Raw genomic sequence first — 248,804 nt, forward strand, 5'->3', positions numbered from 1 at the left:
TGCGTGGAGACGTCATAGCAGCCTTCCAGTATCTGAAGGGGGGCTATAGGGATGCTGGGGAGGGACTCTTCATCAGGGACTGCAGTGACAGGACAAGGGATAACAGGTTAAAACTTAAACAGGGGAAGTTTAGATTGGATCTAAGGAAGAAGTTATTTCCTGTGAGAGTGGTGAGGCACTGGAATAGGCTGCCCAGGGAAGTTGTGAATGCTCCATCCCTGGTAGTGTTCAAGGCCAGGTTGGACGAAGCCTTGGGTGAGATGGTTTAGTGTGAGGTGTCCCTGCTCATGGCAGGGGGGCTGGAACTGGATGATCTTAAGGTCCTTTCCAACCCTAACTATTCTATGATTCTATGGGGCAGGGCTGTTCAAAGGGAGCCCCTTCCTCAACAGCCTGGACAAGTGACCCAACAGAAACCTCATGAAACTCAAAGGTAAATACAAAGTCCTGCTCTTGAGCAACCTCACCAAGGCTGGTCCTGCTCCGAATCAGAATCACACATCCTCAGAGGTGCCTTCCTACCTGGCCATTCACAGTATGCCATGCAGACAGCTTCCTGCTTACAGGGGACTGGGAAGACTCTCTTCAGGCACATGGTACCTGCTGAAATTAGTGTAAAGTGCACTGTAAACTAGCCCAATCCATTCTTTTCCCATGTCCCTTTTCCTGCACACTCTACCTGCGTCTGTGGTAAAAGCAGAACAGGAATTAACTGTAGCAGTACAGACAGCAACACAAAAATCAGCCATGAAGAACAGGCTATGTTTTCAATGACAGAATTTCACCCCACCTACACTCAAACCCTTTTGTCACTGAGGAATGTGCTAGTGTCTTGGTTTTTCCTTCCCCCACTGGCTCCAGGACTCATTTCAATCTACTCCTTTGGAGAAAAGGGGAGAGAATGGTTCAGTTTCTGGCCTCCTTTGCAAGACCCTAGCTGAGAAGATGGCTGTTGACTGCGTCTTGGTCTGGTGACAGTGGTGGGCATCTCTGACTAATGCAACATGCCCTACCATGCACCAGAAGAGCTAGAACCTCAAACAGGGAATGGTATCAGTGGAGCTTTTCTCCTCTGACATTCCTTTCTGTGAGTATCTTATTCAAACAGCCAGAGAGCAAACTAACAAATGAAGGCCAGAGGGGCTATGGAGATGATGCGAGGGCTGAAGTAGCTCTGCTCTGGAGCCAGGCTTAAAGGGAGACCTGAGAGCAGCTCCAGTGCCTAAAGGGGCTACAGGAAACCTGGAGAGGGGCTTGGGACAAGGGCCTGTAGGGACAGGCCAAGGGGAATGGCTTGAACCTGCCCGAGGGGAGACTGAGATGAGCTCTTAGGCAGAAGCTCTTCCCTGTGAGGGTGCTGAGGCGCTGGCACAGGGTGCCCTGAGAAGCTGTGGCTGCCCCATCCCTGGCAGTGCTCAAGGCCAGGTTGGACACAGGGGCTTGGAGCAAGCTGCTCCAGTGGAAGGGGTCCCTGCCCATGGCAGGGGTTGGAGCTGGATGGGCTTTAAGGTCACTTCAACACAAACCAGGCTGGGATTCTACGAAGAAAGTTACAGTTAGCCCATCAGAGTTCACACTACCTGCTCAACTGTAACGGAGCTAAACACTCATTGATCAGTTCTTAAAGGAGAGTTTAAAAATACAAGATGCCAAGCTTAAAAATATGCCTTTTTTGGGGAAATAAAAAAAAAACCCAACCCTAAAACCCAAAGTCAGATTTTAAAGTGAATCTAAAAGATGACACAGCTATCTTTAAGAAAAGTAAACCTTTGCAATGCACTGCATACAGAGTTTTCTAACCAGCAAGAGCCAGTGGGGTGGTGTAAACTGCAGTGTTTCCTGAAAGAGTTTCAATGGCTTTTGGTTTGGTTTCCACCCTGTAGGCAGAGACACTTGAAAGGCAGCACAGTGCCTTCACGCTGCAGAGCACAAGGTTAGTTCCTCTCCTGTGTCACTCAGGCAGAGCTCAGCGTGAGGCTGGTGTGGGCACAGTGGGCAGGGGCAGCTCCATGGAGGGGGTCTCAGTCACTTCGGCTGGACTCGGCTTCCGAAGCTCCAGTTTCTCAGTGAGTTGGTTATAAAGCTCCTTCACAGCTTCCCCACTCTGCAGAATGAGAATTAGGAGGAACAAAAAGAAGTTATACTTCATTCTTCATCAGGGTTTGTAGTGATAGGACAAGGGGTGATGGGCTCAAGCTGAAACAGGGGAAGTTCAGGTTAGATCTAAGGCAGAAGCTCTTCCCTGTGAGGGTGCTGAGGCGCTGGCACAGGGTGCCAGAGAAGCTGCGGCTGTCCCATCACTGGCAGTATTCAAGGCCGGACTGGACAGAGCCTTGGGTGACATCGTCTAATGTGAGGCATCTCTGTCCATGCCAGGGGGTTGGAACTTGACGATCATAAGGCCCTTTCCAATCCAAACCATTCTGTGATACTAGTCACTACTAACTAGAACACTAAGCATGCAATTACCCTGTGTGTTTTAACACAAAGCAACAGAGAAAGAGGAAGTTCCAAGCTAATTAACACACAACTTGGTACACTTGGAAAGCAGAGCACATGTTCCATTAAGCAGTGTCTGGAAAGGAAGCTGCTTTCATTTGCTATTAATTTTCCCTTTTTCCTGCTTCCTTTCTTACCTGCTTGGTGGGTTCCAAAGCCTTCTGGAGAGACTCTAACTTGGCAGGTGTCACTTTGTGATGCAGATGAAGCAGCAGTCTTAGCACATGTCTGTGTACATTCTCCTTTCTGCAAAAAGCAATTTAAAGCAGAGGAGCTGATATCAACAAACACCATCTTGAGAACAAGAAAGCTACAGCAACAGCATCAGAATAATTCACACCCACACAGACTGTTGTAATTTCCCCAGACACGTGAGAATTATAGCCTGTGTGCTACGAAGTACTAACCCTGCTTTAGACTTTCAAGGAATTCAGGTAATTCTTCAACATGAGTAAACTGGAGCACCCCTAAGGAAGGAGGGGGAGATATTAAGCACAGCACGTGGCAGCAGCTGGTCTCTGCTGGACAGGCCACACTGCACGTGCAGGAGGATGTTTGTGTCTCAGTGTGTGTGGAGGGGGTGGCAGCAGCATGTGCTGCTGTGCCTGAACAGCAGCCCTGGTCACTTTGGGAAAGCCTCCTGGGGGGATTGGATCTGGGTTGCAGGTCTCCAGCTGAATGATTGAATTAACAGATACAAACAGATTATCTGTTTGAGCTAAGTTGGCTCTTCATCTTCAGAGCTACTGCGAAGCAGGATGGATACTGTCTTTTGCAACTGCAATTTAGGAATAATGAATTACAGTTTAGGTAATAATTCATAATCTGAATTAATCTGTGGGGCATTCACAGCTTCTCTGGGCATCCTGTGCCACTTCCCAATTTTGCTGATAAAAACCTGGTCACAAAATACAAACGTTTCCTTAAAGAAGAACAGCATTAGGGCAACATTTCCACTGTATGTGAAGAGTTTGCTGAACCAGAACTATAGTTCAAAGCAGTACAACCTCTCTCAGGTATCCTGCAAACTCATTTCCCTCACTTTCCCCAGAGGAAAATCCAACTTACTTTGAGCAGGCAGTGAGAAAGAAGTTGTCAAAGAGACTGGTGCAGAACTCCTCAAGTGCAAATTCCTCACCCAGCAGCGTGAGGTTTCCAGTAAGCAGATGCAGAAAGATATCACCGAAGGCCAAGTCACTGAATGTCTCAACTGTACAACATGAAAATGAAACAGACTGAGACACAGGTGCCAAACCCTGGCTACAGAGCAGATGTTCCTGCTGAAAACTTTGCAGTGAGATTCCCTTTTCAAACATGTAGCCCAGGGAGGTGGCTTTGACCTTTTAGACATAAAAGATTAGGAACAGAGAGGTGAGAACACATAGAAAGCCCATGTCTTTACCAAGGCTAAAGTCCTGCCCCTGCCAATATCACAAAGTCCCCTGTTACACTTCTCCAGCATCCTCTGCTCATGGCCACATCCATCTCCTGCACTCCTCAGACCCCACAGGGAGCAGATGCAAACCGCCCATGTAAATGAGCTGACCGTGCAGCAAAGGGTTCAAAGGACACCAGAGGCAGGGTGAGGGGTGGGAAATGAACCCCCACTGCCACTGCTGGGAGCTGCAGTTGCTAAGATTGCCTCTGAGCTCTTGTGCAACTCATCTCAGAGAAGTCAGTGGAGGTAATTCCAGAAAAAAAGGCTGTGTTCAGTCCTGTTTTGTGACAGGCTTTTTCATCATACAAAGCCAAGTCCCAGGATTCTGGCCACCTCGAATTACTATGAGCAGCAGCAGAATTAAGCCTCCTGCTCTTTTATCATTCTGATTTATTCCAGGCAGTTCTCAACTCATCTCATTGTTAATACAGCTTTTGATCTAAGGAACTACTGACCATCAGCCACTGCCCCTAAGTTCTCAGATCAGCACAGAAGTGTCCTAATTGCAGACAAAAAAAAAGACCAACCACCTCTGCAGGGCCTTACAACTAAGTCACCGAAAGAGCCAAAGGCAAAACACTATGTCTGAAATCACTTTCACTCCAGGTTTGCTTGCCCCCTGGGTGTCCAGGCAAACAGCTACAGAAAATGAGACAAAAAAACTTACCTAGTGCTGGCAGGAGCCTGAGGAAAGCATTCTTGTTCCTCTGTTTAGTGATGTGAAGGAAGTAATACAGCCCAATCTCACAAGCTATTCTGTTCTCCTGCAAGAATCTGTCATGGCAGAAGGAAAGTCTCTCAATGAATAAAGCTAAAATAAATTACATATTCTTCTAAGAGGGTTTAAAATACTGCACCAAGCAGTTACAGCAGTGGCCAACCTCAGACCCACTGAAGAGCAGCTACTCAGTGACTGAGCAGATGATGATCACTGTGTTCACTACCATGGTCCAGGAAAATTTACCATTCAACAAACACAGCACAGTCTTGTAACCAAACAGTTGGATTTGATTGTCAGCATTTAGAATAATATTTATGATCAAAGTGCTCTTCAAAATGGGTTTTAGAAGAAGCCCAAATGCTCAAAAATTATATAAAGTCTGATATCATTTTGTTATAACAAAATCAGGTCAAATATCAGCACTGTCATAGTGGAGAATACAACCCTGAGGATACAACTCCAGATTCTGGCATGCCAATAAGAGCTGTGCTGGAAATTAGTACAAGATCTGAATACCAGAGAGCACACAAAGGTTTTCTTTATCTTTTTGAGGCCCCTGGAGTGACAGGTTATCAACAGAGAATGAGTGTGTGACAAAAATGCCAACTTCACAATTTGCAACAGCCCTCTTCAGAACCAGGCGCAGGCACTCATCCAGCTGCACCCCAGTATCACCCACTCCTTGTTCACTGCTTGGGAAGCTACACAAGCAGTGTACTTGGAAGCAGTAACACCAAATACTTCCATATTCAACCTGCCAAAAGAATGGTTATTACAAGAAATATTACTTTGTGTAGATTTTACTTGAAGAATCATAATGGAAACCTGTTCTGCTAAAGGAGAAGTTCAGTTTGATTAACTGGCATTAAATCTTACCCCAAGGAAGTCTTCACTTTACCACAAAGAGTATCTTCCCCTGTCTGTTGGCTGGCTCCTTGCTGCTTTGCTTTGGTAACAACACTCTATGTAACAACACAAAGTCAGTAAGGCAGGTTACATACTTGGTGAAAGCTTCAGGGATGGTGCTGGGGTAGGGAGCTGGTCCCTTCTCCTCTGAGGGCAGTTTCTGATCTATGTTGAACATCTGGTCATCCACCACAAAGGACATCAGCATAGGCAAGAACCTGGTGATCAACTCAACTTCCTTGGAGGGATGGAAGAAGAGAGGGAAAAGAACAATGCTTTCATCAGTCACCTCATGCCACCTAATGGTCCCAGAGTGCTGTAACAGACAGTGAGGCACCCGCATGAGTCCCATCCTATACTTGGGAAAACAAGCTTCCATTTTCCAGTTCTAGTCAAAATTCTTAAGCAATTCATTTCCACATGTTCCACTGGTAATTTGGAAAACTACTTCACCTCATCTATAGAAACACTCCTGCTCAAATCCTTTCTCTTGACAATTACTTAGCATTTCCTCTGTGAGACCTTTCCCAATGCTGCTGCAAGCACTGCATGTTAAGGATGATACCAACCGCTTATATCAACAACAACAAATCATTTTGTGCATTCCCTAAGCTGACAGGGATCAGTGCACAGCTAGAAGAGCAATAATAAAGAGCAGCTCCTCACACAAGGTGGATCAGCCTATGTTGCATGATATTCACAGAATGGGAAGTTACAGCTTGTGACAATAACAGATAAAACAGATTCTAAATACAGATATAGAGATTCCCTTCAGGAAATGCTTCACAGTTCCTTTCTAAGAGATTCATGAGAGCCCCTCTGCAAGTCAAACCAGTCACACTCAGTGTTACAATCTCAGTATGAATGCACACCCTGTGGTAAATTTAAACATGCAGTCAACCTGTAATATATATTTTGGAGTCTTCAAATGCACACACACACACCCCCACCCAGGTAGATATTTGCTGCTTTATAGTACAGAACAGAAACAGCAAATTTCTCTTGAGAAACAGCCCTGCTGTGCAGCTTCCTGCCACCAGCTGAACATACCAGCTCCCTGACTACATCAGAGCTGCCCTTCGGAAAAGTATTTCCAAAGCAGGAAAGACTGTAGCTAAATGTGGCACTACACAACATTGCTATAAGATAGCTGGAAGGGAACAACTTCTTCACCTCAATGAAAAGCTGTTACACTGCTTCCAGTTTCAGACCAGCCTCTGAAATCCCTCTTTCCTTATCCAAGGTGTGTTTTACAAATGCATCAGTTGTGTAGTGATGTATCCAGGAATAACATTCTGTACCTAGTTGTGTTGCCAGGATCAATGAGCACCCAGTGCAGAACCTAACATAGGTACAGTCTGATTTAAAACAGCAGGACCAGGCATTCATGTAAAGAAAAAAAGCAGGTAAATTAAGCTAAATTAAGCAGGTGTATGCTTACAGTGTGCCTGCTTACGCTGCTGCTGTGACCACTTACATGCTTTGTCTAAGGAAGCTGTGATGAGAGGTATGTTAAATCAGGGATGCAATAAAATAATGATCAAGTCTAAATTTGTTTCATTAAATGTGTTAAATTCTACACATCAAAATGACTCACCATTTTTGGTTCCTTGAAGACTTGACTGTCAATCATGTCCCAGGCCCCCTGGCCCAAAGACAGCATCCTGAGGAGCAGCAGCATATCTGGGCTTTCCTTGGATTTTTAAGGGGAGCACAAAAACAGGTGTTTTGATCTTCCACAAGTTGCACATACAGATACTGATTTGGAAGTGGTGCTTTACATTCAAAGCTCTCCAAGACTGCTAAGGGCATTCAGTTCTCCCATTTAATGACAACTGATTCCTCAAATGGGACTCAAATAACAGACACACCTGATGGTTTGTGGCTTTTAGTAATATTCAAGAATGAACCAAGAAGTATGCAGCCAACCTGACCTTATTTTTAAAGGTGTAAAGCCAAATCAGTACACTGAAATATAATGTGTGACAGGACAAATCAAGTCATCTCACCAGAAGTAAGGAGGAGAAAGTGTAAGGAGGACAATGGGGTTTCGGTTACATTGTGCCCTGAAACCAAAACAATTTTCAATCTTACACTGGAAGTTATTAAATCCAACAATTAAATTTAACTCAGGGATAAACCCAGCAAACGCCTTACACTGTTCAGACACCTGTAAGGTTAACACTACTTTCTCCATTAGCTTAATTTAAGCACCTCCTGCAGTGACTGCTTGCAGGAAGTGTATTATACCACAGCAAACAGACCAGAACAGTGTAAACTAATCTTCTGTATATACCAAGGTGGGGACAAAAGGCTGCTGCTATTAGGCAAACTGATGGAAGGACAAAGCAGGAAGGCACCTATTCTATGTGTGCATAGCTGTTAGGATAGAATGAGCTGTGCAAAGAATTCATAGTCATTTCAGGGAGCTCCAAAACGCCTGTCTCCAACCAGCACTCCTGCAGAGCTCTGTGATACATGCTGCAGATGGAGAGGGAGCATCTTGTTTCCCTTATCTCAGTTTACATACACATTTGAGAACTTAAATGCACTTATACAGCACCAGTCCTGTGTTTATGGATGCTATTCAGTTAAAACTACAGTTCAGATTAGGTACACAAGCTGCAACACTCACCCTGGGTAAGGTGTCCTGCCCAACCAGGTCTTGCACGTGCCTTATGGTACTCAAGGCTAAGGTGTTAACAGCAAAGGGATCACACAGGATCATTGATAAGTCCCTGAGAAGAAGTAAAAATCAAATACATGTCATACAAAACAAAGAACCCAACCACACAGTTCCATACCCAGCTGTAGATACCACCTTCCGGAACATGTGTTTCACTAAATTAAGATATCTGAGCCCAATCCTTGTTGCCATCCTGTCACCTATCAGATGTTACATCAAAGTAGTGTGTGTATGTGTGTGTGTGTGCATACAGGTAGACAAAGGGCAAGTACTGTAACAATACCCTTACTATGATAATGTAAAACCTGAGCTTCTCTCTTTTGTTACCTACAGGTGTCCACCTGATGAACATTTTCCTGCCTTGTAAAAACACCATTAATGTTATTTCTTCAACTTGAATGTCATCTGTAAACAATTACTACAAGTCTTCTGCACTGAAATCACACAGATCTCCCACAGTCAGTTACCACAGGCCACAGGGGAGACTCAAGAGTGGTAACTTAATACGAGCTGTGTTGCCAGAATGTGCTTGGCTATGCCCTAGTGCATTAATGTTTGTGGATGTACTGGATGTGACTGCACAGAAGAGCAACCAGCTGTCAGTGAGGTCTGGGGAAGAATTAACAACTGCAATACCTGCCAGATGCTGTGACTGACAGGCTACTTATTCAGTTTCTCAATAAATAGCGCAAGCACCTTACCCCAACACTTGTTCTTGTCCTTTCTTCACCCCATCCAGAAACCCCTGCAATTCCCGAGCTCTCTTGTTGTCTACAAACTTCTCCCGAATGCAAGCATCAAGGCACCAGGTGAACTGTTAAAGAAACAGAGAAAGCTTTATGAAGCACAGCCTCTGATGAAACCAGCAGTAGGATACATCATGTCAGACAAATCTGGCTCAGAATGACTGGGGCCACCAACACAGGAGGGACGTGGAGCTGTTGAAGTGAGTCCAGAGGAGGCCAAGGAGATGCTGTGAGGGCTGAAGCAGCTCTGCCCTGGAGCCAGGCTGAGAGAGCTGGGCTGGTTCAGCCTGGAAGTGAAGGCTCCTGAAGGGGAGACCTGAGAGGAGCTCCAGTGCCTAAAGAGGCTACAGGAAACCTGGAGAGGGGCTTTGGACAAGGGCCTGTAGGGACAGGCCAAGGCGAATGGCTTTAACCTGCCCAAGGGGAGACTGAGATGAGCTCTTAGGCAGAAGCTCTTCCCTGTGAGGGTGCTGAGGCGCTGGCACTGGGTGCCCAGGGAAGCTGTGGCTGCCCCGAGAAGCTGTGGCTGCCCCATCCCTGGCAGTGTTCAAGGCCACGTTGGACACAGGGGCTTGGAGCAAGCTGCTCCAGTGGAAGGGGTCCCTGCCCGTGGCAGGGGTTGGAACTGGATGAGCTTTGAGGTCCCTTCCAACACAAATCAGTCTGGGACTCTGTGACCTCCAAATATGTGGCATTAATACACTTTAATAATACATTGGTATGGTACCAAGCTGGTCACAAATACTGGAGGTCAGAAATACAAACCACAAAAAGAAGACAGATCAATGTCAAGAAAGGCATTCCTTGGCAATCAAGGAGCAGGCATGTATAAAATATACCACTGCCCAGGCCACTGGATCAGTGTGGATCTACACAAGCAGGAGACCAAGAGAGAAGCAGCAGCACTTAGCAATAACAGCAGGGATATTTTAGCTACTGCAATACCACTCCCACCTTCTAAGCAGGGGATACTAACAGTGGAGGTGCTTCTGCTTTACAGCTGTACTATCAAAATGGAAAAAGACAGTCAAATATGTTATTTGACTCAAAATAAAGGGCTTTTTTCCCCCTTTCAGAAAACAATATGTATTTTAAACAGAAAACAATATATATATTACAATATTTTCCCACAACAATTCAGCAAAAACAACTTGTTGAATTTGCTGCAATGCTTTCAGCAGGCTCCCTGCCCTTGCAGCAGTCACTGCATGTTGCAGTGGCAAAATGAGGTTGATAAAAATGATCTGTAGCTTGAATAAGAACCCTCCTTTTCTAGCCAGTCACTGCCTGCATACTGATTTTGGGAGTCTTGATGAGAAGACATTAAAAAGCATGCAGTAACATTTATCGTCACTCTAGGATATAATCGCTGTAAGTAGAATACACATAAACCAGCAATTTTACTCGAAGGAAAAGGCCTTGTTCTAGATCAGAGTGATGTTAACTATGGACAAAGACTGTAACAAGATCCTGGTGTGAAATTAACACAGCTGTTACCTCCTAACATTTTAATATTTTCTTATAATTCAAGATCCAAAGTATTTAATGTTACACACAAGTTTACCAACAGATGGAGTGTATCACACACAGCACAGCAGGGAAGGAAGCGAGATCTGATTAAGAGCCTGGGTTTGGCTAATGTTTTTGATCAGTTTTTGCGGCATCTCAATAGGTCAGATTAGGCTTTGTTCTTACCACATAAACTTGAATGATTTATAGGTTATGAAATGAAAGCAAGCTGATGGTTAACTAAGATGAGATTTTCACCTGAAATTCCAAGGAATATAAGATGACTTTTGCATTCAAGGTCTGAGCTCTTTCCACAGAGAGGAGTCACCTTCTCTGGGCTGAAGTCCTGCAGGGCAGCAGGTATGGGTGAAACAAATTCTCCAGTAATACTCTCACGTGTCCCACATGATCAATACCTTATGACAGGGGTCAACAGCGCAGATTTCACTGACTTCCAGGTCGTGCAGTGACATGAGGAGCTCTGCCCGTAGTGTGCAGTAATGAATATTCCTTGTGCGGAGGAACAGGGTTCTCAGAAACTGCAACACCATGTCATAGAGCTTCACATTCTTCCCAATCATCTGGGTCAGCTTCTGAACCACCTAAACAAAGCAGAAAAAACATGCACTGTACCAAGTACCAAGTACCAAGAGATGCTGTTATTTCACACACACACAATGTGAATTCATTCTTTTATCTGATTTATTGAGACTGAACCATCTGCACTGAGAGGAGTTCCTGGAAAGGAACTGTTTACACCAAGATTTCCAAGAGCATTTGTTCAAGAGATGTTCACCAAATCTTTCATAGCCATAATGAAATAGAGAATGCCCAGAAAAGGTTCTCTTGCCAAAGGAAACTGAAGCATTTGTAGAATAAGGTGCTCAGCTATGTGAAAGAAGCAGTACCTGTTATTGATGAATCACAGAAACAGCTGATCACTTCTTTTAGCAGATCCAACTCACTCTCTTCGAAAAATACTCACTGGTTTTATTTGCTAGTTTCTATAGCAATTATTGAGCTAAATCAGCTCATGGAAGGGTGACAATCACCAGAGCTACAGGCACAGAGGAGCAGCCCCTGCCCCTCCTGTGGCTCAGTGTTGGATCAGCTCAGCCACCTCCTGTAATCCCATTCAAAGAGCAACCTCTCTGAATGCCAGCTTAGCTACAGCTTGTCATGTCCTTTTCCATTTGTGCAAAATAAATTAATAACTAAAGTTTTCATTGGCCTATGTCCTCAAGAAAAGCAATTTAACATACTCAAACTGATTTGATAGATCCTCAGCCTTTAAAACAGCTGACATGTATTAAAGCCACACTGAGCAATAAAGGAAATTTGGCCCTGCCTTTTTTTTTAAAGCACATAAACAACTCAGAGCATTAATGAGTTATTGCTCAGCACTGAGTAACTATTAAGGTAATTCCTGTGCCTTTCAGTAGGAAGAATCAGCCTGGTATTCATGGCAAATACTCTTTCTAGTTAAAGAGCTTCAGTAACAAAATTGGGTGGGTGAAATGGACACCGTTATTTGCTGAGGTGGACTGAAAGCTGGTGAATTCCACTCATAAGCCTGTTGACAGAGGTTTTCTTGTCCTTACCTCTCCTTGACGCCTTGTTTTGGGAGATGGACTGAAGAAATTGTGCAAGACGGAAATGTCACTGCTGAAGAGAACGTTCTCCTTCTCCAGGATGTATTGCTTCAGCAGTGGAGAAACCTCGTCACCAAACAGAGCCTGGTTGTCCTGCCAAATCTGGCGCTTCACCTCCACTGCACATGCTTTGTACAAGTCCTTATCAGCCATTACCAACTTCAGCTTCTTTTCAGGGACCTGCAATCAACAGAAGAGTTACCAAGTGCAGAGCAGCTCACCTGCCTGACTGTGCAAGGAGTAAGGAACTGACTGCAGAGGACATCTAAATCGTAATCTGGTAATATGCACAAGAACGCAATTTAACACCAGGCAGTACGAGATTCAGCTTTTGCCTCACCTACCCCTGTAAAAGCCAGTCCTCAGACACTCAACTTCTTCAACAATAAAGTGACACCCCAAGCTTTTCTTTACTTCTTCCAAAGAGGACAAAAGACTTCCTTTAAACCTCTGATGCTGAGATCTGGGACGATGTTTCAGTAACTTACAAAAGTTCTAGTAGCAGTTTTGAAGTCATTACCTTAAGTACAATACGATGCTCTTAATACGGCTACTCAGAGGTTTCATTCACAGATCTGAATGTCACTCCTGTCTACCTCTAATTGTGGTCTTCAAATCTCATCTTCCAGTTATCATTAAATCAGCTGTGGAAACCTTCACCCATCAGTGAACTTGATAACGCTTAGGAAGCGGCCTATGTTGAATAAAGCAGGGAAACAGCCTCATCCAACTACAAAAATGTAAAACGCTTTTTGAATTACTCTAAGTTATTACTAGATAATGTAGTAAATCTTTAGTCAGTTCCTAACACTGAATGACAAACTCGCATTTGTCTGCAGATGGAGCACACAGCCTACCCAACAGCACAGCTAAGAGAAGCTGCACAACAGAGATGGTTTTACCTTGGGCAAGTGCTTCATGACACACATTACCACAGGCTGGATGGAAGGCATCTTCACCAGGGAAAAGCTCTTCTCTAGGAGATCTTCCAGCTTTTTGTATCTGAAAACACATAAAAGCAAGAGACTAAGTACCACATAACAGTTAAGCATCAAAGTGGCTCATCTCAGAGCCACCAGAACTTGATCCCCGAGGAACCCAGCCCTTGCAGAAGTTACTCATCCACTCTAACTCGTGCTCACACAGACCTCCCAGCTCACCCCACCCAACCGGCAAGACTTAACAAACCTCTCCTCGACCTTCCCTTCCAAGGCGATGGCAGAGACCCTCTCCAGCAGCTTCTCCCTCAGCTCATCGAAAACCGACTGGTGGAACTCCAGCCGCGGGGTGCCGTGCAGGTCCAGGAAGGGCAGCGCCGACTGCAGCGAGGGCAGCAGCACCCCATTCTCTGTCTGCCAACACAAGCACCATGAGAAAGGGCAAAGCCCACAGCGCAGAGCCCTCCTGGGGCCCTCCCGCTCTCCCACCACCCCGCAGCGCCGGCCCGGCCGCTCGGGCATCTTGTCCCCCCGCACCTGGAACTGCTCGATGGCCTTCAGCGGCTCCGTGCAGTTGGTGAGCGTCTCCTTCAGGTCCTCGCCGTTGGCCACCCCCAGCTCCTGCAGCCCCGCGTACATGGCGGCTGCCGGACCCCCGGGCCCGCTGCCCCAGCGCCGCGGTCCGACCCACAGCGGGTCCCCCGGCGGAGCGCGGTCCGGCGCTGCGCCTCGCCCCGCGGAACCCGCTCCCGCACACAAAGGTTCCGCTGCCGCGGGGTACCCGGGCTGCCCTCACCCCCGCCGGCACCGGGGAGCCCCAGGGCACGCTGCTCCGGCGGCAGCGTTAGGGCGAGGGGAATCCCTCCCTGCGGGGCAGCCGCAGCTTCTGGCTGATCCCTGGCAGACAGCGATGGAAGGGGGAAATGGAACCCAACCGGCCTCATAAAGGAGAAGTGGCCTTTTCCCCTTCATGGTTTGAGATCTGCAGGCTCGTACTTTCGGGATAGCTGGTACAGAGTGAGGAAACAAATCTTACTGTGTCCTTCACAAGGGCTGTGGCCAGCTGCCAGGGTTGTATTAAGCTGCATCAGTCCAACCCATTGCAGAAACCCCTTTGGCAACTTCCCATCGAATAAAGTGGCAAGCCAATAGTGGCAACTAATACCTAGGCAAATCTAATGGATTTAGAGCCTCCCCATACACCCAAACCATTCTAAGGTTGGGCTGCCGTTGACAGACCCCTCTGAACCTGGATATCCAAACAGAACAGATGCTCTCCACTATTCTCAGCCATGAGCTGCTCTTCAGTCCCATGTTTCCCTTCTTTGTGTCCCAGTGTCCCAGCTGCCAAAGCAACCCCTGCACGATTTAAGGTGCATAGGGGTGGGATCTAAAGCAGCAAAGCAGGACTGGCCAGACAACAGCAGCATCTGGCAGCTCCTCACTCACTGCTGGACATCCTTTGGTTGCGATCATATTATATTGTATAAACTATCGTGAGCAGCCCATGGGCATGAGCAATCAGCCAACACCTCCACACAACCCATGTGCCACGTTCCGTGGAGGCAGGAGGACACCTGGGGCACCATTTCATTTGCAAGACTGCAGCAAGATGGGCTGCTGCGCAAATCCTTCCCACCACAGCACTTGAAAGCCTGCCTGTCCTCATGGGCAAATGGGAAAGCAAATGGGGCATGAGGACTGTCAGCACTCTGGAGATTTAATCCCAGTGCCCTTTGCAAAGCAGAGCATTGTCAGCCCAAGTGCAGGCAAAACAAAGAATCCAGCCTGGTTTGTGTTGGAAGGGACCTTGAAGCTCATCCAGTTCCAACCCCTGCCACGGGTAGGGGCCCCTTCCACTGCAGCAGCTTGCTCCAAGTCCCTGTGTCCAACCTGGCCTTGAGCACTGCCAGGGATGGGGCAGCCACAGCTTCTCTGGGCACCCTGTGCCAGCGCCTCAGCACCCTCATCATCAAAAAAGTCTTCCTCATGTACAATCTAAACCTGTCCTCTTTTAGTTTAAGACCATTCCCCCTTGTCCTGTCACATCTGTAGATGCATTCTAGTTGCTGACCAGCAAAATCAGAACTGGAGTCTAAAGTCTGCAGGAAAAGGAGGGAATTCCAGCACTTCGCTTAAAACAACTCTAAGATGGAGAAGTGCCTCTCCGAATACCGCTGCAAGGCCAATAAGGTGTTCCGCAAACAGAGGCCTGGCTGGTGAACTCCTCTGGGGAGGACGAGATGGCCTTGCCAATAAATGGCCCAACTCACACACATAAAAGCTTTTCTTTAAGGAGCTGCACTTTTATTCCTAGACCCAGTCCCTGGGAACCAGATGGGGACAGGCTGAAAGGAGCCGATCTCCTGGGAACAACACATTTTTCTCCAGGAATTCTGCTTCTGGGGACATGTCTTTGTGGCACCAGAAAGGAGAAAGCAGGCACATGCTTTGTAAAGTCTGGTGGGTGGTTATCCTTCATGGGAAGGCTGTGGAAGGGGTATACAGACACCTATGCTGACACTGACTGACCTTCTGGAGGCAAAGTTCCAAGCACCCCTGCTGTCTCCTACCCACAGCAAAGGCCAAATCAGACAGAGTGTGCTGTAGGTATAAACCCAAATGTGCATGGGTTTTCCTGTCCCAAGTGCCACCTGATATGAGGCAGGAGCAGCCTGCAGGAACTGTGCTCTGCCCCAACCCGCTCCACACATGCTTGTGGAGAAGCACCCCAGGTTCACCCTGGAGCCCTAAGTAAACCCAGCATAAGGACATAAGGAGTTCCCCCCCCCCCCCCACCCCATTCTGACAGCTAGCACTGCCAGGAGCAGAATACCAAACACATGAGTTCTGCCTGCTGCCTGCTCATCACACAGCTGAGTTAACCCCACAGGTCTGTTTACCTCAACCCCATCGCCCAGGGCAGTTTCGAGGTTGCACTGATGCCTTTACACTGGAACAGGCACGAAGCCATCATTGTATTTACTGTGTGGAGGGATGGAAGGAGAACTGCTTGAGTCATCGCTCCCTGTGGTCCCTGTGGCTTGGGGCTGGGCTGAACCCAGAGCCTGGCCCCAGCTCCGCCTTTCTCCTCTTTTAAAGGTTGTGGAAGCGGCCGCTGTCAGTTCACTGCTCCACTGCTTCCTCTCGTGTGTCTCTGTAGGGAGAAAGCGCTTCATGTCTTGGCGTGAACTGCTTCCCCCCTGGCTGGTGATCATGGCGGGACTGACAGGCATCGTGCTGCTCTGCGTCTCCACTAAAGATGTGCCCTACACCCCTCTCAGGACCAAGGTAAGAGCATCCACCTAAGGGGTGGCCAAGCTGGGGTCAAGTGGGACAATAAGCAGAGAACCTTCTCCTTGCCTGTGGGGCCACTTCTTAAGGAGAACCTGCTGTTTCCTTGTGCAAGCTGGGCATTTAAACTGGTGTGTTTTGTTGCTTTTTACATTCATTGCACTACTGAGTTATTTACTAGCCTGAAACAAACTGAAGAAGGGACTACAATACGACTATGAGGACAGGCTGGCATACTTTAACATGCTGTAGCTTTTCAAAGTGAAAAAACAAACCAACCCCTTTTGCTGGACTGGGAAATACAGGCTGGATGTGGTCCACGGATCAGCAGAGATGCTCACCACAGGCTGGGGAGGGGTAGCTCATGTCAGAAGCCACCCCAAGAGTCCAGAGGTGTTAGGGGTGGGAAAGAGGTAGGTCCCTCTTCAAAGTTGGTAGGAATCTGGGCCTGAACTGCTGCTTCTCTATTAAATATATGTATTATATATATTTTATATGTGTCTGTCTATCTATCTATCTATCTATCTATCTATCTATCTATCTATCTATCTTCCATGCCTTCTCCTCTTCTGTTCTCTCTTGATTTTAACCAAAGAGCCAACCTGTTCTACACAGCAGGGTCAGATCTGCCTGGTGACCAGGGGGTTAATGCCCATCCGCTCTGCCTCTTGATGCACCCGCTGCTGAGGTGGGAGCAGTGGCACGCTATGGTTGAATCAAACAGAAGCAGGGTAACCTGTGTGGTTAGAGACACTACCCCTCCTCCACACTCCTCTCAGGGACAAAACTGGATTTAAAACAAAAACCCTTACTGCTGCATGCTCTGTCCTTCCCTGGCGCTGAGCTGGGGCAGAAGTGCCGTGAGCCTTCCTCCTCCCTTGTGCTCCCAGCAGCCTCTCCTTTTGTGAAGGAGGAAGAACCCCAGGTTCCTCTGCCAACACCACCCGTTCCTTCCTCTTCTGCAGCAGCCGACGTGTCCCTGTGAGCAATAGGAGCTGTCACTCCTGTGGGCAGATGCCAGCAGGCTCAGACAGGGAGCTCCATCCTCCTTCTGCATTTCTGCTCCAGCTCCAGTCCCAGGCACTGTCTGGTGCAGCTTGGACTCCCAAGGGAAGAGGCAGCCAGCCTGGCTCCGAGGCTGCAGCCGGGCTCTGTCTTGTGCTAAAACCCTTCTGATGGTGTCAACATCAAACCTCTCGGGAGGTTTCTCCTCCCACTCAGTCACAGCTACAACTATCTCTGTGCGAGATAACAGCTTAGACCATGTGCCCCCCAGATCTCATGAGTTTCTTCTCCATCTGTGTAAATACCCGTTTGTGGTCATGTAATAGTGGGAGGAGAGAAGGAGACCCTAGGATAGCACTAGGGCTATTTTGAGTATGCAAGAACAGCCACAGAGCTGCACTGCAGGGTACACCAGTGGCCTCTCACCTCCCAATCCTCATGTATAAGCTGCAGCTCAGCAAAGCTTGGTCAGCAGCAAACAGCCCAGACGCTGGGCTGCAAAGAGACTAAGCAAGCCCTTGGCCTCCCTGCTAGGTAACAGGATGACTGTCAGTGGACAAGGTGTTGAGAAATCCCATGCTTGCTGCTGCTCTTTCCACCAAGATGTTATCTTGGTCTCAGTGGGGCTGCTGCACTGGACAGTGTATGTGCTGGACGGTCCCAGTGTGCTGCAGCTCCTGCCCATGTCGCACCATCTCCACAGTGGGGCATCAAGGGGATGTGGGATTCAGGTTCCTCAGAAGTAGGAGCAAGCCACAGCCCTCTGATTCCTGCACAAAAGCTGTAGCAAATCAATCCAGCAGCAGCCTGAGTCCCAGAATCAGTCAAAAGCCTGGATACTGCCATCTCCCACTGGTTTAGGACCTGTTTTTCCTGAGCTCCAGGTGGCTCAGCTCAGTGGAAGCCCTCTGCCTGGTTTCAAGAACACAGCACACCACGGTAGTTCTGAAATTATTTCTGGGTGTCTCCACTCCTGCTGCTCCTCATGTATATTCAGAAATGCAGATGGTTCCCTGCAAATCCACATCATCTTCTGGCTTCACCCTTTCTTTGCACGTAAAAAGCTAACTCAGACACTGCAGTGCAGGCCTATGGGTTACCTACACAATGCTACAATAACAAAGCAGCAGACATTCAGTGGCGTTGATCTGGAATGTTTTGGGATTTTTTCAGTATGGCATTGTTCTGGATGCTGGCCCATCCCGCACCAACCTGTTCATCTACCAGTGGACCACCACCAAGGCAAATAAGACCGGGGTGATCAGGGAATGTAGTTCCTGTCCTGTGCAAGGTAAGGTGTCCTATTCTTGCTGGCTGGGCTGTGGGACTGGCATGGGATGGACAGAAACACAGAGATCTGTGCATGGACCATTACTGCAATGTCCTTGGCTTCTCTATCATCAGGCTGTATGCTGAAACAGTGGTGATAGTGAAGCAAAAGCTGCTTATTTCCAGCATGAGTCTTCTCAACATGGGCAGATTTAGCCATACACAGTGGGACATCAACAGCAGGTGACAGTTTCTGAGGCACAGAAGCTCACAGAGGGGACAGGGCTCATCCTCATGTCCATGTCGATCAGTCACACAGCCAAGGTTGCTGAGCTTCTCACCTAGTGAACAGCAACAGAGACAAACCTGGCTGCAGGATGACTCCTGGTGCTTTTTGCTTCCTCCTGACTGTACTCTGGGCTCCGGTGTGTGAAGCTGGTGTAGCTCCAGAGCAACAGAAGTACAAAGACTCCAGCCCCCTATGTGGGGTTTGATAGCACAAGCATGAGTTCAACGTGGGTTTAGGTGTCACATTTTGGAGAATACCGGGGTCTTCCTCACTAGTTTGGTTTCATGCAGCAATGCTTGGGGTTTTCCTTCCCTATCCCTCAATCTTGCTCTGATGTTGAAGCCTGATTATAGCAGGATGCTGGGAAACCCTGAACTCCCAGTAGCAGTATGCTGTGGGAGGGCAGCTGCACAACAAGCAGGGAAGAGGGTTTGTGCCCTTGCAGGCTGTAGGCAATACAAACTGTGTATAGAAGATGCAATAAGGGCTTCCTGAAACCTTATCCATGTCCCTTGCCTGCTGCCACCTTCACCAGATGGCTTAAAACCAACAACTATAGCTCAGAGCAGCAGTTTGCAGCAGCAGCAACAAGAGATGCAGGCAGTTCTCTCACCCACATGTGAGAATTCATCCTTTGCCTACACCCTCTACAGCCTTGGAGTAGCTGCAGACAAGTTGCAGTTCAGCCCTACACAGGGCCCAGGAGAGCAAAGCCGGGAGTCACACAGCCAGGAAGATGATGGGCAGAGGATGGGGAAGTGAAGCTCTTTCTCGGTAGTAGTTCGAAGCCAGCATGTAAGACCCCATTGAATCTGGCTGGAAAGACAAGGCAGGGCTTGCACACAGCTTCTGTCTGCGCAGCAAAAGCTTTCTCTAGAGCAGAGGTGTCTTGTGGTGACTCAGCAGCCACCTTTGTCAACACAAGAGGAAGTGGCTGGAGGAGAGAGGTGACACATCAGCCTCAGCTCTGTCTGCATGGCAGCGTGTCCTTTTGCTTATCTTTTACAGTGGCTAAAGCCACATTTTTTCCTCTTATGGCCTCAGCTGCTGAACTGCCCCGTGATTGATATATGGTCATTTGTAGAACATCTCAGCAGCAGAGCTAGGATTCTCTCAGTGTGATTTGGGATTTACATGCACGTGTTTCACTCCCAGTACCATATTTCAGCAGGATGGGTATGTGGAGGAACTCCATTTCACCTCTGGCAGGTCCTGACTTTAACCATGCCTTGGGATAGCAACCTCCTGAGTAACAGCTCTCACACTTCCTTAGAAAATGCCATTTTTATCCCTGGTCCTCAGGTCTGGGAGTCTCCAATTATGCAGATTCTCCTCAGAAAGTCATGGAGAGCCTGCAGCCCTGTTTGACCTGGGCCCAGCAAGAGATCCCAGCAGAGCAGCACAGCCAAACCCCGCTCTACCTGGGAGCAACCGCCAGCATGAGGCCGCTGAAGTGAGTGAACATTGCAAACCCATCCCCAGCCATCAGCACACGCCATGGGATCAGTCTGTGGCTGCATCTCAGCCTGCCTGCTCTGCAGTGCTCCATCCCTAGCCTAGTATCCAGGTAAACCTTCCCCAGGTCCTGATGTACTCCAGGGGACTGCGGCTGTGTGTCCACAGTGTCCCCCCAAGCAGCCATGAGGATGACAGTCTTGCTATTGCTACCAGTCTGTGTTGTGTCCTTCACAGTTGTGCTTGGGAAAACACCCATCAGCCTGGAAGTTAAAGTTTATATGACAGCCCACCTGGGCTTGCAGGACGGGAATGGTGGTGGGGAGATCCACCTCATAATACACACTTTTGTGGATCCTGTTTTCAGTTACCTCATTACTGGGACTTTTATCTCCTTTAGACACTGGGGGAAAGTAAAGCCTGGAGGGGACCTGGTCAGTTGAGCAAAGCCACAGGACTCCCTCAGTGGCACAGGGTACAAGGCTCCTATGTTCTTGAATGGTGGCACAACTGCTCAAACCACCCCTCTGCTGCCCTTAGTGCCATGTGAGGGGAGAGGGAAGTAGCAGCAGGAGTGGGATTGTCATTTTGTCTCTGTGCTACTACCCAAAGCAGGAGCACAGCAAAAGCCCTGCAGCTATGCCTCCACCGCAGGTTGCTCCTGCAGGGTCCTGCAACAACAAATGTGCCTTGTTTTTCTTTTCTGTTTAGCCTCACCCGTCCCATCCTCTCTGATGGTCTCCTTGCAGCCCTGAAGTCATCTCCTTTCAAGTTTCAGGGGGCACAAATCCTGTCCAGTTCAGAAAAGGAAGCATTCAATTGGGTTGCTGTTAACTATGTCCTGGAGAACTTCTTCAAGGTAAAGGACAATCCTACCTGGGGAGTAGAGAACTGAGCAACTCCCATTAGCAAACAGCCATACAGACATATGTACGTTGAAATCCTGTAGTTTAAACAATGCTTAAGCACAACTTGCACTGCCTTTCAGAGGAGGCAGGTTATATCCAGCACCAGCTGGTTGGGGGACAGAGTATGAGATGGTTATAACTAGGATGAAGGACTAAAGCTCTAATATAGCTTGTCATGGACATATTCACACAGTTGCCCTAACAGATGTGAGACTTCCTGGACAACACATCCCATGCTAGCATAACCTGGCCTTGGGGTGTCAGTAACAACTCCACTGCTCCAAGTCCCTGCAGCTCTAGCTCAGCACCACTGTCAAACAGGCATTGCTGCTGTTTGTGGCATTGCCCCTGGAGACCAGCAGTCCCACAGGATATCCTGTGGATGGTAGACAGCGAAGCAGTCTTTTGCTGCCAAAGCAAAAGCCTCTTATGGAGATGCCAGTGAGAGTAAAGCTGAGTGTCCCCAGCACAGAGGCCTGGTCAGTATTCAGAAGACACTTGCTGAACAGAAAAAATACACTGAAGTTTCCTTGCTCTCCCCTCAAGCCAGAGCCTTTAAGTTCTTATGAACTAAAAGGGCAGGAGAAAGGCAGGTTAGCCCAAGTGATTCCACATCAGCAAAGTGAAAGGCAGTTCTGATGACCAGCAGCAAGCATGCACTGGTTAGGGAATTGCTAGCAAAATTCCAGCACAGCCTCCCCCAGCCAGGGCAGAGCATTTCCACCCATCTAAACCTGCCTGCCTGCCTGCACTGCTAACTTCAGCATCACCAAAATCAGTTCTGCAAGACTGCAGGAGATGAAACATCAGGGTTCATCTGACAGCAGGGTCACTTTAGCAAAAAGGCAGTACCTGAACCCCATACCTTCCCACCTGGAAACCTCCTTTCCACCACCCTCTCCTCTTTCCCCTGCTCCTACCTGCCAAAACCACTGCTTGCTGAGCCCTGTTTGCTCTCGTTGGCTGTGGGGAACTCTCAGTGCACATGGCAGTGCTTGTTCAATGGCTCCTCTGTTCCCTGCCAAGCCACCACTTCAGCATCCTTATATCCTGTGGGCAAAACAAGAAGTTGGGCTGTACTGCACCAAAGAGCTTTCTCTCTCTGTGCACTAATGCTTGCACTGTGACTGTGAATAGAATCAGATGTCTTAAGAACTGACCTCTCTGGTTCCTTTTGGGGCAGTACGACTGGCGAGGACAGTTGGTCCCCTCCAGGAAGGGGATGGCAGGAGTCCTGATGGTGGGAGGAACCTCAGCACTGCTCACTGCCAAGGTGGAAGAGGAGAACCAGGCACCTACAGAGGAGGTGAAGCTGCAGCTGTATGGTCAGACACACAGAGTGTACACTCATCACTGCCCCTGCCACGGCACAGCCCAGCTCCGCAGCAGGCTACTCGCTCTTCTCATTCAAGTGAGTATCAACAGAGGTGTTTGCAGGGTTCCTGGCTACAACAGTACTAAATAAAAGTTGCACAAGGTGTAGCTTCCAACAGGCAAAATGTCAATCACTGTCTTTAACACAGGGCATTTGCATATACTTTAAAAAAGCCCAGTGCATTGGTAGAACATACTCCCTATGCCTGAATCAATGCCCTCCAAGCAGACACACAGGCACCCATTCAGGGGTTTCCTACACGCAGGCTCTATTCGGCTTCTTAATACACACGAGCACACAACTGCTCTCCAGAGGTGCTAAGATCACCTTCACGGTGAAGAACAGCAGCACCCAGGAACCAACGGGGACCTTCCATTTGGGGTATTTCCTTTGCTGACTTAAACCCTGAAACATCTTTAAAAAAGCACTATTTCATCTGAAAACATACAGGTCCTTTGGTTCTTCCAAACTTTATTATACTTGGCAGGAGTCAGGATTTGATCCAAAGTCAGGAATCACTTCAGTTTCCACCCAACCTGATTTTTTTTTTTTTTTCAGAAATAAACTACTTGCCCCCCTCTAAACCACACCTCTTATACGAGACCTGAATGTCCTACATAGAGACCCACTTCACCACAGTTACATTGGGAATTCCTAGAGATCCCAGCCTGGTTTGTGTTGGAAGGGAGCTTAAAGCTCCTCCAGTTCCAACCCCCTGCCAGGGGCAGGGACCCCTTCCACTGGAGCAGCTTGCTCCAAGCCCCTGTGTCCAACCTGGCCTTGAGCACTGCCAGGGATGGGGCAGCCACAGCTTCTCTGGGCACCCTGTGCCAGCGCTTCAGCACCCTCCCAGGGAAGAGCTTCTGCCTAAGAGCTCATCTCAGTCTCCCCTCGGGCAGGTTCAAGCCATTCCCCCTTATTTCCTGATAAGAAGCACTGGTTCTTGAGGGGTTGAGCCATCTGGATGGCAGACCTGAACAGCCTCTTTCTTGCAACTAGAAGAGTACAGGATCCATTGAAACTGTATTTCTGGTCTAAAGGAGAGCAGGTAGTGCTGGGATTCCTCAGCCTCGCACAGCAGGCCCAGTCACTGCAGCTTGTCCTGAACTCCGTGGGAGCTGGGAGGCTGCTGCATCGGTCTGGGACTTCCAGTTGTGTGCCTGAGACAAGGTCTGCAAACCTTTGCAGCCTGTTTGCTCATTACAATACCCTGGTGTCAGAGGAAAACCATTCTTCACTCTGTCCCATTTTGTCTTCCTTTGTGAAGCCCTGGGATGCCAGCCTGTTCTCTTGCTGCCTCTGTCCTTGTTTTATTCTGCCTCTAGGATCAGAGAGGGGCTAAAACTGTGTCTAATCCCTGCTGGCCCATCTCCTACTCCCGGGAAGTGCAGTGGCAATCAGTGCATGCTAGGCCTTGTGCTGTCAGTGAGGTCACATCAGACATCTCTGGCCCTGAGGTCTTCAACATCACCGGCTCCAGCAATCCCACCACCTGCATGAGACTAGTGCGGAGCCTGCTCAACTCCTCCTCCTCCTGCAACTTCTTCAAGCATTCCCTCAGCGGAGTCTTCAAGCCTCTCCAGACCAGGTTTTTGGTGAGTTCTCATCTACATTGAGGCAACTGGTGTGGAGAACCCATGCCATGGGACCAGTTTGATCATTAAGAAGTACAGTGGGAGTAGCCACACTTTGCCATCTGCTTTGGGTAATGCTGTACATGTGCTCTTCTGCCCTCTCCTCCTCATTGACACACAGCTGACCAAATATGGACCACAGGCTTCCCACCAGTGACTGTGTGTCAGGGCTTTGCTCACCCATGTCTCAGCAATGCCTGCTGCAAGACAAACGCTGGGGCTCCACAGAGCCAGCAGCAATAGGACAGAGAGGAGTCTCCTGCTGAGCAGGTCTGCACACATGAAGTCTGTGGTGAAGCTGAAGATCTGCCACTTCCTCAGCAAACATCTGGGCACGTTCCACCACAAGCATCCTTGTATCTGAGACCCTGGATCTAGTGTCCAAAGTCACTGGGTTGTTAAGCCAGGACCAGCTCAAGATCCCAGGACAAACTGAGTGCACTTCAAGAGAGGAATTACAAACATTTCCTCAGCTTCCTGCTCCTGAGAGCCTCCCATGGACACAGTGCCAAGGAGCATAAGGACTAGTCTACTTATCCAGGCAGGGCACACAAGCTAGAAACAGTCCTGTGTCTTATCTCCAGAGAGTAACAGATCTGCTTGTCCTCCTTGCACACATCAGAAACACCATAACCACCAATACAGGCACATGGAGAGGGCACCCTGGCCATGCACCCCCACAGCTACTGCCACTTTCTTTCCTATAGGCACTGTATGTGATGTGAGGATGCAGAATGCAGTGTGACCTGATGATTATTTCTGTTGCAGGTGATTTCTGAGGCCATGGACTTCATGAGAGAAACCGTGCCCTCTCCTGACTTGGGTCAGGCAGTCAACAGGCTTTGTAGGATGTCTGTCAAAGAGGTAACTGGAATAACTCAGTGTGCAAAGGGAGTGCAAAGCAAGGAACAGGCTGTTGTAAAACCCCATAGGGCTCACATTGACAGAGCTTAATTGACTGGCTCCCTCAAGGAAAAACCTGGATTTTCCTGTTTGCTGGTTTATGGCTCATACTCACTTTGAGGAAACAGGCTCCCCTTATTTTCTTTCAAATCCCAGCTGCTGGTAACACCTGGACTGAGTTAAATGAAAAGCCACAAGTAGCTTTTGCTGCTTATTAAGGAGTAAACAGGAAGGCTGTCTACTCACTCCTGCACATCACCCTGATCTTCCTGTTACCCTTCTCTCCTTAAGCACAAGGAACATTCACTCAAATGTCAGCAGCTTTCCCATTTCACCTAGATCCATGCAGAACAAGCCAGGGAGAAGCTGCAAGTTCTCTCCCTCAGTTTATGGCTCAGAGGTCACACTCATTTGTGCCTACACTGACCAGCATCCACAGTAACATTCAAACTGGACAGCCTCTACAGTTTGCTAATGGGGTAGCAAAGCAGTTTCTTAGAGCTTTCTCTTCTGGACAGAAGAAACAGATCTTGTTCATGTTCCTGTTGAGAGAAAAGCTGCAGCATTAGCTCAACCTAATTAGAGAGCAGATGATCATACCAAGCAGTGCACCTGCAAGGCAACTGCAGGAGACCTGCTTGCCAGCCTTGCTGCTCTTGAACCGCCTGGGCTTTAATAAGATGGGAACAAAGGCACACAGAGATGACACCAGTTCTCAGCCTGCATTCCAGAAGGTTCAGGAAACATGGTTTCATTCTGCACAGGACACAAAGCCTTCCTGCAGTCCCACAGGTGATCCCAGAGCAGGAAAGGAGAGGTTACAGCAGGGCTGAAATTCTGCTGTTGAGTATTTACTTAATTTTTTTCCTCATCTTCTTTTGGAATTGACACCAGCTGGTGAAGGAGTCCCAGACAAGCCTGGATACACTTGCAGATTACTGCCTTGTGTCTGCCTTCATCTTTCACCTCAGTACAAAGGGATACACCTTTGACTTCAACGGGTCTGTTTGGACTTCATTCCAGAAGAAGGTCAGTTACCTACAGCGTGGTACTTTTCAGCTACAAGGGAGGGGTGTTTTCAGCAAATCCAACCTGTCCCCATTCCTGCAAGCCCGAACCAGCCAGGTTTCTCCAGCAAGATGCTTTTGCAAAATAAATTCATAATTGTGGTAAGCAAGAAAGACAGTGATAGAGAGCTAAAGATTGCACTGTCCTCTCTGAAAAATAGGTCAAAACCCTACCTGGAGCAGTATCATCTTTTAGAGTCTATACCCAACAGGCAAGCATGGCTCAAGTGACACTTTATGCTAAGAACAAGCTGCTGATAATATTTCCTGAGCCAAAAGATGTTACCCTACCTCTTTACAATCACCTCTGTACCAGTGAGGCTTTATAACTGGCTTACAAGGTATGGAACTGCTTCAGGATCTGCAGCCCCTAAGGAAAGGAGGATTGGATTCAGGACCTCCCCTTCACAAATGAAAAGAAAGCCTATTCCCAGACCCTGTCAGAACTCACCAGCAAAGCACAGTCCCAGTGAGCAGGGCTGCAGCAGTGACAGCAGTTCAGTCAGCCATGTGGCAATCATCACGCTAAGGCAAGGTAAGGAGGTAGGACCCCAGGTGCATGGAGGGAGCCCAGTTCTGGGAAGCCTGTAAGGTCTGAGGTGCAACCAGGCAACAGGGCCAGAGACAGAACTAATGACCTGAGGTCCACAGGGGAAAACCAGATAGCAAGAAGAAAAGGAAGAGCACACACCTCCAACCCAGCTCAGGAAAGAGGGAGCTCCCAGGCCCATGGGCAGAGGCAGGGGGGTGGAAGTGTCAGGTGAGGGTGGTTGGGGCAATGAAGGTGTATTAGTTCACTCAGGGCACCAGGAGTGGGATTGCTCCTCATTTCAAACCTAATCCTTGGATCAATCTCAAATAAAGTATATGAGGCCTTAGGCTTGTGCACAGAAATACAGCTGAGGTCCAGAGTGTCTCCTCTTCTCACTTCTTCTTTTTCTTTCAATAGATGGGTGATAGGTCCTCTGGCTGGAGTCTGGGGTACCTGCTGAGTCTGACCAACACCATCCCCCAGGACAGCCCGAGCTTCCTCAAGGGGATTGAGCCAGGGGTCTGGTCTTTGCTCCTCATCCTCTTTGTCGTGCTGCTCACTGGCTCTTTCATGCGCATCTCATACCGAGTGATGGTGAAGGAGAACAGCTTCAGTAACAGGAACAGCAGTGTCTTTGATGACATCTGACCATTACTCTGGGACTCGATACTTCTGCTAGAGGGCAGTTCATGGGGGACATACAGAAACCACACTGTCCAGTAAGTCACTGGAGGATGCAAGTGTTTTTCCTGCAGGACTCCCAGAGCCTCAGTGCCCTACTTCAACTTGCTAGCACTTGCACTGCCATACTTTGAGACAATGGATCCTGCTCTACAGGAAACTTGTGATTCCTGGAGGATGGCAAGCTATTCGTTATCCAAATGAGGCAGCCTGCACTGATCTTGCTTGGGCTGCAACTGGGATTACTCATGTCAATGTAATGGAATGATGCCTCTGGGCAGGCAGGCCCTAAGCTAATACAGAGTTAATACTGAATAACCCTGTCAAATCAGGAGAGGATGTGCCTGAAGAAAGTGCTGTGTCCTCTTCTGTGGCAAGAGAGACACCACCTGCAGTACTGCCACTAGCAAAGACTGGAACAGCATTAAATACAGTCGGAACACAACAGGCAACTTGCTCCCACATTCTAGAGAAAAAGCAGGGGTTTTCTGCCTGCCCCTACTAATTGTCTTTGTTCTGTCTCAGTCATGGCATCCATGCGGCCCTTCAAGAACTCTCCAAAAGCAAAGCTTTTTAGACTTGGCCTCTACAAAATGCACAGAGCATCAAAGGAAAAGCAAAGGGCAGCTGAGTTCCAGTCTCTTGGCTGAGTTGTGGCAACTCAGGGTTAACACTGTTGATTTAAAATCTTTAACCAGGACTTGGAATCAGATGATCTTTAAGGCCCCTTCCAACCCAAACCATTCTATGACTTGAATTAACACATTTAATTTCACATCTGCTAAAACAAAGTGGAGGGAGGGCTGAGGATCACCAGTCTGGTCATTTGCACTGAACTGCTGGACTCTGAAAGGGCAGTAGCTCACCTAACACTGTCCCTCAGACAGGAGCAGACCCAGGAAGAGCTTTCCTAATTGACTTTCATATTAGTCTGTGACTAGATATACTTTATAATCCAACACTCCAGTTTCCTCTGGGCATTGGCAGTCATTCCAAGATGCCCTGCTTGTCTAAGAGCTGAGGCACTGTACAAACTCTGTGTTATTGTGAAGAAAGGGATCAATTCAGACAAACACTGTCCTTTGACTAAAGCACTCAGAGTTCACCTCTCTGCTTCAAAGCAACAAACAGGCTGCTAAAAGCCCTAAGGACAAGTGTCTCCAGCTCATTTCAGACCACTTGAAAGAGAAATTTAAATGCTCACAGATATAATGATGTGCCTTGCAGGATTTTTAAAGCTACCATGGAACCCAAATCCTTTCAAATCTGATTATTAATTCCTTGTGCTCCCAACTCATATACATGGACACCCCCATAATATTTGGGCATTCATAAATTTTCAGGCCATTAATGAAGGTTGGGAACCTGTCAGTCAAGTTTGGAGGGGTGTGGAAAGAGATTTAAATGAGCTTCATATTCATTTCTTGGAGTTGCACATTAGATATTTTTAATTATATCATGGTATTAAAGATGTTTTAATAGACTCTCTGTGTTATTCTTGGCAAGAGATCACAGGGGGGGTTTATTGTGAATACAGCGTGTCCCAGTGAGGAGGATGGGGGGTGCTGGGTTTGCCTTTGTTTACTCCAGAGCTGTTTTACTGTGTACTTTCGGGGTACACAATGAGATCCCCTGAAGGCACTTTCTCCCCAGTGGAAGGCAGACAGAAAATGACTTCAGATAACCTGGCTGCTGGTATTCAGTCGATGAAAGACATGTATACATCTTTGATGTGTTCTTTGCTCCAACCATCTGAAGAAGGTAGGACGGATTCAGGCAAGCCTGCGTAGAAAGACAAAAGAGATTATCAGGGAACTAGTGATATCAGGAAAATTCCTGAGACTTCATTTGTCCCGCATCTGGAAATGCAATTCTTAACAGAGCTGTGGCTCTGTGACCTGTGAGCACACAGGAGAACTGTGGGATTCCTGGTGGAGATTTGCAACCTGCCCAAGAAGAAGCCTACCCCTGTCAGGAATGGAAATAAGCCAGTGAGATGCCAGGAACCCCAGGACTGGGTGTTCTGGCCTGCTCAGTCATTACAACTTCTTGACTTTGAATACTAGATCACAGGCTCCAAGAGAAAAGGACATTGGCTGCAACTTCCCCAAGCCCTTGTTTAGACGCTTTGGGACTTCCATGTAGATAATAAGTGAGCAGTTAGACAAGAAGCTCAGCATGTCCTCCAACACTTTCGTTTTGCCTGTACTGAGCACTGTCCTAAGCTCTACTGAGCAATGTCACGTACAGATGTCTAACTGGACCCATTAAATCCATGACACTTGAGGCACCATTTGACACTGAGTGCACTGCAGTGCAAAGACAACCCACAATCACTTGATTTCAAGCAGATCTTAAACTCTTGACCTAAAAGCTGCCGTTCTCACCAAAGGCACAGTGAGATGTTTCAGTGGCTGAAGTTCTTTCCTTGGTTGTTCACACACTGCAGGTGGCAGCTCTGCTCTCTCCTTTCCCACCTCTGCTTCCAGATACCACCACTACTGCCTCCTCCAGCAGGCAGGTCATGGGGACAGGCAGGGGCAGGAGTTCTCATGTAATGACTGTGCTGCCCACCTTGAGCTGCAGCCCCCAGCATAAGGGCTCCCAGTGCATCGGGCTTGGAATGGGCAGTCTTGATGGTACGTATCATTCTCTTCCTATCTGGCAGAAGAAAACCCACTTACAGATTTATTTAGCAGACTATGAGCTAGACTGGCATTTTTAAATACCTGAAGTGTGGTTTTAGTCATAAAAAGGCAAAATATAACCCAAAATTTGGAACCCTTGAGAAGAATGGAAACTAGTAAAAGATATTCCTTTCTCCCAGCTCTCTATGGAAGCAGCTTCTTCATGTTAGCACCATGTAACTTTGCAGAATTAACCCCCAGATTACCTGGCCAGAGAAGATCTACTTAAAATGAGATTCTAGATTAACTCACTGACTTTGAAACAAAGATGCTTGAGCCCTTTGGTAACAATGCAATTGTGGAAATGCTTATTAATGAGGATTTTCTATCTGTCCATAAATTCTTTATGTTTATGCATAGCTGCCTCGCTTCCCCTCAGGCTGAACCACTTGAGAGCTCTTCTGGCAGATAATGTTTGCACATGTGTAATTGCAGCTCGCCTGCTGTTGGCAAGTACCAATAAGAAGGAATCAAAACCATTAGATATAAAAATTGACACCAGAAAAGCCCTTTGACTATTTTAGCTCCAGAAACACACTAGGTTATGTGACCTGCTGCTGCTACAGCAGCCTGAATTTCATTTAGGCATGTTTGGAGTATATTAGCTCCTGTCTTTCCTCCAGTTCATACCATTTCCAAAGCATCACGGATTCCCAGCAGTACATCCCCAGGGTTGTTTCAATGAATTCTCATGAAAGCTGAGAGAAATAATGGTTTATTGCCTGCAGTCCTGTTCTGCAGTACAGAATTCACCACTTTGCTTTTTTGAGTATAGGTATTTCACAGAATGCTTACAGATGGATTAGTCCACCAGGATTTCACAGGGCTGGAACCTCTACCCAGTGCTGTCACAGACCTCCTGGCTTATCTTGGTGAGTGATGAGAAGGTCATTCACACTTCAAGGACCTTCCAAAACTTGCCACGTGGCTGAGCTCCAGCTTTCCATTAGTAACACAGTGACTGTAACTCCTCCTCTCCTCGAGATGTGGGAATACTCAGTTCAGTAGTTAAGGGAAGGCCTCTGGAATAGCGAGGGTAGAAATGATGTACAGCACCAGGCACTACACTCAGTTTAGTCAGAACAATAATGAAATTAACTTAAAATCAACAACCACTGGTAGAGCAAATCCAGCAGAATAGGAAAGGAATGGAATCATGGAATCATTTAGGTTGGAAAAGACCTCGGAAAAGATCATCAGGTCTAACTATTGAATGCCTTTTGGAATGGCTGGATTAGAGACTGATCAGAACATTTCATTTTGTTGCTATACCATAACTACAATCATGTATCTGGATATCTTCCTGAGAAGTAGGAAGCCATCTGATGCTTATATGCTACCTCATGGACTGTCACTCCTACTTCAAGGGCTAATTCAGAACATACCAAAGCAGATGGAAATGCTATCAGAAGAACAAGCCCAGATGAATACCAGGGTCAGTAAACCCCCAATTTTGCCACATATCTCCTAATGTAAAAGTCCTTTCATAAGGGTGGTGAGGTGCTGACAAGGGCCTGCAGGGACAGGCCAAGGGGAATGGCTTCAACCTACCAGAGGGGAGATTGAGGTGAGCTCTTAGGCAGAAGCTCTTCCCTGTGAGGGTGCTGAGGCACTGGCACAGGATACTCAGAGAAGCTGTGGCTGCCACATCCCTGGCAGTGTTCAAGGTCAGGTTGGACAGGACTTGGAGCAAGCTGCTCTAGTGGAAGGTGGCCCTGCCGGTGGCAGGGGTTGGTACTGGATAAGCTTTAAAGTCCCTTCCAACCAAAGCCAGGCTGGAATGCTTTGATAATCCATCAAAGCCAGGAAAGTTAAAGTTTTGCACACTGGAAACCCGGCAGAAGAAGTGTCTTTGGCCTGGTGTTCACCATGCTCTCGATATGAGAAAGTCAGAGCCTCGCTGCTGTAGGTGCTTTTAGATCCCTGATCGAGATCAACACAGAACGTTGAGCTGCTGCTCCTCTGAGCGTGTAATGACAGGGACTAGTCACAAGAGGGAGAATGGCAGAACTGCGCCTTAAGCCTCAGGAAATCAACGCAGCGAATAGCTGGTCCCACCACAAACGAAATCAATGAGCAAGCAGGCTTGTCTGGAGACTTGTCAAGGAGACTTCTGATGCGGACACAGATGAAAGACACATTGTAGCATGGAAGCTGTCTACGTGTAGGATGTGAGAGCAGCACTAATCAGTGATTTAAGAAGCCACAGCATTAGTGTAAGGCAGTCTCTGTGCAGGGAAGTGGGCACTAGCATGGAGCATGGATGAAAGCTTTTCTGGAAGAAAAGGGAGAAAGAATAATCCCCACTAGGGAGAGGACTGTGCTGGGAATGAAGAAGAGGGGGTTTGAGAGAGAAAAGAATGATAAAATCAACTCTTGTGTGAAGGAAAGCTTATTTTTGCTCACAGCAGGGGGGTGTCACCATATGTGCACCTCACGATGGAATTAGTCACCACTCCTTGGTGGAAATTCTCCAGAGGAATAGATCTCCCAAGTGAAAGAAGGTGCTGCTTCTAGGGCTCATCACTGGACACAGCCACAGAGCTGTGGGGCTGAGTGAAGGAAACTTTATGGGAACAGTATTCAAAATTCACTGGATTTAATCATAAAGGAGACATAAACTGCTGATTAACGCTGACCCTTATGTCAAGTACAAGCTGGTTTATCATTACCTCCTGTTCCATGGTAATTACTGGCAGTGGTTAAGGCTCTCTTGAGTGCAAGCTTTGAAGTGACAGGCTCATGGCCACCTTCTGACCTGAGGAGCTCAGTGGAAACCATCAAACCAAATGGAAGGAGCTCTCCTTCCACACAGGGTGTGGTTAAACCATGGGCCTCATCGTGACAGGAGGTTGTTTATGCCAAAAGTTTACATGGCTGTAATAGATGATTAGATAAATTCATAATAATCCTTTGGGGGTATTAAACAAAAGTTACTTGCTTGTGGCTAAAGAATTGCCTGAACAACCTGCCACATCCATACGTGTTTGCCCTGCTCTTCTTTGGCAACTGCTGCTAATCACCAGATACAAGACTGGCCCAGAGGGACTTGTGGCTCATTCCCCTTCAGCTGCTCCTACCTCTCCACCCACTGAACGTCTCACCCATCATTCCCTGAAAGCAGCCCCTCACCTTCAATAACTGCTCTTACTCTTTTGAGAGCAATAGTTTCTAGAAATGAAGTATTGTTTATCCTTAGAAGTAGCAATCAGAAAGACTGGAATGACAAAAGATCTGCACTTACCCAGGTCATACTTAAGTGTTGTCATAAACCTGGAATGACCCCAGTACCACAAGCTCTTCCATTCTGGAGGCAGGCTTCTACTCGCATTCACTCTGCAGTGTCCCTCTCAAACTCAGGGCTTCAGATTTTACCTGTATAAACAGAATTAATTCTGTGATTTCTGTTTGGGCTCCTGCCAGCCCCAGGTACTAGGCTCAGTTTAGACCAGGATGCTAATTCAATGACACAGACTGCTATCATGCTGGGTAAGCATCAAGAGAAGGATCACAGCCATTGTCTGCTTGCCTGCTGAGGGGAGGGATCCTCTCTCTATGCCCCATACAATGGTTCAGTAAAAGGAGAATGCAATACTCAAAAGTATCTCCCCGCTATGCTCAAAACAACCATATCTGCGGTAAAATCTGTTTCCATGCTGACAGCAGCAGAGTTAAAAAAATCAACAAAACACTAATAAAAAGTTAAAAAAATAACTAATATAGTTCAACAAAACAGAAATGCAATTTCCAGCTGAGTTTTAACTTCACTACCATGCCTTTTGCTGGATTATACCCAAGAATTTTGGCCCTGTAATACTCATCCCTAATATTTTCTAGTATCCCAGCCATTAACTGATACAGTGAGCTTCCAGCTGGGAAATTCAGATGCACCTGAATGAGGTGAAACCTCCTTGCACTTGCAGCAGGGTTTGAGGAGAGCTCTCAAAGAATCAAATACCAGCTAAAAGCAATGAAAACACGATGTGGGAGACACGTACCTCCCCATATGGGTAGGATTCTTCTCTGCTACCCCAACTGCTTTCCAACCATAGCTGGCAATCTGCAGCAGTGCCTCTAAAACGAAAGAGAACCAGGAATGCACTTCAGCACTGAGCTCAGGCAGGACCACGGAATGCTCTTTTTTGATCCCCAAATTTGCCCAATTGTCAATATTTCGCATAGAGCTTTGCCTCTGAAGGAATGTTTCATGTGAGACGAGGTCCTGGCAGAAACCTGCCTCGTTCCTCCCCAGCTCACCTACGGCTACACACTAATCCGGTTGCTGGGTTGCCACAGCATTAGAAGTCACAGGGTAAGACAATCACAGCTACAGCAACTCTCCATGGAGATTCCTGGCAGCTTGGCTGTGTTCCTCCTCACAGAGAGCTCAGAACTGGCATTTCACTTCCATTTAAAAAATGCAAAAGTATTTAAAATAGAATAGTCATTTCCTGTGGATCTGCATGTAGCCAAGAACACAAGTACTCGCTGACTGGCATGGAATTAGCAAAAAGAAATGTTGCACAAATAACGTGAAATGCCTCCTAACCCATTGGTCTGCAGGTGCTGCATCTCCCAGGTAAACCTCTGGAGGCTGGACCACAGGAACAAAGTTTGAGGGCACATCCCCTGCTCTGCTGGCTGTAATCCTGCCACCCTTCTGGAGATAGATACTGGAAGTCTTAACTGAGCAGAGTATTTCCACTTTCCATTTTTGCTGCCACTGGGAATGCTAGGGGTGGCAACCATTTCTCACTATACATTACAGAGCAGCTGCAGAACAGGCTGAAGCACAAGCTGTGAGAAGCACTGGCTATAAAGGTTCCTAATTTCTAATACATTAAGGAAGCAGATCCTTGTCACTGATGCAGTCGTCTGCTTGCTGGCCCTGGCTGAAAAAAGCAACAAACCACAACTGTACCTGCATTAACTGCAGCAGCACTTGTACCAGCAAACCTCCAGCCAGCCCTGCGGTGGTTCTCCCTGCTGCATTCTGGGGATGGTTTTCCATGAGCACAGGAGCTGGCTGATGCTGTTCTGAGTATGTCTCAATGAGAGCTTTTGCTGAGTGTGCTTTCCTAGACAGCAAAACACAAACAAGATGTTCCACAGTCTCTTTGTAATAAGACAGAATTCCTTTTTTTCTGTTACTCTGAAGCAATGGTATTGCATCCTGGAGGAAAAGCTGTCTTTACTGAATGATTACAGCCTTGCATGAAATCTTCAGCAAGTCTGATCCAGATTCATCCTGGCTGCCTTTGATACCTCAGAGATACCGAGATTTTGGATTTGGTCACTTTAAACACCTTTACAGAGAGCAGAAAGGTGTTGCTAGAGTGCTATGCAGAGCTGGAATGGGCAGAGCCATCCCTTTCCACTGACTCTGGTATGAGCACAGCCCCGAGTTAGCTTTTGAAATCAATGTCTATAATTAGGTGGGATAAATCTGGACCCTAAAGCTTGTGCATTACTCAGCTATCTCAAACCGAACTGCATAAACCTCCTGCATTCTGGCTTTGAATGTGGGGGATGAGCCATGTACGTGTCTGCCCAGGGTCCTCTCAGGTCACTCCTGATGCTCTGGGGCTCCTCCCATGGTCTCGGGGGCTGCTCCAAGTGCTCCTGGGCTCCTTCCAGCATCTCTGAGGGAATATATTTACATGCCAGAAGTAGCAATCACCATCACCTTTGTACTAAGCCAGATATCCGATCTCCAGCAAGAGCCTTCACGGGGCTGTTCTCCTGCCCACCCTGCCTGGCCCCCTCACAGAAGCAGCTGGACACTTGTTGCCCAAGCACAGCCCATGGTGCGTACACAAGCCTTAAGGTACCTCCGTCTGGTAGGAATGACACAGAGTGCCAGCTCCATGTGCTCTGTGTAGAGAGAATTGAGGTCATCTGCTCACGCCTCAGTCCACTCCCACATCAAGGCAACAGTCTGAGCCCAGCCAGGCTTGAAGAACTCAATTAGAGGCCACTTTCAAGTTTTAGGTGCATTACGGAACAAGAAGAGGCGCTAGGAGCTGTAGACATCACTGTCATCCCAACGAGCACACATAATCATAAATGGCTCTGCTAAAACCACCACCAAAGTGTGCTCAGCAGAAAGCGCGACCAACAGAGGCGCTGCCCATGCAAGAATGTGCTAACGAAGAAGGATGGCAGGTGGTGAACAGCGCGGCAGAACGAGGCCGGGAGAAGGCGAGGGTGGTGTTTATCCCGACTGGGATGCTCTGCCGCCGCACTGCCATGCGAACACCCGCCCCGGACGGAGGAGCCGCCCCACAGGGCACCGCTCTGCGCACCACCGGCCCCACAGCAGGCTCCCTGCCCGCCACAGCCCGCCGAGCGGCGCGGCTGCCATAACAACAGCCGCCGGCCCCCGCCGCCTCAGGCGGCTGCGCGCCAGAAAGTGCTAGAAAGGCGCTGCAGCCCGCGCATGCGCAGGCGGGCGCACTCCCCCCCATGGCGCCGCTGCAGCGCTCCGGGGATAACGGGGGGCGGCGGGGATGGGGTGGGAGGGGAGGCGAGGGGAGGGGAGGCTGTCCCGGGGGAGCGGCGGCGGTGGGAGGCAGCGGCGTGCCCGGGACCCGCGGAGGAACGGCGGGTTGAGGTTTCCGTGGAAACCGCCCTCTCCCGCAGTAAGGAGGAGCTGCCGCCTACGCTGCGCAAAGTGCGCACCCGGCTTCGGGAATGGGCGGCTGCGCGAGCCACCGCCCAGCGCCCGCTGCGGAGTCATTGCGACGGTTACTAGGACACTTCGTGTTCAGCCAATCGGCTGGCGTTAGCTCATCCCGGGGGCCGGCAGCCAATCACGCTCGACATCAATCATTCAATTAAGCCAATCGGGAGCGTCCCGAGCGAGGAGGGCGGGCACTCGCGAGCCCTGGTTGCCTAACAGTAAAATCAACAGACAGCTGGGTGGAGCTAATAGGAGCGGCTGGCTTGAATGACAGTCTTTTTGGCCAATAAGATCTCCTCTTTCGCAGAGCCTCGTTATAAGTAGCCAATACCTGCTGCAAGTGGCCGCCTGGGCGGGGAAAGGAAGGCTGCGCGCGCATTCCGCTGCTATATAAGGGTTGGCGGTTTACCTCACGCAGCCAGAGTCGGTTGGGAGAAGAGTGATATTAGGTGGAAGTGACCGGTGTCGCCGCCATCATGAGGGAGATCGTGCACCTGCAGGCCGGGCAGTGCGGGAACCAGATCGGAGCCAAGGTCCGGGCGGTGGGCCGGGGGCGGCGGCAGGAGGGGGGGGCAGATGGGAGGCGCGGGGCGCGCCCGGCCCGGCTGCCGCTGACGCGGTTTTCCCTGGCAGTTCTGGGAGGTGATCAGCGACGAGCATGGCATCGATCCAACCGGTACCTACCATGGGGACAGCGACCTGCAGCTGGAGCGCATTAACGTCTATTACAACGAGGCCACAGGTAGGGCCTGTCGCGCCTCCCGCCCCTTCCCCGTCTGCCCCCGGCGCCACAGTCACGGCTTCTCGTTTTGCAGGTGGCAAGTACGTGCCCCGCGCCGTGCTGGTGGACCTGGAGCCCGGCACCATGGACTCTGTGCGCTCCGGGCCCTTCGGCCAGATATTCAGGCCAGACAACTTCGTGTTCGGTGAGTGCGCCGGGAGCGGGGGAGGGACCTGTCGTGTAACCGGCTCGGGGTGGGGTGGGCAGGGCAGGGACGCTGCACTGCGGGCTTTGCCGCTGCACATGCTCCTGAGGCGAGCGCGGCCCCGGGGAGGGGGTTAATCCTGGCGCTGCGTGACGGGTGCGAAATACCGGCGAGCTGCGGGCGGTGCGGGATGGCAGCTGCGGGGGAGCAGGTCCGAGGAGGCGCAAGGGGTCGTTGCTCTTCCGAGTCGCGTTACCTCCTCCACATTAACAGGAGCAATCAAACGGCTGCTGTGTCATTAGTAATGAATGTTTTCTGTGTATCTGCCGAGCCATTTCAGAGGTGCTTGTGTGAAACCACAGCTCAGTGCTGGCTAAAAGGAAGCTCTGCTGGGGGTGGGGTTCTGTGTAGCCTGATGCGCCCTTGCTTGCAAGCAATAAGCAGGAAGCAGTGACCGTAATCTAATACGAAAATGGCTCTCTTCCAGGTCAGAGCGGCGCAGGAAACAACTGGGCAAAGGGCCATTATACGGAAGGTGCTGAATTAGTTGATTCTGTATTAGATGTTGTAAGGAAGGAGGCAGAAAGCTGTGATTGTCTCCAGGGCTTTCAGCTTACTCACTCCCTTGGTGGTGGTACAGGCTCAGGTATGGGTACCCTCCTCATCAGCAAAATCCGTGAAGAGTACCCAGACCGAATTATGAATACTTTCAGTGTTGTTCCATCCCCTAAAGTGTCAGATACTGTAGTAGAGCCCTACAATGCCACACTCTCGGTTCACCAGCTTGTGGAGAACACAGATGAAACATACTGTATTGATAATGAAGCTCTCTATGACATATGCTTCAGAACACTGAAGTTAACCACTCCAACCTATGGTGATCTGAACCATTTAGTGTCAGCCACCATGAGCGGTGTTACCACCTGCCTGCGGTTCCCGGGCCAGCTCAATGCTGACCTGCGGAAGCTGGCAGTCAACATGGTTCCCTTCCCCCGTTTGCACTTCTTCATGCCTGGCTTTGCCCCTCTCACCAGCCGTGGGAGCCAACAGTACCGGGCTCTGACCGTGCCGGAGCTAACACAGCAGATGTTTGATGCAAAGAACATGATGGCTGCTTGTGACCCACGGCACGGCCGCTACCTGACCGTAGCTGCTGTGTTTAGAGGCCGTATGTCCATGAAAGAGGTGGATGAGCAAATGCTAAATGTTCAGAACAAAAATAGCAGCTATTTTGTGGAATGGATCCCTAATAACGTTAAAACGGCAGTCTGTGACATTCCACCTCGTGGCCTGAAAATGTCTGCCACCTTCATTGGGAACAGCACAGCCATCCAGGAGCTGTTCAAACGCATTTCTGAGCAGTTCACGGCCATGTTCCGCCGAAAGGCGTTCTTGCACTGGTACACAGGTGAGGGCATGGACGAGATGGAATTCACAGAGGCTGAGAGCAACATGAATGACCTGGTGTCTGAGTATCAGCAGTACCAGGATGCTACAGCTGAGGAGGAGGGGGAGTTTGAGGAGGAGGCTGAGGAAGAGGCTGAGTAACGGCTATGCAGATGAATACCTGTAAATTTTGTTTAAAGCTGTATGAACTCTCATCAAACCTTCTCTCTCTGTGTTGTGTTCCTCTTTATGTCTCAAAAGTCACTTCAACTGCTGTACAGGCACCATTAAAGCATTTTTCACAGTGCACGAGCTCGTCTCTCTTGTTCCTTTTGGTAGGCTTTTCGGGTGCTGTTTCCATAAGTCAGTGCGTAGGTGTTCCGGAGCTCTGGAAAAGAGAAGCAAAGGACTTGGGGTGAGCCCTGCCTGAGGCAGCCAGGCTTCTCCTGCCTCCCAGCCTGGTGTGGGTGTCACTGGATGTGGTGAACTGGTGTTGCTTTACAATCCGAGTGTGCTGGTGGTGGGGATAACGCCTCCTGAGAGGATGGAATTCAGCTCCGAACTGCATCTAAATTTAGGTACCTGCGTGTGGCCTCCTGTTACAGGCTCAGCGGGAGCTGAGCAGCTCTGTAGTAGATACAGGTTCTGTCTGCCTGACAACACCTTCCCAAGGCAGGCAGGGTTCCAGCAGAAGATGAACCAGGCTGATGGGCTCAGCAGTGCAAAGCGGGCAGGTAGCCGTGACCTGTGCCAGCAGCGCTGTGGATGGCAGTGCCACACCACACTGCTGAGGAGGAGCTGAACTCCTGTGTGCACAGCCGTGTTTACAAACCTTATGTGGAGGGTTTAACCCTCCCTGAGTGCTACTGCAGGCTCTGCTGCTGAGGTGGGCTGAACACCCGCTAGCACATCGGGCGGTGTTTCATAGCACCCCTGTATTAACACCGCATTCCTACTGTGGTAGCCATGGTGTCAGCTAAAGTGACCGACCGGCCACTGGAGAGCTGGGCAGGGGAGCAGGCTGCTTTCCTGCTGAAGAAACCCTGCTCACTGCTCTTAAATTCTGAATTGCTTTGTGCAAAGCTTTTGTGCCTTGAAAACAATTTCTCCTTCCAGTGTCTGAGCTGCTCAGAGTCCAAATGGCACCGACTGGAAACAGCCTGTCTGCAGGAATGGGTGGCTGGCTTCTGCCTTACCTGGGGGGGAGCTGCTGTAGGTGTAAAGGTGGCAACAGATGGGTAAAGCATGAAGTAAAGACAGGGTGGGTTTTTCCTTTGGGCTTTACCCTTGCAGGGTCCACCTTTGTGTGTGTGACCAGAGCCCTCCCCAAGCAGCCCTACACAGAGGAAACAGCCCCTGGAACAGTCTGGGCTATGCTGAGACACCCCAGAGCTGCCACGCACAGGATGTGTGCTTCCCCACTCTTTGCTTTCATTTCTACCAAGTTTTGTGCTTCTAGCATTTTCCTCTGCACTGCATTAAGTACAAGCTATGAGGTTAGTTCTTTCTCCCTTGTCTCCCCGATTTCCCAGCCCACATTACTGAGCTCTGGGCAGAGACGACAAGACAGTTGCTGATTTGTTGGCATTTTAGCTTGATACCTTAATGCTTTCAGGTGCATGGGTAGAGCTTCCCCTTCACACACACAAAAATCACTTCAGCCCTCTCTGTTTAGGCAACACCACTAACTGAGGATCAGGCAGACTGTGCAGGATAGCCACTGCCTGTCTCTATAGCTAATACCATTTCGCTGCTATTATTTTGTGCATTCTCATCCCATTTATATAATTTGCATCTTGCTTTTTATCAGACTTTAAGGACATGGAGCTGCTGGAGGGAGTCCAGAGGAGGCCATGGAGATGCTGCGAGGGCTGGAGCAGCTCTGCTCTGGAGCCAGGCTGAGAGAGCTGGGCTGGGTCAGCCTGGACAAGAGAAGGCTCCTGAAGGGGAGACCTGAGAGCAGCTCCAGTGCCTAAAGGGGCTGCAGGAAACCTGGAGAGGGGCTTGGGACAAGGGCCTGTAGGGACAGGCCAAGGGGAATGGCTTGAACCTGCCCGAGGGGAGACTGAGATGAGCTCTTAGGCAGAAGCTCTTCCCTGTGAGGGTGCTGAGGCGCTGGCACAGGGTGCCCAGAGAAGCTGTGGCTGCCCCATCCCTGGCAGTGCTCAAGGCCAGGTTGGACACAGGGGCTTGGAGCAAGCTGCTCCAGTGGAAGGGGTCCCTGCCCGTGGCAGGGGTTGGAGCTGGAGAAGCTTTAAGGTCCCTTCCAACCCAAACCAGGCTTTATTCTATGAATCACTTCCCTGACAAAGACCCTGTAACGCACCCAGGTGACGGGCAGGGTGTTACTGAGCCTCCGCTGCTTTAGCAGGGGTTTGGTGGCTGGAAACCAGAGGAACATTCTGCACAAGCCCAGGCTGGCAGCCAGGCTGACGAGCTCTCCTGCAGGAAGGGGATGGCACCACTCCAGCACCTCAGCACAGGCCGGGAAATAACCTACTACCCATGTGGAACAGTTGAGTAATCGTTCACTTCTCCAGCACTACAGCTAATAACAGCGCTGCTTAATGACAGCAATTAGTATCAGTGACTTCCCTTTCACTCAGCTGATAACATTACCTGGTACGAAGCCCATGTAGGAAGGTATCAGTCCAGCACTGGTGTAAATTCTATTGGTAGGCCAGTAATTCTGGGGATATCTCTTGCCAAAGCTGTAACATGGGTTTCTCAGCATAACCTGGGGAGGAAAAAACCAACAACAGGGTCCAGTTAATTTTAAAACACACAGTTTTCACCGAGTCATGTGCTTTGACTCTGCATTCAATATTGAAGCCATGTAAAGCAACTCTCTTTCCAGTTCAGTTTTCTTCTAATTAGAAGCTACTCCGCATTCACCTCATCACCTCTGGGCATCAGCCGCAAGTCCCAAACACCTTGTGCTCGTATGTCTGATGTACTGGGAGCCAGCAGTGTCTGCCGGGCTTGGCTACAAGCCTCATCTGCTCCTGTGCTGTGACTCTGCACATCTGGGGGTTGGTTTGACCCCTTCAACTGGTTTCGTTTCTCCATGAGTCCCACTGGTGGCGATCAGCCAGCAGTTCCCTGGCTGGGAGGGACAGGAAGGCTTAGGGAGCGTTAACTGCAGGGAGAGTGTAAATCACCCCCTGGAACTGTCTGCCCCCCCAAGGTCAGCCCCAGACGAGGGGCTGGAGGGTGGATGCTGCTGCTCTCAGTATTCAGATGTCACTAAAGCTGCGCTGCCCTTCCTGGTGGAGAAGGGATGGGGCTGATGGAGCCGAGCAGCCCGTGGGGCCGCTGACCCATCCTGTGGTGGTGGTGGAGTGGCTGCTGCATCCCTCAAGTGCTGCACTGAAGCGTGAGGCTTGCACTATTTTGCCTGATGCAGGCAGTAAGCAGTGATCCATAGCACATCCCAGTATGTAACCTAGGGCAACAGAGATTTAGGGCAGCAGATTAATGGCTTGAAGCCATCTTAGATAGAAATGTGGTGTGATTTGGGTTTTTTCTTCAGTGTACTCGTGTCCCTTCAGTGCCTGATGTGCCGCAGCTGAGCTCTGCAAGGCTGGATTCTGCTGAATCCTGCAACAGAAACACCTCCCTCGCTGATTTACTACACACAGAACGTTACTTCAGGAATCAGGGGCAGAAAGGCTTTGCAAACAGCACATTCAGTTTTGATAATGCCATGGTTTGGGACTGTTTTTCCTTGCTGCTTCATCTCAGTTCCTATTAATGGCAGAAGCATAAGGAAGCCAGCATAGAAAAATACATTTCAGCCTGAGAAGCAAGAGGCTGCCATGAGCAGCCAGACCTGCTGCTCTCCCTGCTGAGTCATTTCTTCCCAGCTGAGTTTCTCTGAGCTGGGGATCCTCAGTCTTGGAATTTTTCCCTACATCAGACCCATACGCTCTGGGATGAAGGCACTGCAGCAAATCCCAGTGACCAGAAAGGGTTGGGAATGTGTGTAACCTGCGGCACTGAGCTGAGCAGCCCTCACCAGGGCTGGACCAGGGATGCTGCTGCATCTCACTGCATCCTGGTAGCAGGGAGAAATGCATCACTTGGAATGCAAACTGTTAACTACTGGGGGAGGGGTCTCATTTTCCCATGTAGGAGGGAACTATATGGGGGATCTGACAGCAAGGGGACAAATAGCGTTTCAGAAGGGGTATTTCTGCATCCTTCCCAAAAGGAGATCTAAACCCCTTTAAGACAAATCCTGTTAGGAAAGGAAAAAGCTTTACAACCACTTACAAGAGAGGAATAACCACCCAAGCAGGCCAGGAAGCCATCCAGCACTGCCAGCCCAATAGAGAAGATGGATTGCACAAGGGAAGCACAGATTGTTGCATCCGGTGTTTCTGCACTCAGAGCCACGTATTTAGCAGCCACCCTTGACCCAGCCCTCTCTAGATTTGCTTAATCCTTTTATGAACTCATTTCTTCTCCCTCAATGTCCCAAGGAAACAAGTTACAGACTTTAATTGCTCATGATTTTTTCACCATGTTACCTAATAGCATTTTACTCTGCTTGTAACCTATAACCCCAGTCCTAACCCTACTGCCGCAAGTGAAACCACTTCTGGTGCTGCAGCCGCCTCGATTACATGGCTGAAATAAGATTTGTGCCTGTGATGTACCTGGTGTTGGTCAAATTCCTTCATTGCCTCCTTCACACTCCGGATGTAGTTCATACCATGAAACCAGGAGAGGCGGGGGATGAATCCAGCGTACCCTGTGGATGAAGACAAGAGAGAACATTGCTTGAGAGCACACGTATCCCGTAGCGATCAGCCAGCCTGGAAGTGGAAGAGGCTGGGATAAATACAAAACCTCAGCAGAGCACAGGAAGGAAAAATGCACCCATTTAAAGTGTAAAATGAACTCTTACCCGTGAAGTATCTGTTCTGAAAGAGTCTTTTTTATAATGCCCAAGGAAAACTCAATGGATTGAACTGATCTGGGTTGATCTCCATGAGGTGTGGAAGAAACGTTTCATTCTCTTATGGCCTTTCCTGGGCACCAACAGCTCTGTCATGTTCTCTCCCAGTTTAATTCACATTCAGGAGCTAACAACAAGGCGTCCAACCTTTCTCATTCACTTGCCCTGCCCATCCAACAGATTTTCACCACGTATGAGACAGAAACTATATAAAATCTAAACCTACATAAACCATAGCGAGGTACATCTAAAACACAGGCAGAACTCCCTCTTCCCAAAGGAATGCTTTGAAGAGAGAGAAAATTGTCCTCTGCATCCTGAAGCATCGATGCTCTTTCGGTTTGACTGCAATACTCTGATACAGAGCTCCTCTTTGCTGTGGTCCACAGCAGAGTGAAGATCCCCCCCACCAGGCCTCCTTGTCCACCAGCTTCATCCAGTCCCGGTGGTGCGATGCATCACTGCTTGTTGGCTTCGTGATTGCGGAAGGGCTCTTGTTGCTGAGAGAGAAAGAACCCCCTCAAGGGCAGCAGGAGGTGGAGCAGAGCCCATGGCCCAGCTCTGCGTTTCTGGAGCATTTTCTAGCCTGGCCCCAGGGCTGTAGGGACCTCGGGTGGCTCCTGCATCCCGTCCATGATGAGCAATCCTGCCCATGGAGAGCACAGGGGCTGATAGCATCCCAAAGGAACACCCTTGCATGGAGAGCAGCAGCGGCATTTTCCATCCCGAAGCGTTAACTGAACCGGAATGACCAGCCAGGATCCCTGAGGTTTCCCATGGGGAAGGCCGGTGATGCGGCTCTTTCTGAGCGGGACTCCTGCTGCCCGTGGCCTCCCTCCCTTTTACCTGTGATGACTTTCGGCTGGCTCACGTTTGGTAGATCCGTTTCTGGCAACCAAATCGCCTCCTCCTCGGCCCCGTTGGCTCCCACGGGCTCCTGGGTCGGCGGTGGCAATGGCACCCGCCCCTGCGTTACCGGTCCAGAGCAAGAGCAGAAATAAAACCAACGCTGTAAAAGCTGCTTCTTCCTGCGGCTCCATTGCGTAAACCAGCAACAGAGCCTGCGAATGGCAGCTGCCGTTTCCTGTTCTTCATGGAATCATAGAATAGCTTGGGTTGGAAGGGACCGTAAAGCCCATCCAGTTCCAACCCCTGCCACGGGCAGGGACCCCTTCCACTGGAGCAGCTTGCTCCAAGCCCCTGTGTCCAACCTGGCCTTGAGCACTGCCAGGGATGGGGCAGCCACAGCTTCTCTGGGCACCCTGTGCCAGCGCCTCAGCACCCTTACAGGGAAGAGCTTCTGCCCAAGATCCAACCTGAATCTCCCCCGTTGAAGTTTAAAGCCATTCCCCCTTGTCCTTTCACTACAGCCCTGCTGATGAGCACAGCAGGGTCCCTTTTCACACCCCTGTTCCAAGGAGATCCCTTCCATGCCCACTAGTCCCAATCCCCATCCCTCCACAGCAGCATCCTTTACCCTGTGTCTGTTCCACCCCAGAACACTTACTGGTGCGCTTCCTGCCCAGGCACCGCCGAGCTGGCCGGATCCGCACCTTCTTGTCAGCCACTCTCGCTCTCCGGACACAGGATAGCTTGGAACAGTGCGGGGGTATTCCCGAGCCACTTGTGTCCTCGGGATGTGCTCGCCGGGGTGGTCCCAGGGCTCAGGGTCCATCTGCATCATGGTCATGGTCAGCTCTTCCTCTGCCAGCTCCGGCTTCAGCCGGGGCAGCCTGGGCTGAAGGAGTGGGCTAGGGAAGGTCGCTGTAGCCCCAGCTCTCCCATAGGGAAAGCACCCTGTGGAATGACACCGAGGAAAGGGAAAGGAGTGGCTGAATGAGGGATTCCCATCACCCTGGACCTCAGCCCCCTGTAGTGAAGGAAAGGAGCCTGGCGCTCAGCAGCATCCCGCAGGCTGTGAACGCATCCTGTGGGTGCCGTCGGCCCACCCAGGGAACCATCCTGCACAGGGAAGTGCAGAGAGAAGCTCAATAGCTTAGGATTTAATCTGAATTTACTCTTCGTTAGGGGCTGTAATGAGACAGGACAAGGGGTAGCAGGTTTAATCTTAAACAGGGGCGGTTCAGGTTAGATATAAGGAAGAAGTTCTTTACTGTGAGGATGGCGAAGCACTGGAATGGGTTGCCCAAGGAAGCTGTGAGTGCTCCATCCCTGGCGGTGTTCAAGGCCAGGTTGGACAGAGCCTTGGGTGCCATGCTCTAGTGTGAGGTGCCCCTGCCCATGGCAGGGGGGTTGGAACTGGATGATCTTAAGGTCCTTTCCAACCCAAACCATTCTGTGTTTCTGTGTTCAATGACTCCCGAGCTCTACGATACCTGCAGCTGAGCTACAAAGGGCACAATAACCCCCAGCGTGTCCCTTTCCTCCCTGTGGCTGTGCCAGCGCTCCCCAAACACAGACCCACGGACCCAGCACTGCCTTGAGCTCTCTGATCCCATCGTGGAGAAAACCCTGGAGGCTGCAGTGGAGGGTTTAAGGAATCCCTCACTGGCAGCAGGAGCTGGGGATGAAGTCACCAGCAGCAGCCAGCGCTTCCCAGCTCCAGCGCTGGCGGATGGTGTAAGGGCTGGTGAGGAGAGCGTGGAATGGGGACAGGATAATGAGGGAGGGCAGGCGGGCTGACTGGTTCGTTGGGTCCGTCCGAACTGCAGCTTAATCCAAGGACATGCAAATGTAAATGTCCAGGTATGAGGCCCGTAAACACCATCTGTGGTGGAGGCCGGCTCCCGGGAAGCAGGGCTGGGATGGACAGAGAGGCTGGAAGAGTCCAAAGTCCGCGGCACAAGTTCCCAGCAGGAAATGGGAAAGCATCGCTTTGGTGCGGCCAGAGCCAGGGAAATGGAGACCCAGATCCCGCTGGGAATGTTGCCCTCAGCCTGGAGAGGACTCGCTCCCACCAGCCAGGGTGTCCGCGTGGCGTGGTACACGGCCCACGTGTCTCCAAGGGATGGATCATGGGATAGCTGCTGCTGCTGCAGCCTCTTTTGGGTCTGCTCCACAGGGACCAGGCACTTTGGCCGAAAGAGCTGGGACTTGGCAGGAAATCCCTGCAAATTCCCAGTGTTGGGAATCTAGAGGAGCATATCTGTGGCTGACGGAGGAGATGGGGCTTGTGAGCAGGGAAAGAGGGAGAGAGGGAAAGTGGGAAAGGGCACACGAGCCCATCCACTGATGTGAGGTAGGAGCATCGGGATGCGAACCGAATCACAAGCTGTGAGTAAGAGCTCTGAGGAGAACGAGCCCTGCACCGGGAGGGTCAGCAGGGAAAGGGCTGGGAGCAGCAGAGCTGAGCGTTCCCCGAGGATGGATCTGAGCCCTTGGAATGGTGCCGGACCGACCGGGGAACTTCATTGTCCTCACAGCCGGGTCCGTGCCGCAGCGCTGCTCACGCAGGGACGCTCCCGTCACTGCTGAGCAGCGCTCGCACAGAGCCAGGACCTTTTCTGCTCCTCCTGCAAGCAGCTGGGGGGGGACAAGGAACGGGGGGAACGCAGCCAGGCCGTGACCCCCACTGCCCCAAGGGGTGTCCCGGACCGTGTAACAGCGTGCTCAGCAGTGAAACCGGGGGGGCATCGCAGGGGGGCTGCTGCCTGGGGGCTGGCTGGGCATCACACAGTGATGGTGAGCAATGGTTTCCAATGGCATCACTTCTCTTGCCTGGGGTTTGTTTCTATCTTTTTGGTATTTTCCTTTTCATTACAATTTATTGCTATTTTTCTATTCCAACTATTAAACAATTATTTTCTTAAAAACAAATATTAAATTTTTATCTCAATCCATGAGTTTCCTCACTTTTACCCTGATTTTCCCCTGTCCTGCAGCAGTGGGGTGAGAGAGCAAGTGGCTGTTGGGCTTTAGTTGCTGGCTGGGGTTAAACCACAAGAGGAACATGGAAGGATTCCATAACACAGCAAACCACCGTCTACCTTCATCTAAGAGCAGGAAACCCAGGAACTTAAGTTTCCCCTCCCTACTCCGCCAAATGCCAACGTGAGGAGCCCCACGCTCAGCTCCGCTTTGCACTGATGCTGCTACAGCGGAGCTGGGACTGCTCCATGGATAACGCCCAGGGTCACGCCAGGAGCCTGCCAAGGGCCCGTGCGCACTGGAGCAGGGCCCGGGCTGTGCTCACCTGGGTGCCCGGGGAGGTGGCCGTGGCCTCCGTGCTTCGCCCCGCTGAAGTCCTCAATGAGCTCCTGCTCCTGCAGCGGTGCCAGCAGAGCGCGGGGGCTGCGGGCGATGGCGGGGTCGGTCAGCAGCCGGTGCGTGGCCCTGCCGAAGGTCTCTCCGGACTGGAAGCTGTACTGAGGGATGAAGCCCCCGTAGCTGAGGAGGAAGCAAAGAGCGGTCACTGCGCGGTGCTGGGACGTGCCCGCTGCTCGGGTCTGTGCCCGGAGCTCTGGTGCACCGGGAAGGCCACAGCCGGGAGCACACAAGGGCTGGAGCGTGGAGGCTGGGAGGTGCCTGCCCGCAGGAGCGAGAGCTGGAGCAGCACGGGGGGCGCACGGAGCAGATGTGCGCGGTTCTGCACGAAGCCAGGCAGGCGCGCGTGCGTTGGCACGTGTGTGCGTTTGCATGTGTGTGCGTTGGCACGCATGTGTGTTGGCACGTGTGTGTGTTTTCACGTGTGTGCATTGGCACATGTGTGCATGTTTTCATGTGTGTGCATTGGCACATGTGTGTGTGTTTTCACGTGTGTGTGCATTGGCACATGTGTGCGTGTTTTCACGTGTGTGCATTGGCACACGTATGTATGTTTTCACGTGTGTGTGCATTGGCACACGTGTGCGTGTTTTCAGACGTCAGCATGCAAACGGGCGGAGGGATTCACAGGCACTGGGGGCCCAGGCTCAGTGCTTCAGCTCATGGACAATACAGAGAGTGGCCAAAGCAGCGCCTGCGGAGGGGAAAACTTCACAGAACCCCAGCCTGGTTTGTGCTGGGAGGGACCTCAAAGCTCCTCCAGCCCCAACCCCTGCCACGGGCAGGGACCCCTTCCGCTAGAGCAGCTTGCTCCAAGCCCCTGTGTCCAACCTGGCCTTGACGTGGGCTGCAGTCACTGGGACAGCCCGAGTTAAAATCCCATTCCCAGTTAACCGCGGCTCTGGTTCAGATGCTCCTCTCCCCTGCCCTGTTACTGGGAATTCCCAATGTCCCTGGTTCAATACCAGGACTCCAACCTAGCTCCTGCAGGATGCGCTGCTCCTCCGGCCCCCTGCGCCTGGCACGGGCAGTTGGGAGGCTCAGGGTGCTGGAGCCCTGCTCCATCCCCGAGTCCATCGGCACGGATCGGGAGCTCCAGCTGTTCCCGGTCCCACATCTCCTCGCAGCGATGTTATTCCACCTCTGAAGAAGGCAGAGCTGCCGGTGGCACGGCACAGACACAAACACCCAACGAGCCCACTGCCTAGCCAGGAATAAAGCCGGATGATGCACGAGGATCATAAGATGATGAGCAAGTGCTTTCCCTTCCAAATGCTTTCCCCAAGAGCAAGCAGAGCCATGCATTTCCACTTGGCAGGCGGTCCCACTTTGCATGCAGGACCTCAGCAGCACCTCGGTGCCTCATCCCCATTGATTTTCAATGGGGCTTGCAACATGGGAAAGCTACACCGGGAAGATAAAGCTGAGCAAGGGCGCAAATGGCTCGGCCCAGGTAATGACAGGGCGGCTGCAGAGCTGCGAGAGGATCCAGCTCATGGCAATTAAAAGCGAGGTAACAGGAGGAGCTTGGCTGAGTCAGGCTGGGCTGTGGGGAAGGGATGTGCCGTGGAGGGAATGGCAAGGGCTGCGCCCAAAGCCCTGGTGCTGGGGAAGGGACGGGTCCCAGCGGGGCTGCTTGGCCTCCTCCTGCCTTGTGCTTGCCTGAAGAACCCAGAGGGACCCCCTTGTCCCTGCAGTCGCTGCTCCCATCCCTCATCAGCCTCCCACCTGCCCCTTGCTCAGCCCCGGCTCTGCCATCGCCGCTCCCAACCAGCAGCACCGAACCCTGCTCCTGGGCACCGGGGAGAGCCTTGGCCCTGGGCCTGTCCCCGCTGTGCTCCGCGCCCTGCCCAGCTCCACGGAGCTCTCCATGGCTTTACCCCTTCCTGTGCACCGCCTCCTTCCCAAACCAGCCCAGCTCCTTGGCAGCGCTGCTCTGGCGTTTCCAAGGCCCCATCTGTGGCCATTGCCCAGCACAAGTGGCAGCGGCCGATGCTGATGTCCTGCAGGCTCACGGCACGGCCCGTGGGACAAGCGGTGAGATGCTGCCATGCAGCATCCTCCTCCTCCTGCAGCAGCCAGCGGGGTGCAGGGCCCGCTGGCTCTGGTGGTGCCCTTCAGGCAGCTCCTCCCTGTGCTCAGCACCCGAAGCAGCCGCACAGCAGCACCCATGGAGGGGTGACAGCGCAAGCCCGCGCAGCCCTGCAAAATGCAGGAGCAGAACTGGGCTCCTCTCCATCCTCCTCCTCGCTTCAGCCCCAGCTCCTGGGTCTGCATCAGGGACTGAAGCTGCTTCCGGGATCTGGCTGCAGGCAGGGGGGAGCGGGGGGAAGGCCTGAGGCTTTTGGAGGTGCAAACCCAGCCCCAGCTCCCTCCTTGCTGCTCCTCATCCCCCCCCAGGCTGGCAGCACACAGGGAGTCACAGAGCACAAACCGCGCTCCGCGCACCCAGCCCCGGAGCTTGTGCAAGCCTGGGAGACGCGGAGATCAGCCATGGAGAAATCCCGCACGCTGCTGCGGGGGAAGGACCGATCTGAGCGCCAGGAGCGCTGCTGAGGAAGGGAACAGGCTCCACACTGTGCAGCTCGGGGTCTGCCTGTGCTGCATCTGCAGCCGTGTGGGACAAACCCGGTCTGTCGCAGCCCCTTGCCCCAGACATCGTCCTGACCCCTTTGGAGCCAGCCTCAGGCTGGGCTAATCCCAGTGGTCTGGCACCAACAGATGCCAAAGCTGTGTCAGTCTGTGTCTGCCAGTGCACATAGACTTGTGCACTGTCTATGGGGAGCATCCGGCTCTGCCGTCCCATGGGCTACAAAAGCCCTCAGCCGCCGCAGTGAACACATCTCCCAGCACAGGCACCAGGAGACCGCAAGCACCATTTACCGGTCCCCACAAAGCCAATGCACTGACTCCTGCCATTCGTGTCTCACCTCTTAACCACCAGCCCATCACCTCTTACCATCCCAGTCTGGCTGCTTCTTTCCAAGCCTTTAGAGGAGAACATCACAAAAAGCTTTGGAAAACCCCCTAAGCACGTAGGAACCAGCCCACAGCATCCACAGCCCCCGACTCTTCGAAGGGCTTGATCCAGCAGCAGGGCTGTGCTCTGACCAGCTTGACAAGAGTGCACGATGCAAGTATCTATCCAATGGAGGCCTTCAAACATCCTTGATGCAGGAGTTACGGCAGTTCGGAGCCAACCCCGGCACAGCTGCCCTGGTGCCATTTGCTGCTTGAAACATGCCAAGAAAGCGGGTGGGGAAAGAACAATTTTGGCCTTACCCTCAATGCACTATGGCAATGTCTTTCGCTGTACCCTTTTATAGAGTGGTGCTCCTCGTGCTGGAGCCCTGCCTCCTTTGCAGCATGAGTTCTTAATGGTGTCTTTCAAACGAAACCGAACAAGCAACTTAACCACGACTCAGCACTACTGGTCCCAGCGGGAGCTGTTTGCACTGAACAGGCATTTTGGATGAACTTACCCAGGGATATGGTAGGGATGGGAAGGGAAGATGCTATTTTCCTTCGAGGCTGCCATGGCAATGCAGCAGCTCTGGCTGGTGGGAGGGAGGCGATGCAGCGCGATGCAGTCGCCGGGGAAACCTCTGTGATGCACCAGGAGCTGTGCTGTGTCCGGCCTGGCAGCGCTCCCAGCTCCTCAGGTTTGCCCGGACACGTCGTTTGTTGCCCCCCATCCGGAAGCCCTGGATGAGCAGGGAGATGTTGCAGCGCTCGTCAGGTCCCCCCGAGGCTGGGACAGCTGTGCCAGATGTTCCCGACCAGCAGCCCCAGCACAGCTCTGGAGAGCCCCAGTCACCGGTGCAGCAGAGGCTCAGGGATTCCCCACGCTACAGAGGAAGGCTCAGCCCTCCTCTCCCTCGGTGCCTCCCGGTCTGGCTGCGTGAGGCTGCAGCCCTTTGCCTCACACACACAAGGGCTGTTGCCATTCCCAACACCATGCTGGTGACTTTGTCCTGTGTGTGGTGAGGTTCACCCCCTCCGGCTGAAGGCAGGCACAGAACATGGGGTCTCCTGCACCGAGCGGCCGCCACGGCCAGCACATCACAGCCCACAGCGCCCTGAGCACCAGCATCATTTCACCAACTCCGGTACCAGCAGTGAGGCTGCTTCACCACCAAGGTCCCTCGATGGGCCTGAGGAGCTCAGCCTCAGCGCTGGCAGAACCATGTCAAGGTTTCAAAGCACTAACCAGAAACCAGAGCTCTCATCTGTTCGGGTCCCTGCTCCTCCACCCAAAAGCTTATCCGAGGAGGTAAAATTGCTGCTTTGACTCTTGCCCTTGGTGCCTAGTGAGGGATCTGGAGTTTGCAGCCTTTATAAATGTTCTGAGTTTGCCCAGCTCCTGAGCAGCACCACGGGACAGCCCTCTCCAGCAGCCCCAGGTCTGCAGTGGATGGTCTGGGAGGGGGGATGGCTCTTCTCAAAGGTGAGCAGTGAAAGACAGAGGAGACGACAGACACAAGATGCACCGAGGGGCAGGCGCAGTGCACACAAGGAGGAAGCTCTCCTCGCTGGGAACAGCGCAGCCCTGGGGCATCTCCATTCTCTCAGATCTTCAAAGCCCAGATGGGCAAGGCCAAGAGCAGCCCATTGGAGCTCTGTGGTCAGCTCAGCTTTTGGGGGGCAATTCAGTAAGAGACCCACAGAGGTTCCTCCCAGCCCAGGTCTTCTTATTTTAACATGAAGAAACTGCTTACTGCAATACAGCACTGTGTTAATGACACCGAACGGTGATCCCAGGCTGGTCCAAGCCCCACTGGCCCAAGGGGGTTCAGGTCAGCATCACCCCAGCACTTCCAGAAGCTCCCTTCAAAGCTCACTCCTTTAAATGACCAATGGCTGCTCCTTCAAACTTGTGGTTCCACACGTACCAAAGAGCTACTGAACAATCAGAGCAGGGTATCTGTGCTCAGGACAGGCACCTGGGTAAAAGAATAAAGCAGAAATCACTTTTGTCAAGGTTATCATCAGAATTTATTGATATGAGAGAAACTTTGTATGTCCACATGTCAAGAGAGGAACAGCACATCCCGATGGAACAAGTACAGAGCCCATCCAGGTGACCTTACAGTGCTCTGGCACCTCTGAGCTCCAAAGTACAGGAGATCACACACACAGCTGGGTGTTGCTGGGTGCATTGTCTGGGACAGGACAGAAACACTGCAGATACACAGGCAGTGTGTGGTTTGCCAGCACCCACCCAGAGCCCCACAGGCTGCAGCAGGGACCACACTGGCTTTGACTCCCATCGCCCAGCTCCAAGCAGGCACTGCACAGGTAACAGCAGCTCCTCATGGCCCCTGCAGTCAAAGAGGGGAAAACCAGGGGTGAGATCCACCTTGGAGATGGGGTGACTTGGACCCTTTGCTCAGAGGACCAGCTCACATGGAGGTGCTGGGGAACCCCACACTGGGTCTGCAATGGGACAACCTGGGTCCTGCCAAGTGAGCCACAACTGGGAATCTTCAGGATGGAGTTTGCCCTGCCCAGGGAGCAGCCACAGCCACGCTCCAGCCTGGCACCTGCCAACGCAGCAGCAGGTTACTCCTTTCAACCTAACATTTATCCTCAGGTTCTAAGCATTTTTGGGCATTCCCCCTGTCAGCAGTGCCCTCTCGCAGAGCTCTCAGCACAGCCATTCACACTGAGCTTGTGGCTAAGATAAAAGCTATCTTATTATCCCTACTGGAAATACATGCTATGCTGGATGCTGTTTAAAAGGCACCAAGTGCTGAGCTTTCATCTTCTCCCAGCTTATGAAATACTTGGTTTGGTCCTAAGTATCTTGCTAAAGGATTAGAGAGGGAATAGCACAGTATTCCCCAGGCACCGGGTAAATCCTCAATGGATTTATTGTAGAGCTGAATTCCCTTCCCTCACTCCAAATGGATTTCAGAGCCCTCTGAAACCCTCCAGAGAATGAGCTGTTTGTGACAGGACAAACGAAAACCAACCCCAAGTTCAATGGTCTCGTGGTGTGCAGGGAGCACCCAGAGCAGAACATACACCCAAACTAAGGGGATGTGTCAGTCCCACCTCCCGATGCCAGATTTATCACAGCATGAAGGAGCCTGGGCCCAAGTGCATCTGCCTGGCCAACAGCACGAACCCTGCCACAGACCTGAAGAGGAACCACGAACACTCAACATACGTGTCAGGGCATGTGCACACGTGTGTGCTGAGGGACCACCCGTACTCTGCTCCTCCTCTCACAGGAGCTATGACAAGTGACACGGCAGGTTCTGTGCTCAGCCGTTCGGTTTCACCAGAGCCGAGCTCCCTCTGCACAGGTAACAGCATTGACTTAGAGATCTCATATTAATGGGTACTTATACAGGATTAATTGCACATCAGTCCATTGTGGCTACAAGTTCATTAGGCTAATGAATCTACATAGTGACAGTAGTACAGTATCAGCTACGTTTCAATACAAACTCCCTAGCCTAGCCTTAATCTGTAGGTCAGAAGAAGATCTTCCACCGCCACGATCTTCCTGCAACCTTTAACATTCATTTTCAAAGTTATTTATCTAGAAAACAAACAAAATCCAGTGTGGGGAAAACGCACATATAGAACAAAAGCAGTGCTTAACAACCACAGGAAAAAAGAACATCAGCTTGGACTCTGGGATCAGCATCCTCTGTACACCCTGGCAGTGTTACTTCCAAAGGGTTGCTAAATGCTCCGTCAGTTCTCAAGTCCATAAAAGCATTTCCTAGCTCTAAACGTTTCTAGTCTCTCACTATACATATTGTCTGTAGCAAGAGCATACAGAAACACTTGCTAATGTGCACAAGACTTCCATTTGATTTAATGGAATAGTTTTAGAAGACTGAAGTCTTTACTCGTAGAAATACAACTGTTTGTGAGTGGCAGTGCTCTCACCGACTGGCAGTTTCTGTTCCACCCAGGAGAAAGCTCCAAGTCCCTCAAGGTTTTACTCATCTACGTTGCCCAAAGGTGTGTGGGTATCCAAGAAAACCCCTCTCACAGTATTCCCAGGAAATGATTCAGAAGAGGAGATGATTTTTCAACCAAATGAGATCCTCTGGTCTTGTGTGTCAGACCATGGCCAATAGAATGAGCAGCTGCCATGGACGTCTCAACTTAAATACGGTTCAGTCAAGGGAGGAGAGCAAGGTGGCCTGACCATCTTCTGTGAGGTACAGGCAGAGAGGCACCAAAGTCACTCTGTTCTCAACAGTTTGTCTCTTTTTCCTGGAGTCAAATGTTTGATTCCATTTGTTCTAGCAGGAAGTGGTGAATCATGTCAAAAGTGGGACGATCTTTTATATCCCTGCTCCAACATTTCAACATCAGGTCAAACACAGGGTTAGGGCACAGAGGAGTCTGGGAGAGATAGATCTGCAAGGAAGAAAGGTACAGCTGTTTCAGTGGGTTTTCATATAAGAACTGAACCTTTACTAAATGAACACCAAGAGGACAGTTTCACTCCAGGTTCACAAGACACAGCCATCATGCAGCGCTTGAAATCCATTAAGCATGAATCTGGCAGTGGAGTCTGGATGGAGCTTTGATGCCATCTCAAGTGGCACTGCAGACACTTTCCCAACAGGTTTGATGAGCTGGTCACAAAACAGTGCTTTGTGCCCCAGGAAACAAGAATGCTTCGGAGAGATTTGTCTTCTAAGTGACAGCAACACACAAACCAAACCCAAATTTACCACAATAATATCCAAATACTTCCACTCACCGTAGACAGCCCATGAGGCTTTCTAAGCATCGTGACAGCTTGTTAGCAGAGAGAAAAAACACCTTTTAGAGCTCATCTAAAGCACAGCCTGGCAGAACTGTTTTTTCCCCTCTCATTTCAATACACATCTTTTAGGCTCTTCACTAAACCATTAGTATTCAGGAGACAGTGAATAAAACCTCCCATTATTTTATTCCCCTTAATCCTTTAACTTGACTGGTGCTAAAGGTGAATTTGGGGAGAACAGCAAACTGCTTTGAACCTGCACTCCACGTTTTCGGGTGCAGTGATGCTCAGTACTGCAGGGCTGTCCTGCATCATCACTGGTGTCTATTAAAGGCAGTGGAGCACACAGTCCTGCCTGGGAGCTGGCCAGAGGACAGGATGATATGGGACAAGCCCTTCAGGCAGAGATGGGCAAGGGCTTCTTGGCATATGTGGAGATATTCCCAGGAGGATCTAATCCCTGGGAACTAACAACTCTTCCTTCCCCACCTCAGTAGGTGCTTCCTGGTCTCTCACAGAGAATGCTAGCAGGAGAGAGATGTGAAAGGAAAAAAGCACAAGGATTGTGTAGCAGAGCCCAGAAAAGCCAAGGAGGACAGAACAGACTGAGACAGAAGTGGCTTATAATAAGGAAGAAGCACTGGAGAGGGCCAAAAGATTCTTCCAGTGGGATTTCAGGATAGGAAAGCTGGTGCAATGAGCAAAGATAAAGGGGAAGAGAGGTGGGACACACTGAGAAGGTGAGTAATGCAGAGTTCTGCAGATGATGTAAGGCCAGCAGAAAGGCCCTGGGAGATCCACCAGGATGTGACCAGGTCAAGTGAAGGAAGGAGAGGTCATGTTCGCTGTCTTACCTGCCTGCCCTGGCTCCGGAAGAACTCTCCTGTGTTCTCGATGACTTGCTCATCCGAGAGGAGGCTATAAGGCTGCTCCTTACACAGTATGAACATCTCCCAGAGGGTGACCCCAAAGGCCCAGACATCACTGGCTGTGGTGAACTTGCCCTGTGAATGAAAGAATGTTGTCAGCCCAGGTTGCTCACAGAGCACATTCAGCAGAACCCATTCCAATCTACACGCTCTGCAGGTAGACACGAGGATGCAGAATTCATACCTGGGAAGATGCTCTGAAGAAGAGACAGCAGAGCAGGTGACCTGCTCCCAGCAGTGCACAAAGGCACTGAGGTATGACATGGCTGCTGTGTGGGACAGCAGCAGCATGTCTGTGGGACCCACAGGACAGCTCTGAGAAGGCGCAGTTGTCACTGCGGCAAACCTATTGAATCAGGAAGCAAGTCTCAGAAAGCCACAGACAACTTTTCCTCCTGAGAAAGCATCTGCAGCAGTAGGAGAACAGACTGTGGCCTTCCTCCACCCAGAACACAGCAGGGCAGCCCAGGGAAGCTTTGAATAGGAAGAAAAGCCCTCAGGGTGAAAGCAGAGCCAAAGCAGACTCCAGACTCTTAGAGAAAGGCCAAGATGACTTTAATCTCTGCACATAAGAAGTCAGTGACAGTCTGCTTGGGTCCCTGTTTTCTGTCTTGGAAAAAGGTGCCCAAACTGGCTGTGTTTGGAACAAGGTTTCTGAAGAAGTGAAAAGAAGCTAAACATTGCTCAAAAAAATAACAGAAACCGCTTGGGGGCTGTTTGGGCAGGAAACATCCAAGACCCAGATTGCCCAGGTTATCTGCAACCCTAGCAGTGTGTCAGTGTTTGGAAGGTGCTCACACAGGGACTATGTATGAGTGACTTATGGTTTAGATGCAGCAATAACCAGAAAAATGGGGTGAATTTAGAAAAGCTTGGGCCTATCAGCCTTTATAGAACAGGTAACTGCAGTTGCCCTGGGTACTCAGTGCGTGGTAAGAAAACAGAACCAGGTGATCTCCCCAACTAGTGTGAGAAAGAAATATTGGGCTGAATATTAAGGACCTGCCTCCACATTGAATGCATTTGGGCTGTTGAATGTTCTCCTGAGGGGAAGACAGCAGGACCCCTGAACAGGAAACAAAAACCTAACCTCAGAACCTGACTTGGCACTTGAAACTCATGAAGTTTTGTCCATGCCCCTTTCAGCTTCCCAGCTGGGGAAATAAGCACGGAAAGGCAACTTCTTTACAATTGCAGCAGGAATCCTGAATGCCAGGCACAGAACAGAAATTAGGCCTCAGATGAGGTCTGATGCCATCCAGAGGGACCTGCATAAGCTCAAGAAATGGGTCTGTATGAATTGCAACAAGGTTGAAGGTCAAGGTCCTACAGCTGGCCTGGGGCAACCCGTGGTATCAATCCAGGCTGGGGATGAAGGAATTGAGAGGGACTTCTGGGTGCTGGTGGATGAAAAGCTGGACATGACCCAGCAGTGTGGGCTTGCAAATGGTGAAACACCGGCACAGGTTGCCCAGGGAGATGCCAGATGCCCCATCCCTGGCAACATTCAAGGTCACATTGGATGGGGCTTTCAGCAATCTGATCTAATTGAAGATGCAGGGATTTGGACTAGCTGACCTTTAAGGGTCCCTTCCAACTAACAGTATGAGCTGTGCTGTATTTGCAAGGGCACACTCCTTTCCCAGCATGAGTTACATCCAAAGCAACCTAATGGATTTCTCACCTAGGACCATTTGTAGCATACGTTTTGATGCTATAAGGACCTTCAGACATACATGTGTTGCTGTTTCAAGGTTGGAAATCAGAGGAAGGGAGAATGGTTTTGTGCAGTCCCTACCAGGAGGATGCTTTCCCAGGCCATCCAACGGATAGGCAGTACAGCTCTTCCCTGGATTCGGTAGTAATCCCCACTGTAGAGATTCCTGCTCATGCCAAAGTCTGCAATCTTGATGGTGTAGTTGTTCCCCACTAGGCAGTTGCGAGTTGCCAGGTCTCTGTGCACAAAATTCAGAGATGCCAAATACTTCATTCCAGAGGCAATCTGGGTGGCCATGTACAGCAGGTTGGAGTAGCTGCAGTAAAAGAGAACAAAGAACAATCGCTATTGTTGCCCACACTCAACAGCTTCTTGCATTTGCTGTGTTAGTGACCTGTTGGTTTAGGTTTTGCTGTGTCAGTGAAACTCAACTGTCTAGTTTCAGGCACTAAATCCCTCGCCTGCCAGGCTAAGCCAAGCTCTTGAGTTGCCAAAGCAAGAACAGACAAACTGTCCCTGAAATTCAGGGCCCTTGGAATCTGACATCCTTTAGAGTTTTTAATATCAAGTGTTAAACTCAAGATTTTCAAAGAGGTCATGCAAAGCACCAACCTTCTGCAGAGAGACACGGAAAATTAAGTTGTACAATCTCAGAATCTCATATCGTAAAACCTGCTCACCCTGGAATTTCACACACTGCCACTGTGGCATGCTTACATTAATGTAATGTCACAACATTAAAGAGACCTTATTTGTTAGTATGTTTAATATTACTGAAAATATAAATGGAGGCATTTTCCATCTAATATAATTTTAATTCCCTCATTAGCAAAATCAAGGTAATACCAATAGAGCTGCATGATACACAGACAGGGTTTGGACCATCTGCCTTACAGCATTCCTCACACACTGTTATTCTCTGATGTTTCCCACTGTGGGTTGCCCAAATGCTCCACACAACCAAGCATTTCTCACATCAAATCTAATAAAGTGTTCACAGTTGGTATTTCTCTGAGAGAAGTCAGAAAAAGAAAGTCTGTCTCCTCCTCCTCATGCTCTGGTGGCAGTGAGAGAAGCAGTATCATGTTATCTGAATTACAGTGATGGAATGCATCTAATGATTACAGATCCAATCTATCCTCATCAATAGCTAAGCTATCACTACAGCACCTAATGATAACAGATCCAATCAATCTATCCTCATGAACAGCTATCAGTACAGTGATTTAGACAGCCCCTCACCCCTGTAGAGGCCCTGGGCACTGCTCCCCTCCCAGCCTTTCAGCACAGTGACCACCACACTCAGCTAGGTGATACCCAGCCCAGTCCCACAGTCAGGTCCATGCTTTTCCTGAGTTGGGTGGACCTGTTGTGCCCAAGAGAAGGAATTCTGCCACCCACTTGTACCTTGTTAACCTGGTTGCTGGCTTTCCACATCGGAGCGGGCACAGCCTCCAAGATCCTACGTTCTCCCTTCCCCTGCTCTGCTGCAGTTGTCTCCTGCCTCAGGCTGTTGCTCTGCCCTTTGAAGCAGCCCAGTCTCTCCTGCCTCACCTGCACCCTGGCAGGGTCCCACCAGCAGCTACTTTTTGGCTCCCTGCCCCTTTGCTCAGCAAGCTCTGCAGGGCTCCATGTCTGCAGTGCTCCATGTCTGCAGTGCAGCATACAGAGGGGCAGGACAGGAGATGCTTCTTGGCAGTCATCCTCATGACTTGTTAGACAGCCAGAGAGACAGTGGGGAGATATATTTCAAATACCAAACAGCCATAAGGACTTTGAAATGTGCCACCTCTGCAGGAAAATGTTCAAGTATGAAGTGTTCAAGACTAGGTTGGACACTGCTTGGAGCAAGCTGCTCTAGTGGAAGGTGTCCCTGCCCGTGGCAGGGGGTTGCAATTGGATGAGCTTTAAGGTCCCTTCCAATACAAACCAGTCTTGGATTCTATGAAAGGGCTGTTCACCACATCCAGTGTACCAAATATTAGGCCCAAGACACACATGGAATGGTTGGACCTTGCCACATGAAACACCCACCGGCATCAGCATAGCCAAGCTGCCCTCTGTGGCAGGAGGATTCATTTTACCCTCAGTAAACAACTCCTATACAGATATCTGAGCTGGTCATACTGGCTTCCTTTAATGTGAAACTCTACCTGGTTGCAAGGCACGAGAGGCTGAAAGATCTGTTGGATTGAAAGAAAAACTAGAAGAAGAGCCAGATGGAAACCAAGCAAGAATAATGTGAGTGACATGCTGAACTCAGGTGAGAGGTGAGGAGCAGATACAGAAGACAGCCTGAGACTTTGGTCAGGAAAAAAACCTGCAAGTCTAAAGGTAAAAGCTGTATCAGATGTGCAGAAAGGACAGGAGGACTGGAGAAAGCTGGAAAAGCTTTCTTCTTATATGCAAATCCTTTCCCAAACTACAGTTCCTGGTGTGTCATGACTGCAGAATGCCAATTTAACACTCCACAACAGGACTGACCACTGCCAGCGACTGGCAGAAAACACTGGTGTTGTCTCGACTTGGTAAGACCCAGCCACCTCCTGGTCCAGTCCAACAGGACTGGCTCTGCCTAACTGACTAGTCCTTCAACTATAATTAATCTCTGGGGAGGTCCATGCCAAAGGCTAAGCAATGCACCAGCTTCTGATCAGGGAAGGTTTCTTTCTTCACACAACTCTCCTCTGAGAAAAGGATTTCAGCAATATTAGGATGCTTTTATGTTAGATTAAATCCTTCCACATAGGAGGAAGACAAGTGTCATCACTGACACAAAACGGTTTGCCAAATATTCTCCTGCTGGCTGATGAGATCTTTCCTTAGTGAAGCTCTACACTCAGCTCCTCTCATGTAATATTTTTGAGACATCCAGAGAACAGATGAACCTTCTTGAAAGCCCAAGAGACATTCCCTTGTTGTAACACAAGCCCATCAACATGAACAGATGTCACATCAGCAAACAACACATCTAAGATGGGTCACTGTGAACCCACTGGAACAGCCCAGTCACGAACACCTCATGGAACACAGGTCTCCAGAGACCTCAAGAACAATGTCCAAGCAAAGCAGGACTCGTGTACACAGTGTGTGCCATGCCAATGGCTGAGCTGGAGGCAAGTCATTGCTTGGAAGGCACAGCTGATGAAACTGGTAGCTCTGTGTTGTTGATTTGTCCCAAAGATGGGCAGTTCCTCTTACCTGACACAGGGAATGTTGTTTGAAATGGCAAATTTGCTGTAGATCTCCCTCTGTGACAGGAACTGATTGAGGTCTCCGTTTTCCATGTACTCCGTTATCATGCACAGCGGGTCATCACGCACACACACCCCCAGGAGCCGGATGATATTGGGGTTCTTGAGCCGTGACATGATCTTGATCTCCTTCAGGAAATCATTTCTTGTAAAACAGAAAACACAGGTTTAAATCCTAAACTATTCCTTTGTCTAAGGAAAGCAGAAGTGGTGTGTAAGCACATCTCAGGCATTACACTTCTGCCACAGCAAGTTTGAAAGCTGGTTCTGTGCTTGTGGCCAACACTGACCCCTTCCACAGCAAACAGGATTAATACAGCACTTCAGTTTGACATCTATTCCTATCCCTGCTCCCTGCTTGAGTCCTGCTCCGTACATGAACACACACCAGAGACACATGACACTCCCGTACAGGTGCCACCAGGGTTAGCCTATGTGACACTGGTGCTTGGGGACTATTTGCTTTCCTTCCCAGATGGCTGGCACTGTGGATGCGCTCACCTGGCTGTTTTGTTGACATCTGATCTCAGCATTTTCACTGCCACAAGAACCGGCTGGTGAGTGAATTCTGTAGAGGAGACTCCCAAGAATTCCAGCAGGCCATCAGCTTCACAGAGGTGCACCTGAGGGGCAGAGGCAGCTATGAGAGTGTGCACAGGCAGAAAACCAGAGGAAAACAAGCACAGAATCAATAAGGTTGACTTCCAAGATCATCCAGTCCGACCGTTCCCAGCGCTGCCAAGGCCACCACTAACCCATGGCACTGAGGCCTCGTCTCCACGCTGTGTGAGCACTTGCAGGGCCGGTGCCTGCAGCCCTGCCCTGGGCAGCCTGTTCCAATGCCTGAGCACCCTCTGGGGCAGGAATTGTTCCTCAGCTCCATCTAAACCTGCCCTGGTGCAGCTTGAGGCCGGTTCCTCTTGTCCCATCCCTTGTCCCTTGGGAGCAGAGCCCAGCTCCTCCTGGCTCCATCCTCCTGTCAGGCACTTGTAGGGAGCGACCAGGTCCCCCCTGAGCCTTCTCTTCTCCAGACTGCACGCCCCACATCCCTCAGCCGTTCCCATCACACCTGTGCTCCAGGCCCTGCACCAGCTCTGTTGCCCTTCTCTGGCCCCGCTCCAGCACCTCAATGTCTCTCTTGTAGTGAGGGGCCCAGAACTGAACACAGGATTTGAGGTGCAGCCTCACCAGTGCCAGTGTCACACTGAGGTCACCAGTTTGGTCACCACTGGCAGAATGACAAGTGAATGATCTAATGAAGGAGACAATGCCCTGATCAGAAATAGCCCACAAATTGGCCCTAGATCCTGGTCAAAATATGTACATCCACTCTACAGCCCATTATGTAGGAACACACATGGATTGCAGCCTGATGTGTCTACAGCGCTCTGAACTGACTTCAGGTGTGCAGATTGTTGCAGTAGAGTACTGAGGCACTCCAGCTCAACCAGGAAGTACTGAAGATGCTCAGGAAGGCCTGGAAGTGGCTGCTTTGTTTTGCATGTGCATCTAAACAGCATGGCTGCAGCACGTTTGGCATGTACAGCACATCACACCAGCCATCCAAGTCCAGAACTGTCCTGAGGCCTGGCTTGAGTCACTGCTTAAACTTAACTAAGGAGCATCCAAGAAGTACAGACAGCTATCCTAAGTCCTCCAATTCCAGGAGCAAAAAGAAAAGGGAAAAAAGTGTGAGTACGTGTATGCAATGTGAACACCTCACCTGGGAATATACCCAGAGATGAACACTCTGAGTACACAGAATTCCACGTTTCATAGAATGGTTTGTTTTGGAAGGGACCCTAAATATCATCTAGTTCCACACCCCACCATCTTCAGATAAATAAATGAATAAAGACATAAAATTACTGCCAGGGCTGTATTAGAAGGGCTGACAAGACACTGGTTAAGAAGTAATCAGAATGCATATTCAAATGAAGAACTGGGCAACAGATGCTGGAGGAGAGGAACAGACCAGATGTGTCAGTGTAAGACCTTCAGCAGTGAGGGGAATATAATGGGAGCTTAATGAATTTGATAGGAAGAAAGCAGCAAGGGCTTGTGACAAGCATGGTGAGCAGAGGGAGACAGCACAGAAAATGGGACAATGCACAGAACAGAAACAGAAGTACAAAGGTGCTGCTGTAGTTGTACGGCGAATGAAATCTGCTGTGGTGAAAGCACAGCACAAGAGCAGGAGTAGGGAACAGTCACAGCACAAAGCACATGTGTGACAAGTGCAGGTGGTGTGTCACTGAGTCAGGGAGTGGATGGTCAGGAGCAAGGCAGTAAAAAACCTGAAAGGGAAGGAAGCTCTGAACTCTGAGACGTGAAAAAAGCAGTGAGCCATGCTTCTAGAAGCAGGACCACACACTAAGCCAGGAGTGGAGCAGAGCATATTATGATGACCGGTTTGGGAAAGATTAAGGAGGTGAGAAGGAGAGATTGGAGAATGTGATGCAGCACATTTGCCAAAGTGAGGGAAGGAGCCTGTGGTGTGAGGGAAGTAACAGGCTCGGAATCCTGACACTTACTAGAAGGACAGGAATGAGAGGGCAGGAGAAACCAGAAGCAAAATAATTATTTAAATGAGAAAAGCCTCTGCTTCACTTCTGGAGCACAGCCCAAGGCAGGGCAGGATCCAGGCAACAGCAGAAGGGGCTACACTGACAGCCAGATCAAGAGGCTGAGCATGTCAGCACCTTCCCAACACAGGGAGTGATCCAGAAAGGAGTGAGTGGAACAAGGAAGGGGCTGGGGTAGGGAACGTGCACTGTCAGAAGTGAGGAACTATAAAGATAAGCACATCACAGAAGAGGAAGCAGACAGTAGGGCTGTGCTCTGTCAAAATGTAGTAGACAGGTAGAATTTAGGGCTGCAAGTGAGCAAAAGCTGTGAAGGAAAAAGAGACAGTGGAAGAGGGATAAGAGGGGAAGACCTGCTCAGTATGGAACTAGGCTAGTGTGGAGAGAAAGCAGGGATAAAAGGCAAGGTGACAGCATTAACAGCTTGAAAGGAGCTCTAGGAGTAAAGAGAAAGCTTAGTAGATGACAGAGACATGTATCATGCTGCCTGAAGATTCTGACACAAACTGGGGCTTGACCAGTGCTACAGGATATGTGAGGGCATCACAGTGCTTGGGAAATGTCTGTCTTGGGTCAGTGTGCAGTCCCACCAGAACCTCCATCTTTTAATGGAAAAGCTGTTTCTACAGCTCCTGGCTGGAGCCATTGCTAAAGCTTTCAAACTGACATGCCTAGAGGTGGGTGACAGCTGTCACATGCTTGAGATGCCCACAGAAGACCATGGAACAGTCTGAATTCTCACTGCCAGGCCTCTTCTGTAAGGTATAAAGGATATAATAAGGTATAGTAGGGATAAAGACAGCAAAGTTTACCAGTTGAGAAGATTCATGTGGTACCAAGCAGCAGCCTCCCAGGTGCAGAATGGGGGCTCTGAAACCTATCCTGAGGGACATCGGTTTTCCCCAACGGCAAAGACATATTGCACAAAATACTTGTATGCAGCACAGCCCCCAGGTATGAAGCAGTGCAGAGACTCTGTTCTGCAGGCATCTCCTTTCTGGAACAGTGGAAGTGCTGTACCTCTCCAAACTGCCCTTCTCCCAGCTTCTCCTTGAGCCGCAGCTGCTGCCGTGGGAATTCACCCACAGAGATGTCCTTCTTGGTAAGGGAGTCCACGGTGAGGGCAGGCACCGCGTACATGTTGTTGCCAGTTACACCCTGCAGATGGACAATATCTGTCTCGGCATAGTGAGGAACGTTGTTCTGGAAGCCTTGGTGAGGAGTGGACTTGGTCAGGTCGGGCTCAGCATAGTCCCCACTGCACACTGAGGGGAAACCAAAGACAGGTGGAGTCAGACACATACACACTCCCTTAAAACCCAGCCTGGTCTGGCTTCTGATCCTCTTGATCTTGCAGAGCTCTGGGAATCCAGTCAAGCTGTGTGCCTACTGCCTTGTACCAGGGTACACTCTGATGGAACACTCTGCTTGAACTAAGGCTTAAACCAGAACAAGCTGCACCTTTGCAGGCACCACAATACCTGTGAGTGCCAGTGAACTTGTGTTAAATGACTGCTCTACCCAGTCATGGGAGCTAAAGTTCCTGCCCAGGCATTGAGGCATGAAGGCATGAGTCTGAAGTGAATTCCTGCTTCTGATTCATCCTAAATATGATCTGCTCCCTTTACCTGTTGTCTGCAATGCAAACATGCTCTGGATTCCCTTCTGCAATAAAAACAGATCAAGGTTTCCATTTTTCATGTACTTTCAGCATGCTACACTACCTCTTAGAGCTTATTCACATAAATATCATGAGATAGCTCTTTATAATTAACTCCCTATATGACCAGTATTACACAGACATTTGTTTTGATGCAAATTCACATCCTGACTCAACCCAATCAGTCTCCCTGTGTACTATAATACTGGATCTTAGCAACTTGTCAGTGCCTGAGGAATGCAGCACTGCCCTTCCATTCACTCAGAGTATAAAACACTGCTGGAAACGCTCCCTTCTGTTTGCATCCAAAAGCTCCCCAGGGGCTGCAAGCCAGGGCACCACTAACAACTCTGCTGCATTTCCCTCTGCTTTTCCCAGGGGAATGTCAAAGAGCCCTTGCTGCAGGAAGAGGTGCTAAAGGTCTTCCCCAGCCAGTTTGGACAGCCCAGGAGTGCTGCAGGCAAGGACTCCACTGCCAAAGGGCTGATGAGACAAACAATGTGCCATTGCCAAAAGCAGCCCCTAAAAGACGACCTGAATTCATAGAGTCTTCAAAGAGAACAAGAAGCCACCACCCTCTAGTGGGCCAAAGGTACATGCTAAGAAGTTGCAGAGCTCCAGAATATTGTCTTCAGTCCCTGGGTTACTATTATGTTGCACAGGAGTCAAGAGAAGGTTACCTAGACACCACAAAGTCTTTAGAGACTGAGAGAAATAACAGAAGAAACACGTAACTTCTGGAGACTGATGATTACATTACCCGAATCCTCCGCACTTTGGGAGAGCTCTGGAAGCTTTTGGAGCAGCGTAGCTGGCTGGTGATATTCCAAATCCAGTGGGAAAGCACGTTCATAAGTGGGATTTGACTGGTGAATCTGGGTCTGGTTGTTGGCAATGGTGTAGCTGTAGAAGGAGAGGCGAACTGTGGCATCCTCCTCCAGGATTCGACGTGGGGCCTGCAAAAGAGACAGGAGAAAAGCTGAAGTGATGCTCAGTTGTTAAGTAATGTGTTGGCTGCAATCACAGCAACTTCCAGTAACATCTTGGATAGGGAGCTGGCTTCCTCCCTGCTGTGAGGATAGAGTTTTAGCTGCTCTATGGAGCTGGAGAAATCCTGTACTTTCCACTTAATTCTGAACTCATCAGGGTTAATATTTAACCTGTGCCTGCAAAATAGCTCCATTGTATTACCTTTTCCAACCTTTTCTGAACATACTGCTTCCAAAGAATAATGATTATAATCATCAGGAGCAGGAGAATAATAGCCACAAGGCAGCCCACGAGGATGGAGGTGCTGGAGTCATCTGCTTTCTCTCCTATCCAGGTGCTGGTCACAGAAGATGTGGTTTCTGGAATCACAGAGATATGAAGAAGAATCTGGAGTTAACAAAACACAGTCTGTGCTGGCTAACTTGCTACATGTCCCCTCCTACACACTGGTACAGGAAGGATCTTAGGCAGCTCCCTGAGCATTAACATCAGCTGTGTTCACATTTTGCTCTTAACAGAAACTCTCATTTTGGAGGCTCACAGTTAGGAGCTGTGCAGAGGACTTCTGCAGTCAGACTGCTCTTTGGAACAGATTCCTGCAATAAATCCATATTAGAGCAGACAGTTGACAGAGTTTCACTGGCTGCACATGTGCCTTCAGCCCACTTGTTCTGAGGCAGCCCCAGCCAGCTGAGGGAAGAAGCAATAGCTGAGGCTCAGAGGGCTGTAAGATGCAGCCCTGTGCACAAGGGTAATAACCATATCCAGAACTCCAGAAATGGAGTGAGACACCACATTAACTAGACTGCTGCTGTGAAACCCCCCAACATGTGATCCCTTGCCATGGCAAGCGACAAAAGCCCTTACCCCAGGTCCCCTCGGTAACATTGTACTCAGTTTCCAGCAGATCTGTTGTGCTTGTGGCGACTGTAACAAAGCTCGGATTCACACTCTCCATGTCTGTGGAAAGGAAGGAAGGTGTCAGCTCAACCACCAACCTCCCTACTCCTGCCAGTGGTCAATGCAATCCCAACCACCACCCCTGCCTTCCCCAGCAGGACAGGGCTGAGACCCATGCAGCAGATACCTGCTCCCTCAGCACTTCCCAGCACGCCTGCAGCACTGAGTTTGTCCTGACCACTGCATCTGCAGGATGCTCCCCTGAGCTTGGCCAGACACAGGGACTGAAGCAAGAGCTTTTCCTCCCATTCTAGCTCGAGCAAGTCCACAGGAGGCCACAGAGGTGCTGCAAGGGCTGGAGCAGCTCTGCTTTGGAGTCAGGCTGAAAGAGCTGGGCTGGGGCAGCCTGGACAAGAGAAGGCTCCTGAAGGGGAGACCTGAGAGTAGCTCCAGTGCCTAAAGGGGCTGCAGGAAACCTGGAGAGGGGCTTGGGACAAGGGCCTGTAGGGACAGGCCAAGGGGAATGGCTTGAACCTGCCCGAGGGGAGACTGAGATGAGCTCTTAGGCAGAAGCTCTTCCCTGTGAGGGTGCTGAGGCGCTGGCACAGGGTGCCCAGAGAAGCTGTGGCTGCCCCATCCCTGGCAGTGCTCAAGGCCAGGTTGGACACAGGGGCTTGGAGCAAGCTGCTCCAGTGGAAGGGTGTCCCTGCCCGTGGCAGGGGTTGGGACTGCATGAGCTTTAAGGTCCCTTACAACACAAACCAGTCTGATTCTAAGGCATCACCAACCCAGTCCAGACCAAGCATCTATCTGCCTAGTCCCACATGACAGGGTAGCCAGAAGCTGCTATCAGCAAGCTGCAATTACAGCCTTCCTTCCCCACGAACATCCTCTCACTATAGCTGATTAGTACGAAGTACAAAACTACAGACAGATCATTTCACTGTCAGTGCTGGCAGCTTTCTCCGAGACTCTTGTCCCTTCCCTGCTAGAGCCTTTTAAAGCAAAGCACCTCAAAGCACTGACTCCCACATCATAGTTGAGACTGAAGGAGAAAAGGCGTCAGCCTCTTATTTTGCACAATCTGCTAACTTGGTCATCATGTGTAGATATATAGATAGATACATATAGATATAGATAGATATAAATTATTCGTAACAGAATACTTGGTAAAGAGAAATACAAATCAACCCCACAACCAGTGGGCAACTGCCTTAAGAAATGTTTCACAGTCCAGTTTTTGGTTGTCCTGGTTGTGCTTCTGCACATGTGCACAGAATCAGACTGAAAAGCATCCACTGTAGAGTGGACCTTTATGCCTGCACCTCCACACCATCTTCCTTGCTCTCTGTGCTTCCAGATGTGTTTGACTGAGGGACACTCACCCGACTGGAAGGAGATCTCGCTCATCATCATCCAGGTGTCAGCAAAGTGGAAGCGGCAGAGGATGGCTTTGCCCACGCGCTGGCTGAGGGGCACAGTCACAAACCTGGCGCTGGGGTTTTTGTCATCCAAGACAGTTGCCACCCCAACAGGCTCAGGCTCCCAGTCTGCGATCAGGCGTGGTTTGAACAGACACTCCACCTTCTGGAAGATCTTCACCCCCTTGGAAAACATGTTGTTACAATGCACCTAGGAAGGAGAGAACAGATCAGATGGGAGGAAGATTCACTGAAACCTAAATCAAGCCTCAGGAATTATCCATTCATTAATATTATCTAGTTCTAACATCTCCCTGTATGAATACTGCTAACCCACAACCCAACAAGTCCCTAATGAGGTACCTGTTGAGTAGAGTTCCAGCCACTCGTAGTGTGCAATGAGAACATATGTGCAAATGTTACTCTGAAACAGCTCTGAACTTTACATGCAAAAGCTACATTAAGAGTCAAATTTTGGCAGCCTCTTCCAAAATCAAACCTGGTGCTAATCTAAAGCCTCACAGAGCAATTCTCCTTGAATATATATCCTTAAAAGGGGAAAGAAAAACCACATCTCTAGCCTCTTCTAGAAAGCCTTCAGCATCTACAGTCTAAGCTACTTAAAGAGAGATACAAGCACAAGAAGATATTCCCATGCCATAGAGCAGCTCTTGTGCTGTGGTTGCACCTTAAACACAACTGAAGGTCTAAGCTTTAAGATAACCATCACACAGCCTGCATCCATTAGCCTCTCATGGTGGCTCATCATCAGGTTGTCCCTACTGCAATGGCACCACTGGAATTTAAGCTACCATCACTATGGCGCCAAGCTAACATCTGCCTAAAACCAAGGCATCCACTCCCACCTCCAAGTCACAGCTCCACGCAAGTAGCTCGCAAACTGCCTTCAGGCTGGCCTCAACACCTCCATCCCTGGGAGGTTTGTTTTAGCTTCCCAGGAGTCAGCAGGAGCTTTTTCCCTTCCTGCTCTTGGACTGCACCTAAACCAAGAGGCTCCAGCATAAAAGTGACTTTTCCATTTTCCTGAGTTACGGCATTGCAGACCCATGAACACCAAACTCCTGGCACCCTCCCAGGTGTCCAACACTTCCAAGGAAGCAGGCCTGGCAAAGAGGAAGAGGGCTAGTAAGGATCTTTTATGCCGTCTGTCTTCAATGCAAACCTTGCCCTTCTCAAACAAAGGCAGAATCACAGGCTGATATGTGTTGGAAGGGAGCTTAAAGCTCATCCAGCTCCAACCCCTGCCACGGGCAGGGACACCTTCCACTGGAGCAGCTTGCTCCAAGCCCCTGTGTCCAACCTGGCCTTGAGCACTGCCAGGTTGAAGAACTTCTTCCTAAGATCTCATCTCCATCTCGTCTCAGGCAGGTTAAAGCCATTCTCCCTTGTCCTGTCCTTGTCCAAAGCTTCTCTCCAGGTTTCTTGTAGCCCCTTTAGGCACTGGGAGCTACTCCAAGGTCTCCTTGGACCCTTCTCTTCTCCAGGCTGAACAAGCCCAGCTCTCTCAGTCTCTAAGTTCTGCCATACAGGCCCAATTTTCTGGACTCCAGTATTTTGGCACTGTGTCCAGTGACCAGGAAAGGAATGAATAATGTGATCCTTACCCTTCGGTCCCCCTCAGTCTACTCCATTTCATAGCCATGGTGGCCTGATCCTCACCAGCAACTCTAGGAATGATTTCCTAATGACTGTGGGGTATTAGCAACAGTGACAACAACAGCTTCCATACTCAGTGCAGCTTTGAACCCTATTAATTGCTTGGCCTTTGCGAGGTCCTGCAGTGAATAGCAGTGAATGGTAATGAGGACAGCAGGCCTAATGAGCAGGAAAGACAAAAGAAGGGTATTTGCATGTAATTAAGAACAGATGAAGCTCAGACAACGTTATTCAATAGGGAGACATAGTCATCCATAACAAGGCAGGAAAGCCTGACGCCTGCAATATAGAATTTGTGCCATATTTGGACAGGAGTTGGATATGTTCATGTCTTGGACTGATACAGAGACACTTTCTATTCCAACCACCACCTACGGAAGTCCAATTTTATAATAGGCAAGCCTAAGTAATTTGCAAAGCAGCTGCAATATTTGCTGACATTCACTTGTAATGCTTTCCTGGGCCCTGGGGAAGTTCAGAGGACTGGGATGAAGCTAACAGGTATGAAGAGACAAAAAAGTCCTTACAGACCGCTCAGCCCATACAAAATAAATGCAGATCCAAAACATGCAACGTTCAAGAAACAATCACAATTTATGCTAATACTACAGCTTTCTAATGAAATACTAGATGTAGTAGCTGTTTTTATGAGCTGATGTGTTTGGTTGATGAGGATGGCTGTGTTTACATGATAGACTTCTGTAAGGCGTTTGATTTCCTCATAACATCAGACTCCAGTTACCAGAGTATGAACTCATGAATTATATTAGCTTGATTAAAAAATGCCAACTAAATCTTACAAGTTTTAAGACACAAATTCTTATCTGGGTGTTTTTCTAACAGGAATTTGTTCCTTGCTCAAGGTTCAAACTCAAACAGGGGAAGTTCAGGTTGGATGCTAAGGCAGAAGCTCTTCCCTGGGAGGGTGCTGAGGCGCTGGCACAGGGTGCCCAGAGAAGCTGTGGCTGCCCCATCCCTGGCAGTGCTCAAGGCCAGGTTGGACACAGGGGCTTGGAGCAAGCTGCTCCAGTGGAAGGGGTCCCTGCCCGTGGCAGGGGCTGGAGCCAGTTGAGCTTTGGGGTCCCTTCCAACACAAACCAGTCTGGGATTCACTACCAAATTCAATGACCAGAGACAGCAGAATCCCCAATAACAAATTCAATTGGGGACGGGGGGGAAATAAAGATTCCGAAAATAATCTGAAGTTTTCAGGACTGACTTATTTCAGGGTATTAAACTTGGGAACAAACTGTATGTGATGCTTTCTACACTGGACTTTTATCCTGGACACCAATAACTTTAAACTGACTTTCAGCTACCAAAGCCTCAACGGACCCTGGCTCCCTATCCATTGGCTAAGGAGGACTAATATGATCACAAGGTTCATAAATAGAGAAGAATCGTACAGAAGCAGGAAATTGGTACCATTCCTTTATCCAGTTTGATGGCAAGCCTGCATTCAGTTTCAGTTTCTATACCACCAAAAGAGTATTGGCAAAGAAAGGAAGGATTGAAAGATAGCTACAAAAGTGATACTGGATCTCACAGGGAAGGCACTGAGAAGTTCAGCCAGCTTGGTTTACTGAAGCAAAGATTAAGGCAGTGGTTTAATCCCAGTGCAAGAGCAGGGAAGTGTCTGAGAAGGCAGGACTCTTATTTTGGCCAGTGAAAGCAGGCTGAGAGCCAATGGTTGCAAGTTAAAAATAGACAAAATAAAACTAGGGTAAGTAACCACCAAAACAATTTACTTAAGGATGTGGTGGGTTCTCCTTCATTTGAAATCTCTACAAGAAAAGCCACCGATCCTTTTTAAAAGCCTCTGCTGTTTACTACAGCCTCCAAAGTTCGGCTCATTCTTTTCCTGTGTGTTTAAGTCATTTCCCACAGCACAAGCACAGACTTGGACATCCAGAGAAAGTTTTGGTCAAATGGAAATACAACCACGTTGCTTTACCTCAGGAGTCAGGCAGCCCCTAGACAGTAAGTAGCCTACATCCTAAACCCAGCTCAGCTGCCTAAGCACTGCTTCAGGTGTCTGCTTTTTATTTCTTTAAGCCAAATGCAAAAGGAGAGTGTTTGATCCCTGGAGAGGCAAGTGCTTCCCTGCTTCACCTTTCTACCTGGTGAACCTGGGACACCTACTCAAACTCTGCTCTCAGGCACCTTGCATCTTCCTGCTTTGGGAAGAGGACCCAAAAGTGACAATCTGGAAGCACCCAAACCCAAAGCCTGCCCCAAACTGCTGCTGGAGAGGGACCACAGTAACTACCTTCATGGAGGTGAAGTTCCGTGGCCGGTCAAACTGGAACTCCATTTCAACATAGCCCGTGCTGAAGCTCTCATTCTTCCAGCCCACGTAGTCATAGCCTGGCCACACGCGGTACTGGTGGCTCTGTGTGAAGTCATCCAGGCCCAGCACCCCATCCGTGAGCTGGCCCAGGCCACCGTACAAGTGCCTGCCAGGAAAGAAGCAGGAGTTAGGCAGGACTCCAAGCCAGGAGAGCTCAGATGTGAAAGAACATGGGTCCTTCACCTGGTACCAGGAAAACATAGGTTTATTTACTCTTAATGCATCTTGGATAAACTATCCCCTGCTCTTATGCAACATCTGCTTTATTTTGTTCAGGCTGGGCTGTTAGAGTCTTTCCCTGCTTAGGAAAGGCAGAACTTTTGCACTGATCTCAAGCACTGACAGCAAAGCCAAGCTATGAGCAAAGTCTCTTGAGAATGGAAGCAGACTACAGAAAATGATACTGTACACTCTCCAAACAGAGCTTTAATTGCAGCATTTCACCATGGAGCTGCATGGCAGGAACTGCTCCATCCCTTCCTGGGGGAACCAGTGGGGAAAGTTTTGCAGGCAGGCACAGAAAAGCAGGAGAGAGCAGTGAGACCATGGGCAGCTCACCCAGCCACAGCCTGTTCTAACTGGGATCAGCTCTGGAACTGCTCCTTGTGCAAGAAGAGCATGTTATCAACTCAGATCCTCCACCCAGGACTCTGCCTCACTGCTCTTCCTATCTTGAGAGTGCAGAGCTCACTATACAGTTTTTCAGCACCAAGATGCCAGATGTGGTTCCCTCCTGACCCACCTGGGAGCGATCCCTGCCACATCCTACAGCAGGGAAAGCACAGGCACTTCAGCTGCGTTAGTGCTGAACTTGCTCCCTGGACCTGTTTCAGAGTCAGCTGCCTCCAGGCAGTCTGTAACCAGGGCTGCTGCTACCCACACTGCAGCTCTGCAAGCTTGCTCCAGGTGAGCCTGCTGTCAGCAGGATCGGCACAGGTATGCATGCCTTTGAACTCCAAAACAGGATTTACAGCTGGAAGTGGCAACTCCTGCTTCCAGGCTGGTCAGACTTGGAGGCAAAGCAGTTTGGAAGAGTCCTTGCTTAGCACATTGGGGTTTATGCCTACATCTGTAGCTCTCTGCCACTCCCCAGCAGCCAGGCTTCCTGGATTAGTGCTGGGCAGCAAAGAGCAATACCTGCATCTTCCTGCAGATAAAAACCTCTTTTTTAAATATCCAATCCCTACTAATACCTAAAGCATCAGATATTAACATGTAAAGACACTGTCGCCCAATACCTTGCAACATCCTAGAAGGACAAGGAATGTACTTTCCACCCCATTATTTTAATCTCCGGCATGATAGAACACAGTTTAGTTTAGAAAAAATCACCTTTTAGGCAATAGTTAAATCTTTTAGGCAACAGTTAAAAAATATCAGGGAGTTATTGACAACTGAACAGGAGATACAATAAAAGCACCTCAAGTCAGTGGATGGCACCAGGTCCCTGAAGAGACCCTGTGAGATCACTTATTAAGCACATTCCTGCACACACAGGGGTCTGCTGCCTCAAGAAGATGCCCATGCCCCTGTCTGTCAGGTTTCAAGACACTGAAGCACACTCAAATCTGTATTTCTAGCAAGGAAAGTGGTTACACTGAATGTCTGAAAGTTCAGCCAGTTACTTAACATTTCAGATACAGACTCTTAATGAACTCTCCTTCCTTGAGAATCAACCACTGGGTAAACAAGAGACACCTCAGAATGTCAATAGATGCCACCCTACCTAATGTCAGTGACATGAAAAATTAACAGATCTTGCAGTAAGCTCTCAAAATCCAGGCACTTTTTGATTCCAAATTGGAAAAGCATCATACCCCAGAGATCTTTACAGTGAGTGATCAGCCACCCTCCTCTCACACCACACTGGCAGTGGAGCCTCTGCTGACCTGCAGCTTCTCCCAGGGAGTGATGCACTTTTCCAAGATGATACAGGTCAATCAGAGCTTTGTTTTCAAACCCAACATCTCCAATCTGTCCAGAAGCTCACAGGTATCAAGTGCAGGCCTAGAGCTCAGGTGCTGCACACCTTCTCAGGTACCCAGTTTACCCTGCAGACCTCCTGCAATAATTTAAGATGCAGCCTGCTAGAGAGTGCATTTTGGATATCCAACTGCAAAAGCAACAAAGGTAATGAAGAGGGGAAGGACCTTCACCTGCTCCAGGGACAGTGGGACTGAAGTATCAATGACAGCTTAATATTATCCCTGAACCAACAAAGAAATCAGTGCAACATATGGTCACAATTAGAAACCAAGAGCAACAAGGGCTTTAAGGCAATTGGACACATCAGGACTGTATCATCACATCATGTAAAGATGGAAGCCATGAACAAAGCCCTTAGCTGTACAAGGACACACTCTTTAAAGAGAAGCAACAACTTCCAACAACCAAAACCAGTATTTCTTTCTTACCAGCCTTTGTGATCTGGGGGAAATGAATCTGATGCATCCTGAGCCCAAACCCTCCATTAAAAGAGCAACTAACAACATGTCAAAGGCCTCGAATAACAAAGCCACGATGCTTCGGAGAACTAGTAGGCTAGCTTGCAGCTCTGGAGGTCTCAAAGAAGTGTTTGGGATGCAAGATACTAGTGACAGGGTAAGTAGGAAAGAAGAAGTAACTTGCACAGTGACCGAGAGAGAACAGGACGACTTCTCCCACCTGCGCTCCTGGTAGCCATCATAGGTCGAGTCATTCAGATAAACGATGGGGGAGCCAGGAGCCGCTATTGTCCCTCCTTCAGGGATGCTATAGGATGCCAAACCATCTAAAAAAGAAGGCCATATACCTCAGAAATACAGCAGCAGCAGCCTTCCATCACCTCTGTCCATATGATCCTTTTACTTATGATGTGGACCAACAGAAGCAGTTCCGTGGGCCTGGGATTCCCTCTGCATACGTGGGACATGGCTGAGTCCCAGTGAGCATTGTGCAAGGACTACTTTCCAGTGCCAGGCATGGAAATTGGTACTTACCATGCCAGACACAGCCATAGAGCTCCACTCTCATACAGACAGTCATTGGCACCTTTGTCACAGGCATCACCCGGATAAAACGTGCAATGATGGGAGGCCGAAGATCTTTCAAGACCACGTCGTAAGTGTCAACATTCCCTTGGATCACCTGGAGAAGAGAGATCCTTACCAGCAACTGCTCCCCATCATGCTGTTCACCTGTACACTGGTGCACTTGTACCCCATCATCTGAGCCTGAGGAGCTTCCCTGTGCAGTATCTGCAGAGGGTTACCTGTTGCTGCTCCCCTCCTACCTGGTACATGGCTTACAGGGTGATGGGTGCTGCCATTTCACCTCCTGACCACTGCAGGGGAGAAAGGTAGGTAGGCGATGAATGAACATGTAGACTACACATCGCAGAGAGCTCCAGTTACTAGTACGTAGCTTTCTTCAAGTGAGCCTCCATGTACATTCTAACGCCAGGAAACCAAGCACTTGCCCTCATCACTAGATACCTGGTGTATGGTCATGATGTCCCTTCTCTATAACCCAGCAATATTCCAGAGGAGCTGCTCTACTTGGGAATGAAGGTGCAATCAGCTGCAGAGCGGATGTCTTGTGTTCAGCATGGCTACAGTCAGCTCATCCTGCTGAGGTGCAGTCTGACATGGCAGCAACTTCGACCCTCCCCTTCACCACAGTTCTGGGAACAGTCCACTGTTTGTTTGGACAGTCAGTGTGTGGAAAGAGCTGATGCTGTCAAAGCCCCAGCAGTGCACTAAAGGGACTTCTTTTAGAGGATTTGGACCTATGGAAACAAAATGAGAACACTTTTGATATCAGAAGTGTGAATTATAAGTGTGAGAGCTCCTGTTCAAAGACACTATTGGTGTGGAGGATGAATCAGAGGCTGAGGTCACTCACAAGACCACAGACTGCAGTTGTTGATGTACAGGCAATTTAAAGGATGAAGGCCAGCAAGGGAGCAGAAAGGTGGCTTCCCCTTCATGGCAGCAGGGAAGAGCTCCAGGGAGTGTGGCTGGAGAGTCTGGTGAGAAGTGAAAGACCTTCTTGTATCACAAAAGATTAGTCACTCGGAAGACTGGCACTGCTCTGAAGAAGAGGCAGCCACATCTGGTGGCTGATGGAGGTGCACTGGGCTGCACCAGGTGCAGGTGGAGGTGCAAGATCCAAATCTACTTATCTGCATGCATTAGGAAGACCTCTTCCAGTGCTGCAGTTGATGCCAAATCACTGCTATTTCAGTGTGACTCTATAAATCTAACTTGGCATGTCTCTGTTCAAGAAGATCACACAAATGGTTTCAGTCAAACAAGCCAAACCCACCCCTTCCCTGTGCTGCTAGCTTTCAACATGCACCATATGCTGCTCCTCACCAGAAACATCATCTCCAGCTTTCATTTGCTCAGTAAAGGCAAAAAGACAGATTGTTGTCCCCTTATCTCTGACACCAGTTAAGGATGGTGCACTGGGCTGCACCAGGATAGCTGTGAGCTTCCTGCAGCTGGCTGAACAGCTCTGTAAAGGTGTACAGTCCCAGGGGGTGAGCAGAGGAAACAGAAGGAAAGCCAAGCAGTAAGCTTGCTTCCTCGTCCTTGCAGCTCAACATCTGCAGCCTGTGAACACCTCCCTTCCTAAAAGAAACACCCACGACTTCTTGCCATGAAGTAGGGACACACAAGTAATTCTTGTCTTCAGGAACCAAGTGTCAGTGATTAACCCTTTCAGCTGGCAGACAGGCCAAGACTGGAGACCTGGGAGCCACCCACACTGGCTCCACAAGACCTTCCTGATAGGAGATAAAACCCAAGGGGACAAAGCATATGGCAGAATAGCCCATACCATCACAGAAGTTGGTCAGATCCTCTGAGATTGATCATTTGTCAGGGAATCTCTGAAGTAGCAAATGTCCCTACCCATGGCAGGGGGACTGGAGCTGGATGAAGTTTAAGATCCCTTCCAACCCAAACCACTTTATGATTCTGTATGTCAAGCCAAAAAGTTCTAGATGGACACAGGGCTGGACAGAGAAAGAAGAAAGCCTTCCCCCTCAGAAACAAGTACCTTTGCACCAGCTCCATAGTGGAAGAGATGACATTTTTGCCTGTCCTGTCCAGACATCTTCTGAGCGAAGCAAAGGAGAACGCACCCTTTGTGTGGCACCTCCACAAGGTGGGGTTGCTGCTATTGAGCACAGGTTTCTCAGAGCCCAAAACCCCAAAGTGAATCAGCTGTGTGTGGAACAACAGTTTCCAACTCAGCACCAGTTTCCAGCCCCAGCTACTGATGCCAGTGTTCCCAACATCACAAATGAAGCAGTGCTGCTCTCAAACAACTGCTGATGGCTGGTAACAGAAATTGATGAGGGACCAGGACTTAACACTGCTGCACCATGCAACATTAGTGCCAGTGGAGAGGTCCATCCCTAACTGGTGTCAAGAGATAAGGGGACAACAAACCGTCTTTTTGCCTTTACTAAGCAAATGAAAGCTGGAGATGATGTTCCTGGTGAGAAGCAGCATATGGTGCATGTTGAAAGCTAGCAGCACAGGGAAGGGGTGGGTTTGGCTTGTTTGGCTGAAACCATTTGTGTGATCTTCTTGAACAGAGACATGCCAAGTTAGGTTCATGGAGTCACACTGAAATAGCAGTGATTTGGCATCAACTGCAGCACTGGAAGAGGTCTTCCTAATGCACACAGATAAGCAGATTTGGATCTTGCACCTCCATCTGCACCTCATTCCAAATTCTGAATTATTTTACAGGACATCTGACCTGAGAGCAGTGCTGCTGAAATATGCATTCCCCACTGGAATATGCCCCTTACTGGTGACACATTTGGAAAAACATGTCTTACGGAAAGTAATTTTCCAGAGGAGCTGAAATGGCAGGAATTGCACCCATTGTGTATGTCCATAACAGCAGGAACAGAGGAGCAGAAGCATCTTCTCTACGGATACCAAGAGGGAAAGCTTTTTGGTCCCGTGAAATGCAGAACAGGTACAAACACACAGAAAATACGTGGAATTCCACATACACAGAACAGAATAGAGTACAGCTCAAACTTATAATTCACATCATATATAGCCGAATATGTGTTCATTACCTTATCTTGGCCTAAGAGGGAAATCTTGCAAAACTGACCCATACTAAATGATAACCTCTGACACTAACATAGTCCTGAGTGTCCCAGATCCCTGCTCTGCACAGGACCAGGGTGGGAGACAAGGAGCTGCTTGTGGACAGTGTTAGCCTACTGAATTCTGATTAACTCAACATGCAAACAGACTTTACCAAAGGAAGTGCCAATGAAGAACAATTAAATGGAGTTTAAACTTCCCCTCCCATCCTGCAAATATACCAAAATGTGAGGGATGGGCAAGACAATGGTAATGGTCAAATGGCTGGTCAAAGGTCTGAGCAAACAAATAATTCATTAACAAGCTAGAAGATATCCTAATACTGAATACAGACGCCACTGTGACTTGTAAAGCACCCCCAGTGCAAGAAAATATCATTCAGTACCCTTCCAATCCAGCTTAGGTCTTAAACTCAGGTATGGAGACAGCAGGAGACACCTGTGGTGAGCTGGGAAGCCTCTTTGAGTGTGTGCTCAGCACATTTCATACCTTCTAAACTCCTTCCTCCTCATTGCTCCTTACATTGAGCTCTGCTATCAAGCACCCAGAAACTCATTTCCATTCCCTGCCATCCTCTTCCTCATTTTTAACTACAAAGCAGGCATATGCTTTGCAGCTTCCAATTCAGGAGCAAGTGTCTGGCTGGTAGAGGGACATTCATGTTTTAATATGGACAGAAAGAGTGAAGAGTCACAGCTTTCACTCACAGCAATGGCTGGGATTTGGGGGATGAGGTCAGGGGAGGAACAGTCCAACACCACAGCAAACACAGGACTAAGGCAGAGGATGCCTTAGAGAAGAGTCAGGACACAGTATGGTGCACAAGGCAGTCCATAGAGGATGCAACACAATCCAGTTCCTCCGCACTCACCTTCACTCCCTGGCGGTCCTTCCAGGAGACCCAGCGCTCGCCGTTGCGGCTGTAGTCGATGCGGTAAGCACGGGCAAACTCCTTGCCTGTGGCATGGGCATGCCGTCCCTGAGTGCCAACCAAGGTGATGAAAAACAGCTTGTGCAGGTCGATTTGGAGGAACTGGACGTCTTCTGGTTGCAGCAAGCCAGCTGGGCACCAGGCTCCATCACCCTCTTCCCTTTGTAACCTGAGGGGAAAAGCACACGCATGAGAAGTGTCACTTCAAGGAACTTGAACAAAACACCTTGAAGCTTAGGGAATTGGGAGGAAGAAACTAAATCAGCAAGAGACACCTGACAGCCAGCTATGAAATATCTCTCTCCCCTTCAAGGTGATGGTTAGCTGAGAGCCCTGTAGCCAGTTATGCCCTGTTCAGAACAACCACCTCAGTTTCAGACATCTTTCATTACCTGCCAAAAGGCATTTCTTCCCCAGACACATACTTTCATGTTGATCAGAAACAACTGCGCTACTCCATAGGTAACTGCATACATTACATACCTACTCTGTAGGTAACTGCAAAAATACCTACATTCCATTGTAGGTAATTGCATTGCTTTTTAGCACCTCTCTGGTAACTCATGTATTTGCTTCACCTAAACCCCACACAGAAAGGCCTGAACCTCTGCCTGACCATCTCCTGGAGCTCAAACACACACAAAGAGGAGCTATCTTAAGAACACAGAATCCCAGCCTGGTTTGTGTTGGAAGGGACCTTAAAGCTCATCCAGTTCCAACCCCTGCCACGGGCAGAGACCCCTTCCACTGAAGCAGCTTGCTCCAAGCCCCTGTGTCCAACCTGGCCTTGAGCACTGCCAGGGATGGGGCAGCCACAGCTTCTCTGGGCACCCTGTGCCAGCGCCTCAGCACCCTCATTGGAAAGCATTTTCTCCTTAGACCCAATGTAAACCTGCTGTGTTTCAGTTTAAATCATTGTCCCTTGTCATGTTACCTACAAGCTCGGGTTGCAGGACACTACATGCCCTCTGCACCTGGGCTGTACTGCAGGCAGCTTGTACCTGGAGCTCTCCCCTCCCTGTTTCCCCAGTGATACTTGCCATGGTGGATGTTTTCTACAGCAAAGTGCCAAATCTTTTGCTGTTTCTGTAGGACAACTCAGCAAGGCAGACAAAGAACTCATGACTGTGGCTACAAGTGCTGTGAACAGAAGTGCTTACTGTGTGGCTGCACACAGAACACTTTATCAGATGCATTCCAAGCAGCCAGCACTGCCTGACCAGGTCAGGGGGACATTTAGAAAGAAAAGCTCTGCCCATCTACAGATTATTCTGGGTCATCTCAACCTATCTTCCACATTTCCATCAGAGCTGCTTGTGCAGAAGACTGCTGGGGCTACAGTGTGAAGGTCTCTGCTTCCAAGTTGAACACTGCGGCACCAGCTCAAAGATGAAGGCTTTTATCCTTGGTGATGGCCACTGCCACCGGTAGAACCTCTGAAGGAGCCGTGTTGCCTTCCCTGGGTGTCTGTAGGCTCCCTGTGCAAGCCACAAGGTGGTGAGGGTTCTAAATGCAAGAAATGTATTCACATACAATAAGACCCTGTGGGCTTCCTAGCAAAAAGCATTTCCCAGCAAACAGGAAGGCCTTGAAGTGTCCTTGTCTTTTGGACAGTTATCTAACGGATGGGATCAGTGAGTGCTAAGCCCCATGCATCAAGGAATGCAGTACCCAGAAGAGACACTGAAGGTCAAGGCACAGGTTACAGAAGATTTTTGTCTCAGCTGTTTGTGCCAGACTTTCTTACAGTGAAGTGGCAAGTAAATAAAGTTGTAAGGAAGGCAGGAAGCGTGACTGTGAAGTGACAGGGACAGACATCTGCATAGGACAACTATGACCTCTAACAAAATGAGGTCAGCTAGAGGATGCCTTCATGTCTTCACCCTGCGGATACCCAGCTGCCCTGGTAAAGAGATGATGATAACAGATGGTAAGTGATGCCTGAAGCATTTGCAAACTGCAGATAAGTCATCCCTCAGAGAACAAAGTGAGTCTCCCAGCTTTCAGACCCATAAGCATGTTCAAACTCCACTAAAACACACGACATTGGTCTGTGGTAGAGCAAAGATGCCCAACTGAAAAAATAATCAAGAACTAGGAAAATTTTATGATTTTGGACTGCCCAAATTCATCATAAAAACTAAAGTATCATAATTAACCTGAAATTTATCTGCATTGAGCTCTGGGGCAACAATACAAGAGGGACATGGAACTGTTGGAACGAGTCCAGAGGAGGCCACAGAGATGCTGTGAGGACTGGAGCAGCTCTGCTCTGGAGCCACGCTGAGAGAGCTGGGCTGGGGCAGCCTGGACAAGAGAAGGCTCCTGAAGGGGAGACCTGAGAGCAGCTCCAGTGCCTGAAGGGGCTGCAGGAAACCTGGAGAGGGGCTTGGGACAAGGGCCTGTAGGGACAGGCCAAGGGGAATGGCTTGAACCTGCCCGAGGGGAGACTGAGCTGAGCTCTTAGGCAGAAGCTCTTCCCTGTGAGGGTGCTGAGGCGCTGGCACAGGGTGCCCAGAGAAGCTGTGGCTGCCCCATCCCTGGCAGTGCTCAAGGCCAGGTTGGACACAGGGGCTTGGAGCAAGCTGCTCCAGTGGAAGGGGTCCCTGCCTGTGGCAGGGGCTGGAGCTGGATGAGCTTTAAGGTCCCTCCCAACACAAACCAGGCTGGGATCCTGCTTTCCTATCTGACTTGCACCAAAGCTGTAGGAAAGTTTGATACGTCATTATAAACAGTTCCAAGGTAACTTATAAGTATTCTGCAAATCACCAATGAGGAGCTTTGAGAGAAACACAATGACAACAGAAAAAGAAAAGCCAAGCTTATGACAACTGTAGTGCTGCTTGACACTGAAAGAAAATCCTTCAGTTCCTTTATAACAAGTCCTTAACTCTGCAGTTCCCAGGTTTTTGAGTCAAAGTGGACACAGCCCATTTCCTCAATAGGATGCTGTGGAAAAGTTCATCCTTGTAAATGATTTCCTATTATTTAGTTTTAAGCTCCCTACAGGAATCCCAGGGGCACTGTCCCAAGCTGACCTGTCAGTCACAATCCATTAGAGGTTTATTCACAGGATGAGGGTCGGAAGCAACCTCTGGAAATCTCAAGTCCAGTCTCTGGCTCACAGCAGGGCTAACTCAAGGCTATGGTGTGCTACTCAAGGCTTTCTACTGCCAAATCCAGATTCCACCCCTCAATACTGAATCAGGATTTCCTGTATTACAGCTTGTGACCATGACCATTGCCTCCTGGTCTTTCACTATGCTCTAACTAGATTTAAGCAGTGAACGAGCTAAGCAAAGAGGTTTCTTTAAGGGTGAGGGACGTTCCTCCTCAACCACATATTGGGTATCTAGAAGTAAAAATGATGACATTTTTGCTGGAGATGAACCCACCGTGCATACTGGGGCCCTGTGGAATCATACCACTGGCTGGAAGCTGTGATGTCTTCATCTCGTATCGTCCCTTCGTGCATACCCAAAGGGTAACGGCATATAGCTGAAAATGGGAACACAAGCCAGGCCAACAGATCAGTACCAATTCCTTCCACATCACCAGACAAGTTTAATTAAAAGGCTATCATGCCTAGAGAATAAACATGGGAATGATAAAATAGAGAATGCAAATAAAAACGATTAAGTACTTTATAATTACTATAAACTGAAATTGTAAGTCATGAAACGCACTCACAGCATCATTCAGCAGAATCCTGGCAAGGCAAAAGCTTTACTAAGAAACCCTTTAAGAACAGGAAATCCAAAGCCATGCTATGTTACTGGTTGTGTGGACCTATTTTACAGTGAAAAGTTATCAATAATGAGGAGACATAAAACAGAAGCATTTCTTAGTTTTCTTCTTCTGGAACAAACTGGTTGCTTGACTTGCATTCAAATAGGAGCAATTATCATCTTCATCAGGCCAGTTACAAGTAAGAAGTTAATCTGCTGTTATTATAGATGACCAGAACCTTAGGGAACCATCTGCTCTGTTGTGCCACTGCATGTTGGAGCTAACATTTGAGTACAAGCCCTGGCCATGCACACTGCTTCATTCCAGTCTCTTCCTAGCCTCAAGTGGAGCAGGCATCTCTCTCCAGGCATGAGAACACACTCAGACTTGGTGTCTCTGGGGAGTACACACACAACTGGCTCGAGCCATGGAGCTCTACAAGCTCCATACAGCTCAATACACCAAAGCCAGTGCAGATGGAGCTCACAGATCCATGCTGGCCAAGTTCTCTCCCCTGACACGAGCTTTTAAACATGTCTTGGAATACTAAAGATGCTTCAGAGAACTCAGAATCTTAATGCATTCATTAAGGCTCAGGATTCAAACCAGGCAAGCAAGATATTTTTGTCAGACTGACATCAACAGCAGATTATAAAGAAAGTTATACGGGATTAAATGATGAAACAATTAAAAGACCAAAACACTATCAAGGGCATGTCCAGGAAAGCCGGAAAGGGACTCCTCAAGGTCTTTGCCTTCATAGCAGCCCAACAGCCCCAGCTCAGCCCCTGTCTGCACGGACACAAGAAAGTGCCACATGTGCTTCAGTTACTCCACAGCACACCTGCTGCTGCATCCTCACTGCCTGCCCCAGCCAGGGCACTGCCCTGGCTGTGCTGCTCATTTCTCTACCTCAGAACTGTCTCCCTTGTGGCAAACCCAGACTAAGCTGTCCTCCAGGCTCAGCTACTACCAGACAAGACTGAGGCGTCAAACCCACCACAGAGAACAAGTCACCACGGGTCAAATATCTGCCCGACACATTTCAGTGTAAAACTGTTTGCATTGTCAGGCACAGTCTCAGTGAATGTGTGACGTTCTCCATATTTCTAAATCATCTTGTAAAGGAGATGGTGGTGAGGTGACTGTTTGCTGATGATACCAGATTATTTAATACAGTAGAAAAATCAAATTATGGGAATACAGACAAAACAAACTAGTAAACACCATTACACCACCAGCTATATTCATGGTCAGATGCTGGTCAGATACAGAACAGAGCTTTTACTTCTTTCTTCTCCCATCAAAAGGCAGAGAAGGCAGCACAGATGAGGTAAGGAAAGATCAGCAGGCTCATCGTTACAAAAGAGAATACTGAAGTGAAGCATGACAAAGATATTTATATCATAAACAATTACTCACTGTCTCTAAAAATACCAGAGGCAGAAAGCATCAAGAGATCAGGTAGCAGAGTTCAAACCCAACATTTGCATCCTTCATCTACTGAGCACTCTGAATGCCAAAGGTGCACATGGTACAAAAATCACCCAGACACACACTGCCACAAGCCAACACCCAAGGGGCAGCTCAAAAAGCTCCTGCCCAGCAGAGTGCAGGAGCCCAGAGCACACATGGGGTAGGGCAATGCTGCGTGCTTGCCCAACTGTGCATCCTTCCCAAGCCAGCAGGGATAGGACCCTGCTGGAGTCAGGACACGAGGCTGGATGGGCCTCTGGTCTTACCCAGAACATTCATTCATACATCTGAGGTTCCTTAAGAGGCCTGTTTACAGAAGAATTCACTGGGAAGCAACTGGTATCTGGCTGGGATCAAGCATGATGACTGTGCAGGCTGAAAGCCAGCCGAGAGCTCTAATCCTGCTCTGACACTGAAGTAAGCTTAGTAACCAAACTAGCCTCCACTGTCTTCACTCTTCCCTGTCCCACCAGTACAATCTGGTTTATTGCTGGGTAGCCAATATAGTTAGTTCTAGTTGCTGAACTATGGGTAAACACCTGAAGATCTTCCAAAAGGGTGGAGTTGTCTGAAAGCATAAAGGGGTTTATGTGTTTCTGCAGTGGGAGTCCTGTCTGGTCACACATTATTTAAAGGTCAAGTGCACACCATAGAGCAACGCCAGCTGGAGAGCTGGCTAACTGGGAGGGACTCTGGGGGACCCGGCCTTATAGCAATCCTTAACAAAACTCCTTTGTCCACAGGCCCACGGATGGCAGATGGAAGCCAGAGCGTCCCTGGCGTCAAGAAGAGATGTACTCTACAGGTGGCTGTGGCTCTCACCAAGATGCACATCTTCTCATCCAAAACCACTCTTGGGTTCTGTTTAGGTGCCACCAGGACTCCTGCTCAGATATCCCTGCCCCTCTACTACGCACTGAGGGACACACTCACCTGCCATGCAGACAGCATACACTGAGGCTCAGAGAAGTGTCACAGCTCACCTCTGTTAGTGAGGTCAAACAACTGATGCTAGGCAAAAGGACTCCACAGAATCCTTCCTACGTAGATCTGAAACCACCCACAGAGCAGCCTCTTTGGTGTAGAAGGCAATGCAGAACATGCTTCGGACCACTCCTGGAGCACAGCAGAGGTCAAGATAATCCCAGCAGGGCATCACAGCCAGGGAGCATCATCCAGACCACAGGTGTGCTGGATTTCAGTTGGGAACAGGACACACACAGCCCCTGGGGGCAGAGAGGGCTGAGCAAGCAGAGCTGCTTGAGGAAGTCACATGGAGAAACAAGTGTGAGCAAAGCTACATGCTGCTTCCTTGGTGGAAAAGGTGACTGCCAAAGTGTGGGACCACAGCTCTGTGCTCAGATCCCATCCACCTCCCAGGATCTGGTGGGGGGAAGCTATTCCTGCACTTTTGGCTGCACCAACTTCTGTAGTTCTCACTGTCAAAAGCATGCGACAGACCCTCTGACTGCTGCCTTCCTTCTTCTTCCACTAGGTTTTAACCATCAAAAGGAGAGACCAACCCCAGTTCAAAGTTGGACTGTGTGGGGTGTACAGTGCAGGGAAGGGCTGTGTAAGGGGGGAGCACAGACCTTGCTGAGCCCCCCACAGGCCTCACTTCACTTCTGGCTGGCTGCAGCACAATCTCAAACCTCTACAAAGATCCACAGGCCAGAGCAGGGTCAGGGCCAGACACAGTTAAAGGCCTCCAAACAAAGAGAGCCAACCCCAGCAGAGCAAAGGAAGGCCCTCAGGGTAGCACTGCTGCCTCACCACACCTTCAGCCAAGCTGGAAAAGGATTACACTCATGTATTTCACAGACTGTCTCCAGCTCAAACCACCTCATTATGGGGATTTTTGCAGTATATTGCAGACCATTACCTTACTCATCTCCATCATGATTCTAACTTGCCAAGTGCTGTAGGGTAAGAGGTCAGGCCTTCCACAGGGACTCACAGGCTCATATCCCTGTCTCCACTCTAGCTTTGTGCCAGGTCGGGTTTTCTACCTTTCCTTCCCCACTTCTCTCTCCAGAACCCCTCTTGCTGGCTGGGAGTGCTGCGGCTTGTGCTTTGCTAGCTGGCAATTTGCTTTCCACAGCATTTCTGAGCCAGTCTAGAGCCAGGCTTGCTCTGCAGGCCAAATGGTCAGCGATGAAGGGACAACCAGAGCTCAAGCTGCAGAGAGCACAAACCCTCTGGGTGGGCAGGGATGGAGTATACCCATGTGCATGAGCCCTCCTGAGACTGACAGGAGAGGTGTCCCACTCCAGCGCAGCAGTCCAGGGGAGGACACTCAGGCACCACATTAGTGATTTTATTTACACGCATTCATTACATTCACCATGAGAGGCAAAGAAAGGCTGAGGACGAGCACATGAAAGGTGGGAGACGAGAGTCCTCTCCCAGCCTGGCAGCTCCCTACCAGGGTTGACTTCGGCGCCCGCTGGCTCAGGCAGGGAGGCCAGCAGCAGCATGCAGAAGATCATGGTAGCGATCGGAGGCGCTGCGCAGGGTCAGATGGGTGCGGGTCCTTCAAACACAGCAGCTGCCATCTACATCTCTGAAAGACAAAGCAAAGAGACAAGATGAGTGAGAGTCCTCCGCAGACAGGACTCCTCTGTGCCTCAGGCTAGCTCTACTGTCCTTGCCTTGTGATGGGTTGGGCAATCTTCCATGCCTTCAAGAGGGTCTTGACTTCAGCCCTACTCTGAGCCATGCCCTCAGAGGCTTAGTAAAGAACCAAGGATTGCTCAGCTACATACACTATGTCTAAAGCTATTCACGGAAATTAGCTTTCAGAAGCTCAGCTCCTACAGCTACCATGCAGGCATACTCTCTTAACTGCTTTTAATCAAGTCCCAATGCAAGCTAATCTGTCCCCATCAATTCTTCACCCTCATAATTACATTAACAAGCACTGAAGCTGCATCTACAGAGAACCTGGACAGTCGAACCAGGGCTCATCCACCCAGTGCACATCTCTACCTGTACCAGCTCTCTACTACAAGGAGCCAAGTGGGCACTCTGGAGCTTGTCATAAACTGCAAGATAAATGTCTAAAACAGGGTGAAAATACTCTCCCTGCACGTCCACACTGCTGCCACAAGAGCATGTGCACTCCCACATGCAAGCACACTTCATTTCCTGTTTGGAAACAAGGAAAATAGCAGAGGGCTTAAACTCTGGCAATTCCAGTGGAAAGCCACGATAACACCTAAAGGAACACAAGGTCATCTCAGCAGTATGTGAATTCTTTGTGTCCACGTTCACTGCAAAGAGCCTCAGGAGGCTCCCATCCTGGAGGGGAGCTTTACAGAAGGCAGGTTAGAGGCTCTGTCTCCTAGTGAAACATCAGGCAAAGAGAAAACAGAACAAAGCAATAAATGAGAAAGTTGCCAGGACCAGAGGGTGTTTGCTCAAGAATCCTCAGAGTGGTAGTAAAAAGGCAAAACTGAATATTAGGTTTTGTTAGTAAAGGAAGAGAGGATATGAAAGGGCCCATCGTTATGCCAGTGCATACATGCGTGCAAGAGCATCAGGTGCCATTAGCTCAGAGGTTTCTAACAAAAGGCTGTATTTTTTCCACCCAACAGAATTAAACTGTACAAGTCAGAGCCCCGAGTTGCCCTGGATACCAAAACAATTGGATAGATTCACAACAGAAAGGCACAGCACAGCTTCTTAAATCCAAAGGTAAAACCTCTGGCTCAGGAAATCCCCCCGCCGCGGATTGCTGAGGAGCTAAATCAGGGTTAGAATCACTGAAGCTTGCCCTGGTTTTATTCTCTTTCCTAAGGATACGCTACTGGCCATCGTCCCTGCTGGATTCCGTCACGAGATGGCTCTGAGCCTGAAAAGCAACTGAGGGCCTTCTTGGGAGAAGCAGAGCCTAAAACAGAGCCTGGAAAAGGAGAGAGGATCAGACACCCATGAAGACAAAGGGTAGCTCCCACCAAAGCACCCTGGGGTTTCCCTCTGTAACTTACTCAGGGTTAAGGGAAAGAGTGGCTAGAGAGCATTGAAACAGTGATTGGACGTGGTTGGGTGAGGACCAGAGACCACTGTGGAAGGAAACAAGATACGGGAGCAACCCCAGATAGCATTGGAAGTGTTCAAATGCCTTGGCATCCCATTTGATCCAAAAGCCCAGCACAGAAGGCTCTAGAGCAGGGAGGCAGATGCCTGCAGCAGAGCACAGAGATGAAGGAGTCCCCATCCCCTGCCATCAGCGCTCAGCTCATCAGCCCTGAGTGAAAGGTACCAAGCTGAGACTTAGCATGAGGAGTTTGTCTTTGACAAAAGATTACCTGGGCTAAGTGTGTCTCATCCTCTCAACATGACGCAGAAGTCATAACAATGGCCAAAGTCGCAGCAATGTAACAAATGCAACACAAACAGAACCATTATCCCATCTGACCAGGAAGAGACCAAACACCAGAACTTCAGTGCCCAGCTTTAGGCAAAGCTCACGCCATGTTCTAAATGCCACCCACTGCACTGCCACAGCAAGGCATATCACCCAGGAAAAAATCCATCCTGTGAGGGTGCTGAGGAGCTGGCACAGGGTGCCCAGAGAAGCTGTGGCTGCCCCATCCCTGGCAGTGCTCAAGGCCAGGTTGGACACAGGGGCTTGGAGCAAGCTGCTCCAGTGGAAGGTGTCCCTGCCTGTGGGGGTTGGAACTGGATGAGCTTTAAGGTCCCTTCAACACCAGCCAGGCTGGGATTCTATGATTTAACCACTTCAATGCAGCAATTAACATAAAACACAACAGGAGGGAAGAAGGAATGGGGTGGAGGGACAAGGAAAGTCACACAAATGCCCAAGCACCACATCAGCTCCTGCCACTGAGCCAGCAACCAGCACGGGAGGAAAGGGATGGGCTGGGGCAGCACAGTTGTCTGTGACACCCTGCCCTGCTGTGAACCAGGGGCTTCTCAGGACTTGGTGGGTAAATGAAGCTCAGGAGCTCACAAAAATAGTGTGGCTTGAGGGAGATGCAAGCCAAAACTGGAAGATGGGGCCATAACGGCCAGCCTGGGCTCCAGAAGTGAAAAGGAAAGCTTCAAAGCTGGCTCTAAAGCATCTGTCTGCAACTCTGTGCCTACAAAAGTTGGCTTTGAACTTGACTCCTGCCTAAAGAGTGTCCAAGATGAGCATCCTCCCTGGACATGGTTGTATCTCCTCATGACAGAGGAAACTTAACAGCTGGCCTGGACCTGCCTCATCATTCCCTGGTGACCACAGTTTGGGGAGAAAGCCTCACCTTGGCATGTGGCAGTGACAAACTACTTCCAGCAGTTCAGCCCTGTGTGGGGACCGCAGGAGCTGGGTTTGCTCTTCCCACCACACCTGGTTCCCAGCCCTGGATCACTGAAAGGCGTGTTCGGGAATCCCTGGAGATGCTGTACCTTGAAAGCAAACAGGGTCATTTCTCATCTTCTGGAGCTCCACAGCAGCTCTTCTTCTCTTGAACACGGTCACCAAGACTGGTTTTCACCCATCTCCTCCAGAGGAGCCTCAGCTCCACTCAGGAGCTCACACTGACAGAAATCACTGTTTGAAGACCTTCTGACGCTGATTTCTGCCGAGTCCAAATCTCAGCCAGTAGTAGATTGGATTCCCAAACTGCACACTTCCCAGTGCTGGAACACATTGGAATACACTACTAAATACAAGCCTCTGCACAAACGGCTTGGAAATCATCTTCCTGGGTAGATGACTTGATAGTTTCCTTTCAGGTCTGTGAGCCCAGCACTGAACTCAAGCCTTTCTTCCCCACTTTCCCACATGTACACACAAAGTGCCACAACCCCAGCACAAGCCCCAGACCAGCAAAACCAGGAATCCTCAGAGAGCAAGAAAGCGTTAAACTCTGTTCTCAGGCTGAATGGCTCAAGTTGCTAATTGCTAACAGCTGCCTGCAGAATAAACCCCTCTTACAACCATTGTGAGGGTGGAAAAAAACAGCTACTCCCTGAAAAACTGAGAAAGGCAAAAAAGGGGCAGTTTCCCCCAATACACCCTCTCTAAAGAGCCAGCCCATCTCAAGAGCAGCAGCTCACTGGGACCCAGCGCTGTCCCCACACATGGAGTCCGAGAGCAGCAGCCCAGTGGGCACAGGAGGGAGCTATTCTTTAGTGATGTGCATGAAGAAGGTGGGACTTGGAGCTCCTCCAGGCACTGTTCTCCCTCCAGAGATCCATTACTGAGGTCTGGCATGTTTGCAAGCCTCACTAGATCCCAAGTGAAACAGGCAGTTGTTTTAACTGGTTCCTTTGTAGATCATTACCTCGGAGTGGGACCTCAGGCTCTGCTGCAGGAATCCCATTACAGATGCCCAGCACAAGCGAAGAAACTCTACGGTCATAATGAGGACTCACAGCTGTGTGTATGATGCACTCTGTGTTACAGGAAGATCTAACCTAATTCAAAGTATCCTCAGAAGAGCTGTAGGAATGGTCAGGAGGATTAAATGGTATCATTCCTAAAGGAATTCAAGGAGGAAACAGCAAAGTTACTCATTGGGGCAGCATCTGAAGCCTGAAGAAATAAAGCCTGGAAAGTGTGATTTCCACTTTTCTGGCTCTGAAGCAAGAGTAGAACATGTGTCTGCCTCAGAATCAATCTGAGCACAGCCACCTTCCTCTGGAGCACACACAGCCCTTGCAGCTCCAGTCTGGACCAAACAGAACGTGCTGATGAAAATCAGCTTCACAGAAAGGATTCTGATCATTTCTTAGCAACATCTGGGTGCATGGATGGGACCAGTATCGGAACAGCTGTGCCATACTGTGCAGGAGCCCTGGGAGAAGGCGGCAGCAAGTCTTCCCACAGGTGAACTCTGAGTGTGGCCTCTGTGGCCATCCCCAAACTCCATCAGCCAGGGGAGAGGTCTCTGCATGACACGTGGGCGGCACCTGGACAAAGTGAGTGCAAGCAGTGACACCAGAAATCAACACACTGGGAAGTAACAGGGCAGCTGGGGAGGCCCAGCAGGATCTTGGCATGAAGCAGGAGGCTGCAACAAGAGAGCTTGGATATAGGTGCCAACAGGGATGGTCAGAGCAAGCCTTGGCAATGTTAGGAATGTGATGGGTGACATAGGGCAGGAACAATGACACCACAAAGTGATGCCTGGAGCAGCAACATGGCTGGACAGGTAAAAGCAATCAGATTTTAGGTGAAAGAGTTGGGTTAATCAAGATGCATGTGAGAAGTCACAGCCATTGGAAAAGGGAGATGGGAACAGGCTCCACCTTTGAGGTGGTGTTAGGAGACCTGTCACCACAAGAGATACAAAAGAGCAACACAAGGGGCTTGGAAAAGGATCACAATACAGAGTGGCACTTGGGGTGGAGACAGGGACAGTCCCACAGGAGCGGGGTGTCCTTAGATTGTGAAAGTGCACAGAGCACTTTTATCCTAAAAAAAGACTTAGGGATAACTGAACAATGCGATTTAATCCATCAAAGTAATGAGGCCAAAAATAGAAAGCATTAGAAAGGCAAAGTGAAAGACAAGGAAGTGCAAATTCACTTGTACTAACAATGGCTGGTTCTTAGCTCAGATAATTAAAACCCATCGCTACCCTTCCCCACTGACCCCAGGCAGGGCTCTGTGCTTATCCCCACTGAGCAGCCTGGAGGCACTCCCCACCATGGCAGATAGGCTGCAGCTCTGCACAGGACATGATGCACATCCCCCAGGAGCCCAAACCCCAGCAGCTGGGGCAGGACAGGACAGAGCCTCCTGGACTCCAGCAAGGCCTCCAAAATACACATCCCCTCAGCTGAGGGGCAGCCTCCAGGCTCTGGTCCCACCGTTTCTCTATGACAGAAGTGGTAGAACAGAAGATGTGCAAGCAAAGAGTTCCAAGTCCCTCCTCTCTCCTCTCCCAAGCAGCAGTGGTCATTGTCCCTCACCAGAGCTTCATCCCACCCAAACAGGCACCAGAGAGCATGTGGCACATTGATGTTTCGCTCTGCCCCTTACACTGGCATCTCTCTCCAGCTTTTCTTTTTGTCAGGAGGTTGCTTACTCTTCTCTTTTTTACACTATCCTTAAAACGCATCAACTACAAGTTAGCAATAGGCCTCTCAAGACCTACAATCTTCCACTGCGAGAGTCTCACATAGCAACCATATATATGACATGTTAACCACACAGATGACAGATGGAGTATTAAGAGCACTCAATCTAAACCACCTTCCTCCCTCCCCGCTCTCAAGGGGCTCCACCAGAACCTTTTACTTAACTGTACTCAAAACTGCATTCAGGAGATCAGGTTACCGAGCAGCACAATTATTGGGGCTGGAGGAGAGCCTCAGGAGAGCACCTAATCCCACCTCCTGCTCTGAGCAGGGTTAGCACCAGCTCCAGAGCAGCCTGGGCAGGACTTTGTCCAGCTGGGTATTAAAAACCTCCAAGACCAGAGGCTCCCCCACCTCTCTGGACAGCCTCTTCCATTGCCTGTCTGCAGAGGGAAAACTTCACCCCTGTTATGCCAAGGCAGAACCTCCTGTTACCTCAACTGATGATCACTGCCAACCCTCCTGCTACACATCTCAGTAAAGAGCCTGTTTCTGTCTCCTTGATAACCTGCTCTTCGGTATCCCAAAGTCTTCTCCTGTCCCAGATAATCCTCCTCAGCCTTCTCGGTGAAGCCAAATTCCAGCACTAAGTTACTTAATGTTTCCTCGCAAGTCACCACTCCTGAGATCAAGTCTCCACTCAGCAGTGGGACAGCTCTGGACAGATTTTACTATCACTTCTACCAGCTTCTTCATGGGCACACTAGGGACTGAGTTTGTCCCATGCTGACCCTAGAGCGTGGCTGGAGCACTATTCCATGGCCCTGTGTTTAGGGACTGCACAGATCACATTCCCACCGGTACCTATTTTGAGAGGTATCAGGTGGCACTTTATAAATGAACTTGTTCAACACAGTTCTGATCAGCAAATGGAAACTGAGACCCTGCCGCCTTAGCACAGCAAGAGGACACGGACCGGCTACATGGAGAGCACAGACCAGACACAACCAGCACAGCTCAGGAGGGTGCTCCTCACTCAGAGCCACCAGCTACCAGCAGTGGTGAGGCATCCAAGCAGAGCACGAAGGATAGGCCAGACCCTGCACAGGGCAAAGGGGACCACTTTGCCCAGTGGCACTCAACACCTCCTGCTCCCAAAGCAGAGCCTCTTCAGCCTCCTGGGAGCAGCAGCATTCAGTCAATGGCAGGGAACGCAGCCAGGATCCACGTATCCAGGTGTGCCAACACAGTTCCTTTCAGCAGCCAGTACAGGATACTCATTAAAAACCACCATCTGAAGGCTTTCTGCACATGATCCACGTTCCCTCAGAGCACATGGACCACTGAGCATGTGCCTTCTTTAATGTGACATTGATGTAGGGCTGCAGCAGCTCCTCCGATCCCGCTCTGGCCAGAGGTCAGGCTCTGCCTGTTGATCACCTGCTCCCACGCTATTCTAAGCCACTTCCCCAACATTTATGTTTTCCCAAACTTCGGGAACTCCTTTGGTCCTCCCAGATTTATTACCCATCGGCAGCCAGCATTCAGAAAGCTGCTTTGCCAGTTGGTTTTAAACAAACAAGTCCCTATCTTGCTCCGATTTCAAAGCCTTCTGCCTGTTATCTTGTGTTTAACGCCCTCCCCCACAACCAGCGCAAAGGAAGGCATTTCCACATCCTCATAAGGGAGAGGACATCATCCAGCTCCTGCCCAAACACAGGAAACTTCTTACTTCTCAATATTGTTACTAGCAATCAGTTGGGTTTTTTTAACCTTCCCAACTATATAAACACCACTGGTGACATCTATTTTGTTATACAGACATGAAAATATTTCTCACTGCCTTGAGATACGCTCACTGTGCTTTTACAGTTATCTTTAGCTTTGCCTACATCCCAAAATACCTACTTTACAATAGCAGCTACTCACTATCTACAGCTTTTTGTTAACAGCTCCTGGTGGAATCTTTTCAAGAGATAAAACATGAAAACTGGGAGAGCCTCTTTGCAAAACAAGACGCAAACCCATAACACACACAGCACCAAGCTGAGAAGCTGCTGGGTTTTGCAAGGGTGAAAGCCAATCTCTAAGAGATGGTTCAGTAAAAATCAAACCAGAAGCACTATTTGGAACATCTACTCACTTAGCTGGCCCTCTAGAGCCACCACAGAAATGCTGATACCACCAAAAGCTGCTTTTTATGAGCTTTGTGAAACATCTCTCCATAAAGCAAAGCATCAGTACACCTAACACTAGCACCCAGACTCGCCCTTTGCTCAAGGAGCACCACTGGCTCTGCTGTGGTTCTGTCAAAAACTGTTTGTAAATGTAAAACGCCACACCATACAGCTACAAAAAAGACATCAAACTTGAAGCAGCTTTACCAGTATCAGAAAGAAGCCAAATTATCATTTACTGCATTCCACAACTGAAGTAACTCCAAAAACCAAAATGCAGCAAACTCCCATGACCCGGCTTCAGTGTGTGTGCGAGCCAAGAACCCCCCCACGTGCTAGGCTGCACCCCCAGAGCGTGAGCAGCAGCTCAGGGAGGGGATCCTGCCCCTCTGCTGTGCTCTGGGGAGACCCCCCCTGCAGCCCTGATCCAGCTCTGGGGCAACAGGAGGGACGTGGAGCTGCTGGAACGAGGGCAGAGGAGGCCACAGAACAGCTGCGAGGGCTGGAGCAGCTCTGCTCTGGAGCCAGGCTGAGAGAGCTGGGATGGGGCAGCCTGGAGAAGAGAAGGCTCCTGAAGGGGAGACCTGAGAGCAGCTCCAGTGCCTAAAGGGGCTGCAGGGAACCTGGAGAGGGGCTTGGGACAAGGGATGTAGGGACAGGCCAAGGGGAATGGCTTGAACCTGCCCGAGGGGAGACTGAGCTGAGCTCTTAGGCAGAAGCTCTTCCCTGTGAGGGTGCTGAGGCGCTGGCACAGGGTGCCCAGAGAAGCTGTGGCTGCCCCATCGCTGGCAGTGCTCAAGGCCAGGTTGGACACAGGGGCTTGGAGCAAGCTGCTCCAGTGGAAGGGGTCCCTGCCCGTGGCAGGGGCTGGAGCTGGAGGAGCTTTAAGGTCCCTTCCAACACAAACCAGGCTGTGACTCTATCAGAGTGTTTCTCCCGTCCCACAACACACTGGCCTGAACCAGAAGGGACAAAGCAGGTTGTGTCCTCAGTGGGTACCATTTCTTTGCGCACCTAACCACAACAGCGCAGTCTGTAACACACATCTGCTACACTGTGCGCGTTAAAGTTTGCTCAAGCAAAGTGGTTTTAATGTTTGATTTATGAAGTGCCTGGCAAAGATGGGAGCAATGAGTGGCGACACTTAGGGATCAGCTCAAATTGCTGCACCAAGCCTGGAGACTCCTCCTCTGGCAGGGATTTCCAGGCAGGTCTCACCATGTTCTGCTGGGTTTGGTATTTACAAGTTCAACTCCACAAGATAAAGTTTAACTTCTCATGTACAGAGATGAAATTTCCATTAACTGAAGGTCCCAGCAAAACACCCACCATGCCTACAGACAGACCCGAGAAGACCTTTGTCGTGACTATGTGTTTCAAGCAATCAAAGCAAATGTTTTGCTCATAAACAAAGGAGACGACAAGCACATCAGAAAAGCTTTAACAGCATTTCACAGCTATAGAGAATGGCTAATTCCGATCACATTTTCTCAAGACAGAGCAGGAAACAGGAGCCCACAGAGAAGCAATTACACAGGAGGCAGGTAGCTATAAGGAAAATCCTGGGATTCTTTGAGGCAAAGACAAGAAACAGGAGAGATGAGGGGGAGAAAAAGAAATATGTAACATAAGGATGCCTAGACCTAAGAAAAGGATCCCATTTACCTCTTTCCCATATTGAAAACAAGCTGAAATTAAAAAACAACACATTAAAACTGAGGAAATGAAATTCCAGGGCATACCATGCGCATGAAGCCTCTGGGATATGTTGCCACAGAGCAACGTGGGAGTAATTCCATAAAATACGGGAAGTGGATCTACATAATAAGAACATCTGCGATTCCATTCGCAGAGTCGAGGAAAGAATACACTGGATATACATTTTCAGCTAGCCAGGTATAAGCAAACCAGTAATTAATGTAACCAGAGAGGGATCTCCTACAGGGCAGGTTATTCCACATCTGCCTGCATTTGAGTGCTTGGGTCTTTGTGTTCAATGTGCCAAGCAGCCGCTGCCCAAGATAAGCCGGGCCTGAGTAGGTGGGCTGTGATCTAATCCAGTTTGGCAAGCTTTGCTCTGTGTACAGAGATCACATTTCAGCTCTCAGCTGCTTATCGTGCAGCTTCTCAAGGAGAGAAACAACTGCCCACCTTTGCTTTATTATTGTTCACTTTCTGTAGCAGAGCTTCTCCTCTGTGACACCAAACGGGCAGATGAAATTTCAGCCAAACCAACTCAGTAAATACCTGCGGAGCACTGAGCGACCCTGTGCAAACACAGCTATTTATTTGGGAAAGTTTTCAGCATCTGGAAAAAATGGGTTTACTGGGGAATTAATCACATTTTACCTGGAGGGGCTGCTACACAGCTAACCCTAACAATAAAGACTCTCAGAAGCAGCTTCCTGCACATCCATACTCCTGTGGTTCAGGCTAAATGTGAGTCCAAGGAAGTCTGACGGTGATAAAACCTGCAGGAGGTGCATCAGAAGGGGACAGGGGGTTGTGCATCTCCCCAAGAGGTGAGACACAACACAGCCATGGAACACGCACAGGGCAGGAGCCATTGGGGCTTGGGGAACAGGACCGTGTCCCCTCACTGTCCCACCATCACAAGCGAGCCCCTGCCAGCCCCAGCTTTGGGTATCTGACTCCCCCTTAGCCCTGACACATCCCAGCACAACGTGCCTGATTTGAGCTCTAGCACCATGGGCTTTCCCGGAGAGCCACAGCCCCACAAACCACTCCTGCCCGGGAGAATACATCAGCCAGCTTCACATTCCCACCCCACAACGGATCCCAGGTCCTAAGGCATGAAACACGGGAATACCCACAATCTGTGAACCCTCCAACAGCTGTAGGAGGAAAAACAGGGCGCAAAGGGCAACCCTGTCCTGCCAGCCAGGGAGAACAGCCTTCACATCCCGGCACTGCCACCTCTACAGCCCCCCTCCACTTCCAGCCAGCCTCCAAAGGTTTGTGCGTTATCCAACGTCAGAAGCACGCGAGGAGAAGAGCAGAGTTAAGCTGGGAGGACCCTACCTGCCTTGCTCGGGGCCTGCTGAGCACAGGGAACAACTGCCATGTCTCTGTTGAGCTCCATAGGTTGAGCCAGGCTGTAGTTTCGACATTCCTTGCAACTTTCCACCAGCACACATGATATGTTCAAACTTGAGTAACTCCTCCCTCCTCCCTCCCTCCGCACACACAGACAGGCCCAGGAGATGGCCCTGCCTCTATCATCCCAGTTCCTATAGCAACTCCTGACCCAGCAGATGGAAACAGAGCTGTTTGCTAGGCAAATCTGCCTGCTTGGATTCCTCGGCTCTTCCCTGCTGTTGGCCCCTCCTTGCTCCAGTGCTCTCCCTCGGGGCTGCTCCGCTGGCACCCGGCCCGGACTGCGCCTGGAGGAAGGCCAAGCTTTGAATTCATTTAGTGAAACCACAACAGAAAGCAGCTCTCCTGCTCAGGAAGCAGGGCCCGTGTAGTCCCAGGGGCGAGCCAGGGCCGGCCCGGCCGGCTTCACCTTCTGGTTTAACACAACTGCCTGCACTCGCAGGGAAAATCCCGGTGGGAACATCGCTGCACCGCACGCTGCGACTCTGCTCTCCACCAGCGCGTGTCCAGGAGGGAAAAGTAATAAGCAAAGGCAGCTCTAGTCATTTATTAAGCAAATCCAACTGATGGGATTATTGCAAGGAGCAGAGGCACTTCTCAGACACTTGGACTTTTGCTTCCAGAGTCTTTCCTGGAAGAGGGAGAGCGCAGCAGAAACACCAGGGCTCCAATGCATGTTTATCGCAACAGATCCATCACCCCTATTGCTTTCCTCAGCTGTGTGACATCAGTCTTTTCCGTTTCACTTAAAAATACAGAAACAGAGGGGAAAACGCAAAACTCAATCAGAATGTGATACCTGGGGGATGAATTACCAATGGTGACAGAGGGAACCGCATGGGCAGGTGACATTGCTGAGGCTCCATGGTGGCAGGACAAGCAGGACTGCAGCAGAGTGAGCCACAGGAGACACAGAAATGGAGATGGCTTTGGACAAGGGGAACAACTTTAACCTGCCAGAGGCGAGATTGAGACGAGCTCTTAGGCAGAAGCTCTTCCCTGTGAGGGTGCTGAGGCGCTGGCACAGGGTGCCCAGAGAAGCTGTGGCTGCCCCATCCCTGGCAGTGCTCAAGGCCAGGTTGGACACAGGGGCTTGGAGCAAGCTGCTCCAGTGGAAGGTGTCCCTGCCCATGGCAGGGGTTGGAGCTGGATGGGCTTTAAGGTCCCTTCCAGCACAAACCAGCCTGGGGTTCCATAGGTACTTTTCTGACCTGTCCATTGGGAACATCAACAAAAGCGTCAAAGCAGACGCACATCACAGAAGCAACATCAAGGGTCTGGAGAAGGCTCCTGGGTGACAAAGAGCCCCCATGGCACTGGGAAGAGCAATGACCCAACTCAAACAGCTCTGAGGAGCTCCTTTCCCTGGGGAAGGACGGCGCAGCAGAGGCACAAAGCACTCCTAGAAACTGCTGACCTTGCAGTTCACTCACTCTTGCCTTCAGCGCTTGAGCACAGCAACAGGCTCTCTGCTGGATGCCCTCTGCAATGTAACTTGATCCAGGCTGTACAGTCACTAATCAATCTGGGATAAAGCAAAACACTCCTTTTTTTTCACTGGAATGAGCCCAAATATGCACAACAACAGATCCCACTCTGAGCCATTACAAACTACAGCACTTCAGAGAGAGTTTTGCATCTCACATTGCAGAAGGAGCATACTTCTGCCATAGCATCATCGCTTCTCAAATTGTGTATTTGAGAGACTTCCTAATGACCTCATAGCAGCACATGTGACCAGTAAGTCAGCTCCTCAAAGGACTCGGAATAACATCAACAGACCCTGTTTTGGTCTTGCACAGAACAGCTTTCCGCAGCACCAGCAGGTTTCCGCACGGCGAGGGGGCAGAACCAGCCCAGGCAGGGCTGGCACTGTTCGAGTTCCTCCAACAGATTGTGTTTGGCTTTGAAAAGATCAGTCCAATTAACTGCGACCAAATTCCATAGACAAATTTAGACACAAAAGCTTGTTTATGCCAGTGCAGGGCAATTTGGCTGCTTAAGGAATCTACACAGGATCGTGAATCCCCAAAGCATTGCAAAAACATTCTAGGAAGAGGTAAGAGGTGGTCTCCCAAAATAGATAATAATGTCTACAAAGTGTTTCAATGGGCTTAAAAGCAGAGTTTTTTCTTCCACTGCTTGAAAATAACCTGCTAAGCAGCAACACGAGATCTGGGGTGAAGCACTGGTGAGCGGATCACACGGACAGCAGGCAGTTGGCCTTCTGCTGTCCCAGAGCCACTGGAGAAATAAATGAACAGACACTGATGCTAAGGTGAAGGCAACTAGACAAACAGCTCAAGACAGACGGATGGCCTTGACCACCTGAGCAGGATCCTCCTCTGTAGCAAGCACAAGGCTCTTGCAGAGGAAAACTCCATAATCCCATTGTAGAAATGTCAACACCAGACCTGTGACTTGTGCCTAGAGAACCACCGCAGTTATCGCTGATGAGGTGGGAATACATGGCCAAGTGTGAGTAAGGAAAACACTAATTAGAATAGCACCTAAAAGCTTTTCCTGCCAGGCCTCTGCTGCAGCAGCACACCAGCAACACGCACCCCGTCCTTCAGCACAGTCCATATGCTCCTTACCTTCCAGTCGCTTGCCTAGCACAGCTCTAGCAGGACCTCCACCTGCCTTCATCCCAGAAGGCCACAGCTGGGCACAGGGATCTCGCTAAGCACCAATGTCTCACGTCAGATAAGACGAGAACATCACCTGAGCAGCCTTTGGCTATGCAGGGACAAGGGAGTTGAAGAGCACAGGACAGTCCCAGGAAGGAGGCTGGACCGGTACAACATTCAAGCTCTTTATTCCTTCAATGAGAGGACATGACAGCCAGCTCCTGCCTTCACCTTTCCAGGAACTTGTGATACAACACAGAAGCCTGCTCGGACAGTGCTTTGTTTACACCTCACAGCCCTCTCCTGTCCTTACCCGACGTGTGAGAACACTCACTCCCACCCTACCCCAGCTGAAACATCTGCTCAGCCCAGCTCTGCTTGTATCCTCCTTCCACTGCAAAGAAATCCACTTCCAGCCATAAAAGTGGGAGAAGAGGGAAGCAGGGAAGAGCTTGGCATGGCAGGGGAGGGCTAGCATGGGATGTGTGTGACATCCTCTGAGAACTACTGACCAACCACCCTTCCATACAGCGTGCTGACTAGAGCTATTCTGCAGGGTAACAGAGGGCTCAGAGATGACAGGATAGAGCATGGGGTGACATATACAGACACCTGATGCGGGACAACCCCCTCCCAACCTATATAAGACACAACAGGACACAAGGGGAACATTCACCTTCCACCATGCACCTCCAACCCCATGCCAAGGAAGCCTTTCCTCTGAAGAGAGACTGGGCAAATACCACAGTGTATGGCATCTCCTCTACCCCTCAGTGACTTCCTGTATCACCAGAACAAGCACAACCTCTGGTCCAGCCATGGGACAGTAAATCCTCATGCCCCCAACAGACACAGCTCTGCAGCTGAGCCAAGCTGCTTGTTTCTGGGTGCACTGTAGCTGCCCAGTGACACCCTGTCCTGCAAGGACATAGGAACAGGAGAGGCCTCAGCACTGCTTTGCCACCACAGTTCCCTCATCTGGGATGAAAATGGCTGGGAAGGTGGCAATGGAAGAACAACAACTCCTCCCCAACCCTCCAAATCTCACCCAGAGCTTTAAATACTACCAGGGAAGACCCAAACAGCAGCAGCCTCCTATTTCCCTGTCTTTTAAACAGCTCAGCTGCTCCATTATGGGCTGCCTCAAAGATGGGGATGAGAGTAGAGGGAAGGCAAGTGATACATACACCCCCAGGTCAGAACAAGTGGAGTGAGATCAGTTTAGCTTTAGCTGTTGTAATGACAAAGCCCCAGTGAACACGTCTTCCAGCCAAGGAGTGAACTCCTGGCACAGAGCAGCGCTCAGCAAGGACACACTTGTAAACACTCTCCCTGGCCATCTTTGCTGAGACAAGTGCGAGAAAGGGGCAGAGAAACCATTATCTGCAAACAGACATCCCTCCCTGTCCCTGGACACTGGGACCAGCCCAAGCAGGACATCTCCAGCCTCTCTGCCTTGCTCTTGTCTGCACCATGAGCCAAGTACTCTCTGGTGTCTGCAACAGCAAGTGCTGCAGATGAGAACTCAACTCCCATGAGCTCTGGGCTTCTGACATCTAAGCCCTGTAAGCAGTTGATATGCTCAGCAGGCACAGGGCCTCTTTCAAAGCTGACCTTCTTGAAGCACTAGATAGCATCCAGTGTCCTGAGCATTGTCATGGACATGTTCCTCCCCCAACACTGAAGTAGTCCAGCTCCTGCCCTCCATCCCTAGAAGGGGTTTGGAGCAAGGAAGGGAGCATAAGGAGAGCTCTGACAACCAGAGCTGCACAGGTCCCAGGCCTGGTGGGTCAAAGCTCTGCTATCTCACCCACAGTGATACTTCCCCACGTCTGTTCCTCTCTCCAAAAAGCTTCCCAGATGAACCCGTGTGTTGCCATATGTCACCTCAAACACTGCAACCTGTGGGGACCTCCAAAGACCAATGTCTGAGTATTAATTCCAAACCCAGCTCAGAGAAGAGCTACTCAGCTTCCTTTACTGGAGATTTTATTCCAGAGACATGGAGAGTAAAAGCAGAAAGCCAAAGCAAACCATAAGCACTGGCTATAGGCTTCAGCAAGGAGGAACAGCATATGGGAAGGGAGACACCGGGCACCAACAGTTTGGTTTTCCCAGCAAGGGACACCAGAAACAACCAAACCAGAGCAGAGCTCAGCTATGGCAGCGATGCTGTTACAGCCCCTCTGCCTGTAACACACACAGACCCTGCAGAAATACCCGGTGCATGGAAGAGCTGGTGGTAAAACAAGAGTTGTCAGCCCAAGTCAGCCTCTAGGTGCCACCCCTGCCTCGGCACAGCTGCTGCTCCAGGACCCTCCAGCCACACAACCCCGAACCTGCCCCCTGCACTTCGGTCAAAGCATGCAGCAAGCAGCTGACAACAGCGGTCACCACGTTTCTGCCATTCCTCAGCAGGGACCATTGCCTCCAAGTGACCAGAGGCCTGCAGAAGCCCACGCTCCCAGCCCTTTTGTTGGCTCTGGTATGGAAACAAAAGCTGGAGGATGCTCTCGGGTGCACAGTTCGGACAGGCAGGATACCAAATGGCCCCTCTTCATGGCCACAGGGAATTTGTAACCCACCCAAGGGCACTGCTGCTGGCTCCTCACCACTGACACAGTGGACATTAACAGGAATCTCCAGAGCAGAAGGCAGTGCCAAGCAAGGTCCCGACGAGCCCACAGTAGCTCTCATTCTCAGTGCCAGTGAAGGATGCACATTTCTCCCCATGACATGAGGGGATGCGGAGTGCAGGGATACAGCCAGACTGGAATCCAGCAACAAGGCCTTGGCTAGGGAAGCTTCCACCTCCTCAGCAGCTCCTTCCATCTCAGCCATTTCCCTTCCAAGCAAGGCCTCCTGGCCTCAGTAAGTATAAGGGTGTTGCAATCTGCAGTTCTGTCTGAAGAAATCCAGCCCAGCCCAGCCACAGCAGCAGGCCTCTGCTCTGGGCCTGACTACGTGCCATTCATGGACACCCACTGCGTCCAGAAGCTTGCGGCATTGCCAAATCCAAGCTTACTTCTCAGATGCAGAGAGCTGTTGTGCTCCCGCTGATGCTCAGGGCCACGCAGGGCAACTCCAATGAGTGTGCCTGTTGGAGGACCCATCTCATGAGCTGGTGTTCCTTCTGAAAGGACTGCAGCAGACCCTGGGGAAAACCTGCTCCTCCCATTGCAAGGGGCTGAGGAGGGACATTCTTTGAGCATGTGTGGCCTCAGCCTGGGCGCAGAGCTGCTCTGCCCCAGCCCACACTCAGCCTCAGGGCGAAGGATGCTCACAGAGCTCATCCTGTGCCTCCAGACAAACCCAGCTCTGGCTGGGCAAACACACAGCTAATACTGAGGAGAAAACACCCATGCACTCATTCCAACAACAGGGCATGTTCTTCACTGTAATAACCCCGTGCAAACATGAGAAAACCACCTAACAGGGTCCTTGCCTTTTCCTGCGGAAACAGCACTTGGGGCCTACTCATATTTCCAATCTTAGCATGGAAAAGACAGAAGGATTCAGATACATTACATGTTACATTATTATCCCTACTGGGACATTTCCTAACAGTTCACTTAAATGTTTTTAAACCTGAAGGATGAGGTAATTCAAAGCTAAATGCGTAACTCACACTCAAAGGTGGCTTATTAGGCAAAGCAAACAGAAGCTGATCTGACATGGCACACTGCTCCATCCCTGGGTCCTTTCAAGAGATGGCCAGCCAAAGCCAGGGCTGTGGTGATCCCAGGCTGGAGACAATCCCACTTCTAGCAGGAGGTCAGGCTGAAGACCTCCACACATCCTTTCCAACATCAGTGACAGCAAATGAGAAGAAGCAGAGTAATTATTGCCAAAAGTTTTATAAAAGACTCACATTGAGTTTCTCTGAAGAAATCTTCCTAGATTCTACCAAAAGCTTGGTTAAAGATGTCAGCACTGACGCAATCAGTGTCTGTATGGACAGGGATACTGGAGTACCAGTCTCTGTGCTTTCATGTATTACACAGGTCTCAAACAGGGTCAGTGCACTGCATCACGCTGTCCTTGCACAAATTAACATCCACTATAAGCAATTTCTTCTTGGCATTTAACTTCAGCTGAGCATTCAAACACAAAAGCTTCCAATAATTCCAAGAATACAGGTAAAAAGCAAGACAGCCAGTAGCTCTCTTGACGTTAGAAGCAACGAGAAAAATCATTTCCCACTCGAAGTCTTTACTCTAGGGAGGCCTCAGAGGCACTGCTGCTATTTGGTGTCCTTCCAGTGCTGGGAGGAGGCCAGAAAATGCTGTAGCAGACTGAACCACATCTAATCCCTGGTGTGTTCAGTCCTCAGGATGAAGGCAGCGTGTTGTCTACATGAGGTGCTCTGTCTGGAGGGTGATGGGGAAGCAGAAGCAGACATTGAGATTGAAGAGGGTCGTGGGCCACCAGAGAAACTGCCACCAGTGCTGTTCCTCCCAACTCCGCCTATGGCACTCGTAAAGCCCCATTCAGCTTGTCCCAAAACACAGAAGAAAATATGAGACTGCTGCTAGCTACACATGTAGATGGATGGAGTCAAGCTGATGGAAAAGAGAAGGACCCTTTGGGAAGTTGGGTTGTTTGAATAATACCCATGGCAAATGCAAAACACATGCACTTAAAAACAGAGCTCATGAGATGAATATGCAGCATAGAGACCCTTGTCCAGAGCAACAAGGAGGGAGCTCACAGCACAGCTAGCTCTGCTGAATCACAGTGCACACAGCCAACACCTCACCCCAAACAACAACATGGTGTTGGAGGCTCACGCTGCATGCGTTCTCACAAGCAGCCCCAGCTCAGCTCCACTAGAAACACAGAACTGGCAGGTAAACATCCCTGGAAGATCACATTACCCAGCATGAAGATGGGAGAGCTTGTCAGGAACAGCAGAAACAGCCTGAGCTTAGTGAAAAGCACCCACTATAGGATGATTTTCATATTGGAGAATATTGGTGACTCCAGCCCTGCCCTGGGCAGCCTGTTCCAGTGCCTGAGCACCCTCTGGGGCAGGAATTGTTCCTCAGCTCCATCTAAACCTGCCCTGGTGCAGCTTGAGGCCGGTTCCTCTTGTCCCATCCCTTGTTCCTTGGGAGCAGAGCCCAGCCCCTCCTGGCTCCATCCTCCTGTCATGCTCCTGTAGGGAACTATCAGGTTCCCCCTGAGCCTTCTCTTCTCCATCTGAACCCGCGAGGTCCCTCGGCCGTTCCCATCACACTTGGGCTCCAGACCCTGCACCAGCTCCGGTGCCCTTCTCTGGCCCCACTCCTGCACCTCAGTGTCTCTCTTTTGCAGTGAGGGGCCCAGAACTGAATTCTCACCCTTCAAGGAAAAGCTGCAGACACCATGTGCTCTGCAGGCTCTGTCTCTGTAATTGCTCATTCTTCAGCAGCTCTTCATTACTGATGGGTGGGACTTTTTTACACCTTAAATGTTATTCCCAGAGAAACTAAACTTCACTTCTCATTTTCACTGCAGAAATTCATCTGGTTGGAAGAAAATACCCCACCCTATTCTTCTGGCCTCCAAACTGCAGCTGGCAGACTGAGGACATAGGACTGTCCTGGGGAAGAAACACAACTGTTTGCTTTGTTTGTCTGTCCCTCCTCTTGTGCTCTGCCCTCCCTTCCATCCCCCATGGCATGTATGAGCTGATCATCTCCCATCATCTCCTGACAGGAGCTGACTTGTTTCAGGTTCATCAGGCACCGGAGCTCCGCACTGCAGATCCTCACAGACAGATTTGGGCACAGTACCCAAGCATCAAGAAAGGGAAGTCAAATCAGGTCAGGAGAGCATCATCCATGCTGGGAGCCCTTCCAAGCAAACACCCAGAGAGCTGCTGCATTAGGAGCCGACAGGCCCCACATCCAAATTTTGGAACAGCTCCACCCAGTTTAATTCCTTGGTCATGCATTCTGCAAGCATTAGTTCTGAGTGGGCTGGGGCTTTAGCAGCTCCATACTTGAAGCTTCATGGACAAAACAAGGTTTAGGCAGCGCTCTTCAGAGTACAGATCATCACCTCCCATGTGTACGCACTGCTCGACCCAGCCAGTGGCCTTGAGACACATCAGCCCACCTCCAGGTGGACACACAGCCCATAACCAGACCCAGCAGGATCCCATCCAGGAGCAGAATGAAATGGTTGAGCTGCTACAGAAAATATACCACTTCACTGCAATCCATCAGAGCAGCAAGTATTTTACCAGCCCCTTTCATTAAAACAAGGATCCTGGACTTACCAGCCAGTGAGTAAGGGCATGCAACAAAAGCAATTTACTTGACAACTATCTAGGGAATAAAATAACACAATACAGAAAGTAGGTATCTTAACTTGCATTGTACTACACACTAGAAAGTGTATGGACCTGATAGAACCCCAGCCTGGTTTGTGTTGGAAGGGACCTTAAAGCTCATCCAGCTCCAACCCCTGCCACGGGCAGGGACCCCTTCCACTGGAGCAGCTTGCTCCAAGCCCCTGTGTCCAACCTGGCCTCGAGCACTGCCAGGGATGGGGCAGCCACAGCTTCTCTGGGCACCCTGTGCCAGCGCCTCAGCACCCTCACAGGGAAGAGCTTCTGCCTAAGAGCTCATCTCAGTCTCCCCTCTTTCATCTTGGAGTTTGACGAGGCTCTAGGTAGGTGTTTTCCACTGAGGTGTGCTTGACTTTGCACCTCTACAAAACACCTGTGTGAAGTTATTCCTTGTAAAGAGCTTCTGATAAACATGAAGATTGCTTTATTGAGATAAAGGAATGCTTTAGCAACAGGAAAAAGAAAATCCACCAAGGCTGTGCTCACCTGTAAGATTTGCTTTCAACTCCTGGTTTCAGAAAGCAAGCTCACAGAATGAGGCTCTGCTACAAGCAGCAGAACACTGCTGTGCCGTGGTAGGAGGTTTTAACACATCTTGCTTTATCCATTCCTGTCTCTAAGTTGCATAAAAGGTTGGTGGATTTCAAGCTTTCCCTGCCTGGTCTGACTCCAGTTTCTATTTTTAGTTTTTTAAGGAGAGCTTGGGAACAATTGGCTCCTATTTCCATAATCAATATTAGTAAAATTCCCTCCTCCCCCCAATTTGTTTTTGCATAACTAACATCTTCTTGATTTGGAAGAAGTAATTTTAGGCATAAGGAGTTCCTGGCATCAGGAAGGTGCCTTTTACCTGCCCTGTGAGAATGGGCTGTACTTTCAAACTACTGGCAGCAGTTTTTTGCTCACTGTGCTGGCAATACCACCCAGCATCACCTTAGAAGAGCTTTGCTTAATTTTCAGCATTCCTAAACGAGGACTGTACTTATTTTGGAAGAAGTCTTTCCATTAAGGACACCTGAAACCAGGTGCCATCAAGAGCAATGGAAAACAGCAGTGAGAGGAACCAGAGACCGGTGGGATCCTCTGCAGCAGAACATTAACATCAAGTCCTCCCTGCTCTGAACATTCTTATGTATCAACAGAAAAAAATATCATCAATTCTACATAAATTCCTTTGCTGAAGCCAGCAGAAAAACGTCTGTGGAATTAAGATGAGAGCCTTCCCTCGCCTGGGCTTATCCCAACACCACACACACTAAAGAGAGAAACAGAGCTAAGGAAAGATGAAATACTTCCTTGCTATCTCCTGTTGCTGTCCAAGCAACAGGACCCAGCACTTCAGAGCATCCCTTGGTATTCTTTACATCCAGAAAGCTCAGGCTGGAACAAAAGCTGACCCACAGATAGATGCTTTCACAGTCTCTAGAGTTCTGTATGTGCCATGAGGACACCGGGCATGTGACTTGCGTGTTAAAGCTTTCTGGCTCGCCAGTCTAAGTTGAGATTCTTTCCCTGCAAAACACACTGCATGATCTCATCTGCAAGCAATCAGCCTGAGAAATCAGCTTGTTAAAGGAAGCTTCTAGGAAAGGAGAGATGTCTCTGGAGACTTTGGGGGCCTATATAAATTTTAAGCAGTTTGTTAAACCCCAGCTGCTCTTCTCCCCATTGGGGTCACACAACCAAGAAGCCATTTCTCCTCCCACACAGCTCCAGACAGCAGGACACTTTGCCAACACCTAACTGGAGCATCACGTTTTCCTTCCCCACAGCCTGAAAGCACTCACATTTTCACACAAACTCATTTTAAGCAAGCATTGGAAGAAGTGCAAGAACAAACTCAGAGCTGCAAAAGTTGAGGAGCAGCCGGAAAAGCAATCCATTAAACACACAGCAGTGGGGACCTGCATGTATAAGAGTATTTTCATGTCTGAAGATGTATTGAAGCATTTCCCCATAATTATCACTTGAACCCTATCTGCACTCAAAGAGAGAAATAACCAGTACAACAGGAGCTCTGAAGTAAGGGAACAATAAGCTCCTTCAAAAGCCAGCTTTACCCTGAGATTGCTTAAAGGGATGTCACAGGATTTTACCCAAGTTTCTGGTGATGCTACAGGAGCATCCAGAAGCCTCCCCATGCTACTTCCCCACAAAGCAACACCTTTTCCTTCCTGATGAAAACCATGGGGAAGTGTGAGTGCTGCAGAGAATGCAGGAAATGAAGGGCAGTATTTAATACACAGATGACACCGCTGTTCTCCGCAGGGCCAGCTGCACCTTGCTCCTTTAGGAGTACTGTGATGAGTAGAACAAGGAGCACCACTCTTGCGCCTGCAAACTCAGTCACATTCACACCCCCTGAGCATTCAGAAGAGGTACCACCACTATTGCACCCCAAAAAGGAAGATGAGATCATGATCCTGCCTGCTTTCCCTTTCTCGCACACAAGCCGTCTCACCCTGCACTAGCTGCTCTCAACAGCATCTCCCAGGCAACCTTTTCTCAGCTGCCCCTAGTTGGTCATTCAAGGACTGTGAAAGGCTTCCCTTAAAATTCTTGCATAGAAATCACTGTTTAACATTCAACACACAGCACAGCAGGAAGACAAAAACTCTAGCCTGCCTCTAGCAAAAGAGGTGGGGAGGATTGAACCCTTGGCTCTTCCCAGCCATGGATTATTCCAAGTGAAGGGGTTATTCACCACTTCCAGCACCCATTTTCACCTCAACTTGCAAAAGTAGCTGACAAAACAGGCTTAGAGCAAGCTGCTCTAGTGGAAGGTGTCCCTGCCCATGGCAGAGGGTTGGAACTGGATGAGCGTTGAAGTCCCCTCCAATACAAACCATTCTATGATAGGGTGGTGAGACACTGGAATCGGTTGCCCAGGGAGGTTGTGAGTGCTCCATCCCTGGCGGTGTTCAAGGCCAGGTTGGATGAAGCCTGGTGTGGGATGGTTTAGTGTGAGGTGTCCCTGCCCATGGCAGGGGGGTTGGAACCAGATGATCTTGAGGTCCTTTCCAACCCTAACTATTCTATGATTCTATGATCAGCACGGGAAGGCAATACACTGATCACCATGGGAGCAGAGGATCGTGTTAACCACACTGGGTTCTCTCTTGATTTGCATCTTTATTAAAGCTATGTACTACTTTTAAAAAAACAGTACCCACACCTCAACCCATAGCTCTTGAACTCACTATGAGAATCATGAAGGGCTTTGCCCGTAAAATGCAGAACGACAGAGTCATGGTGGAACTGTTTTGGTGGCACCTTCTAGCTCCATACGTGACTCTGCATCTCACAGCAATTTGAGATGTTGCCCTGAAGCAGCTTTTTGCTCTCTGTGTCTTTAAGAAACACATGGCTCTGTTTGACTGCAAATGTCCAGGCTAAACAACATGTTAAAAGAGAAGGGAAAAAAAAAGCCTCCTTTAAGGTTTTTACTCCCAAGCCAAGCTCCTAATTTTACTAGATTAAGAGCAGACACCCCCCAAACACATGTCAACTGCTGAAAACAAGGTACAGGGCAATAGCCCCCGAAACCCTGGGAAACCACAGCTCAGAAAATGCGAAGCATAAAGGGGGGAACAATATTGCAGGGCTCAGCCGCCACCTCCTAATGGTGTAGCTTCTCAAGCAAATCCTGAGGAGGGAGCAGCAAAAGGAGACTTTCCAGCTCAAGTTCCAACTCTTCTTAAAAATCAGTTTATAAGCACTAAAATAAACAGAGTAAGAACAACTGTGCAGGAACTGGGGACCTGCAGAAACAGCTGCAGTGTAAGAGCAGCTCAGGCAACGTCTGGCAAACAGCAGCAGATACAAAGGGCCCAAGGGGCCAGCAGGACATTTGGGGAATGAAATGGTGAATTTCACCCCCAGGCTTATTGAGAAACTACCTAAAGCTGATCCAGCCAGGGCATGCAGGCAGAAGCAGCGCTCCCAGCTGGTGCTGTTTACCAGTGGGGTATTTGCTCCCTGTTGGATTCACCTCCCTCTCAAATTCCTCTTTTCCCAGATGCCCAAGGCTGTCCCATACCATCACCAGGGTGGGCACACTGCTTTTTGCCTTGTCTCCCACTCAGCTGGGCTCTGGCTGTCCCTCTGTTACCCAAAAGCCTTCTCATGGGACACTGCTGGTCCTGCTCAGGCACAGACCCCCACTGCAGCCAAACTCCCCAGGGAACAGCCACCAAGGGAAGGAAGCGCAGGAAACCCAAGCAGAGCACTCCAAGACACCAGTTCTTGACCATTTCTCCTGTTTTGAAGTCACCCTGGCTGGACACCTTCAGAAGAACAGCAGCCAAGTACCCACATCAGATGGTGCAGAACTGCAGCAGCAAGCAGAAGAAAAGCCACCCAGAGTCCTGCTGCCACTGTACCATTGGGCTCCAGCCCAGAGAGCTTCCCAAGTGGCCAAACCCTGGGGAGTTTTCTGATGCCTTCTCAATGACTATTTAGAGCTGAAAGATCCGTATCTTCACTCAGTGTTACTCAAGGAGCTACTTCAAGCCTCAACAAGACAGCCACATGCTATCCTCCTTCGCTGCAAAGCTGACAGCTTTCAATTACACCCAGTTCCAGTTGCTCTTGGCTCTCTGTCCCTCACCACAGACCTGCGCTGCCCATGGGCAGGCTTGTCGCTGTGCACAAAAACCAAACTCAGGAAAGATGCAGCAAATAAAAAGTCTTCCTGGAGAGAAAACTGAATGAGGAAGATGAAAGCGCCTGGGAAAGGTAAGGAGGCAGCGCTGGGGGAGGAGACAGCTCCCCTTGGTGATTCCCATGGGGTGGAAAAGGACAGAACACCAAGGGGTCTCGCTCCCAAAAGCTGAAGATGATGCAGTCTTCAGCATCAACCAACCAGTAGCAGGCAACTGTGACCATCAAAAGGCCACAACTCACTTGCCAAAAGCAAAAGCAAGCTCACACACTCTGACATCTGCCCAGGGGACAGCACACACCTGGCTAACAGATTCCAGTCTTCTTAAAATACAATTACTTTCCTCAATTATACCCCAGAGGCCAGAGCCTGCAGCACAGCAAGCCCCAGGTGGCAGAGAGCTCCTCCTGCTTCCCACAGCCACATTACCCAGACCAGCAGGTTAAATGGGAATTGAAGCCTCTCTAATGGTATGGTCCACAGGGAGAAGGCACGAGCAGCTGATGGAAGAGCTGTGAGGCCTCTGCACACACACACCCCACTGCACAACTGCTGCTGCTTTTTCTGCTTTAAAGACCTTTTCTCAGTTGAAGAGCAAAGGAAGAGCTCAGCATTTTAAACTGGAGCGTTTCAAAGTGCTGGTTTACCTTCAGACCTCAAAAGAAGAGAAATTAAGTGACAAAATCTCAGTCCCTCAGAACATTTTGCCCCCAACAAAGCGAATCACCCTGAGCTCCCCTTGAACACTTTTTTATTTCCTCTCCCCTTTGGCTTACAGGATTCCACTAGAGGAGCTGAGACAAAGTGGTCTTGGATTCACATATTTTATCCTTTCCCAATCCCCCCCACTCCTTAACTAGGGAACAGTTAGAAGCCAGACAAGCCAAAGAAAAAGAAAGCCAGCACATCCAGCATGAAAAGGAAGAAAAGCACCAACAAGCAAGAAACTGGAGTAGTATTAACCAGAAAAGGCCAAAATAAAAGTTTCAAAGCAGTTTTCCCACGGACATCTGATTAGGAAGATAAGGATAAAAGCTAATTCTTTCATAAAAGGGGAGAAAAATCCCAAACAAATGAAAGCACCAGCCAGCACGAGGGTTTGACTCTCAAGCTGGAGGAAAACTGGACCTCAGGACCTGAGCACAACTAACACCGTCAGCAGCGAAGCTTACCCCCTCCTGCCCGCTTCCTCCTACTTTGCACAATCCCAGCAGCTGCTGGTAGGACCACAAAGAACACAGAATCAACCAGGTTGGAAAAGACCTGTGTAAGATCAAGCCCAAGCACTGCCTCGGCCACCACTGACCCACGGCACTGAGGCCTCGTATCCACGGTGTGTGAGCACTTGGAGGGCCGGTGCCTGCAGCCCTGCCCTGGGCAGCCTGTTCCTGTGCCAAGAGCTCACCCAGCTGCGAGGAACCAGAACAAGGCGGCTCCGTGCGCTCGCTGCGGGCCGGGCCTGGGCCGTGCCCCGCTGCAAAGGGACAGCGATGCCGGTGGAGAGCGGGAGGCACGATCGGCATCACCGTGACTCCACCTGCGGAGAGACCGCAAGCAGGAACGGTGCCGGAGCCTTGAAAAGCCCAACGAAGCCAGCACCGCCGGTACCGGGCACCGGAGCGGGGCGTGCCCTCGCACACCGAGCTGCCCGAGCAGCGCTCAACAGGTCCACGGGCTCCGCACACACACACACACCCCCCCCCGAGCACACCCGACCCGCCGCGGCCCAGCACAGCGCGGCTTCCGCGGGACCCCTCCTCCGCGAGCAGCCTCGGCCCGCAGGGTCCCCGCTGAGCCCTCCCCAGCGCCCACCGGGCACCCCCAGCCCCGCCGCGGTACCCGGCAGGCGCCCCGGCAGCGGCCCCGAGCTCCTCCCGCACTTGCGGCCCGCGGGCACCCGGCGGGCGGGGCGGAGCCGGCGCCCCGGGCAGCGCCTCCCCCGGTGGCGGCGGCGGCGGGCGGGGTGGGACCGGGCTAGGCCGGGCGAGGCGCGGCGCTTACCTGAGAGAGCGGGCGGCAGCGGCGGGCGGCAGCGCGGACCCCTTCCGGCCGCCGGGCGGGCGAGGGCGGGGGCGGCGGCGGCGGCCGCGCCGCTCTTAAAGCGACAGCGCTCCGGGGGCACGGAGCGGGGCGTCGCTATGGCAACGCGGCGCGGAGGGAAGGAGCGCGGCCTGTGCTCCGCGCCTGCGGCTGCCCCAGCGCTCCGCCATGTCCCCGGGCTTCCCGTGTGCCTCAGGGCTGTGCCGCCGTGTCCCCGTGTGCCTCAGGGCTGTGCCGCCACGTCCCCGTGTGCCTCATGGCCCCGCCATGTCCCTCTGCACTGGGGGCTGAGTCACGTTCCTGTAACCCCACAGCTACCTCAGGGCTGAGCCTCCCCGTCCCCACGTGCCTCATGGCCGCGCCATGTTCGCAGGTGACGCCCCCATACCTCAGGGCCGTGCCCTGTCCCCACGTCCTCCTGCTGCACCTCATGGCCCCGCCATGTTCGCAGGTACCTCACGTACCTCAGGCCCTGCCCTGTCCCGCCGGTCCCCCCCCTCACCCCAGGGCACTGCCATGTTCCTGCACCCGCGCTGCTCCTCAGTCACTGCCTACCCCAGCACACCGCCATATCCCCAGGGTCCCATCCCGCTGTGCTGCCAGCCAGTCCCACAGCGCCGTCCCAAAGCTGCCATGGCACTCGGTGGTGCTGGGCTGGCACATGGTGCTGGTGGCCACGCACAGGGGCTCCATGACAAGGGCCTGTCCCACACATGCCTCTGTTTAACAGCCTTGACCTCGTCTGGGCTGGCTGTCGGGCACCGGCACAGGCTGCCCAGGGCAGTGCTGCAGCCACCGGCCCTGCCGGGGTTTAGAAGATGGGCAGAGCCGTGGCCCTCAGTGCCATGGCTCAGTGGTGGCCTTGGCAGTGCTGGGCAATGGTTGGACTCAATGACCCTGAAGGTCTTTTCCAACCTGAACCATCCTGTGACTCCATGCTTTTCACAGCTGATGCCAATGGAGATGGACCCTTTCCCGGGGCTGTCCAGGCACTTGGCCACAAACAAGCTGAAGGAAGCGAAGGCAAGTGGGAAACTCCCCTGAGCAGGAGAAGGAAAGGAAGGAAAACGCTGGTTACCAGGGGAAGGTTGTTCCAGAGGAGACTTTCAATACGTCAGGTGAAAACAGAGCCGAAACCTTGCCCTAGTGACCAGAATGGAGCAACAGTCTCTGCGTGTAAAGTACATGGCCTCTTTGAAGACTTGTTTAAGAGCAAACAGCAGTGAGGAGCATGGCTTTGCTCCAGGAAGCAGAACACTGGCTGTCAGTGTAACCCCCTGCTCCTTATCATCAACCTTTCTGCCTCCCATAAAGAATTTTCACTCCTTTTTTGCCACGTGGGTGAACACAAACCACTTTCATGGCTTTTGGCTCTGCTGAGTGGCTTTCTAACACCGTGAGGCAAGGAGAGGTGCAGACCTCGCTATGTGTTCACTAGGCTGCTCATTGATTTATTGACTTCTTATTGTTTCCCTTGACTTTTGTCTTTATTCTAAGCCTTTTTTACAGCAGTTTTTTCAGGCTCCCCCTTTTTTCAGGCAGCCGGTTGTGCCCTGGAGCAGTGCAGCAGGTAATACCCAGGGGAGGCAGTGCAGCAGAGAAAACATTGCCTTGTTTTTCCCCATTACACTCCTGAGACATCCTCAGTCCAGCTCGGAGAGAGCCCGGGGGTGAACAACACACCCAGTGAAACCAGCTGTGTTTACGATTCCCTGGCACGCCTCAGCAGGGAGCAGCATCCGTGCCCGTGTGTCGCAGTGAGGGGGAGCGGTGCTGGCTCCGGGAGTCAAAAACCTGCCACAGAGCTGTTATGGACCATCCTCTACAGCTCCCCCAGCAGAATTCCTGAGCCCTGGGTCCGCTCAGCACAGGGGGTCAAGTGCTCATGTTCTGGGACCAGGGAAATACAGCTCCTTTGAGGAGCATCTTTGGAGTCCTGCATCTCCCAGTGTGCCTGGTCCCGTAGGACACATCTGTAGTGCTAAATGCAGCAGCTCCTGGGGATGCCACTGGGTACAGGAATGTGATCAAGAGTAACAACACTGCCAGAACGGTCCCTGGCCTGGGTTTGAGGTCGTGCATCTGCCTTGCTCCACAGGGACTGTTCCAGGCTGGGAACATGGTGGGAATGTCCAAGGGCAGCTCCCAGTGCGCATCTGGATGCTGTTTGCTTGAAAGTCAAGAGATTTTCCTGTCAGGGATGTGAGCTGGAGCAAAGGACTCTGTGCCCAGTGGCAAGACTGGGGGACTGTGGAGTAGAAGGGTGGTGGGGCTGAGATGGCCTGAGGAGGCTTGGATAAAGAAAGAGGTTGAGGGGAGGAGTGCTATGAGAAGGGGCTGGGGATGTAGCATGGATCAGGAAGGCTCTGAAGCATGCACAATGGGAGCACTGGGAGAGGAAGGAGTGAGACAGGCTCTGGCCCAAGGACTGCAGGTGAGCGTGGAGGCTGCTGGGGCAATAGAGCTGGGGTGCAAGGGGCTCCCCCCGCAGAAAAGGCAGCTGCAGTGTGGGGCTGGGAATGCAGGACTGGGTCCTGACATGTCCCTGGTACAGAGCCTGTCTGGATACGCTGCTCTGTCGATGGAAGTGGAGCGCAGACACATTATCCCTGCAGGGCACTGCAGGGCTCCAAGCCATCCTGCTGGGCTGCCCCCTCACCTGGTACTGGCAGGGCTGGGAATAGCCACAACAGGCCTGGGCGACAGCACTCCCAGCACCATGCTGTGGAGCAGGGATGTGCACTCCTAGGAGTGTCCTGCCCTCCTGCCCTCAGCCTGGGCTGGTGCTGTCTGTGTCACACTGTGCCAAAAGCAATGTTGGAGCAAACAGGAACGTTAGAGAGGGGAGCGGGGGCTGACCGTGACTTGAAACTCCAGACTTCACACAACACCCTTCTTGTGACGGTCCTCCTCGTATTTAGCTTGTTCACGTTACCAGGCCTGAAATGACTTTTCAGTGGTTACGTTGGCTTAAGCTGTCAGTATCTGGCTTGGAAGTTGGTTGATGGCAGCCTCTGTTATACTTGTGTTACCGTACACCTCAGCTCACCATCCCGTGCTGCGTGGAACAATGAAACCTCTCACCTGTACCTCACCTCATCACTCAGTGATAGGGGTTTATATTTAAGGTGTCTGTATCTATGTTGCTGAGTTATGCCCCACCAAGGTGGGGTTTTCTGACACATTCTGTTCTCCCCACACGTCGGCTCTCTGCAAGGCACTGACAGCATCCTCAGCACCGCTGTATGCGCCATTGCAGCTTCGTTCTTGGGCGGCTGAAGCACTGGAGGCCGCTGCCTGTGGGTGCTGCTCAGCTTCTGTCTCTGCTGCCCTCCCGTGGTGTCTTTGGGATGTGCTGGGCTTTCGGGAAGTTCTGCTCACCAAGCTTGCAATCAACTGAAGGGTTTCATCACCGACACCATTGTTAAAAGATCCTTTTCTTTTCAACAGTCTTTACAATTCCAACCATTTACAAGACTTCACATTCAGTTATTCCTTCTGATTGCATATTTTCCCTGCCTACACAAGGGATGCGGAGCCCCTCTGAAAGGCTCATCCTGGACCACCACTCACAGGAGTCCTGTCCCAGCTGCTCCTTACTCCACGCACATGGACAGATTGCTCCTTTGGAGTTTTTTCCCAGTAGAAATGAAGCAGCTAAATTCTGTCGGTGTTTTCAGCTGTGTGTTTTTGAGATAAGCGGCTCCGTTTGGGATTGCTGTGGGCTACAGCTCCCTGCTCCATTCTGTTTTGGCCTGCAGTGCTGTGCTTGGCTGTTCCACACCTCTTCTGCAATCACTGCATGTGCAATCCAGCTTCCTTCCAGCCCTAGGTCACGTGCAGCTGCTTTAGGTCATTACAAAGCATCTGAGTTCTGCTCTTATCAGGGCCTGAGGAACTAATTGCTGCTGCCATGAGCAGACCTGCTTTCTGAGACACCTATCTCAGTGCACAGCTATGTGAGGCGCACCAGCTGTCTGTCATCATGTGGCATGGGAAAGATCTCAATTAAGTCCCAGGCTGAAGAGGTGGGCCAAGGAGGTGGTGAAATCTCCATGCTTGGAGATGTTAAAGTTGGGTTGGACGCAGCCTTGAGCAACCCAGCAAAAGTCTGGTTGTTTTGCAGAGCAGAAGGTTGGATGGAGACCCAAAGGCAAAGCAGGGAGCTGCAAAGGCATGGTGTGGCCTTTGGGACTGACCTTCATGGTGGGGAGCCCTGCTTGGCTTGAAGAAGGTTTTCCAGGTGTCCTTTCCCCAGGCAGACTCTTCCCAGGGCGCTGGGCTGGGAAAATCCCAGGCAGACTTACTCAGACTTTCCTCAGATGCCTAAATTAGGGCAGCTGAATCCCAGCCTCGGGGGCAGCTGATAAAACAGCCCCGGAAATTCAACAAGCTCAAAATATCCACTGGAAACCCTGGACTCTGTGTTTCCAGCAAGGAGCCATGAGTGGCTCTTTGGAATAAGCCCTGTGGCTGGGAAAGGAGCAGAAGCTGATCCTGAGACAGATTTCTTTATTCTGAACTCATGCAGCCTGCTTGTATCTGACCGGCTGCAGCAGACACCATCCCATTCACTCTGTCAAACAGCCTACACACATACTGCCCTGGACCTGTGGCCAGCCCCATTTCTCACACACAGAACCACAAAGTGCTGCTGAACTCCCAGTAACCCCCTGCTGAACACAGAAATGGTAGAAGTGTTGGTTAGAAGGGACCGCTGGTGATGTCTAGTTCAACCTCCCCCTTGACAAACCCTCTTTCCCAGCATGTCCCATGGTTTCCTTTAGGGGCCTCCCATCTTTTTCCCAAGAAGATACCTTATCCCGGGGCTCTGCTTCATATTGTGCCTTATGTCCCCAACTGGAGACATAGCTTCTGACCCAGGTCCATGAACCCTCTCCCAGTGCTGGGCACCAGTGTGTCTGTGTCCGGGTCGTGCTGTGGCTCTGACCCCACTATTCTTGCTGGTTGGACAGTTTTGTTTCCCTAGGATGCTCAGCACTTTGCAGCATGCAGCAGTGTGGCAAATCTTAACTTTAAACCCTGAGAAACACGCTGGGAAAGTCTGATCTTAGCAGTTTTATTCTTACAGGATTACAGAGGGAGCAAAGCACACAGGATCTTTGCACTCTCATCATTTTGAGAGCTGAGCTACGTCTGATTCGTGAGAACTGACACTAAATTACAGCATGCAAGTGGAGGCACTGAGTAAAGTTATGCAACCCTGACAGGCAGGTAGCACAGCACAAGCCCAACCCAGGAACGCAAAACTGATTCCTGCAGCCTTTTGTTACAGCTCTTGGAAACCAGTTTCTGGTCAGAGTCATGAGTGAATCAGCAGTAAAACCTGCACAGCTCTTGCTGCAGCCCTGGCTTTTCATCAATGCTTCTTCCAGCCACTGCCGGCCCTGAGTCACCATCTAGAGTCCTGGTGTCCCTTCGGAGGGGTGCAGAGTTCCCAGGCCACGGTGCTGCTCCAGCAGCTGATGTCCAAGAGCAGGTCTAGGAGCACAGCTTCTCACACAGCTCACTGCTCTGCACAAGAGAAACTGGCCACGCATTGCCTGCAGAAGGCGTGCAGAGGTCTCCTTGCTTGTTGTGGCACATCTGCTGTGGTTTGCCTGAGAGGCTGGTGCCCATGAGTTGATGAGAAAGTGATTGCTGGGGCCTCTGAAACAGCTCTGTCTTCTCTGGAACTGTTCCCTGCAGCCCTCAGTGACGCTGGTGCACAGAGTGGCTGCACTTTAAGGCTCTTCCCCCCGGCCAGTCCTTCTTGCTCAGGATCCTCAGTTAAGACCTGCAGGAGGATGATGCCAGCAAAGAAGAGCAGCCACCGCTTGGCTAGGTCTGTCTCCTGACGTGGCAAATACTTCCTCACCTGCGCTGGGTACAGCACCCTCCTGGCTTTCCTGCTTCGCTTTGCTGCAAGGCCTGAAGGTCTCCTGACAGCTGGGTCAGCAAACATCGGCCCGGGCAGCCTCTCTGCACTGCTTTTCAGCAGATCAGTGCTGGAGAACATGTTTTCTCTGGTGTAAGCCAGCATGTTCTTAGCAGCCTGAGAGCTCTGAGAGCTGGAAGAACTCTATGGAAATACCCTCTTTGCTCAAAGATGGGTTTAATTCAAAAAGCAGAGCAATGAAATAATAGTAAGAGATATTAGTTAATAACAACAGGAGTTTTATTCATTCGTATTAAAGCAAAAAATGCAGAACCCCAGAGCTGAACTCTTGGAGTGATTTATGCATCTTTCTGGGAAGCTCGCCTTTGATTTCTCTCCCTACTCCTACCTGTGCTATAAATACTTGCTTTGATGAGTGAAGTTGTGATGGGAGGAGCTCATCTGACTCACAAACCACTCTGGAATGTGTCTGCCCCCAGCACCAGGTATCTGCCCACGGGCACTAACAGGAGTGTAAAAGTATGCTCCAAATCTCCTCCTCCCCACCTCTGTTCTCAGTTATTACAGCTGTCTGTCACAGAACTTTGCCTTCAGAATATTCAGTGCTTTTGAGAGTGTATCCATCATTAGAATTCACCCATCTACTATACAGAACAGTCTGAGGACTCTCACCTTCCTACCCTGCCTTCCCGTCCCATGCCGGGATCTCTGGCCTGGAGCTGGAGGGACGGAGGTGGGAGACCCCAGGTTCTGTTATGATCCTGTGCAATCTCAGCACTATGCCCCAGAAAAAGAGCAAGCTCAGCACTTGCTCTGGCAAGCTCGGTCTCAGAGATGCCCAGAAAAGGAAAAAAACAACACTCGTGTTCAAATTCTTTGTGCCTTATGATGACTAAACAGAGCCTGAGGGGGCTGAGTGCCCACAAACCTGCTGGAGAGGTCTGCGGCTCTCTGGCACCTTTGTCATGGGCTTAGGAGATTCAGCTGCAAACTTCCTGTATCTTTGTCAGCGTGGGGCACTTCACACTGGTATGGAGCAGGTGAGAAGGAAAGATGGACTTCTGCAGAGGCCTTGGGTAACCACCTCTGGATGGCTAACCTGAAATTAAACACAGCAACCTCTCCCGAGCAGCCGTTAGCCACCACAAAGCACCGGAGCAAAACCCCAACTTTTAAAGCTATTCTTTGACACCTTGGCACGTCCCTGTCTGTGGCAGGGGTTTGGAACTGGATGATCTTTAAGGTCCTTTCCAACTCAAATCATTCTGTGACCTCCTTTCACCCTCTGGGGTCCATAACCTCGCTTGCTTTCTGCTTCTTGGAAGAACAAATTCATGTTGTCTTTAAGTCACAAAGCATCGAACTTCTGTGCTTTCAGCTTTGTAAATCACCATCATGTCACCTGCTGTCACGATGTGAAAACTCCCAGTCATCAGGTTTATTCCACTGGAAACTCAGTCTTGGGCAAAACCAAGATGTAGCTACTAACACAGGGACTACAATACATGGAGTCCCATTTCTTGGTTTGGCCCACCCAGCACCTCCAAGCTGATGGTCAGTAATTCCAAGCAGGAACACTGCTTGATTCTGCACTCATCCCTAACCCCCATTTAAACCGAGTCTGAAGCTGCTGGCTCACCACAAGACCCGCTGCTGAAAAACACCTTCCTCATGGCAGGGCCTTAAATGAATGCTTAAACCTGAAACACAGCCAGGGCTTCAAAACAGGCCTTTGGTCATCTTTTTCTCCCCCTACAAGGCAAAGTCTGGAGGGCTGGAGACAAACTGCTGCTTCCCAACTCACCTCCTCATTGGCAACTCCAGGCAGTTCCTAAAGTAGCAAGGAATTGGCTCAAGCAGCCTCTGTAGTCACCATCTGTCATGGAAGCTGGTTGGAGTGGGGTACAATGGCTTGTCCCTTAACTGCTGGCCAAAGCTCTGCTCAGTGGCATGTCCTAACTGCATCCCTGCCTGGCATCCACCCCCATAACTGGTTCAGTGCTGTCAGGCAGCACCTAAATCACTGAAGTGCTTAAAAGCAGCATGCAATAAGAAAATAAACCATGTAAAGTGCTGCTGCTTCGCCCTGTGGTGTCTGAGGCCTCGGATCCACCCCGGTCCCAGCACGTGGATGAATCAGGATAGGGATTAGCAACGAACCCTCCTGCACGCAGGCCATGGCTTCAGCCAGTTCTACTCAGTTCAGAGGAGGAAGAGCCACAGGAAGCTACCAAAGAGGACACTAGGAGCGCCCGGATGATGAGCGAAGGGTGGATGTTACAGGCCAAAAAGCAAACATTCAGTATGACTTTCAACTACCCCCTTTATTTCAACCAGCATCATAGCCAAGGGGACAGACCCATCTATCTTCTCCCAGCTGTCCCATCATGAGCTGTATCTGCCTTGGTGTAGTTAACGGGCAGCTCCTGATGGACTGGAACACAGCCTGTCCAGAAGTTGACTCCAGCTCTGACACCAATAGCATCACCTTGTGTAATTGATCATGTAGAGGTTTCTTGGTGAAGCTCCACATCTTCACCTCATCCATCTCACCAGCATTGCCCAACACCCAGCTGTAGGGAGGCAAGTAATAACCCAGCTTCAGGATGAGCCCCAGGAAGAGGGGTCTCTACCTGCAGGGACAAATCCTGTTCTTATTGGCAATTATCATGACCCATTAGCTTATTGTCATGTGAGTATTACACAGAGGTGTATTTATAACTCCCAGGTGAGCTTGTCCAAGCAGGTCACTGGATCCTCCTCAAGTGAGAACTAAGATGAATCAGCACCATAAGAAGCAGATCTTCTGCCCACCAGGTGCAAGGAGAAGAAAGACAACTTCTGTTGAACTGGATTTCATCAACCCCCTTGTCTAACCCAGAGACCTGTGTGCATTTCGCTAAGGGATCACCAAAGCCAGAACCTGAGCCTTGGATGCATCAGGAACAACATTCAGAGGTGGAGGTGCTGGATCTTTGGCACAAGGGTGCAGCCTGAAAGGTCTTGATGTGATTTATGGGAGTAAAAGAACCAGCACAGAGCTGCTTTTGCAGCTGAAGCCGACAGAGGCCGTAGCACTGATGGAGCTGAGGACACTGGGTCGCGTCAGGCCAAGGCGTTCTGCAACATTCAGTGCTATGTTCTGACCTCAAGACATCCAAGAATCAGAGTGCAGTTTGTGCTGCAGAGTCTGCAGGGAGGGGCAGAACCGCTCATTACATCATCTGCAATAGCTGGAGCAAACCCAAGGTACACACAGCTTTTTTCACGCTAGAGAGGGAAGCAACAACCTTGAAGCCAAGGACCAGCTTATGCTCAAAGGAAAGGCTCAGAACTCACTTCCCAAGGCCCCCACAGCACCCAGGGAGGTGGCAGGACCTCATATAGGCAAAGCAAGGCTGTGAGTCACAAACCTCCATCCCACAGGAGGAATTTATGAAGTCATCTCAGGAAGAGCTGGGCAGTTCGCTGTGATATAGCAGCGACAGTATGAGAGAGTAACAGCACGTTGTGCCAGCTATGAGCGGTACAAACCCCTTCACTGCAGCCATGGAAAAGCTACTGGGAAACAGAGAGCTGGGCTGTGAAAATGTGGAAGCTGGGGAGGGCTGGGAACACAACAGATTCCCTGGTTTCAGAGTCACGCCTGCAGCTCCTCCTGTACCTGCACTGAGCTCATGGCAGGCAGCTCAGAGTCTCAAAAGAAACCATACGATCTGGGAATATTTCTCCAGGATTTTCCATTGATGTTTTGGGTTTGTTTGCTTGGAAGAACAGGCAAGGTACCACGTGGACCTGGCTCGAGTGAGAGCACTTGAATAGCGCAGTGCATTGTAGGGCAGGAGAGGGGAAAACATACAGGCGAAAACAGATTTTGGGTGCCATTAATGCTTTACTTCTCTTCACCTATCACTTACTGGCCTCTAAACTGTACATACACGTTATGCAGGTGAGAAGCCAGGATCTGGTGAAGGATGGGCTCCCTCAGACTGGCTCCTTCATGACCCTCTGAGAAAGCTGATGCCAAAGGTTAACAAAAGCCATTGAGATCTGGTGAGGGGCCCCAGGCTGGGGAGAACACAGTGATCCCTCCATCCGGCCACATCCCCAGGGTAAGGCCCCAGCAGGGAGATGTACCTTTAGCAGTAAAATCAAAATGCAGGGCAAGACGCTTCCACAGAGCTGTCCTCAGCTCAGAGTGACGGCTTTTACAAGCTGTGGTAGCAAACTAAGCAGCTTAGCACAAACTTGGCCTGCAGGAATTCGCTGTCCTAGATGGACGACATTGGGTAAGGATGGGCGAGTAGCAAGAGTGGGATGCAGTGGTGGTGGCTTCCATCAGCAGCCTGTTGTCACATCAAGGAGAAGAGAGCGTGAAGGGATGGAATAACCTGTGGCTGCATGGGTACCACATACCTGCAGGGGTCCACCCCTGCCCAGGAATCCCCGAGCAGGAGCTGCAGCTCAGGGAAGGTTTTCCAGGTGGCCTTTTCCTAGGCCTGGGTTCCTGGGCAGCCTCTTTCCAGGAAGCAGGGATGGGGAAGTCCAGGAGAGACTTACTCAGACTTCAGGATGCCAAAATTAGGGCAGCTAAATCCCAGCCTGAGGGGTGGGTTGATCAACCAGCACAGGAAGCACAGTGGCAGTAAGCTCAAAATAGCATCCACAGAAGATCCTGGGATGGGTGCATCCTGCACAGACCTGTTAGCGGGTCTTTGCAGTGATCTCCACAGCTGGAGGAGGAGCTGATGCTCTGCTGCTGCACAGGGAGCCACCAACCAGCTCCACATCTGTAACTGGAGAATATCAAACCATGCCATGGCATCTGCCCCTTCTGCAGGGACTTCCTGGAGATGGCCACGAGTCCTGAGGCAGCTCTAGGTGCAGAAGCTAACCCCGTACCTGATGTCAATTAGAAAACCAAGTCAATAAGGGAAAAGTGTCAAGGGGAAGTAAATGAGGTTCTAGGTGAATTTAGTTACACGATTAACTCTTTTGCATGCTCTAGTTTCAATATTGGCTGATTCTCTTGTCCTTCTAACAGATCCCACCTGGAAAACCAATCTGTCCAGGGAGTTACTTGCTGATCTCACATTTCCCAAGTCTGACAGTTTGCAGATGCAGGTGCCTGAAACTTTGTACCTGAACCCAGGTATTTTAGTATCTGAAACCAAGGAGTAATGTAGAATTGCTGTGCTCCCTGTGAAGACTGAGCACTGCAAGTCAGACCAGCTGTGTGCTGAGCAGAAGGTTACAACTGACCCCTTGACAGGCACCAAAGGGTAACAGAAGATGGACAACATGGGATGTGGTGCAACCACCAAGGCAGAGCCCTACAGCTCTGGCTAAATAATCCTCCACTGGGTTCAGTGGCAGCAATGGAGCAACCACCCGAATAAATCCATTCTGGTGCTTCACTACTGCAGTTACAGCAGTTTTCCTCAAGTTTAACCTATTCCTCACTCTCTGGACTCAATCCACACCCTGCCATGGATGAGAGGTAACCAAGCACTGCTGTCTGCTCCTGCCAGGCTTCTGCATGTTTGAAACCTCTTATCATGCTTCACCTGAAACTTCGCCCTGGGCTGCATCACCCCCTCACCAAGGTCTTCCTCCCCAGGAGGGTGCCCAAATATGGCCACAGTGCTCCAGCGAGGCCTCGCATTACTTCATCCCTCGCATATGCAACACACCTCTTTGTACACTTCTGGATGTTTGCCTTCCTCAGAACCCGAGGTATTATCCCTTGTGCGGAGTGGGAGCGCTGCGATCCCCCCCAGGCTTGTTTTCCTCCCAGCCCTTCGCCCTCCCCAGCCTGGAACATGCATTTGCTCACCCCCACCCTCCTCTGCAGCAGCTTCTCTCAGACCTTTCCTCCAGTTTGTGTTTTCCATCCCAAGTGTGTCCCCTGCAGTGCTTGCAGGCCTCCCAGCTCCACATCCCCTCCACATTCAATGGGCAGACAAAATCCCACCTCTGTCGTCCCCACTGTTTGGGAAATACTAACTTTCCCCAGCTCTGGAAAGCTGTTTCCAGCTCATCCCAGTAACTATTAACAGCCATTCTTGGAAAGGAAGAAATTAGACTTTATGGTCACAGCTTAACTTATTTCTCCCCCCTCTTCTATAAGCTCACACATAATACATTTGCTCCTATGTGCTTGTGCCTTCCTCCTCCTTCCCAAGAAAAGGGAATGCTTGTCCTCCTTCCACCTTTCAGAGGCTCACCCATCCTCATGTGATCTCAGAAGCCATTGCAGACATTCCTTCTGCACCTTGAGGTAAATTGCATCATTCACAGCTATTGAGAAAGCTCCGACTTACCTGAGCTGTCCTCGCTCTGTTCTTCCCTCCTGCAGCCCTGCCACCACTGATAAGATTTGCTTTTCTGCTTGCAGCTCATCTGCTTAGTGAGGACCGCAGGAGTCGATAAGAAAGCAACAAAGCACTTAACCTGATAGGAATCATCAGTAGCTTTTCCTTGCCCTGGGAATATTTTCATGGAACCCCAGCCTGGTTTGTGCTGGAAGGGACCTTAAAGTTCATCCAGCTTTAAGGTCCCTGCCACGGGCAGGGACCCCTTCCACTGGAGCAGCTTGCTCCAAGCCCCTGCGTCCAACCTGGCCTGAACACTTCCATTAGCATTCGTGGAGACAGGCTTACTGTCACCCCCACATCCCTGCAAGTGGTACCTCAATTTACACAACCTCTGTTCAGGTGCCCCAAGCCAATGTCACGCATCCCCTGTGGGTCTTGGTAGAGCCATGATGGCCAGAGGCACTGCCAGTGAGAACAAGGTCCTGCTGGGGTGGGGGAACACTGCAGCAGGAGCAGCTCCAGCAGCACATGGGGAGCTCAAGGACCAGGCAAGCCCAGCAAGGCTTGCACAACGCTGCAGTGCATAACAGAGCACTGGTCAGCACTGTGCCATCACTGGAGCACCTTCCCACAGCAGAAAGAAACCCCAGGGAGGACCCAGCATCACTGCCAGGCTGGGCACAGCAGCCAGCACCCACCTTTGGGAGCAGCATCAGCCTGGCTCGCTTTGAGTCACAGAGACACCCAGGATTATCTCCTTTTAAGGAACATTAAATACAAACCTTTCCCTGGAGGCAGCTGAAGTTAACCAGAGCTCACACAGAACGTGCATGTGCAGCCGCCTTCCTCTGCTGGAGCCAGGCCACGTCCATGGGGAAACACAGGGCACATCCCACAGCCCTGGGCCATGCAGGGGAGGCAGCTGGGTCCCTGGTACAGGGGTGCCCTGGAACCTGGGATCATGCCTGCAGTGCTCCAAGCCCACAGGCTTGGTGAAAGCAGCTCATTAGCACACTCTCTATCAGGACAAACCTCCCAGCTCACGTGCAGGAGCAACCTGAGGGTCAACTTGCAGCTCTTCCTCAGGAATCACTAAAGGCCCTCCTGCAACTGGAGGATGGGAGAGACTGGCTGGGAAGCTGTCCTGGATGATGCTCCTAGAGGTGACCAGGGCTGCAGGTGCAGAGCAGGGACACCATCCCAGAGCCCAGCTGCAAAGTAATGGAGCCCTGCAGCTGAGCAGGGACACGGGCAACACCCAGAGACACGAGCAAAGGCATCAGTGCACCCCTGCCAGCCCCAGCAGGGAGCTGTTTGCGTTTCCATCTCTCTGCAGCTCACTCTTTGTCCAGGCATCAGGGTTACTGCACCCGGCATCCAGTGAGAGCACCCACAGACATGAGCCCCAGTGCCATTCGCTGCCAGCTGGTGTGGCAGGGACAAGCCACCCAGAGCTGGGTAGGAGGAAGCAGCTTCAGTCCACACATGGGCACAAGGCGCGATGGTGGGTTATGTCAGAACCACACACAGCTTAGGGGGACATCTCCAACAGTAGCATGGAAAAGAGATGCCATTGGGATGGAGCACAGGCCGTGCAGCAGTGTGCTAGGGCACAAGCCCACCCTGGGATACAGCACAGGCAACACCTTCACCAGCCAGGCTGCCCATGGTGCTGCATCACCCCAGGCTGCTCCTTCCCTGGGCAGACCCAGCCATCCATCCTGCAGCCCAAAGCAAAGCTTCTTCAGCAGGGAAGGAGGTGCAGGTGTCGGGAACCACTTGTCCCCCAGCAAAGGGGGTCTGCTGGTACCATAGGAGGGTTCTACCAACATAGGTCATACCCTGGATGCCAGAGGGATGTTGCCTTCTCCTGTAGCTTCAGGCACCTATAGGGAGAAAGCAGTCAGTGCCTTTCCCACAGGGCCCCCTTCAGTGTTCACCCACTGCTGCACACTTGGCCTGATGGCCTTTCCTGCCCCCCCCAGGTGCCCTCATATCAGGGGCACCAAGAGGCAGCTCCTTCAGGAAGGGAGAGCTAGGAGGAACCCAGGTCCAACAGGACCCATCCCATGGTACCTGCATGGAGATCCAGCCAGGTCCAACCAAGAGTCCAGAGCAACCCGAAAGTCCAGATCCAGCAACACCATGGTGATGAGATGGGTCCAGTGTGAAATCAACCCACAAATTAGGGCAAGCACTGAACAGGCAGGCCCGTGGTGATGGAGCAAGATGAAACAACAGGCTACAGACTGAGGTCTTGGATCAGCACAGCATAGTTTAGGTACAGACAGACCTATGCTGGACAGCAACAGTCCTTCAACACAGCTCCCACAGGGACTGATGGCTCCAGCTGAGCTTAAATAGGGTTCTGAGCATGCTTGGCCACTTCCTCCCATGCAAGTCTTCAGGGAGTGGGGAGCTGTCAGGTGTGGCTGATATGGGGAAGGGTAATTGGTACCTCCAGAGCTGGTGCTGACTGGTGCATCTTCTTCACTGGGAGGTGCTCCTGGAGGCAGCCCAGGTCTGCAAAGGTCTGACAGTGCTGTACGTATGTATGACAGCTTGTGCCCCTCTGACCTGAGCCCAGCCCTGGGGAAGCCGTCAGCACAGACCACACTGTGACCCATGCGGTCACAATTCCCGTGCCGTGCAAGACACCGTTTCGTATTTACTTTTACCCTCCTCCATCACTGTTATGCTCTCATGGGCAGTAGCAACAGCTCTTCCCACATTTACCTATTGGGAATCACACTGCACTTTCCCCATGGGGATTGCCCCATACGCCATTCTGGCTTTGGGATACACTTGTGGGGTGCAGAGTACCTGCTGTTCACCCCATGAGACCCAGCCAGCCTGTGATGGGAAATGATTGTCCCAGCCCTGCTTTGATTACTGAACCAGCTGCGCTTTGCTCAAGGCCAAAGGTAGCACCATGCCTGCAGAAGGGCAGGAGCTGCTTTCCATGAATCACTGCTCCAAGCACGACAGGAAGGTGTGCCTGACTCAGGAAGAGCTCTTGCAACTGAGGAAGCCTTCCTAGGGCCACCTACACCCATGCCTATAGCAGATACAGAATGGTTTGTGTTGGAAGGGACCTTAAAGCTCCTCCAGCTCCAACCCCTGCCACGGGCAGGGACCCCTTCCACTGGAGCAGCTTGCTCCAAGCCCCTGTGTCCAACCTGGCCTTGAGCACTGCCAGGGATGGGGCAGCCACAGCTGCTCTGGGCTCCCACACACCAGGCAGCCCCCATTCACCCAGGGCATGCAGAGGAGCTGGATGAAGGCCCAGGACAGACGTGCAGCCACAGCAATTCTTTTCATCCCTATCAATATCTCCTCCAAAGTCATATTTCTAGATCTTTGGATTACAAAGAAGCTGTTAAGAGTAAAGAATGGCTGAAGAGGTCCCTCATGGATGGATAAGTCTACAGGCAACACAGCATGATGCCCTCTGCAGCCCCCTACTCCATCATGTGTTGTACGCACTCCTGAGTGCACGGTGCATTAGGCAGCAAGAGCTGGCCACAGGAGGGTGACCCATCCTGGTGACATGGGCCCTTGGGACCAGCTGTCCCAGCACCCTGTGACACCCATGGCCCAGTGCTACCGCAGAGAAACGAACCCTTCATCAGGCAAAGGGAGCCAAGAGCGCAGGGAAGGCAGGAGGGATGCCTCCAGAGTGAGGGAGTCCAGGCTGCCACCAGCCCTTCAATACACAGCTGGGCTGTGCAGGGGAAGAGCAGGACCAGCAGTCCAAGCACCCCAGCGTGGAGGGTTCTCTCCATCCTTCAACTTCAATCCCATCCCTCCAGCTCAACCAGGGTTCTCCCTGGAAAATGCAACTGGATAAAGAAACCCAGGCTAAGGAGGACAAAGTCTATGGTGAAAGCATGTTTCCACATACCTGCCCTTTCAGCCATACCCATCGAGTTAAAGCGCTCCATGGGAACCCTGGGTTCCATGCCAGGAGCATCCGAGCCTCCAAGAGGCAGTGGGACCATAGACAAGCCTCAACTTCCTCCATGCTTTGGTCCTCCAGCCTCAGCTGTGCTGCAGGAGGAGCTGTTGACTTCTCCACCCAGGCCCATCAATCACCACAGCCCTACAGCAGGTGTGTGCCACCGTGGGGGCTTGGCCAGGTACGTGTAGGAGTAGCTGAGTGATGAGCAACGTGATGAGTAACTCCTCGAGAGGTCCTCCTGGCTCTGAGCAGAGGAGGCTGCTCCTGTGCCGAGTGAAGGAGAACCTCAGTGGTGCTGGCAGAGCTGCGAAGTTCTCCCGTATTGTGGCAGCAGCCATTAGGGGACACTGTGAGGTTTGTGTCCTTAACGGTTCCTTTCCCCTAGACCAGCTTCCTTTGCACACAGCACTGAGAGAGCCACCAGGCTCCTGGTGCTCGGCGCTGCAGATTGGCCATGGGCCAGCTCCCCTGCCTTGAAGGTGCCTGGCAGGGCTGGTGGCTTTGCAGAGGTTCCCACAGCAGCTCGGGGTCTAGGGCAGTATGGACAGATGTCTAAGCTGGCATGCTGGGGGACACTGGGGATGGGACACCATGAAGAGCCATTTGAGCTGGGATCTGATCCCTGGGCAAGTTGGGGCTGGGGACAGCCTGGCCACATCCTTGTCTTCTGGCAGGGAGAGCTCTCTCCATGGCCTGCAGATTGCTGTGTGTTCTGATGAAGGCCTCCAGAGGTACAGGCTGTGGTGTGGGCTGGGAGTGTGAGGAGGGCTGGCACAGGTACAGCACCGGCCAGGTTGTCCTCCCCAGCACTGGCCAAGGGATGAGATGGTCTTTGTGCAGCAGAAAGCTGAGCCCCACTTCTTAGCACTGAGAGGAGCTTCGTGGGAGGCAAAGACCTTGGCGGGTTTCAGGGTGCCCAGGGCACCGATGCACCTCATGCCTTTTGCAGCTTTGCTTTGGGAGGGACTTGATGTGCTGAAGTGGGGTGAGATGGAGCGGGAGGCAAGACAGTGCAACATGTCCTTCATCTCCCCAAGAGGCAGCATGAGGCCCTACACTGCTGAGCCACGGGGTGCTGAGCTGCTCCCAGTGAGCCCAGAGCCACCCCGCACCCAGCTCTTGGTGGACATGGCACAGAAGCCATCTGCAATCCAGCACCCATGGGTGCCTGCTCCGGCAGCATCCCTGCGGTCCAGCACTGCAGACACTGGTGGCACTTCCAGCTCCCAAGCCCAGGTGGGTGATGCTGTCTCTCCTGTCATGGGGATTGGGCTTGGAGCAACTCCCCCAGAAACAAGAGACCTGGGTAGAAAACACACAGCTTCTGTCCTGCTCCCAGCTGGAAAAGGAGGGGAATCCTGGTCCCTGAGTCGTTTCTGTTTCTTATCCGGGATAAAACCAGGATTTCTACTACCAGGATTAACTGTCCTGGTAGCAAAGTCTCACTAAGCTGTGGAGACCAGCTCACACACATCACGTTTTGTGGCCACTGCACTCAGAAGGTGGCTTAGTTTCATTCAGAGCCCTTCCCCTAGGCCGTGCAAACAGCAGCCCTTCTGCCCAGCTGCTCTCACGGGCTCTTCTACATGAGAAGTCTTCTCCAATGGATGATTTCGAGTGAAGGAACTTCAGTCAGGCCTTCCAGCCCAGCAGCACCTCAGGCAAGGACACACTTGGCTGGTCTGCAGCCTTGTCCACCCTGTGCAGCTCAGGGGGATGGAGGAGCCGTGCAGCACACAGCTCCCGGCACTGCTGCATGCTGTGGGGTTTGGATCTGGCTTTCCATGAGTGCACCTCGAGGAGCTGCACACACATACACAGTGCACCGGGAGCCTTGATCCCAATGTGAGTCACTGGGAAGCACAGGCATGGAAGTGCAGCTACATCCATCCAGAAGAGAAATTTGGGAAGAAAAGCACATTTCAGTCAAATAAAGGAAATGTACTTCGAATGATTTTATTTGGGATCATTTGGATTCATTCCTGACAATAGCTCTGGAAGCAGGAGCTTGTGATGGAAGTCTCTGGAGCCCACATTACAAAGAGGCAAATCAACCCACCAGTGCAAACATCCACAGGACTGTGTAGAGGATAATTCACAGCAAATTGTAGAAGGGGGTTTGGGCACAAACCCAAACCCTGAAAAGGCAATGTCATAAATACCTGCTCATTGGCCTGCACAGAACAAGCACATGTGCTTTTCCTGAGGTGCTTCCCCCGGTCTCAATGACAAAGAACCTCTTCTTGGCTTCGCACAAGCGGGAACAAGCCCAGGATTCCCACTGCGCTCGGCCCAGACAGCCCAAACTGTCTTTTCCAGTGTGTGTTGCTTAATATATGTCAGTTGCTATTTTGGGCTTCCTGGGTAATGGGGTGGTGAAGGGTACCCAGGAGCAAAAGCAGAAGAGCTCTGGGGATGAGCCGCCACCAGCAGAGCTGAAACAATGCGGTGGTTATTGCTGCAGTCTTCAAGACGAGCCCAGACAGACTCGCAGGGCACAAATCTCACTGGAGGTGCCAAAGGTGAGCTCAGGTATGAGCTCAGAAGAGCAATAGCTCAGGAACAGATCCAGAAAGGATTCTCTGGAGCATGCGGTGATGTAGGAGCTGCAGGAAGCAGAGCTCTGACTGCCCTGCATTTGGGGATGAGGAGCCACAAATCCTTTTTGTTCTTTACACAATTACAAGGGGCTGTAGGGACAGGCCAAGGGGAATGGCTTGAACCTGCCCGAGGGGAGACTGAGATGAGCTCTTAGGCAGAAGCTCTTCCCTGTGAGGGTGCTGAGGCGCTGGCACAGGGTGCCCAGAGAAGCTGTGGCTGCCCCATCCCTGGCAGTGCTCAAGGCCAGGTTGGACACAGGGGCTTGGAGCAAGCTGCTCTAGTGGAAGGGGTCCCTGCCCGTGGCAGGGGTTGGAGCTGGAGGAGCTTTAAGGTCCCTCCCAACACAAACCAGGCTGGGGTTCTGTGATTCTATGATCCTCTTATTTCTCCCAGGCATCCGGCACTGCCTCTGCTCTGCGCACCACCAGCCAGGACCAAGAAAAACAAAGAGCTGAAGACTGTGAGCCTGGAGAAGGAGTGAGGGATGGTTACGTGTACTGCAGGGACAGTAACCCAGTTACTATTTCCTCCTCCTCACAGCGTCTCTTCTCATCTCACAACTCCTTAATGACAAGTATCCCAAATGAGCATGTGAGGAACAAAGCATCTCGCAGTTAATGGGAGGTTGGTTGGGCTTCGTAGCCCAGGCCTTATTCACAGAACATTAGGAACAAGTGAAGCATCTGGAGGAGAACAGAGACCACAAGGCTGCCATCCCTCTACCTGGACCAGGACAAGGTCAGTGCAGGGCTGAGGAGGACACCTTGACCGCAGCCTGCTGCAATGCACTCCTCCAGAAGGCCAGGATCCTTTTGCAAATCCCGAGAGCAGGACTTGGTCCCTGCAGTAAAGCGCTACAGCAGGTTGACTTTGGCCACAACCTGCTTGCAGCCCATCCTGGAGTACTGCTTGTCCTCAGTAGTGTAGTAACTGAGCTGACTAGCTAAGTTTTCAACATGTTTCTGGTCGGGATACAGCCCTTCCCTCCTCATCTCCTCTAGGAAGCAGTTTATGACATGAGTCTTCTCCAGGAGGACAAATGGGATGATATCTGCAGACTTCCAGAGAGGGTGGGCATCGATCAGTACAGGCTGGACGATGCTCAGCAGTTCTTCAGCTCCCCTTTGCTGACGCAGGATCTCAGCAGATGAATTCTGGATAACAAACTTGGTTATTTCACCACCTCCTATGTTGCTTATTAAAATGTAGATGGCATTGAGGAACTCATTGGTTTGATTGGGCTCAAAGAATCGGCTGAGAGTATCCAGCAGGACTGGAGACATGAGTTCAACCTCATCCAGAATAAACAATGGGATCTTCTCCTCTATTTCGGCTCTTGTGACCATGTCAGAGATCTTCTTAGACAAATCTATTTCACATGTAAGTGGGGCCATGCCGCTGGGACAGTGATGCATAACAAAGTACTGAAGCACAAAGTCATTGTCCATGATGGAACGAAAATGTTTGGCCAGCAGCCAGCCAACATGACTCTTCCCAACTCCTGTTGGGCCGTTTAAAGAGATGACTAGAGGCTTGTTGTGTATGTGGGTAGCCAGGTAGTCTTTCAGTAATTCCATAATGCTTTCCACAGCAACCTTCTGCCCAAACACTTCCCGGTGCATGGTTTTCTCCAAACCATCTAGGTCATATTTTTGGAGGTTATCATCCAGGTTCTCTATTGCATTGAGAATCTGGAAGAAGATAATGACAATGAGCAAGAGGAGGCAGCGTTTTGCCTTGCTCTTCTCCTCCGTTGGCAGGTATCTCTTTGTTTTATCGGGGTACAGCACTATCCTGGATTTCCTCCGGTTCTTCTTCCGCCTGCATTTTTTCATAGCGTACTGCTCCACAGACGTGTCAAAGGTGAAGTGCTGGGAACTTTGAAAGCTGCTCTGGTTAAAGAGGGACATGGAAGGGCCGTACAGGCCAGTTTGGTTCAGGGAAAGCTGCCTCTGAAGCAGCCTCGTATGGACGAGCTCAGAAGGCTTCTCTCGGGGCAGCTCTAAATGCAGCCGGCTCTTCTTTTGCCCGCGGTACCGCCGGCGCAGGCGGATGATTGCCCGCAAGGGAGAAGAAATAGAATACATTCTTTTGGAAGCAGCAGGGATTTCAGTAGCTGGTTCTTCTTCCTCATCAGTCTCATAGCAAGATCCCTCTCCTTTGGCATTACTCTCTGCATAGGGCATTTCCCCTTCCCCGTTGCCATCAGTGCCGGGCATCTCTCCTTCCACACTGCTCTCAGCACGAGGTGCCTCTTCTGTGAGGTTGGTGTCATCACAGGTCATGTCTCTTGATGCATTACTCTCAGTACAGGGCATGTCTCCTGCTGCATCACTCTCAGTAAAGGACACATCTTCAGCATCACTCTCTTCACACTGCTTCTCTCCTCCCAGATCCTCCATGGCAAAGTACACTTCTCCATCCACCTCAGCACAGGGTAGCTCTTCATCCATCTCATCTGGTTCTTACAGCTCATTCACATCATCTTCTATCTAAAAAGAACAGTGTAAAAATCAATCTTTGCAAGATTTTGAAGTGACCATTGACAGTCAAATTAGATACCCCACCTTCTAATAGGCAGAACGATGACCTGTACCCATCAGCAATCGCAAGGTGGCAGAGAGAGACTGTCAGACCTAAGCTAACTCCCTGGAAGATCGCCTAGACATGCAATACTCCAGATGAAATTCAGCATAAACAAATCAAGTTGATGCCTATCACAAACCCAGCCCTGCCTTCGCATCCAGAAGGAGAGCTCAGAGCAGGCTGGAGCCAAAGCCGGGGCTCTGCTCCGTGCTGCCCAGAGCAGGAGGCAGGACACAGGCAGACCCAGAGCTGCCAGTCCTGTTCCCTGCTCTATTTAAGCAGGACACAAACCCACACCAGTGCACCAGCACACGCACGTACACCTCTCTAAGGGACGCTGTCACTCACACCCACAGAGCCCTCACAGGGTGTGTGCACAGGAGTAACTCCCTGCGCAAACAGGGCTGTGGTGGCTCCACATCTCCCAGGGGGGAATTCTTCACAGCACCCCGACCCTCCTACCCCCTACCCCTGCCCACGAGCCCACACACTCACACCCCTGCACACGCAGCAGCCGCTGTGTCCTTCCCACATGAGGACCGGGACACGAGCATCCCTGGGGATAACCGTCTGCACGGAGAACGCACGGACAAACCTGGGTCGGTGCGCAAGGAGGAGAAGGAGAGACCCTGCTCCAGCGGCAGGGCTCTATGAAGGTAACCCCCAAGGCGAAACACCTGCCCAGGGCTGGTGCTGCCACGCTGCCAGGACCCGCACACAACCACCTCCGCCTGCCGCAGCACCGGGACGGCTGCATCCCTGCCCGGCACGACGGCGGTGGTGGCAGAAGCCGTGTCACAGTGGGAGGGCATTTTCCAGCCAGCTCAGGACCGCAGCAGCGCTGACGCAGGAGCAGTTTGACACCGTGACATTGCCAACCCCAAGAGCAGGAAGAGCAGAGCCGCCTTCATCGGCCGCCCAGGAAAGCTCACCCCTCGGTGTTGCCGGCAGCAGCACGTCTCCGGGCAGGAGGAGGAGGACCGAGGGTTCATCATTAACCTGCTTCAGCCCAGCAGGAAGTTACCAAGCTGCCGAATGTCACGCTCCGGAGAAGGTTTTACTTCCCCAAGCACGGGGCTGACGCAGGAGCCGGTGCTGGGAAACGCTCCCAGCCACCTCTTCCCTTCACCAGGCTCCTTCCCTGGCTCCTCTCGAATGCCGGCGTATGCCGAGCAAAGCTTCACCCCTGCCCTGGGACAAGGTGATTTCTGGACCATGTGCTGGCATCCGGCTTGGTTTGGGATCAGAGCCAGGGCCAGCCCAGCACTAATCTGCTGTGGAGCAATTAGCCCTGCGTGTTAATTGCTGACCCTGTGCACGATTTGCCTGTGCCCAGAGCAGAACCAGCCGGACAAGATTCCTGCAAGCAGGAGCTGAGCCACTGGGCAGGAGGGCTGGGGGCCACCAGGATGCCACTGGGAACCCTGGGCTGTCCCCACAGCACCCTGGGCTCTCTCACTCACTTCTCTCCATCTCACAGACTCTGCCTTGATCACACAGGGCCTGAAGGGACCCAAAGGGACCCAAAAAGCTGTCCCCAAAGCTGTTGGGAGCAGCTCCTGTGGCACAGACCGGCACAGGCCGCGGTCCCCAGGGAACGGGGACACCACAGAGCTCAGCCTGGGGACAGGACAACACACGTACATCCCATAAACACGCAGTGATGCTTTCTCAGCCCCAAACCCAGGCAGGTGTCAAGGGGGTGATGGAATGCCAGGGGGAGCTGTGGGAGTTTTGGGAAAAGGTTTAGGGAGCAGAAGGATGCTGGCAGGGAAACATGAGACATCCCAAATGCTTCCCTATGGACGCTGCCGGCACACAGCAGGGTGTCACCCCCCTGCCCAAGCATGGAGCACTTCAGCTCCTCACAGCCTGGAGCTGACTCTGCTACCACCATTGTGTCCGTGCAGGGACCCCAAGGTCCCTGTGAGGCTGATGGAAAACATCAAGGACTGAGCACTTATTAGCCAGGAGATGCTCAAGACCCCCCTTCCCAAAATCCAAGAGCCCACATAGCACATCCGTCCCACCGGCACGGCATGCCCAACCCTCCAGATGAGCTGAATCCATCCTCAGCAAGGAATCTGTCCTGTCACGCACCAAATGATCCTGCTGAGCCCATGACTCAGTTCCTAATACCTGCTGGGATTTACATGGACTCTTTTGCAAGAGCAGCCCCCGCTTGCTCAATGTCAGAGCAGGGCCGGGCAGGCGGCGCTGCCAGCTTGCAGAGACGAGCCTTCAGCACCTTAATTGGATGTTTGGGAACAACAGCATGGAAAAGAACCCAGCGCCAACGTCCAGAGCATCCCAAGTGCTCATGCAAACACCGTTAGGCCCTGCTCTGTGCCCGGTACCGCAGGCAGACCTGCACCCAGCCCCTGCGATCCTCCGGCTTTCCTCCTTTAGCTCTTCCCATCACATCTGCAGCCCTGGGTCACCCTGCGCCCGTCAAAACAAGGTTTCCACAACAGAGGAGCCTGCGTGGGCAGAGGGAGGCAGCCAGGACACAAGTGGGATGGGGGCAGCCTCCGGGCATTCCGGATGGGAATGAGCCAGACACCAGACAGGGAAACGTGTCCCTGGTTAAAGGGCTGGCTGCTGGATCCCGAAGTTGGCATTGGAGAGAAGGGAGCTGCCCCCAGATTCAGGTTCCTTGGGTTAGCAAAGCCGCTGGGAAAAGGGAACAGCTGGAAAATCCCAAAGGTTGATCCCCCCCCAGCTGGAAGCTGAGCCCCTTTGGGCAAAACTGAGCGTTTCCAGGGGGAACGTGGAGGAAAACGGCCCCTCATAGCGCGAGCAGTGCCCCAGAGGGTGTCAGAGGCCAACACCAGCAACCAGCACGGCCCCAGCACAGGGCACAGCCCCACAGCCCGAGCTCAGCTGCCCGGGGACCTTGCCTGGAAGCAAGCTGAGGAGCACGGATTGTGTCCAGGGTTGTGTCGGGGCGGGCAGGCACTCGCCCTCCCCAGAGCCACCGCACAAGGGTGACACCAGGGCACTGCAAACCCCACCGCGCCACCCCGAAAGCCTGCGTGCCACCAAACCCCTCCAGCCCCGCTCCCAGCACAAACAGTTGCCAGTCCCCGAGACCGAGAGTGATGGGAAGGGCAGCAAGCGGAGGGAAGAGCTCGGAGCACCTGAAACCAGCGGGAACAGGAGGGTCCCCATGAACCTGGGGTGGGTTTTGGTGGAAAGGGGCCACTGGGGACAAGCAGGAGGTGGTGGCAGGGATGGAGATGGAGGCGGCCGAGGCAAAGGGGTGCCCAGGGAAAGGGGGGTGGGACGGGGCCGCCGAACCGAGCGCAGTTACCGCAGCGTCCCCGCGGGTCCCCCTCAGCCTCGGCCGGGCCGGCGGCTCCTCTGCCCTCCTCATCCGTCTACAGCTGCGGCCGCAGGGAGGAAATGGTGAGGAGGAGTGGCCCGAGAGGCACTTCCTTCTCCCCGCGCCGGGGGACGGCCGCGGGGCCGCTTTTCTCTCCCCTCTCTTGCTCAGAGCCCTCCTTGGTGCCTGAGTCACATCACGGCGGCATCGTGCGGGGAGACACGACCCAGGGGCGGCTGCAGCCGGACAGGGATGGGGCAGTGGGACAGGGATGGAGCAGTGGGACAGGGATGGAGTAGTGGGATATGGATGGGGCAGTGGGACAGGGATGGAGCAGTGGGATATGGATGGGGCAGTGGGATATGGATGGGGCAGTGGGATATGGATGGAGCAGTGGGACATGGATGGGGCAGTGGGACAGGGATGGAGCAGTGGGATATGGATGGGGCAGTGGGACAGGGATGGAGCAGTGGGATATGGATGGGGCAGTGGGATATGGATGGGGCAGTGGGATATGGATGGAGCAGTGGGACATGGATGGGGCAGTGGGACAGGGATGGAGCAGTGGGATATGGATGGGGCAGTGGGACAGGGATGGAGCAGTGGGATATGGATGGGGCAGTGGGATAAAGATGGGGCAGTGGGACAGGGATGGAGCAGTGGGATATGGATGGGGCAGTGGGATATGGATGGGGCAGTGGGATATGGATGGAGCAGTGGGACATGGATGGGGCAGTGGGACAGGGATGGAGCAGTGGGATATGGATGGGGCAGTGGGACAGGGATGGAGCAGTGGGATATGGATGGGGCAGTGGGATAAAGATGGGGCAGTGGGATATGGATGGGGCAGTGGGACAGGGATGGAGCAGTGGGATATGGATGGGGCAGTGGGATATGGATGGGGCAGTGGGACAGGGATGGAGCAGTGGGATATGGATGGGGCAGTGGGATATGGATATGGATGGGGCACTGGGATATGGATGGGGCAGTGGGACAGGGATGGAGCAGTGGGATATGGATGGGGCGGTGGGATATGGATGGGGCAGTGGGATGAGCTCAGTACCCACACAGCCTCCAGAGCCCCAAGGTCAAAGGGAAACATCCCACCCGCTGGGTGACATCAGCCTAGAGCCCGTCACCGGTAAAGGTCAGAGCGATGATGCTACTGAGGTTATCGAAGCTGAAGCCACAGCTCGGGGCCTTGCCAGGGAGAGCAGAAAGTAAGAGTGAAACTGGGAAAAACCAGGGAATCCGTAAAGGCAGAGCCCGGGGGAAAGCAGGCCCAGAGCAATTGCTCTGTCTGCCCCCGGGCACTGCAGCAGCTCCTGCCCTGCAGCCCTGGCATCCCCGCCCCGCTGAGGCACAGGCACTTCCCTGCAGCACAGGACATGGGGACAACGGGGCCAGGCTGTGGGGCCGGCCCCAGCAGCGAGGCTGCGTGCACCCCGAGCCCTCCCCGCCCAGGAACGCCCAGGGGAAAACCGCTTCTTCCCTCGGCTGCACTGAGGGGCAGGAGGAGGAGGAGCCGGGGGGGGCTGAGCCCTGCTCACAAGGGCACATCCCCCCCCCCCCCCCCCGCCGCTCAGTGCTCCTCCAGCCCCAGCGAACCCCGGCACCTCCTGCCTCGCACCACCCGGCCCAGGCTCTGCCCTGAGGAGCAAACCCGCTCGGCAAAGCCAGAGCCGCCGCCGAGCAGCCTCCTGGTGGGGTTCAACCTCCTGGCGCTGCGAAAACCCCAGCAGGAGCCCGCTCCCTGCGACAGCCGCGGCACAGGAGCAGCCCCAGGAGCGGGGAAGCGCCGGGGGGGTCTGGAGCATCACAGATCCCACCCCGGCTGCGATGCACACAAAGGTCCCCCCATGCCCATGGGGCCGGGATGCTCTGCGCAGGGGCCCCCCAGCCTGGACCCGCAGAGTCTCCGTGCCCCCGTGCCAGGCACTGGACCTCGCTGCGGCCGGGGCTGGGATTTGCCTAACAAACCCCTGCAGCCCTGCGGGATTCTGCGTCACGAAGGCGCAGGAGCTCAGCTGGGGGATGTCCGTTGGCACGGAGCACCGGGACCTGCTCGCAGGGTTGGGATGCCTGGGGCTGGGCCCAAGCTGGAGATCCTGCCCCAAGGAGCTCGCTCCTCCAGGAGCGGCCATGGCAAGAGACGGGCTCTGGCTAATTCCGAGTTTCGCAAGGGAGGAACTGCCCACGGCACGACCGAAGCCATTGGAAAAACCCAGCAGTGCCCCGAAGACCCGAAAAGAAGCAACTGGAGGAAAAGCAGCTCCCGGCCACCACCCGAGGGCTGTCACCCATCTGCTGTAAGGGGTGGGGGGGGGTGAGCCATCCCCAGCACCCCAGGGGCAGCCCAGGGGGAACAGGGGGCAGGAAGCCTCCAAAGCGCATCAGGAAACCGAGGGAGGTGGAAGAAGGGCTCCGTGCGCGCCCCTTCTGGGAGATGGGGGTCCCAAACTGCCCAAGCTGCAGGCAGAGGTGCCGAGGGCCACGGCCGGAGCTCCTGGTTATAGTGGGAACACGGAACCAACCTGTATGGGACAATGGCGCATGGCAATGGGGACCCATGTGCCAAGGGTGCCAAGCACGGCCATGGGGTGCCCATGCAGGTGATGGGGTGATGCATGCGGGGTGATGCAGGGCTGGCACTTGCAGCTGGGGAGGGTGACCTGGTGCTGACGCCCATCAGCCTCCCAAAATCATCAGCTTGGTCTGGGGTGGTGGCCAAAGAAGCCAGGGGAGCGCCTGGGGGAGCAGGGGCATCGCTGGCAGCAAGAGGTGTCCCACATGGGGCTGTCCCCCTGGTGTGGCCCATGGGGACAAGGGGGGACAGGACCATGGAACCTGCTCATGTCCCCGGCTGTGCTGCTGCTGCCGCCACAGCCCTGGCTCTGAGGGCCTCTGGTACCCCGAAGTGGGGCAGCAAGCTGCCGTGCTGCTGTGCGCCATGGGGAGGGGATGTCAGGGGTAGGGGCACACATGTGGGCAGTGTGGCAATGCAGCTGGGGGGCTGCATGGGGGGCAGTGCACACTGGGGACCCCCACATGCAATGCAGCAGGCTGTGTACATGGGGGGGGCTCTCTAACAAAGGGGGGCCACATATGGGCATCAGAGCAGTGCAGTGGGGGAGCGGGGTGGGGGATACACACACCATGTAAGCAGGGCACCCAGGGGGGGCCATGCCTGTGCAGTGGGTCAGGTTACCAAGGGGGGCTGTACACATGCAGTGGGGCAGTGCAGTGGGGTGGGGGCTGTACGCATGCAGTGGGGCAGTGCAGTGTGGAGGGGGCTGTACGCATGCAGGGGGGCAGTGCAGTGGGGTGGGGGCTGTACGCATGCAGTGGGGCAGTGCAGTGGGGTGGAGGCTGTACACATGCAGTGGGGCAGTGCAGTGTGGAGGGGGCTGTACGCATGCAGTGGGGCAGTGCAGTGTGGAGGGGGCTGTACGCATGCAGTGGGGCAGTGCAGTGTGGAGGGGCTCTGTGCATGCCGAGGGGGGGGTGTCTCTTGCAGTAGGGGTGTGCATTGGGCCAGGCCTCTCTCCCCCCAGCCCAGGCCCCCACTCACCGTGTCCCTCGATCCCTGGCCCCCATTCGTGTCCCTGCGGGTGCCGGTGCTGGGACCCCCAAGCCGGGCCCCTGGCAGGGAGGAAACGGCTGGGCCCTTCCTGCAGAGCCATGGATGCAAACCCTGCACAAACGTCCCCTCCATGGGGCACCCGAGGGGAAGGGTGAGAGATCCCCAGGGATGGGGACACGGAGACCTCGGAGCCGAGGTGCTGGTACCAGCCACCGACCAGCACCCCCCGGTCTGGGTACCCGCAGGTGATGGGCAGCCCCTGTTCTGGTACCCACCGGTGATGGGCAGCCCCTGTTCTGGTACCCACCAGAAGGCACTGCTGCAGATGGGGGGCACCACAGGGCCCATTGCTGCTGAGCACTGATTTACAGGGCGATTTTAGGGTTTTCCTCCATTTTTGCCTTGCTGCCAGAACGCCCCAGGGCTGTTAAGCTGCAGCCCAGACACGTGCAAATGCCCCCGGCACTGTGCTGCCCTAGGAGCCACAGGAAGCTCAATGAACCCCCCGAGGCCAGTGGGTCCCTTTGGGGGGTGCCCAGAATGGGTCCAGTGTGAGCCCCATCATCTCTGTGCTCCCATCCTCACAGCACCGGCCTTGCCCAGAGAAACTCTGCCAAAAGGAGGAAATCTGTTCAAAAAGAAGCAAAATGCAGCCAAAAAGGTCACGGGCTTGGAGGTGCAGGAAAATGGGTGCAGAGATGAAATGTGCCCCATGGAGGCACAGCCGGGAGCAGGCAGGGAGCACCTAAACTGAAAGTGAGAGGTTACAAGTGGAGAAGGGGAGATGGTGCTGGGATGGGGACACAGAAGCCCCCATCCTCGGACCAGCCCCTCCCAAGCAGGGAAGAATTAAAGCATATAACGAAGTAACCCGCCCCATGATGGGAGCAGCGTCCCCAGCGTGGGGCTGCGCGAGCATCACCTGCAGCATCCAGCCCTTTCCCAGACCCAGAGCTCCTTCTCCAAGCCTGGAGCTGCCCTTTTTGCCCTGTGAGCACCCACCCCATCAGCAATGACTCGGGCTCTCGGGTGGGTTTTGGTTTTCTATCACCCACCTTTGTGTCCCTGTGCCCTGAATCGCTGCTGCTCCTCGTTCCTATGGGGTCCCATCGCAGCATCAGCCCTCCTGCATCCCGACCCCACGGCACGAGGCAGGCACAGCGGCAGCCTGGGTGTGCAGCCAGGAGCAGAGCAGGGGCTCCCGGTTCCGCCGGCTCTGCCCGGCCTCGCCGTTACCAAAAGTTTCCAGCCCTTGTGAGCAGCTTCCAGAGTAACCCAAACAGTTTATGCTGGGCCCGGGAGCAGCCCCTGCCGGGAGCCCGCATCCTGCTTGGGTTAGCGGGGCCCTTCTAAACAGTTTATAAATAGGGCGAGGTAACCGAGGGCGATCGCCCTTCTCCATGGAAAGCGAGGAATTCCATGGGACTTGTGTAGTTACAGCCATTCAAGGGGTGCTGGTCCAGATGCCCGCTCCCAAAACCCAGCTGGAATCCGCTGCTGCTTTCGTCGCCAGCCGAGCTCCATCCCCACCTTACCAAAACAATTAAAAGAAGGATAAAACAGGGGGAAAAGGGGTCTGGCAGCTTCAGCCCCTCACGGGCTGCAGTTGGCAGTGGGAAGGTCCTGGCTGTATCACAATGAGCGTGCTGAGGCTGTCACCTACAGCATCCTGAGGCTGTCACCTACAGCATCCTGAGGCCGTCACCTACAGCATCCTGAGGCTGTCACCTACAGCGTCCTGAGACTGTCACCTACAGCGTGCTGAGGCTGTCACCTACAGCGTCCTGAGACTGTCACCTACAGCGTGCTGAGACTGTCACCTACAGCATCCTGAGGCTGTCACCTACAGCGTCCTGAGACTGTCACCTACAGCGTGCTGAGACTGTCACCTACAGCATCCTGAAACTGTCACCTACAGCGTGCTGAGACTGTCACCTACAGCGTCCTGAGACTGTCACCTACAGCATCCTGAGACTGTCACCTACAGCATCCTGCGACTGTCACCTACAGCGTCCTGAGGCTGTCACCTACAGCATCCTGAGTCTGTCACCTACAGCGTCCTGAGGCTGTCACCTACAGCGTCCTGCGACTGTCACCTACAGCATCCTGAGGCTGTCACCTACAGCATCTTGAGACTGTTACCTACAGCGTGCTGAGACCGTCACCTACAGCATCCTGAGGCCGTCACCTACAGCATCCTGAGACTGTCACCTACAGCGTGCTGAGACTGTCACCAATAGATGTCCTGGGACAGTCCCTTACAGGGTCCTGCTGTAAATGTCAACTCATTTCACAGGCAGTGACCAGAGAGGATCTCCCTCACTCTCTGCCGTGTGAATGAGTGTTCACAGAAAGGGTTTCTGTCATGCAACAGGGGTGTCTGTAAAGTGCTGCAGAGGAGCCAAAGCCATTTCCAAGCCCCTAAAGAGTAAAGAAGTGGGATTGTGCCTTCATTTTAAAGCTATGAATGCTTTTTCCTTTCTTTCCTCTAAAAGCTGTTGAACTACATGATCTTTAAGGTCCCTTCCAACTCAAGCCATTCTATGGTTTGCAAAAGCAAAGATATGGGGCAGGGCTTTGCCTTGGCCAGCGTGTGCAGCTCCGGCCTGAAGCAATGGGGCTGCACAGCCATGGGGCTGCGCAGGGAAGAGCCCAAAGCCCGTTCTTCCCACCCTGCAGCTCCTCTGTTCAGGCTGGAAACTGCATTTCCAGCTTGTTCCAATCAGTTTTCACTTTCACATTCCATACGAGCCCAAGTGCTCATTAAAGCAGGGGTTCTCCTACCGTAACACTGCGGAACAAGCACTTTAACAACTCAGCCGGTGGCTCTGGCTCAGCCGCACTGAGACCTCCTGTGGGGAGAGAAGCGACTCCGGGTCCCCTCAGCAGCAGCAGAGCTCACCCTTCGCTCAGGATGGACAAACTCATCCCATCCCACAGGCCCGTCCCATGGGGCAGCACCAGCGCAGCTGGGAGCAGTCAGGACAGGAAAGGTGCTCGTCCTGTGCCCTTCCCTTCTCGGATCTCCATGGCAGGGCCATGGCTTTGGGCATGGCGAGAGGGCTGCATGTGCCCCTCATCTCACCCTGAGGTGCTGCTGGGGATGGGTAATGGCCCTGCAGCACCCTGTTCTGGGGGTGACAAAGCAACGTGAGAGGAATACACCCACCTGTACCCATACATACATAAATACTATTGGGTAATCATAGGGTCCCAGCCTGGTTTGCGTTAAAGGGACCTTAAAGCCCATCCAGCTCCAACCCCTGCCACGGGCAGGGACCCCTTCCACTGGAGCAGCTTGCTCCAAACCCCTGTGTCCAACCTGGCCTTGAGCACTGCCAGGGATGGGGCAGCCACAGCTTCTCTGGGCACCCTGTGCCAGCGCCTCAGCACCCTCACAGGGAAGAGCTTCTGCCTAAGAGCTCAGCTCAGTCTCCCCTCGGGCAGGTTCAAGCCATTCCCCTTGGCCTGTCCCTACAGGCCCTTGTCCCAAGCCCCTCTCCAGGTTTCCTGCAGCCCCTTCAGGCACTGGAGCTGCTCTGAGCTCTCCCCCTCCGGAGCCTTCTCTTCCCCAGAACACTTTCGCAGTTACAAGCGTTTGTGCCTGTGTGAGCAGAGCAGAACCAGCCGGGCCCTGCGGTCCCCCCCAGCTGCGTTCCTTGCCCCAGCAGCCAGCCCTGGCTCCGTCGGTGGCCACCAGCAGCGCTGGCACAAAGCTGTGGTTCCTTTGATCCCAATGGATCAAAGAGCTGTTTCCCCACCCCAGCGCGGCCGCAGCGTGCCCAGACACTCGCTGGTCAGCCAAGGGAGGAGCAGGACGTGCCCTGTCGCACCCCGGCGCTCCGGCTGCCCCGCGGCTCCCACCCTCCGGATGCTTCCCTGCGCTCGGCTTCCTTTCCTGGGAAATACCCCAAAGCAAAGCACGGGGAGCTGGGCAAGGCAGCCCTGGGGCTCTGCACCTGCAGCCCGCGCAGGGAAGAGGTGTCCTGAGGGACGTCTGCACAGCCAGCCCGTGTCCGGCTCCCGCTCGCCCTCATGGGCATGTGGGGTTTGGATGGAGCCCAGGCGCTTGTGGGCTGCTTTGATTCATGGAGCGTGGGTGAGTGTCTGAGCTGAGCAAAGGCACGAGGAGCTGAGCAGCCTCTGGGGGAACGTGGAGGCTCACAGAACGCGGGGAATGCTCCGGGAGGTGGTTTCTGCAAGGGAAAACCCACCAGGACCCGCGGCAGGAGCACCCAGCGGCAGCAGAGGCCCGTGCCTGGGGTTGAAGCTCGACAGCATTCCATGGCTGGTGGCCTTGACACGTGGCTCCAGGGATGTCCCCAGCCACATCCCACGCAGGGCACAGCAGTGACAAGGCCGTGCCCTGGCCACTCTGCCCAGCCTCAAACAGCAGCAGATCCAGCCGGGTGTCCTGCTCGTGGGGATGCTCCCATCGTTCCCTTCCCTGCCTGCTGCCATCGGGGCTCAGCCACTCCTCATCCTCCTTGGCTTTACCTGGAGCAATATCCTACAGGTTCACAGATTGGGATTTGTTATTGCCAGAGCCTCTGCAGCACAAGGGACATTCTAAGCATCACAGTAGAACACACCAAAGGGCTCCCAGTGCCACACCGGCACGAGCCGGGAGCAAAGTGCCACAGGGAAACAGGAAAATGTGCTCTTACCCGCAAGGGAAAACCAGGAACATGCACGAGGGGAAGATAAGCACCGCACTCCCCTGCCTGCGGCTGCACTAAGCGTGAGCCTGACGGCCCTTTAGGCACTGACATCCCAGGTTAAATGTTAAAGAGGGCCATTTGCAGCCCTTGCTTTCTGTGTTGCAGGAGCCTCCATGCCCCTGGAGGCACAGCCGAGGCAGCACCGCAGTGGGACCCTTTGCTACCTCAGCTCCAGCTCCTGCCCCTGCCCGCAGGCTGGGGTAGAAGATTCAGCAGAGGACAAAGACCCCCTGGGCTCGGGAACTCCTTTGCTTCACAGAAAGCAAGGTGTTAGGAACACCCCCCGGATTCCCCTGCATTCTATGATCCATGCTCCTCCTGATGAGCCAAACTCACCGGCCTGAGGAAGCCTGAATGCTGTGAAGGGGAGACAGAACAGAACCCCCCCTGCTCGATACCAGCTTGGGACACGTTTCACCAGGGGAGCTCAAGGATTCTCCCATCCAGCTGCCTCCTTGATCTCAGTGGTGCCAGAAACCCCAAAGCTCCACCAGATGATGGTTCAAGGGCAGCCCTGTGGTGCTGGGAGAGGCATATCCATGCCATGGTAAAGCAATCCTACCACTGCCTCAATCATCCACTTAATTATCCTCCCCGACCCAACAGCTTGCCCTGAGGAACTGCTACATCTCATCCATCTAAAGCATTCCTCATCCCACAGCGAAATCATCCCACCCAGTTTAAGAGTCCCAAACAAGGAGAAGCAGGCCCTGGAGCTCCTCCCACGTAAGCCAAAGGAGACAGCATCAGCCCTTGCTTCTGTGCAGGGTCTCACCCGTCACAGCTGGATGCAAGACGCTGCTTTAGCCACACAAAGAGACCCAGACAGCAACTGGAGCCAAGAGCCCCCTCCCAAAACCTCCTGGGGACAGATGAGAGCCAGTGAAAGGGAGACAGTGCCCGGCAGACGAGGGAGTTTCCTCCCTGCCCTCCCAGCACAGGAATGCTGATGCCAAGCGTGGAAAGAGGAGAGGAGAGTTGGTACCATTTGAAAACGGAGACTGCTGGCTTTTATTAACCAGTGAAGTGGGCCCAGACGCTCACGTAAGGGAGGAAAAGCAAAGTGGGGAGCAGGCCCAGACCCAGGAGTTGGGGTGTGCATGGCCCAGGCTGCTCCTGAGCTGTCTCCATGTGGAAAAGGACACCCATCCGGGGAAGAGGGCACAGAGAAAGTACCCAGAGCTGGGTGGCACCAGGAGCTGAGCACGGGCCCAGAGCAGGGACACTGGCCCCCTCAGTTGCAGTTCTTGGGCAGGCGATAGACACCCCCGGAGTAGATGAGCTGCTGGTCCCGGACCTTCTTCTGGAGGAAACCCTGGAGCTCTTGGATATCGATTTCTGTCACCACGGGGCCTGTCATCACAAACATCTTCAGCATGCTGTGAATCCTCTCCAAGGACAGGCTCTCCAGGTTGGTCAGCATGGCCTGGATGTACGTCCAGAACAGCTGCAGGGGACACACAACAACAGTAAATCACACGGTCGTCTGTACCATGAGGAAAGGGGTGCTTTAGCATCCTGTATCCCAAACGCAGAGCAGGGCTGGAGCTGGCAGCAAGTTCTGCCCTCAGCCATGAGCGTTTGGTCTTTAAACAGAACAGCATCAGGTGCTGGGACACACAGCAGGGCACTTTTCTGGAGGGAAGGCTGCAAACCAGCACATGCACCAACAAGAGTTAATCAAGAGACACCCACTTCAAACACCCTCCAAAAGCCTGGACTTGCCACGGAAACTGCAAATCCCAAATGCATCAACTTAATCAGATTCCCCAATCCAAAAGCAGGGGATGTTTGCATCATCCTGCTGCCTTTGCAGGCAGCCAAGACACACGGACAGTACCTGCAGCTCTTCCTCTTTCTGGTCAGCCTGCGAGGCCATGGCAGAGTCCCCCTCCTCGTCACTGTCTATCAGAACGACCTTCTCCACCTGGTCCTTCTGCTCCTCCTCAATCACAGTGAAGGTGCCCTGGGGCTCCTCTCGCAGGACACCCTGCTGCAGCCACAGCGTCATCTTGCGCTTCAGCGACGTCACGGGCACCTTGAGCACCTCACTCAGCTCCGTCAGTGTCCACGTACCTGCGGAGAGCACGGGTATCAGAGAAGAGAACAGGACATCTGCCCGCCCCCAGCGTGCCAGGGCTTAGTAAGAGGATGGGGAAGGCTGGGGAGCCGCTGTCAGGAGCTGTGACTGCCTGAACACAGAGTGCTGAGCTGTGGCCCTGCTGGGTGCTGGCTCCTAGGAGAGCCGGAGACCTGCCTGAGCGCTGTGCTAGATGCAAGCCCATGAACCAGGTCTTGGTCCTGCTCTCAGAGCCTTCAGCCACCCCAGTAGCACGGCCTTCCCCCCAACCCCTGGGAAGCTCACAGACACAGGGGTAACACCGAGCCGCTGCCACTCACTCTTGGTCTGGAAGTGCAGAATGATGGCAGCGTGCACAGGAGACACGGACAGCGAGAGGGTGCGATCCGCCAGCTCCACGTCCAAGCTCACCAGGCCCAGGTGATACTTCCAGTTCAGGGTCCTCATGGCCTGGAAAAGGGGAAGCAGCCGCTCACAGCAGATATTCGAGCAGGAACCACTCAGTGCTGCGTTACTGCAAATGCCCCTCTGCACATCACACACCTCTGCCAGGTACCAAAGCTGCTCCCCTCTCATGAGTCGCCCAGCGCTGCCACCATCCCTCATGGGGAGCATCCTCCTCAGCACAAGTTGTTGTTCAGCCCTTACCCAAGACCAGTGCCCCTCTCCTGCATAAAAGCCAGTTACTCAGCTCCCTGGTAAGCTAAAGCACAGGCTGAGGAAACACTGGAAGACCAACTGGGATGCTCAGGACAAACTCCTACTGGAAAAGAAATATGCATCTGGGGCAGGATTTCCTCAGAAGAGAAGCAGTCTCTTCTGATACTGATGTGAGAAGAGCACTGCTTGCTTTAAGGCTGAGGATACTCACGGAGGCTGCTCCCTCCTTCATAGAATCATAGACTGTTTTGGCTGGAAGGGACCTCAAAGCTCATCCAGCTCCAACCCCTGCCATGGGCAGGGACCCCTTCCACTGGAGCAGCTTGCTCCAAGCCCCTGTGTCCAGCCTGGCCTTGAGCACTGCCAGGGATGGGGCAGCCACATTCTTACTCTCCTAACTCATTTTTCTGCAGGCACAGGCATCAGCTGGCTTCCCCATCTGGCATGGGGAGAAGAGACGGGATCTAGAGCTGGGAGCTTCCCAGCCTCATGGCGCATATCGCCTCATGTATAATAACAAGACAGGATATAGAAAACCAAGCTGGAAGTGATCAGAGCACAAGTGGACAGTTAAAGAGGAACATCTTCATAAGGCACCAAACTGTGTTCAGGTTGGCTGCAAAGAACCACCTGCATGTGCACACAGACACTGTATCAGCTTAACTGCTAAATCTGAACCATCCACGCTCCAGATGTGTGTTCTGCACTCCAGCAGGTAAGAAGCTCCAAGACAAGAAAGCCAAGACCACAACTCTGGAAATGACCTAGATCTCTCTCTGATTTCCAGACAGATGCTCCTGCTTCCGACCCCCTCTGTACGTGCAACGCAAGACGCACCTCAACCTTCTCTATTGGATTAACTGCCGTGATCAAACGCCCAGAGAACACAAAAGAATACTGCACAGTTGCTTATATTTCCTCTGTCTCTATTCCATGCTGTTTATAAAGACACAGATTCTATGTCTGAGCCACTGTCAAAAATACTTGCACCTGAACTAACATGTTCAGGAACCCTCCAGAAATGGATGAAACAACCCAGGAGAAACCACAAGCACAAGAGGCAGCGGCATTCACCTAACTCCAGACTAAGGGAATCTTCAAATGAGACCATGTTAAAAGAGATCCTTTTCAAGAGGACAAACAGGGGAGGGGGGTGCCAGAGTAGTGTAGAACAGAGGCCCAACAGGGACAGGAGGTCACTTCTACTGCTACCGAACTTAGGCCGACAAGCTTAAGAACTTCCAGCTCAGAACCCATTTAACCAACAAACACGGTCACGTAGAAAACTCTCCTACCAAACTGCAATCACCACAACGACCAGGCACCCACAGAGATCAACACTTCCTTTGGCTCAGCTAAGCTACTGCAGCCTCCAACACTGATTCAGAGCTGAAGAACTCTGGGGTTCCACTGTAACAGTGTGGGTGTACAAGCAGCTAAGCCAAAGGGACGTTAAAGGGGACTTCTCAAGGCCCATGCTATATAACAAAGTCTGCCTCACCTTTAATTTCTCATACTTCTTGGAATAGGCTTCCATGGCTTCCTTGACCTGCTCTGGAAGCTCCAGCTTCTCCTCTTTCAGTGGCGGCCAGAACTCACTGGACAGGATAACAGCCACGAGGCTGAAGGGTGGCCTCTCCTCCTCTGGGAGCTTCTCTTCTTCATCACGGATGTTGGCGTTGATGCGTCGGGAGTCTGCCATATCCTGGAAGAGGCACAGGAAGCTCAGGCAGCCCCTTCTCCCCCGGTCAGTGTTAACCAATAGTAAACCTCAGCAAGGTGACCAGCATTGTCTCCAAAGGATGATGGGGACATTAGGAAGGACACAATCGTGTGTCTGCTACAAAGTCTGCTGCATACTCAGAAACATTTGTGGGGAGGTTGAGGAAGGGCCTGCAGCTCAACACTGGCCTGCACTGGAGTCCCTCAGACCTGTGTCCTGCTCAAGGTGCTCCAGGTGAATTAAACTCCAGAGTCCCAACCTTAGAGGAGCTGGAAGAGCTCAGCTCTTAAATGCCAGGACACTGTACTGCAGGAGAGACAACAGCACCAGAGCAACCATCCCGCAGGGTCAATAACACAACCCACACGGCTTAAACACCAGACTTGATTTGAATGCACTTCTGCCTGTCATGAAGCAGTGCCCTCACTGGGATTTTGGGAACCCAGCTTTCCTAAAAGACCCTTTTTTGGGTCCTTCTCTTCCCCAACGAGCTCAAAACGCCAGGATTTAAATTTCATTAATAAAGAAAGTTACTTTTAACATGACTTCACAATAGTGCATCTGAGCTTCCCCAAACCGCAGCTTCAGCAGCTCCACGTTGCGGATCTCCCTGGTAAGAGAAAGAGCAAATGAGACCCAGTTCCCTCACCGGCGAGGCTGGCTTGCCCTTCAACACAGCCCAGAGAGGTAGACCCTGGCACAGGGTACTCCTCCTGGGAGCCTTGCAAAGCTCTTTATCTGAACAGGACAGCATCTAAGTGAGGGACAACCTCTGGAGGCCAGCAGCTTTTTGAAGACCTTCCCATCCCTTTCATTCAGGTGAGCATCGTGTGTAGCCATCCCCTCAACAACACAGAGCAACCTCAGCGTTTAGTGAGCACTTGCCTGAGTTTGCCCATCTCAGATATGGTTTGCAGTAGAAGCACTTCACAGACAGGAAAACCACTGAGCTGTTGAATCAAGAGACACAGCTGTGTTGCAGCTGAGGTTTCCTGATGCTTCATCTCCTTTGCTTGCTTGGACACTTTCTGCTGACCCTCAGCAGCCTGTGCAGGTTGTGAGGACCACTAGAACAGGTGAGATGGAGCTAAGAGGGTGTTGGTGCCTCCAATTTCCTAACTGCTGCCCTACTAGTGCAAGCCAAGGGCAGGACTGAGCAGGAAGCAGTCCGAGAAGGGAGCACATGAAATTCCAGATGCGAACACAAAGCTACCAAGAAAAAGGCCAAAGACATTCCTGGCGTTCATAGGAGTCAGTCTGAAGCACAACTTTACCAGGTGATTTCACCATGGAATGCCCTGGGCTTGGGCACTTGAACCTCACCTCTCAGCACTGTAGTTGAACTGATGCAGCAGCCGGTCAGCCAGAAGTGTGCGGTACTCATTGATGAACAGGTCTTTGCTGCCATAGATGCTCACCAGGAGGCTGATGATGTCTGAGGAACGACGCTTGGAACTTGATTTTCCTGGTGAAATCCAGCAGACAACAGTGTGAGATCAATAGAGACTTGCCCCAGCTCAGCTCGAGAAGACAAGCAAATGAGCTGCTCAAGTCTGCAGCCCACCTACTACAACTTCTGGTCTTGGCATCTAACCTGGATCTGCATCAACTGGGTCAGGAACCCAGTCCCCTGGTTCTGCAATGTCATCATCACTCTCCTGGCCATTCTCCAGGGTCACTGGGTCAGCTTTTGAGAGCTCATTTGCAAGATCACCAGAGCCCTCAGCATCCCCTGTGAGACCAGCCACGATCTGCCGCACCGTGTCCTCCCGCGTCCTGCCAACAGCAACGAAACAGAGCAAGGGAAGGGAAGAGGAGGGAAAGGCGATGCCTAAGGCTGCCCCACAAGCCTCTTACCTCAGATACTTCCTGATGGGCTCACAGGCAACCTCCAGGATAACCATGGAGGGATCAAGCTCCCGCAAGGCCTTGATGGCTGAGATATACAGAGTGATGATGTCGGATGTGTTGACTCCTACAGGAATGGGGCAGAGGGAGTCAGAGTCCCACAGCACAGAATAATGGTTTGGATGCAAGGAGCTTGGATGCTGCAAGCACTTGGTTTGATCTATGGAGTTGGAGGCAAAGGGCTTGCTGCCCTACTGGCCCAGCCAAAGGGAGAGATTGGATCCCTGTGTCTGAGAAAGCAGTTCCAACTGTGAACACAGGCTCAGAGCGCACCAAAACCCAGCTGAGTCTCAACTGTGCATGAGGAGCTCCAACTACACACAGCAAAGAAGCCTGGTCCCACCTGGGCCAAAGCTAAACTTCCAGTGCAGCTCCTCACCATACTGTGAAAATGAGGCAAAAATGGGCTGGCTATAACCATCTACTGCTGTCCATGCAGAGCTGAACACAGAGAGCATGCGATATGCCCAGCGTGACTGCCTCTCACTCCTCAAACACAAGATCAGATGATGGCTCCCAGCAGACCCCCACTCAGGCCTAGGTTCCTTACAGCACAACATGTGTTACAACACACATGGGGATGCAAAACCCACCTGGATGCAGAAGCCGCATTTCCAGAGCACTTTTCAGGGAGCTGAGCAGCTGCTGCCTCTGATTAGTCCTTTCCAGGCAGAACTTGAGGTCCTCCACTGCAGGCTTCGACTCTGGGAAATCTACAAACCAAGCAGTGCCCATGAACAGTGGCCATGCTCCTTTGGAGGACAGGAGGAGGCAGCGTGGCACATCAGGGGACAGATCTATCATTCATCCCATCCAAGTCCAAGAGTGAAGGAACACTGAGTGGGTCTCGCCTACCTCGAATAATGCTGAAGAGCTCTTCAATGCGCATGCTGGCGTAGATGCGGTAGAAGAACCTTTGGACGTGGCACCGCCAGCGCTTCAGGGTGCTGCTGGCTTCTGAAGAGGAGCGAGCGGAGGGACCATCTTGCAGGAAAACCCTGCTGAGCCAGCCAATTACCTTCTCAATCCACTGCACAAGGACAGGGAGAGCACAGAGGTGAACACCACAGCTGGATGCACAACTGGATCCCACACTTAACCCCTCGCCCCACAGCTACTATAGCAAGCAGAAACAGGCAGCTAGAAAAGGACAGCATCACCTCCAGGCACTCCCCAAAGGCACCCTGGCCTGGGTGACAGCTGAGGATCATAGAATGGTTTGGGCTGGAAGGGACCTTAAAGCTCATCCAGCTCCAATGTGGCAGGGACACCTTCCACTAGAGCAGCTTGCTCCAAGCCCCTGTGTCCAACCTGGCCTTGAATGTGAACTTTAAAGATACAGGATATACACTATGCAGACGCGTCTGAGAAGATAAGGGGTGACTGAGGACTGTGCATGGGTGCTGGGCTCCAGAAAGGAGCACCATCCTCAACCCAAAACCTCTGCAATTCCTGAAATCAGGGAAGAGCAAACAAGCCATGCCAGGGGCTCAGCCAGCCACCCAAACTCAGGCACCTGAAACCAAGACCTCAAATACCGGCCTACTCACTGAATAATGAAAAACTGAAAAGCGAGCATCAGAAGGTTCAGGTTTTGATATATTTGAGATTGAGTTTTCTTACAGAGAAATGTGTAATTGGCAAATTTCAATATCCAGATGTTCAAGAGAAGTGTTCAGGGTTCTTTTCATTCCCCCTTTAAGGTGATAAATTGTGGCACTTCTTAGGATGGTACCTGAGTATTAATAGTTACTGGACACGGAATATTTTTTGATAACTAGATTTCCACAGCCTGCAACACAAACGCTAAGTCAAGGTCTGGTTCTGGTCAGTTTTAATCGCCTACTCACCTGAGGAAACACTGAATGAAAAGCACAAGTTCTGCCAATGACAGGGCAGGATGAAAGCAAGGACTACAGCAGCCCTGGGCACTGAGCTGGGCAAAACTGTGGCAAAGCGGACAAGGAATGTTCCTAAAGGCCGAAGGGAAGGGCTGTAACTGATGCCACGCAACTCAGTTTTAAGGAATATCATCATCAAACCAACCCACTTTTCCCCATGAGTTTGTCTCTGAGTGCTCCAGTTACAGCCCAGTTGTGAGCTGACACCCCAGAGCTGCTGCTGCTGTGTCCGGCACAGGCTTGCCATCAGCACCTGTACTTTCAGCAGGCTCCCTCTCACACTCTTTTTTCTCCTGTTTTACCTTTCTCTCGGCAGGCTTGTGCTTTTCTTCCTTCAAATCATCTCTTCCTAACTCTGACACGCTCCAATACTTGGGGCCAAACACACCGGCCCTTCTGAGGAGGTGGGAGCAAGGGGACCTTGCAATGTCTGGTTAAGTGGAACGCAGCTGCATTTTCTCTTAAGCTCCAGGTCAAACAAAAGCTTTTCACACCAGCTCCAATAAGGGAAGTGTTGCAGAGCAACTAAAGGGAAATAAACATAAAGTGACTGCTGATGTTTGCAGGCAACAAAAGAGGCTGGCATGGGAAACAGCAAGACCAGGGAACCAGACAGCGGTTGGACTTGCACAGCAAACCGACTTCATGGGTTGCTCTTTGACACCGGCAAAGGAACAAAGAGCACGGGGCAAGCCTGCAGAGCCACGGCTGTATCCTGGAAAAGCCACAACCTGGAGGAGAGTCTGACTTTAAGGCCACACTGGGTAAAGAGCCCGACACAAACTCGGTTCAAGGCAGCAGCAAAATGACTGGGTTGTTGCAAGGAAGGAATTTAGCTCTGTACGGTCCAGTGGTGAGATCTATCACAGAATCCCAGCCTGGTTTGTGTTGGAAGGGACCTTGAGATCATCCAGCTCCAACCCCTGCCACGGGCAGGGACCCCTTCCACTGGAGCAGCTTGCTCCAAGCCCCTGTGTCCAACCTGGCCTTGAGCACTGCCAGGGATGGGGCAGCCACAGCTTCTCTGGGCACCCTGTGCCAGCGCCTCAGCACCCTCACAGTAAAGAACTTCTTCCTTAGATCTAATCTGAACTTCCCCTGTTTCAGTCTGATCCCATCACCCCTTGTCCTGTCGCTACAGTCCCTGATGCAGAGCCCCTCTCAGCATCCTTGTAGCCCCCTTCAGACACTGGAAGCTGCTCTGAGGTCTCCACGCAGCTTCTCTTCTCCAGGCTGAACAGCCCTGATGTTCTCAGCCTGTCTTTGTATGGGAGGTGCTCCAGCACCCATCCTTGCTTCCTGTTTTAATGGGGTGCTGAAAAATGGGAGACAACAGAAAACAGCCACACAAATAATGATGGGCCTACTGATGCAGAGGGAGCGTCCTCTGCAGGCGAGGCGCACTACTTGTTGGTAAAACAGAACCACAGCAACTCCCTGGTTACCAGGGACATCGGCAGGTGAAATACAAAGGTCCCTTGCACACAGGGCAGAGCAAACCTCCCCCTCAAACGTAAATCAAACCAGGGAGCTTTAACCACGTCTCTGCCAGGGGCGGTGGAGTCATGGCCCTGGACCAGAGGTTTTCAGGTTGAATTTGCTTTAGCCTCAGCTGCACCAGGAGCAGCTGCACATCTCCAGAGCAGCCGGCAGCCTTCGCTGCCCTCCTTACCTCCTGGAACTCGTTGAGGAAGGAGTGCTCGTATTCCCCCCTGCACCGCTGCTCCATCCTCTCCTCTATCATCCTGTGCAGGATGGTGGTGACAGCATCGGCGCTCACTCTCTCCAGCAGGTTCAGCCGGCGGCTGCAGAGACCAACAGTGACTGAGCTCAGAGCGAGGGAAGCAAAGGTACGAGCAAACAGAGACAATCTCACTTCCTGAAGGCACCTTCCTCCCCGCTGCTCCACTGCTGCAGGCCTAGGCCTTAGCTCAAATGCTCCGATAGCCCACATAGAGGCACAGGTATATAACACATGACACTACCACCACCCCATCCTCCTTAGAAACATTATTTTCTGGCCATCAAAAGCTTTCTCATTTGGAAGGGTTTGCTTCCTTGCGGACAGAAGGCCTCCGAGCAAGAAGATACTCTCATATCCAAGGAGAGGAACCTTCTGTCTGAAGATCTGCTCTAGTTCAACCACCAGCTGGCAACCAGTTCCCTAGCCAGTACCACAAGACAGCCTGACCTCACACCTAACTCCTGTATTCAGAGATCAAGACCTGCTGATGCTCCCCGCCCAGACCATCTGCTTGCTCTGAGGGACAGCCACCACCCCATAACCGACGTACAGGATGTCATTGAGCTGCTGAAACTGCTCCATGGCTTTGGGGCACCAGCACTGCTCTCTCCTGCTGCTGCAGCCCGCACACAGCGCGCTCTCTCCTCCGCCCTCCTCTGTATCACTCTCCTGCTCGGTCTCACTCATGCTGCTCTCACACTCATTGGTTCCATCTTCTCCTTTCTTCCACTGCCGCATGTATATCCTGAACGTGCGGCTGTAGAACTGCTGGATCATCTCCTGGAAGGATTTGGTAGTGGAGAAGAAAAGGATAGCTTTGAACATGGTGTAGACCTTCTCTTGCAGCATCTGAGCGCCTGTCCCCAGGAGCAGGCCTGCCTTGGTCCATCTCTCCAGGAGTTCCAGGCTGTTCAGATAGGGGTCCAGGCGGCACTTGAGGAGACAGAACGCATCCAGGAGGAGTGAGGAGCACTGGGGCTCCTCGGCCGTGTTTTCATACTGGCTGATGCAGTTCCAGAACTCGGGAGCTATATTTGCCTGGAGGTCCGTCTGCAGCACCTCGATGAACCACTCCTCCACGACCGAGTGCAGGTCATAACACCGCAGCACGTCCAGGGCTGCCCGCAGGTCAGCATCCTTCAGCGGCCCCACGGCACTGGACCTCGGTGCGGCCTGAAAAGAGGAGGGGGTAACAAGTCAAGCCATAGACTTCTCTAGGAGGATCTGTGGCGGAGGAGACCCTCAGCATAAAGAGCAGGGACCAAACGCACATGGGCTCTGCTGTCAAACGGCATCAAGCGGATGCTGCTCCCTGATGGGGATCCAGCTCCAACCCCTGCCCCGGGCAGGGACCCCTTCCACCGGAGCAGCTTGCTCCAAGCGCCTGTGTCCAACCCGGCCTTGAGCACTGCCAGGGATGGGGCACCCCCGTCCCGTGCCAGCCCCGTCGGTGGCTCCCGCAGCACACGTGCGGGTGGGGCAGCCTCGGCTCACCGCGGGCGCGCAGGACCCGAGCCCTCGCGGCTGTGCCCGGCTGCCCGCGGAGCCGCAGCGCGGGCGGGGGGCGCGGAGCCCCGCGCACACAGCAGCCGCCGCGCGCCGCTGCCCCGGCCCCGGCGCCCGGAACCGGGCCCAGAGGCGGAGGCACCGGAGCCGGATGGGGCCGCCCCGCGCTGGCGCCCGGATCCTCCGCGGCCCTGAGGCCCGTGAGGGGAGCGCGGAGCAGCGCGGGCTCCCCCCGCCCGTGCCCGCCCCCCCGCGGCCCGGCGCGGCCCCTCACCAGCCCCAGGGCCGCGGGGGGCACCAGCGCGGTGCTCAGCGTGCGCCAGGCGGCCGAGAGCGCCGCGCCCGCCGCCGGCTCCATGGGGGCCGCGCCGCAGGAAGGGGCGGAGCGCGGGGGGCCGTTGGGCAGGGCCGGGGCCGGCGATGAGCGGGCGGGGGCCGGCGCTGCGCGGGGGCAGCGGGGAGCTGCGGGCCGGTGAGCGGGGCCGGCGGCGGCGGCGGCGGTGGGGCCCGGGGCGCGGCCCGCGCTGACGGCCGGTGCCGCGCAGGGCTGGCGGAGCTGCGCGCCCGGCGGGACGAGCTGAGCGGGCGGATCCGGGCGCAGGAGGCGGAGCGGGGCCGGCTGCAGCGCCGGATCTGGGCGCTCACCCAGCGGCTGGCGGGCGCCAGCGAGGGCCTGGCCCGGGACCTGGCAGCCCGCGCGGAGCTCGACCGGATCATAGCCGAGACAGAGGGGGCCTGCGGACAGGTACCCCCGGGCCCCTAACACCCCCCCGGCCGGCCCCGGACCGAGCCCCGGGCACACGCAGCGCCCCCCATGAGGAGGTCGGGGCTGGGGTGCATTTGAGCCGGGATAACGCACGTTGGTACAAGACACCGGTGGTCCTTAAGTGCACCCCGCTGAAGGCCATCGCACAAAGCATCACTTGCAGGGAAATGGAGCAGCTCTGCTCTGGAGCCAGGCTGAGAGAGCTGGGCTGGGGCAGCCTGGAGAAGAGAAGGCTCCTGAAGGGGAGACCTGAGAGCAGCTCCAGTGCCTAAAGGGGCTGCAGGAAACCTGGAGAGGGGCTTTGAACAAGGGCCTGTAGGGACAGGCCAAGAGGATGGCTTTAACCTGCCCGAGGGGAGACTGAGATGAGCTCTTAGGCAGAAGCTCTTCCCTGTGAGGGTGCTGAGGCGCTGGCACAGGGTGCCCAGAGAGAAAGGAGGAAACGAGAGCTGAGGCACTGATCCAGAAGACCACACATTCACCCAGGTAACACCACGCTGCAGTGACAGAGCTGTTGGCCTGCTGCCCACTCTGCTTGCCCAGCTTGTAATGTCATTTATTCTATTGTTAATAGAACAGTATCATTAAAAGAGTAGAGCTGTTGGCCCGGTACAGGGGTAGGAAGAACACAGACCCCACAAGGGTGCTATCATTTTGCTTCCTCAACCCATTCACCTTTCCTGTAGCAGTAAACTGCCAGGCAGGGAGTGCTTGATCCTGCGCATAGGGTAACATCTGAATTCACTTCTGAGTTACACATTGCTCACCCAGCCTGCTTCCACATGAGCAATGACCTTCCTTCTGGGGATAACCAGGATCTGTTCAGTTCAAAAGCACCGTTCCCCTGCCAGCTGCTGCTGAAATCCCCCTTTTCCCACTTGTTGAATGGGATCAACCCCTCTCTGTCACATCCTCAGCTCCCAGAGGCAGTACCTTCCCATGACAGTTATATCTCAGGGGAGGCCGGAGCTGTTTTCTCAGCCTGCTTCAGGACCCGATGGTTTGGGGTGAAGGGGGAACTCACACAAAACTCGAGCAGCTTAAAACTCGTGTTGTGAAGCTACACCGGCAAACAGCAGCTTCTAAAAGAAGCCTTACCCCCGGTACAGGTCACAACAGCCTGCAAGTGAACCCAGGTTTACTGGAACTTGCCCTCCCCAGCCCCTGAGAGGCACAGGACTCGCTCCACCTTCATTCAGGGACAGGATGGCAACGTCCCACCAACACATCCTCTCAGTGTCTCATCCTGCAGGCACTTACCTTCAGCTCTTCTCTGACCACACAGTGATTTCCACAAGCTCATAGGAACACGGATGGTCTTTGGGACTGCACCCTCGTATCACACTTCATTACAACTGTCCTCTGTGTTAAAACTAAAATGGTGACATGGACGGGCAGCAAGATCTAAACCTGTTGCAGCCTCGCTTCCGTGAGGATAATGAGTGGGAGTGTTGGATCACATACAATGTAAGCTAAAAATAGGAGGAAATGAATAAAGGGGAAGATTTAATCTGACTTAAGGCCATTGTGGACTTAGTCTTGAAGCAAGAAACCTAAAGAGTGCAGTTTTAACAGTGGAAGATGCCTGAAACCGGCTCAGCTGAGCACTGTTTAATACTGCTCTGAAAAGGCCAGGTACCAACAGCTCCCTTTGAAACAAACCAGCCCCCCCAAACCCAACCCAAAGTTCACCCCACGTCCTGCTCCAGAAGTTCCCTGCCTCCTGCTCCAAGACATAAATTGCCCAAGGTGTTTTATAGTCAGAGGCATTCCAGCGGTGAGGTAGGGTGATACGTTACTGGGAAGCCGACACTGTGAGGATCCCTCCTGCTGCAGGATCAGCTGAATTCCAGGGGAACTCCCAAACAGTTAATGTAAAAATAAGCCATGTTTATTTCTTGCTTTCCCAGATCCTGGAGAGTTCTCAGATGTTGCTGGATGCCCTGGAGGAAGAACCTGGGAATGCTGGTAAAGGCAGCGAGCAGCAAAGCACTTCAAAAGAAAAACAAGCACACCAACAAAAGCGTTCCTAAACTTGTTCTTCAGCCTGGACAGCCCTGCTGGTCTGGGACAGCTCCTGCTCTGGTGCAAGGATGCCATGTTTAATAAAGGTGTTTGTTCTGCCGATTTCCCTTTCGGATGCACTGTGGTGTTAAGAGATAAAGTTCATCCTCAAGTGCTAGAGATCAGGGTGGGCATCTGCAACAAAATGCCCTTTATTTTGAGCATAGTGATGCTGAAGCACAGCCCAGGAGGGGACCTGGCAGCTACTGCCCTCCAGACAGCACTCGCCTTGCTCTGCCAAAAACAAGCTGAGAGTTCCTCTGCTAGGGACAGGGAAGCGCAAAGGCAGCACTCACTGAGGTGCAAATCACGGCTACAAAGTAGAGCCCCCCATGCTCCTCGTGAGCAGCACACTCTGCACTCCCATACTGAGCCTGTGCTGGCCAGAGGAGTTCTAGGCGCTGAGAACAGCACAGGGTGCCCAGAGAAGCTGTGGCTGCCCCATCCCTGGCAGTGCTCAAGGCCAGGTTGGACACAGGTGCTTGGAGCAAGCTGCTCCAGTGGAAGGGGTCCCTGCCCGTGGCAGGGGTTGGAGCTGGAGGAGCTTTAAGGTCCCTTCCAACCCAAACCAGGCTGATGAAGTCAGTGAGAGTAGCTGCAGGATATTGTTGGCTTTAGCATTCCTCATTGATCCGGAGCAGAACAGTCAGGACTAGTTCAGACACCTTGTCCCTAACTTTAATTGCTTTAGCCCCTGCAGTTGCAGATCTAGAAACAGAGCTGCCTTAAACTGGCCTCAGCTTTTCTGCAGTGCAAGATGCTCACAGGGTCCTTTTCTGCTAGAAAAGCTGTGCATGAGCTTTTCGTCAGACATAGCCCCCCATCTCCTTTGGCTGCGCGTACAACTACTGACCATGGGCACTGCTCAGTGTTTAACTGTGCATATCTGGTAACTTTCTCATCCCTCAAGTCTCCAGCAGTCACTAGGGATCCTGCAGTTTTCCTCATTCTACCCCAGTCTCAGAATCTTGTCCTGAAGTATTTCATTAATGGGAGAAGCTTTTAGCTCACGGGATCCACTGCTGTTTACATGGTACTTGTGCCCCATTGCCTTAGAAGTGCAATGTCCTGACATATCATTCAGCAGCACAACCTTCCACACCAAACCAAGTGCAAGGAATGCAGAGCATTTTCAGTTCATAGCCCAGTGCCACCCTGAGTCGAGATTTATCATCCCTATATAACACACAAACCAATAAACACACAACATTTAACCAAAGATACCAGCCCCTCCCTCTGGTTGGGGCCACACAGGGGGGTACCACTCATTCCATAAAGCCCAAGGAGGCAGTAGCTATTCCAACCATCTCTTTTAATCCCAGAAGTACAAATCACATTAGCAGCAGTGTTCCATCTTTTCCAGAATGCAATTTTGACCCTGAGTTTACGGTAGTAGAAAACGTCAATGGAAGAGTCTAGCAGATTCCTTTGCATATTGGCTGCATTAAACCATTACAACAGAACTATAAAAATACTAGAAAAAAAAAATAAACCATATTCCTTGTTCAAGTTCTGCAGAAGGAAGGAGTGAAACTGCCCTCCTGTGCTTTGCATCAGAGGAGCAGAGCAAGCGTGGCTGGAAGGAGGCTTCCGCACCAACCAAGAGAGAAATCTTGGGCATTAGATGCTGGAACAAAGCAACAAGAGGGCCTGGCAAACTGAAGCACAGTTACTGGAGACGGGACACCACGGCTGGGTATGGACAGATCAAAGCTATGGCCAATGGCAGAGAAGCTGCAAGAGCCTCAAGCTAGACTGTACGCTTCCCTGTAGATCAGTGCAAAATTGACACCTAAAGCCAAAAGCATTTAATCCCCACCCCATCCCTCGAAGTGTGTTCAGCTTCCCTCAGAAGAACACAACTGGCACACTACCTCCATGCTGGCTCAGTCCAACTAGAGCCAGAAACATGCTGAGAACAAACCCTGAACCTTCACTGGCTTCTCAAACTGCCCCCCAACCACCTGTCAACTCACAGCCACTTGTGTGAGCCCAGTAACTGCCCAGGTACTCCCAGTGCTCCAACTCCAGAACCGTCCTTCACTGGGGCCTCTGATGGGAGAAGTGGTACAAAAGCCTCCCAGCCCCCACACAGTGCCTGGATGAGTGGACTCAGATAAGCACCAAGAGACTCTGCATCCATCCCGGGGTTACAGGTCTGTTCTCAAGACACTTGGCCAACTGGCAGCTGATCTTGAACAAGGAACATGCAAGGCCACAGGTAGAATAAATCATACGTCTTAAAAGTAGTAGTTAGGTCCCCGAATCCAGTGCAGATATTCCCCGGAGATGCCCGGGAGCATCTCGGCCACCCTTGGCATCAGGATCCAACAAAAACCGTGGTGAGGGAGGGACCCAGAAGCTGTGTCTGCGGTGCTGGCGAGGAGCTCGGGAAGCTGCACTGACACGGTTTGTCCAGCAGCCGCTGCTGCAGGCCCGGAGATGAAGCCGTCAGAAGTAGAGAGCAGGCTCGCTGCTGAAATCCGAGAGGCCGCCCTTGTCTGCCGGGGTGAGCTGCGGAGGAAGCAGAGTTGACATGGGGTGTCACCAGATCCAAAGCACGGGAGTACCCACACCTTCAGACTGCGCTGGCACCTTGCCCGGAGCTAACTGCATTTCACTCCCCCCTCCAAAGGTGCCCTGGAGTACAGGGTGTGCCAGATGCCTCATCTTCACCCATGCAGGTCTAGCAGTGGGACCTGGTGCAGAACCCCGCTGTGAGTGGTGCACAGTGGCAGGCTCACCCCATCCCACCCGCTGTCCAGACCCACGCAAGCCCCAGATAACAGCACAGCAGGACAAAGCCACGACTCGCTTATTTAATGTCTCACCATCACTTGGTTCCCCTGGGAATCAGCTTCCTTTGGGAGGGGTCCCCCTGCAGCAGGTATCTCCTCGTACTTCTGCTCCTGCCACTCGCTGAACTTCACGGAGTGCTTTGGGGTGTAGCTGGATAAATCTGCTGGAAGGACAAAGCTGATGTAAGCATTTCTCACAATCCCAAAAGAAAGCCGGGGATCAGGAACCTAGCAGGGACAGCATGGAAGCTGCCCCTCTGCAGATCCCTGCTCTGGTTCGAAACTCATCCCCACCGAGCCCCAGTTCTGCTGGCAGCTGGCAGCATTTCCACCTGTATGGAGCCCCATAAGGGTCTGTAGGAAACATGGACAGCATCAGACACCATCATTAACCCCACAGTGCCAGCACAGTGCCTCGCTCACCTGAGTTGGGGGTACTGGGATGCAAAGTGCTGTTTGGGCATGGAAGGTAAAAGGTGCAGGATTTGTCCTCCTCTGTTTCAGAAGCATGCCCTTCCTCCTCCTCCTCCTCCTCCTCCTCTTCTGCCAGTGAGCTCTCTGATGGGTACTCGAACATAGTCTGCAAACTTGTCTCATTGAAAGAGATCTTCATCTAGACCAGAGCAGAGGAGACTCATTAGAAAGCAGCACAAGATCCCAACACTTGCTCTGGCAAAGGCCACCTCCCATGCCAGGGCTTCACCCTGGTTTTTAAACCACTGCATAGCCCGCACCTTGCCCCTTGTGCCTTACTGAATCTCTCATCATGCTGAGAAACCACCGAGGCAGACAGCCAAATAGCCAGGATGGAGGCAGGAGGCTGAGAGGTCCAGAGTACCTCTGGCTCTTTGCCTGGCACATGCTTTGTCCTCATCTGACACTGATGCCCAGCAGCCAGGAGGAGCTGCTGCGTGTCCCGCAGGAAGGATCAGTGTTCCCAAGGAGGAAAGGAAATCATCCACACCTTGGAAAGGTGACCTCACTGGTGCCTGCCAACTCGTCTGTGTACCCATGCTCTACACAACAGGAACACCACGGATCGGGGCTGCATTTTGGGGAGGACGTCCTGGCAAAGGCTATTTAAGCTGGATTAAAACCAGGGCTTAATACCAGAAGTGGCAAGATAGAAGCAGCTGCAGGAGAGATGGTAACGGGAGGTAGTAGAGAGGAAAAAATACTGGACAAGTGGGAGGCCCTTAAGGGTTCTGTTCTGAAACCAGTTTTCTTCAGTGTCTCACTAATGACCTTGGCACAGTAACTGGGAGACTGAGCAGTGAAGATGACTCAAACACGGGAGCTCATAGATGAAAAAACAGCTTTATGGGTCATGAAGAAAACTACAGAGCAAGAACACTAGAAATGGGTGATGTTTAACACCAACCTTGCTCTAAGAGTTCATCACCTGTGAATAACTGAGAAAGAAAAGTTCAGTGTGTTACAGGACTGTGACCATCATTAGGAGGCTGCTTAAATAAACCAGGAATAATACAAGGCATTTGCACTGGAAGCAGGGTCTGCCTGTCTCCATCCTCACTGCAACACCCAGGAGGCAGTGGACGGCAGCAACTGGAATCCCCCCTTCTCTCCTCCAGCTGAACAAACCAAGTCCCTCAGCTTCTCCTCACACACCATCCTCCTGCCCCAGGAGTCTTTAGCAGCCTCCCCTGGCCTTGCTCCAGTTCCTCTGCATCCATCCTGCAGCAGGATGCCCAAATCCTGCCACAGTAAGTCCCAATGTCCTCTTCCAAGTTGAAAGGGGAAGCTGAGGGAAGGCGTTGTTCCCTTGCAGCCTTCCGTCTCCTAATCATTATCTACCGTTCTGCTTGGCTATGGTTACACATCATCTCAGCAGGTGCAGAGGAGGTTCTGTTCACACCAGCAGAAATTAAGGATGAGAAAAAGCATGACAGCAGTTTGCAAGCACACCAAGAAATAACCCCAAGGAGCAGAGAACTGCTGATGCCAGCAGGCAACAGACAAACAAGGAGGAGAAGCTTGCCAGGAATAAATTTAGGCCCAAAGCAGGGAAGTATTTAGCCAACGTGGCTCAAGGTTCAGGAGCTGCCGCTTTAAAGAGTGTTCTGATCCATTTACTTCTAACTAGAATTAGAATTGAGCTAATAGGGTTATGAACAGAACTGGTGGTTGCTTGTGAGGGGTGGTAGGAGCTGGAGGCTCAGATCTCCCCTGATGCTGTGTGGTAACTGGCAAGAAGAGTCCCAGCCTGGTTTGCTTTGGAAGGGACCTTAAATCTCCTCCAGCCCCAACCCCTGCCACGGGCAGGGACCCCTTCCACTGGAGCAGCTTGCTCCAAGCCCCTGTGTCCAACCTGGCCTTGAGCACTGCCAGGGATGGGGCAGCCACAGCTTCTCTGGGCACCCTGTGCCAGCGCCTCAGCACCCTCACAGGGAAGAGCTTCTGCCTAAGAGCTCAGCTCAGTCTCCCCTCGGGCAGGTTAAAGCCATTCCCCTTGCACACACAAGGTGCAGCACATTTACCCCATGTGCCCTATTTGCAGCTTCCCTCACCTCTGATCACCCTCAGGCTGACAAACAGTGCCCCAGGCAGGTACCAAACCACCACCCCTGCTGCCCTGGTCCATGTGCTCCTCCAGCAGCAGCCGCCTCCTCCCTGCCTGCCCCATACGATGCTGCTGCCGGGCTCCGCTGGAGCCAAACCCACAACTGCACAGGGGCCAGAGCCTGCAAATGAGCACGGAGCAGGAGCACAGCATCTCCCTGTGCTGCCCAGAGAGACACCCTGCAGCTCTGTGGGTCCTGAGGCTTTGCAAGGCAGACAGCAAGCATCTCACTGCTGCTTTTCAGTAAAGCAACAAGGGGAGCTTAAATCAAATCTGGGTTACCCAGTGAGAACCTGGCGCGTCCTCCACACCACAAATAACGCCATGGAGCTCTGTGCTACTTTGTCCAAGGCCAAGATGTACCTTGGGCACTGGCTGGTTCCCTCCCCCACACTCCCAAGGGAAGGCAGAATGGAAACAGCAGAGAGCAGCAAGCTGCCTTCCCCCATTCCCTGCCCCAACCCCAAAGCCACTCTGACCTTTTCCAGATGACACATGGGGAGAGGAATGGTTGCACGTCAGGGAAAAAGGGTTGGAATAAAAAGGCCCCAAAGATCAGAGCATCGCAGTTGCTGTTCCCTGAGTTTCTTGCCCCTGCTGCTGACCTAGATGCTCCCTGATCCGAGCCAAGCAGCAGAGCGGGCAGTGACTGCTCACAATGTGGCCTCTGTACTGCAGGGATGAGCCCTGCTGCCAGGCACGAAGGCCACAAGGCTGGAGGTGCCCAGGGCTCCCAAAAGCTCAGAAGCATTCCCAGAACCAGCCTCACAGGGAAGAGCTTCTGCCTCAGAGCTCATCTCAGTCTCCCCTCGGGCAGGTTCAAGCCATTCCCCTTGGCCTGTCCCTACAGGCCCTTGTCCCAAGCCCCTCTCCAGGTTTCCTGCAGCCCCTTCAGGCACTGGAGCTGCTCTCAGGTCTCCCCTTCAGGAGCCTTCTCTTGTCCAGGCTGCCCCAGCCCAGCTCTCTCAGCCTGGCTCCAGAGCAGAGCTGCTCCAGCCCTCGCAGCATCCCCATGGCCTCCTCTGCCCTCGCTCCAACAGCTCCACGTCCCTCTTGTGCTGCTGCCCCAGAGCTGGATCAGGGCTGCAGGGGGGGTCTCCCCAGAGCGCAGCAGAGGGGCAGGATCCCCTCCCCTGGCCCAAGTTAAAAGCATTATTTCATTTAATCTCCTCTATTTCCGTTTAATTCCATCAGGACACATTAAAGCTGTTCAAAGGCAGCAATCATTAACCACACTGTGCCAGCCCCACGCACCCAGGGCCCCAGCCTGGGGGAGAGCTCATCACAAGATAATGTGCTGCTTCAGCAACACCTCCGGGCCACCGCAGCCTGCACACAGGCTGACACCAGGCAGCCCTGCTTGGGGAGAGTGCACCTTAGGAATTCCCCCCCCCAGAACTCCACGCTGGCTCCAGTGGCATCCCATCACCCTGCACCCTGCTCCCGGGAAGCAGGAAGAGCCCCGCAGCCGCTCTGCAATAAAGCACTCGGACGCACCCAGGAAAGCAAACACAGGAGGGACAACCTGGCGCAGGGCTGGACTCTGGCAACAGGCTCTGCATGAGCAGCTGCACCCCCCGGGGCTCAGTCACCCCTGCCCGTGCAGAGCCAGAGCCCCAAAACCCACAGGGACAAACCTGCCCTGGCATCAGCTGGGTTCACCCCATGAGCTCCCTTCCCCACGCATGAGGTAGTGACAGGGGAAGCACAAAGCAGCTCTGCTCAATCCAACAGGATCCCAGCCTGGTTCGGGTTGAAGGGACCTTAAAGCCCACCCAGCCCCAGCCCCTGCCACGGGCAGGGACCCCTTCCACTGGAGCAGCTTGCTCCAAGCCCCTGTGTCCAACCTGGCCTTGAGCACTGCCAGGGATGGGGCAGCCACAGCTTCTCTGGGCACCCTGTGCCAGCGCCTCAGCACCCTCACAGGGAAGGCAAAACTAAGGGACACGTGGGGCAACCTCGCTGCCTCAAGCAACCCTCTGAGCAGAACCGAGCACCGGGCGCGGGGAACAGAGGCAGATTCAGGCTCAGGAACCATCTAAAGGGGAAAATCAAGAGCCCAGTAATAGCACAGACGACAGCTCTGCCCAGGCAGCAGCCCCCTGCCAGACCATAGAGGCTTTTATGGAAGCACAAAAGGCAACAGGGGTTGCTTTCTTCAGGAGGAAAAGCACATCCCAGAAGAGCCAAGCACACCCGAGCCCAGGCAGAGAACTGCTCATCCTGCCTCTGGCTCCCCCAGCTCCGCCTCAGCAGCAGCTGCCAGTGCTGGAAAGGCAGAATTCTGCACCCTTCAGCTGTGGATGTTTGCAGGGATTTGTCACTATTTGCTCAGCTGAATGCTTCACCCACAGCTGTGTCACCAACCAGGGTCCAACCCAAACCCACGTATCTACGTGTTAATACTCTGCCCAGCCAGCTGAGCCACGCTGGGAAGGATAAGGCAGCCTTTTCAGGGAATATCGTCCTGTTCAGCCAACAGACCCCTGTTGCCATAGCAAAAATCATTCATTTATCTGCTAGGATTTGAATAGTAATGAGTAAGAGAGTGCCCAGGAAGGAGAAGCCAGGGTAAACAGTGCTCAACATGCGTCAATCCGGGCAGTTAGGCAGGGCTCAAGCTTGTCTCAGGGGATGCAGCCTGCATCAGAGCAACCACCAAAGAGCCCCCGTGTGCAGAGACATCATAGAAATAAACCCAAGCAGTTTACAGAAACCAACCTGCAACATCAACAGCAGCCACCTCACTTCAAACACCGAGGTGGGAAAGTCTGAGTCCCCGCAGCTAATGAGACCAAACCCCCTATGGCTTCTCACAGACCACCTCTGTTCAATCTTAGGAGCCAATCCTGGGGTTAATCTGCATCCCCAACTCCACCGGATCACTTTAGTGTGGCTTTTCTCTTCGCCACCCAGTATCACTTCTGCCTCTTGGCAGATGTGGCAAAGGCAGAGTGATAACGTTGGGTGTTTTGCACCTTTTAAACAGCAATCTCTTTGGTAATCCACATCCTCAGCCTGTAAAATTCAGCAAAAACCATTAAATCCGTCTAGTCATTAAAAGAGGAAGTGGGGGGGGGAATCACTCTAAGTATGTTCCAGCAAGGAGGGTCAGAGTCCCACACTGATCTCATCAGAGCAGCCTTTGTGGACGGCAAACCACAGAGCCCACTGCCCCTTCCCCACAGAGCAGCTCCCAGCAGCCATCTCCCAAACCAGAGGCTCTTGCAGGAGCCGGATGGGATGGCAAGTTGTGAAGCACAAGCTGCAGTTTATTCCTGCCCCTGCTAACACCACACAGTACCTCCAGCACAGCCAAACCCCCCACACTGCAGACTGCATTAGAGGGCAGTGGCTGCTGCGAGGTGACAAGGACACAGCAATTCTGCAGTAAGGTGGTGGTTACCCAGGTACTTCACAAGATCCAAATCTGAGCACCACCAGGAATCAAGATTTGCTCTTTCCAGGTACTCATTTCCCCTCATCGTCCTCTCTCCCCAACCCTTCCAACCCAGAAGTGACCAATTTAGGGCCTGCACTGACTCCCCAGGGCATGCATGTGCTGCTGATGTGCTGGCTGTGATTTAAACCAGCTTTTCACACCTGGTCTATCAAACACCTCCTCCTTTGAGCAGCTGATGATAACTGCAGGAAGGGCAGACAAGCAATCCAGCACAAATACAAAAGAGTGACTGGTATCTCTGAGAGAACAGGCACCAACAGAATCAGGGGATTGCTTCTGTGCAGTCTGACATGGAGCTTTGCTAATTCTGCTGCACCACTGCTTGTCTAAAGGTGTGGTCAATGAGATGAAAGCACAAAGCATTACACCCAGATACTTGAAAACTGCAGCAGCAAACTGTGGGGGTGCACCAGGAACCTCTTGATGCAGAGCATCCCATAGAGGCTGGCAGGAGCAGCCCCCCAGGCTGAGCAGGAAAGCTCTTCGAGTACCATTAGGTGGGTTGGTGGAGGCTCTGCCCAGCAGAGCTCAGGACCCATGTGAGTAGAAGGGTCTCCTAACACAGAACAACCTCCCACCTCCACGCTGCCATGGGGTGAAAGGGAAGGTCCCTGCACAGAGAAATAACTGCTGGTGAGACTGGAAACAGAGGGCAGAAGCAGGTATTTTAGGGTGGACAATGATCCCTAAAGGGTTTCCCTTGGTCTTTCCATCTGACCCTGTCTGACTGTTCTCACAGATCAATAGTGAGAGTGGTGCAGGAGCAGTTCATAAATTGCAAACCTCTGCACGACCTTCATTTTTCTCATAACATCCTGCAGTCAGTGACCTGGACAACTCCCGTGGGATGCAGTTTTCCTTCCCTCTGGAACTTTCAGATGAAGGACATATAGGAAAAATAAGCTACTTCAGAGAAGGCAGCAACCAGCTTATCTACATGCCTGCACTTGTCCGGAAAACATGGTCATGTCTCAGCCCAAACTGTTGAATAACTCCAGGCACAATCTCTATGTGCAGCAGCCTGGAACAGAACCCTGGGGGCTGCAGCCACGTCAGTATGTTACCAAAGCATTTGCTATCATTCAGAAGATAAGTAGCTTTTGTACCTCTAAAGCTTTTCAGACACAGGAAGAAAGGGTTTTTCCCTGAGAGATACCTCTAGGATGGAAGGGGCTTGAGACTTGGCTCCTCTATCAGATTAACCCTGGATTGCTATGGATGAAGCAGCACAAGTATGCCCAGAAAACTGCAGACGGCACTTCAGACCGGTACTTTTCTGTCACTCTGTACAGAAAGCAGAGTTCTGGGGCACAGGAGTTGGCCGCTCCACCACAGGCTCACTCGACCTTGCTTTTCCAAGGGGTGTTTCCTATGCGTAACCCTGAGTTTTGCTCAACTACGAACAGCATCACAGAGTTAGTCACTGAATAGAGCCAGCAGCACTGAAGATTTACAGCAGCAGCACATCAGGGAAGCTGTGCTGCTGGCAAAGGAGAGGTTGCCTCCAGGGTCACATCCCAGCTCCCAAGCCACAAGGCAAAAGAAGAAAGTCTCCATTTACAAGGCAACCCACAAAGGCAGCCCTGTGTAATCAATCTGCTGAAGCACATGGTAGATAGGAGCATGGAGATTCGAAATATTAAACTCCTTGCACAGGACATGGGGAAGTTTCAAATTCCTGATGAGCAGTGACAGGGTAGGGGCAGTCCCAGCGCATGGCAGGGCAGCAGCTTTGTTAACTCTTGACTATGTGGGACCAGAAGAGACTCCCAAACAACCCGAGGGCACTTGGAGTCCCAGGCTGGCAGGGCACAAAGCAGCTATTCACCCCAACCCCTTCGCTCCTCTGCACATCTGCAGATGGAGGAGCCAGAGCCTTCCAGTAAGTAACAAGCACTTCAAATATAACTTGGTTCAGAAGAACTGGACAGATCCCTCCCGTATGAAACAAATCTCATCTGAATACGCAACGAGAGCAGGCATGAGCAAGGTACAATCAGTGTCAAGCCTTGGGATCTTCACAAACCTCCCAAGGGCAGAGGATTCTGCTGTACAGGCAACTCTGAGCATGCAATTTGTGGCTATGACCCCATGCAGAACTGGGAGGTGCAATCAAGGCTGACCACAGCACTCCAAACCAACACTGTGCAAGTGCAAGTGAGCGCTCTCCAGCTGGAATGGGACAGATGGAGCATTATTTCCCCGGAGATATGGGGAGGCTGGGAACGGGATTACCTCCCACCCTGGCGAGGAGCTCATGCTGAACTTCAGAACCAAAAGGCTTCCGCGATGTGACTGACGATAGCAGTCACACAACAGAGTTCACGTCTCTCTTGCCCTTTTTCTGTACTACCAATCTGCAGAAGAGAATTCCTGGAGGAGAAGTGCCCAAGTGCAGCAAGTTCACCATGAGGCTGAGGGCCTTGTCCTCAGACCTGCACTGTCACTCCCTGCAAGCCATACAATCTCCCTAGGCACACAAGTGTTCTGCTCTCGTGATGTCTGGGATGCTGCCTTCAGCTCGCCTGTGCTCCTTCCGATGCCTACAAGCCAGCAGCTCCATCCTGCCAAGTTCCCAAGATCATCTAAAGGCCACGGCTTCGAAAACATCAGCACAAAGCTCCTTCCGTCCACATATTCCCAGGAGGTTTGGGAAGTTTCTGTGTGTGATACAGGGGCTCCACATGACTCTTCCTACGCAAAGTGGCCAAACAGTGACAGCTCAGTGGCACAACCACGTTCCAGTCACTAAGAAGAGGCTTGGTTTGTACGTACATTTTAAACTGGCCAAGTTTCATTCAGGAGGGCACTAAAAGCGCAGCCCCAGAGGTGAAGGAGATGGTGCTGCAGCTCCCACCGAGATTTCTTTTACTGTCACTGAACCTGGAAACTAAACATTACAATTTTCCTACTGTTTCCCACACATCCCACAGGCAAGCAGGGGCTCTGCCCTTGCCTGAGCACGTGCTGACTGCCCAGCTCTGCTGAGGAATACTGGGACCACATCCTGGAAAAAGCAGAGCAGGGAGGCAAACCCAAACCCAAGGCAAGCTGAATACTGGAGATGGACAGAACTTACAAACTGTCTCCAATCCAGTCCATAGACCAGGGGATCCTGCCCCTCTGCTGTGCTCTGGGGAGACCCCCCCTGCAGCCCTGATCCAGCTCTGGGGCAGCAGCACAAGAGGGACGTGGAGCTGCTGGAGCGAGGGCAGAGGAGGCCATGGGGATGCTGCGAGGGCTGGAGCAGCTCTGCTCTGGAGCCAGGCTGAGAGAGCTGGGCTGGGGCAGCCTGGAGAAGAGAAGGCTCCTGAAGGGGAGACCTGAGAGCAGCTCCAGTGCCTAAAGGGGCTGCAGGAAACCTGGAGAGGGGCTTGGGACAAGGGCCTGTAGGGACAGGCCAAGGGGAATGGCTTGAACCTGCCCGAGGGGAGACTGAGCTGAGCTCTTAGGCAGAAGCTCTTCCCTGTGAGGGTGCTGAGGCGCTGGCACAGGGTGCCCAGAGAAGCTGTGGCTGCCCCATCCCTGGCAGTGCTCAAGGCCAGGTTGGACACAGGGGCTTGGAGCAAGCTGCTCCAGTGGAAGGGGTCCCTGCCCGTGGCAGGGGTTGGAGCTGGATGAGCTTTAAGGTCCCTTCCAACGCAAACCAGGCTGGGATTCAAGAAACCAGTTACGATAACATTGACTGTAATCCGTACGATCAGAACTCGGAGCACAAAGCATTCCAAATCTCCTTTCAACCTCTGGGGCTGGCTGAGCCCTGGGCACGTCCTAACCAGCTTGAAAGGCAGCTCGCCTCTTATTTGCGTAAGAGTTTCTATTTTAGCTCTTCTGTCGCATTCCCTGTGCTGCTGAGAGCAGCAGCCGAGCAGGGGATGGGAGGAAGAGAACCAAGGGGAATTTGGGAGCAGCTCAGGCTGTCGCTGTGGCATGGGAGTGGCGAGGCCACGGAGAACCTCAGTCACAGAACATTCCCCACTCTGGAGATGAGATAAATGTGAGTCATGAGCTCTGCCAGCGGGGCTGGACAACAAAGCACCAGCACTTCAAGGAGCTGGCAGGCAGCAGGGAAACAAACCCACCCTCCTTCCCCACCGCGAGCCTCAGGCGCAGCCTGTGAGGTGGTTTAAAACCTGTAACCACAACAAGATCCTGGCTTCTGGAGTCGCTGGCCACGAGCAGCACAAGCTAAAAATGAGGCTGAGAAAAGGGCAGGGAAACGGCACTGTCTGGGTGAAGGAGGTCCTCACATTGACAGCTAGGGGAAATCACCTCGGCACGGGAGGGACCTGACCACCCAGGACACCTATTTCTGAGCAAGCGTGTCACTGCTGAGCTCATCTCCCAAAAATCCAATACATCCACGTCAGACACATCCTACAGCCACTCCTTAAAGGTGGCACATGGATTTGCCCCAGCAGAGCACAGTCACAAGGCAGAATATGGAACAGGAACACACAGCTCCCTGAGAGCTGAAGAACACCACTCATTGTCCTGACCCCTCCGAACACAGAGACAGGAGAATCAAAGTAATTCTTCAGAGGCATTTTTGCCTCTACCACAGGTTCATTCACTGTTATGGTTAATTTACTTGTGATATACATTGCAAAACCATACTTCAGGCAGTCGCTGCTGTTTGGATTCCACACTGTGCAGACTTGCTCCAGACAGGTCCGGGCAATAGTTGGAAGGGATCCCTGCCAGCATCTCGAGCCTACACTTGGTTCTCACAGGAGGCCACCTCCAGCACACCTGAACAGAGGGAAAGCTACAGAACAAGAAGTTCAGCAGGTCCAACCTACAAAACTGCTGCCCAATCCTGCTGCCCAATCCTGCCCATGATGAACAGCTGAGGGGTGTTCAGAATACTCCTTTACCATTCATTTAAGTGGGCTTTTGGAAGCCAGATTCAGGCTTTACGCAGCTCAAAACATTAGAAAACAGACCATAAAGTCCAGGTGAGCTGGAAAGCTTTGATGTTCAGCTGAAGCTGAACATCTCTGAGGTCAGCTTTGCAAAGACGCAGGACAGACTCCAAGTGTTTGGATCCCACCAACCTTGTTCTGGTTAAGTCCCATTCACACAAGGCCCAGCTCAGCTTCCAGCACCCAGCAAACTGCCAACTGTGATGAGCGAAACACGTTAAAACCATCAACACCCTGATGTCTGTTGGCTCTCGTGCCCTGTTATTTACAGGATTTGGGTGGCCTGGCCAGAAGTCACCTTTCCTGCAGCATTCCAAAGAGGCACCAGGCCCTGGAGAAGACAAAACCATGCTATGACTTGGGATGAGCTGCAGCAGTGACAAGACAGGAGGAGCACAGTTTGGGTTAATTCTGTACACACAGGACCTTCATGGCAGAGTCCAGCCTCCAACAAGATGAGGACGTGAAGCCTAAAGACAGACAACTACTGCTCAGGACCTCGGCAGTCCTCAGTCCTTTCCAAGCACCCGCTCCAACAGGGCAGTCACATGTTTTACAGATACCCAGATCTCTATCTTGCTGACAACTTTATTGTACATCATTCTGGCAGGCAACCAAACCAAGACTGATCCTTGTCAGCCCAGCCAAGCTAGATTTTATCCTCTGAGATCCCACAGATCTGCGTCCTGCAGCAAAGCCTTCCCTTCCTCCTAGGGCTGCTGTCAGGCTGAAGTGTCTTTACTTCTTCTGTAACAACAGAGTACAAAGATGAGCACTGAACAGAGGTCACCAACAGTGCTCTGCATCCTCTGCCCCACTCCCTGTTGGAATAAAGGTCAGGAGGTCTCCTTCCACCCCTGCACACGTATCCTGTCCTCACTCTTGGAGCTGACAGCTCAGCCAGCCTCTCCCAGCAGAAGCGCAGTGCTCAGCTGGAAACCCAGCACATCAGTTCAAAGCTGCAAACGTTCACCCAGTTTCCAAAGCGAAGACACCCCCCCCCCCCCGCCTCAGCTTTATCTGAACTGATTTGCTTGGAGATGTCTCAAAGCACTTACACTGCTTGGAGAGGTCTCAACCCAGCCATGGAGTAGGTGAAGAGTCCTCAAGGGCCTCTTCATGCTGTAGGAGGACAAGAGCTCCAACTCCCTGCCCACGCTGGCAGTCTGGATCCCAGGATGAACATGGCTGGGGCTGCCACCTCCTTCACCTACAGATCCTGATCATGTCCCATCATACACAATCAAATAGAACCACAGAATCAACTAGATTGGGAAAGACCTTTAAGATCATCAAGTCATGTTCACCTTCACAGCCCTGGTGAACAACGACTGTCCCACCACGGCAGCTCTGGTTGCACAGGAGAGCCGGCAGCCCATTTTTCATCCTGACCCAGGAGGAGCATTTCTCTCTCCCTCATCAGCTCCAACCCAACACAAACAACTGCTTCACATACTTCAAGTGTCTGGAAGGAGCAATAAAGCTGTTTTTCCTGAAAGGCCTTGAACACCAGCAGCGTTCCTCAGGCACGGCAGTCACAAGCCCCTGCGCAGCCAAGAGCAGGGGGCTGGAGCTCCCTCCACACAGACCAGAGCAGCACTGAGCCCATTCCCACCCTGTCCCAGCCACCCTCCCACTCCAAAAAGCCACAGAGGATGTAGACCATGGAGTCAGCTCCATTTTGCTGCTGTCTCTGCTATAGTCAGGCAGTCAGTGGCCAGGCATGGGGACAGAAAAAGGAGGCTGAGTTTCCTCATTTGAAGAAAAACACCATTTGCAACTGACAGAGCACTCAGTCCAACAGCCACCACCTCCATCCCTCCTAATAAATCAGTAGCCCTGACTCTTAAGCACAGACACCGGCTGATCTGATCCGGGCTGTGCTGTTTATCTCACCCAGATTCCTGCTGGACATCAGCAAGCCGATGCAGTTTTCCAAGTCAAAGCATCACAAAACACCACTTTCCTGAACCTGGATCACACTTAAAGGCCTTTCAGCAAATGCAAGGCAAGGTTTGGAAAGGAAGATGCTCAGCAGGAGGTGGGCTCACCCAGCAGATCTGCCTGGGGAGAAGAAGCACCCCAAAAGACCCAGGCAACTGCTTACTGAAACCAGCATCAGGTTGGATTTTGATACCCCCAAAAGGGGCACTGGTTTTAGCAAAGAACTGCAGCTTCCAGCTCACAGGAAATGTCTGCTTCTGCCCAATTCAGGCCAAAAATCAAGCTTCTGAAAACCCCAACATATCTACAGAACAGAACCTTTGTGTTCGGCCGGTTGCCTCGGTGACACAGAGCCATCCCTTGGGGAAAAACCAAGGAATGCATCCTAATGCCAGCTCCTTCTTTTTCAGGCATCAGCACTCAGCCTTATTGCCCAGGGTAAAAGCCACAAACATCCTCTAGGTTAAGAGTAAACAGCAATCTTTCCATTTGCTACAGCATCAGCGTCTTCTAAACCCTGGCTACAAAGTCAAACTTCAACGCTTGCCAGCCCTAGCAGGATGGGAACTGAAGGAAAAGCTGGTGTTCATCCCACTACCACAATAAATTCTACCCGGAAACTTCTCCTTTAGCTGGATCTTGTTTTCCGAAGGGTCCCCATTTGCTTCGTCCTCCCGCGCTCTGCAATGTTACAAGCAGCTCCTTCTTTGCCCTTTAACATCCCTCTTCTCAGACACTAGATCTTCATGCAAGTTCCCATGCAGGACACCCCACACACATAACTCTTAGCAACCCCATTACAGTTAGAGATGCGCCGTGCAGTGTTTAGCTCGCTTCACTTTCAGAGTGCCTGCAGACAGGGACAGTTAATGCCATAAGCTGATACAGACATAGGTGGAGGAGCAGCATGACCCGCTCCATGTCACAAAAATCCAACACTGAACAGACAACACAGATGTTAACCAGTTTCAAAGACTCATGTGGTAGCTGAGGTTGGGAAAGGACGTCTGGAGGTCTTTAGCCCAAACTCCTGCTCCAAGCAGGACCTGATCAATTGCTCAAGGCTGTCCCCTGGCAAGTTTCAAGTAGCTCCAAGGATGGAGGTGCCACTGCTCCTCTGGGTCCCTGATCCAGTGTTTGACCAACTGCAAACAACCCAGTCACTGCACCAACCTTCTCCTTGTCTCCCTCCTCCTTTTTGTACTGGTGAGGATGCTTCCACTGCACACCACTTAACTGGCTTTGCTTAATTGAGGCTTTACTCTTCTACCAGCAAGCACCTGCACAGAGCTGTCAGCTCCTCTGGCTCCAGCACATCAGGCTTATCTAAGAGTCACTGTCCTGCAAAGACAGTGTATTTTCTGCTCCATCCTTAGAATACCCATAACTGACATTTTGTCTTGACATTTCTATCATTTATAGCACACCTGATTTGGTGTAAATCCAGTTAATACCCAAACTGCTCGGTTAAGCAGAGCCAAGGAAACAGCTGGAATGAGTGCATGCCAGGAGGTATTTAAGCAGCAGAACAACTCCAGGCTGACCAAGCACTTCCCCATGGGAGGACACGGAAAAACTCATGCAGAAGCATGAGCAAGAATCAATACTCCTGCTTATTTGCTTATTCTGGATCTCATGGCACTCATGCTCCAGACCTGCTACCTGCATTAGTCACAAACACATTAATACAGACTGTGTGCTCTCATGAGAGAGTTTAACAACATCAAGCCATGACAAAGAGCTCTCCCTGCCTCCCTCCTAAATGACATGCACCCTGTTCAAAGGATTTCCTCAGCTTAGAATGCTCAGTGCCTCAGGCACCCATGTGGATTCAGTCCATCAAATATTTAGTTGCATTCAGGTAACGGAACAACGTCAAACAACTCTTCCCGCTATGGAAAAACATGTCATGTCACAGACCTGGAAATCAGGATCTGTCACCCTGGCATGAGCTGAACAATTCACACCTCCTCCTCCGGCACAGCCCTTTCTGCATGACTGTGTCCTTATCACATCCACATGCATTTCACCTAGCACACAAAGATTAACTCTCAGTTTAAGGCTCACGAGGATCTAAGTTAGAACCTGGCATTCGCTTCAAAGACCTGGAGCGACCAACGTCTCTCAGATCTTCAGCGATGGAGCTGCACATCCACAACAAGCAGCCAGGTGGTATAAGCCTATCAAGGGAATTAAGTTGTTGCTGATCTCTTTCTCCCTAATAGAGACCTAATTCTTGAGCCTCTATCAATAGATCACTAATGCGGGGAATACGCCAGTGCCACGCTGGCCACTGTCCTGTGTCACAGGCGGGGCAGTGACCACGGGGAGCTCAACGTGTCCAACCGCACCAACCAGCGAGCAGAGCTGCAGGGGAAGCCAGCCCACCGCCATGCAAACCGTGCAACTCCCCATCACTGTCTGAATACCTGAAATATTTTACTTCCCGTCACCATACCTCCAACAAGCAGCTGCGGGAGAGGCCCTGCAGTTACCCCAGCTCATACCCCACCCTTATCTGCTTGTCAGAACAGCAGCCAGTGCCCCATCCCCGAGAGCAAGCCTTGGCGCTCAAAGGGCCGATGAAGCCCCTGCCCATCTCGCCACCCGGTGCCCCACGGAAACCCAAGCCAAAAGCACACCCGAGTTGCTTTCAGCCCGGCTCCTTGGTGCAGAGGTGCCCCAGGCGGTTACCTTCTTGCGGCGGGAGCCCGTCTTGCTCATGCAGGACCTCTCCAGGGACAGGTACCCCCCGATCACTTCGATCTCATTCACCGTGGGGTATCGCTTTTTATGGGACACCCCAACTTGGGGCCCATCAGCGTTCTCCACTGGTCTGCCTTTCGCTTTGCTCTCCTCCTCCTCCTCCTCTTCCTCCTGCTGCGGCCTTCTGCTGGCATCGGTGAGAGCCTGCAGCCCCGAGGCAACGGGCTTCCTTTTGGGCACAACAGTGAAGGTGCTGCCTCCCCTCTGGAGGGGGGCAGAGTGCGCTCTGTAGAGGGGCGCGGAGGAAAAGTCCATCTCCAGGTCAGGGCCAGCTCCTCCAGGCTGATCCAAGCTCCCCGTCCGCTGGGCCCTGGGACACAGCTCCCCGCTGTCGGGCTCCACAATGTCATCGATGTAAGTCACGGGTACCAGCGGCTCCAGCGGCGCCGCCGGGGAAGCGACGGGCTCTTCCTGCTCCGGGGCGGAAGCCCTCGGGGGCTCCTTCGGTGCCTTCTCCTCGGGGGCCGGTGGCGGTGGCCCTGGCCTGGCGCTGGGGGCCGGGGGCACAGCGGGGCCGCCATTCCGGCGGGGCACGAAGAGGAAGGAATTGCGTGAATTGAGGCGCAGCTTGGCCAGGGCCTGCGCCTGCAGGTCGTGAGCGGGGATGGCAGCCAGGTCGGGCCGGGGGGCCGGGTGGATCTCGAAGGAGCCCCCGGCCCGGGGGGCTGAGGAGGAGAGCGGCTGCGCGCAGCGGCTGGCACCGGGGGCCGGGGTGGCACTGGGCGGGGGCGGCGCGGCCGCTTCGGCCTCCTCCGGCTTTGGCCTCCTGGCGTTGGCTCTGGCGGGCGGCGCGGATGGCACTGGCGGCCCCTGGGGCAGCGCGGGGCGGCCCGCGGGGGCAGCGCTGGGCTCGGGGACGCGGCTGCCGCGGGGCAGCCCCCGGGGGGTGACCGTGAAGGAGTTGGAGCTGATCTTGTGCAGAAAGCAGTTGGCCGGGGGCGCCGCGGCCTTGGGGGCGGCCGGGGCTGCGGCCCGGGGGGGAGCCGGGGCCGCCTGGGGGACCGCGGGCTGGGGGGCGGCAGCGCGGGGGGGAGCCGGCAGCGGAGAGGCCGGAGCCGCCTTTGGGGCCCGGGGGGAGCCGGGCACCGCGTGCGGAGCGGGCGGCCCGGGCCGGGGGGAGCCGGGTCCCGCCGGCGGAGGAGCAGCCGCGGCGCCGGTCCCGCTCGGCGCCTCCCCTCCGCGGCGGCGGCGGCCCCGCGGGCGCTGCCCGAACTTCTCCAGGAGGCGGCTGACGGTGCCCGGCTCGGCCGCCTCGGGCGGCTCCGGCGGCTCGGCCGCCTCGTAGATGAGGACCTGGTCAGCGCGGATCTCGGCGAGCGCGGCTCCGCGGCGGGCCAGCAGCTCCCGCAGCGGGTCGGGCCGGCGCGGCGGCGGGGAGCCGGCCGGGTCCCGGCGGCGGCCGGGCAGCGCCTCCCCCTCGGCGAAGCAGGCGGCGGCGTCGGGCTGGGACTCGATGATGAGGATGTTGTCGGCGCGGATGGTGCGGATGCCGGGCACGGCGCTGTACAGCTCCAGCAGCTGCTGCAGCGGCCGCGCCGCCTCGGGGCCGTGCCCCGCCAGCCCCTGCCGCAGCCGCCGCCGCTCGCTCTCCAGGCGCATGAAGGGGTTCTCGCGGAGCGGGCCCAGGCTCTCCGCCACCACCAGGCGCTCCCCGGCCGGGGGCTCGGGCTCGCCGCCGGCCGCCCCGGCCAGCTTGGCCCGCTTCCGCTCCAGGATCTCCCGCTTCCAGGCGGGCTGAGCCCGCGGCCCAGCGCCGAGCGCCGGCTCCGCGCTGCTCATGGCGGCGGCGCAGGCGGCTCTGCGCGGCCCCGCCGCACCTGAGCAGGCCCCGCCGCGGCACCGCCCTCCGCGGGGGGCGGGCGCCAGGACAGGGCCCGGGGGCGGTGCCGCCGGGCACACGCAGCGCCGGGCCCGGCTCCTCGCTGCCCGGCGCCGCAGCCGGGGACGAAGGGAGGGGACGGCGGCCTCTGCGGTCCCCCGCGTGCGCTGGCAGCAGCGCCTGGGGCGAGGCGCCGGCAGCTCGGGCGCCCACGGCGCACGGCTTCGGAGGGGAAGGGCTCTGCCCCGCAGCAGGTGCTGCTCGTCGGGCCCAGGAGCGCATCCGCAGCGTCGGTGCCAGGCGCTGCCGGGTACCGGCGGCAGCGGGTGCCTTCGGGAGGTCTGGGGGACCCGGAGATGGGTGCTCCGGTAGCGCTGCGGGACAGAACCCTCGGCCCGCCAGGTGTGGGCACACGGCCCTGCACGGCACAGCTCCCATTGGGGACGCTACACTGCACAGGGCACTGCACGGCACAGCTCCCCTTTGGGGACACCGCACTGCACGGCACAGCTCCCCTTTGGCAACACTGCACGGCACAGCTCCGCTTTGGGACACTGCACTGCACAGCGCAGCTCCCATTGGGGACACTGCACTGCACGGCACAGCTCCCCTTGGGGACACTGCACAGCGCAGCTCCCCTTGGGGACACGGCCCTGCACGGCACAGCTCCCCTTTGGGGACACTGCACGGCACAGGGCACTGCACGGCACAGCTCCGCTTTGGGATGCTGCACTGCACAGGGCACTGCACGGCACAGCTCCGCTCTGAGACGCTGCACTGCACGGCACAGCTCCCCTTGGGGACACTGCACGGCACAGCTCTGCTCTGGGACGCTGCACTGCACGGCACAGGTTAAGTAGCCTTTGGCCAGCAGTCGCAGCCTGGCTGGGAGCTGTGGGACCGCCCCCGGCAGCCCGGGCTGCTCCGACGTGAGCGACCGCATCCAGCCTGGCTGCGCCGTGTTCCGAGCAGGAGGAGCGGATCCTGCTGACAGTGCTGGTACCTTTGCCCTGCTGAGCCGGCGCAGAGCAGCTGCGCCTCCGCATGATACCCGGCAACGGTACTGCCGAAACCGGGAGGCTGCGGCTGGAACCCGGGAGCCGAGCGGTGCCCTGTGTGCCCGGTGCGCAGGGAGCGGCTGCAAGCAGAGCTGGGCGGGAGGAGGCAGCTCCGCGGTTCCGCTCGCCTAACACAGCGGGAGCCAAGGTCCCCGATGCACCCTGCTGTGTCCTGCCCAAACCTGGTGCCTGGGGCTGGGGGTAAAGACCCAGGCAAGCGGGTAGTGACATTTCCCTGCCTCTGGTGACTCATGGCTCAGGCACGTCCAGAGCCAACAATGTGCCTTTGTACTGGGCAGATCTCGGTGCATTTCTCTTTCGTGGCCTTGTCTGGTTGGCTTTTGAGCCCGTGTAAAGCCCATAAATCCTCACATAATGAATCCCACGCAGTTTGGCTGCACCTGGTGCATAGAAAACGCCTCCCTTTGTGGGGCGCGAACCTGACATCTGCCAGTGTCACTGCACGTCTGCCTGCCTGCTAGCAGATAATGAAACCAGCCATTATCCATCTCCTGCCGGCCAGGATCCGAGCCTTCCATCGCTCTGACAAACGCTTCCTCCCTGGGCTGTCAGTGGAGCAGTGTTAAGGACTGGACAGTGCAGCCTGGCTGGCAAGCGGGTGCTTTGGAGCCAGTCGCCCACATTGCGGGCTGTACACCCATCGTTACCCTGCAGTTGTGTTACTAAGAGGCTCCTGGGAATCCCGCTCAGCACTCATCTGCTGTCACAGAAGTGATGATTCTATGATTCTAAGGCTGGATTACACAGCCCAGGTGTGACAATGGCAGGGGACGGGCTCCGGAGGGTGCCATGGCCCGGTGGCACCGTGTAGCACAGGCACGAGGTCCCGGTGTCCCAGCAGCGCCAGGGCAGAGCTGCTGTGGCTGTGAAGCCAGCAACAGGACCTGTCTGTACCAGACGTGGCTTGAGAGGGAGTAGGGCTGGAAATGGTGGGGTCTGCTGGGGCAGCCAGAAGTGCAGGGTCGCAAGGGAACAGGGAAGAGCAGAGCCTGGTGGGACTGGGGAGACTTGATTTCATTTTAACCCCTGCAAGACATCTCAGTTCCTCGCCCTTTTAAAGGGCAGAGCCAAGCTCCATCTGCACAGCTCCCGTTTGTCCCCATCACCCCATCGTGAGTCACAGAGCACAAAGGCACAGGGAAGAAGGCAGTATGTAAAAATAATCCATTCTAAGTGGGCTCCTGCAGCAAATTTGACCTTGTACCCTATGACGGCTGATGTAAAAACAGGGCAGTGCCGGCACGGAATGGTTCCAGGATGGAGAATAAAGGTTCCGGGATAAAGACCATCTTCCTAAGCACCAGGTACTCTGGGCAGCGCTGATGCTGCAAAGGCCTTGGGGAAAACACTGGCCAGAACCTGGCTGTGCGGTTGGTGGTAAGGGATTAAAGGGGATTTCTGTCGTCTATTGCACTGCTAAGCTGGATACAGCACGTCCCAAGCCGCTGAGGTGCGGAGCAGAAACTCTCCACACGGGGAGGATGCAGAAATGAGGGCTGAGAGATCCCAGTGCCAAAGAAAAATGCCTTCGTCGGCAGAGCTGTCCAGCCTGTTTGCCTCTGCCAGTGCCCAGAGGGGCTGCGGTTACCGCGTGTAGCGGAGGCTGAACGTGGAGGTGACCATCGATAATGGAGGTAAAGGGGAGGATTGCAGCGGGGAGCCAGACCTGCTCATTTTGGCAATGAGGTCAAACAGACCTGCCACAAAGCAAGTGGAACTGGATGCCTTCTGCCCTCCTGGGGATGTGCCTTGTTTGGAGCTGGTCTGTTTTCCCCAGAGGGGTTATCAGGCCTTCAGCCTCCCTGGTGTTTCCCCAGGGCTCTGCTCCTCAGTGCCTATGGTGATGCTCAGAGATCCGCCTTCCTCCCAGGAAGAGGCACGCTGCTCAACGCTCAGTAAGCCCTTTAGCCATCCCCTCCATGCTCCCCAAGCCACAGGCATTGCTGGCGCTGTGAATCACTGCACTGTCCCCATCACTGGGCTTTGCCTCTCAGATGGTTGCTTGGTCAAAGCACCAGTTTTTACCTTCCTCCCCTTTTAACTGCATTTAACTGCACCTCTCGAGCTCTGCTGAGTTTTCAGCACTTCCCTCGCTGCTGCCGTTCAGAGGTCCTGGGTCTATGAACAGCCAGAGAGCAACAACAACGAAAACCAAACGAGAGAGACAACCCGCTTTCCCAGAAACATCTCTTTTTATTAAATCACATCTTAAAACCTAGAAACATTAATTTGAAACCTGGTTATCATACACGAAGCAGCCGATAGCCTCAGAGAAACACTGACGGAGGCGGTAGAGATGGCAAACGTCTCCCATGTCACAGCCAGGTTTGCCCCTTGCCTGACGTCCAGCCAGAAACCACCTCCAACACCGGGGAGAGGCCTTTGGAGCATCTATCTCATATCTATCTCCCTTCGGACTTTCCCAAGCAGCCAACCTGCTCGTCCAGGGCCCACCGAGACCTCAGCGGTTACGGTCTTTGCATTCAAAACCCTCCACTAACTTTAAGACAGTTGGGGCCCCAAACCAGCACGTTCCGGGTTGAGCTCTCTGACCCAGAGGCTCTCTCAGGGTCAGCATTTCAAGCTCCTCTGTTCTGCCTTCAGCTTCCTGCTGGGCTGAGCAAAGAGCAACCCGAGCGCTGGGACGTACCAGGAGCTCAGCCTCACCCGGGATGGATGCACCCACACAGCTCTGCACTCAGGTTTGGGTCTGGCCAGCTCCCTCTGAGCTCAGCAGGGAGCAGAGGCAGAACCAGCCCCCAGAGCGCTGCATCCTCACAAGGCTTGTCAAAGGGTTCACACTTGGGGGGTTTGGGGATGTTTCTCCCTGTTGACCTCTGCTTCTTTCTTTCTTTCTCTCATTAGGATGAAAGGAACTATGAGGGTGCTGAGGCGCTGGCCCAGGGTGCCCAGAGAAGCTGTGGCTGCCCCATCCCTGGCAGTGCTCAAGGCCAGGTTGGACACAGGGGCTTGGAGCAAGCTGCTCCAGTGGAAGGGGTCCCTGCCCGTGGCAGGGGTTGGAGCTGGATGGGCTTTAGGTCCCTTCCAACCCAAACCAGGCTGGGATTCTATGAGCCATCCCAGAGTTTCGGAGCATTACCAGGTATAACCTTGTCCTCTGCATGACCAGACTCATTTTCAAAGCCTGCACCATTACCTTTTCCACTCATTACTCCCGTGTTTGGTTTTTTGTTCAGGAAGCCAACGAGGCCTCCTCAGTAGCAGCTCTGCAGTAGCAAAGGGAACGCTCGCAGCTGAGCTGGAAATGAAAACTGGTGCCTGGACTACGAGGGGAAGGAGTGAAAACCCAAAAGGCCATTTTCTGCCAGCCCTGCCAGAGCTCAGCTATTTCTGTGCTTGGTATCAGCACTGAAGTCAGCCCAGTTCCAGGAATAGGGTTGTTAAAGATCAACAGGAAACGCACAGCGGAAAAACTATAGTCTTGCTCATTCGGGTACGACTCCAGCCTCATTTCCTGGGATGAGGAACACCAAACTCACTGGCTTTTTTCAGCCATCCCCATCTTAACACCCAGCAAAACCACATCTCACTTAGCACAGTGAACACAGAGATCCTCACGCAAAGGGCCTTGGCTGGCTCATCTACAATGCTTTAAGGGCATTTTGAATGTGAGGGTAATGAAACCTGTTCTGGAATTCCCAGCTCCAAATTAACAGGATCCGCAGTGGTGACTGTATCCCCGCAACTAAGTTTTAGCACTAAAAAAGGAAAGAATTCTCCCATAACCTCACACTCTATTGAATACCACGACACGCATCTGTGCTGGTCCCAGCCAGCGGCCAGGGTGCCGGCAGCAGTGCCCAGCCCCTGGCCGGGTGCTGGACACGCTGCAGTTTGACTGCCCTGGTAAGGTTGCTCCCCAGGTACAACCCCGCGCAGCCACAGCAGGAAAACACCACTCGGACAACACAGAAAGCCCATGGACCCGGCCGCCAGGCAGGACTGAGCCCACGGCTGTTGCTGCAGGCATTCAGGGAATCACCGCAGGGGCTTCCCCATGGCAGGAAGAAACCTTGGCTTGAGGGCCTCCGGGAACACCTTCCCTCTGCTCGAGGCTGAGCAATGCAGGTGGAGGCTCCTCTTGCTACAGGTTGATGGGGCCATTACTGCTGTGATTAAGCACCAGTTCCTTTGGCTGCTGAGATAAGGAAGAGAGACTGAAGTGCTCAATTAACTACTGAGATACGGCCTGGCTTCCACTGTGCCAGCCCTAGGTCTGACCTGACCTGTGTCAATGTTAGGGATCCTCTAAAAGCAGTACGATAAAGTGAAAAATTACTGGGTTGTATTAAGATTTACTAAACATTTATAGCAGAACGCAGCTTAGCTTTCCTTCAGATGGAGTCCTACATTTAATGTCCGTGAGGTTTATTCCCTCCAGCCTTTTCCTCACACTGATGGCAGTATATTGGGCTGAATTTATTCCTGAATCAAAGCAGCTCCTGGTTCCGTCACTCTCCGACAGCTCGTGCACAACCTTGGCAGGAGACAGCAGACTCCAGGATCTCACTATTACTTCTGCCAACTGCAGGGTCACCGGGGAGTAACGATGATCACAGCCACGTTCATGGTCATTAAACCACCTTTACTCACTCAGTTCCAGTATATGGTACTATTTCCAGGCTGACTTGTCATCAAGACCAGAACAGTTTCCAGTTGACTTTGGCTTGGCTTTCCACAACTTAGAATTCAAACACTCCCATGGAAGATGCAGAAAGCCACGGATACTCTGGGAGCATGGAACAAAATACAGGATCACAAACAACTTTTTACAGGTGGTATGGAAAATGATACTGCCACTGGCTATCCCTTGGGAGGATACAGGGATACCTGCATGGCATCCTTTGGGAAGGGCTGTCTGTATCATCAGCTGCAGGGGCTGTGACGGCACAACCCGGAGCATGGAGCGATTCAGCTTCACATGTACCTGCAGAGCTGTGTCCCCATCGCTCAGCAAGGGTGACAGGACACAGCACATCCTCTGATGTGAGCTTCTGGCAGCGCACACCAACCACCATGGGCCACAAAGGGATTTTTAGTCATACACTACCATACCTTATCCTGGACCAATGCATTAACAACGTGCAAGTGTGACTCAACCTGGGTTTTGATGGGTTGGTGTTTACACACACACAGAGTGCAGAGCGAGCCTGTTGTTCCACTCCAGTCTGGGTGGGATGAAGGACACACTCCCATTTCCAGATCCTGCCAGGCTGGCGGTTTGAAATCAGCATTTTCCATTCTTTCAAGTGACCCCACTTGTGTTGTCCAAAGGTGACGAAGCAGTGTTTGCAGTCACTCTGCCAGCACAGCCTTGGGAACAGGAACTCCCAGCCACAGGTCACCAACACAGTCACGTCCCCAAACAGCAGCAGCTATTTGTGCAATGGATGAGTGCCAGGAGCCGGTGAGATGCTAACACAGCACGGACAATGGCAGCGCTGCCCCACGCTTTCCTGCATGTGGCAGGGTATGTGGGGACAGCGGAGAGGGACCATCTCCCCCAGACCACAGGAAAGAGCCTGTGTGTGAAGAGACAACATGCACACAGACACACGTGCACTCCAGAAACCCTGGGAGCAGGAACCCTGTGCTGAGCTCCAGGCACGAGATCCAAGCTACGAAACAAGTCCAGTTCCACAGGCCCCTCCGCAGAGGCAAAGCAGAGCCCACTGTGGTCCATGGGATGTGGCTCAGGTGGCTTTGGGGGCACTCAGAGGCTCCCCTGGGTGCACACAGCGGAGTCCTCGCACGGCAGGATGGTTGCCTTTCCCAGTCAGACGTTTTGTTAGAGCTACAAGGACTTTACTGGGTTTGTTTTCCAGTTCTTTAATGCAGGAAGGGATTATCTGCTCACTCATCTGTTTCCCAGCCCAGGAGGTCGGCTGCGAAGGGAAGTTGGTGGCTGCAGCACGAGGAGAGGTGCAAAACGCTTTAGCTCAATTTTCTACCCATTTCTGTGTCCTTCGGGTAACTTGAATTTTCTTCTTCTCTTTCCTTCCCAGCCAAGCAAGAGGAAAAGAGAAAAGCCTGCCTGGAAAACCCTGTAGAAGACTAAAGCCACATCCAAGAAGACACCACCACCACCACTGCTCCCAAGCAGCTGGGGTGAACATTCTCTGCAGGCAGCAGAGGATCAGGTGCTGCTCCCGGCACATGAGCTAGGCTGAGGAGCTGCAGCCCAGACCAGCGGATGCACTTGCTGCACAGCTTTCTCCTCTCCTGGAGGTGACAATCCCAGCCCAGGCCATAACACAACCAGCAGACTGTGGACATTCAGTACTGCCTCATAGCAAGAGCAGCAGGAACTCCCAGCATGGTTGGGCTGGCACTCAATTTGGCTATCCCAGTTTGATCCGCTTCTCTCCAGGGTTAACCAGGTGTTCCCGTTGCTAAGAGCAAATCCAGCCCATACAGGACCTGCAGGAGCAGTTCCCCATGGTGGGGCTGAGGCTAACGGTGCCACACAGGGCTGGAGCTCAGCCACACCATGACCACTCGCTCCAGTTACCCTGAGAGGTGAGCTCCACCGAGCCAGGGCGGCTGCAATTACCAAGTGTGTGCGAACAAACCGGTTTCAGAGCTTCCCACAGACACACCCCGAGAGCAGGCAGCAGAAACCTGGGTGCAGAAGTGGAACAACATTGTCCTGTGTGCCCAGCAGCCATCGCTCCACGGGCGCGAGGAAGGGGCCTCAGTGTCTGCGGAGGGGATGTCATGGGTGGCACTGTGCTGAGCACACCCCGAGTCATCCTCCACCAGCTGGTTCAATGGAGGAAGTTCCAGGCTCTATTTTTAACTCTAAATAATGACGTATTTTTTGTATCCTCTCCTTTGCTGGTCCCTTCCGCTCCCAGCAGCCACTGGAAAAATCCAAGCAGGTAAAAAAGGGGAAGAAACTGGTTTTCCGCTTTCAGAAATGGGTAACTTCAACGACGCTGTTTGCACAAAGGACTTGAAACATCAAAAGTCTGTTATCTTTCCAGTCACAGCTTTTAGAGCATTTCATCTCTTTAGTCAAACAAACACCACAAAGGGAATAACACGCTCATGTCATAAACATCACAAACTGAGGAATATAGAATCTTTGGAGAGAAACGCATTCATCGGTGTCATTACACTACACTACAGTCAACTGCACCACTACAACAGTCCATAATGGTCATTCAAACACACATCTTCCTACAGAAGTTATGCAACTGTACAAGCTACCTTGCTACTTTGCACCCCTAGTTCTACAAGTGGTCAATGAGGATAGATATACAATAGTTGTACAGAGAAATCACTCAAGTGGATACAGAAACGGGCCCTTTCGGAGTTAAAGAAGGTTTTCAATAGTTCCACAATGCTACATTCATGCTACCAAGTTCACTAGATTGGGGGTTTACTTTAGCAAGGAGAAAGGAAGGACAATTTGCCCCCAAGTTATGGGGCAGAAAGGGAGAGGGTTTTGTGTCAGCATTTTAACCTGCTGCTGCTGTTGCCTTCTCCGTATCACACACAACTTCCTGCTGTCATCGCACCCCCAGCTCCCACCTCTCCCAGCACAGTCGGTGGAAGCTGCCATCCTACGTAACAGAATTGGCCTCAGTTGTGTTTTCTTTCTTATACCTGGCATTTGCCTCCGAAAGCTACAGACTGGGGTCCATTATCCCCTTCACTACAGGTCTGGACAACAGGAAGAGGGCAAGAGCCCAGCCAGGGATGAGCCGTGGCTACCAAACTACCCCAAAGAGGTCCCCCTTAAAGGGGGACCCTGCACCTATTTGTTTCAATGTGTTGCTTTCAATGACTTTAAACCATCTCTCTCCAGCTATTCCTCTCCTTACTCTATGTACATTATTTCTCCAAAAGTTCTGCTATAAAACTGCTGTAGTGTAAAGGGTTGAGCAGTTCCAGCCGGACGCCTGCTCCCCAGACTTACACCCACAGCTGTGTCAAGGGGGAAGGAGTACTCTACAGGTCAGAACAGCTAGTTCTCTTTGTTAAGTATTTAGAAGATTTGTACATATATTGTCCTTCACAATCAACTAATTTTAGCGAGCAGGAAATCAAGGTAATCCTTCCCAGTTACTGCTCCAGTGCGTATGACTTAGAAAAGCAGTAACTTGTATCACCTCGCAGAACTGCCAGAGAGACCTACAGAGACTCTGAGCAGTATTTACCCTCTGAATGGGAGAGTACAAGATGAACAAACCCTTCCCAAACCAAAAAGCAACCCCCTGACTGAAACTAAAAGTAAATATAGTCTCAAATATACCCTCACATGCCAAGCAGGAGCCTGAATTCCCAAACCCGGCTGCTCGACACAGCTCTGGGCTTCCTCTGTCCTACACCGGATGGGATGTGAGCAGCTCAGACCATTCAACAGGTCCTTTTAGAAGTGGGGAAAAGGTGGTTGATGCACAAACAACTGGCAATCAAGTGAACAGAGGGAAGATCCAAACTCGTGCTACAAACCCGGGCTGTGCTCCTCCACAGGCATCTCTTCAGTCTCCATGGAGGGTTTCTGGTGGACGCGGAACTGCGCCGCTCCACACCGCGGGCTAGAAGGAGAACTCATCTCTCAACACACAGCAAAACACCAGCATGAACAAGTTAATTACCATGGCTATTAATTTCTAATTCAGTTTGATACCATAGTGAACCCAGCCGAGGCTTCTCAGCCAGGTTCTGTATTTCTAACCTAAAGTATTTTAGCAAAACTCAAGTCCTGTAGTTTTGCAAGCAGCAAAATAGAAAGTAACAAAGTTGTGTCTACTTGGAGGAGAACTATACATTCGTGAGAGCACATACAATGAGTGCAACACAGCTACTCTGAAAGTAAGGAACCAAACCGGCTTAATCAATGCAGCAGACATGCAGGGTCTGCTAAGTTACCTTAAATCCATGTTTGCTGGTGATTAAATATGTCTACAGAAGATATATTACCATTCTGAATATATTTTCAAGCAGACCAAAAAAATACCTCATCTATTGGTTACTGGTGTGTTATTTTTAACTAATTAAATACTGGGGGGGATTCTACCCCCCTTGCTATAAAAATTGCACTTCTTAATTTCTATTAAACAAAACCAAAAAGAGATAGGTTTCAATTCTCTTCCAGTATATATTCATATGGAAACTGGATCATCTTGCTCTAAGCTTGCAGGAGTAGATGTAGCAGTCCTTGCTCTCCAACATCCCCTGCACAGAAGGTGCCATCAGTACAAACCCTCCTTCCTCTGTGCTCTGGTCACTTCCTCACTGTAGTGCATGGGTAAGTGATTTGATTTTATTTTTTTGTAAGAAAACCTGAGCTTCAAAAGTCTTTAAAAGGACCCGGAATCAAATCTGGCCCATTCTGACCCAAAACAGCTCAGTTCTGCTAGGAACTCCATCCTGTCCTCGTTGCACACAGCTCCTCCTGAGACACCACGGCTCTGACCTGAGGCGAGTGAGGTGTCAAACCCTTTCCTTCCAGTCTCTCTTGACCCAGGAGACTTTCCTCCCAACACACTTCCGAGGGCTCCTTCTTCCCTCCCTTTAGCACTGCTGCCTCCCATAGGGCTTTGAAGGGCTCCCCGTGCCAATAAAAAAGTCTCTCTGCAATCAGCACGACTTCTTGGACACCAGTGATCAACTTCCTCTTGCAAAGTCTTCTCCAGCTCATAAAATGTCATCGTAATCCAATAGTTTAGAGTGCTGGCGGGTCTTCCAGAGGCGGTAAAGGCGGAAGTCAAAGTAAGTCTCAATCATTTGCTTACCTAGGAGTGAAATGAAGCAGAGGGGTTACACCCTGCAGCAGCAAAAACACCCTACCCACCTACAGGCAGAGGCACAGGAGAACCCATCCACATGCTTCATTGGTGAATACACCGAGCACCAGCCCAAAGCATGGGAAGGTGCCCATTAGCAGCAAACATCATTGTAGAACTCAAACCATTAAAGGCTCCTTAAATCCCCTGGCAGGGTTTGTCTGAGCTGGGAACTAAGCACAGAATCTGCCTCCAGACTTTGACCTCTCTGCACTAACTGCAGAAGGAGGCTGTGGAAGGGGGCTGTGGACTATCACGGAATTACAGATTGGTTTGGGTTGGAAAGGACTTTTAAGATCATCTAATTCCAACCCCGCGCCACCAGACCACAGCTCCAACAGCATGCGTGAGGCTACCCAGCCCAGGGACTTCAGGACATCACAAAGCCAGAATTAGCTCATTGTAAAGATTGGTGGGAAACATTAAAAACAAGTAACTTGAAAATTCAAAATAAAAATGGGTGCTTTGGTGTATAAATGAACACTTACAGCGGCCCCTGTCCTGAAAAGCTGTCTGTCCTTCTCACAGCAAGGAACTCAACAAGGACACACTAATGCAAGCTCTGTGTACTGGCACCTCTGACGGAAGGTGGAGGTCTCACAAGGCCATTACAGACCCAAGGCCATGCATAGGAGGCAGCGAGTGCCTTTGAAAACCCAAGGGCAAATGGCCTCTGAGACAGGGCTTAAGGATAGGATTTTTGTTTCTGAGGCCTGATTAAGATTAATTTCAGATGACTTTGCAAAGGATTACAGCGGGTGTGCTATTAGCGCGTCCCAGATTGATCAAGGGGATAAATTCAGGCGTATTCTCCAGCCCAGCCTCTTCCAAGATTAACTGCTTAAGTGTGTGCACACAGAACCCACTGCCTTGCCTGCCAAGCTGCACGGAAACCCAGGAACTGCCCTGCAAGTTGCTTCTGGGCACACATAAAATCCCTGAATGGTTTGGGTTGAAGGGACCTTAAAGCTCCTCCAGCTCCAACCCCTGCCACGGGCAGGGACCCCTTCCACTGGAGCAGCTTGCTCCAAGCCCCTGTGGCCAACCTGGCCTTGAGCACTGCCAGGGATGGGGCAGCCACAGCTTCTCTGGGCACCCTGTGCCAGCGCCTCAGCACCCTCACAGGGAAGAGCTTCTGTCTAAGAGCTCATCTCAGTCTCCCCTCGGGCAGGTTCAAGCCATTCCCCTTGGCCTGTCCCTACAGGCCCTTGTCCAAAGCCCCTCTCCAGGTTCCCTGCAGCCCCTTTAGGCACTGGAGCTGCTCTAAGGTCTCCCCTTCAGGAGCCTTCTCTTCTCCAGGCTGAACAAGCCCAGCTCTCTCAGCCTCTCTTCGTAAGAGAAGTGCTCCAGCATGTTTGCTATGGGATCTGTGCAAACACTGTGTAAAGTGGGGTCCAAATCTCAACAGGACACAGACAGCTTTGTACAGCATGAATGCGCTCAGCTCCTGTATGATCCTGTGACAGTAAATGGAGTTAGGAATAACCCATCAATGCTGATGCGAGTGTGCGCAGCAGAGGAAGTCTCCACAGTGCTTACAGCCTAATGCTGCATGTTCTTATCTTCTTAGAGGACAACGGACTAAGGATTACAGCTAAGGTAAAATAAGGGCAAACTCAGAAGGCTTCAGAAACTGCACCCATAATTACTTACATTGACCAAAGAACAGGAAAGATTCTTTAGCCCTTGAAATATCCTGAACTACAGGCAAAAAACACTAAAAAAAGCAAGGCAAAGCAGACTGAGATGCAGAATGGCTCCAGCCCAGTGCTTGCTGATGACACAACTCACTCAGTAGCAGTGGTCTGAGTCCTGCAGAAGAGAATCCTGCACACTTGGTTACAGAAAAGCTTCTGCTCCCACTTGCATTTCTACCATGGACTTCACATGCCCCAGTACACGGCAGATCTAAACTGGGCCTGGAAAGCTGACTACTCTTTAGGCTGCTTTGCCACTGCCCGTGGCCTGGGAGAGGGCTGTGCAGCCAACAAAACAGATGAAATGTGAACATGGAGCAATTGCAAAGGTAAAACCAGGTTCAGCCACTGAACTGCACAAGGAACAAGCAAAGGCAAGACTATGGCAGGTCTGAAGGGAGCTCAAAACAGCTTTTTGAAGAGGCCCGCTGAAGGAGGCAGCCTGATGAGGATGGTGTGTGTCTTTGTACAGAAAATAAGTTACCTTGAGCTGATAGTTCAAGTGGAGACTCAAAGGCAACCCTATAAGGATTCATTAAGTTTTTCAGATTCTGAAATAGCTGAAAGGAAAAAATATTGAGAGTTAGCAGCTGAAAACAAAAATGAACTCCAGGAAACCCATAATCCCCCCTCACTGTTCCCTACCTCAAGAAAACCTCCCAGCCCTGTTCTTTAAAACATCTAGCTCACCGGTAAATAACGTGCTTTGAATTACTGTTCTCCTCAAAGGTTTTGGTATTTGTCACTTATTCCTCCCCTGCCCTCTGGGGAAGGCACAATCCACAGGGCACTTCACCCATTCACAGCCTCTCACCGGACAGGATGGCAGCATGTTCCCACCCAGCAGAAGAGGAAGGTTTAGACTTCACAGTGTAGCTGTTTGGCTTGGTGCTACTCACCAGACACTCCCAGGAAGCTCTTACCTTCTCCCCATTGGGGTTTCCAAGAACATAGCAGCCCATGATGTGAATGATATTTGGTTCAGGATTGACTTTACTCATCAGCCGGCTCAACCTCTTCCAGAAGCTGGAAGAAACAGGAAAAAACAGAATATACAATTTAAAGCAAAGCACCCCCCCCATCTCCTCATGAGTAATCAATCACAAGGATGTGCACACACAGCTCAGAAGGGACCTGAGGCTTGTGGCCTGAGGAACAATCTGCTCAGGAAAAGCAGTGGTTTCTTAGACAAGGAAACACAGGGGCCAAGCAAGGGCACGAGGAGCAGGTACCAGTTGTGGCAGGGAAGAAGGAGCAGCCCATTGAGCCAAGGAAGCTCCAAGGTAAAGAGAAGGGAGCAAAGTCCACCAGGAGTGCTTTCAGACTGCCAGTTTTACTGAGCATTCTCCTCTTGTAGCAGCTCCCTCCAATTTTCTCTCCCATTTCTATCAACAACTACCCTTTCTAAAGATGCGTGGTATCAGTGCACTGGTTCATTTGCAGGGCATGAAATCAGCAGAGAACAGCTGGAGAGGTTGTTCTCCAGCATAGCCAGAGACACGAGCAAGCCACCCAGTGCTTGGTGCTGCTCACCAGTCAGACCCAATTTACCTTTTGGGACTACTGACCAGACACACTGTGCCTAAGGGACAGGAGATAACAACCCCCTCGCCTGGGCAGGGGGTCAGGGCAGGCTTCTGGTGGGCTCTGAAGCTGTCTGTGATCAGACTGCTTTCCTCAGGACTGCCTCCCAGGGACATACAGGTTAGATGGAGATAGTCACATCCAAGCATCCAAGTTTTCAGCTGTGTTCACAGCTTAATGAAGGTCCCCGAGTGACCAGCTCTGGACCAGCCATGCCTGGCCAGTGTTCAGAAGCGTGTACACAAACACGTGCTGAAGAATTTTATTGACAGCGTTTGTGCCAAAGCATGAGAGCACTGAACAGATGTAGATTTTAATACCCAGTTCTCATGCCAACAGCAAGTTGTGCAGAACAGGTTGGTGTACATCCTCTCCCCCACAACGAAGTGAGTTTGAGCCAGCACAAGCAAGCAGGCAGTAAAACAGGCAAAGCTTAGCTCTCTGCAAGGAGAAGCAAAATTGCCTCAGCAGCCCTGGCTGACAGGGTGGTGTTAGTGAAAATCCTCCTCAGGAACGTGCTGGACTTTGAGCAGGCTTTGCAGAGGCAAATTCCATTTCCCCTGCAATCAGGAGGGAGTTACCAGAGGCAGCCATGGGGGGGGAACCGGTTGGATTTCTGCTTAGAAACGCTGTCTCAGCCACTTCTGAGCAACAGAGGCACAAGGCATGTGTGCTGGGGGCTGGTCAGCAAAGCCTGTGTTAGGAGAGGAAACTTCCACCCCCCTTTTGACAGTTTCTATTCCACAGAGACACTGAACAATAGACAAAAGCATCAATCTCCTGGTGACCTGTCCTGGGGCTGCACCACTCCAGTGCCAGGCTCAGCCCTCTCCTCCTTGCAGCCCCCCCAGAGGAGCTTTAAGCTGCTATTAGATCACCCCTCAGCCTCATCTTCCCCTGACCAACCCTTCCCCTCTCCTGCTCAGGCATGTGCTACAAACAGAGCAAACCAAGCAGCACAATGCTGTGTGAGCCCAGAAGGTGATGCAGCCACTCACAGGATCATATCTTCCTCCTTCTCCACTTTGGCAAATGTGGCAACTTTGTTCTTTAACAAGTATAAGTGACCAGGGCCTCCCTGCAAGAGACAGACAGACAGACGTGAACCACTGGGCACAGGCCATGAAGAAACAAAGGCTGGATGTTTCTCGTCCTGCACAGCCCTGTGTGCCACAGGGGAGCAGAGCCAGGCTGGCACGGCTGCTGTGCCCTCCATAGCAGGCACTACAGGGCTTGCTCAGGAAAGAGTCACACATGGGACAGTGCTGGGGGTTGGATTCTCTGGTTTTTACTGTTCTATGCCCACCTCATTCTAAAAAGGCACAATAATAGACAAAAATGTTCATTGTGGGTGGCTGGAGAGAATAGGGAAGACAAGAAAGTCCCTTTTGCTTGGGGATTCTAGGGGACTTGCCGTGGTGGGCAGAGAGAGGCTAAGCCAAGCAGGGATAAGCAGGAGAGATGTCACTGAGGAAGAGCTGGACTTTGGCTGTAGCAGGCATGAAAAGCTTGAGTACAACAGCAGGAAAACTGAGTCACCATCTCCAGGTCAGTGTGCTGCAGACCCTGCTATTCCACAGCACTGGGCACGTGGAAAAGGGTTCAAGTCAGGCCAGCTCCTAACTTCTCATTTCAAGGTTTCTCGCCCAGCTTCTGGGGAAGTGTGAAGCTGAACACCCTGCGGAACAAGAGACGTGGGAAGGAAAGCCCCAGACCCAGCAGGAATCTGTGCACCCCAGCTCGGCAAGCCTGGATCCTGACCGCACAGGCCGGGCTCCAGCGCCGAGCTGTGCCATCTGCCGGTCTGCTCCGGGACACACACCCTGCCACGGCCACACTGAGTGCAGGGAACGACAAGCACATCGCATCGCAAATGCTTGTTCCTGTCTCTGAAGCCCTCCTTTCAAGGTCTGTGTAAAGCTGGCTTCCCTGGGTTTCCTTGAAAGCAGCTGAGGAGCAGCCCAGTTCTGGGCTTAACCACGCTAAATCAGACTTTATTTCCTGCTGTTACAGCAACTCCACACTGCTCAGTGTCTGGGGAAAAGAGAAGTGAAAGCTGCCCATGTGCAGTTACTGTAACAGCACCTGACCTTGGAGCACTGGTTCCTCTTTGTAATTTTCCCTGTAGAAAGTCACAGGATCCCAGCCTGGTTTGGGTTGAAGGGACCTTAAAGCTCCTCCAGCTCCAACCCCTGCCACGGGCAGGGACCCCTCCCACTGGAGCAGCTTGCTCCAAGCCCCTGTGTCCAACCTGGCCTTGAGCACTGCCAGGGATGGGGCAGCCACAGCTTCTCTGGGCACCCTGTGCCAGCGCCTCAGCACCCTCACAGGAAAAAACCCAGATTAATTTGTGACAACCCCCCAAGCCCTTCACAACTTTCACGTACCTGGCAAAATATCAGCATCTTCCAGATCTTGCAGCCTTTCCGATATATGTTCAGCTTCTTCTCTATTTCCTCTGCAACAAACACATTGGGAAATCAGAACCACAGACGAAGTTCAAAATTACTCTTATTTCTTGTCACATCAGTGCTGAAGGCAGAAGGTTGAGCTGCAAGAGGTGCTCAGCACCCACGTTCCCAATGATGACAAAGCAAACCCTTTGCTTTCATGCTGTGGAAAGCAGGAAACCCTGACACATCCCAGGACAGAGAAGGGACAGAGCAGCACCAGGCACTGCTCTGCAGTGACCACGGCACTGGACCAGATCCAGTTGTCCTGATTCTCTGCTAAAGCTCCTCCTCACCTACAAGGGTACAATGAAACTTTGCTGCCTTGAGCATCAGATTCCCTACCGTAAACTGTGAGCTTGCCATAGAACATGGGCCACAGAAGTGAAGTTTTCTTACTGCAGCACATCCAACAGCCCTGACGCTGTCAGGTGTCACTGGGTGACAAGAGCACCTTTACGTGTGGCAGCTGAGGCACAGGGCAGTGGAGTGACTTTAACATGTTGATCAGATACACCTGCAATGGGCAGGAGTTAAGGAAAGGAAATAACAGTCACGTACCAAGGATGTCATCAAAGGTGGCATGTTCATGGTCCTGGAAACCAAGAGAGAAGACATATCAAGGTTTACTGTCACTACACCAGCTCCCACGACATTATTACAGTCTCTAACATTGCATACAATCCCATTCCCAGGCAAATGGATGCTCCAAGAGCTCAAGTTTACCAACTGATGGTTTCTAGTCACACCACAGTAATAAACACCCTAAACCTCATCTGAATAAAGCAGCTGAAGACTGAGTGGTCCATGAAGACCAAACCTCAAAGGTGAACCCTGAAGACAAGTCCACAGCACATATCATCCATCAGATGTAGTCACCATCAGCAATGACTATTTGCCTCTTGGCCCATGTTTTGTAGCCAGCCTCTGGCTCTAGATGTGTCTAAGCTGGCTACAAACAGCCACGCTGCCAACGCATTTGTCTCTGGCACAGTAGGGTCACCAGGATATCCCTTTCAAACGCAGTGAATATAAAGTGATGAGGAAAAGAGACCCATAGCTCCATGCTGGTGCTTCAGACACCTGCTCCTAGAGAAAAACTGAGGTTTTGACTGACCAGGTTGCACCACTATACACAGTGACGGGGCTCATGGTCCACTGCAGAGCTCCGAGGTTCTAAGGATGAACAGAAGGAGGAGCCCTAAGCCTGGCAACACACAGCTTTGCCTGGGTGCTCAGTCCTGCTCTGCTTTCCTTGTTGATCTTCCCGAGCTCCCTGGTTGTGCTTCCATAGTCTGGCAGCCCCATGTGCGATTTCCACTCCTTTGTACTCTACCACCGAGACCTGAGGCCCCCTCCCCGAGCTACCCCAGACCCCAAATCACAGAATCCCAGCCTGGTTTGGGTTGGAAGGGACCTTAAAGCTCATCCAGCTCCAACCCCTGCCACGGGCACGGACCCCTTCCACTGGAGCAGCTTGCTCCAAGCCCCTGTGGCCAACCTGGCCTTGAGCACTGCCAGGGATGGGGCAGCCATAGCTTCTCTGGGCACCCTGTGCCAGCGCCCCAGCACCCTCACAGGGAAGAGCTTCTGTCTAAGAGCTCATCTCAGTCTCCCCTCGGGCAGGTTCAAGCCATTCCCCTTGGCCTGTCCCTACAGGCCCTTGTCCAAAGCCCCTCTCCAGGTTTCCTGCAGCCCCTTTAGGCACTGGAGCTGCTCTCAGGTCTCCCCTTCAGGAGCCTTCTCTTCTCCAGGCTGCCCCAGCCCAGCTCTCTCAGCCTGGCTCCAGAGCAGAGCTGCTCCAGCCCTCGCAGCATCTCCTGGGTTCAGCACACCCCCAGCCCTTTCCTGACAGCTTTCCCAAATCACATCAGTGTTTCAGAATCCCTGTAACAGGTACCAGGGATAGGGACAAGAAACACCCATTAAATAATTTTGTGTCTGAAGCCTGCTCCCACCCATCCAAGCCATCGCAGAAGTGAAACACTTACGTAGAGAATGGGGATGATAGAGGGATCGTCCCTGCGGATAATTGTCGGGACATACTCTGCTTTGGGCACCTTGGAGGAAATGAGCTGTAATGGGAGAAAGAAGTGAACAGCATGAGGAGAAGGCTGAACAGAAGCACAAAGGCCACAGTAACAGTGCCCTGTTCAGTTGCTCTCAGGTGTTACCCAGCTCATCCAGCCTGTCTGCATCCTTCTGGAAGGCCCTCCAAGCCTCTGAATCCACTACAGAGCACCCTGAGGTCTGCCCAGTCCTGCTGTGTGTCACAGTGTCCTCGAGCCCCAGCTCCAGTCTGCTGGAAGGCAGGACTGAGTCTGAGACAGCAGTTTGTAAAGTAGAGCCCAGTGTGCACAGAGGAAGCATCTTGTGCATCACCACAAATGGCTGTATCCCAGCAAAGATCACTTCTCTACGGTCCTCCTCTGCGCCAGGGTCTGTAGAGGATCATTCAAACAGGCACACATATCTGGCTGGTGGTGGGATGGCTCCATACCTGAACTGGAACCAGCCGAGGGATGAAACAGCATCAGCACAGGCAGACACAGGATGTCAGGCAGATGCAGGTTGCCTGGCAACTCTGGCTGAAGCTTCAGCTGGCTTCAGCAGCATGAGAGCCCAGAGGATGCTCCTGCTGTCAGCACAAGCACAGCACAAGGACTGTGGGAACATGGGCAGTTTGACTGTGCTGTGATTTTCAGGCACCTCTGTTCATTACTTTGAGAGTGGAGCAGGCAGTGGTGCTGGTGGACTTGGGGGTTCAGCTTAGGCTGGCTTCAGAGCCCTCCTTCCTAGACAGCACATCACTGCTTCAGCCACTTGGGAGGTAACGCAAAAGTTCTGAAGAGTCCAGGGATGTACAATCATCACATGCACCACTTGGGAGACACATTGGAGATGTCAAGGGCTAAACAAACCCCAGTGCCCTGGTGACCCATTCAAATGCAGTCCTGCTCTGCTGGACTGGCAATGCCACCCTGAAAGCTTAAGATCCCTTTGCCTGAGTGCTGGTGCCTGTGGCCAAAGGATGTGTCAAGATCTGGTCCTGTCTGCCAAATCCCCCAGGGCATAGCAGAGGGGAGTGCAGGGAGAAGCTGAGCACCAAGGAATCATAAAAGAGCAGACAGCATCATAACACAGAGCTCCATACCAGGCACGTAACAACAGGAGGGAGGCACTGCTGGAGACTCACATCTCCAGTTATTGAGACTCAGTTTAGTGTTGGTGACAGTGCTGCTCTGACCTGGGGCTGGACTACAGGTTCTTCCACTTCCAGTTTTCTTTCAACACATTATCCCCAGCAATAACAGATGCTCAATACCATGTCATGTCTTGGCTGATCTCTGAGTGACCCTCATATACACCTGAAGAGTTACCTACATGAAAGACTTGCTTCTTCTCATGAAGATCCTAAACTTAGCAGCTCTGAAATGACAGACACAGCCTGAGTAGATACAGGTAGCAGAGTTGAAATCCTCACCATTATTTTTGGTGGAATAAAGTCTTCTCCATCACATGCCACGGCTTCAAGTTCCTTTTCTGCTTCCCAGTTCAAGTCAAAATTGCCATCCAAAGTGCCGCAGGAATCCTGAAGGTCATGGCCTGCAGGAACAGTGTGCATTACAAGGGCAGAACAGCCTCCTTTCCCCTCCTGGTCCTGTGTGGCAGCCACCTCGCAGGAGGTGCCACAAGCCCTCCTTGTGCCCTCCTTTCTTCCCCCACAAACACCACAGTGGGGCTAGTGCCCCTGAGCAGACAAAACACTTAACAAATGAAGAGAGCACACACAGAGCTGGTACCACACATCACGTAACTCTTCATCACTCCACAGTCACCACGTTCAGCTTTCAAGTGCTAATCACAACAGCCACCCTGTCACTTCAGAAATGGAGGAGACAGAACACAGACAGACTCGACACTTTAACATTGCCAAGCTGATGAGCAAAAGTCCACAGACTTCAAAGCTGGTTTCCTTGTAATAACTATTGCTCTGACTATGTCTTCTGTGAATATAAAGAAACTCTGCCTTGTTGGTCAAACTGATGCTGGCAGAGAATTCCCAGAGCGTGAGGACAGCCGTAGCAAACAGTAGTATTGCAAGAGTACACTTGAATTTGCTCTCCAAACTGACCTTACCTGTTGGCCTTCAAGCCTCCTGGGGAAAAAAATCTGGAAGGAATATAATTGACCATTAAAGGTTAGAAACAGAGATGGTTCCCTGGAGCCAAGGCCTGAGGAAAGAGAACCAAGATGCCCCTGTTTGCGCCTTTGGGGATGTCCGAGTGTCAGAGTGTCCCTGGCAGTGCCTGGAGCCTGTCTGAACCATGTCTTTTCCATTCGCCTCTGAGTTAGCTGAGGGAGTGGGGAGGAATCAGACTGCAGAGGAACCATCGGGTCATGTTTTGAACCTACCTCTCCCCCTACAACCTGGTGTGTGTCTTCTAGGAGGGCTGCACCTCGTGCTTACCTAGTAGGTGAGTCCATTCCACTACTGAACTTCATTTACAATACATTCCATTTCGACATGGGCAAACTCACATCCACCATGTGTCTTGCCCACAGGATTTCAATAAAAGCTGGGTAAAACAGCTGTTCCCTTTATAAAAAGACAGTGGGAAGACGCTGGTATTTCCTCCTGTGAATTAACACCAGCATCTCAGTCCCCACGAGCATTACTGGGCATTCCCAGAGGAATTCCTGACAGCCCAAATGAGGATCAGATTGCCCCAGGCTATCATCTGTACAGCCAGCGAGGCCAGGAAAGCAAAGCTCCATCTCATGGAGCACTGCAGCTGTGCTCCTGAGCTATTCCAGCCTAGGAAAGAGCTCAGAAGGGCTCTGCACTGGAAGCCAGGCAGGTTAGCCCTGCTGTGGTGAAAGTAGCCTTGGACTGGTGTGCTTCCAGGTAGGTTGTTTTGGTCCCAGGCAAATACGGGATGACGGGAACAGAGGGCTATAAGAGAGCTGTCCCCCTGGGTATCCTTTGGCAACTGCACAATAACATGAGGTTGGATGGGTTGTGCTCTACAAATAAATACAGGTACACACAGATGAACAAGTGCATCTACCCGGAGTGGTACTTGCTCAGATCTCATGGAACTAAAAGGATCACAGATGGGACAAAAGAGCACAGAGGAGTTCCTCCAGAGGGGCTCCAGTCCACACCTCAGCTGGAGGTTTGGCCACAGGAGGAAGCTCAAAGGACTCAGAACTCACTTTCTCGAGAGTCATGGAAGGAATCGGCTTTGATGGGAGTCGGGTCACTCCAGGACCTGCTGAAGCTCCTCTCACGCCGTTCGGCAAATGCTAGGATAAAACCAGAGCAGGACATTAACAGACTCCAAAGCCACCTCTGCTGCTGCCAGCAAACAAAACATCCAGAGATTTCCACCAAAGCCACACATCACGGACTCCCCTGTGCTTGTTCTTCACTTGCCAAACGTGAGGCCTTTCCACACAGCAAATGAGCATCTAGCTTCTGGATAGCAAAAGTCAAAGTGCTCACTTCCTGAGCAGGACCATTACAGGGTACCTAACACAGCAAAAGAGGACACTTGATGCTCTCTCCTTAAATGCACACAGCTCAGTTTAATCAAGACTTTTCCAGTGTTCCAGTATCAATGCTCTGACTCAAAGGCCTCACAGATGTACTCAACAGCTAATGACACCTCCAAGACCAGAAGAAGGCAGTAGTTCTCCAGTTAGTTTCCCCTGCATGTTCTAATGCATCCCAGTCAGAGCTGGACCAGATGGGGTGGGAGGACTCCAGAAACCTCCCACTTTCTAAACTTTGCTGCAAAAGAGGAAATCCTTCAGGTCTTGCCCGTGCTCGTGTGAGCACTCCTCCCCCAGCTTTTCTTGTTTGTCCAAGGGGCATTATACTGTTTGTACCAGCATTTCCCAAGCAGAACCAGGGAGGTTAGCCCAGCTGGCTGCACTGCAGGCAAATTCCTGGGAGCTGCCAACAATATGTGACTTGGCAAGCCCTTCTGAAAGCCATTACACCCAGATTAACAGCCACTTATAGCCACTAATACCTATTTCTGGTAGCAGACAGAGCAAGTTTGCTGCAGTGTGTCCAGTCATGTCAGGAATTCACTGCAGATCTGCATTACAAGAGCTGAGAAGCAGCCTGTCCTCTGCTGCAGTGTGTCCAAGTGTGGGAGTCCAGGGAGACAAATCACATAGGAAGCTCTTCAGGTGATCTCCATCCTCAGCTTTCATTTAAACCCAGGCATTTAGCTACTGTGCACATGAAGAAAGCTGTGAAAACATGACCCGAGAGTTACCAAGGCAGAGGCATGCCTGAGCTTCCAGACAGCTCTAGGGTACATAAGCCCTCTTCATTTAGGGCAGTGCTAACTCAGATGCCAATAAAGACTCTTTGAAGGACAATGCTCTTTGCTGTTCACCTCCCATAGCATATGAGAAAGGAAAGGATGCAAATTTAACTCAGCAGTGCTTTGCAGTGGGCAGTCTGTACAGGATGCTTGTCCAGAGGTGGGAAGAAGGAGCTGTTTCCTCTTCTGGAGCAATCCTCAGGAGCAGTTACACCATTCTTAGCCCACTTCACAGCGATAAGGGAGCTGCCAAAACCAAGTCATGGAGTGTTGACTTCCTCAAGGAAAGGGAACTGCTGTATCCCAGGTGATTTCTTCCCCAGCAGAGGCATTAAACACTCCATTATTTCCCCTTTGCTACAATCTCTTCCCTGTTCTTCTTCTTCCTTCCACCATCCTCTCAGCAACTTTCCGCCACGTCCTGCTGTGGAGATGGCAGTGGGACAGGGGAGGAGAAGAGAGAAAGCCACCAGCCCACGTGGCACATGGAGCACCAACTGTCCCAGGAGCCACAGCTGGTCCTCAGCTTCAGGAAGAGGAGTAAGAGGCCAGGCAGCCCTCGCCAGCTCCGCAGAACTCCCAGCTCTGATTTTCCTCACACGTGCCTGCGCTGGTGATCACCAAACCCCACACACACACAGGACAAGGATGCTGCAGCTCTCCTTCCACTCCTTGCACTGATGCCACGGAGATCAGCCACGGCGAAGGCAGAGGCTCCTCAGAAACAAGCCTGCAGGCTGCTTGCAGCCATCCGTGTGTCCTGGAGACTTGCAACAACCTGGCTGCTTCTTTGTAAAATGGCACCAGCACCTTTCTCTGGCCCAGTGCTAGGTCCTTTCTACCCACATCTGCATGCAACAGTTCCCATGTCCCACCAGCACAACCCCAGCTCCTCACACCCACATCTGACAGGTTCAGTGCTCACTTACTTTGTGCTTTAACCCTTCGGCTCCCCACCATGCGGAGGTGCTTCCGAAAATTCCTGAAAGAAGGCCAAACACAGCCTGTGAGAAAGGCAACATAGCGCAAGACCGGGGCCCAGCAGGATGGGAACAGCTGTGAGGGAAACAATGACCTTGGGAAGACAGTGTGTTTCCTTCTGGGCATTCAAAAGCTGAGATCAGGCTCCCAGCCTGCACCTATTCAGTGCTGGGGATGGTTGTGTTTGTCAGGAGTGTGGCTGTTTCTTCCTGGCTGGAATACGTGGCAGTCCCTTTCTCAGAGCCTGCTCTCACCTTCCTATGACCAGCACACCTGTGCTAACTGTGCTGAAGACACTGGCTGCTGCCTGTGCTGGCAATGGTCCCTCTTCTCCTCGTAAAGAGCAGTAACTGCTCCTCTCCCCTGTGCTCCACACATGCTTCAGCAGGGAGGTGGGTGCCCAGGCTCTGCCCTGCTCATGCACACACCACACTCCTGGCTGTGCTCATTCCCAGCATATTCCCAGCAGCTGCTAAAATCCTCCCTCTGCTGTTAGCAGCCATGCAGCCCCTACTGCTTTCCAAGGCAGAGAGCTGGGAAAGACGGAAGCAGCTTCTTCCTTGTGAGGCAGGGTTGTAGGTTGTCAGCAGGGCTGGCTGTCCTCATGGGCCTGCCCAAAGCTCACAGGTAGAGCTCCGTGAGGCTGCAGAGTACACAGATCCAGAGGAAGCCACCAGAGGATGAGCCTTGGGGAGCAGCTACACCCCAGAGTCAGGTTTGTGTAAAACAGACCATCCTGGCCACTCCTGAGAGACGATGGCAAAGGGACTCATTGCTCAGTCCCTTCAAGTGCAAAGGACCTGTTTCCCTTGGTTTCATAGAATCCCAGCCTGGTTTGTGTTGGAAGGGACCTTAAAGCTCACCCGGTTCCAACCCCTGCCACGGGCAGGGACCCTTTCCACTGGAGCAGCTTGCTCCAAGCCCCTGTGTCCAGCCTGGCCTTGAGCACTGCCAGGGATGGGGCAGCCACAGCTTCTCTGGGCACCCTGTGCCAGCGCCTCAGCACCCTCACAGGGAAGAGCTTCTGCCTAAAAGCTCATCTCAATCTCCCCTCTGGCAGGTTAAAGCCATTTCTCATCACTTGCCTAGACAAGAATCAAAGAGGACAGAAACCAAACAGGACACCAGAAGAGACACAGGGAAGTGGCAGCACGTGGACTATCAAGGAAAAGTATCACCCTCCATGAAGCCTAATTGGGGTGGCTTCACCCTGCAGAGCAGCCCCATGGCCCCAGGGGTGTCAGCCATCGCAGCAGCCTGCCTGAAGTGCAGGAGCCTTTCTGGGGTCCTTTTTGCCCCATCAACATACACTGCAGACACCAAGCAACAGAACCCAGTGCTGGTGAAACAGGTAACATGACGAGTGGTCTGGCTCACACACAGGTTAGTGGTATCATTAAGGACACAGTACAACCATGCAGATGCATCAGCAAACCATTGGACTAGAAGACACTGACATGAAGTTGTTCAGAAAACATTGGATATGTCCATTCCCGTACAGATCAGTCAACACAAACAGCCCTCATGGGAGAACATTTAACCCACGTCCCATTTAGCCTTCTGCACTGTGCTCCACCTTGGCCTTGGATCCCATCCTGTCATCAGGATGCAGCTCAAGAAGGAAAAGCAACAGCTGGGCAGTGAAGCTGGGAGCAGCATTATTCCATGACAAATTTCCACCTGCACCTGGGCTATTAAAGTTGTTTCCCAAAGCTTTACTTTAGCCCTGCTTGGGTACACGAAGATTCACTGCTGTGGATCAGACACCTGCCCCTTTAGACGTTAACAAACCCCATTCACTACATGTGGACTGGCTCTATGTACAGCCCTTCTGGGGAGGGGATGACTGATGTGGGCTGTCTTGCTGCACATTACACTCAAACCCAAATAAATACGATGTTTTAAATGAAATAGGGATGTTCTTTACACAAAAAGGTCTTATATAATGTAGCTTATCAGAATGAAAGTCTTCATGGTGCATTGTGAGACCAAGGTCATACCAGGCACTGAACCTGAGATCATACAGACACTGAGCACCAACGTAATTGCCAAGGCCACTGTTACATCCCTTGGGCTTTGGGCATTTGGAGACAGGGGTTAAAGCAGCCTTTGCCATGAAGATGCTGCTCCCAGCTGCCTGGACAGCTTGCTCCCTCCCACGACTGCAGCTGAAGGAAGCTGTCTAGATACACAAACACTGCTCCAGCAGCTCCAGGGGATCCAGTGGCTCCAAGTTAACCACTGCACTAAATGCTTGGAGAATGGGACAAAGGCCATTTTTATCTCCTTGTTGCTTCTAGAATAAAAGCACCTTGGAAAGGAGGCACAAGACCGTAACTGCCTCTTAATGTGGGCATCCTATGGTCATCTAGAGCCTTCTTAGGGCTTTCTGCAGCAGTATTGGCCCTCAGGCCCCTTTGCTTGCATGTTAGCACAAAAGGACTGGCACAGGAGCCTGCGGGAGCTGCAGTCTGCCCTGTGAGCAGCAGGGTACCTAAACCTGCCCATCTTCCTGCCTAGCTGCTGCAGCTGCACCCAGAACACCCAGTGTTACTTGAGCGCCAGCAAGATCTCATCACCCATCCAATGCAACAAGCATCCTTCAAGTTACACTAAGAAAATCTCCTTATGACTCCCTTTCCTGAACAGCCGTCCTCCAGACTGGCTCTACATGACCCTATGCAACCTCCACGGCATCCATTGCAGCCAAAGGCTCTCCCAGCCACAGCAGCCCCATTCCACACACTCTGCAGAGAAGCCTTTATATTACCCAAACAGAGGTCAGGGACAGAACTGCTGACAGAGAAAACTCCCAACATCACCTCACATGTTCTCAGCTCCCCCTTGCAATGGTCCTTCAGCAAACCACTGGGCATCACCCACTGTCATTGCAACACCCATCGTGTGCTGTGCCACACAAACAGCCTCCCATGCACCAGGCGCACAGGACCAAGCACTGGAGGGGCTGTGTGATGACAACTGAGCTTCCAAGACACCCAAGCCACGAAGAGCTGCACAACAACATCCAAAGCTGTGGTGGGGCTGGGGTCCTCCTCCCTCCTGGAGGAGAGCTGAACACTAACCACATCCCTACAGCTGGCCATGGTCTGCTGCTATCCCTGCCCTCCACTCTTTTATAGCAAGATGAATGCAGATGGGCTCCCACTGTTCAATCCTGCCCAGATCTTCAGCGTCCACAGGCTGAAGGGACACACTGTCCACTCAGCACGAGGATGCCATCACTCCATCCTCTATCCTGACTATACAGCATCACTGAGGGATACAACTCCTACTCCCCTACTTGTAAACCACATGAACAAGCCGTTTCCTGACAAAGACTTGCCTTTGTCTAATAAATTCTGTGAAATCTCTTCTTAAAGATACACTGTCTATTTCACAGGGTCTTCAGTTGTGATTCTTATTTATCTTCATTATTGATGGAAAAAACCCCATCACCCTCAAGTTGCTAATGAAAACAATTCCTGGCAATTTCCCCGTTAAGAAAACCTGATGTTTTTCTCCCACTTTGTTTTGAACAGTGCTGAAGTGATCATGACAGTTTTTAACCAATGACACATACACTGTGTTATCCTTCTTAGCAGGCTGCCAAAATAATCGAGCCTTGGCACATGTGAAAACCAGAACAGTTCTGATCACCACAGTGGCTAAGTGATGTGCCTGTGAAGCCAGCAGAGAGAAACCAGGGCCCTTCTGTCATACCCAGACAAGGGATCAGACCCATCCCCTTCTCTTTCCTTTGTGTTCTTTTCAGAAAAGGTTGAAAAAATCATTCTGGTCACTAGAGAGGTGAATTTTGCCTAGGTCTGATTTTTTGGAGTGCATCTGTAGATGCAGCAACAGCACAGAAAAGTACTCACAGAATGATAAAATCCCAGACTGGTTCGGGTTGGAAGGGACCTTAAAGCTCATCCAGCTCCAACCCCCTGCCACGGGCAGGGACCCCTTCCACTGGAGCAGCTTGCTCCAAGCCCCTGTGTCCAACCTGGCCTTGAGCACTGCCAGGGATGGGGCAGCCACAGCTTCTCTGGGCACCCTGTGCCAGCGCCTCAGCACCCTCACAGGGAAGAGCTTCTGCCTTACATCCAACCTGAAACTCCCCTGTTTAAGTTTAAACCCATTCCCCTTTGTCCTGTCACTACAGTCCCTAATGAAAAGTCCCTCTCCAGCATCCTTGTAGCCCCTTTCAGACACTGGAAGCTGCTACGAAATCCATCTAATCACAAACAAATTTAAAGTATCTGGGAGAGAGCTGGGGAAATTGCACCTTTAATTCTTTTATATATACTTTTTACTGCCTGAGACACAGATCCTGTATATTATATTCAGAAGCTTAAGAAACTTGACAGTGTTCCTTTAAGAAGATGGAGACCAGCTATCTTAAGCCCTGCAGCATCATTCACCTCCACATTTCCAACACAGCCACTGCCAGTGTCCCTAAAACAGCAACACAGACAGGGACAACCACGTTCAGCGCCGTCAAGCGTCAGGAATGACACCCGGAGGGCCCATGCGAGGGTGGAGCTGGGGAGGGAACGGGCCCTACCTCTGTATAACAGCTGCAGAATCATTCTCTCGCTTCCGCCTCTTCCTCTCTGCGTAGCCCCTGAACGCCCTGGGAAACCATGTCAAGCCATTAAGCAACTACACAGCTTTGGACTGGAGAGGACACGAAACACAGACAGGAGAGTTCTCACCACACGACAGAGAGAAAGCTGACCAAGGAAGAGAGCCAGCCCTTGCAGGCCTGTGTGCGAGTCAGGGATCAGGCAAAACACTCACTGAGCCAAAGGTCCTCACTCCCTCGGGTAGGTGGTTACACAAAGTAGTTGTTCCTAAAGCAAAAGAGTGGCCAGACCATGGCCCAAAGAATATGGGTGAGCAGCCATCATCCCTGCTATGGAGGAATTGGGCCAAGAGACTGCAGACACAAAAGCCCTCACACCAGGATCAAGAGGGACAAAAGCATGCCAGCAACTCTAGTCTCCATTTCGAAGATGAGGATGGTTGTGGTGTGATCTGTGTAGGCCTACCAGGTGTAGCCATCTAATCTGCCTGCTGACAAACAGCCCTAGCATAGGGAAAGCATGATATGATGGACAGGAGAGGAGGGTTTATCCAGGACACCAACAGACAAGGAAATAAAATAATGAAGATTATACTTACGAGATGCTAGAGATTCCAGATGCAGGGGAAAGAAAGAGAAGAGGAGTTCATTAGTGCTCAGCCCCGGCAGCATTCCAAGGGAATTCTCACTCCAGAAGGAATATTTCTTGTTAGGTGGAAGGAAATTGCTTTTTAAAGGAAACATTTCTCAGTGATGAGACTCCTACTTGACCGAGCTAAATCCTCCCTGGGGCAGTGCTGGCATGTGGCTTGGATGCAAATTAAGCTCCTTTTAGAGCCAGAGAACATGCAGACGTAAAACTGAGAGCTGAACCTGGTCCATCAGGCTGCAATGGGAGCTCAGCGTCATGAGCTTCTGGAGCAGGGAGACCTTCCCACATAGTGACAAAGACTTGTGAAGTCGCCTCGTGCTGTCTGGTCTATGAAGGAAGCGAGCATGGTGGGCTGAAGGCACCTAGAGCAGAGGCCAGGAGGACAGGGGCACCTGGGGGATCCCTGTCACCCCAGCCAGCTTAGAGAGGTGCCTTGAACTCCTGGAGATGTTTCTATGCAATCTCCAGAGGCAGCACATTAACCTGAAACATTAACCTGGGAGTTATGTTAACCAGGGGAGCTGTGCTCCTCAGGGGTTTCCTTAGGGCATCATTTCCCAAACCAACCTCACTTTGCCCTTCAAGCCCTGTAAAGCCCTGCCACGGGCCATCCTTCTGCAGTAAACCTTGTGCCCAGGAAAGATGACTTCCTCAGTACTGGATCCAGCCCTCCCTGCATCAGTCCTTACAGGTCTGATCCACTCTGGGTTATCCTAGGATCAACAATCAGCCTCTTTTGGGGATTCAGGAAGGGAAAGGTAGGAAGCAAAGAAGAAATGGCAGAGACAGATTACACAAAGGACACCAGACAAGGAGAAATAGAGAGCAGTAGAGCTGAGGGTGACACAGGGAAGAAGACAAGGCTGGAGAAGGGCCTTAGAAGCAGAACACTGTCTCATTTCCCTCATTGCTTGCCTTGGCTTTCCAGCCAGACAGGAAATACTTGAAACCAGGAAGACAGCATTTCCTGACAAGTTGGGTACAACCTGGAAATGAGGCTTCCCTTGCTCTCTTCAGTCCTTTGAGAAGTGCCTCTTCCCAACACACAGCAACCAGGCCACCAAAACCTGCCTGAGTTTGGAGGGAAAGGCTGTTCCTAACACAGATCCAGCAGCACTTCACAGAGTGACACCTTCCTCAAATGCCCAGACCAGGGCAGAAGCTGCAGGGCTACATCTCATCCCATAGAGACGCACTCCTCTGGCTGACAGATGCAGGGCAAGCCTGGAATCGTATTCCCTTGAGACAGTGGCTGCAGCAGAAGCAAGTGCTGGAGGGTCTCATGGTGCTGCCACAGGACCCTCTCTCTGCAGCAGCAGCCAGGGACAGGCACAATGTCACAGAGAAAATCAGGGAAGCAGAGGAGAGCTGAGGAGCCCAAGGAGTTAAACGTAAAACCAAACAAGTGGGAGTAGTAGGAAAGAAAACTAATAAGCACAAGAAAGAAATCAATAAGAGGCAAGGCTGTCTCTCTCACCCACTGCAGCGCCAAACACGCAACTCGATTGCTTCAGGCTCTCAGCTACAGCTCTGAGTGGGCCATGAGCTTTCAGCTGCACAATAAAAGCTATAGCAGAGGTTTCACTTACGCTTGCATAGTTGTAGTAGCAGTTTGGAAACTGAAGAGGTTCTCTTTTGGGAACCAGGTTCGTATGGGGACATCATCTGGAAAAGAGAGAGCAAAACCTGAGAATCCAGTAGGCAGAGATATCCTTCAGGCAGCAACACTTCCCAGGCTCCTTCTTTTAGTGCTGTTCTTTAGCGTCCTGCCCTGTACTAAACACAAAAGCCTCACCCTCCTCTATCTGCACACTACCACCAAGTGTAAACTTGTGCTAAGCCATCTATCAGGCTGCTAACTGAAGAATTTAAGCTCCGTCCTAAACCTGGGAGATTAGAATAATCCAGGTATTACAGGAGAGACATTTGAACCAGAAGAAAATATAGGGGAAAGAAACAGTTTTCTTTAAAAGCATTTTCCAGCTTCTGCCTTCCCCCTAGTGTCATTAATTTGAATTGTCCCATTTGTCCAGTTCTCTGAAACAACCTCCTGTGAAAGACAAAAAGCATTTACCTTTCTCTCCTCAGAACCATAAACCTGAGATATGGCCTTCTTTTTGTGGTTTTAAAAAGTCAAACAGCACATCAGCTGCACAATCTGCAGCTAACTCTGTGCTGCTTTGGTTGCCTGTGTCTGTAAACTGCCCTGCCTGAACCAACTGTGGATCATTTTTTAATTCCATTGCATTAGGACACTGCATCATCGTCATGTAATCAAAGAATCCCAGACTGGTTTGTGTTGGAAGGGACCTTGTATCTCATCCAGTTCCAACCCCTGCCACGGCAGGGACACCTTCCACTGGAGCAGCTTGCTCCAAGCCCTGTGTCCAACAACGACCACTAAGACAAAAAGCAGGCACCAAACTCAGTCACTAATGATGAGTGTGGGATGGTGGTGACCAGAAGGAGGAACCTGACCAAGAAGCAGCTCCTACTGAAGCCTCCCAGGCTAAAGTCAGCCAGGCAGGGACTCGGATGTATTAAAATCCACTGACACAAGACGTGCCAGAACTCAAGGATTTGGGTCTGATTTTTCATCTTGCTTCACTCCCAGTTTGTGGCTTCCTTGCTCAGTGACTTGCCACAGGCTGCTGATCCTGTGCTTGCTTCCCTTATTCAAGTTTAAGATCAGCTGCATTATCTTAGTCATTAATATTCTGGCAGTGTCAAGAGGATTCTTTTCGTTCACTTTAGTTGGCCCAAACCCAATCAAACCCTGCACACCTACTGCAGACACAATTACTACAGACCAAAGCTTACCCAGTGATTTGTACAGATCATTATGCTACAGACTCATCCTGCTGTTCCCTGGAAGTAGAAGAGTGGCTGCAATTAGGAATGCAAAAAAATGCTAAATGCAACTGGGGAGGCTCCCTCTGAAGTGAAGCTTCCAAGGAATCCTATAGAAAGCTCTAACACACACTCCGCAGCTCACAGTTTACGTCAAGCCTCGTATAAAGGCACCCTAAGGAAATATATGTTAAATGAAAACTGCATTCCAGTATGCTAAATACTTCTTATGAAGTTCCTATGTCTGCTCTTCTCCAAAGAACAGATGGAGGAGAAATGCAAAACATCTCAGGCTGTAAATGAATTACTGGTTTGAAGTCTCAAACCCACAGAAGTGGTGGAGGAGAAGTTGGACAAATTCCTTTTCAGCCAACAATTCTGTTCAGACTTCTCCAGCACTACACACCTCAAAGGACTGGCAATCTCTTAATGAAGTTTACAGCTTTAAAGCCCCCAGCTTTGATTCCAAGCAGAGCTCATGAACCAGAGCCAGTGTCTTATGAGACTTTACCTGGACAATCACTGCAGCCTCCCTCCTTTTCTGATAGACAGGAGTCAACATAGGAAAGATATCACTCCCCTACCCAAAGCACTCAACGGAGAATAAAGGATTTGGGACCCTTCAGAGACACCTCTTTACCAGCTAGAGGTAGAACAGTAGCAGAGAAGGAAACCAGGGAGCAGAGCTCAGCTCCAGAGCTCATCCCCTAAATAAGATTCAGATTCTGAGTGTGGCTATTTTCCTTCCAGGAGCAGGCAGCACGCACTGCTTTGGCCAGGCGGAGCATCTTCCTCTGCTTTCTTCAACTGTGATGAAACAGTGAAGGAACCATGGGCCTGGGTAAGACTGGAGGCACACCACCATCACCAGCAGCATCTCCAGCCACATGCCAGGGTGCAAACTGGAGATGACAGCTTGTGCTTCTCTGGAATGGTGTTAGGCATCATAAACTCGGCATAAAAATCCATATAAACCATGCCAATCTGGCCTAACTGCAGCAATAACACATCATGTAAATCCAAACAGAGGAGGCAGCACTGTAAAGTGAACCTCTGGGGTTATCAGTCCATCTCTCCCATCTCCACTCTGTTTTCTCCACCAGGCATGCATGAAAGACATCCCAAGGAATACTTCTTGCATCCTCTGACAGTTATCCCATTCCATTCTCAGTTTTCCTCTGAGTAACAACACTTGGATAGAGCACGCAAATGAGATCAAGCTGAGAAAACTCTCATTCCATGGTGCCAGTGCTGTGATGGGATTTGGACTCAGAAGCACACAGGGATGCATTCAGAAGCTTGAGACAAGCACCGAGGGTGGCTGCTGCCTGCTTGTAGGGAACATAAAATACTCCCCCAGTTTCAGCACTGTCCATTTTGTTCCCATTTAAGTAACTACTCTGATCTATCTTCAGAAAAGCAAATCTCCATTTCTCATTGAGAACTGCCCCTAACAAAAACTGATGCCTGGCTGACAATCTATTGTAAATCCCAAGGCCCAGAAACACAACGTGGCACCCCTCTATAGCATTTGCTAGGACACATTTTTCCAGCAAACAGAGGTGTTTATGAGTTAGACCTTCCAGTAGTGATCTGGAGCTTTCCTTCACTTCTGTATCATGTAACCTGCCTCAGTCCCACAGTGACAGCTCTGATTTGTTCAGGTTGTGTTGCTTTGGGCTGGGGTAGGGTTATTTTTCTTCACAGTAGCAGGTTTGGGGTGTTTGTTTGGGTTTGTGCTGCAGTGTTGAGCGCACAGGGATGTTTCAGTCACTGCTGAGCAGCTCACACCATGAGGCTGCAACAGATTCAACTCAGCGCCATCACCTCCAGAAGACCAAGCCCCTGGGGCTGTGATCTCCTCTCCTGAAATGGTTTTGGTTTTGTCTCCTTCCACAAGCTTTCTGGCTGGGTCATCATATGCAGAACCAACCTTTAACAGGCAAGATATAATCATACAACCATTAAAGGCTTCCCTACAGGAGAAGTCTCCTCACTCCTTTTCTTGCACTTAACAATATTGCACTTGCAATAACTAAGTCCAAACACACACATATAATGTCTGATGGGAAGCCCCAGAATCCCAGGCAACAGAGGGATAATGCTTAAAAAAACCACACCCAGGGGTTAGTGGGACTGCAGGTGTTCCGTACGTCTGATAACCAGTTCTGGTTTCATTCTTCTTCTTTGGTATTAGGCCATGTATTTAGTCACATAACTTCAAGCACCAAAGTATGAAAATAGGATCCAGAACACAAACTTTCAGTGCCTTTACCTGCAGTAAATATCACTATGATATTTCCTTAGAGAACTAGGAACCCAGGAAGAAACACAGCCTGATCTCCACAGTCCTCATACTCCATTGCTTTACAAGGAGAAAGCCTTGAGCTCTCCTGGCTGGACACCGTGCTCTGAAAGCCTTGGTGTGTCTTTACAGGAGAAAACAAATCAGATAAATCAGGTCAGACTCTCTGCCAGCCACATACTGAGCTGACAGGCAAAGATGGACTGTGTACTAACTGCTAACTCAGAGCACAGAGATGGTGCCACATACTTGATGAATGGTTAAGTTTCTAAGGACAGTCAGGGATTTTTTTTTTAATGTAATTGAATAATTCCAAACCCTCTTTCCTGCGAACATCGAGCAAATACATAGTAAGGGGGAAAGAAAGTCCAATATTGTGTCACTTGCTAGTATTAATGGAAAGCCCAAGAGGTGGCATGCCTCATACCTTAGAGACCCTGCTACACTGGTTCCAGCCACACAGGTGAGTACTTAGGGGTGCACCCAGGAATAGAACACCCCATTTGAGCCAAGCTGAGGCTCCTGCTGAGCACCCTGGCACTTTCACAAAGATTTCACCAGCCTCAGCCCCAGGATGAGGCAGAGAAGAGGGTCCTGCTCTGAAGGGCCTCCTGGCTGAGCATAAACATGGGCTTTAATACAGCCTTTTCTCTCTTCTCTTCCTTCCCAGAGATGACCCTCGCTGACCTACATGAAGGTGGCATGAAAACCACCCATCTGCTGCTTACAAGCTAGAAGCAGAGACATTGGAGCTTGGACAAGCTGATTTCAAACTCAGCTCAGCTTATTTCAGACTCCTCCTTAGACAATCCCTTTCCATGAATGCTGCTGCAAAGTACCAGCAAAGGGGAAACCCTACAAGGTCCCAACTCAAGGCACAGGGCCATGAAACCTCCATACTTGGAGATGAAGGGTACCACCCTCCACCCCTGTGTCAGTGAGTCCCTTTGTGCCCTTCCAGCCCCCAGCACTCACCCTTACTTACCAGACACTCGATCGACACTGTACATCCTCTCCAGCCTTTTCCTGTGCCACCCTGTCTCGCTGGACTGATGGTGCTCCAGGTCAAAGGAATGCTGGGAAGGGGCAGCCAGCCGGGTGCAGTTTGGGCACTCCTTGGAGCCCTGCCTGCTGCCTGGCCAGCCCTTGCAATGCCTGCCAACACCATGAGAGCCGCCAGCGCCATGCACTTGGTGACCGTGGTGGCATTCCTCTTGGGCAGCCCCCTTCATCACCACCAGTTCCATACTTTCATTCTCATGGTCTGACAGCATCGGCCTCTCGCCAGAGATGGTGTAGACCCGTGGCTTGGGTCCCTCACTTGGCACCTTCTCTGCCTGCTCCTCGGTGAAGCTCCGCTCGAACTTGCCGTCGGAGATGACGGAGAGCCTGCGCTTGTTCTGTGCTGCCTGCTGCATCTCCGGGGAGTCCTCCTGCCCGATGTAGGAGTCTGCCAAGAGGTGATCTGGAACAAACAGCACACTTCCCTCAAAACCAAAGCACCCCAGGCACCAGCACATTCAACAGGCTCTTTGTTACCACTGCAGGAAGGGAAGGGGTGAGCAGGATATGGTAGGTTCCCCCAGCAACCTTCTCAGATGAATGCATGCCCACAGCAGTCTAAACCTCCAGAGCTGGTACTGAAATGAGACACATTTCTCACAAATACACCCAGTATTTTAAGTGTGCCTGGCCACCAAACAAGGCTGGAAGCAAATGCAGGTCTCACTGCAGAGCCTGAAAATGCTTATGTGCAAAACAGCCCATGCTCATCTCTGTCTGCTTCGGCAGGTTTAGCCATGAAGGGCTGCTGGGCTGGTGAGGGTTCGCAAGACAAGGACCAGCACCAACTGGTCCCAGCAGTGATAATCAATGACTGTTTTGTGCACAAAGTTATTTTTTAGAACTAAGGGTAAGGGGCAAACCATCAGGGTTTGGGGGTCGTCACCCCCCCCACACCCCCAACAATTTTCTGCCAATTAGCTTCACAGAACCACAGAACCAACCAGGCTGGAAAAGCCCTTTAAGCCCATCCAGTCCAACCGTTCCCAGCACTGCCAAGGCCACCACTGACCCATGGCACTGAGGCCTCGTCTCCACAGTGTGTGAGCACTTGCAGGGCCGGTGCCTGCAGCCCTGCCCTGGGCAGCCTGTTCCAATGCCTGAGCACCCTCTGGGGCAGGAATTGTTCCTCAGCTCCATCTGAACCTGCCCTGGTGCAGCTTGAGGCCGGTTCCTCTTGTCCCATCCTTGTTCCTTGGGAGCAGAGCCCAGCCCCTCCTGGCTCCATCCTCCTGTCAGGCACTTGTAGGGAGCCATCAGGTCCCCCCTGAGCCTTCTCTTCTCCAGACTGAACCCCCCAGGTCCCTCAGCCGTTCCCATCACAGTTGGGCTCCAGGCCCTGCACCAGCTCTGGTGCCCTTCTCTGGCTCCGCTCCAGCACCTCAAAGTCTCTCTTGTAATGAGGGGCCTGGAACTCAACACAAGATTCGAGGTGCAGCCTCAGCAGTGCTCAGTGCAGGGGCAAAACCACTGCCCTGGCCCTGCTGGTCATGCTGTTGCTGATACAGGCCAGGATGCTGGTGGCTTTCCTGGCTGCCTGGCTCATGTTCAGCTCTGTCAATCAGCACCCCCAGATCCTTTCTTGATGTGAAAGAAATGCAGTTTGATGTGAAGGAACTGCAGAAGGCCTTCAGCTGACAGCTGTAACCAGCACCCTGCTCTCCACAGCACCCCTGGTTAGCAGACTTCATCCTGTGTGCAGATGGTGACAGCACAGCCAGAGGATGCCATCCTGAAGGAAAACACAGCCGCTGCCTTTGTAGGGTAGGAAGATGGAAAGCAGAGAGGCCCATGAGCACAACTATCTTCGGAGCCCACACACTGGATGAAGTGCCAGGAAATCTCAGCATTTCCATGGCAATTCCATGCATGAACCCAACAGTAGCTCCCACCCACCTGCTAATCCTTTTCAAGTGGCTGTTAATTACCTCTCAGACTTCCCTCAGCTGGGAAGCAGCAGGGGTTGGGAAAGGGCTCAACACGCAATACATTATTCATGCGACTGCTACCCCAGAACCCAAAATCATCAGTGGCCAGCACAGACAGCAGCACTTGAAACACAGGCAGAAACAAACCCAAGCCTTTACTTCGTTACCTTTCCTTTAACTACTGAGCCACAACCTGGAAGAACGCAGCAACAATCTTGGCTCCCTCATAGCTGACCATGATTGTCTGATGTACGTGTGCAACACGGAGCTTCCACTGCTGCCATACTCTGCTTCCTATGAAGTGCTCTTGTGCCCCTCTGAAAAGAGCCCTCCCAAGCTGAGGATGCACATTTGCAGCTTTTGATTCTGAAGCCTACCCTGGGTTATGCCCACGTTGCCCAGGGCCTCTGCCCTGCTCTGTCTGCAGCTGAAACAACTGAATTGAGCTGGTACTGGCACAGTGTGTCACCCTGATCTCATTTTTCTGCTTGAGACACAACTCCCTCAGCACCACTATGAGACAAATGCATCCCTGGCCACTCCTGATCAAGAAGTGACCATCAGGACCATCAGTTCATTTCACTTAGCTCCTAGTGAGCCCTCACAGTCTCTGGACATGGCAGCTGTCAGCCTGAGCTGACCAGGAGGAGCTGCCTGTAAAGAAAGAGCCTCTTGAGCCTCTTCTGATGTCTTTGCAGACTGCACATGGAGTCTAAAATCCACGCCTAGGTGCAGTGAGGAGCCACACAGGCCAGCCAGTGCAGAAAGTGTCTCCAAAGTCTCTCCATCCACTTGTCCCCCACCAAGAGGCAGCAGCCACTGCATTTGTTTTCCAGCAAGTCAGACCCTCTCCAGTTCCAAGACTGATTGTGCTCCAGAGCAGGTACGTCTTGGGAAAACACCAGCAAATGACTCCAAGATCTGCCAAGATGTGTGCTGGCTAATAGTGCCAAGCACACCATCTTGAAAATGAAAAACAAAGGCCAGTTCCAAGTACTCATCTCAGCTTGTCAAACTTACTAACGCGTGTGGGCTCAGTGACGCTACAGATTTCTTAAGACACCACAAAATAGTGGCTGACAGCTGCCCTGTTCCTCCTGAAATTAATACTTCCATGGAAGACATGGAGCCTCAGCAGAGCAACCCACAGGACTGAGCGCCTGTGCTCACGCACTGACAGCACCACAATGCAGATTGAGGACTTGGGACCTCTGTGGGTGGGTAAATGGAAAAATGAAGTGCCCAAAGTACAGTAAGTCTGAAAATGCTAATGGTTGCAAGTGCAGAGAGACCAGCTCCTGCCTCTGTTTCATGATCACCGACGTCTGTTCAACCCATAAGATTTAGAGATTTAAGTGGGATGTGACTATACTGAAATCACAGCAGGGTTACAACTCTTGACCAGATGTATTTGACATAAACCACCTGTCTGATCTAGCATGCAGAATGCAAGCATAATCCTTTCTTCCCACCTTACTTGTCTGTTACTCAAGGTGTCTTCATCTGTGCTTATCTAGGAGTTTTCATGGTCTGCACTCCACAGTCCTGTCACTACAGCAGTATGCTTTCTCTTTGTCCAAGGACTGGATAATTATTTCTTTTCATTTAATTTAGCACCTCTGGTAACTACACACTGGAGAAGTACCTTCATATGCAAAGGGAATGTGAAGCTCTATTGAAGTTAATAAAGAATATATCTACAGAAAAAAAAACAGCATGAAAGGAAAAGAGATTCAAACATCCATCAGAATGAATTACTGGCTTCTAAAGACAAACCTGCACCATTCAGGGAGCAAATCTGTGCTCACATTCACGCACACACGTGTTCACATACACCAGCACCCCTGAGATAGCACCAGGGACTGATTCCCTTGTCTGTGCTTGCAGTGGTGGGTTTCAGGCGCCAAAGCACTGTACCTACTTCCACTATGGTATTTCAGGTCAATAGTTCTGCTAGAAAAGAAGTGAAGCTGGTCTGAAATCCATGCTGAATTGAACCTGAGCCACAGGGATGCTCAGTGAAGAGGACGAGGTAAGAGGGGACTTCAACAGTAACAGGAACTGCCTCCTCAGAGTTAGCTGAAGCAGACTGCTGTTAACATCCTCTGCCTGGGTGCTGCTGCTCTTTCTCTTTTCATCTTCACGTCACGCTTGCCACCTCTCCCACACCCAGCTGCTCCATCCAACTGCTCAGCAGCCCAGGACAGTGTGACTTGGGAGGCCTGGCACAGCTCCCTCCTCTCCAGGGTGCTGAGGAGAGCTGACCCGGTGGCAGCTCTGCTCTCCCTCTTTCACCAGAAGCACCTTCGTTTGCCCTGGAGGAGATAAATCAGGTTACTCAAACGGATTTCTTTTCAACTAGATCTGTGGTCTACATGGATTTATTGTGCCCGAGATACTTATCAGCAAAATGAAGGGAAGAGGACCAACATGCTGGATCTGTGAATCGTGTCTATTGATAACAAACCTGTATTTTCATCACTTCCCTGTTTACCTGGGCTGAGTCTAACAGCCTGCCCAAGCCTGTGGGCTTGATAGTCCAGTGCCAAGGATGAATCCACTTCTCAACCCCCTTGTTATTTACTGAACACGTCTCTTTGGCTTCACTTGCTCCTCTTGATATTTCTCTCCACCTTCCACACAACACAATCACTAGGGCATGCGTATCACCAGAGACATAACCACCAACAGCAACTAGCACCTGTACTGGTTAATGTGTGCTACCTTGGTACATGTAGTTCCCGATAATTAGACACTTACTACTATTAGATATGTACAATTATGCTTTCAGTAACTAACCTGAGCACTTGCTCTGACCCAGGTAGGTAAACATGGAAGAACTTCCATGCTCTGTTTTGCTGTCACAACATGCCTCAAGAGGAGGCAACATACTGGGATAAGCTTCAGCTGACTGATGCCTATTGATAACAGTGGAGGGACTCACCGAGCCAACTCATCTCTGATGCAGGCTGCCTTCTAACCCCATGGAATGGGAAGTTTATAAATCAAGGTGGAATACAGCCATAAGGCATAGGCAAAAGCTTAAAAAAAAAAGTCCCAAATTTATGACTATTTAACAGCTAAACTGATGATTAAAGCACCTTAAGATTTAAAACCTCAGCTCCAGCACCAGAAGCAAAGTGGCAAAGGGGAATCCAGATAAGGCCTATTCAAAACACATCTGTCATCTCAGAAAACATAAATTTAACAGGAACAGTTCTCTCCCCTGCTCCACCTCAGCTGGACTCTCCAGACCAGGTGTTGATGGTACTGACTTTAAATGAAAGAACTGTCTCAGCTACTGAAGAAGAATGAGAAGATTTTAGCTGTACAGCACATGGACCTGCAGCACTGTTCATCACAGTTGGAATGAAGTTAATGCTTTTTCATTTCACACCAGGAGGGGTCCAGGTGACACTCTCGATAAGGAGAGCAGATGGATGCAGTGGCTAGAGCCCCAGGCACTGCAAACCCAGGAACATCTTCTCAGATAGCACAGCTGAGCAGCTCCTCTCACAGTTTCAGTTCTGAGTCCTCCCATATGCCTGCCACTGCCCCGCAGGTGTGCTGTCAGGCTGTCAGGTCCTGTTCTCCTCTGCTTCCTCTCCGAGCAAACACCAGAGCCATGACACATCAGCCCTGTCCTTCCCAATGCCGATGTCCCACTGCGTGACCCCACCAGCACATGGCTCCTGCCTCCAGAGCCAGGCTGGCAGCTGACCCCACTGCTCTGCAGAGCTGAAATACGAGCAAGAAATAGGCATGGAAACCAGGAAAAATGGTTTGAAGCATGGGACAGGGATATAAAACCAGAGATACAACAAGCAAAAAGGTCACAGTGGCATTTCAGCCACGCAGTAGCTCCAGAGTCAAGTGAGTGAAGGACATGCACAATGTTTGCTATGAAATTACCTAAAGCCTGACCGAGGCAGCGGCTTTTTGGGGCACCCTGACCCTACTGCTCCCGAGGAAGGAACGTCACACACTTCTCTGCAAAGCCCCGGGGAAGAGGCAAGGGCTGCTTCAGTGAGGGAGCTGCTTGGAGGAAACAGAAGGTCACTTTAACTGTGACACAATGCTTCCAATTAGTCCTCAGTGCTGAAATGGGCCTTGAAAACAGCCAACTAGAAGATGCTGTTGACATTGTGCTTCATAGAGAAGTAACCTTTAAGTCTGGCCTGTAACATTAACGTGAAGAGATGACATTGGGACTGAGAGACATAACCCAAAGGAGCAAGTGACAGCTCCACCAGTTTTCCATTGTATTCCTATGGTAACACTGTGACCTACCTCTTTATTCACTTTAGAAGCAAGTCTTAGCATATACCCCCACCATACTTGTGCTCTGCCGATCCTGGAAGCAGCATGAAATCCTCAGAGAAGAGACTTCACATCCCTGCTCTGCCCTGAATTCATCCTACCCCCTCTAGAGCACGGGCTCTTTCTAGAAAGGCCATCTCCATTGCTCAAGGGCAGCCACACTGCTTCAGCACAAGGGTACACCAAGAGCTGGGCCAGGCACAGTGCTGGGGTTCCCCCAGGGGACAGGGCAAACAGCCTCCACAGAGATAACAGATTTGGTGCTTACCCTGAAGCAGGCTGCACTGGCAGCTCTGCAGTGTGCACAGTGGCAAACTGAAGGCTCCTTTTAGAACACTGTAGAGGAGCAGCCTTTCTTCATGGTTTCCTATAGCACAGCTAGCAGGTCCCTTGCGTGGCCTCAAGCACCTGCAAAGCCTCATGCTGCAGTTTCTCCAGCCCTGTGTCAGCTCCTGGCAGCATCAGGACCCTCCTCCATTTCACAGCTCCTGCCCTTACATGCACTCACAGCCCCTCTTGGGAAGCTTCAGAAGCCCAGAAGGCAAACACAAGTGGTTGGTTTGGTGCAGTCTCTGTGCATGGCACAGTGGCCTCAGCAAACACGTTTTTCTCCTGCCACCATTACCCATTGCTATTTGGCTTGGGGAAGTTCAGGAGTGCTCATTCTGCACCCAGTGTTTTCACTGACGGCTGAAACATCATGCAAAACCAAAGAAAAGCAGCAAAGATGACTTCTTTTGAGCTTCTTCCAGTTACAGGTAACTATCCCCTTTAGTCTGCACTGATGCAAACCAGTCAGAGCAGCCGTGCTGATTCTGCAAGAACCACAGTAAATTTAGGTCAAGACCTGCCAGGCAGCTCTGGCCCAAGGCCCATCATCTCTGCTGCACCAAGCACACCTTATACTTGCTGGGATCTTTCCCTTCCTTTTGCTTCCACAGCCTTTCACATGCAGGTCACTCAGAGCCCCAGCCTGCAGCGGGCAGAGCAGTGCTACATCCTACAGGAGCAACCCCAGCACTGCAGCACCAGCTGCCCTCCAAATAGCCCAGGCAAACAGAACAGAAACTGCCTGATAAAAAAGCATCAGCGAAAAGCCCCAGCACAGCTCCCTTCCTTTCCTCAGTGAAGGACCCTTGTGCTGAACCCCATCTCACCAAACGCATCACTGCTTCTCCTGATAGGTGGAAGTTTCTCAAGTGCTCTGCTTGCTGTCATCGCTCATTTCACTGCCCCATGCTCTGGGTATCTTTTTTCCTCTCACAGTTCCAGTACATGGAGATACAGAAATCTAAAGCAGTATCTCAGTGTGGGGCCCCTGACACCTATGCTGTGAGAAGGAGACTCTGGGAATGTCCAAAGCTCCTCATCCCGTGGATGATTTCTTCTATGTTTGTATTTTGCTCTCTGCAGCCTTCTTACACTTCCCTTTTGCAACTGTCAACCCTTTTCCCTGTCTTTCTTCTGGGTCTGTCCCAGGGGACACCCACCCTTATACTACAACCATGCCACAGAGAAGATGGAAAGTTTTTGGAAAGTACCAGAAAGCCATGAGGGTCAGCGAGGACTCTGGCAGCAGCGCTGCAGTCAGAATGAATGCTGAACATGAGAGTGCTCTTCTTGGGAACCTTCCCAGACCTTCAAGCCTGCATGAATAAGCCAGCAATGAATGGAGGCAGGAAAAGAGGAGGAGATGCATTACCACCTCAGCACCAGCTCCCTTAACAGATTCATGTCCTGGCAGCAGCAGAGTCCAACCCTCCCTTTTTTCTAGTTCCTCAGATATCTTAAACATCAGGAAAAAAAAAAAAAAAAATCAGAGTGATGCCAAAAGTACAATTCCTTCATCCTCTGCCAGCAACTCATACCCTGTCAGCAGGCAGCTGGGGAAGAAGGGAAGCAAAGAGAAGACAAACGTGTATTGCTGTCAACCCTGCTGTACCCTCAGAGAACATGGTCAGGGCACTGCGAGCCAAGCAACAGAGGAGAGGTAAATGGATTCCCCAGTCGCCTGGAAAACCTCCTCCAGAACAAGCCATCGAGGAGTTGTATAGGCATAGGCACGGCGTTTGTCAGCCATGAAGTTCTCAGGCCTCACGTTAGTAAGAATCAGAAGTTGTAACCAACAACAAATACTCTCCTTACCTTTTCTTTAGTATGTGTACACTGTGTAGTATGCTGCAATCCTCCTTACCTCCTGGTGATGTTCCATTCCACTGCCTTAGCAAAGGGAGTGGAACATGGACAGACTGATTTTATTGAAAGCAGAAGGTGAACAAAGCCTTGCAGATAGCTCACCCTCATTATAGTGCTCGGACATGGCAGCTGGCCCATCCTGCTGGTGCATAATCCCTCTGTAGTTCTTCTTCACCAGCATTTCAAAGACATTCTGACGCACACACTCACACGGGCTCTCCAGAGGAGCCACCAAAAATAGACTGAGGTGTAAAAGTTACCACCGAAGAATAGCTCTTTGATCAGTTGTGGAACGTGAAGTAAGAGGGGGGATGCAAAAGCTGTTACAGCATCTCCTTTCCTGGGAGTCAGGGGACTCTAAAGACAAAAAGAGTCGAACCAAAATGAATGATCCTCAGAGAACAAAGTGAAGCAGAAGTGGAGGAAGTTGAGGCAGTCTCTGTATACATGGGATTCCATGTGACAGCATCTGCTGTGTCTGTCTGGGGAGTTCCAGCTCTCCACCCTTTTGCCAAGGAGGTGATTTAGCAGGTAAAGCAGCAGAACTGGCACCCCAAAGATTTACACTCCCCTCATTCTCTGCATGAGGACTGTCACCTGCAGAGAGAGAGGAGGGTTCCAGCTCCTTGGATCCACAGAAGAGGAGCTTTTTAGGCTTCCACTGTCCCACTGATGGCTCCGCCAACTTCTTGCTCCTCAAAGACCACAACCCTTTTCCTTCACTGCATCCATCAATGACTTTAAGCCTTCCTTAGACCCTTTTATTTCTTGACTTGACTACAAACTCCTGAACTCAAGGCCTGCCTCCTTCCAACCACATTTAGGCTAGAGCCTTAACCGCAGCTGCTGTCTCCTGGTGGTGCAGGGAGCATCCATGTAGACAGGGTTATTACAGTAGAAAGCAGCCCCATCCCACCAGGTAAAGACACCTCTAGTGAAAGCCCAGAGTGCTGTGAACAGACACGTACATGCACTGAGGAACCAGCTCCTCGGTGTGCTGAGCTTGGACCTCAGCCATCAACACATGCAAGTAGGAATTTAACTACAGGATATTGGTGGGCTGGTACAGCCCTAACGCTGCTCTCCTGCTTTCTTCTCTGATGAATTGGAGCAGATCCAGGTACTTCTATGTATGTGCTACGTCTTCAAGTCATGTAGAAGAGGCTCTTCCTTGGTTTCACTGCAGGCAATGGATGAAAGCTCATCCCATAGCTTAAGCGCTCTGCTGAGCCAAAGGTAAAGTGTCCAGAAGCTTGTGAAAGCCATACTGAGAGATACAGAACTTCTGAGGAAGGAAAGAGTTGGTTCCCCTGCTATTGGACTCCTGGGATGAATAAAAGGGAGCCAGATTTTCTACTCTCAACATTTTTATACAACAGCAACCTTCCTACCAGTTATTTATAAAGGAATGCTACAGAGTGGGTTAAACGATACACTGCAGGACTGCAAAAGATGACTTAAATAATGAGGATTCTTATTTTTTCCTCTTTAAACACTTTCAGTAATCTCTAGGAAACTTTATTTCCAAGGCAATACTTAAGGACTCCATAAGGGCTGTGTATTCCATGTGTACCGCTCGCAGCTTGATTCTTATCCATGGCAACTAAATTCACTCAAAGTATGATCTCAAGCCTGATACACCAAGGGGGCAGTGGGTACGAGGCACAGAGCGGGTTTAAGCACTGGTCAGGGGAGCCCAACAGTAGTGCACTACCCAGGAGTCACATCAGCTCCACTCCCATGTCCTCCTTATCCATAGCCAAGAGAGGAATGAGCAACTAGGAGCAACCATAAGGATGAGTAAAGGGACAGCTGTGTAAGTGTGTATAAGAGAGGGTCCTACTCCTTGGCTTTGACCAGGGTTCCACAGGTCTCAGGCCTTGAACACTGCCAGGGATGGGGCAGCCACAGCTTCTCTGGGCACCCTGTGCCAGCGCCTCAGCACCCTCACAGGGAAGAATGAAATTTCTTCCTGGCACCTGGGGTGGGGGTGCGCAGAAAAGCACCAGCAAAGACTTCAGCTGAGAGAAGCAGCTACAGAAATGGCCATGATAAAGAACACTTCTGCCCGGCCTCCTGGGACCTGCCCAGCCTGTCCTGCACTGCCTATCCAACCCCTTTACTCCCTCTGCCTCAGGCACCTCACATCCACTGCATTAAACCCCAGCCTTTTTCTACCCTTCCCTTCCTACCACGATGGGTTATTCTTAGACTAAATATTGGAAGTAATGTGTCACTGGAGTTCTCATGTCTGAAAGAAAATCAAGGAAAGCTGCAGTACATTGTTTGAAAGCCCCTCCATTCCCAAGGGCAGCACAACCCAGCCAGGGATAACTTGAAGGTCATTAGATCCAAGAGAAAAGGCAGGGACTCATTCAGCTGCCTGCCAAAGGCTGGTGGGACTGGGCTTGCTCTCTCAGCAAGATGCATTCCCTGCTTGCAGAGGTTTAAGTACACACACAATTTACATTAAATCTAACATCACTCTAAATTATGTTCTATTTAAAACTATTACCCCTGGCAAAACAGTTCAGTGCTAGGGAACAATCTGCTACTTGTTCACACAGGATTTTATGTGGGTTCTGTGGGATTTTCTATAGGTTTTATAGTGAATTTACTGTCTGCAAAATGTTTTCTTTCCTCACAGACCAGGCACAGGCTTGTTAGAAGTCAAGTGAATTTCTCTTGTGCTCTCTTGCCCATCAAGCAGAACTCAGCATAAGCTGATAGGGACAATACTTGTGTATAAAATATCAACACATTAGCTGGCACACGCTGGTGTCCTCAACCAGACAGGGCAAATCTCATTTTAACCCCTGCTGAAGCAAACCCTAGAATAAATCCAGATGTTACCTTTGCCAGCAAAGGCAGGTTGCTGCACACACCTCAAGCACATCAGTTGACACTATAACTCACTTACTTGTATTCCCCAGTGAAAGCAAGACCTAGAAGTGACAAAGCAGCGCAGATGCCTTGTGCAGTGCAGTCTTTCCCTTTCCAGCTGAAACGTCTTCCAAGGACATCAGCTCTAGGGGTGGATTTATGATAGGACGCTTGTTCACTACAACTGAACTTGTTCCCACAGCCCACCCAACCTTTGAGTCACCAAACTGCCTTTTCTCCTCAAGGGCTTCACCGATTTGGAAGGTGACTCCTCCTGCTGAGATCTCACACTAACCCTTTATGATGAATAAATGCACTTTCATTTGAAGGCCTATTAATAAATAGGTGCAAGCACATAAGGATATAAGCAATGTCAGTTCTCTTACCTGAGCCGTTTCTACCTTCGGGATGGTTTTGGGAAAGATATTCTCCAAAAGCCCTTGCTGCTCTGCACGTCCAAGCATCCCAGAAGGCAGCAAATGAGAAAAAGAAAGAGATTAATACTGGTTAAAGGCCAAGGAAAGAAGAACAGTTCAATAACAATATACCACTCTTCTCCTGCAGCAGCCTTTCTCTCAGCTTCTGATGACACCAATTTAAACATGGTGTAACAGCAGGGGAGGCTTCCTGGTAAACACACCAAAAGGGTAACCACAGTTGGACAGCAAACCCAGAACTATTTTAGTCTTCAGCTTCTCTGTTAAAAACCATTGAAATGCACCTGCATTAAACTTGGCCTTGTTTCTGTGATACACATAGGCTAAACCCCTTCTGGCAGCCCAAGGAAGGTTATCTCCAGCCCAGCGCCATCCATCACCCCAGCCTTCTACTCTGGTTCTGAATGCTCCTATCTGTGAGCCATCACAACTTAGATGTTACTACCAATACCCATTTTACCTACTTTAACCCCAAGTGCTCAAGCACTTGGATACCCGATTGGAGAGGCCCCACAACACCCCACAAAAGCCATCCTTGGTTCTCTGAGGGATTCAGGTCCCATGGATGACTGGAAGTTGACTGCAATATATTAAGCATCAACCAGGCGGGGTGAGCGCAACCCTTATCACACATTAGGGCCTACATCAGAGAGCAAACCTATGAATATTCCAACCAGGAAAAAGCTTGCAACCCACCCAGGAAAGGCATCCTTGGTCAAGGCATGCATTCCCTGCTCTACAGTAAATACAATCTTCAGGCTCCTATTGCAGGGCATTTGCTGCTGCACTTGTTCTCCTGCACCCAAACAGACCTGTGACTCAAGAATCAATACCAGCTTTTATCCAGCCATCCATTTCCCCAGGTTCTAGAACAATTTCCCCAAGATCTGCAGCACCACAGGCAGGGTGCTGTCCATGGACAATCCAGGAGACAAACTAGCCACCAACCTCCCTGGCAAGCCAAGCCAACAAAAGCCAGCAGCCTGGGCACTCAGCCTTCAAGGACACCAGCATCTGCTGGGAGAGGAGACAAAAGACACTGCAACAGGAGAAGACATAGCAAGGCATCATGTCCACCATCCTCCTTCAGAGGTGCTCAACCTCAGAAAATCCCTCTCCAGTTCAAGATTCCACAACAGGCTATGCTCATAACAGCTAGAAAACATCCAAGTGGAAAATGGCTTTGACCTCCAAAACAACCTTCTGCAATCCTCTTCTGCTTTGCTACCCAATCCAGCAGCATATCCCAATTTATGTCACCAGGATTTCCCCCCACAGCTTTTACACGCCTCCTCCCAACGGGAAAAGATTAACTAAGCTACAACATACCTCCCAGAGCAATGAGGGCTGGAAGGAGTGGGAAGTCCATTTGTCATCCACAGCCAACAACAGGGGATCAATGTGAACGATGAAGAAAGAGCGATTTAATCTCCCAGGGACTAAATTTCAGCACAGCCAAATGCAAAACGCTCTGGAGCAGCACAGCTGGAGCTGTGTGAGAAGCAAGGTTCAACCTGCTGTGTCGTGATGGGTACAACCTGCTGTGCTGTGATGGGTTCAAGCTGCTGTGTCGTGACAGGCTAACACACAGTACCAAGGCTTTGCTGTTTGCACATTCTTGCTTGTCTAGTACTAGGCTGTGCCTTTAGACACTGCGGTAGGAGTCTTCCTCGGTGCCTGAGCACCCCCAGAGCTGGTCACACAGGGGCTCTGTCACATGGGGGAGCTGTACAACTGGCACACAATCCTCACTACAAAGAACAAAGGGATGACCATCATGGCTCACCCATACAGGACAAGCACCTCATGGATGCTCCTTCACCCACCACTTTTCTGTCTGGGCAAAAAGCAGGACTTGGTCCTGGGGCAACACACAAGTGTAAAGTTGGGAGCTGGAGTGTGGCATCTTCACGAAAGTGGAAGAGTCACCATCCCTGGAGGTGTAGATGTGGTGCTTAGGGACATGGTTTAGTGGTGAGCTTGGCAGCATTTAGGTTTACAGTTGGACTTGATGATCCTAAGGATCTTTTCCAACCTAAATAATTCTATGATCCTATGGTTCAAACATCAGGCTATGCAGCTGTAAGAGCCCTCCTGAGCTACTCCTCCATTCCATCTTAGAGGTGGTTTAAGACTCATCCAAAGCCACGGCTGATCTCACACTGCACTGGCAACAGCCTTGTGAGCAAATGGCTGTGCTCAAGACTTCCAGTATCTCTTCCACCAACGCTTCTGGGACTCCAAGGCTTCCCACAGAAATATCTGTCCTTGCAAGTCATCATCAAAACCATTCACAAACAGGGCACTTACAGCACTGGGAAAGACTCTGAAGCTTCTCTGTCCATCAGCAGCCATTCCATGTAGAGAAAATAACAATGGGGAAGTTCTCGGGTAGATTATCAGGAAGAGAACATGGAGATTTACACAAAGAATACTGAAATACAATGACAAAATATAGTCTGTAACTAGTTCAAAAGCTCCAAGAGCATGTTAGCTCAGCTGTCATTCTCTCAATTCATCTCTGCCAATGCCTGAAGCTGATCTGTCTGCCTACAACCAGAACCAATGTTTGCCCTTAGCTTGCAAACCGCAGGCTCAAAAATTAGTACCAAGCACTTCCTAAGACCCAAAGTGCAAAGAGCTAACACGGAGCCAGAGAGAAGCACTGCCACCCTGCACCCCACCTTGTTCCACACTGAAAACAGCATCACTCAGAATGAGAGCCTGAGTTTGGAGGTGCTGCAGTGTCTGCAACCTCACGCTCCTGCTGCCCCAAGGAGATGAGTTAGGAGGGTAAAACCAGAGCTCCCAGAGCCCAGGGAATACCCAAACCTCTCCTTTCAGGCAGAAGCACAGTGGCAGAGCACAGAACCACTCACAGCCACTGCTGCCTGCCCAGGCTGGACCTGCAGTTGCATCACTGCCACTTCCACTGCTCTCCAACGCTGCAGGCCAAGCCAAGAGCAGAAGAATGTGAACACTTCATCCCAGTTGTCCAGTGACAGCTAATAAGGCAATGAGGCCTGCACAGCACAAGGTGCCACGGGGGCTTTCCAGCCAATTACACTGCAAACTCAAGCTAAATTTCTGCCTGTTATCTCAGTGGTTCCCTTCTACATTCCTGTTTCCTCAGTGCCATCAGCTTCTCCTTGGCTGGGCCTCAGCTCATCTCCCACAGATGTCCACACATGCCCTTTGCCAAGGGGACTCTGCTGGCCACGCTAACTCCTTATGCCTGGTCTCCCCTTGCCAAGCCTTTCGTGTCCCTTCTCCTCCCTCACTGTGCTCACAGTCACCCCAGTTTACCAGCATCTGCCCATATTGTTATCATGCCATTCACCTCTTCTCCTTGGTAGCCACTAACTTGATGAAAATAAAGCCAGAGCCAAAGGCAAACAGATGGCAGTGCTCTATTCATCCCATTCTTTCCTATTTCTTTCTTACAACACACGGTTAATACAAGTCACAAAACTCCCAGCTCAGTTTTGCCTCCACTCTCACACTTTAAGTCCCACCAAGTGATCTGATGACACTTGGCAGGAAATGCTTCAAGTGCTCTCAGAGCAGAGACACATCAGGATAATTTAACTGGCAAGAGATTATAAAACAAAGACTTGTTTCACATAAATGCGATGAAGTACGAGGTGCCTCACACATACAGGGGCAGATGAGCTATAACCCTGAGTGTATGACACTGCAAGAGCTGCATACCAATGAGCAGGTAGGACCAAGAGCAATCAGCTGACAACGTGACAAGTTTAGCCCTGACTCATCTAGAGAGAGGGTTTCATTTTAGTGGTAGATCAGATCTGCATGTTACACAGTCAGCACGGCCGGATTTAACAAAAGGACGTCAACCAGGCGCCACAGCCTCAGTATGCTGTGCTATGGAGTCTAACCGGTGAAGATAGCACTGCTGGTGCCTCAGAGAAAACACCACCAGCTTCTCCACCAGCATGGCTTCAGGAAAGCAGAGGGTGGGATGTGAGCACAGGCAGCTGCCCTTCTGAGGGCACTCTTCAGTACTCACTGGGCATTAGATGTCAAAGCTGGACTCAGGTCTGAAAGAGAAGTTGGCTGAGACTTCGCTAGAAGGAAGGAAGCTGCTAAGTAACAAAGATCTCAGTGACAATGTGATGAGCATGCAATAGCTATCATGTGTCTGAAACAATCACATCAGCAGGATAAAAGGGGCCTCAATGCCTACTAGCAGCTACAAGAAACTGATGCACACAAATACATGCAATCCACCAAACTGACACTGAACCGCATGAAGAAATGAGTACTGAAATACTCAGAGATCCAGGAAAGACCTGAGATAACTCCATTTAGAGCAGAGCAGCAGGTAAGCAAAACCTGGACTGTTCAGGAGCACTATATGGAAAAATAAAGAACACCCACCACCTTCTTGTGTTCCTTCAGAAGCAATGCCCAGAGGAGCTGCAGCAGGAATCTGTTGTGACAGCATCTGACAGTGCTGCACCTCAGGAAACCAGGAGAGAAAAGACCTCCTGCATCATCAGGACCTACGTCCTCCTACAGCAGCAATCCTCCTCTGTCACTAAGCAGGGATGGGAACACTGCCAGCACATCCACAGGTACCAGGTCCGTCACTAAAGACTGCTGACACCTACATTGTTTAAACCCGACAGTAAGAATACCCTGACAAAAACCAGTTGTCTGAAATACCTGTGAAGGGAGATGGTAGCTGGAAAAATTAATGTTAAATGTTAGAATTACAAATTCTCACTCTCCAGAAAGGGAAATCTGATGTCAGCAATGGACCTTCAAGTCAAAGACCCCACAGTTCTGGGAGAATTTCTACTCAAATCTTGGACAGGAGGAGAGAGGATGGAGCCAGGGGAAATTAAAAGAAGGTAACCCAAGCACAAGAGTTCAAACCACTCACAGGAAAACTGACAAGTGGAAAAAGGAATCCGGACTCCAGGAAGAACCCCAGCCTAAGACCAAAATTGCTCATGCAGCAAGAAATAAGAATAAGGAACGCATTGAAGGACCTCAGCACTTGTCAGTTCAAGATTTACCCTTTCACAGCAACTAACACTTGGTGGCCCTGTTTAAATCCACTCTCTAGTCCACAGGGAAGGAGCGAGACCAAATTCTCATCTCCCTGTGGGGTACCTTGGACTAGACACCAAAGTCCTGAAATTGGGCAGGATGAACCACGCTTTCAACTCCCATATTCCCTGTGCTAACTATAGCACAGAGAGATGGTTCTGGAACACGCGAACACAAGTCTCATGTCTGTCTGCTCCCAGAGAAAAGCCATAGGGCAGCATAACACAAAGCAGAGCTGCAGGAGAAGACAGACTTCCAGCCACAGTTGGGGTGCCAGTATTGTTCTGTAGGCGTCAAGGCAGCAAGGACAAAGAGAGCCCGTTTCTAACGGTTTTGGTTAATCTATGCCCTTCAAAGTGTGCTAAGGAAACCGGGGAGTGTGTATCAGGCACCACACAGGCCAGGAGCCTGAAGAGAACCTGCACCAGCCCAAACCTGCAGCAGCCTGGGACTGTCAGCACAGGGGCAGCACCAAGGTCACAGCTCAAGGACAACTGCATCATCCCTGCCCTAGGAGCTGCAAGGCAAAACCAGCACACACAGGAAGGAGGCACAGCAAGATCTCACATCCAAGCACTTGAGATGTGATCAGAGCAAGAGCACAGAGCCACAGTCCCTTCCTGGTGCCATACACAGTTCACTGTAGCTCTCCTAGGAGAAAAGACTACAGAGACCAAAGCTGGCAGCATCGTGGATGCTCTCCACAATGTCAGCACACAGCAACTATGCCGTTAGTTTTGAGAGGTTGTTTAAAAGACCCAGCACACAACATGGAGCTTAATTGCTTCTCATGAGACAGGAGGCTCCCCCGAGTTGCTCTGCAGAGATTTTAGTTTAAGAATCTAGGGAGCTTGCACCTTCTGCTTAGCTCACACTACTCATGATAGCAAACAAATGATGCTCCCTGCTCAGGAAGACAGTCAAATGCACACGCACGCTCCAGCCATGCATAATAAATACACATTAGTGGCCACTTGGACTTGCAATGAGTTTCAGGAGATTATTTTTCTCTCTAAATGAAAAGTCAGAAGAAACATGAACAAGGCAGAGCTCAGGAGACTCTGAGAGACAATCCCAGGGCATCTCCTGCAGCATGAGATCAGGATCCCATAGCTGCCTACACGAAACCACCAGGGACCTGATCATAACAGCAGTGCTACCCACACAGGGATCCAAGTCCCCAGCCCCCTTGGGAAGGGCAGAATAGGCTCTCTCTGTAGCTTTATCTACTGCCATGCAGAGCCCTCACTGTAGGTGAGGAAGATAAGGACACGAGGGATACCTGGAGGAGGACACGAGGCAGAGCAGAGGAGCTGTGTGTGATGTGCTCCAGGAGGAACCTTTCAGCAGGTCATCGCTGCTGTGAATGATGCCAAGGGCAGCTGAGACCACACGAGGCAGGGACTGAGCTGTGCTTGGATGGGCAGGATGGAGGCACACGGGCAGTGCCTGTCCCCACCAGCACCTTCTCTGTGCACAGAGGCACTGCAGGGAGCAGTCCTCTGTTCTCCCCGAAGGCTTTTTTGGTTAGGCATTTCTAGCACAGGGCATGAATGGGGAGACAAATAAGAGCACCTCTCCTGTGCCAAGCACTATGTGGTCAGACGCTCCTCAAGGACTTTATGTTTCTGAGCTCAAGTCCACTCAGCTAACTGTTCTGGTCAAACCACCACAATTCGCACCACCAAGAGACACTTCGGAGCACCCACATACAGAAACAGCAGCCTGGTAGCAGTTACAGCAGGTATGTAGCAAACCAGAACCCCAGAGGCACCTCCTGAACTCTACACAGCTAATACTACTTGCGTAGCATCTGCCCATCCTGGTGTAGGCTAACAAATCATTGCATTCAAAACACATTAGTCGCTCCCAAACACCCACACTCCCGTTGGAAATGCTGGTGATTACCCAGGATGATGTTTGTGTGTGACTGGCTGTCTAATCCTGTTTCCAGCACCCCATTACAACAGTTATGGTGCATTTTGTGTCATTTCTGTATATCCACCTGGCTGACATCTGCCAAAAGGAATCCCACTTCCAGATCTCTGAACACCATTGAAAGCGCTCACGTTTTCGGTACTGGCTATGAACAGGGTGCACCATAAAGTGGGGAAAAGTTCCAGGCTCTCCCCAGACAGCTTCCTCCAGAGGCACTCCAGACTTTGAAGGATGGATTTCTTTACAACACAGACAGCCAGCAATATATAAACACCTTTGGATCTCTCCGCTTCCAGCCACAAGACTGTGTCTCCTCCCGGCACGGCAGAGATGCCGTAATGCCGAGTTACAGTCACAGAGAGGTGACAGCAGCACGGACCGAGTCCTGCACACGACTCTGGGCTATTCTAATGCAATTTTGTCTCACACAAAGGACACGTTACATAATGCAGCTGAAAAGTTTATTTCTTCCCATTTTTATCGGGCTACCAAGGAGCTACTCCACATCTAATAGAGGCGCTGCCAGACCTACCCCTGTGCGCGGCTGTGCTGCTGGGAACCTGCGCCAGTGCCCCCACATGGTCCCCGCTGACGGCTGTAACACTTGCACTGCAGCAGGGGAGACGGGTCGGGTCCCTCCTTCTAGGCAAAGGGCACTGTGGCAAAGCTCATGAGCGGTAGCTTTAAACCTTAGCACAACCCAGCAGCAAACACGGCTTAGAGCGTCTCCCATGTTTGATACTGAAAAGCACCGGGACCTGGCAGTAACGAAATGCCACAGTGCAGGACAAGCAATATACAAATTAACAGATACAATACAGAACCCGAATATCTTTTAAGCGGCTAATACAGCGGCTGGGACACTGCCGGCAAGGGCAGGTGCGCTGGCTCCGGGTTTGCACGCTGTACATTTTCCATTCAAAGGATCAAGCCCCCTTGCAGACAGCGGCTGACTCTGCCCTCGGACACACACACAGATGGCATGCCAGCTGATGAGCGGCCACCGAGCAAACCGACCGCGCTCCCGAGTCCTCAGGATTGGAAAGATCCAGCCCTGACAAATCCGCTTGTGACCCGCTCCCCGCCACCCGCGCAAGTCGAACCTGCCGGGGATGCCAGCGGGGCCGGCAGCGAGCAGCGGGGACACCTCTGGAGACAAAGCAACCCCCGGAGGCCGAGGGTCCGCCGAGCGCGGGGGACCGCGCTCCCGCAGCCCCCAGCGAGCGGGCGGCTGCTTTCGGGGGGCACCGCAGCAGCCATCGAGGGGGCATCGGCGGCGTCCCGCGGGCGCAGGCTCCCTCCGGGCTCCCCCAGCCCCGGGGGGCTGAGCTCTCTGCCCCGCTGGACAAGCGCCGGGGTCGCCGGCACAGGGCATGGCCTTCCCCCCAGCTCGCCGGGTCCCCGGCACCCACCTCACTTTAGCCGCCACCGACGACATGGCCTCGTTCCTCAGCGTCTTCCTTTTGGACACGGCTGTGCCCATATTCGCGCGGGGGGGAGCCGCCGGGGGAGCGCTCATCGCAGGACCCCGCGGCTGCCCATGCCGCGCTGGGGCCGGGTGCCGGCGCCCGCCGCCGCTCGCTGCCGCGCTCCCTCAGCGCCCCGCCATGCCGCGGCACCCCCGCCCCGCCGCGCCGCGCTGCCCCCGGCCGATGCCGCGCTCCGCCGCGGCCGCCGCCGGCTCATTGACTGCGGCAGGAGGCCGGCACCGAGCGCCGCCCCCCGCCCAGGAAGCGCCGCTATATTTGCCCGGCGGCGCCCGCCTCTCCCCGCTGACATCATGGCGGCCCCGCCTGAGGGGCCGCGGCGGCGACCCCGGGGAAGGGCGTTTTGCACAGCGCCGGGTCCCGCGGCGGGCACGGGTGCAGGGCGCGGCGGGGGCGGCCGGGCCGGCAGGTCGTGACCGCGGTGTCTCTAAAGGGTGGCCTCAACGGCCGTTGTCCGCCACCGCTTTGTCCATGAGCGGCTGCGTCCATGGTGTCACCTCCCAGAGCAGACACCTTCCTGGGGGTCATCAAGTGCTGCTCGGCCGCCCCGTCAGCCAGGCCTTAGAGGGGCTTCAGTTTGTGGAATCGGAACTGCTTGGGCTGGAAGGGACCTTAAAGCCCATCCAGCTCCAACCCCTGCCACGGGCAGGGACCCCTTCCACTGGAGCAGCTTGCTCCAAGCCCCTGTGTCCAACCTGGCCTTGAGCACTGCCAGGGATGGGGCAGCCACAGCTTCTCTGGGCACCCTGTGCCAGCGCCTCAGCACCCTCACAGGGAAGAGCTTCTGCCTAAGAGCTCAGCTCAGTCTCCCCTCGGGCAGGTTCAAGCCATTCCCCTTGTCCAGGCCTTTCTCCACCTTTCTTATAAATCTCCTTCAGGCTGCAGGAGGGTCTCCCCGGAGCATCCTCTTCTCCACCTGAACAATCCCAGTGCCTTCAGCCTGTCTTCGCAGCAGAGGGGTTCCAGCCCTGACGTCAGTTTCATGGATGTGGGGTTTGGTACCCTGGGTTTGGAAAAGTATTTCATAAATACGCTTTTTGGGCACCTGAGTGGCAGCAGCAAGTTTTCCTGTGATGTTCACAATCTACAGAGAGCAAGCACTCGGTGGCCACCAGCTCTGCAAGCGCGCACACGAATCCCAGGAATTCCGAGCCAATACGTTGAGCAATGTTTGACAGAAGGGCAGAAGTTCTGTGGATAAACTTCCTTCAGGCTTTGAGGAAAGAGGCAGGGAAGGAGGCAGTGACAGACAAGCAGACACCATGTCCTCTCTGTACCTCAGGAAAGGCTATATGGAGCGTAAGCTCATGTGTCGCTGTCCTTCAGAGACCCTGCATGGAAGAGACCAAAAGTTTGGGAACAGCTTCAGTCCTCTCTCTCCTATAGTCTCTCATAGGCTCCAAAGTCAAACCTGCAAGAAAACACGTGAGGATTTGAACAAAGTAAGTCCCTTAGGTCTGTTGATCTACAAGTTGAAAAGCACAGTAATCCATGCAGAGAGCATAAAAAAGGATGGGTAACGGACCCAGCTACCCTGGTGCGTGTGGACACACGGAGCGGGATGTAAATACCTCATCAGCTGGAATTGCATGGGCCACTGGAGAATTCATAGCGAGTAACAGCCTTTCAGAAACGTATCTTCACTTACGCCCAGGCTGTGAGTGCAGAAAGTGCCATGTGTGCAAAACAAAGACTTCACCCTGCTTTGAGACGCGGCGATTTGGAGGTGCACACACAGACAAGAGCAGGGAGATGAGAAACGCATGGGAATACTTGAACAATAAGGTCAGCCCGAGCCTTTGACTGAGTAAGTGAAGAGGGGAAGTGCTCTTTATTTTGATGGTTTTATGTTGGTTGTGGCAAATGCTATTCTTTAAACATGCAAACAAAAACCTGGCAGACCGGTGTACTCTATCCCTGCCATAATCCTCACCAGATCTACCTGGAAACCCCCAGAGCTGCTCACAGGAACGTTTCTCAGGTACAAAACAAAACCCAGCACCAGTGCATTGGATTTCTTCGCACAGAAGGTGACTCCCGTTAAACTTCTGCTCATGCCTATCCCCCTGCCCTGGGTTGTGTTGCACAGTCGTGTCACCAAAGAGTTTCTACAACAGAAAGAGTATTTTTAGGGAGCACCTTAAAAATCCTGTAAAGCACTTGAGCCGTGCAGCAGTTGCAGTCCCAGCGAAGCAGTGCCCAGCAGTGTCAATTCCCAGAATTAAAAAGCATGGATCCCTCCACCTTCGTTCTGTTTTCAGACCACTCTCTGCCACGTTTGTGCCTCTTGGAGCTCTTTCAAACTCTTTCTTGTCTGTTCATAGAACCATAGAGTGGTTTGGGTTGGAAGGGACCTTAAAGCTCCTCCAGCTCCAACCCCTGCCACGGGCAGGGACCCCTTCCACTGGAGCAGCTTGCTCCAAGCCCCTGTGTCCAACCTGGCCTTGAGCACTGCCAGGGATGGGGCAGCCACAGCTTCTCTGGACAACCACTCTTGAATTCCCTGGCAAGGTCTCACACTTTGAGGCTGAGGAGGGTCAAGCCCAGTGTATGGCTCACTTCAAAGGCACATGGGCTGCTCAGAGCTTGACCAGATGGGTTTTGAAGACCTCCAAGGGTGGAGATGCCACCACTGCTGCAGTCCATGCCCAGGGCTGTACCACTTTCACCGTGAAAGACTTTTTCCACATGTCTAATGGGAATTTCCCTTGTTGCAAGAGGTGCCCACTGCCTCTTGGCCTGCGTGCCCCTGAGAAGCAACTGGCTCCACCACTCCATAGCACCCCACCATCACTGGCCAATCTCCCTGCAGTGTCCTCTCTTGCTCCCTGCTCCTTCCATACCTTCATTTAGGGTTTCCTCCCTGTCTTTGGGTTTCTCCTAGGTATCTGGGGGCCTGAATTGCCCTGATGTGACACAGAAGAGGAGGCAGTGGGCCTCTGGCTCATTACAGCTGGAGAGATGCCTTTGCTTCGTGCTAGAAAAAAGCTGGGCGAGCCAGGCAGACTGTTCCCCATCACTTCTCCATGGCAACAGGCCTTCCAGACACACACGTAGGCAAACCAGCCGAGGAGGCAGGCAGGGAGCGCCGACCCTCCACCTGAGCCCCAAACCTCCCTTCTTGGGGCCCACGTCATCCATGGGAAGCACATCCCAAACCAGCTTCCTAAATAACCATAGCTACACAGAGAAATGCTTCTCTTCTTCCACTGGTGAAGGTGCAATACCCCAAAGCCCAGTCCAGGCAAAATTAATCCTGCCAGTGATCATTTTTGTCCATATAAAGGTATCACACTTGAAAACTCTGGTATCGCAGCATCCTGTCAAACCAAACCGCACATCTGCCAGTGGAAAACCCAGAACCTTAGACCTGGTTAGATCAGCCTGAGAGGAGAAGGCCTGATGATTCTCTGACTTTAAGGATCCAGTATTTTTATGCTTAGAAAAAACATTTTTGTCTGAACAAGAAAATAAATGTGAACCCTGACAATTTAAATGCAAAAAGGAGAAATAAGGCAAGGCAAAACCAGTCACAGGAACACTCTGCCAAAGGCAAAGAATAATAAATACTTCTTCAAACACATCAAGCACAGGAAGCCTGCTGGAGAGGCAGAAGTTGGCTGCAGTGCAAGAGGAGCATTCATAGGAGATAAGGTCAGAACAGAACAACAAGAAATAGTTTGCATCTGTAGTCAGCGAGGAAAAGCTCAGAGAAGGTCCCGCGCCAGAAGTCATCTTTATATGGACATGGCACTGGCTTTGGCTCATATTCAAGTGTCATCAGCTGAAGTTGAGGAATAAATAGCCAAAGCAAAGAATGCAAATTCCCCAGGCTGAGCCGGTTCACCTGAGTGCTCAGGAACTCCGAGATGAAACAGTCTAATTACTTAATTGTAGCATGTAATCACTGCCTGATGCAGCCTCCGTGTCTGAGAGCTTCAAGGTGACAAATGGGAAGGGTTTGGGGTTATTACAGACCATGAAGTCTGAGATCCCTCCTGTGCAAACTGATAGAAATTGTAATGAAGAATATGATTAGTGCACAGCTGGATACATTGGATATACTGAGAATTAAAAAATAGGTGCTTTTCCCTGAATAAAGGAATGCTTCATAACTCTGTTACACCTCTTCAGAGGAGTCAATAGGAATGGGGTATAGTCTGCTTAGATTCCCAAAAGCTCTGCCACTGAAATGCAGCCACCATGGGATTAACAGATAGGTTTTGAATTCTGTATATAGCAATATATTGGGATAACTGGTTGAAGGATCTCAAAGAGTAGCAATCGACAGCTACAGGAGGTGGGACTTAAATGGAGTCCCACAGGGACCTGTGCTGGGGGTCTGCTCACTTTAGCATAGTCAGAAATAATCTTGAAAACTAACTGCAAATAAAGAGGTGACAAAGCTTGCTGCTGATGCTGCAGGGTCATAAATACATGAGACGCTAAAGGATTCTACAAGGGCTGCATGATCGTGAAGAACGACGTAATAAAATGGCTCAGGGCACCCAGAGCAGATAATTATGAAGATAGGCACACAGAGATAGGAGAAAAGCAGTCCCAGCTTCAGTGGCACAGTACTGGGCTCCGCACTCATCCTCAGAAATGTCCTCTTTATCTCCCAGGTCCATCGGAACACCACCCCCACGAGCTGCATTTCTGCCTCATGCACTGCTCACTGGCTTTGCAGAGAGTACAAATCCAGGCAGTAGTGGGAAGGGAGTCAGCAGTACGGGAAGCATAAACCCAGGGCAGAGCAGGACGTTTCACAAGCCATGTGAGATGACTCTAGTTTCTTTGGTCCAGACTGAGAACAGGGTAATTCGTGATGTCTCAGTTCAGCTCTTCTGACAAGTCACAACAGCCTTGAGAGATGGTGCTAAACCGAAGGTGGTGGGGGAGCTGGAGGAGCTGTCAGGTTGTATCTACCTACTGCTGCTCAGGAGTTTGAGGACAACAGTTACAGCCAGCTGCACTGGGAAGCTCATGGTCTCCCAGGAGGCCTCTCAGATATCATCTAACCACCTTCCCCCTTGGCCAGTTTAGTCAATTCAAGATGTTGCTGTTGAATTCATCGATTAGAAACTTCACTCTAATGAGGCACTGTAAGAAAATAACTTTCCCAACACTGGTGTGATTAAAATTAGTCAATACATCACAGCAGCAATAGCAATAGCTAGCAACTTGGAGTTAGCCAAGAATTATGGGTTTGCTTTGAGTGAATTCATTTAAATAGAGTTGTTCTTAAATGTCCAAGCATTAGGCATCAGAAAGCTCTTGTTCAAATGCAGCCCCAAAGGGAGTACTGATCACTAAATAAACACCTCTTCTGAACCAGCTGGGATGAAGGACTCAGCCCCGATGTTAGGCCAGCTCAGCCCCAGCTATATTTAGGAAAAGACCTTATCGGTAATTATCAGGGCTGGATCCAGGCTCTCAGCCCTGCTTTCTGTGATGTGATGTGTCCCAGCCCTGATGTGTGAATGAGCGTAGTGCTGGCAGGAGAGGAACTGAGACCCTTTAGACCCTGATCACAGGACTATCTGTGCTTGAAGATTAAACCCTCTGGACCACCCTCCTCAGTCACTGCACCTTCCCAAATCATGTCATTTTGCCAGCATTATGGAGAAGCCAAATGTTATTTTGTATTATCTGTCTGCTCCTGCACAAGGCTGCAAGGTCCCTGGCAGGGCAAGCCAGAAGCAGCCCTGGCCCAAACTGGAGATTCAGAGGGGAGGATCTGTGCTCAGCATGGGGTGGAGGTTGTGGGAAAGCAGAGTCTTTCTATCCCAAATTTGGAGAAAACAATGTTGAAAAGACCCTTGGAGCGTCACTTCCCATACATAGCTACAGTCTGGGGGGATTTGAGGGCTAGTGCACTCTCCTGGGATGAGCATGGCTTGGAGGGAACCATGCACTGCTGCTGCCTGGGCTGGGCTTCCTGTGGACTTCCCATAGGAGGGGGTATCCCAAGCACAGGCAGCCGGGCTGTGTTCCCTTCAAACCCCAGCCACAGAGGTGTCCCTCAGCCCTGCTGACCTGCCAAGCTGGATCAATGACTCAGAGCGGGAGCTCTTCCAGGCTGGGTTTAATGGTAGCAGGCTGGCTTCCCCAGCGTAGCACTGAGCTGCCCTGGGTCTGTCTTGCTCTGCAAGTGCAACCTGATGGACTTGGCTGTGGCTGCTGTTCAGAGGTCATAGAGTCACAGCCTGGTTTGGGCTGGAAGGAACCTTCAAGCTTATCCAGTTCCAACCCCTGCCACGGGCAGGGACCCCTTCCACTGGAGCAGCTTGCTCCAAGCCCCTGTGTCCAACCTGGCCTTGAGCACTGCCAGGGATGGGGCAGCCACAGCTTCTCTGGGCACCCTGTGCCAGCGCCTCAGCACCCTCACAGGGAAGAGCTTCTGCCTAAGAGCTCAGCTCAGTCTCCCCTCGGGCAGGTTCAAGCCATTCCCCTTGGCCTGTCCCTACAGGCCCTTGTCCCAAGCCCCTCTCCAGGTTTCCTGCAGCCCCTTCAGGCACTGGAGCTGCTCTCAGGTCTCCCCTTCAGGAGCCTTCTCTTCTCCAGGCTGAACCAGCCCAGCTCTCAGCCTGGCTCCCGAGCAGAGCTGCTCCTATGGGAAAGTGATGAGGCTGTGGGATTTATTTTGCTACCTTCTTGCCACAAGCAGTGCAGGAGCCTTAGCAGCTTTCTCTGTGCACACATCAGGGGCAGGGAGGACGAGGTGCAGCTTCACACCATCATGTAGCAGCCCCTTTGGGCAGGCAGTGCCTGTCCCTGCTCCCGCTGCAGTGCAGCACCAGCACCAGCACTGGCATGGCCCTGGTGGGAGGCATCCCACTACTTAAACAAAATTATGTTGCTGGCCTTTTCATTATGTTGCCCAGCAAATGTTCCCATGAAATATAGCCTAATTATCTACCCACATTCAGATTACCCTAAGATGCAATTTGCTTCTACTCTGTGGAGTTTGCTTTCCTTCTGTGGCTCTCATGATTGAAATACACTCAATTAGGTATTACTGTGCTGGCTGAAATCGAGCTGCTCCATCCCGACAAGGCTGCTCCATCCAGGTCTCGCTGGCATTCCAACAGCCAGGAGACACAGGCTCACACACAAGCCACAGACATGTCTCACCACTCAGCCATGCCAGTTCTTTATTAGATTTGATGGCAAATGGAAGCCTGCTCAGGACTGAGGGCTGGAAACCTGAAGCATTGACCAAACCTGCCTTCAAACATGGCACCAGCAGCCTGAAATCATTTTCTAAGTGCAAGCCATGCCCTGTGCCAGGTACACTGGAGCCAGGTACACTCAGTCCATGCACACCCTTGTTAATGTGCACGCACAACAACAACTCATAAAGCACCAACAGTAGCAATAATAATGACGGTAATGATAATATTCTTCAGGCACTTAAGGGCCTCCTTGCAGGCCCCCTTCTGGGGCTGGAAGCTGCTCTGAGGTCTCCACACAGCTTCTCTTCTCCAGGCTGAACAGCCCCATCTTTCTCAGCCTGTCCAACCCCACCAACCATATAAACCCTTCCGCCCTCTCTCAAATCTGTTGGTCCTTTCCCAAACTCCGTCTCAAACACAGCCAGAGCATTCCCTGTTGCTCCTTCCCACCCACTGCATTCCTGGCCCTTCAGTCCTGCTTTCCATCTTGTGCCAGCAGAAAGCCTTTGCCCCTTGCTGCCGAGTCAGGTTTCTGACCACTTACTGAGCCCAGGAGTGCCTGAGCACCAGTATTGGGCAACTGTGCACAGAGCTGGTAATTCAAAACTAATAGAGGCAAGTGGAGCTGCCAAAGAGCCCAAAGGGAAAGGACCAGCACAGGGGACTCAGTAGTCTGTGCCCATCCCTTTAAGGGGGGATCACTTCAGAACTGTGCTCCTAAATCCCAGTGAGGGAGCTCACTCTGCCCAGGAGAGGGAGGCTCTGGATGAGACACGTTTCTGAGTCAGGAGAGCTGACAGGAGAGTGGGCATTTCAAGAGCAGCAGAGTATTATAACCTCTTTTTTTCTTGAGATGATACAGCAGGTGGGGAACAAGAGAAACGAGCGTTGGCTGTAGCAGGAGGGAGGATTTAAGCAGGGTGGTAACACCGTTTCATTGCTATTGGCTAAATTAGTGGCATCACATTGATATAAGCCAGTCCCTCAGAATAAACTAGAGTAATTAAAACCAATTGTTAGAACAATGGAAACAACAATGTGGATATTTCATGCTGAGAAAAGATTCACAGAATCCCAGCCTGGTTTGTGTTGGAAGGGACCTTAAAGCTCCTCCAGCTCCAACCCCTGCCACGGGCAGGGACCCCTTCCACTGGAGCAGCTTGCTCCAAGCCCCTGTGTCCAACCTGGCCTTGAGCACTGCCAGGGATGGGGCAGCCGCAGCTTCTCTGGGCACCCTGTGCCAGCGCCTCAGCACCCTCACAGGGAAGAGCTTCTGCCTAAGAGCTCATCTCAGGCTCCCCTCGGGCAGGTTCAAGCCATTCCCCTTGGCCTGTCCCTACAGGCCCTTGTCCCAAGCCCCTCTCCAGGTTTCCTGCAGCCCCTTTAGGCACTGGAGCTGCTCTCAGGTCTCCCCTTCAGGAGCCTTCTCTTGTCCAGGCTGCCCCAGCCCAGCTCTCTCAGCCTGGCTCCAGAGCAGAGCTGCTCCAGCCCTCGCAGCATCTCCATGGACCCCTCTGAGCTCACTCCAGCAGCTCCACATCCCTCTCGTGGATTAAGCACTGGTGGGAATGCTCCCTGGAGAGCTCTGTCCTGCTGCCTGCTCGAAGCAGGACTCTCACACTAGAGCAACTTTGCTTGGCCAAGTTGAGACCCTCTTGCTGGATGGTGCTCCGCGTCCCCAAGATGCCATTTTCCCGTACAGCACCACCCTCCTGGGGAAGGGAAACCAATTCTGCACCTCCCAGAGCCGGGTTCTACTCCCAGGGTCCCCCGCACGTTCTGCAGCTATGGAGGACTTGGCCCTTGCAATGGAGATTCCTCAAGGTCGGGATTCCCGAAACAGCTCCAGGATCAGATCTGATGGTAATTGATTGCTCACTGATTCAGTGATTACTCAGTTTGTGCTCCATCCACATCTCAGTATTTCATTCTTTGGCAAAATAACAGTCTGACTTTGTCCTGACATTGGAACCACGCAGCAGAAGATGAGCTGAAGTTTGAAATGGCTGCATAATATTTAAGGTGGAAGGAAAAATGTTGCTACCAAAGGAAAGTTTGTGTGACTGTGTCCTTATAAACATCTCACTTCTGAAGCTCTGCTCTAACCCTACCCCTCACCATGTCCAAACCTTGTTGTATCTAAAGGTGCTGGGCACAGAAATGAAACCATTTCCTTGCACATTGGAAACAACAATGGAAACAACAATGTGGACATTTCATGCTGGGAAAAGATTCACAGAATCCCAGCCTGGTTTGTGTTGGATGGGACCTTAAAGCCCATCCAGTTCCAACCCCTGCCACGGGCAGGGACCCCTTCCACTGGAGCAGCTTGCTCCAAGCCCCTGTGTCCAACCTGGCCTTGAGCACTGCCAGGGATGGGGCAGCCACAGCTTCTCTGGGCACCCTGTGCCAGAGCCTCAGCACCCTCACAGGGAAGAGCTTCTGCCTAAGAGCTCATCTCAGTCTCCCCTTGTCCCAAGCCCCTCTCCATGTTTCCTGCAGCCCCTTTAGGCACTGGAGCTGCTCTCAGGTCTCCCCTTCAGGAGCCTTCTCTTGTCCAGGCTGCCCCAGCCCAGCTCTCTCAGCCTGGCTCCATAGGAAAGGCTCTCCATCCCTTGTAGCATCTTCATGGCCCTTCCCAGAAAATTAAAGACCAGGGGGAAGCCACATCAACACATTGCAGTTATGTACAAGGCTGAAGGCAGGACAGGGCAAGAAGCAATGGGGTTAAACTGTGGTGGTGAAATTCAGATCAGACCTAAAGAAAAACTGCTCAAGGATAGTGAAGGAAGGGCACAGGCTGCCAGGGAGAGCAGAGATGCTCCAGCGTGGGGAGAGCTGCTGTCTTGGAATGTGACCATCCAGAGCAGAGCTTCCCTTGGGCACCAGGTCAGACGTGATGGTCTCAGCACAGCTCCTCCAGGCTGTTTTGCCATTGTGATACAGGATCATGTAACTCTCCCGTGGCCTGGCACAGCTTGTTGGTCTCTTCATCACCCATGGAACCAGCAGCTTCACAATCTTCACAGAGATGGTGACTGTTAAAAGGAGAAATAAAGAGGAAGCAACCCCCTTTGTTTGTAAGCTAAATATTGCAGAGTCAAGAAAATGTACTTTGGCTGAAAGCCCATCAGTTAGTAACCTGAATCCAAGCAAAATGACAATATAGATGAAGAGGAAGAAAGTAATAGATACTAATCCATCTGCAGCAATCACTGCAGTGAGCTCTGAAGCACAGATATTGATAGAGGAGGGTAAATGGGCAGAGGAAAATCCATGCCTGGCAAAGGCACGGCCAGCAAGATGTTCACTAAATGAATTGGGAACAGAAGCAGCTTTAATGATGTTGTAGGTTCATTTCTTAAACTTAGAGAAGCATAAAAAGACTTTGGTCAGGAGGAGCCTCAGGCATCTCTAGTCCAGCATCCCACTTGGAGCAGGACCAGTGTCAAAGTGAC

The 248,804-nt window shown here is 51.8% G+C and overlaps 9 protein-coding genes and 2 long non-coding RNA genes across 22 annotated transcripts; 2 read left to right on the forward strand and 9 right to left on the reverse strand.

Moving 5' to 3' along the window:
* Positions 1-1,655: 1,655 nt before the first annotated feature.
* Positions 1,656-13,831, reverse strand: NELFB (negative elongation factor complex member B). Its single transcript, XM_065695607.1, has 13 exons — positions 13,633-13,831; positions 13,346-13,509; positions 13,060-13,159; positions 12,107-12,337; positions 10,922-11,107; positions 8,952-9,064; positions 8,200-8,302; positions 7,162-7,257; positions 5,660-5,802; positions 4,605-4,711; positions 3,568-3,709; positions 2,637-2,745; positions 1,656-2,104 (listed from the first exon to the last, which is right to left on the reverse strand). Exons 1-13 carry the CDS (start codon positions 13,732-13,734, stop codon positions 1,967-1,969), a joined length of 1,734 nt encoding a protein of 577 aa, XP_065551679.1. The 5' UTR covers positions 13,735-13,831; the 3' UTR covers positions 1,656-1,966.
* Positions 13,832-16,211: 2,380 nt separating this feature from the next.
* On the forward strand, positions 16,212-28,974 carry LOC136022461 (ectonucleoside triphosphate diphosphohydrolase 2-like). Its single transcript, XM_065695755.1, has 9 exons — positions 16,212-16,386; positions 18,568-18,685; positions 20,255-20,405; positions 21,119-21,266; positions 22,499-22,726; positions 24,016-24,285; positions 25,093-25,188; positions 26,122-26,256; positions 27,244-28,974. Exons 1-9 carry the CDS (start codon positions 16,273-16,275, stop codon positions 27,472-27,474), a joined length of 1,491 nt encoding a protein of 496 aa, XP_065551827.1. The 5' UTR covers positions 16,212-16,272; the 3' UTR covers positions 27,475-28,974.
* Positions 20,948-27,042, reverse strand: LOC136022462 (uncharacterized). Its single transcript, XR_010616175.1, has 4 exons — positions 26,746-27,042; positions 22,476-22,610; positions 22,236-22,365; positions 20,948-21,197 (listed from the first exon to the last, which is right to left on the reverse strand). It is a non-coding gene; the product is annotated as an uncharacterized LOC136022462 (long non-coding RNA).
* An 8,291-nt stretch (positions 28,975-37,265) lies between the features above and the next one.
* TUBB4B (tubulin beta 4B class IVb) lies at positions 37,266-39,497 on the forward strand. The gene is made up of 4 exons (XM_065695421.1): positions 37,266-37,409; positions 37,510-37,618; positions 37,692-37,802; positions 38,290-39,497. The coding sequence occupies exons 1-4, from the start codon at positions 37,353-37,355 to the stop codon at positions 39,348-39,350; spliced, it is 1,338 nt and encodes a 445-aa protein (XP_065551493.1). The 5' UTR covers positions 37,266-37,352; the 3' UTR covers positions 39,351-39,497.
* On the reverse strand, positions 38,575-52,409 carry CIMIP2A (ciliary microtubule inner protein 2A). Its single transcript, XM_065696007.1, has 10 exons — positions 51,858-52,409; positions 48,305-48,498; positions 47,533-47,624; positions 47,070-47,219; positions 46,006-46,113; positions 45,659-45,889; positions 44,998-45,118; positions 43,850-43,944; positions 41,808-41,925; positions 38,575-39,576 (listed from the first exon to the last, which is right to left on the reverse strand). Exons 1-10 carry the CDS (start codon positions 51,911-51,913, stop codon positions 39,488-39,490), a joined length of 1,254 nt encoding a protein of 417 aa, XP_065552079.1. The 5' UTR covers positions 51,914-52,409; the 3' UTR covers positions 38,575-39,487.
* Positions 52,410-53,346: 937 nt separating this feature from the next.
* On the reverse strand, positions 53,347-114,892 carry LOC136022335 (discoidin domain-containing receptor 2-like). Of its 4 annotated transcripts, none has more exons than XM_065695478.1 (17): positions 114,814-114,892; positions 88,280-88,417; positions 84,045-84,147; positions 80,590-80,818; positions 76,578-76,725; positions 76,264-76,369; positions 73,519-73,705; positions 69,537-69,783; positions 68,119-68,211; positions 67,453-67,610; positions 67,022-67,217; positions 65,622-65,866; positions 62,518-62,639; positions 61,964-62,161; positions 58,844-59,078; positions 56,971-57,120; positions 53,347-55,761 (listed from the first exon to the last, which is right to left on the reverse strand). In XM_065695478.1, the coding sequence occupies exons 2-17, from the start codon at positions 88,341-88,343 to the stop codon at positions 55,621-55,623; spliced, it is 2,622 nt and encodes an 873-aa protein (XP_065551550.1). In that variant the 5' UTR covers positions 88,344-88,417; positions 114,814-114,892; the 3' UTR covers positions 53,347-55,620. The 4 variants fall into 4 exon arrangements, with proteins under 4 accessions (XP_065551550.1, XP_065551552.1, XP_065551549.1 ...); XM_065695480.1 differs by lacking the exon at positions 114,814-114,892 and adding an exon at positions 99,112-99,255; XM_065695477.1 differs by lacking the exon at positions 114,814-114,892 and adding an exon at positions 99,108-99,255.
* Positions 114,893-123,056: 8,164 nt separating this feature from the next.
* On the reverse strand, positions 123,057-130,250 carry LOC136022278 (uncharacterized). The gene is made up of 3 exons (XR_010616113.1): positions 129,145-130,250; positions 127,851-128,954; positions 123,057-125,653 (listed from the first exon to the last, which is right to left on the reverse strand). It is a non-coding gene; the product is annotated as an uncharacterized LOC136022278 (long non-coding RNA).
* Positions 130,251-132,960: 2,710 nt separating this feature from the next.
* Positions 132,961-139,666, reverse strand: TOR4A (torsin family 4 member A). Of its 4 annotated transcripts, none has more exons than XM_065695356.1 (2): positions 139,530-139,666; positions 132,961-136,118 (listed from the first exon to the last, which is right to left on the reverse strand). In XM_065695356.1, exon 2 carries the CDS (start codon positions 136,081-136,083, stop codon positions 134,485-134,487), a length of 1,599 nt encoding a protein of 532 aa, XP_065551428.1. In that variant the 5' UTR covers positions 136,084-136,118; positions 139,530-139,666; the 3' UTR covers positions 132,961-134,484. The 4 variants fall into 4 exon arrangements, with proteins under 4 accessions (XP_065551428.1, XP_065551425.1, XP_065551426.1 ...); XM_065695353.1 differs by having other exon boundaries at positions 132,961-136,122; positions 139,530-139,665; XM_065695354.1 differs by lacking the exon at positions 139,530-139,666 and adding an exon at positions 137,149-139,119 and having other exon boundaries at positions 132,961-136,122.
* Positions 139,667-148,827: 9,161 nt separating this feature from the next.
* ANAPC2 (anaphase promoting complex subunit 2) lies at positions 148,828-160,100 on the reverse strand. Its single transcript, XM_065695514.1, is given in 14 exon segments — positions 148,828-149,292; positions 149,686-149,921; positions 150,246-150,375; positions 152,087-152,290; positions 152,843-152,918; positions 153,632-153,773; positions 153,903-154,084; positions 154,166-154,283; positions 154,810-154,929; positions 155,072-155,246; positions 157,790-157,922; positions 158,412-159,034; positions 159,642-159,851; positions 159,854-160,100. Coding segments are annotated over 14 exon segments (2,793 nt in total). The 5' UTR covers positions 160,085-160,100; the 3' UTR covers positions 148,828-149,079.
* A 3,392-nt stretch (positions 160,101-163,492) lies between these two features.
* TPRN (taperin) lies at positions 163,493-182,491 on the reverse strand. 2 transcript variants are annotated; one of them, XM_065695516.1, is made up of 4 exons: positions 180,603-182,491; positions 165,419-165,608; positions 165,029-165,156; positions 163,493-164,711 (listed from the first exon to the last, which is right to left on the reverse strand). In XM_065695516.1, the coding sequence occupies exons 1-4, from the start codon at positions 182,451-182,453 to the stop codon at positions 164,649-164,651; spliced, it is 2,232 nt and encodes a 743-aa protein (XP_065551588.1). In that variant the 5' UTR covers positions 182,454-182,491; the 3' UTR covers positions 163,493-164,648. The 2 variants fall into 2 exon arrangements, with proteins under 2 accessions (XP_065551588.1, XP_065551587.1); XM_065695515.1 differs by having other exon boundaries at positions 165,029-165,159.
* Positions 182,492-185,745: 3,254 nt separating this feature from the next.
* NSMF (NMDA receptor synaptonuclear signaling and neuronal migration factor) lies at positions 185,746-238,280 on the reverse strand. Of its 5 annotated transcripts, XM_065695520.1 has the most exons (16): positions 238,094-238,280; positions 229,614-229,675; positions 217,824-218,303; positions 213,273-213,348; positions 211,631-211,636; positions 211,011-211,079; positions 206,395-206,447; positions 204,342-204,431; positions 202,606-202,727; positions 201,113-201,196; positions 199,683-199,716; positions 199,059-199,129; positions 197,670-197,749; positions 196,011-196,113; positions 195,572-195,647; positions 185,746-193,339 (listed from the first exon to the last, which is right to left on the reverse strand). In XM_065695520.1, the coding sequence occupies exons 1-16, from the start codon at positions 238,198-238,200 to the stop codon at positions 193,242-193,244; spliced, it is 1,611 nt and encodes a 536-aa protein (XP_065551592.1). In that variant the 5' UTR covers positions 238,201-238,280; the 3' UTR covers positions 185,746-193,241. The 5 variants fall into 5 exon arrangements, with proteins under 5 accessions (XP_065551592.1, XP_065551593.1, XP_065551589.1 ...); XM_065695521.1 differs by lacking the exon at positions 204,342-204,431; XM_065695517.1 differs by lacking the exons at positions 211,011-211,079; positions 211,631-211,636.
* Between the last annotated feature and the right edge of the window lie 10,524 nt (positions 238,281-248,804).

The sequence above is a fragment of the Lathamus discolor genome, chromosome 15, assembly GCF_037157495.1.
Source record: "Lathamus discolor isolate bLatDis1 chromosome 15, bLatDis1.hap1, whole genome shotgun sequence".
In the NCBI taxonomy this organism is placed as follows: domain Eukaryota; kingdom Metazoa; phylum Chordata; class Aves; order Psittaciformes; family Psittacidae; genus Lathamus; species Lathamus discolor.

Coding starts and splice junctions, on each gene's coding strand:
- NELFB (XM_065695607.1), bottom strand. CDS start 13,734: ATGTACGCGGGGCTGCAGGAGCTGGGGGTGGCCAACGGCGAGGACCTG. Junction 3,710..4,604: donor CAGGCTCCTGCCAGCACTAG/GTAAGTTTTTTT, acceptor CATGTTGTACAG/TTGAGACATTCAGTGACTTG. Junction 2,105..2,636: donor CTTTGGAACCCACCAAGCAG/GTAAGAAAGGAA, acceptor CTCATTCTGCAG/AGTGGGGAAGCTGTGAAGGA.
- LOC136022461 (XM_065695755.1), top strand. CDS start 16,273: ATGTCTTGGCGTGAACTGCTTCCCCCCTGGCTGGTGATCATGGCGGGA. Junction 20,406..21,118: donor GCCAGCATGAGGCCGCTGAA/GTGAGTGAACAT, acceptor TTTTCTGTTTAG/CCTCACCCGTCCCATCCTCT. Junction 26,257..27,243: donor GGACTTCATTCCAGAAGAAG/GTCAGTTACCTA, acceptor TTCTTTCAATAG/ATGGGTGATAGGTCCTCTGG.
- TUBB4B (XM_065695421.1), top strand. CDS start 37,353: ATGAGGGAGATCGTGCACCTGCAGGCCGGGCAGTGCGGGAACCAGATC. Junction 37,410..37,509: donor GGAACCAGATCGGAGCCAAG/GTCCGGGCGGTG, acceptor TTTCCCTGGCAG/TTCTGGGAGGTGATCAGCGA. Junction 37,619..37,691: donor CTATTACAACGAGGCCACAG/GTAGGGCCTGTC, acceptor CTCGTTTTGCAG/GTGGCAAGTACGTGCCCCGC.
- CIMIP2A (XM_065696007.1), bottom strand. CDS start 51,913: ATGGCAGCCTCGAAGGAAAATAGCATCTTCCCTTCCCATCCCTACCAT. Junction 46,114..47,069: donor CCACGCGGACACCCTGGCTG/GTGGGAGCGAGT, acceptor TTCCCTGTGCAG/GATGGTTCCCTGGGTGGGCC. Junction 41,926..43,849: donor AGGAATTTGACCAACACCAG/GTACATCACAGG, acceptor TTTCCTCCCCAG/GTTATGCTGAGAAACCCATG.
- LOC136022335 (XM_065695478.1), bottom strand. CDS start 88,343: ATGATCTTCTGCATGCTGCTGCTGGCCTCCCTGCCTGAGCCAGCGGGC. Junction 67,218..67,452: donor TTCAGAAAAGGTTGGAAAAG/GTAATACAATGG, acceptor TCTCTTTTGCAG/GCCCCACGTCGAATCCTGGA. Junction 55,762..56,970: donor TCCGGAGCCAGGGCAGGCAG/GTAAGACAGCGA, acceptor TCTTCCTTGCAG/ATCTATCTCTCCCAGACTCC.
- TOR4A (XM_065695356.1), bottom strand. CDS start 136,083: ATGGATGAAGAGCTACCCTGTGCTGAGGTGGATGGAGAAGTGTACTTT.
- TPRN (XM_065695515.1), bottom strand. CDS start 182,453: ATGAGCAGCGCGGAGCCGGCGCTCGGCGCTGGGCCGCGGGCTCAGCCC. Junction 165,609..180,602: donor CGGGCTCCCGCCGCAAGAAG/GTAACCGCCTGG, acceptor GCTCTGGTCTAG/ATGAAGATCTCTTTCAATGA. Junction 165,160..165,418: donor TCCCAGTACCCCCAACTCAG/GTGAGCGAGGCA, acceptor TTGTCCTTCCAG/CAGATTTATCCAGCTACACC.
- NSMF (XM_065695520.1), bottom strand. CDS start 238,200: ATGAGCGCTCCCCCGGCGGCTCCCCCCCGCGCGAATATGGGCACAGCC. Junction 206,448..211,010: donor TCTGCAGCTGTTATACAGAG/GTAGGGCCCGTT, acceptor GCCTTCTTTCAG/GAATTTTCGGAAGCACCTCC. Junction 199,130..199,682: donor CACCTTTGATGACATCCTTG/GTACGTGACTGT, acceptor TGTTTGTTGCAG/AGGAAATAGAGAAGAAGCTG.